Genomic DNA, 258583 nt, shown 5'->3' on the forward strand with positions numbered 1-258583 from the left:
TACCCGCAGAACACCAGTCTCAACGTCAACAGTGAAGAGGCGACTCCGGGATGCTGGCCTTCTAGGCAGCGTTGCAAAGAAAAAGCCATATCTCAGACTGGCCAAAAAAAATAAAAGATCAAGATGGGCAAAAGAACACAGACACTGGACAGAGGAACTCTGACTAGAAGGCCAGCATCCCGGAGTCGGGACATAATGATTGATGCTTGATTGATGCTATTATCCCTAAAACTTTTCCTTAAAACCGCAGAAGCTTAGCAGTTTCTCTTTCTCTGTGGTATAGTAGAAACAAAACACATTTTCACAGATTCTTTCTCAATGCATATTTCAAATGTAGGACAGTTTTAGATTCATTTTCTTACAACATAACTCTATGACTAAAAATGTTCCTTCAAACTGCATCTTTTTGGTTTCACTTTAGGCCTGAGTAGAAATGAAACCAATGTTGAATTAATTTGTCTGAGAAAGTGGTTGGAAGGGAAGTTTTAATGTTGCATAAAAGCTGTTTGTCTTTCATCCAAAATGTATTTTGGGTCAATTCCTTTTCCAGAGTACCCCTAGTCTGTTTCCCGTAGTAACAGAACAGTGAGTTCCCATTCCCATGCTCATTTTATCCCACCTCAGAGAAAATGGAGTGGGCGGTCAAACCAGATTTCCATTGACAAACTAATAAGGAATGTACCAAATGAAGGGGTCTTGGGGGTTGTGGGTGGGAAGATATTTTTAGATTTTTTTGATGTTTACATTTTGTTCATTTAGCAGATGCACTTATCCAGCACTTATAGGAGCAATTAGGGTTAAGTGCTTTGCTCAAGGGCACATCGACAGACTTTTAATCTAGACGGCTTGGGGATTTGAACCAGCAAGCTTTCAGTTACTGGCCCAACACTCTTAAACACTAGGCAACCTGCCGCCACTTAGCGTCATTATACAAACAAACATGACCGTAGCTAGGTTTCCATCCAATTGCCAACAGATTTTCGTGCAAATACTCTGAAATCCGCATGAAGAAAATGCGAATTTTCCCACCAGTGGTGTGTTTCCACCAAAGGGACTTTGTCACGCCCTGGCCTTAGTATTCTTTGTTTTCTTTATTATTTTAGTTAGGTCAGGGTGTGACATGGGGTATGTTTGTGTTTTTGTCTTGTCTTGGGTGGTTGTAGTGTCTAGGGGGATTTGTTAGAGTGTATGGGTTTGTGTTGAGTGAATGTTTCTAGGGAAGTCTATGGTTGAGTGTATGTGTCTAGTTATGTCTATGGTTGCCTGAGTGGTTCTCAATCAGAGACAGATGTTTTTCATTTGTCTCTGATTGGGAGCCATATTTAAGGTGGCCATAGGCATCATGTATTTGTGGGTAATTGTCTATGTTGAACGTAAGTAGCTTGTGTGTGCACTTTCGTTTGTAGCTTCACGGTCGTTTGTTGTTTTGTATAGTTTGTGTAAGTGTTTTGTTTCATGTTCATCTTCGTCGTTCTAATAAAAGAAGATGTATTCATATCCCGCTGCGCCTTGGTCCGTCTCTCCTCCACACGATCGTGACAGACTTGTTGCGAATCAAAATAAGTGTTTGATGACATAGTGCACACAAAATGTAGGCTACTTTTCCGCTTCCGTTTTCATGTATGGAATAATGATCTATGTGTTTCCATCGCATTTTCAACTTTTGTCACAAAAACTGTTGCGTTAAATAGTAAATGCGCCTACTCTGGTCTCGGCATGGGTGATCTAGCCAATAGCTCCCAGATAGCCGACAGTGCAGGTAGGCTAATCTACATGATGAAGTTATGAGGGATAGTCATAGAGTAATGTGGAAAGAGAAAAAAAAGCTGTCATACGTATGATATACTGTATATTGCATAGAAAAATCATTAAGCGTCAGTACAAAATACACATTGTGTAGATGGTTCACATTTCAACATGACAATGACTCAAAGCAACCGTACAGTGGCTGAAGGACAAGAAGGTAAATGTCCTTGAGTGGCCTAGTCAGAGCCCCGACCTAAATCCCATCCAGAATCTGTGAAATGACTTGAAGAGTGCAGTCCGTGAGCGGTTACCATGCAATTTGACTGAGCTTCAACAATTCTGCAAGGAAGAATGGGCAAGTATTGCACAGTCTAGGTGTGCAAAGTTAGTAGAGACGTATTCAAAGAGAGCAAAAGTGGGTCCACCAAGCAAAAGTGGGTCCACCAAGTATTAACTCAGGGGGGTGTTCACTTATTTTACTGTTTTAATTTTCAGAGTTTTTAGATGTATTTTTTCCCTTGGATATTGTGGGTTACTGTGTGTAAATAAAGCTGGAAAAAGTCTGATTTTATGTGTTTTCATTTCAGGCTGTAAGGCAGCAAAAGGTGAACATTTTGAAAGGGGGTGGTGACTTTCTATACCCACTGTAAGTCTACAGGTATATATCGTTTGATCATCATATGATGTGGTACACACTCACTTACACTTAGACTACACACACACACACACATTTCAACACACCTTAGGAAACATCATCTGCTGTGGAATTATTTTGCCCGTAATTTTGCGTGACAGGGGTCTCATATACAACCTGAATCAGCTGGAGAGTAATAACTGCAATCCATCTGTTGTCACTTTAAAATTATGTATGTATGTGTATGTATGCTGTGTATAACAACTCCTAGACATTTAGAAAGAATGACAAACTGTTTAATGCAACATTAAAACTTAGCTCTCTTACTTTCCCAGACAAATTAATTCAGCTGAATTGCCTGAATCAGGTCGAGACCAAATATTTTCTACGTAGAATCAGCTGGCTAGTAAATTGCAGCAATCCATTTGCCGTCACTATCAAATTCCATAAGTACATTGTACTGTATAACAACTCATAGACATCTGCTATGATTGCTTGTTAGGCATATCATTGTGTTTAAGGCAACGGCTACTATTCTTAAGAACTTTACTCAACCTCTTCCAATCAATCCACTTGACTTTACTACCACAATGGAACCGCTTTTTAATGTATTTCAATAAATCAGCTTCTGAACTCTAACAATAGGATCTCTTAAATAAGTAAAGAAGGATAAATTAAGCGATGACAGTGGTATGAGAAAAACACAATGACTCAAGAACGAAGAGAACAGCTTGGGCAAGGCCAAAAAGATTATTGTGCAACGGGCCAACCTATTCTGAATGAAAATTGAAAAAAGTTCTTTATATATTTGTTCTTCTATCATAATTCACTGTTAAATCACTTTTCTGAACTCTTACTTTATGGGTGTGGTACACTCTTAGAAAAAAGGTGCTATCTAGAACCTTAAAGGGTTCTTCGGCTGTCCCCATAGGAGACCCTTTGAATAACCATTTTTGGTTGCAGGTAGAACCCTTTTGGGTTCCATGTAGAACCCTTTCTACAGATGGTTTTACCTGGAACCAAAAAGGGTTCGCCTATGGGGACAGCCGTAGAACCCTTTTAGAACCCTTTTTTCTAAAAGTGTAGTAGAAAATGACAATGACTAGACAATAGCTCATCCAAATAAAGACTAAAATAGACTTATCTATTGGTCTGTGCTTATTTTGGCTAGTTGTCAAGATAACACATATGCACATAAAGTAGCCTTCACTGTTATGTAACCAAGAGGAAATCTGGATATTATTATTGTTGTGGTCGTGATGGCAAATAAATAAACAACTGAGAAAAGAAGCGAGCAAGAGAGAGATCGTGGGCATAGGTCTAAGGACAGATGGTCTGGGAGCGAGGGATGGGGGACGGGGAAATGGAGGGATGTGATGTGTGGGGGAGGAATGACTAGATGAACAATGAAAGGAGGGGAAGTTACAGGAAAGGGTGATTAGAGGGAGACATGACGAATAGGAGGAATGGGTATTCCCTCGAAAAGGCCAATCCTGTCAGAAATGCTGACCCCGTCTCCCTGACTCCTACTCATCCTCTGACTCTCGTTGAGTAACAGATATCCATAAGCAGCGAAGATGTGACAGAAAGTTGCAGTAGTAGTAGTCAGTAATATCATAGTATTCACTAATAATGTTCAAGCAGGCATACTTAGAAATAAAGATGACAATGAATTACCCAATGAAAATGAATTACCCAATGAAAAATTACAAAATTGAAAGTGACTAAGAGTTAGCTACTAAGTATGTTCGAAATTATTGTGGAAAACAGAACTTTTCAATGAAAGTTGTGAAATTGCTGTTTGAACAAAAAAACTCTTGCTACAGTAATTCTGCTTTGTAATAATGACAGTGCCGATGACCCTTACAGGAATATTCACGTTTTTCTGATGTTAGTCTTCATTTTTGTCTGATAACAGTGGTTGCATGCCCAGCGAACCAGACTCAACAACAGGAAGTGAATAAGGAGGTGAAATTGTCATGGGGGAAAATAACATTTCCTGAACCCTCCCCAGAGAGAGAATAGCTATGGTATTAATGGTTAGTAATAAGGACATGCATGCACACACACACAAGGAAGAGCATTAAATGGCAATGCACACACATCCCCACCCATGTCTAGATAGCTAGAAATTAGTGGAATTCTACTGGAGGGTCAACAAAGTATGAGTGGTCAAATTCTCCAATTGGACACCATTGTCTGTTGAAGATTCCAAGAAATGACGTGTCAGCACTACTGGAAGGGAAGGTGCTTGGGTTTTGAATGGAAAAGTGTAAGAGTTTCTGATCAATGCTGCATCCCAAATGGGACCCTGTTCCCTATATAGTGTACTACTTTTGCCCAGGGCCCAGTGCCCTATATAGGGAATAGGGTGCCATTTGGGACACAAACAATGGTGATACAGAGGAGGGAAGACATTGTTTTGACACTGATAAGTGCGGCTGGCCGACAGAGCCTAATGTGTAAAGAATTTGGCTAGACGAGTCCGACATACCCACTCACTCTTAAAGAAAGTGCCAGGCCAATGACTGGTGTAACGGCTTTCTTCCTGGGATGAAGGAGAGGACCAAAATGCAGCGCGGTTATTGTTCAACATGTTTAATAAGACGATAAACGATGAACATTAACAAATAACAAAATAACAAACGTGAAAGCCGAGACAGCCCTATCTGGAGCAGAACACAAACACAGAGACAGGAAACAACCACCCACAATCCCCAACACAAAACAAGCCACCTATATATGATTCTCAATCAGGGACAACGATTGACAGCTGTCTCTGATTGAGAACCATATTAGGCTGGACACAGAAACAGACGAACTAGACACACAACATAGAATTCCCACCCAGCTCACGTCCTGACCAACACTAAACAAGCAAAACACATAAGAACTCTGGTCAGGACGTTACAGTACCCCCCTCCTGAGGTGCGGACTCCGAACGCACCCCTAAAACTCAAGAGGAGGGTCTGGGTGGGCATCTGTCCGCGGTGGCGGCTCCGGTGCAGGACGAGGACACCACTCCACCACTGTCTTTGTCCCCCTCCTTAGCGTCCTTTGAGTGGCGACCCTCGCCCACGACCTTGGCCTAAGAATCCTCCCCAAGGCCCCCACATGATTTAGGAGGTAGCTCAGGACAGAGAGGTAGCTCAAGACAGAGAGGTAGCTCAGGACAGAGAGGCAGCTCAGGACAGAGAGGCAGCTCAGGACAGAGAGGCAGCTCCGGACAGAGTGGCAGCTCATGACTGTAGGGCAGCTCATGACTGTAGGGCAGCTCATGACTGTAGGGCTGCTCATGACTGTAGGGCTGCTCATGACTGTAGGGCAGCTCATGACTGGAAGGCAGCTCATGACTGGAGGGCAGCTCATGACTGGAAGGCAGCTCATGACTGGAGGGCAGCTCATGACTGGAGGGCAGCTCATGACTGTAGGGCAGCTCATGACTGGAAGGCAGCTCATGACTGGAAGGCAGCTCATGACTGGAGGGCAGCTCATGACTGGAGGGCAGCTCATGACTGGAGGGCATCTCATGACTGTAGGGCAGCTCTGACAGCTCCTGACTGGCTGGCGGCTCTGACAGCTCCTGACTGGCTGGCGGCTCTGGCAGCTCCTGACTGGCTGGCGGCTCTGGCAGCTCCTGACTGGCTGGCGGCTCTGGCAGCTCCTGACTGGCTGGCGGCTCTGGCAGCTCCTGACTGGCTGGCGGCTCTGACAGCTCCTGACTGGCTGGCGGCTCTGGCAGCTCCTGACTGGCTGGCGGCTCTGGCAGCTCCTGACTGGCTGGCGGCTCTGGCAGCTCCTGACTGGCTGGCGGCTCTGGCAGCTCCTGACTGGCTGGCGGCTCTGGCAGCTCCTGACTGGCTGGCGGCTCTGGCAGCTCCTGACTGGCTGGCGGCTCTGGCAGCTCCGGGCAGACGGATGGCTCAGATGGCGCTGGGCAGACGGATGGCTCAGATGGCGCTGGGCAGACGGATGGCGCTGGGCAGACGGATGGCTCAGATGGCGCTGGGCAGACGGATGGCTCAGATGGCGCTGGGCAGACGGATGGCTCAGATGGCGCTGGGCAGACAGATGGCTCAGATGGCGCTGGGCAGACAGATGGCTCAGATGGCGCTGGGCAGACGGATGGCTCAGATGGCGCTGGGCAGACAGATGGCTCAGATGGCGCTGGGCAGACAGATGGCTCAGATGGCTCTGGGCAGACGGATGGCTCAGATGGCGCTGGGCAGACGGATGGCTCAGATGGTGCTGGGCAGGCAGGCAGCTCAGACGGCGCTGGGCAGACGAGCAGTGCAGGCAGCTCAGAAGGCGCTGGGCAGACGAGCAGTGCAGGCGGCGTTGGGCAGACGGCCGACTCTGACCTGCTGAGGCGCACAGTAGGCCTGGTGCGTGGTGCCGGAACTGGTGGTACCGGACTGGAGACACGCACCTCAAGGCTAGTGCGGGGAACAGGAACAGGGCACACTGGACTCTCGAGGCGCACTATAGGCCTGGTGCGTGGTACCGGAACTGGAGGTACCGGGCTGAGGGCACGCACCTCAGGGCGAGTGCGGGGAGAAGGAACAGTGCGTACAGGGCTCTGGAGACGCACAGGAGGCTTGGTGCGTGGTGCCGGAACTGGAGGTACTGGGCTGGGGCCACACACCATAAGGCGAGTGCGGGGTGCTGGAACTGGAGGTACTGGGCTTGGGCGGGAAGGTGGCGCCGGATATACCGGACCGTGCAGGCGTACTGGCTCCCTTGAGCACCGAGCCTGACCAACCTTACCTGGTTGCATGCTCCCCGTAGCCCAACCAATGCGGGGAGGTGGAATAACCCGCACTGGGCTGTGTAGGCGAACCGGGGACACCATGCGTAAGGCTGGTGCCATGTACACCGGCCCGAGGAGACGTACTGGAGGCCAGATATGTTGAGCCGGCTTCATGGCACTTGGCTCAATGCTCACTCTAGCCCGGCTAGTGCGGGGAGGTGGAATAACCCGGGCTAAGCACACGTACAGGAGACTCCGTGCGCTCTTCCGCACAACACGGTGTCTGCCCGTACTCTTGCTCTCCACGGTAAGCCCGGGAAGTTGGCGCAGGTCTCCTACCTGACTTCGCCACACTTCCCTTTAGCCCCCCCCCCAAGAAATTTTTGGGTGAGCCTCTCGGGCTTCCAGCCGCTCTGCCTTGCTAGCGCCTCATAATGCCGCCTCTCCGCTTTAGATGCCTCCAGCTCCGCTTTGGGGCGGCGACACTCCTCTGGCTCTGCCCAGGGTCCTTCTCCGTCCAGAATCTCCTCCCATGTCCATTCCTCCTTGTACCACTGCTGCTGTCGCTGCTGCCCGTTGCCACGCTGCTTGGTCCGGGTTAGGTGGGTGGTTCTGTAACGGCTTTCTTCCTGGGATGAAGGAGAGGACCAAAATGCAGCGCGGTTATTGTTCAACATGTTTAATAAGACGATAAACGATGAACATTAACAAATAACAAAATAACAAACGTGAAAGCCGAGACAGTCCTATCTGGTGCAGAACACAAACACAGAGACAGGAAACAACCACCCACAATCCCCAACACAAAACAAGCCACCTATATATGATTCTCAATCAGGGACAACGATTGACAGCTGTCTCTGATTGAGAACCATATTAGGCTGGACACAGAAACAGACGAACTAGACACACAACATAGAATTCCCACCCAGCTCACGTCCTGACCAACACTAAACAAGCAAAACACATAAGAACTCTGGTCAGGACGTTACAACTGGAGTCATTTCAACCTGGTCTATGTGCGATAGTACAATTGTGGAGTAATAGTAGCTTGAGCCCTGAGTTTTTCCACTCCAGGGAAAAAGGTTATAACTATTTTAGTTTATATTACAGGCTGTAAGTAGGGCCCTGAGTTTTTCCTGGTCATATCGCCACTTCAAGTGTAGGTACAGTCAAAATGGATGAACAATTGAAGAGAGTGGAGACACAGCTTTAACTGGTAGAGTCAACATTTATTGTAACTTCCTTTGTCATATTTGGCCTCTAGCCAACAATACTGCTGGGTTACCAGTTCTACAAACACAAACCAGCATCAATGTTAACCTCATGCTTCTGTTTCCACTTCTGGAGACTGTGTGAAAAGAACATCCCCGTCTTTGGTAATCGACCACAACTGGCAACAATTCAGGTTTTTATTTAGTGAAAGAAAATGTTGTATTTGGTGACTGCCTGGCTACTGTGAGCCTGCATGTTGGTGTGGTTCTGGTAAGTTATTGGGAGAGGCTGTGGTGGTTATAACCACAATATGTACAGATGGGGGACTGATACTGTATCTTAAACGCACAGCGCACAGTTCACACACAGCACGCGCTCGTATTAACGCACACACGCTTGTATAAACACACAAACCGAAACACACACAAACTCACACACAGGACGGAACACACCCAGACTTTTACGTAACCTGTCTAAGTCAAATCGGACCTGACACATCAGAGGGGTATACAGTACTACAAAGCAGGATCAATGAGATAGCCAGCTATCTTTGATAAGCAACCAGAAATAACTATTGATTTTATGGTTCATTAACCCAAGCCGGTGTGATTTAGGACTTCTAACCCCTTTTAAACATTGTGTGTTTTAGCGTGATTAGAGGGGGCCCGAGATTTAGCGGTGCCTGTGAGATAAGGGCGGATCTGGAAGGGGACCGGGTCCGGGTATTTTTATTTTAAAAAACGCCTGTTTTGCTCTATGACACTCACAAGCTACACAAGAGCCGTCTACATAGAAGATCATCGGAAATCCCAGGACATAGTGTCTATAATATTGTAATACACTCAAAAAGTTGCTGTCACGAACGCCAATCGCAACAGAGTTGTCACTGACTAGTTGGACATTAATTTCCCACTGAGCAAACATTTTCAGTACTTACAGCGTTCATATAAATATTATTGAAATATTGAAATAGCATGGGCGACAGAGAAAAACGAATTGGTCCAATTTAAGGCCATGTGACAATTATGAGCATGTCTGGGCAGATGAGATGTAGTCGTTGTTTGTGTACGTCTGTAAGTTGATGTTTGTATGTGTATGTTTGTATCTGGTGTAATAAAAAATAAAAAACATTTTTTTTAAAAGGCATTCATATAAATTCATTTTTTATCTGGCTTTTGCTTTGGCAAACCTTCTTTTATTGACATTTGTCAATTAACACTCATGCAAGCAACTGTTTATGTCAATTTGTTTTGTGTTGTACTTGTAGCCCTGGTTGTCCTGAAAAGAACATGCTAAAACACTTCATTGTACGGCTTAATATAAGGGCTGGTCATGCAGATAAATTAAGTGAAAAGTCGATTTTTGCTTGGGCCTCGGGACTGATATGGATAAAAAAGCTTGCATATGTCTTTTCATTTGTTAAATCAATTAGGCCATGCCTATTTCAAGCTTATCTTTCTACAAAATAAAAAGGCAAGTTAGCTATCTAACTCCATGATCCTGCTTTGTACTGTATTATAAACTGGGTGGTTCGAGCCCTGAATGCTGTTTGGCTGACAGCTTTGGTACATCAGACCGTATACCACAGGTATGACAATACATTTATTTTTACTTCTCTATCATGGCCGTAACTACATAATGAGGACTCCGAGGTCTGGATATACAGTATATATACAGTACCAGTCAAAAGTTTGGACACACCTACTCATTCAAGGGTTTTCTTTATTTTTCACTATTTTCTACACTGTAGAATAAAACATCAAAACAAGGAAATAACACATATGTAATCATGTAGTAACCAAAAAAAGTGTTCAAATAATCAAAATATGTTTTGTATTTGAGATTCTTCAAAGTAGCCACCCTTTGCCTTGATGACAGCTTTACACACTCTTGACATTCTCTCAACCAGCTTCATGAAGTAGTCACCTGGAATGCATTTCAATTAACAGGTGTGCTTTGTTAAAAGTTAATTTGTGTAATTTCTTTCCTTCTTTATGTATTTGATCCAATCAGTTGTGTTGTGACAAGGTAGGGGTGGTATACAGAAGATAGCCCTATTTGGTAAAAGACCAAGTCCATATTATGGCAAGAACAGCTCAAATAAGCAAAGAGAAACAGCAGTCCAGCATTACTTTAATACATGAAGGTCAGTCAATCTGGAAAATGTCAAGAACTTTGAACGTTTCTTCAAGTGCAGTCGCAAAAACCATCAAGCGCTATGATGAAACTGGCTCTCATGAGGACCGCCACAGGAAAGGAGACCCAGAGCTACCTCTGCTGCAGAGAATATTCATTGGAGTTATCAGCCTCAGATTGCAGCCCAAATAAATGCTTCGCAGAGTTCAAGTAACAGACATCTCAACATCAACTGTTCAGAGGAGACTGCGTGAATGAGGCCTTCATGGTCGAATTGCTGCAAAGAAACCACTACTAAAGGACACCAATAATAAGAAGAGACTTGCTTGGGCCAAGAAACACAAGCAATGTACATTAGACAGGTGGAAATCTGGCCTTTGGTCTGATGAGTGCAAATTTCAGATTTTTGCTTCAAACTGTCTTTGTGAGACGCAGAGTAGGTAAACGGATGATCTCTGCATGTGTGGTTCCCACCATGAAGCTTGGAAGAGGAGGTGTGATGGTATGGGGTGCTTTGCTGGTGACACGGTCTGTGATTTATTTAAAATTCAAGGCACACTTAACCAGCATGGCTACCACAGCATTTTGCAGCGATACGCCATCCCATCTGGTTTGCGCTTGGGACTATAATTTGATTTTCAACAGGACAATGACCCAACACACCTCCAGGCTGTGTAAGGGCTATTTGACCAAGAAGGAGAGTGATGGAGTGCTGCATCAGATGACCTGGCCTCCACAATCACCCAACCTCACCCCAATTGAGATGGTTTTGGATGAGTTGGACCACAGAGTGAAAGAAAAGCAGCCAACAAGTGCTCAGCATATGTGGGAACTCCTGCAAAAATGTTGGAAAAGCATTCCAGGCGAAGCTGGTTGAGAGAATGCCAAGAGTGTGCACAGCTGTCATCAAGGCAAAGGGTCGCTACTTTGAAGAATCTCAATATCTAAAAAATATATTTTTTGATTTGTTTAACATTTTTTGGGGTTACCACATGATTCCATATGTGTTATTTCATAGTTTTGACGTCTTCACTATTATTCTACAATGTAGAAAATAGTAAACATAAAGAAAAACCCTTGAATGAGTAAATGTGTCCAAACCTTTGACTGGTGCTGTATTTACACCACCTTTCAAAAGTTTGGGTTCACTTAGAAATGTCATCAATTTTATTGTTATTTTAATGGACCAAAAAATTTGCTTATCTTTCAAAAACAAGGAAATTACTATCTGACCCCAAACTTTTGAACGTTAGTGTATAAATGTATACAATAAAGAAAAAAAACGTTGAGGGTCAACATCTAAATATTGCTCCCAGCTTTGATCAAAGCTCAGAATGCTTATATTCTTGATCTGACTGAGTTCTAAATACGCCTGCCTCTTTGCAAAGGAGTGGAATAATGAACTCTGGTTTGTTCGCTATGTTCGCCTGCGTTCCCCGGATTTGCCTCCCCGGATTTTCCTTTTTAGCAGCACATTCACCACTCTCTCAAACGACTAACTCCTCCATCTCGACATGAAACAAACTACCCCAGCTCGCAGTCAGCAACTAGTCTAGACACGCTGCTGACGGTGTGTTTGCGAGATGCTGGACAAAAGGCAATGTTTTAAGATATGTTTCAATATGCAATCAAAATGCAATCAATACTGTTCTAAAAACGTCAGATGTTTTTGTTTCGTCGCTGATGCTACATTCAGTTGGAATCATTTCTCGTATTTTTACCCCCATTTCAGGGGTAGCCTACAACGAGCAGCCATGGTGATAATGGCTGGGGTCATATAGCACACTAACATCAGGATGGTCTCCTGACATTTCTCGTACACAGAACAAATGTTTTTCCCCGACAAAAGCGAGAGACTCTTATGGGTCTTCCAAAATGAAAGTGATAGTCTAGTGAAGAACTAAAATTAAAGGACCGTTGTGTGCCTCAGAGTTGTCCGACTGAGTGAAAACCTCAACCGTTTTTAAAACATGTACTAACTTATAACCTCATTCATATCTTTTTCTCCTTGGATTTCCCTTCAAATCCTCTCTCTCTCTCTGTCTCTCTCACTCCCCTCTCTCTCTGACCCAGTAGTGTGTTTTGTGGGTACTGCAGGTGTGTGTCATTGTCCCTCTGGCATTGCACGACCCATTGAACTGCTGAGTCACAGTGTGTGTGTGTGTGTGTGTGTGTTTGTATGTCACCCCAAACTTGTGTTTATACGATTTTCTGTATGTTTTGTCTGTACCACCCCTCTCATCTGTCAGCACTTAGATAAGGGTTTTATCAGACCTCAGCATAAGGCCCAGATGCAGACAGTTCGAATCACAGATGTTTATTAACAAAACAGGGGGCAGGCAGACGACAGGTCAAGGGCAGGCAGAGGTCGGTAATCCAGGTCAGAGTCAGAAAGGTACAGAACAACAGGCAGGCTCCGGGTCAGGGCAGGCAGAGGTCAGTAATTCAGGGCAGTGTCAGACAAGTACAGATCGGCAAGTAGGCTCAGGGTCAGGGCAGGGAGAGTGGGTAAAACTGGCTAAACTTGAAAAACAAGGGCTAGAGAGAATCAGGAATACGGGGAAAACACGCTGGTAGGCTTGACGAGACAAGACGAACTGGCAACAGACAAACAGAAAACACAGGTATAAATGCACAGGGGATATTCGGGAAATATCTCCACCAACCTGGAGGTGGTTGGAGACAAGCACAAGACAGGTGAAACAGATCAGGGTGTGACAGGTTTGGCGAATCTCATGTCTGTATAGATTTTTTTATTTAACCAGGTAGGCCAGTTGAGAACAAGTTCTCATTTACAACTGGGACCTGGCCAAGATAAAGCAAAGCAGTGCGACAAAAACAACAACACAGAGTTACACATGGGATAAACAAACGTACAGTCAATAACACAATAGAAAAATCTGTATACAGTGTGTGCAAATTAAGTAAGGAGGTAAGGCAATAAATAGAACACAGTGCCGAAGTAATTACAATTTAGCAATTAACACTGGAGTGATAGATGTGCAGATGAGGATGTGCAAGTAGAAATACTGGTGTGCAAAAGAGCAGACAAACCGAAACAAATATGGGGATGAGGTAGGTAGTAGGTTGGATGGGCTATTTACAGATGGGCTGTGTACAGCTGCAGCGATCGGTAAGCTGCTTTGACAGACGATGCTTGAAGTTAGTGAGGGAGATATAAGTCTCCAACTTCAGTGATTTTTGCAATTCGTTCCAGTCATTGGCAGCAGAGAAATGGAAGGAAAGGCAGCCAAAGGAGGAATTGGCTTTGGGGGTGACTAGCGAGATATACCTGCAGGAGCGCGTGTTACGGGTGGGTGTTGCTATGGTGACCAGTGAGCTGAGATAAGTCAGAGCTTTATCTAGCAAAGACTTATAGATGACCTGGAGCCAGTGGGTTTGGTGGCGAATATGTAGCGAGGACCAGCCAACAAGAGCATACAGGTTGCAATTGTGGGTAGTATATGGGGCTTTGGTGACAAAACGGATGGCACTGTGATAGACTGCATCCAATTTGCTGAGTAGAGTGTTGGAAGCTATTTTGTAAATGACCTCGCCGAAGTCAAGGATCGGCAGGATAGTCAGTTTTACGAGGGTATGTTTAGCAGCATGAGTGAAGGAGGCTTTGTTGCGAAATAGGAAGCCAATTCTAGATTTAATTTTGGATTGGAGATGCCTAATAGAAGTCTGGAAGGAGAGTTTACGGTCTAGCCAGACATCTAGGTATTTATAGTTGTCCACATGTTCTAAGTCAGAACCGTCCAGAGTAGTGATGCTAGGCGGGCGGGTGCGGGAAGCAATCGATTGAAGAGCATGTGTCATGGGTGTGTGTACTGGTGGCGAAGTCAGGTGCAGGAGAGCAGAGAGTTGTGAACAGGCGCACACTTTATTCAGGCTGGAGTGAACAAACAGACGGACGCAAACTGCGTCAAAACCTCCAGCAAAAAGGCAAAAGTGCAAACCGCGAAAAAACACTCACCAAAGCTAATGTACCAAATAAACATACAACGTGCACAAACACGGAACATGGAAACATAGCCTGGCGCGTCACAATAACAACATAACAACAAACAATTTCACACAAAGACATGGAGGGGAACAGAGGAATAAATACATGCAGTGTGATTAGGGAATGAAAACCAGGTGTGCAGGGAACAAGACAAAACAAATGGAACAATGAAAAATGGAGCGGCGATGGCTAGAAAGCCGGTGACATCGACCGCCGAACGCCGCCCGAACAAGGAGAGGAGCCGACTTCGGCAGAAGTCGTGACAGCATGCATTTAGTTTTACTAGCGTTTAAGAGCAGTTGGAGGCCACGGAAGGAGTGTTGTATGGCATCGAAGCTTGTTTGGAGGTTTGTTAACACAGTGTCCAAAGAAGGGCCAGATGTACACAGAATGGTGTTGTCTGCGTAGAGTTGGATCAAAGAATCACCCGCAGCAAGAGCGACATGATTGATATATACAGAGAAAAGAGTCGGCCCGAGAATTGAACCCTGTGGCACCCCCATAGAGACTGCAAGAGGTCCGGGCAAAAGGCCCTCCAATTTGACACACTGAACTCTATCTGAGAAGTAGTTAGTGAACCAGGCGAGGCAGTCATTAGAGAAACCAAGGCTGTTGAGAATACTGTGATTGACAGAGTCGAAAGTCGTGGCCAGGTCGATGAAGATGCACAGTACTGTTTTTTATCGATGGTGGTTGTGATATAGTTTAGGACCTTGAGCGGGGCTGAGGTACACCTGTGACCAGCTCGGAAACTGGATTGCATAGCGGAGAAGGTACGGTGGGATTCGAGATGGTCGGTGATCTGTTTGTTCACTTGGCTTTCGAAGACTTTTGAAAGGCCGTGCAAGATGGATATAGGTCTGTAACAGTTTGGGTCTAGAGTGTCTCCCCCTTTGAAGAGGGGGATGACCGCGACTAGTAATAGGGGTTGTGACAATGGCGGCGGATAATTTTAGGAAGAGACGGTCCAGATTGTCAAGCCCAGCTGATTTGTAGGGATCCAGATTCTGTAGCTCTTTCAGGACATCAGCTGTCTGGATTTGGGTGAAGGAGAAGCGAGGGGGGGGGGGGGCTAGGTCCAGTTGCTGCGGGGTTTGGGTAGCCAGGTGGAAAGCGTGGCCAGCCGTAGAGAAATGCTTCATGAAATTCTCGATTATCGTGGATTTATCGGTGGTGACAGTGTTTCCTAGCCTCAGTGCAGTGGGCAGCTGAGAGGAGGTGCTCTTGTTCACCATGGACTTTACAGTGTCCCAAAACGTTTTGGAATTAGTGCTGCAGGATGCAAATTTCTGTTTGAAAAAGCTAGTCTTTGCTTTCCTAACTGACTGTGTATATTGGTTCCTGACTTCCCTGAAAAGCTGCATATCGCGGGGACTATTCGAAGCTAGTGCAGTGTGCCACAGGATGTTTTTGTGCTGGTCAAGGGCAGTCAAGTCTGGAGTGAACTAAGGGCTATATCTGTTCTTAGTTCTGAATTTTTTGAAAGGGGCGTGCTTATTTAAGATGGTGAGGAAGGCACTTTTGAAGAACAACCAGGCATCCTCTACTGACGGGATGAGGTCAATATCCTTCCAGGATACCCGGTCCAGGTCAATTAGAAAGGCCTGCTCGCAGAAGTGCTTTAGGGAGCGTTTGACAGTGATGAGGGGTGGTCGTTTGACCGCGAACCTATAACAGACGCAGGCAATGAGGCAGTGATCGCTGAGATCCTGGTTGAAAACAGCAGAGGTGTATTTAGAGGGCAAGTTGGTCCGGATGATATCTATGAGGGTGCCCATGTTTACGTATTTGGGGTTGTACTTGGTAGGTTCCTTGATAATTTGTGAGAGATTGAGGGCATCTAGGTTAGATGCGTGTTACGCATATCCCAGTTTAGGTCACTTTATGTCTGTAGGAAAACAACAGTCTTCCCTGACCAATACAAAGACTTTTCTGAACACTGGCAGACAAAAACACAAACATCATCCAACCAATGACCCCTCCCAGCATTCCATTATCCTTTGACTTAACCAAAGCATCCAACGGCAAGCAGCCAAATTAAACATCATATTTGAGACTGGAAGGCTACCTGCCAGTAATATGGGCTGTGAAAGCAATTGTCCTCTTAAACGTTGGTCTGTCTCTTTGCCTGCCTATATCTACCTATCTATCTATCTATCTATCAGCCCTGACTGATAAACCCTAACCCCCTTTCCAACCCATAGGCAACCCATTCCTAAAAACACCATCATACATCCCGGTGACTCATTTCTCGCGCCTCTAAGCAAACGGTCGACCTGTTGAAATGTTTCCTCTCACTTGTTTTACGTGCTGCTGCAAAAAGCTTTCATTCAATTACAGTGAAGTACATGGACTAACAAGAAAATATGTTATTCCTTCTTGTATTAAGACCTTTCCATAGCACTTGTTTTACTTGCTGCTACAACTTGATCCCAAAACTCATATTCCATAACAGTTTCAGGAAGCACATGACAGAAACTAACAAGAAGAAATGCGCCAGCTTCAGACAATACCATACGTCTTCTTTTACAGTCTATCCACATTGCAAGCGGGTAATTGTGTCATGACTATAGCACGCTAACCCACCAGACCCACTGCAATAAACTGATGTGACAGAGCATACTTTTTCTATTAGACCAGTCAGAAAAAGCGTGTGGTGATACAGACATTGGTGACTCCACGCCAGCGTAGCCAGGAAATATTTGTGGTATCTCAGATGGTTCTGGCAATTCTCACATAGTAACTTCATTGGAATGAAGGGTTTGACATGCTTTTTACATTGGTATCACAATTTTTCTTTTGAAAATCATGAAAGTGGCCATTTTAGGCCCTTTTTAGACCTATACATGCCTCCTATGAGACTGATCTGATCTGATCTGTGAACCGTACATGATACTGTCACGCCCTGACCGTAGATTGCTTTGTATGTTTCTATTTTTAGTTTGGTCAGGGTGTGATGTGGGTGGGTATTCTATGTCTGGGTATTCTATGTTGTAGGTCTAGGTTTTCTGTTTCTGTGTGTTTGGCCTGGTGTGGTTCCAAATCAGAGGCAGCTGTCTATCGTTGTCTCTGATTGGGAGCCATATTTAGGTAGCCTGTTTTCCCACTTTTGTTTGTGGATGGTTGTTTCCTGTGTTAGTGTTTGTTTCACATTTCAGGACTGTTTCGGTTTTCGCTATCATTCACTTTGTTATTTTTGTATTTTGTCGTGTTCAGTTTATATCATGGACACTTACCACGCTGCGTATTGGTCCGATCCTTCATACTCCTCGTCTGAAGAAGAGGAAAATCGTTACAGATACAGACAACATCTTGGTGTCATTATACTCCTTTGTTCTCACAAATATGGAGTATGTCTAGATTCTGAAATACAAAATCTTCACATTAATTTATTCAACATTAATAATATAAATATAATCTCAAAAGGAACCTTTTTGATTTTGCTTATTTTTATATTGCATATTTGTAACAAGATGTTCTTCAAACATGTAAAATTTCCAGAGTGGGCTCTCTGGTACTTTTAATGATATTACCAATTTTATACATAGAAATTGATGTTATAGGTCATTAACCAATCACAGCACTCCTTTAGGATTGCACATTCAGCAAATCACCAGCAGAAGGACTTCCCTTTGAATCCATTTTCCCATTCACTCTGTTGGTGGTTCTCCTTAAATGTATAATATTTTACAAATTACCAGAGAGCCCACTCTGGAAATGTGACATACTTGTAGAGTATATTGTTCCAAACAATGTTTTAAAATGAACAAAATCAAAAAGGGTACATTTTTTAAAACATATATTAATATGTTAAATTTCGAATAAATGAATGTGAAATTGTATTTCAGAATCGGGACATACATCATATTTTAGAGAGCACTATAAGGAGTATAATGACACCAAGATGTTGTCTGTATCATATAGGTTCACAGATCATAAGGTCTTACAGGAGGCATGTATAGGGCTAAAAAGGGCCTAAAACTGCCACATTCGTCATGATTTTCTCAAAAATGGTTTGTGATACAAATTAAGTTTTTATGTCAGAATTGCCAGAGCAATCTGAGATACGAAAAATATTTTCGGCCTACACTGGCATGGAATTGCCCAGAGGCTGTGGTTTTAGAAGAGAGGAGACCTCAATTGCTCATTCACACTAGAGTGCTGCATCGTTTTTTCCCATCTCTCCCCTCTCTCCTTTGGGTGCTCCCCGAGGATGACGTTAACTGGGGCCCATGATTCAGTGTATGTGTGTGTGTGTGTGTGTGTGTGTGTGTGTGTGTGTGTGTGTGTGTGTGTGTGTGTGTGTGTGTGTGTGTGTGTGTGTGTGTGTGTGTGTGTGTGTGTGTGTGTGTGTGTGTGTGTGTGTGTGTGTGTGTGGGTCCATGATTCAGAGCGGTGTGGGTTGGGGTGTGTCAGAACAGGGACAGGGAGTCACTTAGTATCCCTGTGAGACCTTTAGCCACAGAGTCCTTCAGCCTGACTCAAACTCTCACTGGAGACCTCACTGTTGATCTCTCTTTCGCTCACACACTTTCTCTTTCTCACTGGAGGCTCTCAGACTCTGTGGCTCTCTATCCAAATCAAATCAAATCAAATGTTATTTGTCACATACACATGGTTAGCAGATGTTAATGCGAGTGTAGTGAAATGTTTGTGCTTCTAGTTCCGACAATGCAGTAATAACCAACAAGTAATCTAACCTAACAATTCCACAACTACTACCTTATACACACAAGTGTAAAGGGATAAAGAATATGTACATAAAGATATATGAATGAGTGATGCTACAGAACGGCATAGGCAAGATGCAGTATATACATATGAGATGAGTAATGTAGGGTATGTAAACATAAAGTGGCATAGTTTAAAGTGGCTAGTGATACATGTATTACATAAAGATGGCAAGATGCAGTAGATGATATAGAGTACAGTATATACATATACATATGAGATGAGTAATGTAGGGTATGTAAACATTATATTAAGTGGCATTGTTTAAAGTGGCTAGTGTTACATTTTTACATAATTTCCATCAATTCCCATTATTAAAGTGGCTGGAGTTGAGTCAGTATGTTGGCAGCGGCCACTAAATGTTAGTGGTGGCTGTTTAACAGTCTGATGGCCTTGAGATAGAAGCTGTTTTTCAGTCTCTCGGTCCCTGCTTTGATGCACCTGTACTGACCTCGCCTTCTGGATGATAGCGGGGTGAACAGGCAGTGGCTTGGGTGGTTGTTGTCCTTGATGATCTTTATGGCCTTCCTGTGACATCGGGTGGTGTAGGTGTCCTGGAGGGCAGGTAGTTTGCCCCCGGTGATGCGTTGTGCAGACCTCACTACCCTCTGGAGAGCCTTACGGTTGTGGGCGGAGCAGTTGCCGTACCAGGCGGTGATACAGCCCGACAGGATGCTCTCGATTGTGCATCTGTAGAAGTTTGTGAGTGCTTTTGGTGACAAGCCGAATTTCTTCAGCCTCCTGAGGTTGAAGAGGCGCTGCTGCGCCTTCTTCACAACGCTGTCTGTGTGGGTGGACCAATTCAGTTTGTCCGTGATGTGTACACCGAGGAACTTAAAACTTTCCACCTTCTCCACTACTGTCCCGTCGATGTGGATAGGGGGGTGCTCCCTCTGCTGTTTCCTGAAGTCCACAATCATCTCCTTTGTTTTGTTGACGTTGAGTGTGGGGTTATTTTCCTGACACCACACTCCGAGGGCCCTCACCTCCTCCCTGTAGGCCGTCTCGTCGTTGTTGGTAATCAAGCCTACCACTGTAGTGTCGTTCGCAAACTTGATGATTGAGTTGGAGGCGTGCATGGCCACGCAGTCGTGGGTGAACAGGGAGTACAGGAGAGGGCTCAGAACGCACCCTTGTGGGGCCCCGGTGTTGAGGATCAGCGGGGTGGAGATGTTGTTACCTACCCTCACCACCTGGGGGCGGCCCGTCAGGAAGTCCAGGACCCAGTTGCACAGGGCGGGGTCGAGACCCAGGGTCTCGAGCTTGATGACGAGTTTGGAGGGTACTATGGTGTTAAATGCTGAGCTGTAGTCGATGAACAGCATTCTCACATAGGTATTCCTCTTGTCCAGATGGGTTAGGGCAGTGTGCAGTGTGGTTGCGATTGCGTCGTCTGTGGACCTATTGGGTCGGTAAGCAAATTGGAGTGGGTCTAGGGTGTCAGGTAGGGTGGAGGTGATATGGTCCTTGACTAGTCTCTCAAAGCACTTCATGATGACGGAAGTGAGTGCTACGGGGCGGTAGTCGTTTAGCTCAGTTACCTTAGCTTTCTTGGGAACAGGAACAATGGTGGCCCTCTTGAAGCATGTGGGAACAGCAGACTGGGATTGATTGGGATTGATAAGGATTGATATCCTCTCAATATGGAGCTGGGAAAGTGCAACAGTCTTGATAAGGGTGTAAATTGTAGGCTTTTCTAAATCCTGTTTGTGTGTGTGTGTGTGTTTGTGTGTGTGTTTGTGTTTGGGGGATTGGAGGGCAAGGGTTTAAATTGTGCAGTATTGTGAAATCATAATAAAAGTCTGGGTGCAGCAGTTGTGATGGGTGTGTAGCATGAATGTGTGTGTGTGTGTGTGTGTGTGTGTGTGTGTGTGTGTGTGTGTGTGTGTGTGTGTGTGTGTGTGTGTGTGTGTGTGTGTGTGTGTGTGTGTGTGTGTGTGTGTGTGTGTGTGTGTGTGTGTGTGTGCGACATACTGCCCATTCATATGGTTGCGTCAAGACTTAAATGGAAAGAGCTATTTAAAACGCCTGCAATGACTCACACGAGGTGCAATTATTTGGTGATTTTCTCACTCTCTTTCTATTTCTCTCACTATCCCCCCCTCTCACCCTCTCCCTCTCTCCCACTCTTTATTCTCTCTCTCCCCATCTCTCTCCATCTACCTCAGCCCCCCCCCCCCCCTCTGTCTTTGTAAAGCTTGTAAATGGATTGTCAGAGCCCCTTTCTGATAAAATGCATAATTTCATATCGGGTTGGACAGTATGACATTCTTTTGTGAGTTAAGAAAGTGGACATGGTAAATCTGTTTTGCTACACGGAGCTGGGATAATGTAACAGTCTTGATTAGAGTGTAAGTTGTAGGCTTTTCTAAATCCTGTTAGTGTGTGTGTGTGTGTAATAAAGTAATATGATTGTTTTTTTTGGTCCGAAGTCTCTCTCTCTCACACACTCACACATGTTGATTTTGCTCCCTCCCAAAGCTAGGTATGATTGGGGTCACAAAGTGAAATCCTGCTTGTCATTTTATCTTAATGGATATTAACACAACAGACCGAGATGTCTGTGTCCCAAATGGCAATGGTGCAATATGTCTTGAATAAAAGTAGTGCAATATGTAGTGAATAGGGTGCCAGTTGGGACGCAACCCATGAACGCGTGAATAGTCTCTCTTGTTGTTAATGGTCTGTCATTGTTGCATATGAGAACAAGTGGAGTGTGAGAGTGTTCACACTGAGAAAATGGATGCAGCATTTCAAGCCAACATTTCCGGGAAATGCAATATAGTTTAAAACCTTAAATCTTCTGAATATGGTATTTTGTCAAAGAGAGAGATATGAGGGGAGAGAGAGAGTGAGAGAGAGCGAGAGAGAGTGAGAGAGAGAGATAGAGAGAGAGAGAGAGCGAGAGAGAGTGTGTGTGAGAGAGAGCGAGAGCGAGTGTGAGAAAGAGAGAGAGAGAGGGAGTGAGAGAGAGTGTGTGTGAGAGAGAGAGAGAGAGAGAGAGAGAGAGACATACATGTCAGACTTACTGTAAGATGGGACTTGTAAAGGGCAATTCCACACCAGCGGGAGCAGAAATATTTTTGGTATCTCAGATTGTTCTGGCCATTCTCACATAGAAACTTCAGGATATTTGAAATGCTTTTTACATTTGTATCACAAAAACATTTTTGAAAATCAGGATGAAAGTGGACATTTTACCTTTTTTTTATACCGGTGAACCGTGTATGACACAGACAACATTTTGGTGTCATTACACTCCCTGTGCTCTAAAATACGGAATGTCTTGATTCTGAAATAAAAATGTTGACATAAATGTATTCAACATTCAAAATATTCATATCTCAACTACCCTTTAGGATTTGGTTCATTGTAAGACATTGTTTTGAACAATATACTCTACAAGCACATCACATTTACAGAGTGGGCTCCCTGCTAATTCGGATGTGTGATACATTTTTAGAGCACCACCAACACAGTGAATGGGAAAATGGATTCAAAGGGAACTTCCTCTGCTGGTGACTTGCTGAATGTGCAATCCTAAAGGAGGGCTGTGATTTGTTATTGATGTACCATAGAGCCCATTCTGGACATTTGACGTGTTTGAAGATTATATTGTTACAAATAAAAATGTCAAAAAATAAGCTAAATCAAAAAGGGTTGTATTTATATATTTATATTTTTTATGTTGAATAAATGAACATGAACATTTTGTATTTCAGAATCTAGACATACTCTATATTTGAGAGATCACTACAGTATAAGGAGTATAATGACACTAACATGTTGTCTGTATCATGTACATGTACAATTATAGGGTGTTACAGGAGGTATGTATAGGTCTAAAAAGGGCCTAAAATTGCAAATTTCATCAAGATTTTCGCAACAATTTTTTTCAACAAATGTAAAAAGCATGCTAAACATTCTTCCTCCCAATGAAGTTATTTGGGAGGAAGAGTTGAGAGTTGCCAGAACAATCTGAGATTCCCGAAATATTTGTCCAATTAAGCATAATCATATTTATTTTTCAGGCAGCATTTCTAGTAAATGCAAGATAAATGTCTAAGATACAGTTGAAGTCGGAAGTTTACATACACCTTAGCAAAATACATTTAAACACAGGTTTTAACAATTCCTAACAATTAATCGTTGTAAAAATTCCCTGTCTTAGGTCAGTTAGGATCACCACTTTATTTTAAGAATGTGAAATGTCAGAATAATAATAGATAGAATGATTTATTTCAGCTTGTATTTCTTTCATCACATTCTCAGTGGGTAAGACGTTTATATACACTCAATTAGTATTTGGTAGCATTGCCTTTAAATAGTTTAACTTGGGTCAAATGTTTCGGGTAGCCTTCCACAAGCTTCCCACAATAAGTTGGGTGAATTTTGACCCATTCCTTCTGACAGAGCTGGTGTAACTGAGTCAGGTTTGTAGGCCTCCTTGCTCGCACACGCTTTTTCAGTTCTACCCACAAACTTTCTATGGGATTGAGGTCAGGGCTTTGTGATGGCCACTCCAATACTTTGACTTTGTTGTCCTTAAGCCATTTTGCCGCAACTTTGGAAGTACGCTTGTGGTCATTGTCCATTTGGAAGACCCATTTGCGACCAAGCTTCAACTTCCTGACTGATGTCTTGAGATGTTGCTTCAATATATCCACCTAATTTTCCTCCCTCATGATGCCATCTATTTTGTGAAGCGCACCTGTCCCTCCTGCAGCAAAGCACCCCCACAACATGATGCTGCCACCCCCGTGCTTCACGGTTGGGATGGTGTTCTCCGGCTTGCAAGCCTCCACCTTTTCCCTCCAAACATAACAATGGTCATTATGGCCAAACAGTTCTATTTTTGTTTCATCAGACCAGAGGACATTTCTCCAAAAAGTATGATCTTTGTCCCCATGTGCAGTTGCAAACTGTTGTCTGGCTTTTTTATGGCGGTTTTGGAGCGGTGGCTTCTTCCTTGCTGAGCTGCCTTTCAGGTTATGTCGATATAGGACTCGTTTTACTGTGGATAAAGATACTTTTGTACCTGTTTCCTCCAGCATCTTCACAAGGTCCTTTGCTGTTGTACTGGGATTGATTTGCACATTTCGCACCAAAGTACGTTCATCTCTTGGAAACAGAACGCGTCTCCTTCCTGAGCGGTATGATGGCTGCGTGGTCCCATGGTGTTTATACTTGCGTACTATTGTTTGTACAGATGAATGTGTTACCTTCAGGCGTTTGGAAATTTCTCCCAAAGATGAACCAGACTTGTGGAGGTCTACAATTTTTTTCTGAGGTCTTGGCTTATTTCTTTCGATTTTCCCATGATGTCAAGCAAATAGGCACTGAGTTTGAAGGTAGGCCTTGAAATACATCCACAGGTACACATCCAATTGACTCAAACTATGTCAATTAACCTATCAGAAGCCTCTAAAGCCATGAAATCATTTTCTGGAATTGTCCAAGCTGTTTAAAGGCACAGTCAACTTCGTGTATGTAAACTTCTGACCCACTGGAATTGTGATACATTGAATTATAAGTGAAATAATCTGTCTGTAAACAATTGTTGGAAAAATTACTTGTGTCATGCACAAAGTAGATGTCCTAACCGACTTAGAAGAAATTTGTCGAGTGGTTGAAAAACAAGTTTTAATGACTCCAACCTAAGTGTATGTAAACTTCCGACTTCAACTGTAGGTCACAGTAGCAAGTAAATCATGTCTTCATAGGGTACAGCTGTGGTGGTCACTTTGTAAGTTAGATTTCATTTGAACAGCTGGGGAGCCTGTAGTAGTGAATGGTAAAGACATCTACAGGGACGTATTAGGAGGCTGACACATAAAAGAGTCGTATAACTAGTATAAATCTGTGGCTAGGTATTTTGTAAAAGAGAGAAGTCTGGAGAGAGTGAGAGAAAGGGACAAACAGAAATATATATATATATATATAGAGAGAGAGAGAGAGACTAGAGAGGAGAAATTAGAGAAAAGAAAATGAAATGAAAAATATAATTTGCTGTAGTGGAAACCGGCCAAGGGTCATTCAGGTAGAACGAGTCTGCACGACGATTAATGCCTTACCCATGGCTACACGTTCGATGAATAATGGTTCCCAGGGTCTAATTCGTTAATTTTATGAGTCATATCGTCTATATATAGCCCAAGAGAAAACCGGGCGGTGTGCCAAATAGCATTGTATTATATTTGGCACACACACACACACACACACACACACACACACACACACACACACACACACACACACACACACACACACACACACACACACACACACACACACACACACACACACACACACACACACACACACACACACACACACACACACACACACAAACATACATAGAAGCATAGACATAGACATGTGTGTCATGATATCTTTGGCATTCTGGGGTCAACATGACGACTAACACAGGAAATGGGAAGAGCATCATGCACATGACAAATTAGAGATGCTTGTCCTGACATAAGACGAAAAGTATGTACACAATATAATTATTCTAAAGAATGCCCAAAACGAATAGTATTACTGTTATTTTATATGGAAAGTAGGCAACCCAATTCTTTCATAATTACAAAATCCTTTAGAACATCAACAACAAAATTAATTGGGTACATGACCAATGTGAGTGTATCACAAACAAACAGTTCGCTGCAGTTATAGTTATTTAAGATCATGTTTTTCCCCCCAGAACATACGGGCCTGTGGGACCAACAAATATGACAACATAATGAGGCTTATGAGATTGTGGTAAAATAAAAAATAAATTTCCCAGCAAAATAGAAAGTACACCAATTCTGTCATCGTTATCAGAACTGTTGGAACAGAACAACACCATAATAGATGTCTTATGTGTGTCACATAAATAATATTTTTTCCCCCCAGAACATGGGACCAGTAAATAACGTAATGGTCAAGGTCTGTCCTTAAATCACACAGAGCATTGCAAGATTTTTTATCCAGCTAGGCACCACACCTGACCAACTATGCTAATTGATCAGCTCAGTGATTGCCTAAATTCAACACACCTGGTCTCTCAGATGCAAATACAACAAACACACTAGCCCTATTTCTCTGAGCTTCATACAACACATTCTGCTATTTATCTGATTCTATTCAGGGTGAAATAAGATTAGGAATGGTGTTGATGGTTCATGATGATGAGGATGATAAGTATGAAGATGATGATGATGATCATCATCATCATCTGGTTTAAAGTGTCTGCTAAATGTTATAAGTATGAACATAGTGGAAATTCCTGAATGACTCTTGCTACAGTAGTCTACAGTGAGTGTTAGTGGTTAGAGTTAGGCAAGGGGAAGTTGGGGTTAGGCTTGTGGTCTCTGATCTGGATTAGTAAGAGACCTCCAGGGGAAAGTAAGAGAGAGTTTCTTATTGGGAAATAATTGATTAACGGCCACACAGTGGCATGAGGCATGGTTGGTGGCTTTCATAAAGGATTTCAGGGTATGTGTGTGCGTGTCGGGGTGAGAAAGAGAGAGCGAGAGAGAGATAATAGTTGAATCCAACCACAGCAGTACTACAAGGTTTGAAAGTTTCATTGACTACATTGCCCCCATCTGGAACAACAGTGATATTACATGAAACGGGGCGATACATCTTATCTACATGTTATTCGTTGGCTGATTGTTCCCAACTCATAGGAATCCCCACCCAGTTGACTACTTTAAAATGGTCAAAGCCCTCAATGCCAATGTCCATGCTAAATTGGGTTATACCCATGATGGGTCCTCTATCTATTTGGCAACAACAATATATATTTTTCAAAGTTGCCAATATTCTCTTATATCAGTCCATTCCTAACAACCTAACCGTTATGACACTTCCGTTAGATCAAATAAGCCTCACTTAGTAAATTAGCAATTACATTTTTTGTTGACCAATTTGGACACTCTCATTGACCTCAATACAACAAATTCCTCACTTTGTGGACTTATTTTTGTGGACAGCTGTTGGGCGGAGTAAAACCTCTCGCTTCGCCTCTTCCTCTCTGTAAATCTCGAGGCGGGCATGCAGACAACTGTAAAAAAACATCTTCAGAAAATTATGTAATTTCGGTCCACTGCAGCTGTTTTGATCACAATATCAAATCATTTCTGGGAAACAATTAAGTACCATACTGTGATTGTGTTCAATTGAAATAGTAAAAAAATAGTAAACAGGGAATTTTTACTAGGATTAAATGTCAGGAATTGTGAAAAACTGAGTTTAAATGTATTTGGCTAAGCTGTATGTAAACTTCCGACTTCAACTGTATGAAATGAGTAATGCAAAATATGTAAACATTATTCAGAAGTTTGGACACACCTACTCTTTCAAGGGATTTTCTTTATTTGTACTATTTTCTACATTGTAGAATAATAGTGAAGACATCAAAACTATGAAATAACACATATGGAATCATGTAGTCACCAAAAAACTGTTCAACTAATCTAAATATATTTTATATTTGAGATTCTTCAAAGTAGCCACCCTTTGCCTTGATAACAGCTTTGCACACTCTTGGCGTTCTCTCAACCAGCTTCATGATGTAGTCACCTAGAATGCATTTCAAATAACATGTGTGCCTTGTTAATAGTTAATTTGTGTAATTTCTTTCCTTTTTAATGCATTTGAGCCAATCAGTTGTGTTGTAACAAGGTAGGGATGGTATACAGAAGATAGCCCTATTTGGTAAAAGACCAAGTCCATATTATGGCAAGAACAGCTCAAATAAGCAAAGAGAAACAACAGTCCAGCATTACTTTAATACATGAAGGTCAGTCAATCTGGAAAATGTAAATAACTTTGAAAGTTTCTTCAAGTGCAGTCTGGAAAACGTAATAACTTTAAAAGTTTCTTCAAGTGCAGTCATAAAAACCAGCAAATAAATGACACTGGCTTTTATGAAAAGATTCCGGCATTCGCTGCGAGCAGGGTTCGAACCTGCGCGGGAAGATCCCATTGGATTTCAAGTCCAACGCCTTAACCACTCGGCCATCGCAGCTGCTGTGCATATCTCGTAGAAACTGAGTTCAAATAATGTTTTTCCATACCCGTCGTTAATTTGATACAATGTACTTTGGCTCTGCTTTCTACAGTGATTTGTTTGTATCTGATTGTAGTAAATTGTTACAATTTGGGACGTAGAGCGGCGCACATAAATACACATTGGTATCAACAGCGTGAGATGGCACATAATAGCCTACAAAACCAGGGCTATATGTATTTTTATTCCATTCCTTTACTTAGATCTGTGTGTATCAGATATTTGTTGTGGAATTGTTAGATATTACTTGTTAGATATTGCTGCACTGTCGGAAATAGAAGCACAAGAATTTCGCTACACTAGCAAAAACATCTGCTAACCATGTGCTCGTGACCAATACATTTGATTTGATTTGATCGATGAATAGCCTACATTAGCAATACTTTGTGCATCATTCTTGAAACAAGCTTCAGCTTTCTCTACAGAAATACTAATTGTAGTTGTGTCCATCCTTCATATTTGGATGCACGCACGCAGATGCAACATCTGTGCATTTGTCTAGGTGGCACTAGTGAGCTATGCATTTTCATCAGTGTTCTCTGGTGATTGACATGAACCGAAGATTCTGTGATTGAACCACAAAGTTGAAAATGTAATTGTTTGGTTGAACCTTCAACTAACCCCCTGACAACACAACACAAGGTATTATCAAACAGTTTAATATTTTTTCAGATATTAAGGTTTCCTATCTTTGGTAAAATACTAAAATCTAATTTGATAAGTGTTGTTTTGTGCATTTTTGCTGTGGTCTCCTCTCCAGAGTGTGGGCTGTGATGTTATTCACTATTTAGTGCACTACTTTTGACTAGGACCCATGGGGTAGGATACTTTTGACCAGGGCCCAAGCAGAGCACAATGTAGGCAATAGGGGGCCATGAATGCCTTTTCCCAAGATGTTTACAATGCTGGCTAGCCTAAAGCGAACACATTTTTTTTAGCCCCCCTCTTTATGAAACCAAACCTAATTTGATCTAGATTTGGTTCCCGAGTGGTGCAGCGGTCTAAGGTACTGCATCTCAGTGCTAGAGGTGTCACTACGGACTCTGGTTAGATTCCAGGCTGCATCACAACCGGCCGTGATTGGGAGTCCCATAGGGCGGTGCACAATTGGCCCAGCATTGTTAGGGTTTGGCCGGGGTAGGCCGTCATTGTAAATAAGAATTTGTTCTTAACTGACTTGCCTAGTTAAATAAAGGTTAAATAAAAACAACAATTTAAAAAACTATTAGGAAATCATAAAAGACATTGTGGTGAGTGGTAGTAGGGACTGGGAGGCAGGTGGCTTGCGCCATTCAATCTAACAGTGTTGCATAACTGTGATTTGTCAACTGTCCATATCAAGTGACTCAGATTCAATTAAGTGACTAGTTATCATTTGTTACTAGACTTCACTCACTCATTAAGATAACTTTTCCCCCAGCATTGTTCCTCCTTCCCGTACTGTAAATCAGCAATAGCACTGTAATGTTTCACCGAGTCGTGGCTGAACGACGACACGGATAATATAGAGCTGGCTGGGTTTTTCTACATCAGCAGGACAGAGCAGCTACGTCTGATAAAACGAGGGGTGGGCTTTTGTGTCTATTTGTCAAAAACAGCTGGTGCGCGATGTCTAATATTAAGGAAGTCTCGAGGTATAAGCTATAGACCAAACTGTCCACCAAGTGAGTTCTCATCTATATTATTCGTAGCCATCTATTTAACACCACAAACCGATGCTGTCAAGGCCATAAGCAAACAAGAAAATGCTCATCTGGAAGTGACGCTCCTAATGGCCGGGAACGTTAATGCAGGCAAAATTAAATACGTTTTACCAAATTTCTACCAGCATGTCACATGTGCAACCAGAGGGAAAAAAAACTCTAGACCACCTTACAGTTGAAGTCGGAAGTTTACATACACCTTAGCCAAATACATTTGAACTCAGTTTTTCACAATTCCTGACATTTAATCCTAGTAAAAATTCCCTGTCTTAGGTCAGTTACGATCACCACTTTATTTTAAGAATGTGAAATGTCAGAATAATAGTTGAGAGAATGATTTATTTCAGCTTGTATTTCTTTCATCACATTCCCAGTGGGTCAGAAGTTTACATACACTCAATTAGTATTTGGTAGCATTGCCTTTAAATTGTTTAACGTGGGTCTAATGTTTCGGGTAGCCTTCCACAAGCTTCCCACAATAAGTTGGGTGAATTTTGGCCCATTCCTAAAGACAGAGCTGGTGTAACTGAGTCAGGTTCGTAGGCCTACTTGCTCGCACACACGTTTTCAGTTCTGCCCACACATTTTCTATTGGATTGAGGTCAGCGCTTTGTGATGGCCACTCCAATACCTTGACTTTGTTGTCCTTAAGCCATTTTGCCACAACTTTGGAAGTATGCTTGGTATCATTGTCCATTTGGAAGACCCATTTGCGGCCAAGCTTTAACTTCCTGACTGATGTCTTGAGATGTTGCTTCAATATATCCACATAATTTTCCTACCTGATGATGCCATCTATTTTGTGAAGTGCACTAGTCCCTCCTGCAGTAAAGCACCCCCACAACATGATGCTGCAACCCCCGTGCTTCACGGTTGGGATGGTGTTCTTCGGCTTGCAAGCCTCCACCTTTTCCCTCCAAACATAACGATGGTCATTATGACCAAACAGTTCTATTTTTGTTTCATCAGACCAGAGGACATTTCTCCAAAAAGTACGATCTTTGTCCCCATGTGCAGTTGCAAACCGTAGTCTGGCTTTTTTTATGGCGGTTTTGGAGCAGTGGCTTCTTCCTTGCTGAGTGGCATATCAGGTTATGTCGATATAGGACTCGTTTTACTGTGGATATAGATACTTTTGTACCTGTTTCCTCCAGCATCTTCACAAGGTCCTTTGCTGTTGTACTGGGATTGATTTGCACTTTTCGCACCGAAGTACGTTCATCACTAGGAGACAGAATGCGTCTCCTTCCTGAGCGGTATGACAGCTGCGTGGTCCCATGGTGTTTATACTTGCGTACTATTGTTTGTACAGATGAACGTGTTACCTTCAGGCGTTTGGAAATTTCTTCCAAGGAGGAACCAGACTTGTGGAGGTCTACAATGTTTTTTTCTGAGGTCTTGACTTATTTCTTTCGATTTTCCCATGATGTCAAGCAAAGAGGCACTGAGTTTGAAGGTAGGCCTTGAAATACATCCACAGGTACACCTCCAATTGACTCAAACTATGTCAATTAGCCTATCAGAAGCCTCTAAAGCCATGACATCATATTCTGGAATTTTCCAAGCTGTTTAAAGGCACAGTCAACTTAGTGTTTGTAAACTTCTTACCCACTGGAATTGTGATACATTGAATTATAAGTGAAATAATCTCTCTTTTATTAATTGTTGGAACAATTACTTGTGTCATGCTCAAAGTAGATGTCCTAACCGACTTGCCAAAACTATAGTTTGTTAACAAGAAATTTGTGGAGTGGATGAAAAACAAGTTTTAATGACTCCAACCTAAGTGTTTGTAAACTTCTGACTTCAACTGTAGGTCACAGTAGCAAGTAAATCATGTCCTCATAGGGTACAGCTGTGGTGGTCACTTTGTAAGTTAGATTTCATTTGAACAGCTGGGGAGCCTGTAGTAGTGAATGGTAAAGACATCTACAGGGACATATTAGGAGGCTGACACATAAAATAGTCGTATAGCTAGTATAAATCTGTGGCTAGGTATTTTTGTAAACATCCGACTTCAACTGTCAGTCCACACACAGAGACACATAAAAAGCTCTCCTCACCATCCATTTTTCAAATGACCATAATTATATCCTGCTTATTCCTGCTTACAAGCTAAAACCAAAGCAGGAGGTACCAGTGACTCGCTCAATACGGAAGTGGTCAGATGACACGGATGCTACTCTGCAGGACTGTTTTGCTAGTGTGGCCGATGTGAAATGGCTAGCTAGTTAGCGGTGGTGCGCGCTAATAGTGTTTCAAACTTCCGGCGCCGAAAAGAGATGGCCGCCTCGCTTCGCGTTCCTTGGAAAATATGCAGTATTTTGTTTTTTTATGTGTTATTTCTTACATCGGTACCCCAGGTAATCTTAGGTTTCATTACATACAGTCGGGAGGAACTACTGAATATACGATTAACGTCAACTCATCATCGTTCCTACCAGGAATATGACTTTCCCGAAACGGATCCAGTGTTTTGCCTTCCACCCAATACAATGGATCTGATCCCAGCCGGCGACCCTGTGCGACGCCGAAAAAGGGGCAAACGAGGCGGTCTCGTGGTCAGGCTTCGGAGACGGGCACATCGCGCTCCACTCCCTAGCATACTACTCGCCAATGTCCAGTCTCTTGACAATAAGGTTGATGAAATCCGAGCACGGGTAGCATTCCAGAGAGACATCAGGGATTGCAACGTGCTCTGCTTCACGGAAACATGGCTAACTCAAGGGACGCTAACGGAGTCGGTGCAGCCAGCTGGTTTCTTCATGCATCGCGCCGACAGAAACAAACATCTTTCCGGTAAGAAGAGGGGCGGGGGGGTATGCCTTATGATTAACGAGAAGTGGTGTGATCATCATAACAACACACAGGAACTCAAGTCATTCTGTTCACCTGATCTAGAACTCCTCACAATCAAATGTCGACCGCATTATCTACCAAGGGAATTCTCTTCAATCATAATCACAGCCGTATATATTCCCCCCCAAGCAGACACATCGATGGCCCTGAACGAACTTTATCTGACTCTTTGTAAACTGGAAACCACACACCCTGAGGCTGCATTCATCGTAGCTGGGGATTTTAACAAGGCTAATCTAAAAACAAAACTCCCTAAATTCTATCAGCATATCGATTGTGCTACCAGGGCTGGGAAAACCCTAGATCATTGTTATACTAATTTCCGCGACGCATATAAGGCCCTCCCCCGCCCCCCTTTCGGAAAAGCTGACCACGACTCCATTTTGTTGATTCCAGCCTACAAACAGAAACTCAAACAACAAGCTCCCGCGCTCAGGTCTGTTCAACGCTGGTCCGACCAATCTGAATCCACGCTTCAAGACTGCTTCGATCACGCGGATTGGAATATGTTCCGCATCGCGTCCAACAACAATATTGACGAATATGCTGATTCGGTGAGCGAGTTCATTAGGAAGTGCATTGACGATGTCGTACCCACAGCAACGATTAAAACATTCCCAAACCAGAAACCGTGGATTGACGGCAGCATTCGCGTGAAACTGAAAGCGCGAACCACTGCTTTTAACCAGGGCAAGGTGACCGGAAGCATGACCGAATACAAACAGTGTAGCTATTCTCTCCGCAAGGCAATCAAACAGGCTAAGTCCCAGTACAGAGACAAAATCGAGTCGCAATTCAACAGCTCAGACACAAGAGGTATGTGGCAGGGTCTACAGTCAATCACGGATTACAAAAAGAAAACCAGCCCCGTCGCGGACCAGGATGTCTTGCTCCCAGACAGGCTAAACAACTTTTTTGCCCGCTTTGAGGACAATACAGTGCCACTGACACGGCCCCCTACCAAAACCTGCGGGCTCTCCTTCACTGCAGCCGAGGTGAGTAAAACATTTAAACGTGTTAACCCTCGCAAGGCTGCAGGCCCAGACGGCATTCCCAGCCGCGTTCTCAGAGCATGCGCAGACCAGCTGGCTGGTGTGTTTACGGACATATTCAATCAATCCTTATCCCAGTCTGCTGTTCCCACATGCTTCAAGAGGGCCACCATTGTTCCTGTTCCCAAGAAAGCTAAGGTAACTGAGCTAAACGACTACCGCCCCGTAGCACTCACTTCCGTCATCATGAAGTGCTTTGAGAGACTAGTCAAGGACCATATCACCTCCACCCTACCGGACACCCTAGACCCACTCCAATTTGCTTACCGACCCAATAGGTCCACAGACGACGCAATCGCAACCACACTGCACACTGCCCTAACCCATCTGGACAAGAGGAATACCCATGTGAGAATGCTGTTCATCGATTACAGCTCAGCATTTAACACCATAGTACCCTCCAAACTCGTCATCAAGCTCGAGACCCTGGGTCTCGACCCCGCCCTGTGCAACTGGGTCCTGGACTTCCTGACGGGCCGCCCCCAGGTGGTGAGGGTAGGTAACAACATCTCCACCCCGCTGATCCTCAACACTGGGGCCCCACAAGGGTGCGTTCTGAGCCCTCTCCTGTACTCCCTGTTCACCCACGACTGCGTGGCCATGCACGCCTCCAACTCAATCATCAAGTTTGCGGATGACACTACAGTGGTAGGCTTGATTACCAACAACGACGAGACGGCCTACAGGGAGGAGGTGAGGGCCCTCGGAGTGTGGTGTCAGGAAAATAACCTCACACTCAACGTCAACAAAACAAAGGAGATGATTGTGGACTTCAGGAAACAGCAGAGGGAGCACCCCCCTATCCACATCGACGGGTCAGTAGTGGAGAAGGTGGAAAGTTTTAAGTTCCTCGGTGTACACATCACGGACAAACTGAATTGGTCCACCCACACAGACAGCGTTGTGAAGAAGGCGCAGCAGCGCCTCTTCAACCTCAGGAGGCTGAAGAAATTCGGCTTGTCACATAAAGCACTCACAAACTTCTACAGATGCACAATCGAGAGCATCCTGTCGGGCTGTATCACCGCCTGGTACGGCAACTGCTCCGCCCACAACCGTAAGGCTCTCCAGAGGGTAGTGAGGTCTGCAGAACGCATCACCAGGGGCAAACTACCTGCCCTCCAGGACACCTACACCACCCGATGTCACAGGAAGGCCATAAAGATCATCAAGGACAACAACCACCCAAGCCACTGCCTGTTCACCCCGCTATCATCCAGAAGGCGAGGTCAGTACAGGTGCATCAAAGCAGGGACCGAGAGACTGAAAAACAGCTTCTATCTCAAGGCCATCAGACTGTTAAACAGCCACCACTAACATTTAGCGGCCGCTGCCAACATACTGACTCAACTCCAGCCACTTTAAAAATGGGAATTGATGGAAATTATGTAAAAATGTACCACTAGCCACTTTAAACAATGCCACTTAATATAATGTTTACATACCCTACATTACCCATCTCATATGTATATACTGTACTCTATATCATCTACTGCATCTTGCCATCTTTATGTAATACATGTACCACTAGCCACTTTAAACTATGCCACTTTATGTTTACATACCCTACAGTACTCATCTCATATGTATATACCGTACTCTATACCATCTACTGCATCTGCCATGCCGTTCTGTACCACCACTCATTCATATATCTTTATGTACATATTCTTTATCCCTTTACACTTGTGTGTGTGTGTAAGGTAGTAGTTGTGGAATTGTTAGGTTAGATTACTTGTTGGTTATTACTGCATTGTCGGAACTAGAAGCACAAGCATTTCGCTACACTCGCATTAACATCTGCTAACCATGTGTATGTGACTAATAAAATTTGATTTGATTTGATTTGATTTGATTTGAATCGGTGACGTCACTCGCTCTGAGACCTAGAAGTAGTTGTTCCCCTTGCTCTGCAAGGGCCGCGGCTTTTGTGGCGCGATGGGTAACGATGCTTCGTGAGTGACTGTGTGCAGAGGGTCCCTGGTTTGAGCCCAGGTTGGGGCGAGGAGAGGGACGGAAGCTATACTGTTACACTAGCACAGACTGGAATATGTTCCGGGATTCATCCAATGGCATTGAGGAGTATACCATCTCAGTCACCAGCTTCATCAATAAGTGCATCGGCGACGTCGTCCTCACAGTGACCGTACGTACATTTCCCAACCAGAAGCCATGGATTACAGGCAACATCTACACCGAGCTGCCACTTTCAAGGAGCGGGACACTAATCTGGATGCTTATAAGAAACCTTCTATGCCCTCAGACAAACCATCAAACAGGCAAAGCGTCAATACAGGATTAAGATTGAATCCTACTACACCGGCTCTGACGCTCGTCGGATGTAGCAGGGCTTGCAAACTATGACAGGCTAGAAAGGGAAACCCAGCCGCGAGCTGCAAAGTGACATGAGCCTACCCAGATGAGCTAAATGCCTTTAATGCTCATTTCGAGGAAAACAACACTGAAGCATGCATGAGAGCACCAGCTGTTCCGGACGACTGTGTGATCACGCTCTCTGTAGCCGATGTGAGCAAGACCTTTAAACAGGTCAACATTCACAAATCCGCAAGGCCAGATATATTACCAGGACGTATACTCAAAGCATGCGCGGACCAACTGGCAAGTGTCTTCACTGACATTTTCAACCTTTCCCTGACCGAGTCTTTAATACCTACATGTTTCAAGCAGACCACCATAGTCCCTGTGCCCAAGGAAGCAAAGGTAACCTGCATAAATGATTACCACCCTGTAACACTCATGTCGGTAGCCATAAAGTGCTTTGAAAGGCATGGCTCACATCAACACAATCATCCTGGAAACCCTAGACCCACTCCAATTCGCATACCGCCCCAACAGATCCACAGATGACACAACCTCAATCGCACTCCACACTGCCCTTTCCCACCTAGACAAAGGAACACCTATGTGAGAATGCTGTTCATTGACTACAGCTCAGCGTTCAACACCATAGTGCCCACAAAGCTCATCACTAAGTTAAGGACCCTGGGACTAAACACCTCCCTCTGCAACTGGATCCTGGACTTCCTGACAGGCCACCCCCAGGTGGTAAGGGTCGGCAACAACACATCTGCCACGCTGATCCTCAGCACGGGGGCCCTTCAGGGTTGCGTGCTTAGTCCCCTCCTGTACTCCCTGTTCACCCACGACTGTGTGGCCTAGCACGACTCCAGCACCATCATTAAGTTTGCTGACAACACAACAGTGTTAGGCCTGATCACGACAACGATGAAACCCTATAGGGAGGAGGTCAGAGACACTGCCAGGACAACAACCTGTCCCTCAATGTGAGCAAGACAAAGGAACTGATTGTGGACTACAGGAAAAGGTGGGCCGAACAGGCACCCATTAACATTAATGGGGCTATAGAGGAGCAGGTTGAGAGTTTCAAGTTCCTTGGTGTCCACATTACCAACAAACTATCATGGTCCAAACACACCAAGACAGTCGTGAAGAGGGCACGACAACACCTTTTCCTCCTCAGGAGACTGAAAAGAATTTGACACGGGTCCCCAGATCCTCAAAAAGTTATACAGCTGCACCATCGAGAGCATCCTGACCGGTTGCATCACCGCCTGGTATTTCAACTGATCGGCATCTGACCGTAAGGCGCTACAGAGGAACTACTGTATATACTAGGCGTTGTCAGAGGAAGGCCCAAAAAATGGTTGAAGCCTCCAGTCACCCAAGTTATAGACTATTCTCTCTGCTACCGCACGGCAAGCGGTACCGGAGCTCCAAGTGTAGGACGAAAAGGCTCCTTAACAGCTTCTACCCCCAAGCCATAAGACTTCTGAACAATTAATCGGACAAATTACATTAACCCCCCCCCCTTTGTTTACACTATTGTTACTTGCTGTTTATTATCTATGCATAGGCCCTTTACCCCTACCTACATGTACAAACTACCTCGACTAACCTGTACCCCTGCACATTGACTCGGTACCAGTACCCCCTGTATATAGCCTCGTTATTGTTATTTATTGTTTTACTTTTTATTTTAATTTTGACTTAATTTTATTCAGTAAGTATTTTCTTAACTCTATTTATTGAACTGCGTTGTTGGTTAACTAGTTCCTCCCAAACCCGGATCCGGGAGCACCCCCCACAGTAAAAAAGCTGACTAGCATAGCCTAGCATAGCGTCACAAGTAAATACTAGCATCTAAATATCATTCAATCACAAGTCCAAGACACCAGATGAAAGATACACTTCTTGTGAATCCAGCCATCATTTCTGATTTTTAAAATGTTTTACAGGGAAGACACAATATGTAAATCTATTAGCTAACCACGTTAGCAAAAGACACCACTTTTTTTACTCCACCAGTTTTTTACTCCATCAGTAGCTATCACTAATTCGACTAAATAAAGATATATATAGCCACTAACCAAGAAACAACTTCATAAGATGACAGTCTGATAACATATTTATGGTATAGCATATGTTTTTTTAGAAAAATGTGAATTTTTCAGGTATAAATCATAGTTTACCATTGCAGCCACTATCACAAAACTCACCAAAGCGACTAGAATAACTACAGAGAGCAACGTGTATTACCTAATTACTCATCATAAAACATTTCTTAAAAATACACAGCGTACAGCAATTGAAAGACACAGATCTTGTGAATCCAGACAATATTTCAGATTTTCTAAGTGTTTTACAGCGAAAACACAATATATCGTTATATTAGCATACCACATGAGCTAACATCACCCCAGCATTGATTCAAGGCAAAAAGAGCGATAACGTTATCACCACCAAAATATATTAATTTTTTCACTAACCTTCTCAGAATTCTTCAGATGACAGTCCTGTAACATCATATTACACAATGCATATAGAGTTTGTTCAAAAATGTGCATATTTAGCATCACAAATCGTGGTTATGCAATGTAATCTGTCAAAACATGGCATGCATTCTGGCCGGCGCCATCTTGGAAAGGCACCTAAGTTTACGATTATTTATCGATTAGATTGACTAAAAAAATACAGGTTGGACAGCTAATGAAAGATGCATTAGTTATTAATGCAACCGCTGAGTTAGATTTTTAAAATGAACGTTACTAGACATACAGTGTGCGTTACAGCCAGACTAGTGCCGCAACAATGGCCGACAAATGCGTTTACATTTTTCCACATAAATACGGAATAAAATCATAAATAGCTCTTACTTTTGGACGAGCTTCCATCAGTATCTTGGGCAAGGTGTCCTTTGTCCAAAATAATCTTTGCTTTGTTGTAAAACGTCCTCTTCAACTTCGGAACTAGCAGCTAACAATAGCTACGTGGCACACACATGTCCAAATCCTCAAAGCGCAATACTACGAAAATTCCGAAAATAGCAATATACTCGCATAAACTGATATAAATCGGTTTAAAATAACTTCGTTATGATGTTTCTAACACCTATATCGAATTAAATCACAGACGGATATATCTTAGCCCGATAACGAGAGCTTTTGAGCATGCCATTCTGATGTCCTCTCTTGCGCCTTGACGAGCGTCCAAAAGAACGTACATGTCACTCCATGGCGTTTTATAAACTCTGAGAAATACGTAGAGACTCCATTCCACTTCTCATTGGTTACTACCATCCAGGGGAAGGCGGGTGCAGTTCATTTCGACCCATAGGGCACATACAGAGTTTTAAACTGATCTCAGAACAGAGCCTAGTTTTCAGACCTTCGCATGTCCTGTCATGATTTTCGCTGTAGAAAGAGTTCTGGTTCACCCACAGACATAATTCAAACGGTTTTAGAAACTAGAGATTGTTTTCTATCCAATAGTAATAATAATATGCATATTGTACGAGCAAGAATTGAGTATGAGGCAGTTTAATTTGGAGACGATATTTTCCAAAGTGGAAACAGCACCCCCTGTATTGAGAAAAGGTTTAAGGGCTTGTAATTAAGCATTTCACGGTAAGGTCTACACCTGTTGTGACAAATACAATTTTATTTTAATTTAATGATATAGAATAGGAGGGAATGGAACAGAGATGTGATTTCACGATTGCCCGAAACAAACAGCAATAATTGTTTTCCTTCACTAGACTACTGTGTCTATTTCATAGACCAACTACTTCACTTACACCTCAGCATGTATAGGCCTAGTAGACACAATCCCCATCGTACTGTGGCTGTAAAGCTATAAAGCCCACTGTAAAGCCCACTGTGGCTGTAAAGCTATAGATTTCCCAATCATTCACATCTACCGTAACATGCATTTTGCCAATATCAACACTTTAAGGTAGGAGATTTACATGACTGACTTGACTGCGGCCTTGCCCTGGTCTTCCTAACAATACAACACGATTCTGATTTGTGGTAATGCCCCTGTACATCTTACGAATCATGTCTGTTTTACTTCCTCACTTCCACAAAACCAACTCGAACCACTGCATATGTTCACCCCTTTACCCATTCAGACCCATTCAGACAGGTGAGAGTGAGAAACTGTGTCAATATTGTATTAACACTAGAGGGGCCTTCGTCATAACTTCAGGTATTCTTCCAGAGGGTCCTACTGCTTTTGCAATCGCACCACAGGTTTGTGACTTAAAGATCTTTTTGTTGTCACATGGATATTCAGCATAGGTGTCACAGGGGCGTACGCAGTACTTATCACATTTCAGGTCATCAAGTTATTAATAAATCAACCTTTTGTCCTATCTGCCATCACCTTTACTGTCCCACATGTTTTAAACAACCGAACCACACCCAGTCTGTTTCCAATTATATAGGACTGGAGTTGGAGTATCTACGTGTACAAAGATCACTGCACCACACCAACAATGACCTTGTGCTGCTAAGATAGTTCCGGTACATAACTGTACCATTCAGGGCCAGACCTGGGTTCAAATACTATTTAAAATAAATTCAAATACACAATCTGTGTTTGCCTGTCTTAATGGAACCGATTGAATGGTTCCAAAACAGCAAACCCAGCCCATTTGGCACTCCAGGCAGACTAAAGCAAATTGTAAAAGTATTTGAAAGTATTTGAACCCAGATTTGGTCAGGACAGGGTACCAATGTAAACATGCAGATATAACAGGTGTTTAAAACTGGCCATAAAGAGTGACATTTGACCTTTTCAGTCCTGACTGACACACAAAAGAAAAAAGGATGAAAAAGGTTATCCTTATTCCCACGGCAGAGGCTTCATGCCCATAGGGGGCACAGGAGCATGTGCCCCCTCAATATTTGTCCTGTTTAAAAAATATATATAATAATAAAATTAAAATGGGTTAGGGTTAGTAAAGTAAGTAAATGTTTTGTTTTTTCTCTGTAATACTACTAGCTACCTAGCAATTTGATGAAGTTGATTTTAGCTAGCCCAGATAGGTTCCCCATCTCCCAACCTCATAACTGGCTACCAAGAAACCATTTCAGGCTATCAATCAAGTTAGAGTAGCTAGATTGTCTAACTATCTTAGCTGGCATGCCTGTAGCAAGATTGGTAGATTTTAGAAAAGCAAGCCGTTACTAAATGTACCGAATAAGACTTACATTCTTTCATTTTTTTTTACCCAGATTTTAGCAGAAATGCAGAGAAGCATATTTATTTAATTTAAAATCATAACCACTAGGATACAGGCAGCTCAAGAGTTATGCAGAAAAGGTAGATAAGCAGAAAAATATACAGATATTTTCTACATAGAATTAAACATAATGATTATGGATCTACATGTAGATTGCAGGAAAAAAGCTGTTTCAGGTGTTTGAAAAATTCTAAATTCTCTAACATCCAAATGGGGGCTTAGCGCCCCTCTGGACAACCCCCCCAGCCATCCTGACGTACTTTGTGCGCCTTCAGATTTTGCGGGTGCATGACACCCCTGTCCCACGGCAATGTAACTGAGGCAATGTAACTGAGCAACAACAACAACATAATATAATGCTACTTTAAAAAATATATATATATATATATATTACATACAGTATTTTATAGTTGTAAGTTTGGCCAAAAGTTTTAAAAAAGATTATGAAAACAAAACAAAATATATATCTCTCTCTCTCTCTATATATATATATATATATATATATATATATATAAAGTGCTACTTTTTTTATTACATAATTTAACTACCGTTTGTGTGAGTGCGTGTTATAGCCATTCTTGCTTTACAGAGTTCTGTTTATGCGTGTATAACTGCTCAAATGGGTGTGGATGCTCATTGGATTATAGATTAACAGTATTGGCTGGAGATTCCCCATGCTACCATTTTGAATAGCTTACATATGAGTTTAGATACTCTCTGTTGTTATCATCTATACATAGTCACTTTAATAACTCTACCCAAACTCAGCGGAAAAAGAAACTGAAAACACACTAACGGAGAGTACTGCGAGGTAAGAGTGAGTGTGTCACAGTTGCCAGTGCCATTGTCTGAGTTGGAGGTTTTTCAAACATAAACTCAGCAAAAAAAGAAACGTCCTCTCACTGTCATCTGCGTTTATTTTCAGCAAACTTAACATGTATAAATATTTGTATGAACATAACAAGATTCAACAACTGAGACATAAACTGAACAAGTTCCACAGACATGTGACTAACAGAAATGGAATAACGTGTCCCTGAACAAAGGGGGGTCAAAATCAAAAGTAACAGTCAGTATCTGGTGTGGCCACCAGCTGCATTAAGTACTGAAGTGCATCTCCTCCTCGTGGACTGCACCAGATTTGCCAGTTCTTGCTGTGAGATGTTACCCTACTCTTCCACCAAGGCACCTGCAATTTCCCAGACATTTCAGGGGGGAATGGCCCTAGCCCTCACCCTCCGATCCAACAGGTCCCAGACGTGCTCAATGGGATTGAGATCCGGGCTCTTCGCTGGCCATGGCAGAACACTGACATTCCTGTCTTGCAGGAAATCACACACAGAACGAGCAGTATGGCTAGTGGCATTGTCATGCTGGAGTGTCATGTCAGGATGAGCCTGCAGGAAGGGAGGAGGATGTCTTCCCTGTAACGCACAGCGTTGAGATTGCCTGCAATGACAACCAGCTCAGTCCAATAATGCTGTGACACACCGCCCCAGACCATGACGGACACTCCACCTCCAAATCGATCCCGCTCCAGAGTACAGGCCTCGGTGTAACGCTCATTCTTTCGACGATGAACGCGAATCCGACCATCACCCCTGGTGAGACAAAACCACAACTCGTCAGTGAAGAGCACTTTTTGCCAGTCCTGTCTGGTCCAGCGACGGTGGGTTTGTGCCCATAGGCGACGTTGTTGCCGGTGATGTCTGGTGAGGACCTGCCTTACAACAGGCCTACAAGCCCTCAGTCCAGCCTCTCTCAGCCTATTGTGGACAGTCTGAGCACTGATGAAGGGATTGTGCATTCCTGGTGTAACTCGGGCAGTTGTTGTTGCCATCCTGTACCTGTCCCGCAGGTATGATGTTCGGATGTACCGATCCTGTGCAGGTGTTGTTACACGTGGTCTGCCACTGCAAGGACAATCAGTTGTCCATCCTGTCTCCCTGTAGCGCTGTCTTAGGCGTCTCACAGTATGGACATTGCAATTTATTGCCCTGGCCACATCTGCAGTCCTCATGCCTCCTTGCAGCATGACTAAGGCACGTTCACGCAGATGAGCAGGGACCCTGGGCATCTTTCTTTTGGTGTTTTTCAGACTCAGTAGAAAGACCTCTTTAGTGTCCTAAGTTTTCATAACTGTGACCTTAATTGCCTACCGTCTGTAAGTTGTTAGGGTCTTAACGACCGTTCCACAGGTGCATATTTATTAATTGTTTATGGTTCATTGAGCAAGCATGGGAAACTGTGTTTAAACCCTTAACAATGAAGATCTGTGAAGTTATTTGGATTTTTACAAATTCCCTTGTAAGGACAGGGTCCTGAAAAAGGGACGTTTCATTTTTTGCTGAGTTTACATGAAAATATTACTTCAACTAACCGGTGCCCCCGCACATTGACTCTGTACCGGTACCCCCCTGTATATAGTCTCGCTATTGTTATTTTACTGCTGCTCTTTAATTACTTGTTACTTATATTTCTTATTCTTATCTGTATTTTTTAAACTGCAATTTTGGTTAGGGGCTCGTAAGTAAGCACTTCACTGTAAGGTCTACACCTGTTGTATTCGGCGCATGTGACTAATTTGATTTGATTTGAGTTGTCAGTGTTTTTACGAGTACAGTTATGAATGACTCTGTTTGAGTCTTATGGGATAGTCGGGTCAAGGGCTATTTAAAGGAGCATTCAGCAGTTGCTACGTCCATTTTTTGAATGATATGTACCCACTGATTCTTAAGTAATATAACTTGTGAGCTCAGTTCGACTGTCGTAACCCATCAGAATCCAAACTATAAGCTTGTTTTATTCCAATATTTGTACACAAAGTAATTGTAAACAAACACTTTATAGCCTCAAAACAGGGTTAAAACTATAATGTTGATATCATGGTATCATCAGTCCTTGCATCCATAGCTCTGTATATGAGTTTGAGAGAGGTTTCATATATCCAGCCCCATCCCTCATATTTGTACAGAAACAGGGGCGGGAAGGGTGCTTTGGTCTTATTTCGACTGCTGATTGCCACTTTAAAGGTTTTGATTTCAGTCACAGAGAGTCACAAACGCAAAAAAATGTACTATAACTTCTTTGGCAGAAATTCAGTTAGGGTGACAACAATGTCAATGTTGTTGAATTATTTTAAGATTTATTGGTTCGTATTGTATACTATATAGTATAGGACTGGAGATGTTTGACGTTTGTACGCAATTGTTTTCTAATAACTGTTCATACTCTAGTGTGAGTTTGTTAATCTCACTCCCGTTCCTTACCATTCCTGACTAACCATCATAGTCGAGGGATGAAGAGGGCGACGGTGAAAGGCCAGATGGTGAAATATGGTCAGAGAGAAAAAAGAGAGCAATGGAGGGGGAAATACGAAGGGGGTCAGACAGATGAAAATTAGGGTGTGAGAAAGATAGACTGATACAGGTAGTTTACACGGAGAGCTTGAGCGTTTTGAGGGGATAGCTGTTCAGACAGGATGGACAGCAGATCGATAGCCTGACAGCATTGAGAGAAAGAGGGGAGAAAAGAGAATGAAATATGGAGAAATTAAAGAGAGAATGAATAGGTGACTGACACAGCATGGCGGGGTCCCACAGAGAGAGAGAGAGAGAGAGAGAAAGATGGAGAGAGAGTGAATGTGAGACTCATAGGCGACGGACAATACCATGGGCTTGCACCTCTTTACGACCTCCTATAAAACCTCTTATCCGCGCTCAGGGTGGGACTGCTCTGCAGTGACGGAACAGTGATTCCCAGTCCAAACTCCGAACAGCGTTTCCAAGACTAATGGTTGGGAATGTGTCCAAGTGTGGATGGACTTTTCTAGCTTCTCTGGCAGTCCTCATGAAAACATATTACTGCCAATGGATAAGATGTTCACAAGATTTATTTGTTTGTAATTGAGCTCCTAGAGTGTGCAGCTCTCCTTTTCTTTTTCAAGCCTGGACTTGAACCAGGGTCTGTAGTGACGCCTCTAGCACTGAGATGCAGTGCCTTAGACCACTGCGCCACTCAGGAGCATCCCCACCCATTCTAACTGTATACTGTCTTCAGACAACACACACGCGTCGAACACACCCATGCCATATCACTCATTGTAACTAATTCACTCATTGGGTTGGTGGTTTTGTAACGTGCAAAGCAAGATAATACACAGCATGAGACATAGGCTTGTGATTTCTAAATCACCCCACTCCCTTACCCTCCGACCTCTCTTTACCTCCCTCTCTCTTTACTTTCCTCCCACCTGTATGCAGGTTATAGAGTCATAGAATTTCCAATACACTCCCTTCTTCACCTCCTGCTTCTCTCTCTCTTCACCTCCCTCCTCCCCTCTTTTTTTAACTACTCCATTCCACCTGTAAATGTATAAAAGTCCCCTGATCCATCAGATTGGCCTCACTCCCTGCTAACTGAATGGTTAGCCTGCTAACTCTAATGTTAGCCATGGGTAAATTAAGAAGAATTTGCGTACTGCTGTTGATATGTGGGTACAGAACAGTGGCTAGCACAGAAGAAGGGTGAGTAACAGATAGACTGAGATTTTAATATTGATCCATAAACAAGTGCTATGGTTGTGGATGTCTAATTATATCATTTGAACGAAGTGGTTCAATATTAAATTGATTTTGGCATTATTATACATTATCCATTTTTTTAGGCATCACTGTTACAGTGTTTGGAACATTTTACCAGCAAAGTTTTTGAAGGATTTTAATTTTGTTGGATGATTTGTACAACTCGATGCTTATTCTGAAGACATCATTGAGGGACGTAATAGTGTATACCCAGAGCCAAGTATTTAGAGAGTTTGGCTATTGAGGTTTTATGATGCATGTACATGACACTACAGCATTCTATGACAGCCATGTTAGGGTCCCATTAACATTACATAGGAAATACACTGAGTGTACTAAACAGTAACTCGATATTAGGAAGGTCGTCTTAATGTTTTGTACACTCAGTGTATTTCAATAACGCTATGTAACCGAATGTCTAGATTTAGAACCATATTCAGAAGTTGTCCCAACTCTCTAAATACATGGCTATGACTGTACTCTACGATGTATTGTAGTCTGTTCTGGTGGAGCCGGTTTAAACAGCGGTGACTTTGGATGGTTGAATAATTGATCGCTAGTGTCTCACAAGTTTCTGTGAATGGCTTGTTTCCTCTCAAGTTTATTCTGAATGATTTTTAAACAGTATGGAACCACTTGTTTTTGATGCGTTAATGCATTGATGCTTTTAAATAATTGTACTCTACTTGTACAGTATAGAAGATCATCTCTGCTGGTATATTTAATACTATGATTTCTTATTCTTTACATAAAATAAGGATAAATCATATTCAGTAACTTTTCTATTCATGATTAATCTAACTGCAGATCAGATTGCACTAATGCACTACTAATGCACTAACTGTAAGTCGCTCTGGATAAAAGTGTCTGCTGAATGACTAAAATGTAAATGTAAAAAATGTCATTTGAAACTCACTATTCACCAGTGTTGGGGAGTAGTGAACTACATTTAGTTCAATAGTAATATAATTGCATTTTGTGGTAGCTTGGTGGTAATCGAACTAAATTAACATTTTGGTAGTGTTTTCAGCAGTGAATTACTTTTTTTTGCCATCTAGTGGTGCAGCTAACTACTGGAACTACACACTACTTTTTTATCCCTCTAAGCCTCTAAGAACGTCACGTGATGGTCCCAAGTGAACGTTCACGGGGGGACCTTTGTCTAGTTCCCTGTACGTTCCCATCACGTCACCGAGGACCATGTTATAACCGGTTTAGGACGTTCTCAGGACTTTCATTTTACTAGTCCTCAGGATGTTGCATGATGGTCCCAATGGAATGTTCTTTTGGGGACCTTTTTATGAATCTATTTACCACAATACAAACATCCCTATCAAAATCAGTCAGTTTAAGCTAGAAATATGTTTTTTCCATTGATGCATCCGCCGATGTCGCACTCTCGCATTTGCAGTGAAAGGTGGCAGAGCTAGAGCGAAAATCGGTCTTCTCACTAACTCGTCTGTAGCGTCCGAACAGTTTGGCCCACAGACTATTCTGACCCGTCTATGGAAAGATGAGACTCTCATTTACAAGTTGGCGTTTCCTCTCCAACCTCTACAAGCGTCTGAAGTCGGTACAGCTGATCAGCCAACTTCTGTCTGTAGTGTGCCCAGTCATGTGAAATCCATAGATTAGGACCAAATCAATTTATTTCAATTGACTGATTTCCTTATATGAACTGTAACTCACTTTGCAAAAGAGCGCCATTTGCACTGCTATTTTAGTGACTGTTCTCTCATTGATTTCATTTAGTTATTTCAGCAATTTGAGTTTGTGTTTTCAGGATTGTTGTCTAATGTGGGCACAGCATATTCTTCTGTTTTAACGTTACTCCTGAATCACAATGATAGATGTAATTCCAGTGTGAATTAATTGGTAGCTTGGTAAACTACATTTTCAGAGTACCTTTCCCAACACTGCTATTCACCTATTCATTTTCATTTCCTGTTTTCATTTAGTTTTGTGTTTCTTTTACACAGCTATGAAAGAACAGCGAGAGATGCTGGTAAGTTTGTCATATAAAAAGTACACATTTGTTTTAATCTTGCTCACATTCTGCCTAACTAATGAGGTGACGGTAGTCGCAGGGACCCACCTGATTCAACCTATCAAGAGCTTGATTATTAAATGATTAGTTGAGTCCAGTGATTTAGTGTCGGGCTAGAACAAAGATGTGCACCCCGCCGCTGTGGGTCTATTCTAGGGCAGATGATAGATTCAAGACAAGAGGCTCAGTCAGTACTATCCAGCCACGTGATCCAGTCTGAGTCCCAAATGGCACCCTATTCCCTATAACGTGGACCATGGGCTCTTGTCAAAAGTAGTGCACTATAATAGGGGAAAGGGTGCCATTTGGTGTCGTTGGGAACGTGATGGACTTTCCTCCTTTTACTCTTATCTTCGTATACCTATACATCCCCTTCCCTATACAATGCAACATGCTTATCACTACACAACCTGCTTACACATCACTAAACATGCGTGCACACACAAGCACACACACACAGATACCCTTCCTATAAGACAGCGCAGGAGGGTGCCATATAGTGATTGGTTTAGGGCCCGAGTGTTCCATAATGTTTTCATAATGCAGATTCCAAATGCATTACTGTTGATACGGTAGTCAGTGTTCTGTTGCCAACTTGTTGCGCAATGTCACCTTGACTTTGTAACCGTGAGGACAACACATGACAGCCAATATGGTATAATGCTATTTAGCTATGACGATTTGCTTTGATCAGCCAACTGATCCATGATATTTTCCTTATTGGTAATATAAACTGACACAAATACTTCACAGAAACTGACATTCCAGTTGAGATCAAGTATTTGCTGTTATTTAATGTTCGGTGATGTCAGAGAGATTTGTGTGCTATAGAGAGTAGAACTTTCAGAGCCTCGCTGACTCTCCCTCTCTCTTCATCTCTCCTCCCATCTCTCTCTGTCACAGCCATCCTGACCTCCTGTGACTTTAACCAGGAAAGTACGCCGTTCTGTCAATTCCAGCAGGGCAGCATGGATAACAGTGATTGGACAAGAAATAAAGGCGCCACCCCTACACCTGGAACAGGACCCCCCGGGGACTACCCTGACGGCAGTGAGTAGTGTTTGACCTTAAAACTCCCATCTGAAACATTAGACCATTCAATGATTGGTTCCCTCTTCTATCCACGTAATGGGGAAAAAAGGAGCTCCTTGGAGATTTACCTACCTGTGGTCATATCTCATATTGCCCACCTAAGATACAAGAGAACGCCACGTTCCACGAGTCATGCTATGAGTCATGGTAGCCTGGATGCCAGTCCGTTTCTGTTGTCACTATCGAGACGTGTGTGTGTCCTGAGAAGACACAGAAGGCTTTGTCCAAAATGGCACCCCTTGGCTCTGGTCCAAAATAGTAGACTATATAGGGAATAGGGTGCCTTTTCAGACGCTGCCAAAGTGTAGTTCAACGCTTCTCCTTCGTCTCCAAACCCATATTCTCCATCACCGTTTCTTTCTATGTTTCTCTGTTGTTCTCTATCTCTCTTTCTACGATTCTCTGTTTTTCTCTCTCTCTCTTTCTCTGTCTATCTCTTTCTCTCTTTTCCCTCTCTCTGGATAATATCGCCATTAGTGAGGGAGCTTGTCCCGGTGCGTACCTCTTTACGATGCATCTCCGTTCTTTCTCTTTTAGATGGTTTCTACATCTACCACGAGTGTGACAACGTGGCCAATGGGCAGAAGGCTCGTCTCCTCAGCCCAGCTCTCACCTCGCCCTCAGCCCAGATCTGTGTCCAGTTCCGCTACTACATGTACGGCTCAGACAACCAGAACCACCTGCGCGTGCTGGCCAAGCGGCCCAGTTCAGAGGACAACGTCTGGGAGAAGACAGGGATCCAGAGCCCCTCCTGGCTTGGAGCTTCCATTACTGTGGCCAAACCAGCAGGACAGAGCCTAAATGTGAGAGAGTGTGTGTGTGTGCGTGCGTGTGTGTCGCTGGCTCAGACCTGTGTTCTACTATTTTAAATAATTTTAAATACTTTATCTGGGCTTGATTGATCTTATGGACCAAGAGCATAGTTCAAAAACTGCAACAGCAATTTTTACATTTTTTATAAGGTTTAGGGAAAGTAGTTGCCTAGACACTAATGTTTATATGTGTCCGCTTTTAACAAGTTTCACCCTAAAGTTGTCGCTTAAACACTGGTATGTGTGTTTTCAGATTAGTCTGGTCACAAGTGTCCATGTTCATATTCTCCATATTAACTCTACATTAACATATTAACTCTCGGTTTACAGATCGTGTTTGAGGCACAGCGAGGGCTCAGCGATTCCTGTGACTCAGCTCTGGATAATATCGTCATTAGCGAGGGAGCATGTCCCGGTACGTACCTCTTTACTATGTATCGCCGTGCTTTCTCTCTTTCCCTCGCTCTCTTCACCTTTATACCTCTCTCTCTCTGTTTGGTCTAGACATCTGTTTTGATCAATCCCATGTATTTCCACAGCCTGTCTTACTGGTTGCGACTTCGACACCTTTGATGAGCTGTGTGGGTGGGATGCCAAATTACCTACAAATCCTGAATTCTTCGGCTGGGAACAATTCACTGGAGGGACTGAGACCCCTGGGACTGGTCCTGATGATGATTTCTCCAAACCAGGCTGTGCGTATCAGTATTATATCATTTTCACACTACTTAGCCTACAGAGAACAGAGACGAGCTGTAGGCTACTGGACTGGCCTGGTTACACATCCACCATAGTCGCTGGAATGGTACTGGAAAAGACCATGCGAAGAGAAAAAATGCGAGCCAGCCCAATACAGTTTGGGTCGATATGACAGTGTGAAAATGCTTGTCAAATCATGCCATCACTATTAGATTTCTGTGTCTAATGTCTGTCCTGGTCTTCTTTCTCCATAGTCGGCAGCTATCTGCTGATGGACTCAGTATATGCTGTCCCTGGAGAGAAAGCAGAGCTGTGGAGTCCCTCTACCGGCTCCTCTGGCTGTCTGGACCTCACCTTCCATTACTACATGTGGGGAACTGCCACCACAATGAAGCTCCATGTGTACGCTGTGACCGCAGGTAAGACCCAACAAGCCTACTGAGGGCAAGATAATAGAAGGCTTGCAGTTGTCACAAATCACCTCGCAACCGCACCAGGCGCCATGTTGGAAGACCAACGTCAGGTGACCTAGCAGTTAAGATTGTTGGGCCAGTAACTGAACCAACGTCAGGTGACCTAGCAGTTAAGATTGTTGGGCCAGTAACTGAAAGGTCACTGGTTTGAATCCCCGAGCTGACTAGGTGAAAAATCTATCGATGTGCCCTTGAGCAAGGCACTTAACCCTAATTGGTCCTGTAAGTCGCTCTGGAGAAGAGCGTCTGCAAAATGATTCAAATGTAAATGTCAGTCCTTTGGAGGTCGTCCACATTGCTTGCTGCGTTTTTGCTTCCACCGGAAACTTCGGAAAGATGTCCCATTCTTTAATTTTTCTAAGGACCCAGAAAACGGAGGCAGTGGGGAAACCCAATCAAATAAGTAAAGATATTTTGAAAATGATCAATGTATTATTAGCTAGTTAGCTTTCTACAGAAACTCAGCGTGAAGGCTTACTCAAATGAGCATCTAAGATAATGTTTGCTAGCTAGCTAGCATACCACCCTGCATACCACTGCTGGCTTGCTTCTGAAGCTAAGCAGGGTTGGTCCTGGTCAGTCCCTGGATGGGAGACCAGGTGCTGCTGGAAGTGGTGTTGGAGGGCCAGTAGGAGGCACTCTTTCCTCTGGTCTAAACAAAGATTCCAATGCCCCAGGGCAGTGATTGGGGACACTGCTCTGTGTAGGGTGCAGTCTTTCGGATGGGATGTTAAACGGGTGTCCTGACTCTCTGAGGTCATTAAAGATCCCATGGCACTTATTGTAAGAGTAGGGGTGTTAACCCCGGTGTCCTGGCTAAATTCCCAATCTGGCCCTCAACCATCACGGTCACCTAATAATCCCCAGTTTACAATTGGCTCATTCATCCCCCTCCTCTCCCCTGTAACTATTCCCCAGGTCGTTGCTGCAAATGAGAATGTGTTCTCAGTCAACTTACCTGGTAAAATAACGGTTAAAATAAAAAACATACTGTAACTAGCTAAGTGAATTAAATATCACCAGCTTGCTAACTTCATATTAGATAGTTAGCTAGCCGTCTTGATGCATTTATCATTGTAACTCAAAAGGCATTTGTAGCTAGCTAACAGCCATGGAAGAGGGTGAAAGCATTAGCTAGCAGTTCCAGCTGTCAGAGAAGGGAGAGCAGACTACTCTGGATAGAGCAGGTACCTTTGTGGGAGGGCATTATGAAAACATTCTCCAGTTCCAGTCCCTAGCGTGAAAAACTGAGGACGGAGCAACATCATATTCAGTGCTGTCTAATTTGAGTATAATGCAGCCTGTTTCTTTTGTGATGTTTTCAGTCCTCAGATACAGAGAGCCGTAAAACCATGTCTGCAGATGAAGAAGTCCCAATAAATGTCCCAAGAGACTAAGGGTACATCCTTGTATACCATCGATTATATGTGTACCTATGTTAGCACATTTTGTGAACCAAAGTGCAGTTTAAAAGTCACACACAATGTGTAAACTTATTCCAACTGGAGCAGGCCAACCCTGCTGGGTGTGCAGGTTTCTGTTCCAGCCCAGCACTAACACACCTGATTCAATGTATCAAACTTAATTAGTTACCTGTAGATCAGGGATAAGTGGAGCGAGGTTGGCCACCTCCGGTATTTGCTTTTTTTATTCACCTAAAATTATGCTTTAGTAATAATGGCCTACTTACTAAAATGTCTAACCTTTACAGATGAGTTAGCTTACTTGTACACTTTCATACAAATTGTATTAAATAGTGTTGATTCTTTGATGTTAAGTGTTTAGACTTGTTTTAATTGTTAACTTAACTATTATTCACAATGAACTAGTGTCTATGTTGATTAATCACACATCACAATCCTGCAATAAAGAGGGGAAGGGAATCTCTCTAATTTGTCTATTTGTGTTGTATTCTCAAATGAACAGGACCTTTTTGTTCAGTCATAAGCTCTCCAATTAGCTGTATTTGATTGTTACAATTTTTTCAGGATATCAGCCATGTGAACCCATTTTGCGGCTGATCATGGCATGCAACGTCAATGCAGCCATAGGCCTACAGCAGTGGTTCCCAACTCCAGTACTTGAGTACCCCCAATAGCACACAATTTTGTTGTAGCCTTGGACAAACACACCAGATTCAACTCAGAGGGCCTGGTGATTAGTTGACAAGTTGAATCAGGTGTGTTTGCCTGGGGCTACAATAAACTGTACTGTTGGGGGTACTCGAGGACCGGCGTTGGGAACCACTGGCCTACAGTATGACGGCATTAGCCTTCTGGGCATTTGCAATGCACCCCTTGACATTGTGCATCTGAAGCAGAGAATAGCTTAACTCACACATTGTTTACATATTGTTCAGCTATATGTTCTCAATTTAAAAACGATTCGTTTTAGTTTTAGTCACCGCTATCATGCCGTTTGGGGTAGCCACTCGGCTGTTGTTGTCAGAAGAATTAATGCGGTGGCCTTCCAACATGGCCGCCAGGAGGTGTCGTACATCAACTGCTTGCCCTCTATTGTCTAGACAATGCTAAGATAGAGTATCACCACCACAGGAAGTTGGTGGAACCTTAATTGGGGAGGACGGGTTTGTGGTCATGGCTGGAGCGGATTCAGTGGAACGGTATCAAACACATGGTTTCCACGACGTGCTTGATGCCATTCCATTCACTCCATTCCAACCATTATAATGAGCAGTCCTCCCCTCAGCAGCCTCCACTGATCACCACTACATGTTTCAGTCTCTAGCTCTCTCTACCTATCTCCATAAACTCTGACCACCTCTTCACATAACACCCCCCCCCCCCCCCCAGGAGGAAACCTTGGAGCCCCCATCTTCTCATTGACAGGGAACCAGGGCCAGAGCTGGAAGCCTGCAGACATACGCTACCTTGGCTCAGGTAGCATGCAGGTAAACCTAGTAGGGTTTTATTCTTTATTTGGATCCCCATAAGATGGCATCTTGAAGACCGCTAGTCTTTCTGGGGTCTAAAATAACTTTAGAACTGGGGGTAGAGACCAAAAAGACTTTGCTTTCAAAGGCATGTTGATATCGGTCTTGAATCTGGTTTTCAACCCTTCCTCCTAGACGCACAAATGTGGTTGTATATTGTGAAGAGTAAAGAGCTAATTGAATGAACCAGAACTTTTTTTCCTTTTCTTTGAACGTTCGTTTGTTGAAGAGTGTTTCGGTCACAGCCTATGGTTACGGTTGTGAAAAATGTGTCCCTTGTGTTTGTGTATCAGTTTGTGATTATTGGTGTTTACGGTGAGAACCCTAAGACAGACATCGCTATAGACGCTGTATGCATCACAGCCTGCACAGGTAAGGAATAATCTATGATCTGAGATAATACAGTATATAATCTATTGATGTCTTATGATCATAGAAAACTGCTAGCCTCGAGTTTATTTGGTCTTCTGAAATGATCGTTTTGTGTATCATATGTTTTCCTTGGTTATTTCAGCTCCACCAACTCCCAGCCCAACTACACCAAAACCCTCAACTCCTGGACCAACTACACCTAAACCCTCAACTCCTGGACCAACTACACCCAAACCCTCAACTCCTGGACCAACTACTCCTGGGCCAACTACACCAAAACCTTCAACTCCAGGACCAACTACACCTGGGCCATCAACACCAAAACCCTCAACTCCTGGACCAACTACACCTAAACCCTCAACTCCTGGGCCATCAACACCAAAACCCTCAACTCCTGGACCAACTACACCTAAACCCTCAACTCCTGGACCAACTACACCCAAACCCTCAACTCCTGGACCAACTACTCCTCGGCCAACTACACCAAAACCTTCAACTCCAGAACCAACTACACCTGGGCCATCAACACCAAAACCTTCAACTCCTGGACCATCAACACCAAAACCTTCAACTCCAGGACCAACTACACCTGGGCCATCAACACCAAAACCTTCAACTCCTGGACCATCAACACCAAAACCTTCAACTCCAGGACCAACTACACCTGGGCCATCAACACCAAAACCTTCAACTCCAGGACCAACTACTCATGGGCCATCAACACCAAAACCCTCAACTCCTGGACCAACTACACCTAAACCCTCAACTCCTGGGCCATCAACACCAAAACCTTCAACTCCAGGACCAACTACTCATGGGCCATCAACACCAAAACCCTCAACTCCTGGACCAACTACACCAAAACCCTCAACTCCTGGGCCAACTACACCAAAACCTTCAACTCCAGGACCAACTACTCCTAGGCCATCAACACCAAAACCCTCAACTCCTGGGCCAACTACACCAAAACCTTCAACTCCAGTACCAACTACACCTGGGCCATCAACACCAAAACCTACAACCACCAAACCACCAGGTGAGATTAACAGCCAATCAGATGATTTCATTCTCACAATCAGAATCAAACACCACTTTCTGTATTCACAGTCCTAATGTTAATAACCACTTGTCTCCCTTCCATCCCACAACACTCTCCCTCTTCTTCCTCTCCCCATCCCTCTCTTCCACCCTTCCCCACTCTCTCACGTATTCCTCCTCTCCATTGACCCTCCTTTTCCTCATCCTCTCCCTATCTCCTTTGCCCCATCCCCCTTTCCTCTCCCTCTCTCTTTTGCCCTCCCCCCAATCGTCCCCTCCCTCTTCTCTCCCATAGTGAAGTGCCCTCCCAATGCTGAGTACATAGAGTGTGGCCCAGCCTGCATCCCCAGCTGTAAGGAACCCTCTATTAACTGCACTGGCTCCTGTATCAGCGCGTGTTTCTGTAAACCAGGCTTCGTGTTCAAAGGCAGTCGCTGCGTCCCCATCAAAACGTGTGGTTGTCTGGAGGGAGGTGACTACTATGAGGTATGAGACCATCTGTAATTGTTAGTATGTGGTCCATGACGTTCAATTTGGGAAACACGGTGTTAAACGACACTATTTACGATACAGTATACGATGCGATGTGCAATGCGATATTTGAAACAATACTTTTATTTGCAGAATGTCCACTGACATGGTGATTGATGTTGCTCAAGTCAGCACATCACAAATATACATTAAAGGGCGCCAACCATGCAAGGAACACACGAAACAATTCACAAGTGAACAATGTTTATTGTCAAACATCATGTTAATAATTCCCCTCTTTCCATGTCTCTGTTGTTGTAGCCAGGAGAGATCATCTTTGGTGACGGCTGCTCCAAGCTGTGTCGTTGTGCCGGGAACTACACTCTGGACTGTGTGGACAACGCCTGCTCTCCCGCGGAGGAGTGTCGCAACGGGGCATGCTATCCTAAAGGTACAGTTAGTTGAGTTGTCACAACTTGTATAAACCTTCAAATGTTCTTAGAATCAATAATAGTGATAAGGAGAAAGAATCCTTGGGAAACCCTTGGGTATTGTGCCTAGTTTGATTCCTAGCTATGCAACAAAAGAGCATATATTATGTGTATTTATGGCTCAGTACAAACCCTATCACCATTATGTCAGGCTTCACCGGCTGACAACTCTAACCCAATGCATCAAGGAAGACATTTGAACACTAGCTATGTTTCCATTAACATTAACGCTACAAGACCATGGTGCTTGCCTACGGAGCTGTGAGGGGAACGGCACCTCCGTACCTTCAGGCTCTGATCAGGCCCTACACCCAAACAAGGGCACTGCGTTCTTCCACCTCTGGCCTGCTCGCCTCCCTACCTCTGAGGAAGTACAGTTCCCGCTCAGCCCAGTCAAAACTGTTCGCTGCTCTGGCACCCCAATGGTGGAACAAACTCCCTCACGACGCCAGGTCAGCGGAGTCAATCACCACCTTCCGGAGACACCTGAAACCCCACCTCTTTAAGGAATACCTAGGATAGGATAAAGTAATCCTTCTAACCCCCCCCCCCCTTAAAAGAGTTAGATGCACTATTGTAAAGTGGTTGTTCCACTGGATATCATAAGGTGAATGCACCAATTTGTAAGTCGCTCTGGATAAGAGCGTCTGCTAAATGACTTAAATGTAAATGTAATGTAAATGTAAATGTAAATGTAAATGTAATTAACTTGTCCAGTGATTTTTTTGGGGGGGTCGACATATAGAAACTTTACATAGAAATGTTGGGCTGCCTGTGTAAACACAACCCGAACTGTCCACCCGCCAATTACTAATTCCACTTACTACTTTATATCACTATTCCCCTTACAAGCACCTCTATCAATCAGTAGTATGATATTACCAATCTTATCCACCTGTTTAATATTCGCCACACAGTCTGGACACATTAGACACACATTTATATTGACTGCTATTGATTCCCAGCTCTCTGATTAATCGATTGATTACGTGATTCATTAATTGTTCCCTCCAGGCACGTCTACCTGTATAGCGTCCGGTGACCCTCACTACACCACCTTCGACAAAAAATACTACAACTTCATGGGGAACTGCAGCTACTTGATGTCCGAACCTTGTAACGACACCTCAGTGCCTCACTACGAGGTGCACGCCGACAACGAGAACCGCTATAACCTACCGACCATCTCTTACCTGAAGGCCGTGCACGTGTACGTGCGCGGGGTGAAGATCTCCCTGCTCAAGGGAGGCACCGTGCAGGTGAGAGAGAGATGGATGGAGAGATGAGGGGGGGGGGGGGGGCAGAGAAAGAGAGTAGGAGATGAGGGGTATGATGGGACGGAAGGATGACATTTGAAACTTTTTTTTACACATATTATAGCAGTAGAAAAGATGACTTATAAAATGCAAAGCCCTGCATATGCACAGACTAATTAACACCAATATAAAGTGACAACACAGTATGAAAAGTACATCTTTTTTTTTACCCTTGCCTTTAGCCTTCAATATAAAGTAACAGGCACAGTAAAGAAAAGTTTGTCTTTCAATTCAATAAATCTTAGTCACTGGAGGGCAATTCCTGTGCAGCATTCAATACATAAAAAACATAGACACAGAACAGCACATAAAGAGGAAGCCAAAAATAAGAATAAAAAAAGGAATGTCGATCACTAACCCATGTCTGTGTTTTCCTCCTCTTCTCCATGTAGTTGAATGGTACCAATGTGAACATCCCTCTGACCCCAGCTACAGGAGTGTCTGTGCTGATGTCTGGTAAACACTACACCGTAGCCATGGACTTTGGTGTGACGGTACGATACGACGGAAACCACTACATGGATATCAAAGTCATCAACAAGTGAGTCAAAACTGCTTCACACACCTGCAGAGACCAAACATGGGGTTTATGCATATAGGTTTCCCTCCTACAGATTTGGGGACCCCAATATGATATGCCCTAAAAATAACTATAAAAGTAACATATAATATATATTTTTTAAATAGAAGCCTCTCACATTGTAATATGTTTATGATATAATTCTGCTGTGATTAAAATGCTTGAGAAAATGATTAACTCGTAAACTTGTTTGCTCCTCTGTATTCAGCTATAAGGACAAGCTGTGTGGACTGTGTGGAGACTACAACGGAAACTCCAACGATGACTTCAGGAAACCTGATGGTTCTCTGACCACCAACCCCAATGACTTTGGACACAGCTGGGTCACCGATCCTAAGTGAGTCATGCCACCAGCTACACATGCCGACGCAGGCAGGCACTCACACACAGAAAGACATGCACCTGTGCACATGCACACATGCACACAAGCACACAGGCATACACGCATGCGCACACACACACACACACACACACGACTGAGTCACTCTGTCTCGCCCTCCAGTTGTAACAAGCAGCCCAACACCACCATACCTGGCTGTACTGATGATGAGCAGGACAGGTACGAGAGCCCAGGATACTGCGGCATGCTACTGGACAAGAACGGACCTTTTGCTGTCTGTCACCCCAAGGTCAACCCCAATGTGAGTAATTACCTTACTTGTGTCATTATGAATCTGCCCTCTAGATAAAGATACAGTATGTAATTCAGGGAAACTAAGAAACTGGCGGTGTCGCGAGACTGCAGTACTCTAACTAAAGTCCTCGAACTTTGTCTGCGATGTGTGTGTGTTTTTGTGTGTGTCTCAGAGTTTCTTCAAGGACTGTCTGTTTGACCTGTGTGAGCTGGACGGTGCCAAGCCCATCCTGTGTGAAGCCATTGAGTCGTATGTAAATGAGTGTCAGGACCGAGGAGTCACCATTGGACCTTGGAGGAACAGCACCTTCTGCCGTGAGTAGAGATCAGGGTTGGAGTCAATTCCATTTCAATTCCAGTCAATTTAGAAAGTAAAGCACATTTCAATTCCAGATTGTTCCTCGTTGAAAAGCATTTGAAGGGATTTGGAATTAGATTTTGAGTGTACTTCCGGAATTGACTGAAATTGAAATGGAAGGGACCCCAAACCTACACGATGACAACGAGGAGGAAGAGGAGGATGTTCATGTTTAAGATGATCAATATGATAATAATGATTCGTTCACTCACCGAAGACACTGTTATTAACACGTCAAAGACCAAACAATACTCTCCAACAGCTCTGTCCTTTAAAATCAACAAAGTCGTTACCGAGAGACAGTCATGTTTCAAAGACCGACCTCCTAATGTCCCCTCCCTCCTTCTCTCAGCTCTGAAATGCCCCCCCAACAGTCACTACATACCATGTGCCGCCCCATGCCAGCCCACCTGTGCCGCCAAGCCCCCCACGGGGTGTGACGGACCCTGTTCAGAGGGGTGTGTGTGCGACCCTGGGTACATCCTCAGCGCCGGGAAGTGTGTCAAAGAGAGCTCCTGCGGATGCCAACTCACTAACGGAGAGTACTACGAGGTAAGAGGGTGTGTGTGTCAGTTACCAGTGCCATTGTCTGAGTTGGAGGTTTTTCAAACATATTATACTGAGCGGTGACAGTGCATCGGCCATCGCAGGCCTCGAACCCAGGACTCCCAGAGCATAGTAAACTTGCTCCGATAGGATTAACCCACTTCGGGAAGAACATAACACCCCCCCTTCCTCGTCCCTCCAGCCTGGTGATGAGTGGTACATGGAGAACTGTAAGCTGAAGTGTTTCTGTGACGCTACCTCCGTCACCTGCAAGCCCTCTGACTGCCCTGCCATGCACGAGTGTAAGGTGCAGGGAGGAGAGCTGGACTGCTACCCTACAGGTAAGTCCCTTTACATAAACAGTCTGAACACGCACACAAACACACACTCAAAATGGTGTCTTGATGTCTGACGTCTTGGAAGTCAGGGAAGGTGACCAGGCTATGACCATATGAGTTGGCAAGACAACACAAAGAGGTCTGGAAGCAGGCTTTTATATCTCATGATATCTCCCTCTGCTCCATTTACCCCAGGTTCTCAGGACTGTGTGATCTCTGGGGACCCCCACTACAACACATTTGATGATAAGTTCTACAGCTTCATGGGAACCTGCACCTACACCCTGGCTAGGGCCTGCAAGAACAACACTGGTAAACACATGAGGATGATGTTCTGTAGATCTAGCTCTGTCTTATCAGTTCTAGATTATGTAGTTCTAACACTGGGTTCTAGATTCTGTAGTTCTAGCTCTGTCTTATCAGCACTAGATTCTGTAGTTCTAACACTGGGTTCTAGGTTCTGTAGTTCTAGTTCTGTCTTAACAGTTTTAGATTATGTAGATCTAACACTGGGTTCTATATTCTGTAATTCTAACTCTGGGTTCTAGGTTCTGTAGTTCTAGCTCTGCCATATCAGTTCTAGATTATGTAGTTCTAACCCTGGGTTCTAGATTCTGTAGTTCTAACTCTGGGTTCTAGGTTCCGGGGTTCGAACTCTGGGTTCTACCTATGTTCTGCTGTGTTCTCAGGTCCATGGTTCTCCGTGGAGGGTAAGAATGAGGAGCGTGGTCTGGCTGGAGTGTCGTACCTGAAGAAGCTCTATGTAACTGTCGACGGAATCACCGTCACACTGATGAAGAGCAGGAGGACTCTGGTACTTGTTGATACATCAATCAATCAGTCCAATTTATAAACGCCCGATTTACATCAGAAGTTGTCACAGTGCTTTTGAAGTAACGAGGCCTAGGCCCCAAAGAGCAAGAGCAAAGCAGAAGCACATTGGCTAGGAAAAACTTGTCAGAAGGAAGAAATACATTTGCTATTAAACAGTAATTAACATAGACCTGTGACACTAACACAATTATTAACATGTAATAACACTTTCCCATAAACGTTTTTATCATTCACATTCCACATCACAGATGTGGTGGTATCACTCAATTATCTCTATCTTTCAAACTCCATATCTCCCTTAATCGGAGGATTAGTGAAATTACACAACGGCAATACACCCAAAGCCTGTCTTTCCCTTTTCAATACACATTTTATCTGTCTTTCTCTTTCTCTCTATCTTTGTCTTTTTTTTATATTTGATCTCATTCACCCTCCGTCATCGTCTATTTTACCAGTAATCCTTCAAACCTGTCCACCAATTACGCCTCCTCTTCTCTCTGACTGCTTATTCCTCCTTTTTTGTCTATTTTTCTCCGGATCAGCAGAGACTTTCCTAGAATTAATCTCTCTTTCTGCCTCCACAGGTGAACGGAAAGCGTGTGTCCCTCCCTCACTACCCCTCTCCACTAATCTCTCTATCGCTTGCGGGTCAGTACATCACCCTGCAGACACCTTTCGGCCTCAAGGTGCGCTGGGACGGAAACCACTACGCCCAGATCTCAGTGCCCAGGTGTGTACTACGGACACAGGAAGTAGATCCCTAGCAACTTCCTTTTCCCTCTTAAGGCTCAAATTACACCCTATTCTTAAGTTAGGTGTCTACGTTTGGGCACTGCCTATGTTGTATTTTATCAATATTCATGCAGATAATTGATCAACATTTATACATAATTCAGAACCATTTCTGTTCCAAACATTCCACATCTTTCAACCTTTAGAGGAGTTTGAACTCAGTATCAATCCACTGTAAATAGATCTCTTAAATCAACTAAAGCCTTCAGGATTTTTTCCATGAGTTCTGTAGTAGGATCTCGAGAAATCCATTGCTTGGTATCTTGGTTTCTGTAGTAATCTTTTGGTAATAATCTGGTAATCGTAATAATCTATTGGTTGTTGTCTATATCGGTGTCTAATCTATTGTGTCTTGTAATTTGATATTTTTAGTAGGATCTCTCTATTAATCCACTGGTTGTATATCTTTGTGTCTTGACCTTTGAACTAATCTACTGTGATCAAATCAAATCAAATCACATTTTATTGGTCACCTACACATGGTTAGCAGATTATTGCGAGTGTAGTGAAATGTTGTGTGTCTTGGTGTCCGTCAGCTCCTACTTTGACCAGATGTGTGGTCTGTGCGGCGACTATGATGGTAACCCTAACAACGACTTCACCAAGCCGGATGGATCCCAGGTCACCAGTTCCAAGGACTTTGGAAACAGTTGGAAGACCGAGGACGATGAGGATGCCACGTGAGTGGGAATTTTCTCTTGGGAATAGTGACTAATGAAGTCAGGAATATTTCTGCCCAGTAATGTATGTAGTAGAATGTAGGTACACACTTTAGGAAGTAGCTTAGGAACTGAGTGTGCACTTTATCCTATATGCACTTATTAGGCGTAATAACTGTGTTGTGCACTATATTGGTATTACATTTCCTATTTTAAATTGTTTATTAATAATTGTGTGTTTCCATAGATGCAAACCCGACACCAACCCAGACCCTGTCTGTGATCCGTCACTGGAGGCAGAAGTGTCCAAACCAGAGAACTGTGGGAAATTAACCGATACCAAAGGACCTTTCAGGTGAGCAACGGAGTCACATGGATACTTGACATACAGAACCATCAACATATCCCTACTGTGCGTGATCCATACCATATGTATCATTTAGACATAAACACCCAGTTTAACACACCATACACACACATGAAAACATACACTAATCCATACGTACATGGATACCTCCAAACTCACATGCTATGACCCCTGATGCTTACAAACATGGATCTCTAGTCTATTGTAATATCTGTTTGTAATAATCCATGACTTTAATCCAGATAGCATGGTTAACACATGTTGGGCTGGCAATCTTACTCCTTTACATTCCACACTGCTAAGAATATCTAAGATTGTCTTATACATACAAGCCTACTATAGTTCACAAGCCCTGACATGATTCAGGTCATAACACTTAACTCCCTCCATGTGTTCAAAACAAACAAAGTGATTTGTGTGTTTGTATTTTACTTTTCTCTCTCTCTCTCTCCCTCTTTTTCCCTTTTACCCTCCCATCTCTTTCTTTCTTAATGTATTTCTTTCTTTCCCTAATTCTTAATCCCCCCTTTTCCTCACACATTTCATTCATCCATCCTCTCTCTCTCTCTCTCTCTCTCTCTCTCTCACCCTACTCTCCCCCCCATCAGAGAGTGCATTGCGTTGGTGGACCCCACTCCGTTCCTCCAGAGTTGCGTGTATGACATGTGTCGCTTCGTGGGCCAGCAGCAGATGCTGTGTGACCAGCTCCAGGCCTACACTGATGTCTGCCTGGGTGCAGGGGCCACGGTTCACCCCTGGAGGAAGCCAGACTTCTGCCGTGAGTCTCATATATAAATATATATATATATATATAGACACACTCTGTCAAGCCCTCGAAGATTGGACAAATATTTGGTTTGAAAACATTTGGCAGGTCACAATTATGTGTCAGCTTGAGCAAAAGTTGAAAGGAGATGCAAAGGTCAATATCTCAGGCTGCCACTTCAAAGTCATACATTAACACAGTTACAGAGTGTATTGTTGTCTGTCAATAGTAAAGTAATTCCTTAAATGTTGCAGCAAACTTAAAGGGGCAATCTGCAGTTGCTACATTCATTTGTGGACTTATAAATGAGAGATATGTAGCATTGATTCTTGAAGAATATAATTTATCAATGCCTTATGAGATTAATTCAACTGTCGTACTCCATCAGAACCAGAAATATAAGCTTATTTTACTCCAATGTTTGTAAACAAATACATGTAAACAAACACTTTATAGCCCCAAAATATGGTTTAAACTCTACTTTTAATATCATGGATGGTCAGTCCTTTGATCCATAGCTCTTGAGAGTAGTTACATTTCTCCAGCCCCATCCCTCAGCTTTTTATAGAAGCAAGGGCAGGCAATATGAGACAGCCTATAGGGAGGAGGTCAGAGACCTGGCAGTGTGGTGCCAGGACACCAACCCCTCCCTCAATGTGAGCAAGACAAAGGAGATGATCGTGGACTACAGGAAAAGTTGGGCTGAACAGACCCCCATTAACATCGACGGGGCTGTAGTGGAGCGGATCGAGAGTTTCAAGTTCCTTGGTGTCCACATCACCAACAAACTATCATGGTCCAAACATACCAAGACAGCTGTGAAGTGGGCACGATGACACCTTTTCCCCCTCAGGAGACTGAAAAGATTTGGCATGGGTCCCCAGATTCTCAAAAAGTTGCACCATCGAGAGCATCCTGACCGGTTGCATCACCGCCTGGTATGGCAACTGCTCGGCATCTGACCGATAGGCACTACAGAGGGTAGTGCGTACAGCCCAGTACATCACTGGGGCAAAACTTCCTGACATCCAGGAACTATATACTAGGCGGTGTCAGAGGAAGGGCCAAAGAATTGTCAAAGACTCCAGCCACCCAAGTCATAGACTGTTCTCTCAGGTACCGCACAGCAAGCGGTACCGGAGCGCCAAGTCTAGGACCAAAGGCTCCTCAACAGCTTCTACCCCCAAGCACATAAGACTGCTGATCAATTAATCAAATGGCCAACCGGACTATTTACATTATGGTCCTCCCCCATTTGCTTTTACACTGCTGCTACTCGCTGTTTATTATCTATGCATAGTCACTTTACCCCTACCTACATGTACAAATTAGTTCGACTAACCTGTACCCCCGCACATTGACTCGGTAGTGGTACCCCCTGTATATGGCCTGTTATTGTTATTTTATTGTGTTACTTTTTATTATTTTTTACTTTAGTTGATTTGGTCAATATTTTCATAACTCTTTCTTGAACTGCATTTTTGGTTAAGGGCTTTTAAGTATGTGCATGTGACAAATAAAGTTTGATTTGATTTGAAGCATGCTTTGTTATTGTTTCAACTGCTGACTGCCCCTTTAACCCAAAATTTGTTACAATATGTTTGTGATTTATGAAGATTTTCCTGACCCTGTTACTGCCTTCCCCTTTCTTTTTGCTCTCCCTCCGTAGCCCTGCCCTGTCCCCCTAACAGTTCCTACTCCATGTGTGTGAGCTCTTGTCCCGAGACCTGCCTGGGTGTCAGCGGCGCCCCTGGCTGTTCAGAGCTGTGTGTGGAGGGTTGCGAGTGTAACCCCGGCTTCATCCTCGGTGACGACAAGTGTGTTCCTGTTAGAGACTGTGGCTGTGTCGACTCCTCCGGAGACTACCACCCTGTGAGTATGACTCTCTCTTTCACTTTGACAATTGAAAGAGAGTAAAGCATCGAGGTTTGGTAAAGGATACATTAGGATACAGTATAAATACAATACATTGCTAAATCATCCGAACATAAAATAGAATATGCACATCCTAAATGTCAGTACACGTGCACATTCAGAAATACCCAAAACTTGATACTGAACTGTACACAACGTTTATATTTACTCTTTCTTGTATTTTTCATGTTGGACTTTTTTGTAAAAGATACCTGTTGACTTCCCTGTAAAATATAAAGGTTAAATAAAAAATGTAAAAACATTTCCCTGGGCTATTCATGGCAGTCAGGTACTGTAGTCTGAAAATGGTGTGTTTTTTTCAGGTGGGTGATGACTGGTACCTGGAGGGCTGTAAGGAGAAGTGTGTGTGTCTGGGCGGGGGGGTGATACAGTGTCAAAACACCACCTGTACCCTGACAGAGAGCTGTGGCCTGCAGGACGGAGAGTTAGGATGTTACCCACTGGGTACGATATACACACACACACACACACACACAAACAGGAGGGAGAGATCGGATGCCAATGTCATTTTTTTTTGTGCGTGTCATTTATTTTACTTGGCCTTCATCTATAGCACTATACAATTGTGGGGTCTCAGTTTCGTGCAGTTGTAGCTTTTGAAATGTGTACGTTTTTATAAGAAATATTGTAAATGGGGCTATCAGTGCTCCCTCAAAACATAAGTTTAAACTTCTATGAAAACAAAACATTATAAACTCAAATCTGAACTCTACCCTCCTCTACTCACAGAAACGGGAATCTGCACGGTCCAGGGTGACCCTCACTACACCTCTTTCGATAAGAGGGTGCACAACTTCATGGGTTCCTGCTCCTACACCCTCACCAAGCCCTGCAATGAAACCTCCGGGATGCCATACTTCACCGTTGACACCCAGAACGAGCACCGAGGCAGCAACAAGAAGGTGTCGTACGTCAAAGCCGTCGTGATTAAGGTGTACGGGATCACCGTCGTCCTGGGGAAAGGACGCCAAATACAGGTGAGGAGCATGGGAGGTTAGCCACAGCATGACCTGGTTCATTCAGTTTTGCTGGCAAAGTGTCAAGATAAGGCCTCACAGTGTGGTCAATAAAAATAGACTTTAGACGTTATGGTGGGAACAAGCTGGGAGCAAATGTCTTTAAATGGAATACGAAAACAAGAATGCATACCAATGAAAATACTGTCCATTATCAATAGATAACCACGTACTGTACAATCAGTTAAGTTAACTCCAATTTAAAATGGTCACACCCTCCTCTCATCTCTTCCAGGTCAACGGAACTCTGGTGACCCCTCCTGTGACTCTGAACAATGGGGTGAAGATCTACCTGAGCGGGAAGTTCGTTGTCTTGGAGACGACCTTTGGCCTGAGGGCGAGGTTCGATGGTAACCACCACGCTGACGTCACTCTGCCCTCCTCCTACAACGGTCTGCTCTGTGGACTCTGTGGTAAGAGAATCAATCAATGATGATCACCTCTAAACGTGACAGATAATTGATTGTAAATAATGTGAATAAAAGAAACCAGGCACATAAAAAAAAAAAAAAGCCCTCATAAGTTATTTCACCCACTTTTATCATATCCCCTTTGTAGTGGGTCGTAGATTTATGTAGTCTTGTCTGAACACCTCTTTGAATATCATTTTATGTCTTGAATTGACTTAAAATATAATTTTACCCTAACCCGGCTAACAGTTTGTATGCACGGTCACTGTTGATGTGGGCAGTAGTAACTGGTTCCGTCTATCCTCTATTCTTGTAGGAAACTTCAACGGCCAACCCGGTGATGACAACATCAAGCCAGACGGTAAACCAGCCGGCAACACAAACGAACTGGGAGAGAGCTGGCAGGCGCCCGACGACCGCCCCGAGTGAGTCACACACACCTGAAACACACACGACACACATTCAAGTTTCAGTTTCAATGTTTATATTTATCCAGCACTGTTAGGAAGAACTGTAGTCTGAACTAAGATACCAGACTGTTACATTTAGCCTAGATTCCATTGTTTTTGTATCAATTATGACCTATAGGTCTGACTCCATCGAGGAGATTTCATTTCCATCCTCGACAGCGACGTCTTTGACGTTCATCCCTTCCTTCCTTTCTTCCTTTCATCAATCCCTCCATCCCTCTCGCTTCTTTCAGCTGTACCCACGGTGGAGGAGAGGAGGAGTGCGATCCCAAGGTTGAGGCAGAAGCTGAGAAACCCACCAGCTGTGGCATGATCACTGACCCCAACGGTGAGACTCACATACACACACACACACACACACACACACAGAGAAACACACACAGACGCATGGAAACACAAATTACAGCTGTCGGACATTAACACCAGACAGAAAATCATAGGCATGCTCAATCCGCGTACACTCGTTATTACATACCACTTGTACTGTATCTTTAAGTCTCCATTTACTAAAGCCATTTCTCATTTCTGTAGAACAAGAAATTATGTTTAAACGAAATATCATTGATTCTCGAGATAAGTGAGAGAGTTGTGCCTGAAATGTCAGCTAACTTATTACGACCATTACTCATTGGTCATTTGTCCAATTCTCTCAGTTGTCTTACAGCATTTTTTTTGTCTATTGTGTTACTACATGTAATTTGTACAATGTTAAAACTATTTATTGACAATTCCTCACTGTCTCAGCTATTTAACACCATTCATTTCTCCATCCATTCTCTCTCAGGTATCTTCAAGCCGTGCCATGTGGTGGTTCTCCCCAACATCTACCAGGAGAACTGTGTGTACGACCAGTGTGCTACCGGAGGGGAGACGGTGGCTCTGTGTCAGGCTATAGAGAGCTACGCTGACCTGTGTGCCTTGGCTGGAGTACCCATCGCATGGAGGAATAACACCTTCTGTCGTAAGTCACATACCAACATGCGCGCAGGCACGCACACACATTGAAACACAGGTATGCACGCAAACGCATACACACACACCTTCCCGACTGTGTGCAGTCTAACTAACACGCCTGTGCTCCATGTGCTGTAACAGACCTGTGCTCCATGTGCTGTAACACACCTGTGCTCCATGTGCTGTAACAGACCTGTGCTCCATGTGCTGTAACACACCTGTGCTCCATGTGCTGTAACACACCTGTGCTCCATGTGCTATAACACACCTGTGCTCCATGTGCTGTAACACACCTTAACACACCTGTGCTCCATGTGCTGTAACACACCTGTGCTCCATGTGCTGTAACACACCTGTGAGTCCTTTATGTGTACTGAGTCCTATCTCTATTGGGTAACACCAATATTGTGAAAGTGGTGTGCCACAAGGATTAGTCTTACTACCAATTCAAATCCCATGTTCCCTCTGTTCTCCCCCTTTCTTGGGCAGCAGCAACACAGATTATTCTCATTGCCCATCAGTAACCCATGTTTTCCCCTCTCTCTCTTCCCCTCTCCATCCAGCTCTGAAGTGTCTCCCAGGCAGCCACTACGAGCCATGTGGCAACGCCTGTCCTTCCAGCTGTCAGAACCCTACCTTCAACGCCACCTGTACCCAGCCCTGTGTAGAGGGATGTGTGTGTGACCCCGGCCTGCTACTCAGCGGTGACAAGTGTGTTCCACCCAGCCAGTGTGGCTGCACCGACAAAGATAACAACTACAGGCCTGTAAGAATGGAGGAACCAAGTTACGACTTGACTAGTAAAGTTTACATAGTAGTCAATACAATGACCTGAGACTTATAGGAATGATGTAAACAGATTGAAATAATTTTAGTCTGTTTGCAAAAGTTGAAAAGTAGTGTTTGGGAGAATGTTGTTAAAGGCTAGCTCATTTTGCTCATGTGAATGATTGACTCAATTAATGAAGTGGTTTATTGACTAACTAACATGGTTGATTGTTATATGTCTGTGGGACTGTGTCTTATGTCCATATCTCTCCTTGTTTGTGTGTGTGTGTGTCCTAGGTGGGAGACAGTTGGTTCACTGAGCTGGACTGTTCGGAGCGTTGTAAGTGTAACCCTGGCAACAACATTGTCTGTGAGCCGTGGCAGTGTAGTCCCGCCCAGGAGTGTAAGGTGTTGGAGGGAGAGCTGGCATGTGTTTCAACAGGTAAATGCCACACTCCCTTTCAGGGTTTTTTCTTAGTCTTTGTTGTGTTGTTTATTTTGCTACTGTTACAGGGACAGAAATGTTTTGGTTTCCCAGATACAGATTCCTAATTATAATGAATTATTAGTCCTGAACTAAAAAGCATTTAGAGAATCTCTATTGAACATGCTTCCAAGGCTTAATCTGTGGCTGGAAAACCAGCTCTAAGTATCTTCACTTGTGATTTGAAATGAATGTGACACTGCCTGTATATGACACACCATGAAGAACTCCCAAGAAGGCATCGCTAACCCAGATATGAATGTCTCTCTTCTCTGTGTCTCTCCCCAGGTTTGGGTGTGTGTCATGTAGCCGGAGATCCTCATTACTACACCTTTGATGGTGTCATGCACACCTTCATGGGCACCTGTACCTACACACTGGTGGAGGTATGTAACCGTCGTCTCTCAACCTCTCTTCCTCTTCCCCTCTGCCTCTCCCGATCCCTGTAACACATCTCGCTCCCTCCATCCCTCTCACCTTCCCTCCGACTCCCCCCCCCCCCCCCCCCCCCCGTTATCCCTCTCTCCCTCAGGTGTGTAACTCCACCAAGGTAACTCCGTTCACCATCGTGGCGAAGAACGAGGAGCGTGGCCAACCGGAGGCGTCGTACGTGCGCTCCGTCACGGTCTATCTTCCCAACGCCAACGTCACGCTTCAAAAGAGCAACAGAGTTCTGGTGAGATGTAGTTCAACTTCCAACCTTTGTCGTCCGTATTTGGTGAAAGTAGAAATGTGCGTATGGCTTACAGGCTTATGCCTCAGTCACATCACAGCAAACACAGACAGAAAACACGAAACAGAGAGAGGGAGAGGGATCCCTTGGGGAGCATGTCAGAGTAGCGAAAAGTAGAAGTTTGACGCTTTGGTTCAATCCTGAGCCCAGTTTCCTTTGTTTTCTCACCGTTTTAGTCAGATAATAGAGATACAGTTATGGTACGCTCTGATCGTTATTCATCTTCTTAATGAAGCTGGCAGGGTATCTCGGTCATTGCCTAGGGATCTATGGTGTACTAATAAATTATCTTGGGGGGGGGGGGGGGGGGGGTTAATTGGGGTGTTAGGCCTATTCTTGAGGGGGCTTCAACACCGCCAAGCCACTTTGTGGAACCGCCCATGGAAGCTGTGATAGTGAAGTCTGAGAAACAACAACCCATATGCCTTATTTGTTATTGATTTCCACTAATCACCTCTCCTTTACCCCCCCTCCCCCCTCCCCCTCTCTCCATTTCTCTCCCTCCTCTCCAGTTGGATGGGCGCAGGGTACGTACTCCTCTGTCCATCGGTGGGGCCAGGGTCTTGAGTAGTGGTGTCTACAGTCTACTGGACACTGATTTTGGCCTGAAGGTCAAGTTTGATGGAGTCCACCATCTGGAGATCACCATCCCTGGAGAATACTTCAACAAGGTACGACTGAGGCCCAACTATAGTAATGCTGCTGTATAATAATGCGTATTTAATGATGGTAAAATTAAGCCTTTCACACAATACATGTCTTGGCCATACTAAAATACTCCGATCTACATTTGAAAGGGACTTCTAATGATTTTCTCTGCCCTTTTCATTCATGGAATTATCCATACTGTTCAATTTTTTTGGGGGGGGATTTTAGTTTTTTGAATTTGACCCGTTTTCTCCCCAATTTCAATCTTATCTCATTGCTGCAACTTCCCAACGGGCTCGAGAGGCAATGGTCAAAGTCATGCGTCCTCAGAAACATGACCCGCCAAACCGCGCTTCTTAACACCCGCCCACTTAACCAGGAAGCCAGTCGCACCAATGTGTCGGAGGAAACACCATTTACCTGACGACCGAGGTCAGCTTGCAGGCACGCTACAAGCAGTCGGTAGAGCGCGATAAGCAAAGTAAAGCCCCCCCAGCCAAACACTCCCCTAACCCGGACAACGCTGGGCCAATTATGCACCACCCTATGGGACTCCCGATCAAATCAAATGTTATTTGTCACATGCGCCGAATACAGCAGGTGTAGACTTTACAGTGAAATGCTTACTTACAAGCCCTTAACCAACAATGCAGTTTCAAGAAAAAATAAGTGTTAAGGAAAATCTGTAGTGCCTTGCGGTCGGAGGCCGAGCAGTTGCCATACCAGGCAGTGATGCAACCAGTCAGGATGCTCTTGATGGTGCAGCTGTAGAACTTTTTGAGGATCTGAAGACCCATGCCACATCTTTTCAGTCTCCTGCGGGGGAATAGGCTTTGTCGTGACCTCTTCACGACTGTCTTGGTGTGTTTGGACCATGATAGTTTGTTGGTGATGTGGACACCAAGGAACTTGAAGCTCTCAACCTGCTCCACTACAGCCCCGTCGATGAGAATGGGAGTGTGCTTGGTCCTCCTTTTCCTGTAGTCCACAGTCATTTCCTTTGTCTTGATCATGTTGAGGGAGGGGTTGTTATCCTGGCACCACACGGCCAGGTCTCTGACCTCCTCCCTATAGACTGTCTCATCGTTGTCAGTGATCAGGCCTACCACTGTTGTGTCGTCGGCAACTTAATGATGGTGTTGGAGTCGTTCCTGGCCATGCAGTCATGGGTGAACAGGGAGTACAGGAGGGGACTGAGCACTCACCCCTGAGGGGCCCCCGTGTTGAGGATCAGCGTGGCAGATGTGTTGTTGTTACCTTTACCACCTGGGGGCGGTCCTTTAGGAAGTCCAGGATCCAGTTGCAGAGGGAGGTGTTTAGTCCCAGGGTCCTTATTTTAGTGATTAACTTTGAGGGCACTATGGTGTTGAATGCTGAGCTGTAGTCAATGAACAGCATTCTCACGTAGGTGTTCCTTTTGTCAAGGTGGGAAAGGGCAGTGTGGAGTGCAATAGAGATTGCATCATCTGTGGATCTGTTGGGGCAGTATTCAAATTGGAGTAGGTCTAGGGTTTCTGGGATGATGGTGTTGATGTGAGCCATGACCAGCCTTTCAAAGCACTTCATGGCTACATACATGAGTGCTACAGGTCGGTAGTCATTTCGGCAGGTTTCCTTAGTGTTCTTGGGCACAGGGACTATGGTGGTCTGCTTGAAGCATGTTGGTATTACAGACTCGGTCAGGGACAGGTTGAAAATGTCAGTGAAGACACTTGCCAATTGGGCAGCACATGCTCGGAGTACATGTCCTGGTAATCCGTCTGGCCCTGAGGCCTTGTGAATGTTGTCCTGTTTAAAGGTCTTACTCACATAGGCTACGGAGAGCGTGATCACACAGTCGTCCGGAACAGCTGATGCTCTCATGTATGCTTCAGTGTTGCTAGCCTCGAAGCGAGCACAGAAGTAATTTAGCTTGTCTGGTAGGCTTGTGTCACTGGGCAGCTCGTGACTGTGCTTCCCTTTGTAGTCTGTAATAGTTTGCAAGCCCTACCACATCCGAGCCGGTGTATTACGATTCGATCTTAGTCCTGTATTGACCTTTGCCTGTTTGATGGTTCGTCGGACGGGATAGCAGGATTTCTAATAAGCGTCCGGGTTTGAGTCACGCTCCTTGAAAGCGGCAGCTCTACCCTTTAGCTTAGTGCGGATGTTGCCTATGATCCATGGCTTCTGGTTGGGGTATGTACGTACGGTCCCTGTGGGGACAACGTCATCAATGTACTAATTGATGAAGCCAGTGTGGTGTGGTGCACTCCTCAATGCCATCGGAAGAATCCCAGAACATATTCCACTTCTTTACTGACCGAGTCGCTCATGCTTCCTGCTTTAGTTTTTGCTTGTAAGCAGGAATCAGGAGGATAGAATTATGGTCAGATTTGCCGCCTCTGTATGAGAGTTTTCCTGTTTGCTTATGGCCTTACATAGCTCATTGAGTGCCGTCTTAGTGCTATATAATGTCATAGAGCCCGACCGGTTGTGATAGATCCCGGGATTGAACCCGGGTCTGTAGTGACTCCTCTAGAACTGTGATGCAGTGCCTTAGACCGCTGCGCCACTCGGGAGGCCCTACTGTTCAAATTCTATTCACATTTATTTGATTTAGCTCTTTTTAAAGTAATTGACACTGTTTCTTGTACAAACTTCACTCTTATATCATTCCTCAGTTTCAATTCGCACCACTTTCCTTCCGTTTGTCCAGGTGTGTGGCATGTGTGGTAACTACAACATGAACGCCAAAGACGACAACCTGAAGCCAGATGGAAACCCAGCCAAGGACGTGATAGAACTGGGCAACAGCTGGAAGTCCGAGGGAGACTCCGACCCAGGGTCAGTAACCTCTAACCCCTCACCTTTGACCTTGTACTTTAGGCCAGGAGGCTACCACTAAAGCTTTGTCTTGGTCAGATCATGTGTTACTGTACACCTGAGTGTCCCTGAAACACTGACACCTGTCTATATCATTTATATTTTAGATACCTGGATCTTTAATAATATATAGCCTTAAGGCAAGCCAATGTTCAAATAGACCAGGTACAAATAGGCCAGGAGTAAACCACTCTGTCTGTACAAGGCTTGCAAAAAATATGTATAATGAAACATTCTAGCGACACTTAGTGGTGATTGATCATTAATCCTAATGGTCTGGCAGGAGGTACAATTTTCGGGTACTCTCTCTCCCTCTATCTAATCCATCCCTCCCTCCATCCCTCCAGGTGCTCGCCAGATGAGCGTCCCAACATCCACCCTAACTGCACGGCAGAAGAAGAGAAGCAGTACGAGACCCTGTGTTCTTCTATCATCCTCGGCGACAAGTTCAAGCCCTGTCACTCTTTCCTGCCACCGGAGGCCTTCCTGGGGAACTGTGTGTACGACATGTGTGAATACGACGGCATGCAGGCCACGCTGTGTGATAACGTGGAAGCCTACGCACAGGCCTGTCAGTCAGCTGGGGTTACCGTCGACTGGAGAAACAACACATTCTGTCGTAAGTGATGGGGGTAGAGGGAGGGAGATGGAGAGGGTGGGTGAGATGGAAGGAGAGAGTATTGGAGGGAGGATATAGGATACTATATAAATGAATGAAAATGGAAGGAAATTAATTGGCTTTGGAATTGAATTTGTAAAAGTAATACATGTGTAGGCCTATACTGTCGACCAATGATGCCGCAATTCAGATGAAACGCATCCATAGAGCCAATGTTACTGTAACTGTTACTGTACTGTATAAAAATATAGTATCTTTGATTATCGTCTAACCCCACCATCTCTCTTTCCCCCTCCAGCCCTGCCGTGTCCCCCCAATAGCCACTACTCTGACTGCACGCCCCCCTGCCCTCCCACCTGCTCCGACCTGTTCCCCATGTTCTGCCACCTTCCCCCCACCACCTGTGTCGAGGGGTGCCAGTGTGACGCGGGGTTCGTACTCAGCGACGGGAAGTGTGTCCCTCTGGCCAAGTGTGGATGTGTGGACTCCAATGGAGAGTACCATGATGTGAGTGCTGACTGTTTCGTTGACCAATCATTGCCCGCTTACCCGCACTACTTTACCAGTCATACACCCCAACTAAACACCGAAAAGTTCCTTTCAACTTAAGGGGATTGTCAGATGGCAAACATATTTGTACCATAGCCTGCATGATATTCAACTATGAAACAAGTTTGGTTAGACAAGAATCCAAACTCCACCAGCCAGACACAGATTCAACACATTCTCTATAATACCATTCAAACAAGGTTTCTTCAGACATACTGTATAAACAGTCAGCCGTAATCCTAGCGTGTGTTCTGTGTGTGTGTGTGTTGCAGATGGGAGACTCGTGGGTGACTGACCACTGTGCTGACAAGTGTACCTGTAACCTGGGAGGCTCCATCACCTGTTCTGACTTTCAATGTCGGGATGATTCTGTCTGCACTCTGGACAAAAACGGAGACCTCTACTGCAAACCTGAGAGTAAGTCCCAACTCTTCTCTCAAAATAGTCCCTGCAACTCTGCCCCCACTGCTATTTCTACCTAAAATATTAGGAGAAGGTTACTATTTGACAACTATACTTCCTCAATACAAACTTTTCTGTCTCTCTCTTTCTCCCCACCTTATTTCATCTCCCTTTCTCTGCCACTCCCCTCCCCTCTCCCCCTCTCCAGAATTCGACAGGTGCAATATCCACGGCGACCCCCACTACCGTACGTTTGATGGGTTCACCCACCACTTCCAGGGCCCCTACACCTACACCCTGACCGAGGGCCACTCCCTCCTCAGCTCACTGGCCTCCCTCCAGGTCAGAGGGAAGAACATCCGTCGCGGTGGCAGCAAGAAGATCTCCTACCTGGATGAGGTGTATGTCGATGTCTATGGAGTCAGCATCCGCTTCCTGCAGAAGAAAGTTGTACTGGTGAGTTAAATATAATATAATCCAACAATGCACGTTGCCTTGGCGACAGTAATCTAGCTCTAAAACCATGAGACTCTCCTTCCTCTCTGTTACCTTCCAGGTCAACTATGACAACACTATGAACAGTTATAACCTCTTGTGTCATCTCCCTGTACAGTTATAACTTCTTATGTCCTCTCACTACCCGTGTAGGTGAACGGTGAGCGTGTGGCTCCTCCTCTCAGTCCTAGAGACGGCCTGACCATCACGATGAACTCTAAGAACGTCCAGCTGGTCACCGACTTTGGCATGACGGTCCGCTTCGATGGCAAAATCCACGGAGGTAAGACACACACACACACACACAGAGAGAGAGAGAAAGAGAGAGATGACATCACGTCCATAGGGCAGCAACAAAGAGTTTTCAGACATCAGATGAGCTAAGAGAAGAACAGAATGGTCTAGAAAGTTAATTTAATTTACTAAATTATTTAATTAATAAAATGATGAAATATCTTATTAAGAAGAGCACTGCTTGTACTCATGCAATACTCTTTCTCCCTCCCTAACAGAGGTGATCCTACCCAGTACATACAAGAACAGGGTGAGAGGTCTGTGTGGGAACTACGACGGATCCTCCAAGAACGAGTACATGAAACCAGACGGAACTGTGACGCGGAAACTTGACGAGTTCGGCGAAAGCTGGAGAGTGACTGACAGGCAGGGGGCGGAGCTAGTGACAGCAGACCTCCCCAAGATGGTGCACCTGCACAGGTGGGAAGGAATCACTCGATTTATATATAAAAACATTTAATTCATTAATTTATTTGTTGGTTCATTCATGATCTATTTATAAACACAACCGACTGAAAAATAGGTTTGTTGAGATGATCGAGTGTACATAACTAAATATGACTGACTCTCCTTCCTTTGTTATTTTTCTCCTTCGCTCACCCTCTTCTTCAACCTCTTCTTCGCCCTCTTCTTCGCCCTCTTCTTCAACCTCTTCTTCACCCTCTTCTTCGCCCTCTTCACCCTCTTCTTCGCCCTCTTCTTCAACCTCTTCTCACCCTCTCCCTAGGCGTGATGTGGAGACAGACCCAGAGTCTGGCTTTGAGACAGCAGGTTGTACTGACGCTCAGCTGGCTGAGTTGAATGGTAACAAACAGTGCGGAGCCGTGTCCGACCCTACAGGACCCTTCGCTGGCTGCCACGCCCACCTACTGCCCAACAGCTTCCAGGAGTGAGTAGAGACTGTGTGTGTGTGTGAGAGAGAGAGCGAAAGAGTGTTTCTGTGTGCTACAGGTGGGTACGTTTGATACTTTTCTCTCAACCCATAACTTGAATTTATATTCTACTTTATATGTTCATACAACAGTGTTCGGATCTGTGTGTAGGTCTGCACTATTCCCTCCACTCACTGTCGTGTGTGTGCGTTTTAGGGACTGTGTGTTTGACCTGTGTGCGGATCAGGAAACCGCCTCTCTGCGTTGTGACAGCTTTGAGGTGTACGCCCTGGCATGCCAGGAGGCCGGTGTCAAACTGGGCAAATGGAGACAACAGCTGGGCTGTGGTAAGACGCACACACACGCGCGCGCGCACACACACACACACACGCACACACACACACACGCACACACACACACACACACGCACAGAAACGTGTGCACACACACAAACACTCGCGGACACAAATGAGCACACGCACAAATACACGCACGCACACACACTAGACTACAGAGATCTTATTAAACGCACATAAATGCACACATGCACCTTGTCACACACACATCAATGCACACGCACACTCACAGACACACAAATGCATACGCAAACACACATGCACTAATGCACACACACTCCAGTATTACACACACAAATTATTATATACACACAAGTACACACACAATCTATCCGAAATACAACCAAAATACATTCACTCACTGCTGTGTTCTTAATAAATGACTTTTTTTCCTCACTTGTAATCCCTAGCAAACTGATTCTGCCAAATCATTTTGGCAGTAATACTTATTTTCAACTGCCCTCCTTTCAACACCCCTTATGTGTTTGTTGCTAATCCTGTGTCCTCACTTTCTCCCTCTCTTCCCCCTCCTCTCTCCCTCTCTCCCTCCTCTCCTCCCCCCTAGTCCTGAGCTGTGTAGCCAACAGTACCTACTCTGAGTGTATGTCCCCTTGCCCCGCCTCCTGCGCTGACCTGGCCGCGCCTTCCGATTGTGACTTCACTGCCTGTGTTGAGGGGTGCCAGTGTGCCCCCGGTTTCGCCATGAGCACAGGCAGCTGTGTGCCCTATAGCGAGTGTGGCTGCAACTACCTGGATAGATACTACCCGGTGAGTTAATACAGCTGTTGCAGAACATGGTGTGGTGTGTATAACTCAGTCTCTTTCCTCGTACATGTCTCTCGCTCTACCCCATTTTGATCTCTCTCTCTCCCCATCCCGCCATTCCCTTCCTACCCAGCTCAAGGAGAAGTTTGTGACAGAGGACTGTGCCCTGTCGTGTGAATGTACGGCCTCGGGCGCCGTGTGCCAACCCAAGGGCTGTGCCGACACACAAGTCTGTACCATTTTCGACTACGCACGTGACTGCTACAAAAGTGAGTGTGTGTCTTTGTGTGTGTCTACTGAAACATGCATTTGTGCCCCTAGTAGTTGCAATAAGAACAACTTCAGTGTGCAAAATGGACTGAAATGTCTTTGATAAAAAACGCACCCTCTCGCCCTCTCTTCTCAGTGAGTCCGTGTCTGTCTTACCCCTGTCTAAATGGCGGTACCTGCTCTGAGTCTACCACTACAGTTGACTCAATCACCTGCCAGTGTAAAGAGGGCTTCGAGGGCAGCCTGTGTGAGATCGAGAAGACCGAGACCAGCGGAGGCCTGGGTACGTGATTAACTGGAGCTAATACTATACCGTACTGTATGGGACTGTACTGTACTATACTAGTCTGTATGGGACTCATATGTATTGTACTGTACTGTATGGGACTGTACTGTATTGTACTGTATTATACTATACCGTACTGTATGGGACTGTACTGTACTATACTATTCTGTATGGGACTCATATGTATTGTACTGTACTGTATGGGACTGTACTATACTGTACTGTACCCGGTAATCCTTGTTGGGACATAGCAGTTGTTAGAAATAGCATACAGGCATACCAGTGTTGTAACTGTCTCCTGCTTCGTCCCACAGATAAGAACACGATCATCCTCATCGCAGTCCTCGTGCCTCTGGGAGTCATCATCATAGCGCTGATCTGTGTGTTATGCTACAAATGCTGTCGAACGTAAGTACTGTACAACAACCACTAAAACACAGCCTGTTAATCGCAGAGCAAAATCTACTCTGACAACATGAAATAATCAAAGATCAAGTCGATCATGACAGCTTGCGTTATTATTCAGTGTACAAGACAGAAGAAGCTAACGTCACCTGTCAGTGCAGTATTTGTATTCCTATGTAAACGGATGCTAACTCTCTAAACCATTTTGTGTTCACAGGAACAAAAAAAACAAGTGTGATTCTGACAGCACAGATTCAAGTAAGTGCCTATCTCAATCTCACTTAAAACATATATCAACTTTTACTTTCACTTACATTATTTTTTACCTACTTAGCTAATATTATACTAATATTATACTACTTAGCTAATATTTTCCCAATAAAACCAGGCCAAGGATTTAGATGGGAAGGATATAGTAAACACCAGTAGAACTTGAATTTGAACCAGTAGAACAAAGTTCCCTGTTCAGGTCAATGATGCCATAATGGGTGGACTCTAGACCATTTTAAATGAGTAAATTATTTTGAAGCAGACTATTGGCAGTCAGCTAAAGAGAAAAGCACAAGAAAAACACCTGTCACCTGTCACCCACCTATTCAGCTGATTTATTACAGAGGCAAGTGGACCTTGCCGTGTCATAATTCTATAACCTCAACCCTTACCTTAACCTCACTGATATAACACTAACCTTAACCTAACCCGTGTTCCTAAACATAAACTTAAACATAACCTTCATTCATTTCGACCCTTATGCCTAAACTTAAGTTTTTTTGTAATTCTATGAAGCCATGATCAGGAGGGAAATTGTGAAATCAATGCTCATACTGTGAAAAAGAAGTGCTTCGGTTCTTCCACTGGATTGCATGACAAGTAGTTCTGCCCTCCATCCTTCCCAACTAAACCCTTGGTGACCTGGCCAGGAGAAACTCCTGGACCTACCTAATAGTACCTGTCATAAAACAACAAATTCATGATAATAATAAACATTACACCTCTCTCTCTCTCTCTTTGTCCTTCTTCACTTTCTCTCTCTTTCTCCTTCTTTCCCTCCCTCGCTTATAATTATATGAATTTAATTTCTACTAGGCATCCAATACCGCATGCATCTTAAGGACAGCGACGTCGTGTACGAAAACCTGGACAATCAGCAGAAGAACGCAAGTGACATCATGACTCCCATGTAGATGGAGAGAAAGAAGAGTAGAGAACATAAGAGTTTCATTTACTGGCAGATGAATGTACGGATATCACACTCACTCACTCACTCACTCACTCACTCACTCACAAACAATGCACACCAATTCAGAACAGTCCGTAACGTCAATGTTACATATTTGCCGCATTATTCTTTTTGGAATTTGTTAATATTATTGTCATTATATTATCTACTTTTATTAACTTATTAATGCTTTTGTTGTAATTTGAGAATGTATGAATTATGATCCAGGGAAAAGTGCAATTATAAAATGCCTCAAGTGCCTGAGATGTAATTTATTGAAGTGAATTAAATTGTTGCTGCAAGCTTAACATTACTTGTCATGTCAGTCTTCTCTGCCTTACCTGTCCTACAGTAGCACGCCTGTGTCTGTCTTACCTGTCCTACAGTAACACACCTGTGTCTGTCTTACCTGTCCTACAGTAACACACCCGCGTCTGTCTTACCTGTCCTACAGTAATACACCCGTGTTTGTCTTACCTGTCCTACAGTAACACACCCGTGTTTGTCTTACCTGTCCTACAGTAACACACCCGTGTTTGTCCTACCTGTCCTACAGTAATACACCCGCGTCTGTCTTACCTGTCCTACAGTAACACACCCGTGTTTGTCTTACCTGTCCTACAGTAATGCACCTGTGAAAGTGGTGTGCCACAAGGATGTTGTAGTACCCATTCAAATCCCATATTCTCTCCATTTCTCCCCCCTCTTCCGCTTTCCTTTTTCTTGGTCAGCAGACTTACGACGCGTAAAATACAAACTTCCCAATCGCTCCAACTGTATTTATTTCACATTTCAAGAGTGCAACAAACGAGGAGTGACTCAAAACTATTTTTCCCCCAACACTTTTCCCTGACAGACGTTTGTATTCGAGGCATCTAAAATAAGGCCAGTGAGACTGCTAGCAAACAACGTGCCACAGTACATCTGTGACACAATCAACTGCATTTGTTGTTTGTGTGTCCAAAGAACCAAGGACAATACAATTATAATCAATTCAAGTGCTTAACAACAATGACTGTTAAAAATAAGTCACTAATATACATAAACAATCATATTGTGAGCTACTTTGGTCCAAGTAGTACTATAATACATTGTTTTAAAATCACAGAGGAAAGGAATGGAAATGTTTGTGACCAAACTTTTGTTCATCAAGTGTTCGGGAACAATGAAAATTGAGTTGGAATGGTTTTGTTTTTCAGTTCAATTCCAGGCTGAAGGAAATCAAACATCTAAACAAAATGAAACATCAGAAACTAAATCACACACATCCTCTGCACACACAGTCTTGGGTACATCTATTTCTTGACTTCATGTGAAGATATAGAGATGAAAACATCTAAATTAAACAAAGAATACACAAGCAAGTACTTTGTGTCCAGGGAAAACAAGGCATAATAAGCCCTGTTTATACCTGGTGTTAACATGGGTCCTTTGTCCTGATCTTGTCTACATTCTATATGTGCACACATTTCCAGAAATGTGTCTACACATGGTATTAAAATGTGTCTGTTATCCATCCAATGTGTCTGCATTGTGACCACATTTCCTGATCCTATCCTTTCTGCAAATTATTACACTACTCAAAATAAGATGTATTTATTTATTGTAAGACACATATTGATGTAATCAGTCAATGGTGCCACCTGTCAATGATTTTAACGGGTGGAATAATGTACTAAAATGGTTTCTCTGTCCAGATCTGTCTACACTTGTAAGATATAAAGACACAATGCGTGCCTGACTACCTCCGGAGGTGGGCAGGATGATCTGATTACAATCAGATCACAATGTGTCTTTTGATTGTCAACACCTGTCTAAAAATGTGGGCACAATCAAAATGTGGACAGGATCAGGACAAAGGATGCATGTTAGAGCCAGGTATAAACCGGGCTTTTGACACACAGTAAAAAAAAAAAATCTGATCGTTTGAAATGTCCCCAACCTCACATTGTAATTTACATCAGGGATAAAGACCCATTGGTCATTTCCATTGGCAATTGAACCAGGAAATAAAATAATATTTGAGACAAACATACAAAAAAGTTACAACAAATGCTTCAGGGGCACAAACATACACACACACACACTTATGCATGCACACACACCTGCACACACACACACCATTGTTCAATGTTCTCAACACAAATGTAAACAGTTGAAAACGTAGCTACAGTAACGGACGTTACGACTTCTAAATAATCCACTATTCTGGATTGTTACCCAGGACTAAATCCCTAATAATAAGGTAAGGTGGGAATGAATGGCATAACAACAACAATCAACAGGATCAACCAGTGTAATCAAAGTTTTAACAGTGGTGAACAACAGTGTAAGGCCGTATCCCAAATGGCACCCTATTCCCTATTTAGTCCACTACTTTTGACCAGGGTCCATAAGTAGTGCACTTTATAGGGAGTAGGGCGAACAGCAGTATAACAAGGGAAAGGCAAATGATGTGAAAGGATTGTTCCCTATCATGGAATGTGGACTATGAAATGTGTGTTACGGAGTATGTCCTTCTATGTACAATATGTGTACTCTGGAATGTACTAAGGAGTGTGTATAAGCAATTTTAAGACTATTAAGCAGCAGCAAATGCTGCTAAAAACATCTCTGGTAGAATACTTATTAACTACTAAATACAGTGTAGAGACTGTGTGGCTCCAAGCCACTAAAATACAACCCATTCTAATAAGAGTGAACCCGATGACACTATCCACGGGTGAAACAGATCTAGCCTGGTCCCAGATCTGTCTGTGCTGTCTTGCCAATTCCTATCGTGACATTGACCATAGGAGTTGTGAAGACAGCGCAAACAGATCTGAGACCAGGCTAGAGTTATTCCACAATGCAACAGACCTCAACCCTTTCCCTGTGGTCTCCTGCTGCTTTTTTTATCACAAGTTTGACATCCATCACATGAGATAAGTTTATCTAACAGTGTGTAAACTAAGAAAATCCAGTTTTTCAGTAACAAAATCCTGTTTTTCAATAATAAAATCCAGTTTTTCACTAACATAATCTAGTTTTTCACTAACATAATCCTGTTTCTCAATAATAAAATCCAGTTTTTCACAACATAATCCAGTTTTTCACTAACATAATCCAGTTTTTCACTAACAAAATTAACATCCAAGTATTACATTACATATACTGTGTTAAATGTATACCAGTGTATAACAATATGTATTAACAAGGTATTGGCTATTACCATAACCCTGTACGGTAAACACAGTAATCTTCAGTGAAAAAGTTCCCAAAATGTTTCTACAAATAGTCTGGTTCTGTCTTCACCCTGTTCAAAACCTTAACAATTATTTACACATTAAATTACAGCATTACACAAGGAATAAAACAAGGAATGAAATGGAATGTTGACATTACAGTGACATAAAAACTTCAAATGTTGTCGAGATAAAAATGTGAAATGGTGTTGTGAAAGTAATTTCTCCAGTGTCTTCAAATGACGTGGCTCACGTACAGTCAATCATTCAGTGTCTGACAGATTGTCTATCTGTCTGTCTGGTAGATCATTGTTCATGCCTGCCTTGTAGGATGTAGGAAATGTTCAGCATGAGAGATGTCTCTCTCTCTCTCTCTCCCTTTTTCTATCTATGTCTCCCTTCTTCCTCCCTCCCTTCACTCCCTCCCATCTTCACAGTCTCATTGTTTCTACCTGGCTCAAGCACCAGCACTCCCCTCTCTTCCTCCACTTCTCCCTGTCTCTCGCCTTGTCTCTCAGTCTCTTCCAGGTTCCAGCACCAGTACCTTACACTCTCTCTTGGCGATCTTGTCCAGTGAGAGGACCGGCTGATCGGGGGGGAGGTAGAGGGGTCGACCCACTGGGGATCCCACTGGAGGGGTGATGGCCCTGCGCTCCATCACACTGCCCGTCCTAGGACACACACACATAGAGACGCAAGTACAAAAGAGACATACGCACACACACAAAATGGGGATTAGGAGAGAGGTCAGAGAGTCAGAATGAGGTCAAGGAGTCACTGCCAGAATTTAGGGATTACAGGGAATGACAATTAATCCATTTGAATCCCACTTTATAACACAACAAAATTTGGAAAAGTCAAGGGGTGTGAATACCTTCTGAAGGCACTGTATATACACTACAAAAGTATGTGGACACCTGCTTGTCAAACATCTCATTCTAAAATCATGGGCATTCATATGGAGTTGGTCCCCCCTTTGCTGCTATAACAGCCTCTACTCTTCTGGGAAGGCTTTCCACTAGATGTTGGAACATTGATGTGGGGACTTGCTTCCATTCAGCCACAAGAGCATAAGTGAGGTCGGGTACTGATATTGAGCGACTAGACCTGGCTCGCAGTCTGCGTTCCAATTCATCCCAAAGGTGTTCGATGGGGTTAAGGTCAGGGCTCTGTGCAGGCTAGCCAAGTTCTTCCACACAGATTTCGACAAACCATTTCTGTATGGACCTCAATTGTGCACGTGGGCATTGTCATGCTGAAACAGGAAAGGGCCTTCCCCAAAATGTTGCCACAAAGTTGGAAGCACAGAATCGTCTAGAATGTAATTGTATGCTGTAGTGTTAAGTTTTCCCTCCACTGGAACGAAAGGGCCTAGCCTGAACCATGAAAAACAGCCCCAGACCATTATTCCTCCTCCACCAAACGTCACTGTTGGCACTATGCATTGGGGCAGCTAGTGTTCTCCTAGCATCCACCAAACCCAGATTTGTCCGTCAGACTGCCAGATGGTGAAGCGTGATTCATCACTCCAGAGAACGTGTTTCCACTGCTCCAGAGTCCAATGGCGGCGAGCTTTACACCACTCCAGCTGACGCTTGGCATTGCACATGGTGATCTTAGCTGCTAGGCCATGGAAACCCATTTAATGAAAACTCCCGACGAACAGTTCTTGTGCTGACGTTGTTTCCAGAGGCAGTATGAAACTTGGTAGTCAGTGTTGCAACCGAGGACAGACAACTTTTATGCGCTACACGCTTCAGCACTCCCATTCTGTGAGTTTGTGTGGCCTACCACTTCGCGGCTGAGCCATTGTTGCTCCTAGCACTTACAGTTGACTGGGGCAGCTCTAGCAGGGCAGAAATTTGACGAACTGACTTGTTGGAAAGGTGGCATCCTATGACGGTGCCACGTTGAAAGTCACTGAGCTCTTCAGTACGGACCATTCTACTGCCAATGTTTGTCTATGGAGACTGCATGGCCGTGTGCTCAATTTTATACACCTGTCAGCAACGGGTGTGGCTGAAATAGCCGAATCCACTAATTTGAAGGGGTTTCCACATTCCTTTGGCCATGTTGTGTATGTGTCTGTGCATTACATGCGTGTATCTCCTACCTCATAAGATGCGACCGTGATGGCTGTTGGTGAGAGAAGGACTGTGATCTTCCCAGACTCTGTCTGTCCAGCAGGTCTCTGACAGCAGGGCTGGAGGGAGAGTTCTTCCTGGACAGGGACAGAGACATGGGCCTGGCCTCAGCAGGTGGGTTGGAACAGGACGCTGTGAACTGAAGCTTCAGCTTCATGTGCTGGCTTAACTGGAGAGGAGGAGAGGGGGGCATGTGGAGTGAGTAATGTTTGGTATGCTAAATCGGAGAAACACGCGCACACTCTCTCTGGTACCTCGAAGAGTCCTGCCTTGAGTATCTGGAAGCCGACAGTAAAGGAGAGGGTGGATCCTTTCCGACACTGGCCCAGGTTGTTAAGGGGGGAATGACATACCACAGAACTGACAGAGGGGTCCTCCTGACGACCACGACCTGGGGGAGGGGGGGGTTAGAGGGGAGGAAGGGGGTGACATTGACGGAAAGGGAGAGTGGGAGAGGCTGGTGTTTAGTTTACCCAAGGAGAGAGCATTATAATATAGCCTAAAGTGATTATGTTCCTCTGGTATGTAGTTAGTTAGTTAGTTAGTTAGTTAGTTAGTTAGTTAGTTAGTTAGTTAGTTAGTTAGGGGCTTTGTTATAAATCATCACTGGACATTAGACAGAATTCCCACCTCTCATCTACTGCCACTCTCTCTCTCTCTGTCTCAGGTTTGTGGGTGTACTATTTTTTGATTTAGTGGATTATTAAATACTTTTGACAAAATTATTGCAATATCGGTTTCAGGAGGCAACATTCAATTGGGTACAGTCATATCTACCTGACAGGAAACAGTCCACCTATATCAATGGGTCGTTTTCTTCCCCTCATGCTTTAAACTGTGGAATACCGCAGGGCAGTTGCCTTGGACCACTTCTTTACTTAATATATACCAATGACCTTCCTTATGCCTTATCTGAAACTCAAGCTACTATATTTGCAGATGATACTACAATTTATACAGCAAGATAATTGGTTCAACAGGTACAGCAAGCTCTACAAGTAAATCTGGGAAATATCAGGGAGTGGGTTTGCTGGAACAAACTTATTTTGAACGCCAAGAAAACCAGGGTTATGTTGGTCTGTTCCACCAGGAAAAGGCCTGCACAACATGGGATGCAATTAAGTATGGGGGAAGTACAAATTGACGAAGTGGCAGAAACCAAACTACTAGGGGTGCAGCTAGACAACTGTTTATCATGGTTGTCTCCAATAACTCATCTATGTTTAAAAAAAAAAATGCATGCATGATCAGAAGGATAGCAAAATATTTACCGGGAAAGATTCTTAAGCAAACAAGCCAAGCATTAATTGGGAGTCAGGTGAACTACTGTTATGTGGTCTGGAGACATGCATCAGCAAGCGAAATTAGGAGGATGCAGGTTGCACAGAACAAAGCAGCAAGGATTGTTTTAAGGTAGAGATATGATTATTCTGTTGTAGTCATGCACAATGCTCTTGGGTGGTAATTCATCAACAAGATAATTTTAAGCAAAAACATTGCTTATTTTATTTCACAATGTACACCATTTAAAATGGCCAAACTCCATTTACAACAGTATTCAGCTGGTAAGAGACAGGCTTTCAGTAAACACTAGGACTAGATTGACCACCATCTACGTGTTATCCAGAAAGAAAAGAGAAATAGGCAAAATAACATTTCGATTCAGAGTAATAAAGATATCGAATAATTTATCTCAGCAAACCAGAAACCTTTCAATATACAAATTCAAACAATACTTTAGAACCATTTAAATATAAAACATTGGAAGGTTGTGCAGGACTATGGTAGATGAAGGAATCAATCTATCTTTTCAGACTGTATTTATCTGGTCAATATGTCAGTGTAATATGTCTGTTGTTTGTAACAGTGTGTTATATGTGAAAATGTGATTGCATTATGAATTGTGTTTTAATGTTTAAGGACTCTTTGGAAGATTAGTCCAAATGAGGACTAAAAGAGATTCTGATAAAAATCAAATAAATCTCTCTCTCTGTCCCTCTCGCTCTCTGCTCTCTCTATCTCTCTCTGCTCTTTCTATCTCTCTCTAAGGCATTACTACTACTAACCCAGGAGTGATTTAAAAAAAAAAAATCTGTGTTTCCTGGCCCGTCTTTCTTCCATTTAAAGGGGTATCAACCAGATTCCTTTTCCAATTGCTTCCTCAGGCTGTGACCAGGCTTTAGACATAGTTTCAGGCTTTTATTTTAAAAAATGAGCAAGATTTTTCAAAACTAGTCAGGTGTCCTCTGATTAGTTCCTGCGCGCGAGAGGGGTAGCTCTCCATTTTCTTTCTCTCTTTTATTGAATAGGTTACGGTCCGGTTGAAATATTATCGATTATGTTTGTTAAAAACATCCTGAGGATTGATTATAAAAAACATTTGACATGTTTCTACGAACATTACGGATACTTTTTGGAATTTCCTTCGAACGGAACGAGGCTTTGGTTTTCTGAACATAACGCGCAACCCAAATGGCGTTTTTTTGTTATAAAAGTAATATTTATCGAACAAAAATAACATTTGTTGTGTAACTGGGAGTCTCATGAGTGCAAACATCCGAAGATTATCAAAGGTAAGCGAATAATTTTATTGCTTTTCTGACTTTCGTGACCATGCTAATTTGGGGCTAGCTGTTGTAGCATTGATTGATACTCACAAAAGCTTGGATTGCTTTCGCTGCAAAGCATATTTTCAAAATCTGAGACGATAGGTGGATTAACAACAAGCTAAGCTGTGTTTTGGTATATTTCACTTGTGATTGCATGATTATAAATATTTTTAGTAATATTTTTGAATCTGATACGTTTGGGAATTTTCTTCCGCCTTTCAGGACCGGAACGAGGCTGTAGTTTTCTGAACATAACGCGCAACCCAAATGGCGTTTTTTTTGTTGTAAAAGTAATATTTATCGAACAAAAATAACATTTATTGTGTAACTGGGAGTCTCGTGAGTGCAAACATCCGAAGATTATCAAAGGTAAGCGATTAATTTTATTGCTTTTCTGACTTTCGTGACCATGCTAATTTGGGGCTAGCTGTTGTAGCATTGATTGATACACTCACAAAAGCTTGGATTGCTTTCGCTGCAAAGCATATTTTCAAAATCTGACACAATAGGTGGATTAACAACAAGCTAAGCTGTGTTTTGGTATATTTCACTTGTGATTGCATGATTATAAATATTGTTAGTAATATTTTGCGCCCTGCAATTCAGCGGTTGTTTAGGAAAATGATCCCGCTAAAGGGATCCGTAGCGCAGAGAAGTTAAATAAAATCCACCTGTGTGCAATCTAAGTGTCACATGATCTCAGTATATATACACCTGTTCTGAAAGGCCCCAGAGTCTGCAACACCACTAAGCAAGGGGCACCACCAAGCAAGTGGCACCATGAAGACCAAGGAGCTCTCCAAACAGATCAAGGACAAAGTTGTGGAGAAGTACAGATCAGGGTTGGGTTATAAAAAATATCTGAAACTTTGAACATCCCAAATAGCACCATTAAATCAATTATTAAAACATTTAAAGAATATGGCACCACAACAAACCTGCCAAGAGAGGGCCGCCCTCCAAAACTCATGGACCAGGCAAGGAGTGCATTAATCAGAGGCAACAAAGAGACCAGCTCCACAGTGGAGATTGGAGTATCTGTCCATAGGACCACTTTAAACCATACACTCCACAGAGCTGGGCTTTACGGAAGAGTGGCCAAAAAAAAACACATTGTTTACAGAAAAAAATAAGCAAACACGTTTGGTGTTCGCCAAAAAGCATGTGGGAGACTCCCCAAACATATGGAAGAAGCTACTCTGGTCAGATGAGACTGAAATTAAGCTTTTTGACCATCATGTCTGGCGCAAACCCAACACCTCTCATCACCCCGAGAACACCATCTCCACAGTGAAGCATGGTGGTGGCAGCATCATGCTGTGGGGATGTTTTTCATCGGCAGGGACTGGGAAACTGGTCAGAATTGAAGGAATGATGGATGGTGCTAAATACAGGGAAATTCTTGAGGGAAACCTGTTTCAGTCTTCCAGAGATTTGAGACTGGGACGGAGGTTCACCTTCCAGCAGGACAATGACCCTAAGCATACTGCTGAAGCAACACTCGAGTGGTTTAAGGGGAAACATTTAAATGTCTTGGAATGGCCTAGTCAAAGCCCAAACCTCAATCCAATTGAGAATCTGTAGTATGACTTAAAGATTGCTGTACACAAGCGGAACCCATCTAACTTGAAGGACCTGGAGCAGTTTAGCCTTGAAGAATGGGCAAAAATCCCAGTGGCTAGATGTGCCAAGCTTAAAGAGACATACCACAAGAGACTTTGCTGCAAAAGGTGGCTCTACAAAGTATTGACTTGGGGGGGTGAAGAGTTATGCACGCTAAAGTTTTTATTTTCTTTTGTCTTATGTCTTGTTTGTATCACAATAAAAAATATTTTGCATCTTCAAAGTGGTAAGCATGTTGTGTAAATCAAATTATACAAACCCTCCAAAAATCTATTTTAATTCCAGGTTGTAAAACAAAATAGGAAAAATGCCAAGGTGGTGAAAACTTTTGCAAGCCACTGTATTTATTAGTTCAGTGTGTATGATCCTCTCCCTGGACTATCTCTCACTCTCTCCCGGTCTCTTTCTAACGGACCCTTTGTCATTACCCTCTGTCATTCTTTTTCTATCCCTCTCTTCCACTCTTTCTCTTGCTTGATCACACTCTTTTTTGTGTAAAAATTATTAATCTTCTCCGTTTTCTACATCTCCCTCCCTTTCACCTCATCTCCCTCCATAATCATTCCATCTCTCCCCCCCCCCCCCCCCCCTCCTCTCCCATCCCCTCACCTTCGGGCGTCCAGACCAGTCTTACAGCCAGGAAGTCTTGCAGGTTGTTTAGTAGGGTGTATTTGACCCGGAAGTGCTCCTGAGGCTGCACAGCACTGGGACAGGAAGCTGTCATAACCAGCCGGGGTTGGTCCAGTCTCACGCTGGGCAGCTGGTAGTGGGTGGAGATGTACCTGGAGAAGGGAAGTTAAGTAGCAGAGTAATAATGGGGTAGGTATATTTGGACAGTTAGTCAACGTAGAGTAGTTATTATGGGATAGTTCCAACTAGATCCATGTATTTAAAGAGTTGACCCCATAGAATTAAGAATTAGAATACTATTAACTTTCTTATGATGGGATAAAGGTCAGCCATCTTGGTGAGGGAGTTGGTCAACCATGACAAGCCAGTGCTGTGATAAGATACTGTGTACAATATTGAATTTTAAGAATGTAACTGCATTGTATGTTTGTTAGCTAGCTAGCCAGTCAGTTTTAGAGAAATGATTCTATACATTTTTCAGATTAACTGCCAACATGCCAACATTCCATTCAAACAATGTAGTTAATCCACAGCCATACACTGGCTGAAATCAGTTGATGAAAGTACATAGACAATTTGTAAATGCAACAAGTACTGATATTGTATCATATAATAGCACTCACAGCTTTCCAAGAAAACAAAAATTGATACATTTATGGTCTTACTTATATTTTAGAGGCTATTTATATAGAAGATGTATGCAAATTCCATATAAACTGGATTTATAATTATATGACAATATTTTAGGTTAACAATACTTATATTACACAATTTCTTATATATCATATGCCTTAATTTTCCTGGATAAGTAAAATCAGGACTATGCCTCTACTGTCACGACTTCCGCCGAAGTCGGTCCCTCTCCTTGTTCGGGCGGCGTTCGGCGGTCGACGTCACCGGTCTTCTAGCCATCGCCGCTCCACCTTTCATTTTCCATTTGTTTTGTCTTGTTTTCCCGCACACCTGGTTCACATTCCCTCATCAGACTAAATGTATATTACCCTCTGTTTCCCCTATGTCTGTGTGTGGAATTGTTCTTTGTGTGGGGTGTTACGCTATAGGCTGGCTTGCGCTAGGTTTGTTTGTTTTGTTTAATCCGGTTCATGTTACCGTGGTTGTGCTTTGTGCTGCCTCGCCTGTGCCTTTGGGCCAGGGTGTATATTAAAGTTCTCCTGTTATCACCCATCTCTGCTCTCCTGCGCCTGACTTCCGGGCAACGAGTCACTCACCCCGTTACATCTACTGAAATTCATTTCAATTCGAGTAGTTTTTTGGATTTCTCACTGACCAACATGGCTGCCATTTTCACCCCATTCTGGAACTTTTAGGATTTATGACATGGCCCCTCTATTAATTTAATAGGTCGTTATCAATAAAACGTTACAATACAGCAGTGTTGCCAACTTAGCGACTTTGTTGCTATATTTAGCAAGTATTCAGACCCCTCTAGCAACACATTTTCAAAAAATCGACTAGCGACAAATCTAGCGACTTTTTCTGGTGTTATTGGAGACTTTCGGAGACTCTGACGTGAAAGCACATATCGTTCTTACTCTTCTCAACGAGCAGCGGTTGCTGCCGTGGCCCCCACCCCCGTCCCAAAGCACTCACAGGCGGCCCAGTCCTCGCGCAGCAGTCCCTCCCAGCTGCAGTCAGAGCAGGAGATGTTCACCCCTCCGCGTCCATACTGCAAATGAATCGAGCATGCGGGAAGCCGCCGCTGGCTGATGTAAATGGGGCGGGATGTAAATGTAAAATGTTCTTTGTCTAAAATAAATCACTGCATTCCCATGGCATTAGCTATCACTGAACACTGTTCCATGCTGGCATGTGATCACATTGGAGAAGCATGTAGAGCTGCTTTCTCAGACTCCACTGCTGCTACCCACTTCAAAATGCACCGAAATGATTAATGGTGTTCTAGCACCATACTTTCTGAAAAAGTTGGTCGCAGATGTGGGTGACCAGCATTTCAGCCTCCTCCTCAATGAGTCCACGGATGTAAGTGTTTCTAAGTACCTGGGGGTTGTGATAAGGTACTTTAGTTACACCAAGCAGACAATTGTATCAACATTTCTGGGGCTTGTTGAGTTGGAGGGAGGAGATGCCAAATCTATAGCCCGTGCTGTTGTGGCTTTCCTCGAGAAGTGTTGTCTTAAAAAAGAGAAACTCCTGGGGATAGGGACTGACAATGCCTCTGTTATGACGGGGATTAACAATGGGGTCCATAAAGTGCTGAAGGAGGAGTATGGCCTCAAATATCTGGTTCTTATTCGCTGTGTGTGCCACTATCTGCAGCTTGCTGTAAGTCATGCTTCCAATTACACCATCCCCCATAGTGTGGAGTACTTGGTACGAGAGACTTATAACTGGTTTTCAGTGTCTCCAAAGCGCAGGGAGGCCTAAAAGGCCATATATGAGACCATCAACTGTGGGGAGAAACCTGCCACACGTTGGCTCTCCATTGAACCCGCGGTTTCACGCATTTTGGACCAGTGGGAGGAGCGTAGGCTGCATTTCGCAGTCATCAAGTCCAGTGAACACTGCTACATGGCTGAGGTTTTATATTCCATGTACAGTGATCCTCAAAACATATTGTATCTGACTTTTTTGACGTCAGTGCTGGGTGAGGTACAGTTGGCCATCAAGGCTTTTGAGGGAGAGCAAGTAGATCCTATTAAGCTACTTGACAGCTTGGTTAGCCTGATCAAGTCAATGAGCAGCAGGGTGCTGAATCCACTGGCAAATGTTGATGTACTCAAAGGGCCAATAGATGGATACATCAGTCCCAAACCGTGCCTTGGTTACCTTTTTGAGTCAAAGGCAGCTGAGCTCCACCTTGCGCCTGAGGATGAAAACAATGTCCGAAAGCAGTGTGTAGCCTTCACCATCTCCCTCACTAATGAGTTGAGGGTGAGACTGCCGGACAACATTGAAGCATTGCAGTACATGTCAGCTTTCAATGTGGAGGAAACTCTAAAGCACAATAAGAGCCCTGGAGAAATAGAAAAAATAGCCAATCTCCTTGGCTGCTCCCCTGCAGAGATAGACAAGATTGTCCAGCAATGGCGTGCCATCCATCTTAGTAAATGGAAAGAGACAAAAAACACACTGGGCTTCTGGAGTGAGATTTGGAAGTTCAGGGATGCAGCTGATATCAACCCGTTTCAAGAACTTGCCATGGCTGCTGTGTCTGTGTTGTCCTTGCCACACTCGAATTCTGAAGTCGAGAGAATATTCAGCCAGATGAGTGTGGTAAAAAGCAAACTTAGAAATCGGATGTCCATGCAGACCCTTAACTCCATCCCGTACATTTGATATGGACTTAAGCTGTCTGGTGAAGCTTGCTATGAGCACCAGCTGCCTGATAATGTTTTGCAGCTTTTTGGCACATCAGCTGCTTACTCATTTAAGTCAGCTCCCTCAGTTGCTTAACCTGCCATAGAGAGCCTTGACCAAAATGACAATGACTCACTCTTTCTGTGAGCCAGCACAGCCTGTGTGTGTGTGGAGGGGGGTCTGGGGAACAAAAACAATTAACCTGAATTAGGGCCAGACTAGTTACCATAATTTTCTCACATTGCCATTGACAGTTTTTTCTATTGTCTCTTTTTGGTCCATTTAGATTGTTAATGTTGATTGTATACAAAAAAAAAAAAAAAATGTTATGGTTAAAAATGTTCATGTTTTACTGTGACTTGTAGGCTCCTAAGTGGACCATAAGGTTAAATACCAAACCAAATTAAGAAAACTAAACAGAAATACATTTTTATTTTATTTTTATAATAAAAAACGAAGTAACTCCGCCAGAGTGTCTCTTTTGGGTCACTTTTGCCGGTCCCAAGCCCGGATAAAGGAGGAGGGTTGGAATTGTGACATAAAAAAAAACAAGAATCGACAGAAGAAAGTTAATTTGTAGTTCTAAACATATTTAGGGTGTTTTTTACTCACTTTTTGTCTCTCCCACGATGTTATTCCTCTCTCCTACAGCGTCCGTCACAATTACATGCACATGGCCAATTATGCAAATTAGGCGATGACGTCAATTAGCGACTTTTAGGACAGCCAATAGCTACTTTCCTTATTGAGGAGTTGGCAACACTGCAATACAGTGCAGTGTTCGATTTGGCTGCTGGGGGTTAAGGAAGCCCCCAGCTCCGCTAAAACTATTGACAACTATGTGCCGTTTTACTAAATAAATGACTAAATAAATGGTATAACTATTTGGTTTTAATATAATCAGCACTTGAAATGCATAGTCAGAACTACACATCATCAGAGTTATACAGCAAGTAACTGCACGCTTTTCATGATTAGTAAACATCAATTAACCATTTCTTTTCTGACATTTGAGGGTAGCCTATCCATTTGGCATGTAGCTAGCAACATGTGTCATTTAGCTTGCTTCGTCAGAGATTTGGCTTTTGGGAAAAACTTGACATCGGCAAGTCCTCGTCCTGGTAAAGTTGTCAGTCGGACTACTGTCATCACCACCGTAGATGGCAAGCAAATCAAACAATATTTGAATATAGTCATCTAGTTTATCCCCGTAAAGTTAGCTTGTTAACTAGCCATATTGACGTTATTTGTTATTAGCTAGCTAGCCAATTTGTGGTCCATCAATCAATGTAGCCTCACCTGCGTACCGGCAGTCTCCACAAGATGGAGTGGACCACGAACTCTGAGGGCCCATGCGCCTGTCATCGATGTCTATTTTTTATTTATTTAATAAATACATTTGTCAGTAACCCTCCAAAAAGTAATTCATAAATCTTTTAAATTGACATATGTACTAAGAAGCTACGTGTTTGTTTTTTGGGCTTCAGGAATGTGACTGAAAAAGTGCCTCAGACCATGAAAAATAACAAATTTAACTGATTGAAAGTATGAGGGGATATCTGTAAACAAATGCCGTGGCTATGAGGCTACGACGGCGCCAGTGCAATGAGTGGCGCTTACTCAGGTGTTCAAAAGCGCATATCAGACCGAGAGCCTAATGCATCTTAGGTAGTTCTTTGTGAGTTTTTGTTTCGAAAACACTCCGCAGAAGCAAGTTGCAGGGATGGTAAAAACAGCTTGATTGCCATATTATCATCAGGGAAACTGGGCAGAAGGGAGTGGTGCTTCAAATGCAGCAGTTCTGTAACATCTTTAATTGCGCCTCTCATTCTCCTTAATTGCCAGCATCAACACAAAACGGAAAGAGATTAACTGGATAGGAAGCTCTGGGGACAGGTCGTCTGGATACTGGACAGCCAATAAAGATGCAAACAGATTATCATCTTTAGCGGACAACAGTTCTTGAGGGCTTGCGATTTCGTCTTCATACTGGTGAACTGATGTTTGAGTTGTGTGGTTGCAATATTAACAGTCCCTTATCTCATCTCTGGTGTATCTTGGCATGTATCATTCAAGACTAAGTTTAAATTGTGTGCAGCACAATGGACATATGATACACAATGTCTCTGGAAATACTGTCTGGGTTGGCAATACTCAGTATGGAAAACAGTCGGATTCGGGGGCCAAACACCGACCTTGCGGGGGGGGGTCCAGAGAAACTGTGTTAAGCTAGTGTGTCGCTCGCCTATCACGTCTGTCAGCAGCATTCGTGATTAAACACTCTTAAAAACAATGTTGAAAAGGGATAATGTTAGCTAACTTCGCAAGGTAGGCCTAGTGAAAAAAGTACATTAGGTCTACTTACCACTATGTTTAGCCAGCTGTACAAAGTTTCTACTGGTCCGGTAGCTTGCAAAGTAAACATTATCAGCTAACAGTATATCGGCAAATGCGCCATCGAATGCTCTGCACCTTATTGTGACGTCTTATTGATAACGACCTACAGGATTTCTATGGTTGGGCAATTGAGGTTTCTGCTTTATGATGCATTTACAGTTGAAGTCGGAAGTTTACATACACCTTAGCCAAATACATTTAAACTCAGTTTTTCACAATTCCTGACATTTAATCCTAGTAAAAATTCCCTCTCTTAGGTCAGTTAGGATCACCACTTTATTTTAAGAATGTGAAATGGCAGAATAATAGTAGAGAGAATTATTTATTTCATCTTTTATTTCTTTCATCACATTCCCAGTGGGTCAGAAGTTTACAAACACTCAATTAGTATTTGGTAGCACTGCCTTTAAATTGTTTAACTTGGGTCAAACGTTTCGGGTAGCCTTCCACAAGCTTCCCACTGTAAGTTGGGTGAATTTTGTCCCATTCCTAAAGACAGAGCTGGTGTAACTGAGTCATGTTTGTAGGCCTCCTTGCTCGCACACGCTTTTTCAGTTCTGCCCAAAAATTTTCTATAGGATTAAAGTCAGGGCTTTGTGATGGCCACTCCAATACCTTGACTCTGTTGTCCTTAAGGCATTTTGCCACATCTTTGGCAGTATGCTTGAGATCATTGTCCATTTGGAAGACCCATTTGCGACCAGGCTTTAACTTCCTGACTGGTGTCTTGAGATGTTGCTTCAAATTATCCACATAATTTTCCTACCTCATGATGCCATCTATTTTGTGATGTGCACCAGTCCCTCCTGCAGCAAAGCACCCCCACAACATGATGCTGCCACCCCCGTGCTTCACGGTTGGGATGGTGTTCTTCGGCTTGCAAGCCTCCCCCTTTTTCCTCCAAACATAACAATGGTCATTATGGCCAAACAGTTCTATTTTTGTTTCAGACCAGAGGACATTTCTCCAAAAAGTACAATCTTTGTCCCCATGTGCAGTTGCAAACCGTAGTCTGGCTTTTTTATGCCGGTTTTGGGGCGGTGGCTTCTTCCTTGTTGAGCGGCCTTTCAGGTTATGTCGATATAGGACTCGTTTCACTCTGGATATAGATACTTTTGTACCTGTTTCCGCCAGCATCTTCACAAGGTCCTTTGCTGTAGTTCTGGGATTGCGTCTCCTTCCTGAGCAGTATGACGGCTGCGTGGTCCCATGGTGTTTATACTTGCGTACTATTGTTCATACAGATGAATGTGGTACCTTCAGGCATTTGGAAATTGCTCACAAGAATGAACCAGACTTGTGGAGGTCCACCATTTTTTTTCTGAGGTCTTGGCTGATTTATTTTGATTTTCCCATGTCAAGCAAAGAGGCACTGAGTTTGAAGGTAGGCCTTGAAATACATCCACAGGTACACCTCCAATTGACTCAAATGATGTCAATTATCCTAACAGAAGCTTCTAAAGCCATGACATCATTTTCTGGAATTTTCCAAGCTGTTTAAAGGCACAGTCAACTTAGAGTTTTTAAACTTCTGACCCACTGGAATTGTCATACATTGAATTATAAGTGAAATAATCTGTCTGTAAACAATTGTTGGAAAAATTACTTGTGTCATGCACAAAGTACATGTCCTAACCGACTTGCCAAAACTATAGTTTGTTAACACGAAATTTGTGGAGTGGTTGAAAAATGAGTTTTAATGACTCCATCCTAAGTGTATGTAAACCTCCGACTTCGACTGTACGTGACACTACCACATTCTATGGCAGCCATGTTGGCGACCCATTAACATTACATGGGGAATGGCATGTCACTAGAATGGGCATTATGATGCATTTACATGACACTACAACATCCTATGGCAGCCAGGCTAGCTACATTTACATTACATGGGCGATATTTAAGCAAAGCTATGTGGCTGACTGTCTAGAATTAGAACAATATTCAGAATTCTAAAAGTTGGCCCAACTCTCTTAAATATATGGCTCTGGTTTCAACTAATAGTCGGTGGAGATGTACTGTACCTGGGGAAAACTAGTAGTTATAATGGGGTCGTTATAATGGAGTAGGTATAGTGAGTGTTTGGGAAAGTTATAGTGATTATGAGCCAGTTCTATCTATTAGTAGTTGTAGACCTACCTGGTAAAGGGAAGTTTAGGGGTGGACCACTGCAGCACAGCTACCAAAGGAACCTCCAGACCCTTAAGCAGAGAGCAAAACACATTCACATTCCTCAAATGATTTCATGCTCCACAAGGACATTCATGGCAGATTTCTCATGCATATGTTTAATCTAAAACAGATGAAATGATCCCACACTAAGTATGATATCATATTAATATTAGGAACTAGAAGCACAAGCATTTCGCTACACTCGCATTAACATCTGCTAACCATGTGTATGTGACAAATAAAATTTTATTTTTTTATTTTATTTTATTTGTATTTTTTTTATTACCTGAAATGTATCTCACTGCCTTTTACATCACAAACTAGGACCATTTATTTGATATTACACATTGTCCTTGTTTTTCCCCCTCTCTCTCTCTGTCCCTCTCTCCTCTCTCTATACCCCCCCTCTCTCTCCCCATTCCTCCCTCTCTCCTCTCCTCTCACCTCGTTGCTCTCTTCCTCCGGCTGGTCCCTGAGCTGCAGCTGAAACAGGAAGTTCTGCTCCTCCAGGGCAGAGAGCATGCTGGGAAGGTGAGAGGAGCTACTGTTCATCCTGTGGAACGACGCCATTCCAATCTCTGCTGATTGGTGGCTGCAGACAGGAAGTAAATGATGTCATCGCCATGATTACAAAAGTTATGTACTTTTTACATTCTGATCAAGGTTCATAAAAAATAAACAACCGTATGGGACATTCAGACACTCATTATATCTTTATTCAACATTTTAGAACAAAATATACAACATGTTTCAACACTTATAAACAGCGTCCCTGAAAAGCACCTTGTCCGGCAGACACTGATGCTTTTTTACCCTTAACTGCAAAAGTTGGTATTAGTAGTACTGTAATCTGATCCTAGATCTGTGGTTAAGGGAGTGTACTAGACATTGTCCACCAGGAGGACAAAGCCATCAGGCACTGATCTACAGTCAGTTTCTGTTTCTGTTTCACCCCTAATGGTTAAGTTTAGTAATGGGGGTGGTCCCAAAATCCTAGAACCTAGATCTGTACTTACCAGACATTGTCCACCAGAAGCACAGAGCCATCAGGCATCATGGGGAGGTAGGACGCGTTGAAGTTAGGAATGATTCTCACATCCCTCACACAGACCTCCTCCTGAGAACTGGAGTTTAATACTGGGGGGGAGAGAGTGTGAGAGGGAAGGGAGTTAGAAAAGGGATAGAGGGGGAGGGGGGAAATGGGGGGAAGGAGAGATAGAGAGAAACGGAGACAGGAAAGCATAAGAGAGGAAGAAGTTTAGGTGATGTCATAATACTATTGTCAAAAACAATAGTCACTTCCACTTCAGAGGAAGGCCCAAAAAATGGCCAAAGACTCCAGTCACCCAAGTCATAGACTGTTCTCTTTGCTACCGCACAGGAAGCGGTACTGGAGCGCCAAGTCTAGGTCCAAAAGGCTCCGTAACAGCTTCTACACCCAAGCTATAAGACTGCTGAACAATTAATCAATTGGACACCTGGACTATTTACATTAACCCCCCTTTGTTTTTACATTGCTGCTACTCGCTGTTTATCCTCTTATCATCTATGCATAGTCACTTTACCCCTACCTACATGTACAAATGACCTCGACTAACCTGTACCCCTGCACATTTCCACAGTACCGGGCCCCTGTATATAGCCTTGTTATTGTTACGTAATTCTACTGTTACTTTTTATTTTTACTTTATTTTATTTAGTAAATATTTTCTCAATTCTGTTTCTTGAACTGCACGGTTGGTTAAGGACTTGTAAGTAAGCATTTCACAGTAAGGTCTACAACTGTTGTATTCGGTACATGTGACAAAATTTGATTGGATCTGATTTGATATGGGTACCATTCATATACAGTACATACATGGTATTTAGCTATACACACAATAGTGTTGGGCGGTATCCAGATTTTCATACCGTCATACTGTTTCTGTACCATACTAGGGTATACTGTATTACCGGAAGTGCACACAGGGGGCGCTATAATTATACATTTTTAACGCACAAAACTATTTAGGCAAGAGGGATCTTGATCCAGGAGGGGATTGAATGCAACCAAGAAGTTTGATCTTGACATCTAGCCACTTAGCTAGCAAGTTAGCAAACCAAATGCATAGCTGGATCCCTGAGCTGGATATAATTTATAGTTATACTTAAAGGTGCAATACGCAGAAATCTCTCAGCCATTTCCTGGTTGCTTAAATTCTAATAGTTAAACTTGAGAACGGGAAGCATAGAAATAACGAACATAGAACAGATTTACAGCTTCTTAGACTTGCTTTCAATGAGAATGACATATCCCATTTCGATGTGAATTTGGCCAGGTTGTCCAAAAAGTCACATATTGCAGCTTTAACTTAATAGTTATAAGCAGTGGCGTAGGCCGTCGGTATTTCAAAATAACCCGGTATATGGCATAAACGGTATATTGCCCAAGCTTAATACACAACCCTCACTAATGTAATCCACATCCCATAAAGACAATACACAATACTGTAAACTTCAGGGTAATTTCAAAGGGTGCTCTACTATACATACTGTAAATATAAATCCACATATGTGAGCCAATATCCTGTACAGCATGTACACGTAAGAGCTACTACCTATATAAACTATTGAGCTATTGTGTAACACTGCGATAACACTGTGATAACACTGTTGTCGGTGTAGTTAATTACTTGGGACATGTTTCCTAACTATCTATTAAAGAAGGTCTTGGTTATTTGTAATACTTTTCTCTCCCTTTGCACTTTGAACATTGGGTGGAGCTCTGCTATTGTCCAGGGCCTGTATTTCACAAAGCGTCTCTGAGTATGAGTGTTTATCAAGGATCAGGTCCTCCCATTTATGGATTTAATATCTAAAAGACGCTTTGTTAACATGGGATCATGATCGCTAGCTGGGGACTTTGCTTTTGAATGGGCCCAACCTAACTATGAACCTGCACTATTACTGGGTCAGACTCGGTACCACCAGAGAGTCAGTGATTATCCTGGTGGTTGATTCATTAAATACAATGAATTAACAGGATTTTACACATGAGAGGGTTGTTATTGATCTTAGCCCTGGGCTGAGGACTAGGATACAGTTCAGTGGCTCTCTGTGGCTAAACCCCTTTCTTCAAAAGCGAAAGCGCTTCCTTAAACCAGCTCAGCCTTGTTTCAAACTTAACTTTGTTCACCAGGAGTCAGGAGCTCTTGGCTCTGCTTCAGAGTAGTTATCGGACTCATATATTCTTAGCCCCTACCCTCACAGTCACAGGCTACAGCGAGGGCCTAAAGGTTTTTCTTTTAAGGTGGTCAGAAAAAACTCCTGGTCAAAAGCATTTGTGGTTAAGTATAGAATAGGTTATACTCAAACAATAACGCATGTGAAACCTTGGATTATAGTGAACAACACACAGCTAAGGGGAGTTATTTGGCATGATGCAAAGTGGAGTATAAATAAATAAACCACACTATGGCCCAAGTTTAACAGAGTTAGCCCCCCTCTGCTCCCTACCTTTGAGAACGGTCAGGTGCAACAATGTTAGTATTCTCCCATCACAATATAGCAGTGTGTAAAGGTATTACACTTTAATAAAAAAAGGTTCTATCTAGTACCTAAAAGTGTTCTTCGGCTGTCCCCCTAAAATAACCCTTTGAAGAACTCTTTTTGGTTCCAGGTAGAACCCTTTTGGGTTCCATTTAGAACCGTTTCCAAAAATGGTTCTACCTGGAACCAAAAAGGGATCTCCTATGGGGACAGCCAAGAACCCTTTTGTAGTCTTCCCCCACCTTTGAGGATGGTCAGGTGCTTCCCGGAGACAGTCATCTGTTGACATTTCACAGTTGGTGGAGGAAGAACACTCAACGTGGTGCTGACTGGACGGGGGATGGGGATGGGGACGGGGGGAGAAAATAAACTTTACACTGAATGTATATTGCAGTTGTTCATCCTCGTGAATTGCGTTGTTTTACTTAATATTGAAAATGTACTTTAAATGTGTAGGCCTATACTCATTTGGTAGGCCTTACAGTGAATTGAGATAATGTTTTACAATCTAAGATAATCATTATCCTTCTCAGTCACAACCCAGAGGGAGCCACTGGAGAGTGAAGGACCCTGACCCTGGGCTTTGAAGGTATTAAGGTCTTGTCTGAAGGTGTGTGTGGGGCTCCTCAGCTGTAGGATGGTGAGGTAACCATGTTCCCTGATCTCTGCCTTTTCCTCCTCCTGCTTCCACACGGTCACTATGACCTGACATAGACAGGAAACAAGAGGTTACAACAAGGTTATGAACATGCATAGAGGTTATAACAAGGTTATGAACGTGAATAGAGTCACTACAATCTGACATAGACGGGAATAGATAGGTTATGACAAGGTTATTTACATGCATAGAGAGGCTATGACAAGGTTATGGACATGCATAGGGTATAGTCACTACAATCTGAGACAAAACAGAGTGGGGGAGGAAATGGAGATATGATGGGAACACAGATAGAGAGACGAGTAGAGAAAAAGACAATGACACTGTCTGTCCTGTTTTCTGTCTGTCTGTCTCTCTCTCTCTCTCTCTCTCTCTGTCTCTCTGTCTCACTTACTCACTCACATACAGACACACACACTGCATGACTTCTCACCTTGACCTTGAGTGTGTTGACGGGGAGTTTGTCCAATGAGACGGTCAGAGGGAATATGACCTCCTCGTTCAATACCACTGGCTCGTCCATGGGTGACTAGGAGAGAGGAAGAGACAGAAATACTCTATTACAAACAATGAGAAAGCAAGAGGGAGAGAGAGGAAGGGGGGGGAGAGAAAAAGAGAGTGTGTGTGAGAGAGAGTTAGAGTGAGAGAAAGAGAAAGAAAGAAAGAAAGAAAGAAAGAAAGAGAGAGAGAGAGAGAGAGAGAGAGAGAGAGAGAGAGAGAGAGAGAGAGAGAGAGAGAGAGAGAGAGAGAGAGAGAGAGAGAGAGAGAGAAGATTATGTAAACAATGGAGGAGGGGGATGTAGGGACAAATAAAGTTTGTATTCTATATTTTCACTATAGATTATTGATACAGATGTCACTCCACCTGCTAGTACACTATTATTATGGTCAAATGTAATAGAAGAAGAGGGATCTGTCTTTCACAGAGGATATGACAAATAGGAATGTGTGCAAAAAATACTCATTCATTCTCTCTATTTGTCCCATGCTTACTATTGACTATCATAGTGGGTGGTTGTTACCCTCGATTGCCAACACCTCAAGGTTAAGTTAATTTGTTTGCCTATGAGGTTGAATTGGCATGTATGTCTGAATTCTCTGCCAATGTAGTCTGAAAATAATTAGTAGGTTATTGCTGTCCGTCCTGCGAGGCTTGATAACAGGCAAGTGTGAGCAAATACTCCTTACACAAGCTCTCTCTCCCTCTCTCTTAATGTCAAGGTTGGACGAATCGAAAGAAGTGTTGGTTGGTTAAGACTAAAGAAAGTTTGAGGCGTCTATTTGAATGTCATCACAGTGACTGTAGCTAGAACCAACCTGTGCTCCTTGCCACAATAACAAGCTGTCTGTCAGACAGACCTGGGTTCAAATACTACTTGAAATCTTTCATATACTTTGAGTGTTTAAAGCGTTTTGTTTACTCTGCCTGGAGTGCCAGGTGGTTCCATTGCAACAGACATGCTCAATCAAGCACAAAGTAGGTTATTTGAAATTATTCCAAAAAGTATTTGAACCCAGTTCTACTGTCAAACAGTATTTTGGCTTGTTCCAACTGTCATAGGTCAGTGCTTACAGGAAGTTTAAAAAAAGGTCTGGTTGACTGTTGTGGTTTACATGTGTACTTCTGCTGCACGAGCGTTTTACTTACATGCTCAGGAAATGTCAGCACTTCCTATTTTACACAGCAGGTGTACACGTAGCCTATTATAACACTCAATACGGTATTAGCTAGTTGTTATGTGTATAGTCCAATCATTGTGCCATTGTTCCGTCCAATTATGACTACAGTCATTCATAATTTCATATTACCTGAACCGGTGCGCGCCGATACTGCCGTCCATCACGCCCCGTATTATTGTGTATGAGAAGCGGCTTGCATTCTCTGAAACCTCGGTTCCTTGACTCCCTTCTGGCTGTGTGGACTGTTCCCGCAGCAAAGTCAACGTCGTCGGGATCCTCGTCTACACAGTCGTCGCTGTAGCTTCTCTGGAACTCGTGGGGGTGAAGTTGGGAGCGATGTCGGCTCTCTCCGGGGCAGACACTTGCTACAGCGGAGAGGGACCCTACCAGCTCCTTCCAAGCCCGGGTACCGCTATCACCTGACCCGCTTCCCTTTGTCCCGCTCGAGCCCGACGCTCCATCTCTGGACCGGAGGACCAGCAAGAACTGTACCGTTTCGCCAAGGTAGAGGTGACTGCGCCGGGGGAGAGTTCGGTATTTTGACGGGTCCGACAGGTCCGTGATGGGAACCGCAGGGAAATACATAAAATACTCACATTGCGATTCCATCATTAGAACCATGGCTAGCTAGATTATGTATCCTGTTGATAGCTTGCTATACAATCACACAAGCTAATACTATTCAAAACCCACTCGGGGGTTAATATTCTTAGTGTATGACCAGCATCGATAGTTGGCCTATTTTTACAAATATCTCTATAATAATAAACATTTAAAATCCAATTCACTGTGTCCATCATCAGTCGGTGAACCTGCGACTGACGCTTTCACTGTGCAGCATAGCTGTGCAGTGCACTACAGTACAACCAGTCGACCACAGAGAAAAAGAGCTGAATTTTAAAACTAGGCAGGAGTATTCAACTGCTGATAAGTGGAATTAACAGAGGCCCAGATATCAAGCCTTTCTCTCACCATTTAGGTAGACCCAAATAATCTCCCAATACATTTGAAATTGTTTTTCACCCTACATGTTGTAGCTAAATAGTTAATGTATTATTAAAAACTGTGAGCTTGTTTGACAATGAAGGAAATAACACTTGATCTTGTCAATTGAAAATCCCGTTAATCCCATTGTAAAACCCGATAATGTGATCAATTTGCAACAAAGGCTAGAGAGATTTGCTATTTCTATTTCAATCTTAAATAGATAAGCACCTCAAAGTCACACCAGGATCACAGACAAAAGCTTTGGTCAGGAAATATTTGCTTTTATTTCATACAATTGAAGAAAAAAAACGATGAATGAATGCACGCAGATATGTACCAAGGTCTAAAACCAAGTATAAACAACTTCAAGTAAGAAAAAAGATAGTGATACAATAAATATGTCTTTCTGAAATATTACCTTCGATGTCTGCAAAATGTATGCTCTCAAGTATGGTAGAATAGTCCCAATTTAAATGAGAATAGAATTCCTATCAATCCAGTACATTATGTTAAAAATAAAAAATAAATGTAGGTTTAGAGAAGTACTTCTGTATTCCCTCGGTTTACCCTAGGAAATATTTCCTTGGTTTACCCATACAAATGTATTAAATCATAATGATATCAATTCAATCAATAATACTCAATGGTGGAGGGACAGTGTATTTAAGTTACATTTCAATGTTTCAAGACCATATTCCACTTTCAATAATGATGCCCATTGAATGTTTTTTTGAATGGCAGTGAGAAAAGACTTTGAAAAATGAGAAAAGAAGATTCCATGATTCCAGGTGAGTATGCTTCAACTCGACATGAGACAAGAACTCTTTATTTCAGTAGTGTACAGTACCATTAATTCTCAAACAGACATACAATATGTAACATGGTTCCCCTCAAGTCAATAGTGGAGAGTATTATAATACAGAAAAGTATTATTATCACAGTACCATAGCAATCCGCACAAGCGAGAAATAAGCCTTCAGACTAGCCTGTGAGGCAGCTCAGCCTCCAAGGATGATGTTTAACCTACTCAATCCAGAGTTGGTTAAACATCAGTCTGGCAGGCAGAGCTGCCTCCAAAGCTACTTGAAAGTAGTAATCCCATCACTTCTATTTGTAACATGTTTTGAGCAACAAAATGAAACTTTCTTATAATATTGTCAGTATATAAATTTGTGCACTTGGGCATACCACTGCTTTTTATGTGCATTGTGTGTGTGTGTTTGTGTGTGTGTGCAGTGGTGTAAAGTACTTAAGTAAAAAATACTTTAAAGTACAACTTTTTTTTATACCTTTCTATACTTTTACTTCACTACATTCCTAAAGAAAATAATGTACTTTTGACTCCATACATTTTCCCTGACACCCAAAAGTAATCATTACATTTGGAATGTTTAGCAGGACAGGAAAATGATCCAATTCACACACTTATCAAGAGAACATCCCTGGTCATCTCTACTGGCTCTGATCTGGGGGACACACTAAACACAAATTCTTAGTTTGTAAATTATGTCTGAGTGTTGGAGTGTACCCCTGGATATCCACAAATTAAAAAAACAGGAAATGTGCTTAATTTCAAATTGTGTATACTTTTACTTTTGATACTTAAGTATATTACGTACAGTACCCGCCAAAGGTTTGGACACACCTACTCATTCAAGGGTTTTTCTTAATTTTTTTAAATTTTCTACATTGTAGAATAACAGTGAAGACATCAAAACTATGAAATAACACATATGAAATCATGTAGTAACCAAAAAAGTGTTAAACAAATCAAAATATATTTTATATTCTAGATTCTTCAAAGTAGCCACCCTTTGCCTTGATGACGGCATTGCACATTCTTGGCATTCTCTCAACCAGCTTCACCTGGAATGCTTTCCCAAGAGTCTTGAAGAAGTTCCCACATATGCTGAGCACTATTTGGCTGCATTTCCTTCACTCTGTGGTCCAACTTATCAATTGGGTTGAGGTCGGGTGATTGTGGAGGCCAGGTCATCTGATGCAGCACTCCATCCTTCTTGTTCAAATAGCCCTTACACAGCCTGAAGGTGTGCTTTGGGTCATTGTCCTGTTGAAAAACTAATTATAGTCCCACTAAGCGCAAACCAGATTGGATGGCGTATCGCTGCAGAATGCTGTGGTAGCCATGCTGGTTAAGTGTGCCTTGAATTCTAAATAAATCACAGTGTCATCAGCAAAGCATGCCCACACCATCACACCTCCTCCTCCAGGCTTCACGGTGGGAACCACACATGCAGAGATCATCCGTTCACCTACTCTACGTCTCACAAAGACACGGCGGTTGGAACCAAAAAACTCACCAGACCAAAGGACAGATTTACACGGGTCTAATGTCCATTGCTTGTGTTTCTTGGCCCAAGCAAGTCTCTTCTTATTATTGGTGTCCTTTAGTACTGGTTTCTTTGCAGCAATTCGACCATGAAGGCCTGATTCACGCAGTCTCTTCTGAACAGTTGATGTTGAGATGTGTCTGTTACTTGAACTCTGTGAAGCATTTATTTGGGCTGCAATCTGAGGTGCAGTTAACTCTAATGAACTTACCCTCCGCAGCAGAAGTAACCCTTCATGTCTTAAAGTAATGGTGGACTGTCGTTTCTCTTTGCTTATTTGAGCTGTTCTTGCCATAATATGGACTTGCTCGTTTTATCATGACTCAGGAAAAGGCCCAGATGCAGACAGTTCGAATAATGGATGTTTATTATATAAACAGGGGGCAGGCACAGGACTGGTCAAGGGCAGGCAGGGGTTGGTAGTCCAGGGCAGAGTTCTCAAGGTACAGAGCGGCAGGCTCAGGGTCGGGGGCAGGCAGAGGTCAGTAATCCAGTGGCAAAATGTACATAACTGCAGGCAGGCTCAGGGCAGGCAAAATGATCAAAAACCAGGAAAACTAGAAAACGGGCTCAAGGAAACAGGCGTAAGCCTGCCTGCTGTTCTGAAAAACACGCCGGTAGGCTTGACAAGACAAGACAAACTGGCAACAGACAAACAGAGAACACAAGTATAAATGCACAGGGGATAATGGGGAAGATGTGCGACACCTGGAGGGGGGTGGAGACAAGCCCAAAGACAGGTGAAACAGAGCAGGGTGTGACACTTTTACCAGGTGAAGCTGGTTGAGAGAATGCAGAGAGTGTGCAAAGCTTTCATCAAGGCAAAGGGTGGCTACTTTGAAAAACCTCAAATATAAAATATTTTTTGATTTGTTTAACACTTTTTTGTTTACTACATGATTCCATATGTGTTATTTCATAGTTGATGTCTTCACTATTATTCTACAATGTAGAAAATAGTAAAAACAAAGAAAAACCCTTGAATGAGTAGGTGTGTCCAAACTTTTGACTGGTACTGTATATTTTAGCAATTACATTTACTTTTGATACCTAAGTATATTTAAAACCAAATACTTTTACACTTTTAGTCAAGTAGTATTTTATTGGGTGACTTTCACTTTTACTTGAGTCATTTTCGATTAAGGTATCTTTACTTTTATTCAAGTATGACAACTGGGTACTTTTTCCACCACTGTGTGTGTGTCTGTGTGTGTGGTTGCATTCCTGCCATTCTTTTAATGCATAAATACTTCATAAACTTGTAGTAACTTGGGTCAAGTACTATAAATGTTTTGTGTTTTTGTATTAATGTGTAATATTGTTAATATTATAATAATTGGGATAATCAACATAAGTAAATGGTGTATCAATGTGTGTATGTTTCCGTTAGCTCTTGAATGTTTTGAAAACAAAAAAATGAACAGTGCATTCCAGTCCAAACTTTTTACACTATTTACCTTAAAATAATAAATACAATATATACAACAATATATTTTTTTAAAGTAACGATAAATACAGCAAGCTATCGTTTTTAAAGCCCTTTTCCGAAATGTACTGTTTTCTAAGGCAAGAAATAGCTGTTTTATTAGTGTTTGTTTGTTTGTGAAATGGTTGTAGTTCCTGGATGGTACATTGAATTGAGTTTGTAATGGATTTTGTAACATGTTAAAAATGATTACATGTTCTTGAACAATCAACATCATTCAACATCTTCTTTTTCTGTTAAAACCTCCATCTCTGTGACTCTTGATCAAGACATTCAAAAACTACAAAAAAGAAACAAACATGGAGGCAGCGAAATGGGCCCTAGGTTAATACACCCGCCATAACTGTAGTTCATAAGGATGTAAAACATAGAAAAGGCAGATAGATAGACACAGTGAAAGAGATAGCAGTTGTTTTAACTTCCACATTCTATGCACGTTTTCAATCTAACAGTTCAAATAAATTTTAAAACATATTTCAGTTATTCCCTGGGCATGAAAACAGAAAACGTATTGAAACGGAAATTTGTGTTTTCATTGGACAAGTTCTGGTAGTGCCTCCTCCATTTCAAGACAATTTCTTCAGTTTTCTACTGAACATGTGCCTATTTTGATCATACATGTTGTTAGCCATATTGTTTAAAAGATTACTTAAACATTTCCAGACAGTCACAGATTCTCTACAAAAATCACAGCTTGTTCTGCCAAAGACATTTGTACCTTTGTGTACACGTTTTATACTGATTATTACGTGCTAGTAAGATATTTAATCAATATTGACATCCTGGTACTCAGAGGCTTCAGTGGCATTGTTATTGCCTGGTCCCAGATCAATTTGTGCTGTACAGCCAACTGCTATGTTTGTGAGTGACGATCATAGGACTGGTTAGATAGCAGAGACAGATCTGGGCCCGTATTTATCTAGTCTCAGAGTAGGAGTGCTGATCTAGGATCAGGACCTCCCTGTCCACAATGATCTGATTAAGTATGATCTAAATGATAAAATACTTTGAGACGCTTGATACATATGGCCCGGACTACCATTCATTTCCACACAAGCAGATGACGTAACTTTATATGCGCCCCATGGTCACCTGACACCACTTGCGCTGCCTGGCTGGCTGAGCCACTGAGACCTGTGAGAGGGCCTTTCAATGAGCTTCCATGACTCACACTTAAGCTGTCAAGCATGACGGAGTACAGTGTGTGCGTGCGAGCGCAAGTATCTGTGTGTTAAATGTACTGTATATGTACAGTGCCTTGCAAAAGTATTCATCCCCCTTGGCGTTTTTCCTATTTTGTTGCATTACAACCTGTAATTTAAATCGATTTCTATTTGGGTTTCATGTAATGGACATAAACAAAATAGTCCAAATTGGTGAAGTGAAATGAAAAAAGTGACTTGTTTCAAAAAAATTCCGGAAAAGTGGTGCATGCATATGTATTCACCGCCTGTCACGGCTGTCGTAAGAATGGGACCAAGGCGCAGCGGATGTTGAGTTCCACATATTTAATTCAAAGAGAAACTTAAACAAAACAAAATATATCAAATAAACGAACAACTAAACGTGACTACATGGTGCACATGCACAAACACAAAACAATATCCCACAAACACAGGTGGGAAAAATAGCTACTTAAATATGATCCCTAATTAGAGACAACGATTACCAGCTGCCTCTAATTGGGAATCATACAAAACACCAACATAGAAAATATAAACTAGAACACAACATAGAAATTATAAACTAGAATACCCCCTAGTCACGCCCTGACCTACTACACCATAGAGAAACAAGGGCTCTCTATGGTCAGTGCGTGACAGTATCCCCCCAAAGGTGCGGACTCCGGCCGCAAAACCTGAAACAAAATGGGGGGGTTGGGGGGGTGACTAGTGTCGGTGGCGGCTCCGGTGCGGGTCGAAGCCCCCCCCCCCCCCAGACCGGACCATGGCGCCGGGCTTAACGCCGTGCCTGTACTGGGCAGCGGTGCAGAGGAGGGCTCCGGCCCTGGAGCTGGGCTGGTCGCTGTGCCTGGACACCAGCGCTGAGGAAGGCTCCGGCCAGGGAGCTGGGCTGGCCGCCGTGCCTGGACTGGGCATCGGCGCAGAAGAAGGCTCCGGCCATGGAGCTGGACTGGCTGCCGTGCCTAGACTGGGCACCGGCGCAGAGGAAGGCTCCCGCCTTGGAGCTGGGCTGGTCGCCGTGCCCAGACTGGATACCGGTGCTGAGGAAGGCTCCGGCCATGGAGCTGGACACCGTACCCGGACTGGGCACCGGTGCAGAGGAAGGCTCCTGCCCTGGAGCAGAACTGAACACCATGCCTGGACTGGGCATCGGCACAGAGGAAGGCTCCTGCCATGGAGCGGGACTGGACGCCGTGCCTGGACTAGGCACCGGCGCAGAGAAAGGCTCCTGCCATGGAGCGGGACTGGATGCCGTGCCTGGGCTGGGCACCGGCGCAGAGGAAGGCTCCTGCCCTGGAGCTGGACTGGACGCCTTTCCTGGAAGCTCCGGACCGTGGACCGTCGCGGGAGGTTCCGGACCGTGGACCGTAGCAGGAGGTTCCGGACCGTGGACCGTCGCAGGAGGTTCCGGACCGTGGACCGTCGCAAGAGGTTCCGGACCGTCGCAGGAGGTTCCGGACTGTGAACCGTCGCCGGAAGCTCTGGACTGGGGACCGTCGCCGGAAGCCCTGGACTGGGGACCGTCGCCGGAAGCTCTGGACTGTGAACCGTCGCCGGAAGCTCTGGACTGTGAACCGTCGCCGGAAGCTCTGAACTGTGAACCGTCGCCGGCAGCTCTGGACTAGGAACCGTCGCCGGAAGCTCTGGACTAGGAACCGTCGCCGGAAGCTCTGGACTGGGAACCGTCGCCGGAAGCTCTGGACTGTGAATGCGCACTGGAGGCCTAGTGCGTGGAGCCAGTACAGGTGGCACCGAACTGATGACACGCACTTCCGGGCGAGTGCTGGGAGAAGGCACAGAACGTACCGACTGGGGAGGCGCACTGGAGTCCAGATGTGTGGAGCCGGTACAGGTTTCACCAGACTGCTAACCGGATCCTCTGGTCGAATGTTGAGCAGAACACACATGCACAACATCTCTCTCCTTTCTCTCTCTCCCAACTTCTCCATCGCCTCCCTGACGGTCTCTGGCTCTTCAGGGAGAGTGCGGGGAGCTGGCATAGGACGTACCGGACTGGGGACACGCACTTCAGGACGAGTGTGCTGCAGCATTCTCATCGCTACCACCTCTCTCCGGAATCTTTCATCGAATTCCTCCTCCTCCCTCCCACAAAGTCTCTGGCACTCTCCGCTGCTCGACCGCCAGCTCCATGTGCCAACCCTCAAAAGAATCTTGGGGTTTCTTTGGCAGCGGACTGACGACACGCTCCTCATGGCGAGTGCGAGGAACCGGCACAGGACATACCGGGCTGAGGAGGCGCACTGGAGATCTGGTGAGTGGAGCCGTCACATATGGCACTGGACTGATGACCCGCTCTTCAGCACGCTTGCGCTGCCGCATACTCCTAGCCAACTCCATTCTCCGGTATCCTTCCTCACAATGTTCCATCGACTTCCATGCGGGCTCTGGCACTCTCCTTGGGTCGACTGACCACTTCTCTGTCGCCTACTCCATGTGCTCTGGCTCTTCCCGCTGCTCATCCGGCCACCCCTTGTGCCCTCCCCCCAAAGAAATCTTGGGGTTGTCCTTGGGCTTTCTGTGGACGCGAACCCTGGCGTCGTCGCTGTCCTCCATTATTACCTTCCGTCTGCCGCCAAGGAAGGGTCTCGCATCCACCCATCACTTCTTCCCATGTCCAAAACTCCTTTACCTCGTGGATACGCTGCTTGGCCCTCTTTTGGTGGGATATTCTGTAAGAACGGGACCAAGGCACATCGGATGTTGAGTTCCACATATTTAATTCAAAGAGAAACTTAAACAAAACAAAATATATCAAATAAACGAACAACTAAACGTGACTACGTGGTGCACATGCACAAACACAAAACAATATCCCACAAAGACAGGTGGGAAAAATAGCTACTTAAATATGATCCCCAATTAGAGACAACGATTACCAGCTGCCTCTAATTGGGAATCATACAAAACACCAACATAGAAAATATTAACTAGAACACAACATAGAAATTATAAACTAGAATAACCCCTAGTCACGCCCTGACCTACTCACCAGAGAAACAAGGGCTCTCTATGGTCAGGGCGTGACACCCCCTTTGTTATGAAGCCCCTAAATAAGGTCTGGTGCAACCAATTACTTTCAAAAGTCACATAATTCGTTAAATAAAGTCCACCTGTGTGCAATCTAGGTGTCATATGAGCTCAGTATATATACACCTGTTCTGTCTGCAACACCACTAAGCAAGGGGCACCACCAAGCAAGCGGCACCATGAAGACCAAGGAGCTCTTCAAACAGTTCAGGGACAAAGTTGTGGAGAAGTACAGATCAGGGTTGGGTTATAAAAAAATATCAGAAACTTTGAAGATCCCACGGAGCACCATTAAATCAATTATTAAAAAATTGAAAGAATATGGCACCACAACAAACCTGCCAAGAGAGGGCCGCTCTCCAAAACTCAGACCAGGCAAGGAGGGCATTAATCAGACAGGCAACAGAGACCAAAGATAACTCTGAAGGAGCTGCAAAGCTCCACAGTGGAGATTGGAGTATCTGTCCATAGGACTACTTTAAGGCATACACTCCAGAGAGCTGGGCTTTACGGAAGAGTGGCCAGAAAAAAGCTATTGCTTAAAGAAAGAAATAAGTAAACACGTTTGGTGTTCGCCAAAAGGCATGTGGGAGACTCCCCAAACATATGGAAGAAGGATCTCTGGTCAGATGAGACTAAAATTGAGCTACTGGGTTGACGATCAAGGAAAACGCTATGTCTGGCGCAAACCCAGCACCTCTCATCACCCCGAGAACATCATCCCCACAGTGAAGCATGGTGGTGGTAGCATCATGCTCTGGGGATGTTTTTCATTGGCAGGGACTGGGAAACTGGTCAGAATTAAAGGAATAATGGATGGCGCTAAATACAGGGAAATTCTTGAGGGAAACTTGTTTCAGTCTTCCATAGATTTGAGACTGGGACGGAGGTTCACCTACCAGCAGGACAATGACCCTAAGCATACTGCTGAAGCAACACTCAGGTGGTTTAAGGGGAAACATTTAAATGTCTTGGAATGGCCTAGTCAAAGCCCAGACCTCAATCCAATTGAGAATCTGTGATATGACTTAAAGATTGCTGTACACCAGCGGAACCCATCTAACTTGAAGGAGCTGGAGCAGTTTAGCCTTGAAGAATGGGCAAAAATCCCAGTGGCTAGATGTGCCAAGTTTAAGGAGACATACCCCAAGAGACTTGCATCTGTAATTGCTGCAAAAGGTGGCTCTACAAAGTATTGACTTTGGGGGGGGGGGGGTGAATAGTTATGCACGCTCAACTTAAAAAATATATGTTTGTCTTATTTCTTGTTTGTTTCACACCAAAAAATATTTTGCATCTTCAAAGTGGTAGGCAGGTTGTGTAAATCAAATGATACAAACCCCCCAAAAATCTATTTTAATTACAGGTTCTAAGGCAACAAAATAGGAAAAATGCCAAAGGGGGTGAATATTTTCACAAGCCACTGTATGTACACACGTGATGTACAGTATATGTATATAGCCAGAACAAACATATTTTCACAATTCCACTAATATCATCAAAATCAATAAATCATAGCATGTTTTTGGGCTAATTTAATTGCTTTTACATGAAAATAATGTTAAAAGTACCATTTATATTCCTAAAACATACATTGAAAATTATACTGTTGTTGCTTCCTGTTGTCATGGCTTTTTGATTCATGGCCGAACTGGTTTTAGAAGTCCAAATTTATAATCAATATGTTGAAATACGTTGTGATATTTTGAAGACCAATACATAAACGTTAATCTCTACATATGTGTCACACTTGTGTTCAGATGACTGCTAAATTAAGTACCTTATGAACTGCACACAGACCAACATTTACCAATCTGTCACTCAAGACTGGAATTGATGAGCTTGTTTTACTGTACTCAATATCAAGCGCAAATTAATCGCTCACATCGATATTGTATTGAAATCAATGGAAGTGGGACAACAACCGCGGCGACGTGTACTGTCTGCGCTTTTCTAACAGACAAACCTCAATGAACATGGTTATACTACATATGTCGATAGATGGCAACTTTTGGCAGCCATTTATCAACTTTATTGATAAAGTTTATTTCGGTAGATGGCCATTGGCCAATAAGGAAAAGGAAACAGCATTATTTGGACTGGACAATTTCAGTGAATCATTTGAATAATAGCTTAACCCTCAAATCCACAAATTAATGTGAGGCCACTGGTCCAGTGTATATACGGGTCCACACTTTTCAGTGTTAAATTAGCACACTGCTTAGTGTACAGCCTTATTTCCATATTTCCCAGAGTGCCTTGCCTTTTGAGTGAATTGTAGTTTTAGCACCTATAACTGTATTTTGTGATAAGAGACATGTTTGTTGCATTCATCCATTTAGTGAGATCCTAAGCGAATATGTTAACATTAAAATTGTATTATTTAACACAATACAACAAGTTTTTAATAAGGCCTTATTTTGAGGGCCTTGTTTTACCAATACAGTGGCCTGAAACTCATGGTTTTCAGGCTTGCAAGTCACATTATGATGATGGCTTGCAAAGTGATGAGTAATTTCTACTGGAATCCAGACAGACTGGTATAGGCAACATTTTAAATTCTTATTCACCTGCAACCTGCATTGAGAATGACTGCTGGGTTGGGAAGACTAAGATATCAGAAATATGACAATGATGGACGTCGTTTTAGTTTAACACTGGTTATTAACACCAACACTGGGGTTCATTTACACCAAATAGTGTTAATTTAACACCTGAATCAACACTAGAAATGTTACACTGAAAAATCAACACGAGGTAACACTGGCCCATTTGCTGTGTGGCTCGCATTTAACACCCGCATTGAGTCAGGGAATTACTGTGTATCCAATATTACTATATCTATTGAAAGCCACACTAAAAGGTTCAAAGTCAGACATGCTAGCTATCCATTCAACCACAGTGCTTCAGTTCAGATACAGTACATTAATGCTGTACACTTCGGTCCTTATCAAAGTTTTCGCTCCTAACTCCCATCTTGGAGACATCACAGTTAAGCCTATTCCGAGACTCACTGCTCTCCAGTGCTGGCTTCGTATCAGTGGAGGCCGGTGTCGCTTTAAATTGGAGGACAGGCTCATTGTAATAGCTGGAATGGAATGAATAGAACAGTATCGTGTGTTTGATACTGATGCTTTCGTTGCAATCCAGCCATTATGAGCCGTCCTCCCCTCATCCGCATCCACTGCTTCATGTGGACTACGTTTTCTACACCGGACACACTGCGTTCAAAATTATGAATTCCATTCCTATTCCTATTCTCAGTCAGAACATGCAACTTACATCAGGTGGGAATCATTCCTCTCCCAGTATGTGGCTATGGCTGGCTGCCTGGCTGCTGTCATATCATATATGCCGTCTGTGTTAGCGTTCAAGAAAGGTAATAGCCTAGTTATTTTTCAAAAAACTAAAACTGACTGGCTGAGTTCTTGATCGTGCAGGAGACTATGTTGAACGTAGCAGTTGGACCACCAAATGTGACTTTCTTTCTCGATCAGAGAAGCAGAATCTTTGAACGACATCTGGCCCACTGAATGCAATGCAATTCCATTTCAAGTCCCATTAAAACACATCCACAGCAACCATAAAGTCAGTATGAACACGAAATAGAGTCATAACCAGTCCTAAGTTCAGCCAGAAGAAAGAGAATGTACAGTAAAGTAGAGGTGGGTTGGAGGGAGAATGGGAATGGGTATTTCCAACAAGTCTCTTGAGTACTTTAGTAATAGAAATACTCAACGAGTGCTTGAGTAAGAGTACACAGGCTCAGTCAGCGTTAGTCTTATTCATTCTCTCAAGGCAGTGAATTCAGGATGGAAAACTATTTTATCTTCCCTTTCCCTCCTCCTCCTCGTAGCAATGTCTGGTTATTATTATTATTATTACTACGAGATAGCCGACTCCTGTCCTCCCCCGTCCCCCCTCCTACTCCTCCTCCTCCTCCTTCCCCCACCCCCAGCTCTCGTGTCCTGAGTTGGGAAGAAGGGTCTTTCCTCACGTAGGCTCCCCCAGCAGGGATAGCCGGAGCCTGGGCTTGGGCAGCCTGGGGAGCAGCCCTGGGGAACTGCCTGGCATCCAGCAGGTCCTTATACTGGATCTCTGGCCTGATCATCCTCAGACAGGACTGATGAGTAGCGTTGTCCAGCCCAGGCTGGAGCTCATATCCCAGGATCTTCACCAAGCCGCTCTGGAAGGGCCTGATGGTCTTGTCGCGGATGCGGCTGGCCTCCACAGGTCTCCCGCCATCCCTCAGGCAGGCCCGGGCCAGCACATCCCGGCGGGTACGGAGAAGAGCGACCTCCTGGTCCATCCTGGTTCTCCCGAAGCGATCCACCTCGTTCCAGAAGGAGCGGTTGAAGGCCTGGTAGAGGTGCCAGTCCAGGGCGTTCCACTCGCGGAGCTTTAGACGTTGGTCGTCTGTTAGAGCCAGGGCGGGGGGCTGCGCAACTGCAGCTTTACCCACCCAGGAGCTGCCTCCGCTGGGCTTCTGCTGGCGGGCGTTGAGACTGAAGGAGACGATGGCGTCCAGCGGCCAGCAGAGGGCGTGGCGCAGCAGGACCTGTATTCATAAAGCGTAGGTAAGAGAGTGCTGATCTGGGATCAGGTACACCTTGTCCATTAAATCTTATTCACTGTATCGAAAAGGCAAAACATATCCTAGGTCAGCACATTCATAGAGCTTCCCAGAGTAAGAGTGCTGATCTTGAATCAGGTAATCTTATTCACTAAGGCAAAATGTATCCTAGACCAACAATCCTAGGCTGAAACGCTTGATACATATGGCCCCAGGACCTGTATTCATAAAGCGTAGGAAAAAGAGTGCTGATCTAGGATCAGGTCCACCTTGTCCGTGAATGTAATATTATCTGCTGTATCTAAATGGAAAAACTGAACCCAGGGCCTGTATATATAAAGGGTCTCAGAGCAAGAGCTAGGGTTATAGATGTGTCACTGCAACCATAAAGGTCCTAAATTATGTCACCATTGCCCTTGATTCTAAGCAATGTTGTGCTGCTATTTTTATTGACTTGGCCAAAGCTTTTGATACGGTAGACCATTCCATTCTTGTCGGCGGGCTAAGGAGTATTTGTGTCTTTGAGGGGTCTTTGTACTGGTTTGCTAACTACCTCTCTCAAAGAGTGCAGTGTATAAAGTCAGAACATCTGCAGTCTCAGCCACTGCCTGTCACCAAGGGAATACCCCAAGGCTCGATCCTAGGCCCCACGCTCTTCAACAACATAGCTCAGGCAGTAGGAAGCTCTCTCATCCATTTATATGCAGATGATACACTCTAATACTCAGCTGGCGCCTCCCTGGATTTTGTGTTAAACCCTCTACAACAAAGCTGTCCTAGTGTCCAACAAGCTTTCTCTGCCTTTAACCTTGTTCTGAACACCGCCAAAACAAAGGTCATGTGGTTTGGTAAGAAGAATGCTCCTCTCCCCACAGGTGTGATTACTACCTCTGAGGGTTTAGAGCTTGAGGTAGTCACCTCATACAAGTACTTGGGAGTATGGCTAGATGGTACACTGTCCTTCTCTCAGCACATATCAAAGCTGCAGGCTAAGGTTAAATCTAGACTTGGTTTCCTCTATCGTAATCGCTCCTCTTTCACCCCAGCTGCCAAACTAACCCTGATTCAGATGACCATCCTACCCATGTTAGATTACGGAGATGGAATTTATAGATCAGCAGGTAAGGGTGCTCTCGAGCGGCTAGTTGTTCTTTACCATTAGGCCATCAGATTTGCCACCAATGCTCCTGGAACGAGCTGCAAAAACCACTCAAACTGGACAGTTTTATCTCGTCATTCAAACACTCAATCATGCACACTCTTACAGACAGTTGTGGCTGCTTCGTGTGATGTACTCTTGTCTCTACCTTCTTGCCCTTTGTGCTGTTGTCTGTGCCCAATAATGTTTGTGCCATGTTTTGTGCTGCTACCATGTTGTGCTGCTGCCATGTTGTGTTGCTACCATGCTGTGTTGTCATGTGTTGCTGCCATGCTATGTTGTTGTCTTAGATCTCGCTTTATGTAGTGCTGTGGTGTCTCTCTTGTAGTGATGTGTGATTTGTCCTATATTTTATTTTTTGAATCCCAGCCCCAGTCCCCGCAGGAGGCCTTTTGCGTTTTGGTAGGCCATCATTGTAAATAAGAATTTGTTCTTAACTGACTTGCCTAGTTAAATAAAGGTTAAAAAAAAGGGGGGAAAAGAGTGCTGATCTAGGATAAGGGCCACCTATGGATAAAAGCTAAAAGCGTCTGCAAAATGGCATATATTACTATATATTATAATAGTATATATACCATGGATTGGTCAAAGTGCTCAGAGACCAGGATGAGTTTGAAGGCGCGTCGGACGGCCGCCTCGCCTCGTCGGGCCAGTGTGGTCGAGAAGTTGGCGTTGTGGTCCAGGCCGAAGTCGAACCAGAGCAGGTTGCGGGCGTAGTGGTTGTTACGGAGACGGGGGTCGTAGTACTTCCTGGGGTTGTCGGCGAAGTCTCCCAGGCCTGTCAGATTAGATTAAGGTTCAAATTAGATTAGAGATTACATTAAAATTAGATTAAGAAAACTTTGACCTCAATGAGGCAATTCATTTTGCAGCATACAACCTCAATGTAGATAAAAAACTGATTCCCCAGACACAGATTAAGCCTACTCCTGAATTTAAAATGCATGCTCAATGGAGAATCTCCAATGAAAGTGCTTTTGAGTCCTGGACTAGGCTTAACCTGTGCCCAAAAAGTAACAGAATAGCAGACATAAACCAGCATTAAACAGTAGGATAGATTGGCTACGTTATGTACCTTTGGCCTTCTTGAAGGCGGGGGCGACAGCTTTGTAATAGGCATAGGACGACTCGGCCAGCGCTACGGGGTCACGCATGATAGAGAAGTAGAAGGTGTCCACTGGCATCACCTTCTCTACCTGGAGGACCACAGAAGAAGAGGTCAGAGGGTCAAAGGTCATGGGGAAAGAAAACGAGTGATGGAGGCCATAGTCAAACTGTTTGAATGACTTGAAATGACCCTGTACACCGTATAATTAAAAACATTGAAAACTGTTTGATTGGATGTAAAAATAAAAATAAATGAAATAATGAACTAAAGAATGGATATAATAATATGAAGTTAGGTGCCGCACACTCTTCTCTTCATTGCAGTATAATACCTTTACTTCATCAGGGACAGGGTGGCACTTTAGCTAATGTTTTAGAAGGCCTTTATTACAACCTCTCACCTGCGGTTATTTGAAAATGAAATCATCTCCAAAATATTGCTATTTTTAAAACAAGCCATAAGAAATTGGTTGCAATTTCACCCAGAAAAGACAGAACACATATTACAACAATATGGTTAAACTCAAATATACAAATTTATTAAAAAAAAACATTATTTTGGGAATAAAAAAAACCAAAGGTATAATCTTTGTGAATGATATCAAAAATAGGACTGGTGAAGTTATGTCACACATGCAGCTAACAAAAATATATGGAAATGTCTGCTCTACCCAAAATTACAACCAACTAATTGTGGCATTACCGCAAAAATGGAAAAGGCAAGTGGAAGGCGGAAAATGTAAGGAATTTGTCTGTCAGCCCTGCATTAAAGACCAAAATTGTTTAAAGGAAATTGTGATTAAAAAAAGTATACCCGTTTCATTTAAGGACCCAAAGAAATGACAGCTGTGCAATACAGATTGCAAAATTGTTGTGAAGAGATTCTTGCAACCAATAGAATGTTATATATATGGGGGATACAACCATCCCAGCTCTGCACATTTTGCTGCAAAGAAACAGAATCATTAAATAATTTGTTTTGGTACTGTCCATATATATATATACAGTATGTATCTTAATTTTTGGTCGCTGCCAGTTGAGGACTTGTGAGGCGTCTGTTTCTCAAACTAGACACTCTAATGTACTTGTCTTCTTGCTCAGTTGTGCACCGGGGCCTCCCACTCCTCTTTCTATTCTGGTTAGAGCCAGTTTGTGCTGTTCTGTGAAGGGAGAAGTACACAGCATTGTACGAGATCTTCAGTTTCTTGGCAATTTCTCGCATTGAATAGCCATAATTTCTCAGAACAAGAATAGACTGACGAGTTTCAGAAGAAAGTTCTTTATTTCTGGCCATTTTGAGCCTGTAATCGAGCCCACAAATGCTGATGCTCCAGATACTCAATTAGTCTAAATAAGGCCAGTTTTCTTGCTTCTTTAATCAGAACAACAGTTTTCAGCTGTGCTAACATAATTGCAAAAGGTTTTCTAATGATCAATTTGTCTTTTAAAATGATAAACTTGGATTAGCTAACACAACGTGCCATTGGAACACAGGAGTGATGGTTGCTGATAATGGGCCTCTGTACGCCCATGTAGATATTGTATAATTAATTTACATTTACATTTAAGTCATTTAGCAGACGCTCTTATCCAGAGCGACTTACAAATTGGTGCATTCACCTTATGATATCCAGTGGAACAACCACTTTACAATAGTGCATCTAACTCTTTTAAGGGGGGGGTTAGAAGGATTACTTTATCCTATCCTAGGTATTCCTTAAAGAGGTGGGGTTTCAGGTGTCTCCGGAAGGTGGTGATTGACTCCGCTGACCTGGCGTCGTGAGGGAGTTTGTTCCACCATTGGGGTGCCAGAGCAGCGAACAGTTTTGACTGGGCTGAGCGGGAACTGTACTTCCTCAGAGGTAGGGAGGCGAGCAGGCCAGAGGTGGATGAACGCAGTGCCCTTGTTTGGGTGTAGGGCCTGATCAGAGCCTGAAGGTACGGAGGTGCCGTTCCCCTCACAGCTCCGTAGGCAAGCACCATGGTCTTGTAGTGGATGCGAGCTTCAACTGGAAGCCAGTGGAGAGAGCGGAGGAGCGGGGTGACGTGAGAGAACTTGGGAAAGTTGAACACCAGACGGGCTGCGGCGTTCTGGATGAGTTGTAGGGGTTTAATGGCACAGGCAGGGAGCCCAGCCAACAGCGAGTTGCAGTAATCCAGACGGGAGATGACAAGTGCCTGGATTAGGACCTGCGCCGCTTCCTGCGTGAGGCAGGGTCGTACTCTGCGAATGTTGTAGAGCATGAACCTACAGGAACGGGTCACCGCCTTGATGTTAGTTGAGAACGACAGGGTGTTGTCCAGGATCACGCCAAGGTTCTTAGCACTCTGGGAGGAGGACACAATGGAGTTGTCAACCGTGATGGCGAGATCATGGAACGGGCAGTCCTTCCCCGGGAGGAAGAGCAGCTCCGTCTTGCCGAGGTTCAGCTTGAGGTGGTGATCCGTCATCCACACTGATATGTCTGCCAGACATGCAGAGATGCGATTCACCACCTGGTTATCAGAGGGGGGAAAGGAGAAGATTAATTGTGTGTCGTCTGCATAGCAATGATAGGAGAGACCATGTGAGGATATGACAGAGCCAAGTGACTTGGTGTATAGCGAGAATAGGAGAGGGCCTAGAACAGAGCCCTGGGGGACACCAGTGGTGAGAGCACGTGGTGCGGAGACAGATTCTCGCCACGCCACCTGGTAGGAGCGACCTGTCAGGTAGGACGCAATCCAAGCGTGGGCCGCGCCGGAGATGCCCAGCTCGGAGAGGGTGGAGAGGAGGATCTGATGGTTCACAGTATCAAAGGCAGCCGATAGGTCTAGAAGGATGAGAGCAGAGGAGAGAGAGTTAGCTTTAGCAGTGCGGAGCGCCTCCGTGACACAGAGAAGAGCAGTCTCAGTTGAATGACTAGTCTTGAAACCTGACTGATTTGGATCAAGAAGGTCATTCTGAGAGAGATAGCAGGAGAGCTGGCCAAGGACGGCACGTTCAAGAGTTTTGGAGAGAAAAGAAAGAAGGGATACTGGTCTGTAGTTGTTGACATCGGAGGGATCGAGTGTAGGTTTTTTCAGAAGGGGTGCAACTCTCGCTCTCTTGAAGACGGAAGGGACGTAGCCAGCGGTCAAGGATGAGTTGATGAGCGAGGTGAGGTAAGGGAGAAGGTCTCCGGAAATGGTCTGGAGAAGAGAGGAGGGGATAGGGTCAAGCGGGCAGGTTGTTGGGCGGCCGGCCGTCACAAGACGCGAGATTTCATCTGGAGAGAGAGGGGAGAAAGAGGTCAAAGCACAGGGTAGGGCAGTGTGAGCAGAACCAGCGGTGTCGTTTGACTTAGCAAACGAGGATCGGATGTCGTCGACCTTCTTTTCAAAATGGTTGACGAAGTCATCAGCAGAGAGGGAGGAGGGGGGAGGAGGGGGAGGAGGATTCAGGAGGGAGGAGAAGGTGGCAAAGAGCTTCCTAGGGTTAGAGGCAGATGCTTGGAATTTAGAGTGGTAGAAATTGGCTTTAGCAGCAGAGACAGAAGAGGAGAATGTAGAGAGGAGGGAGTGAAAGGATGCCAGGTCCGCAGGGAGGCGAGTTTTCCTCCATTTCCGCTCGGCTGCCCGTTTAATTAATCTGCCGTTTCCAGCTATAATAGTAATTTACAACATTAACAACGTCTACACTCTATTTCTGATCAATTTTATGTTGTTTTAATGGACAAAAAAATAGCTTTTCTTTCAAAAACAAGGACATTTACAAGTGACCCCAAACTTTTGAACGGTAATGTATATGGGGGATTGGAAATGATGCAGCCAATTACATTGATAGAAGCCACAATGTATCTGCAATATTAAAGCCCCTAAAGAAAATGTAAAAAATATTTTAGAGGGTGTCACGCCCTGGCCTTAGTTATCTTTGTTTTCTTTATTATTTTAGTTAGGTCAGAGTGTGACATGGGGGATGTTTGTGTGTTTTTTGTCTAGTCTAGGGTGTTTGTATTGTATAGGGGGTTTTGTAGAGTTCATGGGGTTGTGTTCAGTGTAGGTGTTTATGTAAGTCTATGGTTGCCTGGATTGGTTCTCAATCAGAGACAGCTGTCTATCGTTGTCTCTGATTGGGAGCCATATTTAAGGCAGCCATAGGCATTAGGTAGGTTGTGGGTAATTGTCTATGGTTGACGTTAGTAGCTTGTGTCTGCACTTTTGTTTGTTAGCGTCACGTTTTGTCTAGTTTGTATTAGTGTTGATGTTTGTTTCATCTTCAATAAATAGAAGATGTATTTATATCACGCTGCGCCTTGGTCCTCTCTTTCACCTAAAGACGATCGTGACAGAGGGATTAGTGTGTGTGTGTGTGTGTGTGTGCGTCATGCAATGAGTCTAATGTTTGTGAAGTTGAATCCCAGTCTTTGATGTTTTCTAACAAGTACCACTAACAAACCTGTTTTAATAAGCTCTGGTCGCTCCTGTTCCCAAAAGTAATCCATTCTCACACACACAGACAAACACACACACAGTACCCGACCTCACAAATGCACTAATGCTCTTGTGGCTGAATGGAACTCCTTTCCAACATCTAGTGGAAAGCCTTCCCAGAAGAGTGGAGGCTGTGATAGCAACAAAGGGGGGACCAACTATATATTAATGCCCATGATTTTGGAATGAGAGGTACGACGAGCAGGTGTCCACATACTTTTGGTAGCTAAATTGCTCCATCCTGTTGAAACGTTCACATACAACTGTCACTGTCCTTTTCTTTGCCAACAACAGAAGCAGTTAACAAATCACAAGGGAACCTGCCAAACCTACAAAAGATATCATCAGTTCCATGCAAATAATAATCTGTGTTTAACTAACGCACAAAAAAATTTAAAATAATATTCTGTTTTGTATTAGTTTTTTTCTCCCTTCTGTCCTATGATTTTGTTTGTTTCCTCAATAAATAATAGGCCAACGTGTAAATATAGAATAAAACATGTCCTCACATGCACATGAATATAGGAAAAATTACAATACAATTGACCTTGTGTCTTGCCCTGTTAATGGGTTTGTTTGTTGTTGTTTTTTGCTGTTCAAAAACCTCAATAAATACACATTGGAAGAAAATAAATAAATACACAATTAATAATCTAAAGCACGTACCTCTGGTTTGTTGAAGCGCATGTGGTTTCCCATAATGCTGAACTCGGCCACGTGGGGCCCTCTATAACCTTTGACCCTGTGTGCGTTGAAGGGGAGAGGGTAGCCAAACTGGTACCCCAGAGGCAGGGCGAAGCACAGATCCCTCTCCTAGAAGAACAAGAACAAGACTATGGATTTCAAGCTGCTTTCAAAGAGCCAAAAGAAATTGTACAATATAACATAAAAATAAGTTTGCTGAAGGAAAGACAAACTGAAGATGAAGTAGTCTACCTCTCCGTATCGGTAAAGCATGTTGAGAACAGTGCTGCTGGCTGTCTTGTGGGTCTTCAGGAACATGACGTGGCTGTGGGGCCGACAGGAGCCCAGAGACGGGCCCTGGCCGTCGGATGAGAACAGGGACCGCGACCTGTCCTGCTGGAGGCTACATGAGGGGAGGGGGAAAAGATGATCATTTCAAAATGGTTTGAAACAAAAATAAAAAAATATTTTTACGCAGTTCCACATGTGCACTGAGAGGAATAAATGTAAATGTATGCAAATTGGCCCATAACTCCACCTATCCAACAACAGAGGCATATGACTATACATTCTTTAAGCAGGGTTCATACAGACATTGATAAGTCAAATTCAAGGACTGTTTCAATAACTTAATTGTAATTTTCAAGAACCTCAATGTTATACAATTGTATAATTTACAGTTGAAGTCGGAAGTTTACATACACCTTAGCCAAATACATTTAAACTCTGTTTTTCACAATTCCTGACATTTCATCCAAGTAAAAATTCCCTGTCTTAGGTCAGTTAGAATCACCACTTTATTTTAAGAATGTGAAATGTCAGAATAATATTAGAGAAAATGATTTATTTCAGCTTTTATTTCTTTCATCACATTCCCAGTTGGTCAGAAGTTTACATACACTCAATTAGTATTTGGTAGCATTGCCTTTGAATTGTTTAACTTGGGTCAAACGTTTCGGGTAGCCTTCCACAAGCTTCCCACAATAAGTTGGGTGAATTTTGACTCATTCCTCCTGACAGAGCTGGTGTAACTGAGTCAGGTTTGTAGGCCTCCTAGCTCGCACACGCCTTTTCAGTTCTGCCCACACATTGTCAATAGGATTGAGGTCAGGGCTTTGTGATGGCCACTCCAATACCTTGACTTTGTTGTCCTTATGCCATTTTGCCACAACTTTGTTAGTATGCTTCGGGTCATTGTCCATTTGGAAGACCCATTTGCGACCAAGCTTTAACTTCCTGACTGATGTCTTGAGATGTTGCTTCAATATATCCACATAATTTTCCTACCTCATGATGCCATCTATTTTGTGAAGTGCACCAGTCCCTCCTGCAGCAAAGCATCCCCACAACATGATGCCCCAACCCCGTGCTTCACGGTTGGGATGGTGTTCTTCGGCTTGCAAGCCTCCCCCTTTTTCCTCCAAACATAACGATGGTCATTATGTCTAAACAGTTCTATTTTTGTTTCATCACACCAGAGGACATTTCTCAGAAAAGTACAATCTTTGTCCCTATGTGCAGTTGCAAACCGTAGTCTGGCTTTCTTATGCCGGTTTTGGAGCAGTGGCTTCTTCCTTGCTGAGCGGCCTTTCAGTTTATGTCGATATAGGACTCGTTTTACTGTGGATAGAGAGGCTTTTGTACCTGTTTCCTCCAGCATCTTCACAAGGTCCTTTTCTGTTGTTCTGGGATTGATTTGCACTTTTCGCACCAAAGTACGTTCATCTCTAGGAGACAGAATGCGTGTCCTTCCTGAGCGGTATGACGGCTGCGTGGTGCCATGGTGTTTATATTTGTGTACTATTGTTTGTACAGATGAATGTGGTACCTTCAGGCGTTTGGAAATTGCTCCCAACCAGACTTGTGGAGGTCTACAATTGTTTTTCTGAGGTCTTGGCTGATTTCTTTTGATTTTCCATGATGTCAAGCAAAGAGGCACTGAGTTTGAAGGTAGGCCTTGAAATACATCCACAGGTACACCTCCAATTGACTCAAATGATGTCAATTAGCCTATCAGAAGCTTCTAAAGCCATGACATAATTTTCTCGAATTTTCCACGCTGTTTAAAGGCACAGTCAACTTAGTGTATGTAAACTTCAAACCCACTGGAATTGTGATACAGTGAATTATAAGTGAAATAATCTGTCTGTAAACAATTGTTGGATGACTTGTGTCATTGACTTGTGTCATTGTCACGCCCTGACCTTAAGAGAGCCTTTTTTATTCTCTATTTGGTTAGGTCAGGGTGTGACTTGGGTGGGCAAATCTATGTGTTCTATTTCTTTGTTGGCCGGGTATGGTTCCCAATCAGAGGCAGCTGTCTATCGTTGTCTCTGATTGGGGATCATACTTAGGCAGCCTGTTTTCCACCTGAGTTTGTGGGATCTTGTTTTTGTACTGTTACTGTGTAGCCTGCAGAACGTTACGTTCATTTATCCATTTTTTTTTTTTTTTTTTTTCTCAAATAAAGAAAGATGTACGCTTACCACGCTGCGCCTTGGTCTCATTCCAACAACGAATGTAACAGTCATGCACAAAGTAGATGTCCTAACCGACTTGCCAAAACTATAGTTTGTTAACAAGAAATTTGTGGAGTGGTTGAAAAACGAGTTTTAATGACTTCAACCTAAGTGTATCTAAACTTCCGACTTCAACTGTATATAATTGTACATTTAGGGCCTAATATAGAACCCCTACCCCCAAAAAGCATGCAAAAGTGTAAAAGAAAAAGTAGGCCATTACCACTTTAAGAATAAAGAATTTGTTATTCAAATTATTAGATTCTAAAATACAGTTGAAGTCGGAAGTTTACATACACTTAGGTTGGAGTCATTAAAACTCGTTTTTCAACCACTCCACAAATTTCTTGTTAACAAACTATAGTTTTGGCAAGTCGGTTAGGACATCTACTTTGTGCATGACACAAGTCATTTTTCCAACAAAACATTTCTGAGCTACAAATTCAAGCCCCTTGCATTGTTTAACATTGCAGGTGTAACATGTTAAACAAACTTTATTTGTCATGTTATTTCATTACCAGATCATATTGTCAATAAGTCCACTAGGCTATGTAATTTGTTGTCATTATATCCAGAATAATTAACAGGAAGAGAGTTGGGTGTTGCGCACAAGTCTATCCTACACAGTGTCCAATCCGAGGCACAAAAACATACGAAAACATGAACTCATTACCTTGATGCTTTCTCTGTTAAATCGAACGAGACACTGCTGTAAATCAAACATACAACAACAGATGATCAACCTCAATTCGCTAGGGATATTAGATCCAACGTGAATCCAGGCACAACTCTCTTCACTGGCGTAACAAATGAGACACCAAAATATTCTGGACATTCCCCGCGAACACCTTTTTCCCCAGCACTTGGGCTGTTGTAGCATCGCATGCACTATCACAACAGCTACCGGTCACTTGGTTGTCATTCTGAAAATTCCTTGCTGGATCAGATGATGATGTGTGAAAATATCAGGGCGTAATTAAACAGCTTGACACCTAATGTGAATCCAACAAGTAACCTATTATGCATAATTATTGAAGAGCCACTTTAATGATAGTATTGATTTAGGTTTGAAGTAAAAAGTGACTCTTTCAGTTAGAATTATTCTATTTTTCAATTACATTTATTATTTTGGATTTGTGTGCCCATTAAACTGTTTTCACCACATAACATAAGACACAAAATGTTAGTTACACTGCATTTCTGAGATCGCTATACAAAAGAACTGTCCAACAGCTAGATCCAGGATTCTTACAGGGTTCAAGTTCAATGTCTAATTTAACTGATTAATGCTTAATATATGATATAACGACAACTTAAACTGCCATAAATGCAAGGACAGAAAGTCCTTGCATTTTGGACATTTTGGACTTTCTGTTAAAACATCGACCATGATAAAGGGTTAAACATAGGTTTAAATCAACTCGTAAATTTTATTGAATATAGCTATGATCCCTCTTATATCTTAACTTCACTTGGGTAGGGGGCAGCATTCTGAATTTTGGATGAAAAGTGTGCCCAAATTAAACTGCCTGCTACTCAGGCCCAGAAGATAGGAGATGTATATAATTAGTAGATTTGGATAGAAAACACTCTAAAGTTTCCGAAACTGTTAAAATAATGTCTGTGAGTAAAACAGAACTGATATGGCAGGCGAAAACCCGAGGAAAATCCAACCAGGAAGTACTATTATTTTGAAAGGCTGTTTTTCCATTGAAAGCCTATCCACCATACAAAGACTTAGGACCCAGTTCACGGTCTCTATGGCTTCCTCTACATGTGGCCAGTCTTTAGGCATTGTTGCAGGCTTTTACTCTGAAAAATGAGGGAGATACAGCACTTTCAATCAGTGGCCAGTGGAAATTTCCATTCATCAGCCATGCGCCTGATCGGGAATGCGCCTTTCTTGTTTCTCCTTTTCTATTGACGAAGCTTTTGTCCGGTTGAAATATTATTGATTATTTATGACAGAAACAACCAGAGGATTGATTTTAAACATCGTTTGGCATGTTTCTACTAACTTTTATTGTACTTTTTAAAAACTTTCGCCTGGACCTAAGCATTCGGATTACTGGACAAAACGCGCAAACAAAAAGGAGGTATTTGGTCATAAAGAGGGACATTATCGAACAAAATGAACATTTATTGTCTAACATGGAGACCTGGGAGTGCCACCAGATGAAGATCATCAAAGGTAAGTGATTAATTTTAATGCTATTTCTGACTTTTGTGGCACTCTCCTTGGCTGGAAAATGGCTGTATGGGTTTCTATGGCTAGGTGCAGACCTAACATAATCGCAAAGTGTGCTTTCTCCGTAAAGCCTTTTTGAAATCTGACACAGCGTTAAGGAGAAGTTTATCTTTATTCGTATGTTTAACACTTGTATCGTTTATCAATGTTTATGATGAGTATTTCTGTAAGTATTTCTGCAACTCTCTGCACTTTCACCGGATGTTTGTTTGAGACAATGCATTTCTGACCGTAACGCGCCAATGTAAACTGAGATTTTTGGATATAAATATGAACTTTATCGAACAAAACACACATGAAGATCATCAAAGGTTAGTGATTAATTTTATCTCTATTTCTGCTTTTTGTGACTCGTCTCTTTGGCTGGAAAAATGGCTGTATGGTTTTCTGTGACTAGGTGCTGACCTAACATAATCGCATGGTGTGCTTTCGCAGTAAAGCCTTTTTGAAATCGGACACTGTGGTTGGATTTACAAGAAGTTTATCTTTAAAATGGTGGATAATACTTGTATGTTTGAGGAATTTTAATTATGGGATTTCTGTTGTTTTGAATTTGGCGCCCTGCAATTTCACTGGCTGTTGTCGAGGTGGGACGCTCCACTTGTACCAGAGAGGTTAATGTAATGACATGAAATACATTGGCAGATTATTATCAATGACTTATCAACAGCTGTAACAAGTTGTCCAGTGTAGGAAATCCTCACTGGTACCCTAGTTTATAGAAAGACCCATATAGATACTGTAGTTATTTACTGGACACACTTCTATCCACACAGTTGGGTCACTCTAGAAGACAACACGGACCAGGTCACTTAGCATGCTTTTTTCTAAATACAGTTACATTAAAAAAAATGTGCATGGGCTGCGTCATAATCCACCGCATCTACCTATTTCAGCCTTCGCATCTATGATGGAAGGTGGCCGAGCTACAGCAGTTTTTGTCAGACCATGAGACATCCAAAAAAATCTGTCTTCTCACGAAAACGCCTGTAGCGTCCAAACGGTTTGACCTACAAACTTTATGTAAAGATGAGACTCTCACGAACATGATGGTGTTCTCCGTTTTGCTCTTACAACCCCCATAATGCTAAGTTAAGGCTACCAAGCTTGCTAGGACAGAACAGATACAACTTCAATTAGCACTGAGGTGTGAAGTGAGAGGTGTCAAAGCCTTTGAGTCCAACAATGGCAGGAGAGTCTCACAGCCTACCCACCCAAATCCAGAGGCCTTTGAAGCCCCCTCCCGCTGTTCAGAGACCATTCCCTGGCATTTTCTACACGGAATCTGTCTCCAGAAAAAAGCTTATCCCATGTGAGTGTGACACTGCTGCTTGGATTCCACCTGGCGATCTGTTCACTGTCTGCCCTGGCCTGTCTCCCCCTGTCTGGTACAGGTACCCATGCCACACTCCCCCCTCTCTCCCGAGTTTTCGCTCACCTCCAGCACACACACACTGTTGGGGCGAGTGACTCTGAACTTACAATGGCTAGCCCCAAGTCGTTATATTTTTTTCTTGTGCTTTATGCTATTTGCCTCATGACTCATGCATGCTTTGATGACTATGAACTTGCTTATTTACCCAACCGTGGGACAGACTATGTTTGTTCCCACACTCGGGACTCTGGCTCTCTATTGGTTACACGGACTCTTGGCCTCCCATCCTATTCTTACCACCTCTCACCGGCTTTATATTAATTTTACCTGATGAGATTGCTGTACAATATGATCTTGTTGCCATCTAATGCACATTCAAATGTCATAAATCAACACTGCAAAGCTATCCCTGTCCTCTGCCGTGCCTTGATCGTATTACTGCTGATGATATCTGGAAATGTGCATGTACACCCTGGCCCATCTACAGTTGCTAGCCCCAATTCTGACTTGTGCTCTGATATCTGCTTCACTGATTTCTGCTCTCGTAAAGCCTGGGTTTTCTGCACGTTAACACTAGAAGCATATTACCTAAAATGGATCAATTGAAAGTGTGGGTTCACAGCTCCAATCCAGATGTGTTGGTCATTACTGAGACGTGGTTAAGGAAAAGTGTTTTGAATACTTATGTTAACCTTTCTGGTTATAACCTTTTTCGCCAAGACAGATCTTCCAAAGGTGGGGGAGTGGCAATCTTTACCAACGATCCCCTTCAGTGCTCGGTTGTCTACACCAAGTCTGTCCCCAAACAATTTGATTTGCTAGTTTCAAGCATTAAACTTTCAAATAGCTCTTTGTTGACTGTTGCTGGTTGTTATCGTCCTCCATCAGCACCGGCCTGTACCCTACCTGCCCTAAGCTCTCTCCTGGCCCCTTACACTACGTCTGAATTTTTCCTGCTAGGTGACCTAAACTGGGACATACTTAAACCACCTGACCAAGTCCTAAAGCAATGGGACTCTTTAAATCTTTCTCAGATTACTACCAATCCCACAAGGTAAGACTCCAAATACACAGAAAAGGCTACTCTCCTTGACGTTTTCCTCACAAATAATCCTGATAGGTATCAGTCTGGTGTTTTCTGTAATGACGTTAGTGATGACTGTTTTACAGCCTGTCTTCGTAATGGCTGCTTAGTGAAACGACCAGTCCGGATTTGTCATAGATGCTTGCTAAAACACTTTAATGAGCAAGCCTTCCTTCATGACCTGGTCTCTGTAAATTGGAATAGAATCAGCTTGATCCCCACTGTCGAAGACGCTTGGACCTTATTTTTTCATATTTTCAGTGGTATTGTTAACAAACAAACATGCCACCATAGAAGATGAGAAATAAGTGCACTCAGGCTATCCGGAAGGCCAAAGTTAGTTACTTTAAGGGGCAGGTCTCTCTCTGTGGGTCTAACCCCAAGAAGTTCTGTAAAACGGTTAAAGACCTGGAGAATAAACCCTCCTCCTCACATCTGCCCATGTCCCTTAATGTTGATGATGTGGTTGTTACTGACAAGGAGCACATGGCTGAGCTCTTTAATCACCACTTCATTAAGTCAGGATTCCTATTTGACTCAGCCATGCCTCCTTGCCCGTCCAACATTTCCTAATCTCCCACCCCTTCGAATGCAACTACCCCGATGCGCCTCCCTCTTTTCCCCTGCCCCGCTACAAAGTTTCTCCCTGCACTGAGTCCGAGGTGCTAAAGGAGCTCCTTAAACTTGAAGCTCCTTAAACTTGACCCCAAGTTGTTAGTGTTGCTGCCCCTACCATCGACAAGCCTATCTCTGACCTTTTTAACCTCTCTACTCTCTGGGGAGGTTCCGATTGCTTGGAAGGCAGCCACGGTGCGTTTTTTATTTAAAGGGGGAGATAAAGCTGATCGTAACTGTTATAGGCCAATTTCTATTTTGCCCTGTTTATCAAAAGTGTTGGAAAAACTTGTCGATAATCAACTGACTGGCTTTCTTGATGTCTATAGAATTCTTCTAGTATGCAATCTGGTTTGCGCTCAGGTTATGGATGTGTCACTGCAACCTTAAAGGTTCTCAATGATGTCACCATTGCCCTTGATTCTAAGCAATGTTGTGCTGCTATTTTTATTGACTTGACCAAAGCTTTTGATACGGTAGACCATTCCATTCTTGTGGGCCAGCTAAGAAGTATTGGTGTCTCTGAGGGGTCTTTGGCCTGGTTTGCAAACTACCTCTCGCAAAGAGTGCAGTGTATAAAGTCAAAAAATCTGCTGTCTCAGCCACTGCCTGTCACCAAGGGAGTACCCCAAGGCTCGATCCTAGGCCCCACGCTCTTCTCAATTTACATCAACAACATAGCTCAGCCACTAGGAAGCTCTCTCATCCATTTATATGCAGATGATACAGTTTTATACTCAGCTGGTCCCTGCCCGGATTTTGTGTTAAACGCTCTACAACAAAGCTTTCTTAGTGTCCAACTGTCACGTTCCTGACCTGTTTTCCTTTGTCTTGTATTTATTTTAGTTGGTCAGGGCGTGAGTTGGGTGGGTTGGTCTATGGTTGATTTTCTATGTTGGGATTTGGTGTTCGGCCTGGTATGATTCTCAATCAGAGACAGCTGTCAATCGTTGTCCCTGATTGAGAATCATACTTAGGCAGCCTGGGTTTCACTTGTGTTTTGTGGGTGTTTGTTCCTGTGACTGTGTTTGGGCCACACAGGACTGTTTCGGGTTTGTCACGTTTGTTGGTTTTGTATTTTGAAGTGTTTTGTTGATTTTTCATTAAAATATGAACACTAACTACTCTGCATCTTGGTCCGATCCATGCTCCTCCTCGTCTGAGGAGGAGAACGACTACGACAGCCGTTACACCAACAAGCTTTCTCTGCCTTTAACCTTGTTCTGAACACCGCCAAAACAAAGGTCATGTGGTTTGGTAAGAAGAATGCCCCTCTCCCCACATGTGTGATTACTACCTCTGAGGGTTTAGAGCTTGAGGTAGTCACTGCATACAAGTACTTGGGAGTATGGCACTGTCCTTCTCTCAGCACATATCAAAGCTGCATGCTAAGGTTAAATCTAGACTTGGTTTCCTCTATTGTAATCGCTCCTCTTTCACCCCAGCTGCCAAACTAACCCTGATTCAGATGACGATCCTACCCATTCTAGATTACGGAGACACACATCCCTGGGTTGCTCCTCTTTTCAGTTCGCTGCAGCTGGCGACTGGAACGAGCTGCAACAAACACTCAAACCGGACAGTTTTATCTCCATCTCTTCATTCAGAGACTCGATCATGGACACTCTTACTGACAGTTGTGACTGCTTCGCGTGATGTATTGTTGTCTCTACCTCTTGCCCTTTGTGCTGTTGTCTGTGCCCAATAATGTTTGTACCATGTTTTGTGCTGCTACCATGTTGTGTTTCTACCATGCTGTGTTGTCATGCGTTGCTGCCATGCTATATTGTTGTCTTAGGTCTCTCTTTATGTAGTGTTGTGGTGTCTCTCTCGTTGTTTTATTTTACATTTTTAATCCCAGGCCCCCGTCCAACGCAGGAGGCCTTTTGTGTTTTGGTAGGTCGTCATTGTAAATAAGAATTTGTTCTTAACTGACTTGGCTAGTTAAATAAAGGCTAAATATAATTTAAAAAATATTAAAAAGTGTCAAGGGACTTGTCCGAAAGGAAACCATACAAATGAATCGAAGTTTGGAGGTAGTTTTATGCCAACCAAAATAAGGGGTTAAATATGTGTAAAAAAAACGTACTTAAATATTTCTTGAGCTTTCTTATATGTCCTAGATATCGGCCAGACACTTCAAAACCTTATACCTTATTATTGATTTTTTTACTGTCTTTTTTGCCATTTATGAATGTGTTATTCAATGCGTTTCCATGGGATATAGTAGTTAAGGCCAAATTCAATATTTTATTAAATATTTTATAAATATATAGGGGTCCTAAAATTAAAAATCATATAGCTAAATGACCCATGGTATGATCATCTTAAAACAAGTCCATATGTTAGCTAAGTAGAACCCCCCCAACAGCTTAGACTTTTAGAGGTTATTAATGAACCAAGACGTAACATACAGTACAAGGTAAGTCTCTATAATGTAGGTGCTACTACAATGTATTTTTCTTCTTCATTGTTTTGCTGATGAAAGCAATATGGAAAAAAAGAGGAAGGTGCAAATAGCAAATTGCTAAAGGTGCAGGTGAAAGTTGACTGAACACAACATATTGCTGTATTGGTTGTTCCTATACTGGTTATATACTGGTTATGGACTGGGATAGGGAAGTTGATTCTATTCTCTATTGAAGAACGATAGAATAGAAAAAGAAGAAGACGTTGTTTTTACAAAGAGCTGCAGAGTAGCTATAGCCTGATCCCACAACTGTTTGCGCTTTCTTGCCAACTCCAACGCTCATTGTCAAACAGGAGTTTGCAAAGACAGCAGGAACTGATCTGGGACCATGCTGGGGTGGAGGACCTCTGACCTTTTGTTGAAGATGACCCCCAGTAACTGTCCTGCGAAGGCGATGGCCACGAACACCAGCAGGGCCTTCCAGAGCCACATGGGCCCCACTCGATAGCGCCCCAGCCCTAGCCGCATCCTCCTGTGGAGAGGGAGAGAATTATAAATATTATTGTTATTTATTTAAGGGTCCAGAGCCACATGTGCCCCAGCCGCAAACCCTTTGTGTGTGTGTGTGTGCGTGCGTGCGAGAGAAAGACAGAGAGAGAGACAGAGAGAGAGAGAATTGCATGGGTCACCAAACAAATATGATATAACACACCAAACTAATATAAGGGTTAGGCTCAGAGCCACGTAGGCCCCAGCCGCATCCTCCTGGAGTGGGGCGGGAGAGGAAGGAGAAGGGGAGAGGGTATAAAGAGCAAGGGAGGAGCGATAGAGGGGAGTGGAAGTGGGACAGAGAAATAAGGAGAGAGGGAGGAAGGGAAATAGAGGGAGGGAGAAAGATAAAGAAAGGTAGTGTGAGAGCGGCGGCGTTGCATGGGTCGCCAAACAATTATGACTTGAGGGTTGTGATGACCAGTGAGAAGCACCAGTATCAGCAAGCACATTCTCTGAGTATGATGTCAGCGAACACAGTATGTAAACAGAACAAGGAATAATTGACCTAAACAACAAGTCTATAGAGGGTGTCTATAGAGGGTAGAGGAATTTCATGAATTCATATGTGTGTGCACACTATTTACTCACTCTTCATTGATGCGTTTGTTTACTTTCCTCTATTTGGCAAGGGTAGTGCTTGAAAAATAGTGGAAGTAGGCCTATAGAGTACTTCTAAATAGGGGTATCTGGTTCAATGCAGTATCACATGTCATCATAAGAGGAATTGGTTTAGCGGTACTGTAATGATATCCCTGTGCTGTGCAAACCTGTCACTGACTCTTTCAGCCACAACAGTAACAGGCATTGTACTGCTAGATAGCTTGCTACAGCTCTAGCCTACTGTCCCGCTGTAATGTTTATGTCACAGTAATAACCTCTTCTGCTGTGTGCTATAATGCATTGATTTATTGTTATAATAAAATGATGATAAACACGAAGATAGTGGGTGGAAATATACTTCAATGTTCCCAGGTGTTCAATCAAGCACAAAGGTTTTTCGGACTGAGAGGAGGCGAGGCATTAAGCATTAACCACAGACAAGAACACTGCTGATTGAACATTAATCTTTCTAGCTAACACCACAGAATCGTAACAGACAGAGCGAAATCACGGATTTCAGTTTGTCACACAAGCGAGCATGGTGATGATGAGTCGACCTGCTAGTAAGCAAGCAAGGCAAGCAAACGCTTAACATAAGTTACATTGTGAGACGCCCTAATACAAATTATATAAACGGAATGCTCAATGAAGGGTATCGCTTAAGGAAGAGACATTATCGCACGAACGTGGGGGCCTTAGTTTGGTGGGATTCTCCTTTCAGTAGACCGACCGTAATAAAACAACCACCGCTGTCTGTATCAATCTCAGCTTCGGTTTCAATGAGAAATTCAGACCCTTGCATCTATCAACCTCCCTTGTCCGATTCCGCTGCTGGCTCGGATTGCAATGCAAGCCCCGTCCCGGTCTCGACTGAACACAAACTCGGTGTTCTTACCTCGCTCTCCGTTTGAAAGCCATGATAGAACCGGGCCGGTGGCGGTTTCCGTGGCGTGTTGCAGCGGTTGGCGGCAGCAGGAGCCACGGTGCATCTCGAAGGCACGAGCCCTGGCCGTGCCTTTACCGAAAACTCACCGATCAAATCAAGCCATCGCTATAGATTAACGAGTATTATTGTCTTCTGTATAAAATCCCGGAGGTTTTGCGTTACGATTTTAGGCTACCGTAGGATGCTACGTGACGCCCTCGCAGTGCTGTTTGTCAAGCTGCATTCCCTTTTATTATTGCGCCTTTCTCCTTGCTGGCTAGCTGCTCCTTCAGGGCTCTGGGATAAAACAGGTTTGGACGGAGAGAAAGGGGTTGGCTTTGAAAGCGTAAATGTTTATGTGCAGGGGTGGGGGTCATGAGAGGCGGGGGAGTTACACACAAACATACACAGGGACACAGACACAGCACACACAAACAAGCGCGCGCACACAGTGTTCGATGCTGCGACCAAAAAAGTCACATTTGCGACCGTTTGACTTGGCAGTGCAACACACATTTTTAATTGGTTGCCAGGGTTCCAGTGAAATAAATGTACATGGTCACGTTTTTTTATCATCATGATTTATTCAAACAGTAATGTGCAATTGACCCAAACTTTCTGAAGAAGCAACAACAGCACGGGAATGCCCCTGTCTGTCAGGGCTCGACATACAGGTGATGTTTTGGAAACCCGGATGATCATCCCGTCAATGGGCAGCTTGGGCCAGTGAAATGCTTTTTGTTGCTGTTGTAATAATGCTTTTTTTTTTTTTTTTTTTTTTAATCTAGGCTTTATAATTGATTTTTTTTAAAGGATGGATACCGGAAGCTGTTCGTTCATTATGTGTATTTATTACATGCGGCCTGCACACATACAGAGCACGGGCTGAGCTCTCAAACAGCATGGGGTAGGGAAGTAGGAAATGTTTCAAGTTATGATAAATGTTAAGGCAAGAATGGGTATGCAAACCAGGAATTTATGAACATGAAATACAGAAATATCTCATTTACATATGTAACCTTTGGCTGCAAGTATGGCTGTGAGTCTTTCTGGGTAAGGCTCTAAGAGCATTCCACACCTCGATTGTGCAACATTTGCCCATTATTCTTTTCAAAATTCTTCAAGCTCTGTCAAATTGGTTGGTCATCATTGCTAGACAACCATTTTCAGGTCTTGACATAGATATCCAAGTAGATTTAAGTCAAAACTGGAACTCAGCCACTCAGGAACATTCACTGTTTTCTTGGTAAGCAACTCAGGTGTAGATTTGGCCTTGTGTTATAGGTTTTTGTCCTGTTAAAAGGTAAATTAATCTCTCAACATAACACTTTGCATTCAGGACAAAAGGTGAATTGCTTTGCCACATTTTTGGCAGTATTACTTTATTACCTTGTTGCTAAACAGGGTGCATGTTTTGGAAAATGTTTATTCTGTACATGCTTCCATCTTTTCACTCTGTCAATTATGTTAGTATTGTGGAGTAACTACAATGTTGTTGATTCATCCTCAGTTTTCTCCTATCACAGCCATTCAACTCTGTAACTGTTTTGGCCTCATGGTGAAATCCCTGAGCGGTTTCCTTCTTCTCCGGCAACTGAGTTAGGAAGGACGCCTGTATTGTTTTAGTGACTTGGTGTATTGATACACCACCCAAAGTGTAATTAATATCTTAACCATGCTCAAAGGGATATTCAATGTCTGCTTTTTTACATTTTTACCCATCTACCAATAGGTTCCCTTCTTTGCGAGGCATTGGAAAACCTCTCTGGTCTTTGTGGTTGAATCTGTGTTTGGAATTCAGTGCTCAACTGAGGGATCTTACAAATAATTGTATATGTTGGGTACAGAGATGAGGTAGTCATTAAAAATGATGTTAAACACTATAATTGCACAGAGTGAATCCATGCAACTTATTATGTGACTTGTTAAGCACATCTTTACTCCTGAAATGATTTTGGCTTGCCACAACAAAGGGGTTGAAAACTTATTGATTCAAGACATTTCAGCTTTTCATTTTTAATTAATTTGTAAAAATGTCTGAAAAACATAATATTCTACTTTCATATTATGGGGTGGCTAACAATCTAAATGTCATCCATTTTAAATTCAGGCTGTAACACAACAAAATTTGGAAAAAGTCAAGGGGTGTGAATACTTTCTGAAGGCACTGTATGCCTACCTGGCAGAATCATGATTATTTGCATCAATCCAGTGTTTTTAAAAACTCTATTCCAAGTGCACTACAGAAACCACAGGGCGGAGCTGAATTAATGGGAAGGGAAAGGGGATACCAAGTCAGTTGCACAACTGAATGCATTCAAACGAAATGTGTCTTCCACATTTAACCCAACCCCTCTGAATCAGAGAGGTGCGGGGAGCTACCTTAATCGGCGCGCGGGAAGCAGTTGTTGGGGGTTAACTGCCTTGCTCAAGCATAGAATGGCAGATTTTTCCACCTTGCCGGCTCGGGGATTCAAACCAGCTTTGTACAGCGCCTTCGTAAAGAATTCAGCCCCCTTGACTTTATCCACATTTTGTTACTTGACAGCCTTATTCTAAAATGTATTAAATAAAATAAAAATCCTCAGCAATCTACACACAATACCCCATAATGAAAAAGCAAAAACAGGTTTTTAGAAATTTTCGCAAATTTATTACAAATAAAAAACAGAAATACCTTATTTACTTATGTATTCAGACCCTATGCTATGAGACTCGAAATTGAGCTCAGGTGCATCCTGTTTCCATTGATCACCCTTGAGATGTTTCTACAACTTGATTGGAGTCCACCTGTGGTAAATTCAATTGATTGGACATGATTTTGAAAGGCACACACCTGTCTATATAAGGTCCCATAGTTGACAGTGCATGGTCAGAGCAAAAACCAAGCCATGAGGTCGAAGGAATTATCCATTGAGCAACGAAACAGGATTGTGTCGAGGCACAGATCTGGGGAAGGGTACCAAACAATTTCTGTAGCATTGAAGGTCCCCAAGAACACAGTGGCCTCCATCATTCTAAAATGGAAGATGTTTGGAACCACCAAGACTCTTCCTAGAGCTGGCTGCCTGGCCAAACTGAGAAATCGGGGGAGAAGGGCCTTGGTCAGGGAGGTGACCAAGAACCTGATGGTCACTCTGACAGAGCTCTAGAGTTCCTCTGTGGAGAGGGGAGAACCTTCCAGAAGGACAACCATCTCTGCAGCACTCCACCAATCAGGCCTTTATGTTAGAGTGGCCAGACGGAAGCCACTCCTCAGTATAAGGCACATGACAACCCGCTTTGAGTTTGTCAAAAGGCACCTAAAGACTCTCAAACCATGAGAAACAAGATTCTCTGGTCTGAGGAAACCAATATTGAACTCTTTGGCCTGAATGCCAAGCGTCACGTCCCACATTATTAGAAATGCCTTTATTAATGTCTACATTCATAATGTAGACATTTTGCCACATTTATTCTATTACAGATCCCTTAATGCATACTTTTAAATTATATTATGAATCTAAACATAAAAACATTCATATAGACACTACTGTTCAAAAGTTTGGGGTCACTTAGAAATGTCCTTGTTTTTGAAAGAAAAGCACATTTTTTGTCCATTAAAATAACATCAAATAGATCAGAAATACAGTGTAGACATTGTTAATGTTGTAAATGACTATTGTAGCTGGAAACGGCAGATTTGTAATGGAATATCTACATAGGCGTAGAGTTTGTGGAGGTTGAGTTTCTCCATCAGAGCAGTCCATCCAGACACACCACCCTGAAAGACATAAATTAGACACAGTCAACATGAGTAGTTGATATCAAATGTAACATATATCTTTCAGTTTAGTACATCTGCTTCAAACTGCTGAACATACAATATTTTGGGTTATGGAAAGTATATTTAACAGAGGTTTAGATGGTACAATCATTCTTTACACAATGAATGCTTGTTTTGACACAAACTGAAATTAGGCAAACTATTAGAATTTTTTCAATCAGGAAATGGCGGAACAATTTCTGCATATTTCACCTTTAATATAACCTAGATTGGGTTATCTCGCTCTCGCTCTCTCTCTCTCTCTGTGTGAAAGTCTTAAGGGAGGAGGATGGAAGGAGTGGTGAGAGAGTGTATTATGGGTTTAAATGAGGATGAACATTTTGCAATATTGAATCTAGCTAGCTAAAGTTAGCTAACATTACAGTAACTTTAACTAGCAAGCTAACGTTAGCTAAAATGTACCAACAATTATACAACAAATAGCAGCTAACATTACAGGCTAGCTGATGAAAAACGAAGACTACATTACATGATGAACTTTGCTATCGAATAGCTAACATTTACTCACCTTTCTCATCGATCCTTTGCAGTTGTCTTTCACCTGTAGGGGTCTACAACCATCCACACGCTTCCCGCTTCCAGTGCATCTTTTGACCGACCGTCTCAATTCGAATAGTACGCACGAGCGCCCTTTACTCACGAGCACAATGCTGGTTCCAAAACGCACCGCTCTTTTGAAAAGGGTTCCTCAAAGCACCCCTTAAGTATACAAAGGTTAAAAAACGAACTGATGGAAAAGTAACCGTAAGTTTCATTGTTTTATCTTAAATTATCATGAAGGATCCTCCAGAGCAGAGACCGGGCAGAGCGTGTGACTGAACCCAGCTGAACTTACCTAGAGGCAATAGGATCAACACTACCACCACCTAATACTGAATCATAATACCGGTGATAATAATACTGGTGTAATAATACCTAAATACTGTAATGTCTGATTGCTGGGGAAATGTTTTGGGGTGATATCCCTTGTTATAGATTTTAAAATCTCAATGGGACCACCATAAAATAAAGGATAAATTATAATAGCCCAAACTGTAGTGTTTGATTGCTGGGCATGGGGTCATTTTGTTTGGACAGGTGTCCCTTTGAAAAAATAGATTTTCCTTTTATAATCTCAATGGGATGAGATCACCTATATTAAAATAAAATATAAATAAAAAATATAAATAAATCAAAGGATAACCTAAAAATGTATCATCGCTGCAGTGTAGAGATTAATCTGTGGCAACCAATAAAAAAAAGAAGACTAGATTATTTTTGACAAATTTAAAGGGATCGTTCACCAAAATTAAATATTGGTTTCCTTACTCTATAAGCAGTCATAGGACAAGGGGAGACAGTATCAGCAATCAATGCTTTGGGTTTGATAACCTGGCTGCTATGTGCAATTTTGTAATTTGGGTGAACTATCCCTTTAATATCGACATATAATAAATACTACATCACATAATAATGTTAAGGAACTAATGTACAGTACAGTATCTATTACACTACTGAACAAAAATATAAATGTAACATGCAACAATTTCAAAGATTTTATTGAGTTACAGTTCACATGAGGAAATCAGTCAATTGAAATAAATAAATTAGGCCCTAATCTATGGATTTCACATGACTGGGCAGGGACACAGCCATGGGTGGACCTGGGACGTCATAGGACCACCCACTTGGGAGCCAGGCCCACCCACTGGGGAGCTAGACCCAGCCAATCAGAATGACTTTTTCCCAACAAAAGGGGTTTATTACAGACAGAAATACTCCTCTATTTCATCAGCTGTCCGGGTGGCTGCGGTTGTGAGGACGGTTGGACTACTGCCAAATTCTCTAAAACGACGTTGGAGGCGGCTTATGGAGAAATGTACATTCAATTCTCTGACAACAGCTCTGGTGGACATTCCTGCAGTCAGCAGGCCAATTGCATGCTCCCTCAAAACTTGAGACATCTGTGGCATTGTGTTGTGTGACAAAATTGCACATTTTAGAATGGCCTTTTATTGTCCCCAGCACAAGGTGCACCTGTGTAATGATCATGCGGTTTAATCAGCTTCTTGATTTGCCACACCTGTCAGGTGAATGGATTTTCTTGGCAAAGGAGAAATGCTCACTGACAGGGATGTAAACAAATGTGTGCACAAAATCTGAGAGAAATAAGCTGTTGTGTGTATGGAACATTTCTGGGATCTTTTACTTCAATTCATGAATCATGAGACCAACACTTTACATGTTGCATTTATATTTTTGTTCAGTATAAATGTATGATGACCATCAGGCCACATCCAGATCCCTTTAGTCTTACTCAAAGGGTTCCTATGCACATAATATGCATTTGTATTGTAGCTATCTATTACTGAATGCATGAAGAGCATTAGGCTCCATTCAGTCCTTCAGTCCATTCAGTCTAAGACCAAGAAATATCACGTGTAAAGGTAAAGAATAAATTGGACCTAATGTACAGTATTATAATTACAGTACTCAAATGCAGAATGACCATTACATTCGGTCCATTCAGCATTATATAAGACAAACTGGTCTTTTAATATGCACAGGGCCCTCGGAGTGTGGTGTCAGGAAAATAACCTCTCACTCAATGTCAGCAAAACAACAGAGATGATTGTGGACTTCAGGAAACAGCAAAGGGAGCACCCCCCTATCCACATCGACGGGACAGCAGTGGAGAAGGTGGAAAGTTCCTCGGTGTACATATCACCGACAAACTGAAATTGGTCCACGCACACAGACAGTGTGGTGAAGAAGGCGCAACGGCACCTCTTCAACCCCAGGAGGCTGAAAAAATGTGGCTTGTCACCGAAAACCCTCACTAACTTTTACAGGCTGTATCACCGCCTGGTACTGCAACTGCACCGCCCACAACCGCAGGGCTCTCCAGAGGGTGGTGCAGGACACCTACAACACCCGATGTCACAGGAAGGCAAAAAAGATCATCAAGGACAATAACCACCCGAGCCACTACCTGTTCACCCCGCTTCCATCCAGAAGGCGAGGTCAGTACAAGGTGTATCAGACCTGGGAAAGAGAGATTGAAAAACACCTTCTATCTCAAGAACATCAGATTGTTAAACAGCACAGAGAGGCGGCTGCCTACCTACAGACTTGATATCATTGGCCAATTTAATAAATGGAACACTAGTCACTTTAATAATGCCACTTTAAGAATGTTTACATATCTCGCATTAGTCATTACTCATCTCATATGTATATACTGTATATTGTATCCTTCACTATCTATTCTTTACTATCTATTGCATCTTAGCCACTCTGTCACTGATCATCCATATATTTTATACTTATATATTCTCATCCCATTCCTTTACAGGATTGTGTGTATTAGGTTTTGTTGTGAAATGTTAGATATTACCTGTTAGATACTGCTGCACCGTCGGATCTACAAGCATAAGCATTTCGCTACACTCGTAATGACATCTGCTTACCATGTATGTACAGTCGTGGCCAAAAGTTTTGAGAATGACACAAATATTAATTTCCACAAAGTTTGCTACTTCAGTGTCTTTAGATATTTTTGTCAGATGTTACTATGGAATACTGAAGTATAATTACAAGCATTTCATAAGTGTCAAAGGCTTTTATTGACAATTACATTAAGTTGATGCAAAGAGTCAATATTTGCAGTGTTGACCCTTCTTTTTCAAGACCTCTGCAATCCGCTGTCATGCTGGCAATTAACTTCTGGGCCACATCTTGACTGATGGCTGCCCATTCTTGCATAATCAATTCTTGGAGTTCAGAATTTGTGGGGTTTTGTTTGTCTACCTGCCTCTTGAGGATTGACCACAAGTTCTCAATGGGATTAAGGTCTGGGGAGTTTCCTGGCCATGGACCCAAAATATCGATGTTTTCTTCCCCGAGCCACTTAGTTATCACTTTTGCCTGGATGGTTGGGAGAAGTTGCTCTCGGAGGATGTGTTGGAACCATTCTTTATTCATGGCTGTGTTCTTAGGCAAAATTGTGAGTGAGCCCACTCCCTTGGCTGAGAAGCAACCCCACACATGAATGGTGTCAGGATGCTTTACTGTTGGCATGAGACAGGACTGATGGTAGCACTCACCTTGTCTTCTCCGGACAAGCTTTTTTCCGGATGCCCCAAACAATTGGAAAGGGGATTCATCAGAGAAAATGACTTTACCCCAGTCCTCAGCAGTCCAATCCCTGTACCTTTTGCAGAATATCAGTCTGTCCCTGATGTTTTTCCTGGAGAGAAGTGGCTTCTTTGCTGCCCTTCTTGACACCAGGCCATCCTCCAAAAGTCTTCGCCTCACTGTGCGTGCAGATGCATTCACACCTGCCTGCTGCCATTCCTGAGCAAGCTCTGTACTGCTGGTGCCCCGGTCCCGCAGCTGAATCAACTTTAGGAGACGGTTCTGGCGCTTGCTGGACTTTCTTCGGCGCCCTGAAGCCTTCTTCACAACAATTGAACCGCTCTCCTTGAAGTTCTTGATGATCCGATATATGGTTGATTTAGGTGCAATCTTACTGGCAGAAATATCCTTGCCTGTGAAGCCCTTTTTGTGCAAAGCAATGATGACTGCACGTGTTTCCTTGCAGGTAACCATGACTGACAGAGGAAGAACAATGATTCCAAGCACCACCCTCCTTTTGAAGCTTCCAGACTGTTATTCGAACTCAATCAGCATGGCAGAGTGATCTCCAGCCTTGTCCTCGTCAACACTCACACCTGTGTTAACGAGAGAATCACTGACATGATGTCAGCTGGTCCTTTTGTGGCAGGGCTGAAATGCAGTGGAAATGTTTTTGGGGGATTCAGTTCATTTGCATGGCAAAGAGGGACTTGGAAATTAATTGCAATTCATCTGATCACTCTTCGTAACATTCTGGAGTATATGCAAATTGCCATCATACAACCTGAGGCAGCAGACTTTGTGAAAATTAATAATTGTGTCATTCTCAAAACTTTTGGCCACGACTGTACAGTTGAAGTCAGAAGTTTACATACACTTAGGTTGGAGTCATTAAAACTCGTTTGTCAACCACTCCACAAATTTCTTGTTAACAAACTATAGTTTTGGCAAGTCGGTTAGGACATCTACTTTGTGCATGACACAAGTAATTTTCCAACAATTGTTTACAGACAGATTATTTCACTTATAATTCACTGTATCACAATTCCAGTGGGTCAGAAGTTTACATACACTAACATGACTGTGCCTTTAAACAGCTTGGAAATTTCCAGAAAATTATATCATGGCTTTAGAAGCTTCTGATAGGCTAACTGACATCATTTGAGTCAATTGGAGGTGTACCTGTAGATGTATTTCAAGGCCTACCTTCAAACTCAGTGCCTCTTTGCTTGACATCATGGGAAAATCTAAAGAAATCAGCCAAGACCTCAGAAAAACAATTGTAGACCTCCACAAGTCTGTTTCATCCTTGGGAGAAATTTCCAAACGCCTGAAGGTACCACGTTCATCTGTACAAACAACAGTACGCAAGTATAAACACCATGGCACCACGCAGCCGTCATACCGCTCAGGAAAGAGACGCGTTCTGTCTCCTAGAGATGAACGTACTTTGGTGCGAAAAGTGCAAATCAATCCCAGAACAACAGAAAAGGACCTTGTGAAAATGCTGGAGGAAACAGGTACAAAAGTATCTATATCCACAGTAAAACGAGTCCTATATCAACATAACCTGAAAGGCCGCTCAGCAAGGAAGAAGCCACTGCTCCAAAACCGGCATAAAAAAGCCAGACTACGGTTTGCAACTGCACATGGGGACAAAGATCGTACTTTTTGGAGAAATGTCCTCTGGTCTGATGAAACAAAAATAGAACTGTTTGGCCATAATGACCATTGTTATGTTTGGAGGAAAAAGGGGGAGGCTTGCAACCCGAAGAACACCATCCCAACCGTGAAGCACGGTGGTGGCAGCATCATGTTGTGGGGTTGTTTTGCTGCAGGAGGGGCTGGTGCACATCACAAAATAGATGGCATCATGAGGGAGGAAAATTATGTGTATATATTGAAGCAACATCTCAAGACATCAGTCAGGAAGTTAAAGCTTGGTCGCAAATGGGTCTTCCAAATGGACAATGACCCCAAGCATACTTCCAAAGTTGTGGCATAATGGCTTAAGGACAACAAAGTCAAGGTATTAGAGTGGCAATCACAAAGCCCTTACCTCAGTCCAATAGAACATTTGTGATCAGAACTGAAAAAGCGTGTGCGAGCAAGGAGGCCTACAAACCTTACAAACCTGACTCAGTTACACCAGCTCTGTCAGGAGGAATGGGCCATAATTCACCCAACTTACTGTGGGAAGCTTGTGGAAGGCTACCCGAAACATTTGACCCAAGTTAAACAATTTAAAGGCAATGCTACCAAATACTAATTGAGTGTATGTAAACTTCTGACCCACTGGGAATGTGATGAAAGAGATAAAATCTGAAATAAATCATTCTCTCTACTATTATTCTGACATTTAACATTCTTAAAATAAAGTGGTGATCCTAACTGACCTAAGACAGGGAATTTTTACTCGGATTAAATGTCAGGAATTGGGAAAAACTGAGTTTAAATGTATCTGGCTAAGGTGTATGTAAACTTCCGACTTCAACTGTATGTGACCAATAAAATCAGATTTGATTTGAAGTCAAACGGTCTCTGTCACTCACTTCGAATGCTGAACATCCAAGAGAACTTTGTCTAACTACTTTTTACAAGTTCACTACTTCTACATGTGCCCTATGGCCCTGGTCAAAAGTAGTGCACAACCTCCAGTTCAAGCAGTAGCAGTAAAGAGTGGACTTGGCGCTAATTCGCCGCTGCAGAGTTCAACGGGAAGCAATGGAATGTGATAATGGAGGGGAAGCAGGCCGTTATCACTTCTATTGAAGTGTGTCTCCGTGCCATGGCAAGCTGTGCAGGCTGTGCAGGGCCTGGGGTGAAACGTTCAGAGCACTGCACAGAGAAATATAATGAATAGAGCAGACAGTTAGGACTTCTAACACTTGAATACTGTCTCCGACAGAGGTCTCAGCAGAGCCTGGGGTGTACTTGGGGAACTGAAATGTTCAGAACGTTGCAGAAGAATACAGATAGAAATATAATGAATAGAACAGACAGTTATCACTTCAAGTGAAGGGTGTCTTCTCTCTGTGGCTGGCCATATAGGGCCTGGAGTGAAACGTCTTACTGCACATAGAAAAATATAGAGATTGCATATAGAAATGTAACACATAGAGCAGCAGACTCAAACACATTTATATCTGAACAGCCTGTAATGTTGCACCCTTGAACCTTCCAAGCCAGGGCCTGGGGTGAAACATTCAGAATGTTGCAGATAGAAATATAATGACCAGACCAGAAGATATCATTCCCTATAATTGTAGGCATACATGACAGACAAGACGGTGAGACTCATATACAGTGAGTATTCAGACCCCTTGACTTTTTCCACATTTTGTTACATTACAGCCTTATTTTTAAATTAATTATATAAAAACATTTCCTCAGCAATCTACACACAATACCCCATAATGATGAAGCGAAAACAGGTTTTTAGAAATGTTTACGAATATATAAAAATATTTCTAAAACAGATATACCTTATTTACATACAGTACCAGTCAAAAGTTTGGACACACCTACTCATTCCAGGGTTTTTCTTTATTTTTACTAATTTCCACATTGTAGAATACTATTGAAGGCATCAAAAATATGAAATAACACATATGGAACCATGTATTAACCCCCCCAAAAAATTACAAATCAAAATATATTTTATATTTGAGATTCTTTAAAGTAGCCACCCTTTTACTTGATAACAGCTCCGCACACGCATGGCATTCTCACAACCAGTTTCATGAGGTAGTAACCTGGAATGCATTTCGATTAACAGCTGTGCCTTGTTAAATGTTCATTTGTGGAATTTCTTTCCTTCTTAATGCATTTGAGCCAATCAGATGTATTGTGACATGGTAGGGGTGGTATACAGAAGATAGCCCTATTTGGTAAAATACCAAGTCCGTATTATGTTTTTATTTTTTTAACTGCTCAAAGAAGCAAAGAGAAATGACAGTCAATCATTACTTTAAGACATGAAGGTCAATCAATCAGGACAATGTCAAAAACTTTGAGTTTCTTCAAGTGCAGTCAGAAAAACCATTAAGCGCTATGATGAAACTGTCTCTCATGCGAGATGAAAGGAAGACCCAGCGTTACCTCTGCTGCAGATGATAAGTTCATTAGAGTTACCAACCTCAGAAATTGCAGCCCAAATAAATGCTTCACAGTTCAAGTAACAGACACATCTCAACATCAACTGTTCAGAGGAGACTGCGTGAATCAGGCCTTCATGGTCGAAGGACACCAATAAGAAGAAGAGAGTTGCTTCTGCCAAGAAACACGAGCAATGGACATTTGACCGGTGGAAATCTGTCCTTAAGTCTGAGTCCAAATTTGAGAATTTTTATTCCAACTGCCGTGTCTTTGTGAGACGCAGAGTAGGTGAACGGATGATCTCTGCATGTGTTGTTCCCTCTGTGAAGCATGGAGGAGGAGGTGTGATGGTGTGGGGGTGCTTTGCTGGTGACACTGTCTGTGATTTATTTAGAATTCAAGGCACACTTAACCAGCATGGCTACCACAGCATTCTGCAGCGATACGCCATCCCATCTGGTTTGTGCTTAGTGGAACTATCATTTGTTTTTCAACAGGACAATGACCCAACACACCTCCAGGTTGTGTAAGGGCTATTTGACCAAGAAGGAGAGTGATGCATCAGATGACCTGGCCTCCACAATCACCCAACCAACCCAATTGAGATGGTTTGGGATGATTTGGACCGCAGAGTGAAAGAAAAGCAGCCAACAGGTGCTCAGCATATGTGGGAACTCCTTCAAGACTGTTGGAAAAGCATTCCAAGTGAAGCTGGTTGAGAGAATGCCATGAATGTGCAAAGCTGTCATCAAAGCAAAGGGTGGCTACTTTGAAGAATCTCAAAATTAAAATATATTTTGATTTGTTTAACACTTTTTTGGTTACTACATGATTCCATATGTGTTATTTCATAGTTTTGATGCCTTACAATGTAGAACATAGTAAAAATAAAGAAAAACCCTTGAATGAGTACATGTGTCCAAACTTTTGACTGGTACTGCAAGTATTTGTAACCCTTTTCTATGCGACTCGAAATTGAGCTCAGGTGCATCCTGTTTCCATTGATCATCCTTGAGCTGTTTCCACAACTTGATTGGAGTCCACCTGTGGTAAATCCAATTGATTGGACATGATTTGGAAAGGCTCACACACCTGTCTATATAAGGTCCCACAGTTGACAATGCATGTCAAAGCAAAAACCAAGCTATTAGGTCGAAGGAATAGTCCTTTGAGCGACAGGATTGTGTCGAGGCACAGATCCGGGGAAGGGTACCATAACAATTCTGCAGCATTGAAGGTCCCCAAGACCACAGTGGCCTCCACCATTCTTAAATGGAAATAGTTTGGAACCACCAAGACTCTTCCTAGAGCTGGCCGCCCGGCCAAACTGAACAATCAGGGGAGAAGGGCCTTGGTCAAGGAGGTAACCAAGAACTTGACGGTCACTCTGATCGAGCTCTAGAGTTCCTCTGTGGAGATGGGAGAACCTTCCAGAAGGACAACCATCTCTGCAGCACTCCACCAATCAGACCTTTATGGTAGAGGCTAGATGGAAGCCACTCCTCAGTAAAAGGAAAATGATAACCCGCTTGGAGCTTGCCCAAAGGCACCAAAAGACTCTCAGACCATGGGAAACAAGATTCTCTGGTCTGATGAAACCCAGATTGAACTCATTGGCCTGAATGACAAGCGTCACGTCTGGAGGAAACCTGGCACCATCCCTAAGGTTAAGCATGGTGGTGGCAGCATTATGCTGTGGGGACATTTTTCAGCGCCATGGACTGGGATACTCGTCAGGATCAAGGGAAAGATGAACGAAGCAAAATACAGAGAGATCCTTGATAAAAACCTGCTCCAGAACTCTCAGGACCTCAGAATGGGGTGAAGGTTCACCTTCCAACAGAACTATTTGAGAATATTCCCAATGTCAAACCACCTAGAGAACGTTCCTAGAACATTACCAAAATGTTAATGAAATGTAACCATTTTTGAACTTTTGGTAACATTCTGTTGAACTAATGAAATACCAAGAAAATATAGTTTCTGTCAAATTCCTTAAATGTGCTGAGAATGTTCCAAAGCCAAGCAACTATCCTGCACCATTCCCAGAAAGTTGTGGGAAGGTTGCATGAAGAATAACCATAGGACAACCACAATCTCACCAAGCACTAAGAAACATATGGTTCTTAGAACATTATGTGCTAACTGGGCAATTTTCTACACTGAGGCTCCTGTTCTATTCAATATATTTCTATCTGGATATTCAGCAACGTTTGCACCATGATGAACAGGCCCTTGTTGTACTGAGAGTATTGCAGAGTTGAGGATGCATTTTAGTGCGAATGAGATGGACAGCAAGGCTATCCCTGTTCTATACAATACATTTCTATCTGGATATTCTGCAACGTTTGCACCATGATGAACAGGCCCTTGTTGTACTGAGAGTATTGCAGAGTTGAGGATGCATTTCAGTGCGAATGAGATGGACAGCAAGGCTATCCAAAAGGTTATCTTCAATAGGATGCATTTCAATCATTGGGGGAACTGACCACGGCTCTTATTTCCTACTGCTGCTGTTCAGTAATTGTATACTGCTGCTGTCAGCAATGTGTACCCAGCCACATGCAAGTATGCACTCACTGCTGCACACATGAACAAGAAGGATTCACTCTACTAAAACAAACAACTGGAACACGAGACTGTCTTACGTTGCACCAACTAAACTGTGAAAAACTAAGAAACCCGCACACTGCTCTTGATAGTATCACTGCTCTTTATTAAGCTTCATGTATCGGCCTCAAGACCATCCACCGAGCTTTTGTGAGTGTTTTATAATATGCACCCTTACACGTAGACATTGCACCACCCACATCCGTTCAATGCGACGAAAGGGATTGGAGTCGAGGGAAAATAAGCAAGTGTTACCAAATATAACAATGTGCATTTCATAAGTATTCTAATAAAGTGTGTACATAAAATGCATTAAAAACGTCTATAAAACCACAATGAGGACGTCCGACCTATCAAGTAAGTTTTCATAATCATTGGGTATAGTGCAAGAAAAAACGTCTGAAAAAACGTCTGATTAATCTGAAGTGGTGGTTTTAACTCATGTTCACATTTACAACACAACCTGCAACAAAGTTAGCTCAGTGCCTTTGGAATTTTGAACCAACTAAACTGTCCCTTAGTGGTAGAGCGTGCTCACCCCCTGGACGTTGTGTGTTGAAGTTTGTATGGTTCTCATACGTTTCTTAAACACAAACAATTAGTTATTCTTCAGATTGCTTGGCCTGGCTATAGCAATAAGTAAGATTGTCTAACTCGACCGAAATGACAAAGGCTAACAAGTCTGGTTGGGGTTCGCGACCATGTCCCAATGAATTAAAAGATGCTAACGTTTTTTGTCCAGTATGTCTCGGCTCTGTGCATGATCAGGCTGCTCTCGCTCATATCAGTTAATGTGCGAGGCTCGGGGACCGTGGGCACTGTTCCCCTGCTAGTCCGTGGCGCAGGTTCTATTGACTATCGGGTAGCATTATCTAGGGAGCTTGGTGTTTCCGATAGTAACTTCCTCTCCCAGTTGCCCGTACCTCGGCGAGTTTGAGTAGGACGCGGAGATGCATTTGGACTTTGGTTGGGTTGAATGTCTCCCGGCTCCTGTGCTCTCTGTCGCTGGTTACGGGAGGCTACTCAAAGCGAGAGAACGACCAGGTTATGTGGGTATCCCCCCACCGCCTGTGCTTGCCTCTTCCCAGAAGGGTCCGGGTCCCACCTCAGTGATCTGGTCCTACATAGACTTTTGAGACCAAGCGCTGCATAGCATGCTAGCCAGTTTGGCTAACTCTCAGAGTTGAGCTAGCAACTGCTAGCTATTCCGGCTTCCTAACGGTGGAATTGCTGGGGTAGCTCTCTTGTTTAGTATACGTATCTAGCGTTACGTTGCTTGGGGGCCCCCCAGATAGCATATGAACACAATGGCAAAATTGCAGGAAATTGTATTTTATTTTATTTATTTCACCTTTATTTAACCAGGTAGGCTAGTTGAGAACAATTTCTCATTTACAACTGCGACCTGGCCAAGAATAAAGCAAAGCAGATCGACACATACAACAACACACAGTTACACATGGAATAAACAAACATACAGTCAATAATACAGTAAAAAAAATCTATATACAGTGTGTGCAAATGAGGGAAGATAAGGGAGGTAAGGCAATAAATAGGCCATGGTGGCAAAGTAATTACAATATACCAATTAAACACTGGAGTGATTGATGTGCAGAAGATGAATGTGCAAGTAGAGATACTGGGGTGCAAAGGAGCAAGATAAATAAATAAATACAGTATGGGGTAGTTGGATGGGCTATATTATAGATGGGCTATGTACAGGTGCAGTGATCTGTGAGCTGCTCTGACAGCTGGTGCTTAAAGCTAGTGAGGGAGATATGACCCTCCAGCTTCAGTGTTTTTTGCAGTTTTTTCCAGTCATTGGCAGCAGAGAACTGGAAGGAAAAGCGGCCAAAAGAGTAATTGGCTTTGGGGGTGACTAGTGAGATATACCTGCTGGAGCGTGTGCTACAGGTGGGTGCTGCTATGGTGACCAGTGAGCTGAGATAAGGCGGGGCTTTACCTAGCAGAGAATTGCAGATGACCCGGAGCCAGTGGGTTAGGCGACGAGTATGAAGCGAGGGCCAGCCAACGAGAGCATACAGGTCGCAATGGTGGGTAGTATATGGGGCTTTGGTGACAAAACGGATGGCACTGTGATAGACTGTATCCAATTTGTTGAGTAGAGTGTTGGAGGCTATTTTGTAAATGACATCGCCGAAGTCGAGGATCGGTAGGATGGTTAGTTTTACGAGGGTATGTTTGGCAGCATGAGTGAAGGATGCTTTGTTGCGAAATAGGAAGACGATTCCAGATTTAATTTTGGATTGGAGATGCTTAATGTGAGACTGGAAGGAGAGTTTACAGTCTAACCAGACACCTAGGTATTTGTAGTTGTTCACATATTCTAAGTCCAGTGATGCTGGACGGGCGGGCAGGTGCGGGCAGCAATCGGTTGAAGAGCATGCATTTAGTTTTACTTGCATTTAAGAGCAGTTGGAGGCAACGGAAAAAGAGTTGTATGGCATCGAAGCACGTCTGGAGGTTAGTTAATACAGTGTCCAAAGAAGGGCCAGAAGTATACAGAATGGTGTCGTCTGCATAGAGGTGGATCAGAGAGTCACCAGCAGCAAGAGCGACATCATTGATGTATACAGAGAAGCGAGTCAGCCCGAGAATTGAAACCCGTGGCACCCCCATAGAGACTGGCAGAGGTCCGGACAACATGCCCTCCAATTTGACACACTGAACTCTATCAGAGAAGTAGTTGGTGAACCAGGCGAGGCAGTTATTTGAGAAACCAAGGCTGTTTAGTCTGCCGATAAGAATGTGGTGATTGACAGAGTCGAAAGCCTTAGCCAGGTCGATGAATACGGCTGCACAGTAATGTCTCTTATTGATGGCGATTATGATATCGTTTAGGACCTTGAGCGTGGCTGAGGTGCACCCATGACCAGAAATTAGCTTTAACTGTCAACTTTTGGAACAAAAAACGGTCCAACTCCTCCTCTTTCTCCATTTTCAAACAGAAATGCGGTGTGCCTTTGGTGGTTCATTGATGTGTCATTCTAGTCATGCGCCCGGACCGCCTTGGCTAGGTTGTTAGCTAAGCTAGCCACCTGTAGCTAGCCAGTAACTCCTCCAGTATGTTTTTGAATGGAAGCTGTAGAGATCAGTAACGAATATCTTGTTCATCCATTTTTGGGGTTAAGCATTAAATGACCTATGATGGTGTATTGATCAGTTATACCGTTTAAAGCCATTCATTTAGCATTTTTTCCCAAAGTCGACCTTTGAAGAAACTGTGCAGTGTTTCCAGATTTCTATGAAATAGATTTCTATGAATATTTCCTTTCAAATGTTTTTAATTAATTATGTTAAAAAGCAGCTTTTCCGTGTTGGAATGGTGTGGATGTTCCCCAACAACAGAATGGTGTGGGCGTATACCGGGTCATTAAAAATATTCATGCGAGTAGACTGATTGGCCATCCTCTATGAGGAAAAAGGAAGCATTTTTTAAATGGTCTGTTTGAGATAGTTCGAGGGTTTTTTACATGTTTTTTCTCCAATTTATTCTTTAGTCACAAATACAAGCATAGGATGAGTCAGAGTTAATAGAATATGAGATTTTCACTGGACAGTTACAACGGCAACATTTTCTCTCAGCCTCGTGGCAAAATGTGTAGAGTAGCAGAAAATTTGCTTCAAAACTGAGGGGGAAAAATCCTCCTCATGAAAAATGTGAAGAATAGCATGAGATGAGCTATAAAACAACAACAAAAATTATCTCAGCCCCATGGTACAATGTGTAGAATTGCAGGAAATTGGTCTTAAAACTGCAAAAAAAATCTCAAACTCATGAGAAAATGTGTAGCATAGCATCATAAAACTGCAAATGTTTCTCTCTGCCCCATGGCAAAATGTGTTGAAATGTTTTCCCTAAAAAAAAAAAGAAATTACATATATTGTGGGGGGACTTCCACATATCCTTCCACTTACCTTACACTGTGTTTTCAAAATACCCCCCAGAGAGTCATAAATCATTTTAAACTGTGTATAAATGCAGGAAGTGCGTTTTAAAATGTAGGGAAAAAAGGGGGGGACTCATCTACTGTTCGTCCGACCCCAATATCTACACCATAATTTTTCTCTTGATCTAAACGGACCGTACTACTTTCAAGAGGCTAGCTAGCCTAGATTAGACTAGAAGCCTCAACATGGCTAACGTCGGCTAGCATACACAACTTCCGTCAAATTAAGCTTACTAGCTTTCCCCTGGCATTATGGCAATCCCATTCCTATTTCCAATTCCTAGAGTTGAAGGGAGAAAGCATCCTGCGGGCACCTCCGATGAGGAAGCAGCCTCCGAGCACTTGGCTCGGGTAACCCCCAGAGCGAGGGGCCTTAGTGCGGGTCTGAGCGACCGGTGCGCCACCCGCCACAAAAGCATTACTGTGACGTCAGTGCCCCCACGTTTGGTCAGCCATTGCCAGACCCCCCTGTGTCCATAAGGGCCCGGGGTTCATCCAGGCTATACAGTCTCATGGAAGCTAGGGCTGTGACGGTAATTGAATAACCGTGTAACTGACGGTTATGGATGAAGACCCTCATGAAATTAAAATAACCGTCAAAACCGTTTAAATAGGGCTACATTAATTGTAGGATTTAAAAAATATTTTATTACCTTTATTTTCATATAGATAAACTTGACCTAATAGCAGGATTGTTTACTAATGATTATAAGCAATTGTTTTGCTAACTTTGTCTGTATATTAAAGTACTTTCTACTTTCCAACTGTCCTTTGTTGCTATAGCAGCTAATCCGCTCATAGCCGCAGGAAGTAGTTTGAGGGTGGAGTTGCTGCGATTTTTTTTTTTTTCACGATTTTTCAGGGGGTGCTACAGCACCCTCAGCACCCCTACTTCCCACAACTATGAATCCGCTAGATGTCCGGGAGTGTAGAGAGCTATAGGCCATGGCACTTCAGTAAAACAAATCTTTGATGTGTGGACTTTCTTTTATACAATGCGGGTTTTCATTGCTTGCTAGTAAATCAATAAATTGGTCTTCTTTTAAAAAAGGTTGGATATGTCATTAATTATTCAACAGCAGTCGACAAGTTGTTTTGGCTCTGAGGCCTATAATGTACTAATGTTGTATCAATGGACAATGTGCCAATCTTCTCCAACCTGGCATGTATCATTTTATATGAAATCTTTTCTTAATTCATAGACTAATCAAAGCTGATCAGACCCGGTCCTGCCCTAGGCAAGACAAAAAAAATAGCCGCCCTCCTATACCCACAAAATAGAATAGTAGCCTAGGCTATACAGTGTCGGCTTTGCACTTTTATGAATACCCATGTGGTAGCCTACCGTTTGTAAAACAGGACATTTACCATTGATCCCTGTCATTTGGTTACTTTAAATGAATAATGAATAAACTTTCTGTTTATTCATTTATTAATTACAGTAATTGACCATTCTCATTCGGAGTGGAAACATTGTTTGCAGAGTTCACAACCTGCTACGCTTGTGAGAAACAAGTTTTGGTTTATCTCATGCCATGTGTCTGATTTCTCTGTCCTGTTAATGTTTACGGAGCACTCGTGCCTGAGAACGCATAGAAGTACCTGGCCTGTTTCTCGCAAATGTCAAATGTAAGAAAGTGCCCAGCTCTCAGTCATTTTTTCTTCACCTCACACAGTAAGTCAATTCAATTCAAAAGATAATACACTGGGAAAAAATATAAATGCAACATGCAACAATTTCTACGATTGTACTGAGTTACAATTCATATAAGGATATCAGTCAACTGAAATGAATTCATTAGGCTCTAATCTATAGATTTCACATGGGAAGTTAATTTTGGGAACTTTGCTTAAATTCATCAAAAAAGTTAGCTTATAAGAGTGGACCTTTTTTGTGGGATACACATCAGGCAATTCTAGGTCTTGTGGTATATTTCAGTTAAACTATCCCAAATTCAATGGAATTGCAACCCTCTGCATGCACAGTACATTCTTCCATCACATGTGCAGTGCACTCTTCCATCACATGTACAGCTGATTCTCAAGATCTTGCACACTAATGAGATGCTATTGAGCCAACACTACTACAGTGTGGTAAGTTTTAATTACAATACTGGGTTGGGTGAAGATATTTTATATGACATACATTATTTTTTGTTCACTAGTAAATACACTGCTCAAAAAAATAAAGGGAACACTTAAACAACACAATGTAACTCCAAGTCAATCACACTTCTGTGAAATCAAACTGTCCACTTAGGAAGCAACACTGATTGACAATAAATTTCACATGCTGTTGTGCAAATGGAATAGACAACAGGTGGAAATTATAGGCAATTAGCAAGACACCCCCAATAAAGGAGTGGTTCTGCAGGTGGTGACCACAGACCACTTCTCAGTTCCTATGCTTCCTGGCTGATGTTTTGGTCACTTTTGAATGCTGGCGGTGCTTTCACTCTAGTGGTAGCATGAGACGGAGTCTACAACCCACACAAGTGGCTCAGGTAATGCAGCTCATCCAGGATGGCACATCAATGCGAGCTGTGGCAAGAAGGTTTGCTGTGTCTGTCAGCGTAGTGTCCAGAGCATGGAGGCGCTACCAGGAGACAGGCCAGTACATCAGGAGACGTGGAGGAGGCCGTAGGAGGTCAACAACCCAGCAGCAGGACCGCTACCTCCGCCTTTGTGCAAGGAGGAGCACTGCCAGAGCCCTGCAAAATGACCTCCAGCAGGCCACAAATGTGCATGTGTCAGCATATGGTCTCACAAGGGGTCTGAGGATCTCATCTCGGTACCTAATGGCAGTCAGGCTACCTCTGGCGAGCACATGGAGGTATAAAATACATAAAAAAGCGTGAAGACTTCTGCCTGAAGCCCAGCGTACATGTTGGACCCCAAGAATGCTGGCATCACTACCGTGTCTCGCCACCTAGGCCTGGATGAGGGCAAGGTTCTTGGCAGTCTGGCAAAGTACACTTCCAAGCAAGGGCTTTGGGATGGAGATGCAATATGGCAATCGTGCCAACATATCTCATCAGCCACCTGGTGGATCTGAGGCTCTTTCCCCTGTTGCCTCCATCATCCTCCAAATCGCACCAACATCAGCTCTCTCAGAGTGTAACTGGACCTTGTTTGGGAATACACACACACCAAAGCACGCAACAGGCTGACCTGGGTTGAAAAATTGGTCGCCATCGGGGCAAATTTTAGGCTTTTTGAGCCTGACAACGAGCCATCCTCGACGAACCGGCGGTGGCGTGGGAGCCCGACGAGCCGCATGAGGCGTGGGAGCCCGACGAGCCGGCTAAAGTGTGGGAGCGTCGACGAGTCGGATGAGGCATGACGTGGGATGAGAGCCTGATGAGCCGGCTGAGGTGTGGGAGCCCGACAAGCCGGCTGAGGCATGAAGTGGGATGGGAGCCGGCCGAGCCAACCGAGGCAAGAAAACCTCTCGAGCAAGCTAAGGCATGGAAGCCCTGACGAGCCAGCTGAGGCACCCCTGAGGGTGGGTGTAACGTACGATGACAGCTCAATTCGGGAGGGAATGGACAGTGGCTGCATATCAATTACCTGGAGCTCCTAACCGTGTAGCTGGCGCTGAGGCGCTTCCTCCCGCCTTTGTCAGGCCGGCTTGTGCTGGTCAGAACTAGCAATACTTATGGCGGTGGTGGCAAATATCAACAGACGGTGAGGGACTCAGTCTCTCTCCCTCCTAAGGATATTCTATCCAGGTGGGGCCCTAGAGCATTGGGCCAGTAACCGGAATTTTGCTGGTTTGAATATCCGAGCCGACTATGTGAACATCTGTCGATGTGCCCTTGAGCAAGGCACTTAACTCTAATTTGATCCAGGGGCACCGTACTACTATGGCTGAACCCTGGGTGGTCTCACAGATATGGGAAATGTTAGGTAGGGCCGAAGTAGATCATTACGCATCGCAAGGAAGCGTGCTTTGTCATCTGTTTCTCTCGATGAGGGACTTGAGTACTTCAATGGGAAATGACACATTGAGCACCCACGTGAAGAGGGTACGCCTGGAGGGATTGTTGTTAATTCTTGTGGCTCCCCATTGGCCAAAGCAACCTCGTTTCACAGAGATCATTCACCTTTTAAGAGGACACCAGTGGCAACTCCAGTTGCGCAGGGATTTGTTGTCCCAGGCGCAAGGGCAGGTTTGGCACGCAATGGGATTTGGTTCCTATGGGCCTGGCCCCTGAGAGGGCCAATCTGATGGCTAGAGGGTTACCTCCGTATAGAATAACTATCTTCAAAGTAAAGACTCGGGACGTTGGGTTGTGAAATGAAAGCTTATTTTAGTAATAATACTTGTTCATGTTACATTTAACAACTTTAGATTCTACAAAACAATAAAACAAAGTTGCTAGCGAAAGTCAGGATAATCACTTGTCACCTTTTTTTTCTACTACCGGTTGCAAGGCATTCTGGTACCTGCAGTCAATAGTGTAATCCAATACCAACCAATACAACAAAAATATGTATGTAGTTCTCTCAATCTCCATCACACAAATTCTAATACAATTACATATGTAATTAACTGTAAAGAAAATATCTTTAGACACAGCTCAATTAATTAACTGTAAACATTAACTCTGTAACCCATTAAAAGTTACAACACTCCGAACGTTATTGCTACTATTCAGTCTGCAAGGGCGGGGGGCTGTAGGCGTATAAAGTGGCAAGCGTTTGAGCTCTGGTGCCAAGATAAAGGGCTGGTTCCTTGTCAGTGCTTATGTTCCTACAGGAACATGGGGCATTTCATTTGCGAGAGTGCGACAGCCCATAGTATGTTGTACCTCGTTTCCCTCCTTCAGAGAACTGTAGTTATAGTCATAACGTTACGGTCTCAGTTACTAGAAGGAAAGCATCTTAGTATACAGGTTTTCGCTAAGAGCGAGACTATTTAAAACTTCTTATGGCTGAGATCCCGTTAACGGGATCGACTTGACAACAGCCAGTGAAAGTGCAGGGCGCCAAATTCAAAACAACAGAAATCTCATAATTAAAATTCCTCAAACATACAAGTATTTTACACCATTTTAAAGATAAACTTGTTGTTAATCCCACCACAATGTCCGATTTCAAAAAGGCTTTACGACGAAAGCACACCAAACGATTATGTAAGGTCAGTACCTAGTCACAGAAAAACACAGCCATTTCTCCAGCCAAAGAGAGGAGTCACAAAAAGCAGAAATAGAGATAAAATGAATCACTAACCTTTTAAGGTCTTCATCAGATGACACTCATAGGACTTCATGTTAGACAATACATGTATGTTTTATTCGATAAAGTTCATATTTATATCCAAAAATCTTAGTTTACATTGGCGCGTTATGTTCAGTAATGTTTTGCCTCCAAAACATCCGGTGATTTTTCAGAGAGCCACATCAATTTACAGAAATACTCATAATAAACATTGATAAAAGATACAAGTATTAAACATGGAACTTTTGAAGGACTTCTCCTTAGTGCAACCACTGTGTCAGATTTCAAAGAAACTTTACGGAAAAAGCACACCATGCTATAATCTGAGTACAACGCTCAGAGACCAAAACAAGCCATACAGATATCCGCCATGTTGTGGAGTCAACAGAAGTCAGAAATAGCATTATAAATATTCACTTACCTTTGATGATCTTCATCAGAATGCACTCCCAGGAATCCCAGTTCCACAATAAATGTTTGTTTTGTTCGATAACGTCCATAATTTATGTCCATATACCTCCTTTTTGTTCGCGCGTTTAGTTCCAAAATCCAAATTGATGACGCGCAGGCCAGACAAAAAGTCAAAAAATTCCATTACAGTTCGTAGAAACATGTCAAACGATGTATAGAATCAATCTTTAGGATGTTTTTAACATAAATCTTCAATAATGTTTCAACCGGAGAATTCCTTTGTCTGTAGAAATGCGATGGAACGCAGCTAACTCTCACCGGGGCGCGCCTGAGTGAGCTCGTGGCACTCTGCCAGAGCCCTGACTCAAACAGCTCCCATTCCCCCCTCCCTCACAGTAGAAGCATCAAACAAGGTTCTAAAGACTGTTGGCATCTAGTGGAAGCCTGATGAAGTGCAATATGACCCCATAGACACTGTATATTGGATAGGCAAACCTACAAACCTCAGATTTCCCACTTCCTGGTTGGATTTTTTCTCAGGTTTTTGCCTGCCATATGAGTTCTGTTATACTCACAGACATCATTCAAACAGTTTTAGAAACTTCAGTTTTCTATCCAAATCTACTGATAATATGCATATCTTAGCTTCTGGGACTGAGTAGCAGGCAGTTTACTCTGGGCACCTTATTCATCCAAGCTACTCAATACTGCCCCCAGCCATAGGAAGTTTTAAGTAAAGTAATCGAGCTATCAGAATCAAATTCATAGTTTTTTCTTGGGTAAGGCCTATTCCCAGATTTTACAGAAATCCTGGTTGGACAATTCCTGGAATCAGGAGGTTCCCGGAATCAGGAGGGAATAAGAAGACATTCCAGAAATCCTCCAATCCTCCAATTTCCAGAAAAGGTGGGAATTTTGTGAAAACTAGCATAATTTTTTCAACCCTAGAATGGATGGTAAACATGAATACATTACCTCCATTCAAAAGCATACATAGCATTAACCTATTTCCTCAAGTGACCCATTGGCATGCCAATCAGACAGGGTAGTGTAGGTAGGATTCATTTGGAGACAGTATAGTACTATAGGGTTCATTTGGAGGCATTATAGTACTATTGGGTTAATTTGGAGACGTTTGTCCTTATGATTCCTTAGGCCTATAGTGTGGATCAGAAAAGCCCTTGTTCATAACGGAGATAACAATAGAATAGAATAGACGTAGCTAAATGGAGCTAAATTAAATTGTACGATAACAACGCATCAAGAGCCCAAAGCACATGACCAACCAATCTGATTGCGGTCCCTTAACATTGACCCTGAACTTCTCGTAGAGACAGAGCGAGTGATAGATTTAAACATGACTCGGCAGAGTTGACATTCTTGCGTGTGTGTCTATGCGTGTGTCGTCAACTCAAAATTATGAACTAGTTCACACAATCGTGTCAGCCGGAGGTGTCACTCACAGTGACTTCCTAGTTATCGTCGCTACAGTTACTGTCTTAGCCATCCTCCATTGTGTGCACTAGTGGAAGCTTAGGGGTTCAAACGGTATTTGAAATCTTTCCTGGAATGGCAACTCTGCCAGGGTTGGAGTTTGCACTTCGGGATTTTTGTGGACTATTCCATTGGTTCCATTTGTGCCATCAAGCTCAATCGAGCACAGATAAAGTTATTTTATCTTTCTAATACTATTCGAACCCAGATCTGGCTTAGGGAAGGAAGACCTTAGGTCCTGAGGCTGAAGATATATTTAGCTTTAAAGCCACTAATCGTTTAACTGTAGCTGGTCCTTGGCAGAGAATGGCCCCTAGGCTCTAAGCCCCAACACACCAGCTGCCCAGGCCTCTATCCCAAATGGCACCCTATTCCCTATATAGTGCACTACTTTTGACCAGGCCCCATTGAGCTCTGGTCAAAAGTAGTGCAATATATAGGGAATAGGGTGCCATTTGGGATGCATCCCAGACCTTCCACCCTTCTCCTTTCCTCCTTCCCTCCCTCACAATAAGCATCTGTGGAGGAGGAAAAGGTGCCATGTGGGTGGAGATAATGATCACTCAGATCTGTAAGGCTAATCTGAATGCCTCAAGTGTTTCTTTCTTTACCCTGGTCCCCACCAGTGAACTAGTAAACTATCTGTGATTGATTGTATTTATGAGAGTCATGAGAGCTGTTGTTTGACAGGTTGTAAGACTTCAGATAGGCCCATAGACAACCGATATGTTGGTATCTACTGAACCTTCTTACACAATTATGAATATAGAGTGCATAAGCTCGCTATAGGTTGCAAGTGTTTTCCCAGCAAATTGCCCTCCATCTGTTAGGGATGGCCAAAACGTAACTAGAAACACTGAGATAGTGTGCAAACAAGTAGGGGTTTCATTCTCCAAATTTGCAAAAATACAAATTACTACTAGAGAAAATAAACCAAAAAGTGCTTTAAAATAGACTAAATGGATAATTGAATTTCAATAAAAAATGTCCATAATGACTGTCATATAAAGTTTCAACTTTAAAAAAAGATTTATGCCTGCCTGTTTCTGCCTGACTGCCTGTCTGTCCTTCTGTCTGTCTATCTGTCTGTTTCTCTCTGTGTGTGTGTGTGTGTGTGTGTGTGTGTGTGTGTGTGTGTGTGTGTGTGTGTGTGTGTGTGTGTGTGTGTGTGTGTGTGTGTGTGTGTGTGTGTGTGTGTGTGTGTGTGTGTGTGTGTGTGTGTACTGTAGTGTAGTGTGGCTCACAGGCTGAGGAGAGTACAAGAGACAGTACAGGACAGGGTGGAAGGTTAACAGATTGTGACATTTTCAGTAGGGCAGAGAGATCGACCGAGAGAAAGAGAAAAACTGTGAGAGAGAGCTAGGGAGAGAGAGAGAGAGAGAGAGAGAGAGAGAGAGAGGGATCTAATTCATCTAATTATATTCCAAACCAGTGTTCTAGAGTTCCATCTCGAGCTGAAAACACACTTAATCACCTAATCATAAAGCCTTTGATGAGTTCAATGAGGTGTGTTAGTCTTGTCCTGGGGCAGCAGGGGTGATTTACACTAATCTAAACCATGTCTCAGCACTGAAGGGTCAGTCAGTATCCTTACTACTACAGACCAGATGTAGGCTACACTCTATTGGAAGCAGGGGAGTGGTTGTAGAGACTCTTTGACAGAGAAATGAATGTGTATCGATCTATTCAATGTCTATAAGGTGGCCAGAGAGAGTATCATGTGATAGATTAACAGCCTAGCTAGCGACTGAAGTGGTATCCCAAAGGGGACCACTACTTTTGACTATATGTTCATGTATCATCACTCAACGTTCACCCCTCCATATACCATGTCAGACAGTCTCTAGGAGTTATATTTCTATAGCTAGAGATATTTATCACTATTAGCTATAAAAAATATTTCTATGTCTATGACCATAACTAGTATCTCTATAATCCAGGCTGTATCACAACCGGCCGTGATTGGGAGTCCCATAGGGCGGCGCACAATTGGCCCAGCGTCATCCGGGTTTGGCCGGTGTAGGGAATTTGTTCTGAACTGACTTGACTAGTTAAGTAAGGTTACTTTTTTTATTTTTTTTATTATGAAAAAGCACTGTTGAGAGCCACTGGTGGAGGCGGAGCCAGGGCCAGTCTATTGATTTGACTGTTTAGGGCGCCTCGGTTCCAAGCCCCCACCCAGTATGAACATTATATAATGTAAACCACATGATACAATGCCTCATTGAACACATCAAATGGCTGTCAGATACTTCACAAAAATATTGATGTTTTTTCTGCTGGCAAATGTCAACCAATGTCATTGCCTAAATGCATTAAATATATATATATATATATATATTGCTGAAAGAGCCTACTTCAGTGTGTTTATAACTGTTTAATAAACTAGTAATAACATTAGTACTAAAATGGAGACTATTTGACGTGGTTGATAGAGTGAAATTGAATTAGGTTTATGTTCAACATAAAGAAAGTTTATCAATTGCAATAAAAATGGTTGACATTCCAATTTAGTTACACATAGGCCTACTTTACAGTGTAAAACAGCTGCTTTGTTTAAAATGGCCTAAATCAAATCAGTACTCAAGGAGGAAGGAACAAAACAATATTGTGTGCATTCTTGTCCAACGAAAATGACACGGGTGAAGACCTGAGTTGTATCGTAACCATCCTATGCTATCACGAGAAGGCTAAATGTAAACATGTCAAAATGCTTACTTAAGCAGTTTACTGAGAACCTTCACCAGGGACCACAACAACACGTATACCTAGATATACTGAGCCATAGGATCAGCCTAAACTAGATTAGCCCAACTGATTGGTCAAAACCCTGGCCATAAGCTGTCTACTGCCCAGAACGAGTTCGAAAACGGGGGATAACCCCATATAGTCCCCCGTTGTCTTGTAGCCTAGTCAGTGACCGATCGATTCACCAATGTTTATCGACTACCTGATGTGATGCGTCTGAGCCTCAAATACTATAGTTATCATTGTTAAAAACCCAATTATACAAGACTTAGTGATGTTTATATAGTTAACTAATACAACTGTATGACTTAGTTGGTATGGCAAGGGGCTTGCAACGCCAGGGTTTTGGGTTCGATTCCCACGGGGGACCAGTACGAAAATGAATCCAACAAAATACGACTGTTTAGTGCAAAGTAGCTAGCTAGCCCGCTTATGGAGAGTTAGCTGAATAGTTTCTCGTGTGAACGTGATGTGTTTTCTAAAAAAAAATCTCCCAAAAGTTATTATTAGCGACGTGAATTACCAGTCTGTCCATTGTGGATCCACATGGCTAGCAAGATCTGTGCAAAAGTTCATATCAATATTTTTCCAACCATAATTCATAAAGTATGCACCATTGTTATGCAGACACTTTACTCACCCGATAGGTCGTTAAGTGGAATTTTCTTGACAATGTCTGGACGAGGATTTTCCTCGATATTGCCAACCCTTTCTATGAAATAATCTTTACTTCTTAAACTAGCTAACGGCCAGTATACCGCTAACTCATCTCAAGTCTAGCGAGTTCGTACCTAGTACTCACACTTCCAAGAACTACAAGGAACAACCGCGAATGTGTTCATAAAGTTCGCTAAACGTGTATCCTAACGTTAACATCTGAAAATCCAATAGATTTCAACCAGACAGCATATTTTCTTGTAGAGTGCACTGCTTCTGAAGTCCTCTCTCCTCAGCAGCCTACTTGCTCTAACAATCAACCCTTCCCCCACTCTCCTCCTCTTATCCCTCCCTCTCTCCCTCTATACCAGACCAGTCTGTCACTGCTGCCTGCTTCCCTTCTCTCTACTTCACAAGTAGGCTGTGACCATAGAGTGTGTTTGAGTGAGAGTGCGTGTGTGTGTGCGTGTGAAGTCATCAGTCATGCAAGCTCGCGTGCTGTATCTTTATTTGTGAGATATTTAACATTATGAAAGAGCTGGCCGAGGTCAAAAAGCTACCTTTCTCTCCTATAAAATCAAACTTTTAAAATATTTATTTAGTAGGGGCCTAAGTCAATGGAGTGATATAGTCCTTAAAGTAAAGGCTATCTGTTTAATTCAAACAATAATGGCAACTCTGGTGCTTGGCCAAAAATATTTAGGCTTAACAATTCAAAGCCTTGTAAAAACGTTTTTAAATGGATGTAGGCTAGACTAGAGAGACTCCATGCAGTCAGTCAAGAGAAGTTGGGCACAAGTCAGCATCCAAGCTCTTGTGTCATGGTCTATCTGTCCCTGTTCCTCTTCCTCCAACCCCCATCTGTTCGCCAAGCATTATATTCCGCAGAAAACAAACGCTCCATTCATACATGCTCCTCTCGCGCTGGCGCAGGAGAATGAAACCATGAGCCCCACATGAGAACAAACTTTCTGGGCCCGAATGAATGAGCAACCTGGACTCATGGGTAGACGTAACATAGTAAATGTAAATCCAAAAACACTCTAATTATGAATGTTACGTTACGTTTCGTATGTTATGTATTCATTTGTGGATGTCCATCATCGATTTCAAATAATATATTACGAATTTGCAAAATGTATGATACGTTACAAGATACAATTTGTTGTGGGTAACATTAACTGGGTGGCTAAGGGTAACGTTAGCTAGGTGGCTAATGTTAGCTAGGCTAGGGGGTAGGGGTTAAAGCAACCTGGTTTCAGAACATCTCATATTATTCTGTATGTAAATCCGAGACACTCCATTTAGTATGATATGTTACGGCCGTATCGGCACTTCTAATTTTTTGTTAATGTAATTCATGAAAGCACCCTTTTAAATATGATCAATCAATTAAAAAACAACATGTCAGCCATTATCGGAATGATCCTTCAGTGCATGTCTGTGGTGCTGCTTGTGTGCCAGTGAGAGTGGGCCATTGCCCAAGGAGAGAGAGAGCAACATTTCAGCAGCAAGTATAAAATAATGACAGACTAACTAACTAGATCACCAATTCAAAACATAACTTGTAGCAGTTATCGCGCTAGTTAACTATAGTTAACCAATAATTAATTTTGTTGTTGCCTTTCCACTGTAGAGTCTAAATAAATCTGCACTGTTGGGAAGCTGGGATTCCCCTCTATTAAACAGTGGCCATGTAATTGCGACAACGTAAAAAAATATTCTAAGAATAGCCTAATTGACATAAGTATCAGACCCTTTGCAATGAGACTCAAAATTGAACTCAGGTGCATCCTGTTTCCATTGATCATCCTTGGGATGTTTCTACAACTTGATTGGAGGCCACCGCTGGTAGATTCAATTGATTGGACATGATTTGGTGTCACGCCCTGATCTGTTTCACCTGTCCTTGTGATTGTCTCCACCCTCTCCAGGTGTCGCTTATTTTCCCTGGTGTATTTATCCCTGTGTTTCCTGTCTCTCTGTGCCAGTTCGTCTTGTATGTTCAAGTCAAACAGCGTGTTTTTCCTGTGCGCCTGCTTTCCTATTCTCTTTTACTAGTCCTCCCGGTTTTGACCGTTGCTTGTTTTTCTGGACTCCATTCCTGCCTGCCACGACCATTTTCTTGACTACCGCTTTTGGATTGTTAATAAACATCTTGGACTCTAACCATCTGCCTCCTGTGTCTGCATCTGGGTCTCGCCTTGTGCCCTTATAATTTGGGAAGGCACACACCTGTCTATATGAGGTCCCACAGTTGACAGTAGAGGTTTACCGATTAATCGGCATGGCCGATTTTTAAATTAGGGCCGATTTCAAGTTTTCATAACAATCGGTAATCGGCCTTTTTGTATTCCGATTATGGCTGATTACATTGCAATCCATGAGGAAACTGCGTGGCAGGCTGACCACCTGTTACGCGAGTGCAGCGTCAAAAGGATCTTGTGGCTGCAATGAGCCAAGGTAAGTTGCTAGTTAGCATTAAACTTAAAACAATCAATCTTCACAATCACTAGTTAACTACACATGGTTGATATTACTAGGTTAACTAGCTTGTCCTGTGTTGCATATAATCAATGCGGTGCCTGTTAATTTATCATCGAATCACAGCCTGCTTCAACCTTGCCAAACGGGTGATTTAACAAAAGCGCAATCGTGAAAAGCACATTCGTTGCACTAATGTACCTAACCATAATCATCAATGCCTTTCTTAAAATCAATACACAGAAGTATATTTTTTAAAACCTGCATATTTAGTTAAAATAAATGCATGTTAGCAGGCAATATTAGCTAGAGAAATTTTGTCACTTCTCTAGTGTTCAGTGCAAGCAGAGTCAGGGTATATGCAACAGTTTGGGCCACCTGACTCGGTGCAAACTGTTTCTTCCTAACAAAGACCATGATTAATTTACCAGAATTGTACATAATTATGACATAACATTGACGGTTGTGCAATGTAAGAGCAATATTTAGACTTAGACTTAGGGTTGCCACCCATTCGACAAAATACGGAATGGTTCTGTATTTCACTGACAGAATAAACGTTTTGTTTTTAAATGATAGTTTCTGGATTTGACCATATTACTGACAAAATATGTGTGTTTATTATAATAAAGTCTATGATTTGATAGAGCAGTCTGACTGAGCGGTGGTAGGCAGCAGCAGGCTCGTAAGCATTCATTCAAACAGCACTTTACTGCGTTTGCAAGCAGCTTTTAGCAATGCAACTCCTGAGATTAGGCTGGCAATACTAAAGTGCCTATAACAACATCCAATAGTCAAAGGTATATAAAATACAAATGGTATAGAGAGAAATAGTCAACGCGTCATAATTCCTATAACTACAACCTAAAACTTCTTAACTGGGAATATTGAAGAATTGGGAATGTTGAAGAACAAGCTTTCATATGTTCTCATGTTCTGAGCAAGGAACTTAAACGTTAGCTTTTTTACATGGCACATATTGCACTTTTACTTTTTTCTCCAACACTGTGTTTTTGCATTATTTAAACCAAATTGAACATGTTTCATTATTTATTTGAGACTAAATAGAATGTATTTATATATTATATTAAGTTAAAATAAAAGGGTTCATTGTTCATTCAGTATTGTTGTAATTGTCATTATTACAAATATATATAAAAATCGGTATCGGCTTTTTTTGGTCCTCCAAAAATCGGTATAGGCGTTGAAAAATCATAATCGGTCAACCTCTCGCTAACAGTGCATGTTAGAGCAAAAACCAAGCCATGAGGATGAAGGAATTATCCGTAGAGCTCCAAGACATGATTGTGTCGAGGCATAGATCTGGGGAAGGGAAGCAAGACATTTCTGCAGCATTGAAGGTTCCCAAGAACACTGTGGCCTCCAGTGGCGTAAAGTCAAGTAGAAATAAGTAGAAATACTTTATTAAGTAGTTTTTTGGGAATCTGTACTTTACAATTTATATTTGACAACTTTTACTTAACTACGTTCCTAAAGAAAATAATGTACTTTTTACTCCCTACATTTTCCTTGACACCATAAAGTACTTGTTACATTTTGAATGCTTAAGTCACACACTTATTTTTTATTAATTTTTTATTTCACCTTTATTTAACCAGGTAGGCTAGTTGAGAACAAGTTCTCATTTGCAACTGCGACCTGGCCAAGATAAAGCATAGCAGTGTGAACAGACAACACAGAGTTACACATGGAGTAAACAATAAACAAGTCAATAACATGGTAGAAAAAAAGAGAATCTATATACAATGTGTGCAAAAGGCATGAGGAGGTAGGCAATAAATCGAATAATTACAATTTAGCAGATTAACACGAGTGATAAATCATCAGATGATCATGTGCAAGTAGAGATACTGGTGTGCAAAAGAGCAGAAAAGTAAATAAATAAAAGCAGTATGGGGGGTGAGGTAGGTAAATTGGGTGGGCTATATACCGATGGACTATGTACAGCTGCAGCGATCGGTTAGCTGCTCGGATAGCAGATGTTTAAAGTTGTTGAGGGAGATAAAAGTCTCCAACTTCAGAGATTTTTGCAATTCGTTCCAGTCGCAGGCAGTCGCACGCTTTTTGAGTTATCAAGAGAATATGTGGTCATTCCTGCCTCTGATCTGGTGGACTCACAAAACACAAATGCATAATTTGAAAATTATGTCTGAGTGTTGGAGTGTGCCCCTGAATATCCTTACATTTTAAAAACAAGAAAATGGTGCTGTCTGCTTTGCTTAATATAAGGAATTTGAAATTATTTTAACTTTAACTTTTGATACCGAAGTATATTTTATCAATGACATTTACTTTTCATACTTAGGTATATTTAGAACCAAATACTTTTAGACTTCTACTCAAGTAGTATTTTAATGGGAAACTTTCACTTTTACATGATTAACTTTCTATTAAGGTATCTACAGTTCAAGTCAGAAGTTTACCTACACAGCCAAATACATTAAACTCCGTTTTAAACAATTCCTGACATTTAATCCTACTCTCTTAGGTCAGTTAGGATCACCACTTTATTTTAAGAATGTGAAATGGCAGAATAATAGTAGAGAAAATGATTTATTTCAGCTTTTCTTTCATCACATTCCCAGTGGGTCAGAAGTTTACATATACTCAATTAGTATTTGGTAGTATTGCCTTTAAATTGTTGGGTCAAACGTTTCAGGTAGCCTTCCACAAGCTTCCCACAATAAGTTGGGTGGATTATGGCCCATTACTCCTGACAGAGCTGGTGTAACTGAATCAGGTTTGTAGCCCTCCATGCTCGCACACGCTTTCTGAGTTCGGCCCAAAAATGTTCTATAGGATGGGGGTCAGGGCTTTGTGATGGCCACTCCCATACCTTGACTTTGGTATCCTTAAGCCATTTTACCACAACTTTGAAAGTATGCTTGTGGTCATTGTCCATTTGGAAGACCCATTTGCGACCAAGCTTTAACTTCCTGACTGATGTCTTGAGATGTTGCTTCAATATATCCACATAATTTTCTTACCTCATGATGCCATCTATTTTGTGAAGTGCACCAGTCCCTCCTGCAGCAAAGCACCCCCACAACATGATGCTGCCACCCCCGTGCTTCACAGTTGGGATGGTGTTCTTCGGCTTGCAAGCCTCCCCCTTTTTCCTCCAAACATAACAATGGTCATTCTGGCCAAACAGTTCTATTTTTGTTTCATCAGACCAGAGGACATTTCTCCAAAAAGTACGATCTTTGTCCCCATGTGCAGTTGCAAACCGTAGTCTGGCTTTTTTATGCCGGTTTTGGAGCAGTGGCTTCTTCCTTGCTGAGCGGCCTTTCAGGTTATGTCGATATAGGACTCGTTTTACTGTGGATATAGATACTTTTGTACCTGTTTCCTCCAGCATCTTCACAAGGTCCTTTGATGTTGTTAAGGGATTGATTTGCACTTTTCGCACCAAAGTACGTTAATCTCTTGGAGACAGAATGCGTCTCCTTCCTGAGCGGTATGACGGCTGCGTGATGCCATGGTGTTTATACTTGCGTACCATTGTTTGTACAGATGGACATGGTACCTTCAGGAGTTTGGAAATTGCTCCCAAGGATGAACCAGACTTGTGGAGGTCTACAATTGTTTTTCTGAGGTCTTGGCTGATTTCTTTTGATTTTCCCATGATGTCAAGCAAAGAGGCACTGAGTTTGAAGGTAGGCCTTGAAATACATCCACAGATACACCTCCAATTTATTCAATGTCAATTAGCCTATCAGAAGCTTCTAAAGCCATGACATAATTTTCATGAATTTTCCAAGCTGTTTAAAGGCACAGTCAACTTAGTATATGTAAACTTCTGACACACTGGAATTGTGATACAGTGAATTATAAGTAAAATAATCTGTCTGTAAACAATTGTTGGAAAAATGACTTGTGTCATGCACAAAGTAGATGACCCAACCAACTTGCCAAAACTTTAGTTTGTTATCAAGAAATTTGTGGAGTGGTTGAGAAACGGGTTTAATGACTCCAACCTAAGTGTATGTAAACTTCCGACTTCAACTGTATACTTTTACTCAAGTATGACATTTGGGTACTTTTTCCACCACTGGTGGACATCATTATTAAATGGAAGAAGTTTGGAACCGCCAAGACTAGAGCTGTCCGCCCGGCCAAACTGAGTAATCGGGGGAGAAGGGTCTTGGTCAGGGAGGTGACCAAGAACCTGATGGTCACTCTAACAGAGCTCCAGAGTTTCTCTGTGGCGATGGGAGAACCTTCCAGAAAGACAGCCATCGCTACAGCACTCCACCGATCAGGCCTTTATGGTAGAGTGGCCAGATGGAAGCCACTCCTCTGTAAAAGGCACATGACAGCCCGCTTGGAGTTTGCCAAAAGTCACCTAAAGTACTCTGAGACCATGAGAAACAAGATTCTCTGGTCTGAAGAAACCGAGATTGAACTCTTTGCCCTGAATGCCAAGCGTCACGTCCAGAGAAAACATGGCACCATCCCACATCATCATGCAGGGACTGGGAGACTAGTCAGGATCAAGGGAAAGACGAATGGAACAAGTACAGAGAGATCCTTCATGAAAACCTGCTCCAGAGCGCTCAGGACCTCAGACTGGGGCAAAGGTTCACCTTCCAATAGGACAATGACCCTAAGCACACAGTCAAGACAATGCAGGAGTGGCTTCGGGACAAGGTTTTGATTGTCCTTGAGTGGCTCAGCCAATCGAACATCTCAGGACCCTGAAAATACATAATGGCGCCGGAGGAGATGGCTGCCGCTTTATGGTCTCCTAACCAATTGTGCTATTGTGTGGGGTTTTTTCGCGTTATTTGTAACTTATTTTGTACATAATGTTTCTGCCACTCTCTCTTATGACCGAAAAGAGCGTCTAGATATCAGGACAGCAATTACTCACCTCGCAAGGGAAGAAGATTTTTTTCTGTAACGAGTCGGACGAGAAGGATTTACTTCAGACAGCCGACAAGGCCCAAATCCCTGTGATTCGCATGAGAAAGAAATTGAGATATCGGGGATGTAAGTCAGGGTGACTTGTACGGATCCAATGGTGAGTAGGTAATCTGCCTCTACCATCTGTCATATTAGCCAATGTACAATCATTGGATAACAAAATAGAAGAGCTACGATCACGAATATCCTACCAACGGGACATTAAACTGTAATATCTTATGTTTCACCGAGTCGTGGCTGAACGACGACATGAATAGCATACAGCTGGCGGGTTTTACGCTGCATCGGCAAATTGAACAGCCACCTCCGGTAAGACAAGGGGTGGCGGTCTGTGTATATTTGTTAACAATAGCTGGTGCACAAAATCTAATAGTAAGGAAGTCCAAGGTTTTGCTCGCCTGAGGTAGAGTATCTCATGATAAGCTGTAGAACACACTATTCACCAGGAGAATGTATCTATATTTTTCATAGCTGTCTATTTACCACCACAAACCGATGCTAGCACTAAGTGAGCTGTATACGCACTCAATGAGCTGTACACAGCCATAAGCAAACAGGAAAACGCTCATCCAGAGGCGGCGCTCCTAGTGGCTGGGGACTTTAATGCAGGGAACCTTAAATCCATTTTACCTCATTTCTACCAGCATATTAAATGTGCAACCAGAGGGAAAAAACTCTAGACTACCTTTACTCCACACACAGAGACGTGTACAAAGCTCTCCCTCTGTCACGATCGTCTTGAGGATAATGAGTGGACCAAGGCGCAGCGTGTGAAAAATACATTCTCTTTATTAGAGATGAGTGAAACACGAAACGAACACTTAACACAAAACTAAACAAAACAACAAACGACCGTGAAGCTACAAACGTAAGTGCAATACAAAAGCTACAAACGTTCTACATAGACAATTACCCACAAACGCATAATGCCTATGGCTGCCTTAAATATGGCTCCCAATCAGAGACAAATGAAAGACAGCTGTCTCTGATTGAGAACCACTCAGGCAACCATAGACATACCTAGACACATTCACTAAACACAACCCCATACACTAAACCCAACACCCCCTTTACCATATAACCACCCAAGACGAGACAAAACACAAACATTCCCCATGTCACACCCTGACCTAACTAAAATAATAAAGAAAACAAAGAATACTAAGGCCAGGGCGTGACACCCTCGCCCTCCATTTGGCAAATCTGACCATAATTCTATCCTCCTGATTCCTGCTTCCAAGCTAAAACTAAAGCAGGAAGCACCAGTGACTCGGTCAATAAAGAAGTGGTCAGATGATGCAGATGATAAGCTATAGAACTGTTTTGCTAGCACAGACTGGAATATGTTCCGGGATTCTTCCGAGGAGTACACCACATCAGTCACTGGCTTCATCAATAAGTGCATAGATGATGTTGTCCCCACAGTGACTGTACGTACATACCCCAACCAGAAGCCATGGATTACAGGCAACATCCGCACTGAGCTAAAGGGTGGAGCTACTGATTTCAAGGAGAGGGACTCTAACCCGGAAGCTAATAATAAATCCCACCATGCCCTCCACCAACCATCAAACAGGCAAAGCATCAATACAGGACCGAGATTGAATCGTACTACACCAGCTCCGATGCTCGTCGGATGTGGCAGGGCTCGCAAACTATTACAAACAACAAAGGGAAGCCAAGCCGCGAGCTTCCCAGTGACACGAGACTACCAGACGAGCTAATTTACTTCTATGCTCACTTCGAGGCAAGTAGCACTGAAGCATGCATGAGGTCATCAGCTGTTCTGGACTGTGTGATCACGCTCTCCGTAGCCAATGTGAGTAAGACCTTTAAACAGGTCAACATTCACAAGTCCGCAGGGCCAGACGGATTACAAGGACATGTACTCCGAGCATGCGCTGACCAACTGGCAAGTGTCTTCACTGACATTTTAATCTGTCTCTGACTGAGTCTGTAATACCAACATGTTTCAATCGGACCACCATAGTCCCTGTCGCCAAGAACACTAAGGTAACCTGCCTAAATGACTACCGACCCGTAGCACTCACATCTGTAGCCATGAAGTGCTTTGTAAGGCTGGTCATGGCTCACATCAACACCATTATCCCAGAAACCCTAGACCCACTCCAATTTGCTTACCGCCCCAACAGATCCACAGATGACGCAATCTCTATTACACTCCACACTGCCCTTTCCCACCTGGACAAAAGGAACAACTATGTGAGAATGCTATTCATTGACTACAGCTCAGCGTTCAACACCATAGTGCCCTCAAAGCTTATCACAAAGCTAAGGACCCTGGGACTAAACATCTCCCTCTGCAACTGGATCCTGGACTTCCTGACGGGCCGCCCCCAGGTGGTAAGGGTAAGTAACAACACATCCGCCACGCTGATCCTCAACACGGGGGCCCCTCAGGGGTGAGTGCTCATTCCCCTCCTGTACTCCCTGTTCACTCATGACTGCATAGCCAGGCACGACTCCAACACCATCATTAAGTTTGCCGACGAAACAACAGTGGTAGGCCTGATCACCGACAACGATGAGACAGCCTATAGGGAGGAGGTCAGAGACCTGTCCATGTGGTGCCAGGATAACAACCTCTCCCTCAATGTGATCAAGACAAAGGAGATGATTGTGGACTACAGGAAAAGGAGGATCGAGCACACCCCCATTCTCATCGATGGGGCTGTAGTGGAGCAGGTTGAGAGCTTCAAGTTCCTTGGTGTCCACATCACCAACAAACTATCATGGTCCGAACACACCAAGACAGTTAGTGAATAGGACAAGGCTTGAGAGGATCTGCAGAGAAGAATGGCAGAAACTCCCCAAATACGGTGTGCCAAGCTTGTAGCGTCATACCCAAGAAGACTCGAGGCTATAATTTCTGCCAAAGGTGCTTCAACAAGTAAAGGTGTCTGAATACTTATGTAAATGTGATATTTCAGTATTTTATGTCTAATAAATTTGCTTAAATTTCTAAACCTGTTTTTGCTTTTTCATTATGGGGTATTATGTGTAGATTGATGAGGATAAAACAGTGGTAGAAAAATAACCAAATTGTCATACTTGAGTTAAAGTATAGATACCTTAATGGAAAGTTACTCAAGTAAAAGTGAAAGTCACCCAGTAAAATATTACTTGAGTAAAAGTCTAATAGTATTTGGTTTAAAATATACTTCAGTATCAAAAGTAAATATAATTGTTAAAATATACTTAAGTATAAAAAGTAAATGTATAAACAATTTTAAATTCCTTATATTAAGCAAAGCAGATGGCACCATTTTCTTGTTTTTCAAATTTATGGACAGCCCAGAGCATCCAACACTCAGACATTATTTACAAAAGATGCATTTGTGTTTAGTGAGTCCGCCAGACCATATGCAGTAGGGGTGACCATGTGTTATCCTGATAAGTGCGTTAATTTTTTTATTTTCCTGTTCTGCTAAGTATTCCAAATGTAATGAGTACTTTAAGTGCCTTAATCAAGGGCACAACTGCAGGAGGGGGAAGGTCTACATGGGATCAGACACAGTAGCTTCCCAGTATCAATAATGCTTACTTTTTCATGTAGGCTATAATAATAGCAATGAAACATGTGTTAAAAGTCATGGAGAAGTCATGGAACTTGGACAAAGACGGCTCCTGCACTTCTTCCATCCCAAGTCTAGCACTGACGGTATGTATTCATTTCTGGATGTCCATCACAGGGTATCAGGGTTTCCGGACATTTGACCGGCAACATCTTAATTTCCTGGACATTTGAGAAATTTAACGGACCCATAAGCATTGTGTGCCTGATTAGTGCGTCCACCCACCCTGCTCGGAATGAAAGAAATCACATTTAGAATATGGTAATTCATATTAACAGAACATGCAAGTCGTCTTGTTGGCTGAGCAAAAGTAAATGTGGACATTTAATCTTACATGTTCAAAGTGCACATCAGAAATCACTTTGAACATGTAAGATTAACTGTCCACATTTACTTTTGCTCAGCCAACAAGACGACTAATGAACAGCTAAAATCACTATCCTATGTCAATCTACTTGAAAGTAAGGTAAGACATGCCACATAATATGTATCCTGAACAAAAATATAAATGCAACATGTAAAGTGTTGGTCCCATGATGATTCATGAGCTGAAATAAAAGATCCCAGAAATGTTCCATACGCACAAAAAGCATATTTCTCTCAAATTTTGTGCACAAATTTGTTTACATCCCTGTTAGTGCGAATTTCTCCATTGGCAAGATAATCCATCCACCTGACAGGTGTGGCATATCAATAAGATGATTAAACAGCATGATCAATAAACACGTGCACCTTGTGCTGGGGATAATAAAAGGCAACTCTAAAATGTGCAGTTTTGTCACACAACAAAATTCCACAGATATCTCAAGTTTTGAGGGAGCAAGAAATTGGCATGCTGACTGCAGGAATGTCCACCAGAGCTGTTTCCAGATAATTTAATCTCCATTGCTCTACCATAACCCGCCTCCAACATAATTTTAGAGAATTTGTCAGTAAGTCCAACCGGCCTCACAACCGCAGACCACGTGTAACCATGCCAGCCCAGGACCTCCACATCTGGATTCTTCAGCTGCAGGATCGTCTGAGACCAGCCACCTGGACAGCTGATGAAACTGAGAAGTATTTCTGTCTGTAATAAAGCCATTTTGTGGGGAAAAACAAATTTTGATTGGCTGGGCCCGGCATCCAGTCATGTGAAATCCATAGATTAGGGCCTAATGAATTTATTTAAATTGACTGATTTCCTTATATGAACTGTAACTCAGTAAAATTGTAGAAATTGTTGCATATTGCATTAATATTTTTGTTCAGTATATTAAAACTTTCAGGTTTCAAACAATTAAGTATATGTTTTCAAAATGCATACTGCTCATTGCAAAGTGGTGTGTGACCCGTTGATGAAGCCTGCCTTCTGTTGCCGTTTGATGCCACGGATATCTCATACTTCCGACCTCAGTGCATTCAAGACAACTGGGAAAATAACGAGCTCCGACTGGGAAAAATCTTTTGAGCGGTCATCTAACTCGGAATTCCAACTCGGGAAGCTCCGACTTTCCGACTTTCCGACCTGAAGATCCCTGACATCATGATTTGACCTTGTATTTTTCAGAGTTCTCAGTTGTCTTGGTAGCATCACAAAATGCTGCAGGAGCAACTCTTGCACTGTCTGACAGATATTTCACTCAAAGGCTCTGTATTTGTATGCTGTACACGTGTGATAAATAAGAATATACATAACGAACATACTGTACACATGCAGAATTTTGCAAATTACCCTATAGACCAATAAGCATGACTAGTCAAATGTATTTATATTGACTGGTATTTCCATCAATGAATAGGCTAAAAAGCATTTTTTCAAAATGGGATTTTTACTTCTTCTTCCGGAGAACTGGCCGATGCCAATATTATTTATCGGCTTTTCTATCATTTTTTGGGGGACAAAAGACGGCTATTACCGGCTAATGGGAACCCTGGTCCATCATCCATTTCTTTTGTTATGAATTGCAATGTGTACATTATGTTAGGAATTGCAATTTGTACAATATGTTAGGAAGCTTGAAAACATACAATGTGTTACAAATTTTCTAAACGTATCATACGTTACAAATTCCAATTTGTTGGTGCTAATGTTAGCTAGGTGGCTAGTTGGCTAATGCTAACATTAGCTAGGCTAGGGGTTAAGATTAGAGTTAGGGGAAGGCTTAGCTAAATTGGGTTAGGAGAAGGGTTAGTTAACATGCTAAGTAGATGCAAAGTACTTCCAAACATGTAAATATTTGAAAAGTTGATAATTAGCTAAAATTGCCAGTGATGAGATTCGAACACACAACCATCCACCCATCCATCCTGACCAACCACCCTCCATTTGTTTTTTCCTTAAGTAACCTTCTGTCTTATGTACAGTTGAAGTCAGAAGATTAAATACACTTAGGTTGGGGTCATTAAACCTTGTTTTTCAACCACTCCACAAATGTCTTGATAACAAACTATAGTTTTGGCAAGTTGGTTAGGACATCTACTTTGTGCATGACACAAGTCATTTTTCCAACAATTGTTTACAGACAGATTATTTCACTTATAATTCACTGTATCACAGTTCCAGTGTGTCAGAAGTTTACATACACTAAGTTGACTGGGCCTTTAAACAGCTTGGAAAATTCCAGAAAATTATGTAATGGCTTTAGAAGCTTCTGATAGGCTAATTGACATTGTTTGAGTCAATTGGAGGTGTACCTGTGGATGTATTTCAAGGCCTACCTTCAAACTCAGTGGCTCTTTGCTTGACATCATGGGAAAATCAAAAGGAATCAGCCAAGACCTCAGAAAAACAATTGTAGACCTCCACAAGTCTGGTTCATCCTTGGGAGCAATTTCCAAACGCCTGAAGGTACCACGTTCATCTGTACAAACAATAGTACGCAAGTATAAACACCATGGCACCACGCAGCCGTCATACCGCTCAGCAAGGAGCGGGTTCTGTCTCCTAGAGAAGAACGTACTTTGGTGCGAAAAGTGCAAATCAATCCCAGTACTACAGCAAAGGACCTTGTGAAGATGCTGGAGGAAACAGGTACAAAGTATCTATATCCACAGTAAAACGAGTCCTATATCGACATAACCTGAAAGGCCACTCAGCAAGGAAGAAGCCACTGCTCCAAAACCGCCATTAAAAAGCCAGACTACGGTTTGCAACTGCACATGGGGACAAAGATCATACTTTTTGGAGAAATGTCCTCTGGTCTGATGAAACAAAAATAGAACTGTTTGGCCATAATGACCATCGTTATGTTTGGAGGGAAAAGGGGGAGGCTTGCAAGCCGAAGAACACCATCCCAACCGTGAAGCACGGGGGTGGCAGCATCATGTTGTGGGGGTGTTTTGCTGCAGGAGGGACTGGTGCACTTCACAAAATAGATGGCATCATGAGGGAGGAGAATTATGTGGACATATATTGAAGCAACATCTCAAGACATCAGTCAGGAAGTTAAAGCTTGGTCGCAAATGGGTCTTCCAAATTGACAATGACCCCAAGCATACTTCCAAAGTTGTGGCAAAATGGTTTAAGGCCATCACAAAGCCCTGACATCAATCCTATAGAAAGTTTGTGGGCAGAACTGAAAAGGTGTGTGTGAGCAAGGAGTCCTACAAAACTGATTCCGTTACACCAGCTCTGTCAGGAGGAATGGGCCATAATTCACCCAACTTATTGTGGGAAGCTTGTGGAAGGCTACCCGAAACATTTGACCCAAGTTAAACAATTTAAAGGTAATGCTACCAAATACTAATTGAGTGTATGTAAACTTCTGACCCACTGGGAGTGTGATGAAAGAAGTGAAAGCTGAAATAAATCATTCTCTCTAATATTATTCTGCCATTTCACATTCTTAAAATAAAGTGGTGATCCTAACTGACCTAAGACAGGGAATTTTTACTAGGATTAAATGTCAGGAACTGTGAAAAACTGAGTTTAAATGTAGTTGGCTAAGGTGTATGTAAACTTCCGACTTCAACTGTACCTCTCAGTCAAATCAAATCAAGTTTAATTTGTTACATGTGCCGAATGCAACAGGTCTAGACTTTACCATGAAATTCTTACTTGCTTACAAGCCCTTTCCCAAAAATGCTGAGTTAAACAGTAAAAATTATTTCAAATGAATAGAGGTTAAAGTGACCAGGCAATCAGGATAGATAAGAGTAGCAGCAGCATATCTGAAGAGTGTTAAAGTGTGTCTATGTGTGAGTGTGTGTGTGTGTCATCAATATGTGTTTGTGTGTGTGAGCGTATGCCATGTGTGTGTGTGTGTGTGTGTGTGTGTGTGTGTGTGTGTGTGTGTGTGTGTGTGTGTGTGTGTGTGTGTGTGTGTGTGTGTGTGTGTGTGTGTGTGTGTGTGTGTGTGTGTGTGTGTGTGTGTGGACGTGTTTAACTATTCTTGTGGGGACCAGAAGTCCCTACAAGAATAGTAAACAAAGTAAAAATTGACCAACTGGGGACATTTTGTTAGTCCCCACAAGGTCAAATGCTATTTATAGGGGGTTTAGGGTTAAGGTTAGAATTAGTGTTAGGGTTAGAATTAAGTTAAATATTAAGGTTAGGAGCTAGGGTTAGTTGTAGGGTTAGGGTTAGGAGCTAGGGTTAGGTTAAGGGTTAGGATAAAGTTTAGGTTTTTGGGTTAGTGTTAGGGTTAAGGTTAGGGTTAGGGTTAGGGTAAGAGTACGGGTTAGGATTAGGGTTAGGTTTAGGGTTAGGGGTTAGGGAAAATAGGATTTTGAATGGGACTGAATTGTATGTCCCCACAAGGTTAGCTGTACAAGACTCTGTCAACACACTGTGTGTGTGTGTGTGTGTGTGTGTGTGTGTGTGTGTGTGTGTGTGTGTGTGTGTGTGTGTGTGTGTGTGTGTGTGTGTGTGTGTGTGTGTGTGTGTGTGTGTGTGTGTGTGTGTGTGTGTGTGTGTGTGTGTGTGTGTGTGTGTGTGTGAGAATGTGAGAATGTGTGTGTTGGATAGTGGAGGCTGGTGGGAGGAGCTATAGCCTCCACTGGTGTTAGAGTGTCAGTGTAGTATGTGTAGAATTTTGGGGTAGAGTCCAGTGAATGTGCATAGAGCCAGTGCAAGAATTGTGCATTTGGAAAGTATTCAGACCCCTTGAGTTTTTCCACATTTTGTTACGCTACAGCCTTCTCCTAAAATAATCAATTTACACACAATACTCCATAATGTCAAAGCTAAAACAGATTTTTAGAAGTGTTTTCAAATGTATATTTAAAAAAAACTTTATCACATTTACATAAGTATTCAGACCATTTACTCAGTACTTTGTTGAAGCACTTTTGGCACCGTTTACAGCCTTGAGTCTTCTTGGGTATGACGCTACAAGCTTGGCACACCTGTATTTGGTGAGTTTCTCCCATTCTACTCTGCAGATCCTCTCAAGCTCTGTCAGGTTGAATGGGGAGTGGCGCTGCACAGCTATTTTCAGGTCTCTCCAGAGATGTTCGATCGGGTTCCAGTCCATACTCTAGCTGGTCCACTCAAGGACATTCAGAGACTTGTCCCGAAGCCACTCCTGCATTGTCTTGGCTGTGTGCTTAGAGTCGTTGTACTGTTGGAAGGTGAACCTTCGCCCCAGTCTGAGGTCCTGAGCACTCTGGAGCACATTTTCATCATGGATATCTCTGTACTTTACTCCGTTCATCTTTGCCTCGATCCTGACTAGTCTCCCAGTTCCTGTCGCTGAAAAACATCCTCACAGCATGATTCTGCACCGTAGGGATGGTGCCAGGTTTCCTCCAGATGTGACGCTTGGCATTCAGGCCAAGGAGTTCAATCTTGGTTTCATCAGACCAGAGAATTCTCCCCTTCCTCCCCCATTAACGTGCTACCCACCTTCTGTGACCTACACAGGACCAGTCAGTTGGACAAAGTTGGTTGAGGTTTACTTTTTTTCGTGGTTTAGGTTACTTTATGGAAATTCCATGTTTCATGGATGGATTTTCTTGGTTTTAAGATTAAACACATTTTGGCGCTAATTATGTTTGAATTGTTACAAAAATGTCTTACACTGTTAGAGCCTACTGTTTAAAAATGATGTGACCCCCAGTTGCATGGTCATGTGGTGATTTATTATTATCATCATAATAATGCCTTCACGAGTGTGTGTGTGTGCCTGCAAGCATGCCTGTAGCCTACATGTGTACATGTTTGTGTGTAGGCTACATGTCTGAAAGTTGAAAATGGACCACAAAATATGTATCACATTACTGAGTGAGGCATGGGCCTCCCTAGCCTAGCTAGACAGCAACATTTCCCATGTGTTACTCATTCAAATGTCACATACCTATCTTCACCCCACGCACCTCCCACTGGGCACAGACGTCAACTCGACGTCTATTCCACGTTGGTTCAACGTCATTTCATTGAAATGATGTCAAAACAACGTTGATTCAACCAGTGTGTGCCCAGTGGTCTCCCTCCTCCCTCTACACCTGTATCTGATTCCACTGCTCTTTCTCTCGTACAGACACCACTCAGACAGTTTTTCAGACTCAGGCTCTCACTCTGTCTCTATCGCTCTCGCTCTCAATTCAATTCAAGGGGCTTTATTGGCATGGGAAAGACATTTTTACATTGTCAAAGCAAGTGAAATGGATAAACAAAAGTGAAATAAACAATAAAAAGTGAACAGTAAATATTACTCTCTCTCTCTGTGGGGTGAAAACAGTAATATATAGGCCTAATGGTTCACATAAGCCTGCTCTTAATTGGGGGGAATGTAAACCAATAGTTTAGGAGAACATTTTGTGAATTTGGAAGTGTGGAAATGTCATTGAAGTGAACGCAGAAAAGCCAGAAGTATTCGAAAAAGGCAATTAGTAACGCAACAGTGCGACCTAGTGGTATTACTTTTTGTCTTCCTCGGACATCATGTTTAATTTGACAGTCACTCCATGCAACTTTTTCTACTAAGGATAGATCTATGCATTACAGCATATCTACTTGCAAATGTATCTCCTTGTTTGGAGTGTTTAACGCGGCAATAATTACTGTTTATTTACAGATAACCTTTTGACGTAACTAAAGTTCCGTCAAAAATGTACCTGACAGCGGTGGAATTCGAACCCACGCCCCCGAAGAGACTGGAGCCTTAATCCAGCGCCTTAGACCGCTCGGCCACGCTATCTTACGTCGGCAAATGCAAGGGAACGTATCGTATCCTACATAGCAATATTATTATATTTATCTTACCATGCACTATAAATATAATTGTATTTTTATGATTTGATATTCATACAAAATAAATTGTACTGTCAATTCAGTTGCATTAATTTATTACATTCTGAAACCATAAACTCCAACTGTCAACCAACTTCACACTTTATTTTGCCTGCTTGAATATGAGACAGGTATAAAAAGATTCACATTTAGGCTACAGTTGTTTTACATTTTTAATTTAATTTCGATACCATACAACACTTCAACTGTCAGCCAATTTAACACTTTATTTAGCTGCTTCAATATGAAACAGCCTTGCAACTTCTTGTAATATACAAGGATGAGTCGTTGAGTTTTAATTTCCAAATGTAGCTAGACCTGAATCAACGAATCAATACCAAATCAGGTGTATCAGTTAATTAATCAATTAATTAAAGATGAGTGACAAAATATTAAACAAAAACATTTTGATACACTTCTAAAACACAAAATATGAACTATTTGAAAAGAGAAGTTTACAACATAGGAAGAAAAAAAACAAGAAAACTGTACAAACTTGAAGTAGCTATAATGCTTACTCTTCCCCAATCTCATACAAATATTTTTATGTCTAAAAGGTATAAATGACCAAACATTTAAAAGTGAAAATTAGACGCTATCATTTTGCCATGTGGCTATAGAACTGCTGGCATTGTGTACTATAGCAGAGCACCAGAGCCATGTTCCTAGGGGGCTGGCCCACAACACATTGGTTTTAACTTTACATAAGTGAAACTGCAGATACATCTGGTTCTGCATTTTCTGAATCCTCCACTAGATCCAGGAAAAACAGAATTGAGCGATCCCATGAGATGGGATACATAAAACATAAAAGGGCCCTGAGTTTTTCCTTGCCACAGCGTTATGACCTGACTGGGACAACTCCAGGCCCTAGTCGGCCTACTGCCTGGGCATTTTCCTTGTCAGGTCACGGGGTCAGGAAAAAATCAGGGTCCCTAACTTGATGGAAGGTGTGTGTGTGTTTGTCTGTTCCCTGAGGTCTTCACCAAGGCCTCCACATGGAGGGGTCTCCCTCAGGGGGGGAGAAAGGGGACAGGGGGGCGGGGTGAAACACCCCAGGCTGGGGTAGATTGGGGGAGCAAGGAGGGGAGGAGGAGACGGACTTCTGCTGATCCCTCCCATCTCTACCAGAATGTACCTGGCTGCAAAGGGCGTGGAGCGGTGAGCTTCCTATGGGTGGGGGTGATGGCTGCAAGGGGGGCTTGGCATGATGCATCTGTAAACAGCCAGGCTGGAATGACTGCGCTCCACCTCCAGATGACAGAGAAAGCGGAGACTGGGGAGGGGAGACAGGCCCAGATCCAGACATGGGACTACCACCATTACTACTACCACCACCAATAGAACCACTGTTACTATTACTCATACCAATAGCCCTAGTCGGAGTCCCATTGATACCATTGGTCCCATTGCCACCAGTGTTCCCAGCCCCAGTCTCAGAGCTGATATGGGGCAAAGACTTGAGCAGATGGTTGAGGAGCCGGGCCCCCAGTGGCTTGTCCATGCCTGGGCAGCTCTTGAGCAGGTTGTGGACCTCATGCATACATTGAATGTATCCACTGCTGTAGCGCTGCCGGGACTCAAACCCTATACTGGGACCAGAAGGGGAACCTAGAGAGAGATACGAACACAAGGGGGGAGTGGTGAGTCAGGGTTGAACACCAGCTCACAGGTTTAGTAGGCCTACAATGCGTAGTTACCTTATAGTAGGGTATGCAGTATATTGATGGTATCATGCACTAATGAATATGCAGTGAGCTTAGTGAACAAGTTTATATCGGTCAATAGAATATATTACTTTGTATAACTTTAAATTAAACAAATCAGCTGATATCAACTCGTGAAATGTGTGATCAGGGTAGTGAAGGAGTTTCTATCCCATTCCCTGGCTTGCTTTGAATCCCAGTGTGTCTCTTGTTGTCAATCATTTGACTGATTTGACCCAATAGGCGCTCATTGATATGTAGAGTGAAGGACCCCTATTGGGCGACATTATTCAATGATTGACAACGCATGATAATCCTGCACATCATGGAAGGTTCCAAGGCTTCCATCACTGTAAGAATTTTAAACAGGTTATGTATGTTCTGTTAGAATTTAGAACAATGTTTTAAGAACGAAAACAGCCAAGTGGACTACTGTCTTCGGAGGTGACGGTGTGTGTGTGTGTGTGTTAGGCGCTTACCTGAACCGTGACCCTTCTGCAGACCCTCCATATGTTGCACAGTAACCTCCAGTACATCAGCCTTCTCCAGTTTAGATTGCTATGTAAGAGGAGTGAATCAGAAGGAGATCGGAGGAAGAATGTAATTTGCAATTGCGTTCTCAAAATATTCTCATTGTGTGTGTGTGTGTGTGTGTGTGTGTGTGTACTCACATCCAGGTTGTATGCATCCACCATGATCCCTTTCAGTTGTTCCAGACTGCAGTTGATGCGCTCCCGCCTCTTTTTCTCAATTAGAGGCTTCCGCAACTATCAATCAAATCAACAGGCCAATTAATGTATCTGTCTACATATTAACCCAATTGACACCTAGAAAACCACCAATGTTTATCAATGTTGATCTAAACTAATCAATCAGTTTTGCTATGGTTTGAAAGGATTTGAATGGATGGCATCAGAAATTGTTGTTACATTTCAGTGGTTTCAATTTAATATTAGGGGAAATGTGATTCAGTTTGATACTGATATCAAGTCTGCAATAGACACTTTGGAATTAGAACACCCTAGCCAACCCTTCTTTGGCCACCCACCCCCCACCTGTGAATGCAAAGTCCTCAAACTCAACCAACTCTCTGCACATTGCATCAATGCATGCATCTTATTTTCTGTGGTAGTACAATATGCATGCATTTATTTACATGATGCATGAATGCAATGAAGGGTTTTAATTGCAAAATGGTTTTACTAAGCACAATTCCTGCACAACCCATTTACTTGATGTATTACCCAGTTCCTTAAATGACGCCCAAATGCATCATATCGAAACTATTTCATATAGGCCAATTTAATTGCAGCAAGCTTACCTTTCGTTCTTCTTTAGCGCTAAAATTCCTCTCGGGCCCATTTCCCCGGTGTACCATGTTGAAGGCCGTCATCCTCGAGCTGCAAGGCGCACGCACCAAACCACCTGACTAACTGAGAGCTCCACAGTCCACACTATCTGTGTCCTTGTGGCCCCTCTCTTCTGCAGCTATAGTACCCCACAAAACTCAGTTTGCACTGTTTTAGTATTTTATGAACGAATAGATCAACCGAGAGGGAGAAAGGAGCACTGGAGAGTAGGGTTAACGGCGCTCTACCCTGAGATATATATATATAAAAAATTACGCACCACAGCCTCGCGCCCCCAACACCTCCACCCACCAACATTACCATGACAATGTGTGGGTGCTCTCTCCCCCGAACTTTCCCACAGCCCTGCCGTGGGCACGTTTCATGGCACAGGGTCTGATTCTCCCCGCTGTTGTCAAGCGGGAGAATGGGGGTGGGGTGGGGGAGGGGCGCGCTTGCGGGAGAACTGGGGGGGGGGGCGTACGGGGTCGACACGTAGAGCGCGGATGGAAAAGGGAGTTCTGAAAGGTGATGCGCAAATAATTTCATTGCTGGGTAGAATGTTATGATCGATGATATCGTCTCGGAATCAGGAAGCGATTTTGCGGGTAAGTAACCTGGTCCAGTGCTAAAATTGCCGAACTAAAGGTAATTGACATGATGATAATTCCGTTACAGTGTCAATGATAACACATCATTACCCTCCCTAAAGTGTCACTATAATTTGCTACTTAGTTAATCTATGCCTGTAATACATGTATCAATAAGAAAACGGAAATCCTCTGTTAAGAAAATCGATTTAAGACATAAACAACATGTAAATCGAAGAAACTGCACAAATAAAACTCTATATAGCCTTCAGACTTTTTCAGCACCCAGACACAAAAGAAAGTCGGACGGGATGAAAAAAGTCGCACAACAATAGCAGCTAAAGAGATCTCCCCACAACACTTCCTTTCAGTATCGCTATAGGAGAATCCTCAACCTATTATCCCTGTCCCTTCTCCCTGCCACCCTTCTTATCCATCCCCCTTTCCTGAGCTTCTTTACCAACCCCTCCTCTTATTATTGTCCCCCCCTCTTATTAGCCGATCTCCTACCCTCCCTAGCTGCGCTTCTTTACCAACGACCAATACCCCCGCCCCTCCCCTCCTCCTCTGGACACACTCCAGTGGTTAAGGTCTCTCTCTTTCTTTTCTACCCTATAGTCCGGCCGTAATGACCCCCAGTTAACAGAAGAATGGTCTGTGTGCTAAAGCCTTAATGGCTATCTTAAGTCCTTCAATCCGTTTTTTCCCCCTCCAGCTCACTCCTGCACCAGATCAATGTTTTAGGCTGTGCGGGAGGGAATGGTGTTAAGTTATTTAGGCCTATAGACTATAGCCTAGTCTGCGACAGTCACAGACTTGGTTCTGAAATTGGTAATCTATACAAATTGAATAAAGCATGAACAATTATAAGTATATTTACAAGGCTTACCTATAGGCCTACTTCTAAGTATAAGTAGGCCTAAGGTAGTTTGTTTGATGGCCTAGAGGTTGCTGTAATAGATATGGCCTAAATAAACAGTTGTGGGAGTCAATCCCGCTGTGTTCGGGGTATCCCCCTTGGGGTTGTTGTTTGCACGTTGCAGAATGTGGTAGTGACTTCGTGACCTTTTCTCATCTATAGAGAGATGGGACTGGAGCAACACAGTTAAATAGAGGTCAGAAACTTCACACAGATACGTATCTATTGAGATGCTAATACGAACACACATGCAAGTGCACACACAAGCGTGATTGCACACACACGCGCACACACACACACACACACACACACACACACACACACACACACACACACACACACACACACACACACACACACACACACACACACACACACACACACACACACACACACACACACACACACACACACACACACACACACACACACACACACACACACACAAACCAGACACATGCACTCTTTACACAGCACATACAGTGAACACACACGGCAGAATTGTCCTGTCCTCTTCACACAAGATAGTTTGACATGTTTTCACACACACACTAGCCCAATGTGTTGACCTCAATGTCACTGGCTACTCTGTCAGACTGCCCTGGAAATGGAAATGGAATTGTGTGTGTGTGTGTGTGTGTGTGTGTGTGTGTACGTATTTAACTATTATAAGAATAGTAAACAACAACAAAAATTGGACAAACTGGGGTCATTTTGTTGGACGCCACAAGGTCAAATTCTCTCTAGAGGGTTTAGAGTGAAGGTTAGAATTAGTGTAAGGGTTAAAATTAGGTATAGGGTTAGGGTCTAGGGTTAGTTTTAGGGTTAGGGTTAGGAGCTAGGGTTAGGCTTAAGGTTAGGTTTTTTGGTTAGGATTAGGGTTGGGGTAAGAGTACAGTTTATTTGTGCTAACTCTAGTTAGAAACTTCTTTCAAACTGCACGCAGAGACAAATGGTATCGACAAATTCTTCTGACTCTGAGGGGTTTATCCTTTTAACCACTCCCCTGTATTCTCACACCCACACACTCTCACACAGAGCTAGGACCAGTTTGTCATCAACATACTGGAGAGGCCTGCAGGCAGACCAGAACACATACCGATAACTTTAGTTACAAAAGGAAAATAGCCTATAATGTAATGTAAGTAAACACGCACGCACGCACACACAGACACACACACACAACCCACTCAACACACTAAAACATAGCCAAAATAATAAAACAAGGTGTATCTCAGGAGTGTTGGGTATGGCAGGACCAAAAATGTTAAGTATACAAAAACAAGTTGACTAAAGTGATTCCAATCTCGATTACATTTAACATTTACATTTAAGTCATTTAGCAGACGCTCTTATCCAGAGCGACTTACAAATTGGTGCATTCACCTTATGATATCCAGTGGAACAACCACTTTACAATAGTGCATCTAACTCTTTTAAGGGGGGGGGGGGGGGGGGTTAGAAGGATTACTTTATCCTATCCTAGGTATTCCTTAAAGAGGTGGGGTTTCAGATGTCTCCGGAAGGTGGTGATTGACTCCGCTGACCTGGCGTCGTGAGGGAGTTTGTTCCACCATTGGGGTGCCAGAGCAGCGAACAGTTTTGACTGGGCTGAGCGGGAACTGTACTTCCTCAGAGGTAGGGAGGCGAGCAGGCCAGAGGTGGATGAACGCAGTGCCCTTGTTTGGGTGTAGGGCCTGATCAGAGCCTGAAGGTACGGAGGTGCCGTTCCCCTCACAGCTCCGTAGGCAAGCACCATGGTCTTGTAGCGGATGCGAGCTTCAACTGGAAGCCAGTGGAGAGAGCGGAGGAGCGGGGTGACGTGAGAGAACTTGGGAAAGTTGAACACCAGACGGGCTGCGGCGTTCTGGATGAGTTGTAGGGGTTTAATGGCACAGGCAGGGAGCCCAGCCAACAGCGAGTTGCAGTAATCCAGACGGGAGATGACAAGTGCCTGGATTAGGACCTGCGCCGCTTCCTGCGTGAGGCAGGGTCGTACTCTGCGAATGTTGTAGAGCATGAACCTACAGGAACGGGTCACCGCCTTGATGTTAGTTGAGAACGACAGGGTGTTGTCCAGGATCACGCCAAGGTTCTTAGCACTCTGGGAGGAGGACACAATGGAGTTGTCAACCGTGATGGCGAGATCATGGAACGGGCAGTCCTTCCCCGGGAGGAAGAGCAGCTCCGTCTTGCCGAGGTTCAGCTTGAGGTGGTGATCCGTCATCCACACTGATATGTCTGCCAGACATGCAGAGATGCGATTCACCACCTGGTTATCAGAGGGGGGAAAGGAGAAGATTAATTGTGTGTCGTCTGCATAGCAATGATAGGAGAGACCATGTGAGGATATGACAGAGCCAAGTGACTTGGTGTATAGCGAGAATAGGAGAGGGCCTAGAACAGAGCCCTGGGGGACACCAGTGGTGAGAGCACGTGGTGCGGAGACAGATTCTCGCCACGCCACCTGGTAGGAGCGACCTGTCAGGTAGGACGCAATCCAAGCGTGGACCTTGCCGGAGATGCCCAGCTCGGAGAGGGTGGAGAGGAGGATCTGATGGTTCACAGTATCAAAGGCAGCCGATAGGTCTAGAAGGATGAGAGCAGAGGAGAGAGAGTTAGCTTTAGCAGTGCGGAGCGCCTCCGTGACACAGAGAAGAGCAGTCTCAGTTGAATGACTAGTCTTGAAACCTGACTGATTTGGATCAAGAAGGTCATTCTGAGAGAGATAGCAGGAGAGCTGGCCAAGGACGGCACGTTCAAGAGTTTTGGAGAGAAAAGAAAGAAGGGATACTGGTCTGTAGTTATTGACATCGGAGGGATCGAGTGTAGGTTTTTTCAGAAGGGGTGCAACTCTCGCTCTCTTGAAGACGGAAGGGACGTAGCCAGCGGTCAAGGATGAGTTGATGAGCGAGGTGAGGTAAGGGAGAAGGTCTCCGGAAATGGTCTGGAGAAGAGAGGAGGGGATAGGGTCAAGCGGGCAGGTTGTTGGGCGGCCGGCCGTCACAAGACGCGAGATTTCATCTGGAGAGAGAGGGGAGAAAGAGGTCAAAGCACAGGGTAGGGCAGTGTGAGCAGAACCAGCGGTGTCGTTTGACTTAGCAAACGAGGATCGGATGTCGTCGACCTTCTTTTCAAAATGGTTGACGAAGTCATCCGCAGAGAGGGAGGAGGGGGGAGGAGGGGGAGGAGGATTCAGGAGGGAGGAGAAGGTGGCAAAGAGCTTCCTAGGGTTAGAGGCAGATGCTTGGAATTTAGAGTGGTAGAAATTGGCTTTAGCAGCAGAGACAGAAGAGGAGAATGTAGAGAGGAGGGAGTGAAAGGATGCCAGGTCCGCAGGGAGGCGAGTTTTCCTCCATTTCCGCTCGGCTGCCCGGAGCCCTGTTCTGTGAGCTCGCAATGAGTCGTCGAGCCACGGAGCAGGAGGGGAGGACCGAGCCGGCCTGGAGGATAGGGGACATAGAGAGTCAAAGGATGCAGAAAGGGAGGAGAGGAGGGTTGAGGAGGCAGAATCAGGAGATAGGTTGGAGAAGGTTTGAGCAGAGGGAAGAGATGATAGGATGGAAGAGGAGAGAGTAGCGGGGGAGAGAGAGCGAAGGTTGGGACGGCGCGATACCATCCGAGTAGGGGCAGTGTGGGAAGTGTTGGATGAGAGCGAGAGGGAAAAGGATACAAGGTAGTGGTCGGAGACTTGGAGGGGAGTTGCAATGAGATTAGTGGAAGAACAGCATCTAGTAAAGATGAGGTCAAGCGTATTGCCTGCCTTGTGAGTAGGGGGGGAAGGTGAGAGGGTGAGGTCAAAAGAGGAGAGGAGTGGAAAGAAGGAGGCAGAGAGGAATGAGTCAAAGGTAGACGTGGGGAGGTTAAAGTCACCCAGAACTGTGAGAGGTGAGCCATCCTCAGGAAAGGAACTTATCAGGGCGTCAAGCTCATTGATGAACTCTCCAAGGGAACCTGGAGGGCGATAAATGATAAGGATGTTAAGCTTGAAAGGGCTGGTAACTGTGACAGCATGGAATTCAAAGGAGGCGATAGACAGATGGGTCAGGGGAGAAAGAGAAAATGTCCACTTGGGAGAGATGAGGATCCCAGTGCCACCACCCCGCTGACCAGAAGCTCTCGGGGTGTGCGAGAACACGTGGGCAGACGAGGAGAGAGCAGTAGGAGTAGCAGTGTTATCATTGGTAATCCATGTTTCCGTCAGTGCCAAGAAGTCGAGGGACTGGAGGGAAGCATAGGCTGAGATGAACTCTGCCTTGTTGGCCGCAGATCGGCAGTTCCAGAGGCTGCCTGAGACCTGGAACTCCACGTGGGTCGTGCGTGCTGGTACCACCAGGTTAGAGTAGCAGCGGCCACGCGGTGTGAAGCATTTGTATGGTCTGTGCAGAGAGGAGAGAACAGGGATAGACAGACACATAGTTGACAGGCTACAGAAGAGGCTACGCTAATGCAAAGGAGATTGGAATGACAAGTGGACTACACGTCTCGAATGTTCAGAAAGTTAAGCTTACGTTGCAAAAAATCTTATTGACTAAAATGATATAGTACTGCTGGCTGGTGAAATAGGCTAGCTAGCAGTGGCTGCGTTGTTGACTTTGTTTGAAAGTGTAGCTGGCTAGGTAACCTCGACAATTACTCTAGACTACACAATTATCTTGGATACAAAGACGGCTATGTAGCCAGCTAAGATCAAACAAATCAAACTGTTGTACTGTAATGAAATGAAATGTAATACTACCTGTGGAGCGAAGCGGAATGCAACTACTCGCTCCAACCCGGAAGTGCGTATCGTAGAGGGAGAGGCAATAGAAGTGTTGTTTCTTGTAATATTGTCTTTTGTGTCTTTAGAGGACTGCTTCACCTTAATGTCCCCTTTCCCTTTTCTTCTGTCCTTATTTTGTCCCACTTTGTCCCTTCTTTGTCCCTTCTTCTCTTCTGCCAACTAGACACTCCTTGTTAGCTAGCTAGCTTCTTCCAGGAATGTCCCTAGCAACTGCCTAGCAACAGGTAAACAACTTAGCTAGCTAAGAAAACGGTATAATTTTATGAAAAATTGTTACTTTTTCAAAAGCCTTTCTTCTTTGTTAGCTGCTTGTTTGGTCTCCTATTCAGTTTGCAGTTTTCTTTTGATTTTTTTCGATGTACTTTACTCTAAAAAAAACATTTAAATTTCAATATTTGTAGGAGCTCATCTTTTCAGCTGCTGCTGCTTAATTTGGACACCACTCATCAAGTGTTTTTTTTGTTTTTTTTTAATCAAGTGATTAAAATGCAATGTGGAGCACTGTTTGGAGAGCAGCTGCCAGCCTGCAGCCTTTTCGCTCACTTTTAGAAAGCACTTGGGCATTGTCATGCTGAAACAGGAAATGGCCTTCCCCAAACTGTTGCCACAAAGTTAGAAGCACAGAGTCATCTAAAATGTAATTTTATGATGTAGCTTAAAATATTTCCCTTCACTGGAACTAAGGGGCCATGAAAAACAGCATTTATGCCAGATTCTGTGTGCCTTACCACTCTTTCAGATGTTGTATATTATATTTATTTTCAGATTTATGGTGGAACCATGAAAAACAGCCCCAGACCCTTATTCCTCCTACAACTTTACAGTTGGCACTATGAGCAAGTAGCGTTCTCTTGGCATCCACCAAACCTAGATTAGTCTGTGGACTGCCAGATGATGAAGCATGATTCATCACTCCAGAGAACGCGTTTCAACTGCTCCAGAGTCTAATGGCGGCGAGTTTTACACAACTCCAACCGACGCTTGGCATTGCGCATGGTGATCTTCGGCTTGTGTGTGGCTGTTTGGCCATGGAAACCAGTTCTTGCGCTGACGTTGCTTCCATAGGCAGTTTGGAACTTGGTAGTGAGTGTTGCAACCCGAGGACAGACTATTTCTACGAGCTAAACGCTTCAGCACTTGGCGGCCCCATTCTGTGAGCTTGTGTGGCCTACCACTTTGCGGCTGAACCGTTGTTGCCCCTAGACGTTTCCACTTCACAATAACAACACTTACAGTTGACTGGGGCAGCTCTAGCAGGGCAGAATTGTTCAAACTGACTTGTTGGAAAGGGGACATCCTATGACAGTGCCACGTTGAAAGTCACTGAGCTCTTCAGTATGGGCCATTCTACTGCCAATGTTTGTCTATGGATACTGCATGGCGGTGTGCGGAATTAGCAAAATCCACAAATTTGAAGGAGTGTCCACATACTTTTGGCCATGGAGGGTATTTTGTTTCTTTAAAAAAATAACCATTGAAACAGCCTGATTTTTGGGGTGCATGACGCCCCTGGATACAATGCTTCAATATTCTCAGAATGTTTCCCTTCCCTGGCGAGTAATGTAGACAGACAAATGAAATAATTAGCCAGGCGCACACATTATGAGAAACATCTCTGAATGCAGCGCAATCAGATAAAATTTGACTACCCGAAATACATAGGTTTGACAAGGTGAAGTGTAGATTAAAAAGGTGCATGTAGATTTTCCTTTTGTTGGCAAATACTGGATGAATCAATGTTGTTTCCACGTCATTATTATTCTTTTTTATCTATGTGATGACGTTGAATCAACGTGGAAAATTGATCGGATTTGAAATAAGTCATCAATGTAAGGGAATTGAGTATTTTTTTATTTTTTTACCTAAATCCAATGACAGGGTGACATTTTTCATTGAATTCACATTGAATTCACATTAGTTGACCACTTAATCATATGTAAATCAATACTAGATGTTGATTAATAAATTATTGTCTATTTCACCAATATTTTCTTCTGTTTTTGCAAAATAAAAGTTGTGTGTAGTTCCAGTAGTTAGCTACACCGCTACGTGGCAAAAACATCATTAACTACTGAAAACACTACCAAGATTTAAGTTGAGCTCAATTACCACCAAGCTACAGCAAAATGTAGTTAAATTACTAGTTGAACTACATGTAATTCACTACTCTACAACACTGGTACTGATGTTTTGTTCTCATAAATGCAATGGTGCTGGGAGGCAACAATGGCACCTGAGAGGAAGATGTGAGTTGGGGACCCGCAACGCTTCCTTATGTAGCAGTAAAATAATTCAGGCTACTCAAACTCATTCAAACTTCAGCTACTGTAGATACATTGCTGCATTGCTTTTGCATATGGTCAGTGTTAAGATTTCTTCAGGCAGGGAATGTGAAAAATAAATACTTCAAAACTTGATCCAGATTTACAAAACAAACATTCTAAATACATTTCATGACGTTACGATATTTTGCCAATTCAAAAATAACCGTTTATAAAAGAGCTTACTCATTGTATCATCGTTCAAGATCATCAACATATATTATACAACGGGTGGGTCTAATCCTGATTGCTGATTGGTTAAAACCGCATTCCAGCCAGTGTCTATTCCACATGTTACCACTGGCTAAGTCTATGGCGTTAAAATGCCTATTTACTCTGTTCCATCTGACTGTGTAATCCAATGTCTAATCAACCCAGCCAGGCACTTTATAAACTTGATCTCCACTATAAAAAGCATCTAGACATTATCTCATATTTCTTTTAGACTAACATTTCATTTTCAACAGTGGAGATTTGTATAAACCTTGCTGTCTTTCTCTCAGACATTTGCAACATTGTTTTAATATTTATATATATATACAAAGAAATGTCAATTGAAAAAAGGTAAAACGCAATGAAGTGCAGCTAGTTTCCAGTTTTTCCAGCCTCAGTTTGAGGTGATTGTGTTAGCTGTGTTGTTGGCTGGCTCCTCTGAACAACAGTGTCCTGACGAGTGAGCACATTTTCTATGCCGGGCGAAATCGCGCCTCATTAGCTCATTGTTATGGATGTATCCAAATAAATGTCACTAGAAAACAGCTTGAACAAATGAAAATGCAGCTACTTTGCTGTTATTCTGGCTGCACTTTTTGACGTGACTGTAAGTTAGCCGTAGTTGGCTAGTTAGCAAGCAAGGTATACGACTGTTGCCAGCCAGTATGGCAATGGAACATTTAGAACGAACAACTGGGTCGTGTCCATAGATACAGAACAAAAAGACTAAACGACTGGGTCGCGTCTCTGGCAACCGAACCAATAGAACGAACGATCACCCGGCTTGGGTAACAACCCTAGATTTGTGTCGGGACTATATCTTGTGGAAGGATGAAATAGTATGAATAAATGAATCCAAATAACTTTTTTAATGAAAATATGTAAATCATTCTTTGAATATATTGGTAACCCGTTGTATAAAAGTGATAATGCCCTCGAAGCCGGTGTTTGGAGGATATATTGGCACTGTTTGTTCAGTGGCTACATCTCACGCCATCTCTACCAGTTAATTTGTCACTGTTCGTGTTGCACATTCGCAACATACGAAGAAAAAAAAATTCAGGGTAGATCAACTCCAGCTATCCAGTCCATGGATGCCATAAACTGGTTCTCCATATTACCTTGGGTCTACTTTGCATCTAACTGACTAAACTCCACTTCATGGTGAAGGAAGTTTCCAACCACCGACCGTTTCCTTGTTGAGATTCAATTGGCACGTGCATTTGGGCTGAGTTGCCATCTTAGAGCAACAGCAATGAGCAAACAGTCGGTGGTTGTATTTGATTAATGTTTCTTGAAAAAGCATGGATTTCAGGAAACAAAGAAAGGCACGCAACTACAGAGTACAAACATAGACACAAGGTAAGCGTTTCATAATTTAAAAATGTTTAAGCATTGACCTTGGGCGAATCGGTGTAGTTGGAGCTGAATTACACAAAGCCTGGCCTCAGTCTACCCCACTCCATTGGTTTATTTCATCAGAAACTTCCTTTACCAAGGAGTGGAGTTTAGTTAGCTACTCTTCATCAACCAATCAATGTCAGTAAAAGGCTGAAAAGTCAACAAAACATGGTTTCCCAAGCAAAGACCCAGCAGGAATCAGTAGATCCCTACACCATTTGAGCCACGGACACCTGGGACTGCATCATTTAGCCTCATGTGTAACATCTGCAAACGTCGATAACCGATGCAGTTCTGTAGACGAGGCTTCATTGGATAAAAGTACAATGAGAATATGCCTGTGGATCCTTTTATAAATTCATAATTGTTATAAAGACTCCACATTTGAACTATATTTAAAGTCTTTTAGGTATTGACAGGTCCTCTGGATAACCTCGTGTTGATCCCCTCAGAGCTGTGACTGTTTACAGGGAACATCCATAATGCCCAAATGTTAGACTCCGTCCCCCTAATGTTCAAGAAACTGTTACGCCCTTGATGAAACGTCTTTAAAGTATCGACTGGTCCTCTGGATCCCCTGTTGTTCCCCTAAGAGCTGTTCTGACAGAATCCTTATCCATCTTCCTCCTGAACGTCTCTGTTGTGAAGTAGTAGGCTAGTGGGTCCAACATGGCATTCAGACAGGCCACCATTAGGCTGTAATAATAATAATAATATTTTTAATAACAAAATAATAAGTAATATTAATTCAAATATAACAGACAAGAAATTTACAAAATAAATAGATACAGTAAACCTAAAGCTACCTACCTATAGTGGTATGCTGCCAGAAGGGGGCATGTTATCGCCTCCCTATGGACATAGAGGAGGGCCAGAGTCCCATGGTAGGGCAGGAAACAGGTGAGGAATATCACCAGGCTGATGGTGATCATCCTCTGAATCTTCCCAGAGTCGATGTAGTCTGTTTGGGCTATGGAGCTCCTTGTGATGGCCTGGATCAATGCCCAGGAACAGACTAACATCACCAATAAGGGGATGCCGAAGCCGACGGTTAAAGTCGAGGCGACCGCCATGGGCTGCATGGCGTAGACTGGGAGGTTCCCGAAACAATTGACCTGGATGTCCTTGGACACCTCTCTAAAGAGAGAGGGAGAGAGAAGGTACAGAGAGAGAGAACGAGAGGGAAAGAGAGGGAGAGAAAGAGAAATAAAAAGAGAGAAAGAAAGAGAGAGAGAAAGAAAGAAAGAGAGAGAAAGAGAAGAGAGAATATCAAAGGCTATAGAAATTAAAACACGTTTAGGACTGACATGATGTTATAGGGCCATGAGGTCTCTCTGACCAGGGCCTGTATTCATAAAGTGTTTCAGAGCAGGAGTGCTGAACTAGGATCAGGTCCCCCCATGTCCATGTAGTCGTGTTAATTGTGATCTAAAAAGCTAAACAGATCTTACATCAGCACTCATGTTAAGCTGACCAGGAATAACTCTTGGCCCTAGTTGTATCCTATACCTGCGTTTGGAGATGTAGATGGGGAGGCTGGCGCCTGCGGTGAGCAACCACACCCCAAGGCAGACCAGCGGGGCTTTCTTACGCCCCTCCTGGACCCAGGACAACATGGGTAGGCACACGGCCATGCAGCGGTCGAAACACATGCAGGTGAGGAGGAATATGCTGCCATACATGTTGACCAGAAGAACCAGGCCCATCCCTGAAATGAATGAAGAAGAAGAAAAATAAGAATTGACTTGACTAAATTTACATGTTATAGACCCCAACCCTGGTAAAAACACCGAGCCAGCCATTACCTTCACACAAGACCTGAGGTAACCCGGACAAGCCCAGATGGTAGTAGATCCTCAGGGGCAGAGTTAGGACCAGGAGGAGGTCTGCGATGGCCAGGTTTGTCATGTAAACCATGGTGTGGGACCACAACTTGGTATAACAGAAGAAGACTACCAGTGCTGTAAGGTGGAACATTGAAAATAAAAAAAAAGCTTAAATTGCAACTCAAGTGAGTGCTGCGGTTGTATTTTTACAGGCTTTGGTTTTTCCATTCAGCATATGGGGTGCACCGATTGGTGTCACCTTGCTAGTCACTATGTGTTACACCTGTGCTGGCTTGTCCATTTTGTTAGTCAGAAAGTGTTTCACCTGTGCTGGCCCAGGTGCTATTTAAGAGTGGCTGGTCCAGTGCTCCATTTGGTCTGGATAGATGCGAAAAGTTAACGCCTTTAGTTGGCTCTCCCTATTATTATTCTATACAAACAATCCTTTTAAGAAAACTGTTGATAGGGGACAGAATAGGGTCGGACCATCAAATAATTGGCATATACATTACTTTTACAGAATTTCCACGTGGGAGAGGATATTGGAAATTTTATCAAAGCCTATTGGATGCTAACTTGTTTTTAACCAGGACAGAAGAATTTATAACTGACGTTTTCCGACATAACATAGGTACCTCAGATCCCCTTATTATATGGGACACTTTTAAATGTGCCTTTCGAGGCCATGCAATTCATTATCAGTTGTACAGGAAGACTCATGTGAAGGCCAAATTACAGAGGAGAAAGTTCTTGATGCAATTAAAGCCTTTAAGTCCGGGAAAACTCCAGGGCTGGATGACATACCAGTTGACGTATGCCAAACCTTTTACGATGTACGCAGAGGACCGTTATTAGCACGTTTTAACCACTCCTATAAAAATGGTAGATTATCAGATACTCAACCAGGTCTGATTTCATTACTAGTGAAAAAGGACCAAGTGGTAAATATAAAGATCCAGTCCATTTAAAAAAAATGGAGGGCCCTTACAACACTGTGATACAATTGTGGCAAAATGCATGGCGGATAGAATTAAAAAGGTATTGTCGGATATTGTTCATCCTAATCAGACATATTTTTTACATAGCTAATATAAGACAAGTACTGGAAACAATAGAGCACTATGAAAAATCTGGGAAACCAGACCTGGTATTCACATAGCTGACTTTGAAAAGGCTTTTGATAATGTTGACTCAAATGTATTTATAAATGCCTGGAATATTTCCATTTTGGAGAATCTCTTAAACAATGGGTTACATTTTTATTTTAGATTTTTTTAATTGAACCTTTATTTAAGTAGGCAAGTCAGTTAAGAACAAATTCTTATTTACAATGACGGCCTACACCGGCCAAACCCAGATGATTCTGGGCCAATTGTGCGCCGCCCTATGGGACTCCCAATCACGGCCGGTTGTGATACAACCTGTATAGTAACCCTTGGTGTGAAATATTAAATAATGGCTACTTCTCAGAAAGTATTAAACTGTCAAGAGGAGAAAAACAAGGTTGTCCACTATCAGCATATTTATTTATTATGGCCAACAAAATGTTAGCTATTAAAATCAGATCTAACAATAATATCAAGGGGCTAGAAATCCATAGTTTAAAAACAAAGGTGTCATTGTACGTTTTCTTTTAAATCCACAATTTGGATCCCTCCACAGCCTCATAGAGGATCTAAATACTTTTTCTAACCTCTCTGGATTACAGATTACAGAAGTGTAATAATATATTGCATATTGGATCACAAAAAAAATCAAACTGTGTAGTTTACCAATAAAATGGTCTGACGGTGATGTGGACATACTCGTTATTCAAATCCCGAACGAAATAAATGATCTCACTACAATACCTTTTAATAGAAAGTTAGCAAAAATAGATAAGATCTTGTTACCATGGAACGGAAAATAACTGTATTTGTGGAAAAATCACCCTGATTAACACTTTAGTCATATCCCAGTGTACCTATTTACTTATGGCCTTGCCTACGCCTAGCAACTTGTTTTTTAAATGATATGTGCAAAAAATATTTCATTTGATGTAGAATGGCAACCCAGACAAAATGAAACAGGCTAATTATATAATGAATATGAATTCGGGAGGGCAGAAATGATTAAATATTAAAGCATTAGACCTCTCACTAAAGGCTGCAGTCATACAAAGTAATACATAAATCCGAACTAGTTCTCTAGTAGATTAGTAATTGCCTTTTTCCATTTATAATATTTCACTATTTGAAAATGAAATCATCTCCAAAATATTTGTATTTTTAAAACAAGCCATAGAAAGTTGATTGTAATTTCAGTTTAATCGACCAGAAAAGACAGAACAAATAATACAACAAATATTATGGTTAAATATACTAATTGATAAAAAAAAACATACTTTTTTGTAAATAAATATTAAAAAGGGTTTAAACTTTGTCAGTTATATCATAAAGAGGACTGGTGAAGTCATGTCACACATGCAGCTAACAAAAATATATGGAAATGTCTCCTCTACCCAAAATTACAACCAACTAATTGCAGCATAACCGCAAAAATGAAAGAGGCAAGTGGTAGGGGAAAAAGTAAGGAACTTGTCTGTTGGCCCTGCATTAAAAACCAAAATTGGTTAAATAAAAGTGTCTTAAATAAAAAAAGTATACCAGTGTCATTTTAGGACAAAAAATTGACAGCTGTGCCATACAGATTGCAAACAGATGGTAAGAGATTTTCGATGTACTGATTCCATGGCACATGGTTTATGTGCTGATACACAAAAAGATTCCGGATTCAAAACTTAGAATTTTCCAATTTAAATGATCATATAAAATTCTTGCAACCAATAGAATGTTATATATATGGGGGATACAATCATGCCAGCTCTGTAGATTTTGCTGCGAAGAGACAATCATCAGATCATTTGTTTTGGTACTGTCCATATGTAGCTTGTTTTTGGTCGAAGGTTCAGGAAGGGCTGAAGAATTGCAACATTTACCTGGAGCTAACTCTGCAAATAGCACTGCTGGGTGATTTTAAAAGTCATAGTCAATCGATCAATTATAATATAATACGTTGAGCAAAATGTTTATCTTTAATTTACAATCTGTAGAAACTATGAAACTATGAGAATAAAAAGGTTCTGAACTTTTGTGAAACAGCGCAGTTAAAAAGATATGGCAAATAGAAATCAAAACGAGATGGTCTTCAGATATAGATGGGAGGGGTTGAGGGTAGCTGAAGCTGAAAAAAAAGATACTGTAACTATTGTAAAATACATTAGTTACAGTATTCAGACCCTTTGACTTTTTCCACATTTTGTTACATTAGAGCCGTATTCTAAAATAGATCAAATAAAATACAAATCCTCAGAAATCTACACACAATACCCCATAATGACAAAGCGAAAACATGTTTTTGGAAATTTTTGCAAATGTATTAAAAATAAAAACAGAAACTGAGTTCAGGTGCTTCCTGTTTCCATTGGTCATCCTTGAGATGTTACTGCAACTTGATTGGAGTCCATCAGTGATAAAGTAATTTGCTTTTTACATGATTTGGAAAGGCACACACTTGTCTATGTAAGGTCCCACAGTTGACAGTGCATGTCAGAGCAAAAACCAAGCCATGAGGTTGAAGGAATTGTCCGTAGAGCTCTGAGACATGATTGTGTCGAGGCACAGATCTGGGGAAGGTTACCAAAACATTTCTGCAGCATTGAAGGTCCCCAAGAACACAGTGGCCACCATCATTCTAAAATGGAAGAAGTTTGGAAACAACAAGACTCTTCCTAGAGCTAGCCGTCCTGCCAAACTGGGTTTGGGCAGGGAGGTGACCAAGAACCCGATGGTCACTCTGACAGAGCTCTAGAGTTCCTCTGTGGAGATGGGAGAACCTTCCAGAAGGACAACCATCTCTGCAGCACTCCACCAATCATGCCTTTATGGTAGAGTGACCAGACAGAAGCCACTCCTCAGTAAAAGGCACATGACAACCCGCTTGGAGTTTGCCAAAAGGCACCTAAAAACTCCCAGACCATGAGAAACAAGATTCTATGGTCTGATTATCTCTTTGGCCTGAATGCCAATCGTCACGTCTGGAGGAAACCTGGCACCATTTCTACGGTGAAGCATGGTGGTGGCAGCATCGTGCTGTGGGGATGTTTTTCAGCAGCAAATAGGTGCCTTTTGGCAAAGCAGGGACTGGGAGACTAGTCAGGATCGAGGCAGATTGACTGAGCAAAGTACAGAAAGATCCTTAATGAAAACCTGCTCCAGAGTGCTCAGGACCTCAGACTGGGGCAAAGATTCACCTTCCAACAGGACCATGACCCTAAGCACACAGCCAAGACAAAACAGGAGTAGCTTCGAGACAAGTCTCTGAATGTCCTTGAGTGGCCCAGCCAGAGCCTGGACTTGAACCCAATCAAACATCTCTGGAGAGACCTGAAAATAGCTGTGCAGCAACACTTCCCATTCAACCTGACAGAGCTTGAGAGGATCTGCAGAGAAGAATGGGAGAAACTCCCCAAATACAGGTGTGCCAAGCTTGTAGCGTCATACCCAAGAAGACTTGAGGCTGTAATCGCTGCCAAAGGTGCTTCACCAAAGTACTGAGTAAAGGGTCTAAATACTTATGTAAATGTCATATTTCATTTATTGATTTTTAATACATTTGCAAACATTATTTAAAAAAACTGTTTTTGCTTTGTCATTATGGAGTATTGTGTGTAGATTGATGAGTTTTTTTTAAATAAGGCTGTAAAGTAACAAAATATCAAAAGTCAAGGGGTCTAAATATTTTTACAATGCACTGTATCAAGTGTCTCAGAGGAGGAGGGCTGATTTAGGATCAGGTTTGCATTTCAGATCACAATGAATAAGAATACATGGATGGGGAGGGCCTGATCCTACAGTAGATCCATTCTGAGACGCCTGATACACATGACCCGAGGAGAGGAGGCTTCATTTTTTATGTGATAGATTGTTGGCTCCAAGCACCCTTTTATTTCTTGATGCAAGAGGGTAAGAGTTGAGTATGTTCTCTCCTTGTACCTGTGAGATTGAGGAAGAGGCCGACGGTGAAGACAACGGCGTAGACCCCCACGAAAATAAGGTTAATCTGCGGCTCGGTGCAGTTATGGGTGGTGTTGATGGTCATGGTTACCTCGTCTTTGGTGGTGCTTTTCTGCAGAGAGGGAGAGTGCGAGAGAGAGAGAGAGAGAGAGAGCGCGGGAGATAGCGAGAGAGAGCGAGAATGTCAGTTACATGTGGACATGACTCGTTTCCTGCTACTTATATGTGAAATATGTTGTGTCAGGAGGACAGGAAAGAGATGCGAGACAGATAGAAAGAGAGAGAGATAGAAAGAGAGCAAGATCAAACTGCTTCCTTTGAAATACCTCTACCACAACCACCACCATTTCCTCTGAAGAATCTGTAGTCCCCTATTAACCAGTTGTGTTTGTGGATGTTTGTGTGTGTGCAAGAGATGTCGGGGGTGTCAAAACCAATACACTTAGTTGTTTCGTAAGCATCACGCCACAGCAGGTGTGAAAGTCTTTGTCTCTCAATTCAATTCAAGGGCTTTATTGGCATGGGAAACGTATGTTAACATTGCCAAAGCAGGTGAAGTAGATAATAAATAAAAGGGAAATAAACTATATAAATTAACAGTAAACATTACACTCACAGAAGTTCCAAAATAATAAAGAGATTTCAAATGTCATATATGTATATACAGTTGATGTCGGAAGTTTACATACACTTAGGTTAGAGTCATTAAAACTCTTTTTTCAACCACTCCACAAATTTCTTCTTAACAAACTATAGTTTTGGCAAGTCGGTTAGGACATTTACTTTGTGCATGACACAAGTCATTTTTCCAACAATTGTTTACAGACAGACTATTTCACTTATAATTCACTGTATCACAATTCCAGTGGGTCAGAAGTTTACATACACTAAGTTGACTGTGCCTTTAAACAGCTTGGAAAATTCCAGAAAACGATATAATGGCTTTAGAAGCTTCTGATAGGCTAACTGACATAATTTGAGTCAATTGGAGGTGTACCTGTAGATGTATTTCACGGCCTACCTTCAAACTCAGTGCCTCTTTGCTTGACATCATGGGAAAATCAGCCAAGACCTCAGAAAAACAATTGTAGACCTCCACAAGTCTGGTTCATCCTTGGGAGCAATTTCCAAACGCCTGAAGGTACCACGTTCATCTGTACAAACAATAGTACGCAAGTATAAACACCATGGCACCACGCAGCCGTCATACCGCTCCTAGGAAACTATGCAGTATTTTGTTGTTTTATGTGTTATTCCTTACATTGGTACCCCAGGTAATCTTAGGTTTCATTACATACAGTCGGGAGGAACTACTGAATATAAGAGCAACGTCAACTCACCATCGTTACAACCAGGAATATGACTCTCCTGAAGCGGATCCTGTGTTTTGCCTTCCACCCAATACAATGGATCTGATCCCAGCCGGTGACCCTAAACAACGACGCCGTAAAAGGGGAAAACGAGGCGGTCTCCTGGTCAGGCTTCGGAGATGGGCACATCGCGCTCCACTCCCTAGCATACTACTCGCCAATGTCCAGTCTCTTGACAATAAGGTTGATGAAATCCGAGCACGGGTAACATTCCAGAGAGACATCAGGGATTGTAACGTTCTTTGCTTCACGGAAACATGGCTCATTCGAGAGACGCTAACGGAGTCGGTGCAGCCAGCTGGTTTCTTCACGCATCGCGCCGACAGAAACAAACATCTTTCTGGTAAGAAGAGGGGCGGGGGTGTATGCCTTATGATCATCGAGACGTGGTGTGATCATAACAACATACAGGAACTCAAGTCATTCTGTTCACCAGATTTAGAATTCCTCACAATCAAATGTCGACCGCATTATCTACCAAGGGAATTCTCTTCGATTATAATCACAGCCGTATATATCCCCCCCAAGCAGACACATCGATGGCCCTGAACGAACTTTATCTGACTCTTTGTAAACTGGAAACCACACACCCTGAGGCTGCATTCATCGTAGCTGGGGATTTTAACAAGGCTAATCTGAAAACAAAACTCCCTAAATTCTATCAGCATATCGATTGTGCTACCAGGGCTGGTAAAACCTTGGATCATTGTTATACTAACTTCCGGGACGCATATAAGGCCCTCCCCCGCCCTCCTTTCGGAAAAGCTGACCACGATTCCATTTTGTTGCTTCCAGCCTACAAACAGAAACTAAAACAGCAAGCTCCCGCGCTCAGGTCTGTTCAACGCTGGTCCGACCAATCTGATTCCACGCTTCAAGACTGCTTCGATCACGTGGATTGGGATATGTTCCACATTGCGTCCAACAACAACATTGACGAATATGCTGATTCGGTGAGCGAGTTCATTAGAAAGTGCATTGACGATGTCGTACCCACAGCAACGATTTAAACATTCCCAAACCAGAAACCGTGGATTGATGGCAGCATTCGCGTGAAACTGAAAGCGCGAACCACTGCTTTTAACCAGGGCAAGGTGACCGGAAACATGACCGAATACAAACAGTGTAGCTATTCCCTCCGCAAGGCAATCAAACAAGCTAAGTCCCAGTATAGAGACAAAGTAGAGTCGCAATTCAACAGCTCAGACACAAGAGGTATGTGGCAGGGTCTACAGTCAATCACGGATTACAAAAAGAAAACCAGCCCCGTCGCGGACCAGGATGTCTTGCTCCCAGACAGACTAAATAACTTTTTTGCTCGCTTTGAGGACAATACAGTGCCACTGACACGGCCCGCTACCAAAACCTGCGGGCTCTCCTTCACTGCAGCCGAGGTGAGTAAAACAATTAAACGTGTTAACTCTCGCAAGGCTGCAGGCCCAGACGGCATTCCCAGCCGCGTCCTCAGAGCATGCGCAGACCAGCTGGCTGGTGTGTTTAAGGACATATTCAATCAATCCTTATCCCAGTCTGCTGTTCCCACATGCTTCAAGAGGGCCACCATTGTTCCTGTTCCCAAGAAAGCTAAGGTAACTGAGCTAAACGACTACCGCCCCGTAGCACTCACTTCCGTCATCATGAAGTGCTTTGAGAGACTAGTCAAGGACCATATCACCTCCACCCTACCTGACACCCTAGACCCACTCCAATTTGCTTACCGACCCAATAGGTCCACAGACGACGCAATCGCAACCACACTGCACACTGCCCTAACCCATCTGGACAAGAGGAATACCTATGTGAGAATGCTGTTCATCGACTACAGCTCAGCATTTAACACCATAGTACCCTCCAAACTCGTCATCAAGCTCGAGACCCTGGGTCTCGACCCCGCCCTGTGCAACTGGGTCCTGGACTTCCTGACGGGCCGCCCCCAGGTGGTGAGGGTAGGTAACAACATCTCCACCCCGCTGATCCTCAACACTGGGGCCCCACAAGGGTGCATTCTGAGCCCTCTCGTGTACTCCCTGTTCACCCACGACTGCGTGGCCATGCACGCCTTCAACTCAATCATCAAGTTTGCGGACGACACTACAGTGGTAGGCTTGATTACCAACAACGACGAGACGGCCTACATGGAGGAGGTGAGGGCCCTCGGAGTGTGGTGTCAGGAAAATAACCTCACACTCAACGTCAACAAAACAAAGGAGATGATTGTGGACTTCAGGAAACAGCAGAGGGAGCACCCCCTTATCCACATCGACGGGACAGTAGTGGAGAAGGTGGAAAGTTTTAAGTTCCTCGGTGTACACATCACGGACAAACTGAATTGGTCCACCCACACAGACAGCGTTGTGAAGAAGGCGCAGCAGCGCCTCTTCAACCTCAGGAGGCTGAAGAAATTTGGCTTGTCACCAAAAGCACTCACAAACTTCTACAGATGCACAATCGAGAGCATCCTGTCGGGCTGTATCACCGCCTGGTACGGCAACTGCTCCGCCCACAACCGTAAGGCTCTCCAGAGGGTAGTGAGGTCTGCACAACGCATCACCGGGGGCAAACTACCTGCCCTCCAGGACACCTACACCACCCGATGTCACAGGAAGGCCATAAAGATCATCAAGGACAACAACCATCCGAGCCACTGCCTGTTCACCCCGCAATCGTCCAGAAGGCGAGGTCAGTACAGGTGCATCAAAGCAGGGACCGAGAGACTGAAAAACAGCTTCTATCTCAAGGCCATCATACTGTTAAACAGCCACCACTAACATTTAGTGGCTGCTGCCAACATACTGACTCAACTCCAGCCACTTTAATAATGGGAATTGATGGAAATTATGTAAAATGTATCACTAGCCACTTTAAACAATGCCACTTAATATAATGTTTACATACCCTACATTACTCATCTCATATGTATATGTATATACTGTACTGTATATCATCCACTGCATCTTGCCATCTTTATGTAATACATGTATCACTAGCCACTTTAAACTATGCCACTTTATGTTTACATACCCTACATTACTCATCTCATATGTATAGACTGTACACTATACCATCTACTGCATCTTGCCTATGCCTTGCCTTCTGTACCATCACTCATTCATATATCTTTATGTACATATTCTTTATCCCTTTACACTTGTGTGTATAAGGTAGTAGTTGTGGAATTGTTAGGTTAGATTACTTGTTGGTTATTACTGCATTGTCGGAACTAGAAGCACAAGCATTTCACTACACTCGCATTAACATCTGCTAACCATGTGTATGTGACAAATAAAATTTGGTTTGATTTGATTTGATTTGAAGGAGCGTGTTCTGTCTCCTAGAGATGAATGTACTTTGGTGCGAAAAGTGCAAATCAATCCCAGTACAACAGCAAAGGACCTTGTGAAGATGCTGGAGGAAACAGGTACAAAGGTATCTATATCCACAGTAAAACGAGTCCTATATCGACATAACCTGAAAGGCTGCTCAGCAAGGAAGAAGCCACTGCTCCAAAACCGCCATTAAAAAGCCAGACTACGGTTTGCAACTGCACATGGGGACAAAGATCGTACTTTTTGGAGAAATGTCCTCTGGTCTGATGAAACAAAAATAGAACTGTTTGGCCATAATGACCATCGTTATGTTTGGAGGAAAAAGGGGGAGGCTTGCAAGCCGAAGAACACCATCCCAACCGTGAAGCACGGAGGTGGCAGCATCATGTTGTGGGGGTGCTTTGCTGCAGGAGGGACTGGTGCACTTCATAAATAGATGGCAAAATAGATGGCAACATGAGGTAGGAAAATTATGTGGATATATTGAAGCAACATCTCAAGACATCAGTCAGGAAGTTAAAGCTTGGTCGCAAATGGGTCTTCCAAATGGACAATGACCCCAAGCATACTTCCAAAGTTGTGGCAAAATGGCTTAAGGACACCAAAGTCAAGGTATTGGAGTGGCCATCACAAAGCCCTGACCTCAATCCTGTAGAAAATTTGTGGGCAGAACTGAAAAAGCGTGTGCGAGCAAGGAGGCCTACAAACCTGACTCAGTTACACCAGCTCTGTCAGGAGGAATAGGCCAAAATTCACCCAACTTATTGTGGGAAGCTTGTGGAAGGCTACCCAAAACATTTAAACCAATTTAAACAATTTAAAGGCAATGCTACCAAATACTAATTGAGTGTATGTAAACTTCTGACCCACTGGGAATGTGATGAAAGAAATAAAAGCTGAAATAAATCATTCTCTCTACTATTATTCGGACATTTCACATTCTTAAAATAGAGTGGTGATCCAACCTGCCTAAGACAGGGAATTTTTACTAGGATTGTCAGGAATTGGGAAAAACTGAGTTTAAATTTATTTGGCTAAGGTGTATGTAAACTTCCAACTTCAACTGTATATCTCTCTCCCTCTTCTACGTCTTTCTCTTTCGATTTCTGTCTATCTATTTTCCTATTTATCCCACCATCTCCCTCGCTTACACTTCTTCAAAGCACCTTTTTTACAAGTAGAATGTACTGGTCTTTTACAGAGTTATTGTTAAAGAGGCTCCATTTCCCCAACAGTCTGTCTGTGTATTTTTTGTGTATTCATTTGTATCCCCAGAGGGGTATCCCACGAAGCAAACTAGATCTACTCAGGGTTTAATAAACCTAACCAGCTTCAGTTACCTTGACATTCCAGCTCAGGCTTCATCCATACTTTGACGGTTGTTATTGCTCGTCCACCTGCCACTAACTCTAGAAGGCTTGGAACTGCTCGTGCATGTCGCACATGGCTAGTCGAATGCTGAACTCTACAGTAAGAAAATGCATCAATCCCAAAAAAGTCAAATAGGGGGTACTTGTATTTGTCCAGTTTCACTGCATGTACAAGTGGGTAACCTATATGAGCGTGAGGTGTGGAATGGAAATTTATTTTTGGTATCCCAACTCCTCCTGAGACACCCTCGGAGAGTGGGGTCACGGCTAGGGATCAAAATGAAAGAAAAGTCATCTTGCAAATTCAGCAAGCTATTGTGTGAAATAGGTTTTTGGTGTGCTTATCAATGAACAAGAACTGTTTTCCCACTCCTATTTATATTTATTTTGTATTAAGTCATACAAGTGTTACATTGCATGAAGTTTGAAATGCATTCTGTCAATATTACATGTTTAATGGGATTATTTTAACATTACCCTTTTTAAACACAAAAAAACGTTTGATTAATAACATATTCATTCAGTCGTCTCCTTCAAAGGAAGGGGATGGGGACGCAATTCTTGCTAAAGGGATGGAATCTGATTTCATTGATCCTCAACTCGCGGCTCAGTCATTTCATTCAGGGTAAGTGGAGTTAACCTTGAGTAAGCCTGCCTCAGAGCAGGTTAGTTCTGAAGGATTCGTTGCCATAGAAATTGACCTGGCTAAAAGGTGAGCCACTTTTGTATGACTTGTTATCCCGGGTTGAACTCAAAGGTGACCAAAGTTACCTCGCTAACTCCTCAAACCGGTCTGAACGACACTAGACAAAGTCTGCTACCCAAATGGCATCCTATGCCATTTATAGTGCGCTACCAGGGATCTGGTCTAAATTAGTGCACTATGTTGGGAATATCATGCCATTTGGGACGCACATCTATTTTCACTGTTGTTAATTTTGTATACAAGGAGTCTAACTGCCAAGATGATGAAATCAGGATGCTGAACAGCCAGTAAGTCAGGGAGGAAGTCATTTTAATTAGATATATTTTTCTTCAAATCAAAGTTTATTTGTCACGTGCGCGGAATAGTGAAATGCTTACTTACAAGCCCTAACCAACAGTGCAATAGGTATTTGGTAAACAATAGATAGGTAAAGAAAAAAAATGAAAAAGTAAAATGACAGGGGAATAACAGTAGCAAGGCTATATACAGGTGGTACCGGTACAGAGTCAATGTGCGGGGGCACCGGTTAGTCTGGCTTTTTCTCCCCAATTTTCGTATATCCAATTGGTAGTTACAGTCTTGTCCCATTGCTGCAACTCCCGTACGGACTCGGGAGAGGCGAAGGTCGAGAGCCATGCGTCCTCCAAAACAAGACCCTGCCAAACTGCACTGCTTCTTGACACACTGCTTGTTGAACCCGGAAGCCAGTCGCACCAATGTGTCGGAGGAATAACCTACGTCGCCTCATGGGTCTCCTGGTCGCAGCTCACTGCGACACAGTCCGGGATCGGACCCGGATCTATAGTGACGCCCCAAGCACTGCAGTGCCTTAGACCGCTGCTCCACTCGGGATGCCCGAAGTCATTATTTAACGCTGTAAAGATTTCCCCCTGACAGATACAGTGCCATATACAGTGAGTGTACAAAACATTATGAACACCTGCTCTTTCCATGCCACAGACTGACCAGGTGAATCCAGATGAAAGCTATGATCCCTTATTGATGTCACATGTTAAATCCACTTAAACCAGTGTAGATGAAAGGGAGGATTAAAGAAGGATTTTTAAGCCTTGAGATAATTGAATCATGGATTGTGTATGTGTGCCATTCAGAGGGTGAATGGGCAAGAGTTTATTTGTATTTTTACAGGTACAGTGCATGTTAATTAACGTTTCAGTAAAAGTGCCGGTTTTAGCCAGCCGGCAAATTTTCAACCACAGTCCCTGGGCAGGTTATTAACAACAATTACAATAACAATACAGACAAACAATGAGCAGTGATCACATGCAGAGCAACATAAAACAAGCAACACGTAGCACGCAATAGCACAAAAAGCAACAAAACAAAATACATAAACGCAACAAAAGATTTAAGTGCTTTGCGTCAAGAACTGCAGCCAACTCGACACAACTGTGGGAAGCATTGGAGTCAACATGGGCCAGCATCCCTGTGGAACGCTTTCGACACCTTGTAGAGTCCATGCCCTGACAAATTGAGGCTGTTCTGAGGGCAACTCAATATTAGAAAGGTGTTCTTAATGTTTTGTACACTCAGTGTAATATTTAAATAGGTTATTGCATTTACCAAAGAGGAACAAAAAGGCGTACTTACTACGGTGAAAGCTAATGCCTTTATTAATGTCTCATAACGTCACGGAGACTGTAAAGCATGAGTAGACACTACATGACTGCTATAGCTTTGCAAAACAGTTGAGAATATAACTTGTTGATATGCTATGTCTCCTAGTATGTATATTGTTTGAAAATCTATTCAATTCCATTGTAGCCCAGATGTAATTGTTTTCTATGGTCTAGATCAGGGTTTGGCCCCCGAATTCGTATGGTTTTATTAAAATAACATTTATGGTGTTTTCATATTTGGACATAAAAGACAAAAAAAACACCAGGAAATCAGCTCCAAGTGATTTAATTGAAGAAATCTGTTCCAAAGTATTCCCACGCATAATAGAGAGACATGACATGATTGTATACAAACGTAAGCGAGGTTTGAAATGAGTATGCTTTAGTCAAACATTATATCTGTTTGGGCATCTTGTGGTCAATTTGCAGTCACAAATCATTTGTAATTATGTTCCAGCCCCCTGATCTTCCGCTCAAGAAAAAATCAGTCCGCGGCTGAATCTAGTTGCTGATCCCTGGTCTAGATTGTATATTTTACTGTCTGTTTGGCACATTTTACTCGAGTCTACTTTTGCATATTCAGTCACTTCCCACTCCATTGCAATGGTATCTGTAACTGTAGAGAATAAAGAAAAGATGATACTCTGTGTGAAGCAACAGTTGAGATGTTTATCTGTCAAGTAATTTCATCTTTTCACTCCGACTTTTTCTCTTCCACACACACACACACACACACACACACACACACACACACACACACACACACACACACACACACACACACACACACACACACACACACACACACACACACACACACACACACACACACACACACACACACACACATTCAGTAGTATCAACACAAAAACACACACAGATGAAGTTATCATTTCTACCTCATCTGCAGTTATTGATGCAGTTACAAAGTATCATTGATGTTTGGAAGCATACAGTACCAGTGTTGAGTGAATATGATGTTGGTACATACAAATACTATAGTCATACACAGCTAATAATGATTGCATGGAATGGAACTCACCTGTTTGATGATTCTGTGAGTGGGAGATTCTCTTTCTGAAGTTCTTGAGATCTACAGTAAATAGCGGTACCTTGGTTCCTCTCTCTTACCTCTCTGAACTGCAGACAAGGTCTGAATCATCAGTCTGCAAAGAAGGAGTAGTCCCTCTCTCAATCGCTCTTCTCGTTTTCTCTCTCCATCGCCTAACTCTTCTTTTTTTCTCACACCTCTCTTTTTTTCTCTGTCTCTCTCTCTGCTCTCTTTTTCCATATCTTCTCTCATTCTTCTCTCACTCTATATCTGTGTTGTACATGTATGTCTCTCTGTCTGTGATATTATTGACTGTTTCTTTTCTGCGTTTATAAGGGGAAGCTCTCAATGCATTCACACACACACAGCCTCTCTTTTACGGTTCCTATCAAGGGCCTGACACGTCAAATAATGTCCCCCGGGCCAAATAGTGTCCCTCTCTACGTCACAATGGGATTCGATGAGTTCTAACTTCTGTTGCGCAAAATACGGTGATTTTGACGGTGACAACCGGCTACCTGCTGCTCCAGAGGACCGAAAAGACTGGAAAGAGAGCACTATTTATTTACTATATATTTGTCTTCATATTGTAGCGGCAGATTTCCTCCTCTTCGTCTGAAGAGGAGGTGTAGCAGGGATCGGACCAAAACGCAACGTGGTTAGTGTTCATCATGTTTAATAATGAAAATCAACGTGAACACTACAAACTACAAAAACAACAAATGTGAAAAACCGAAACAGTCCTATCTGGTGCATAGACACAAAGACAGAAGACAACCACCCACAAAACCCAACACAAAACAGGCTACCTAAATATGATTCCCAATCAGAGACAATGACTAACACCTGCCTCTGATTGAGAACCATATCAGGCCAAACATAGAAATAGGAAAACTAGACACACAACATAGAATGCCCACTCAGCTCACGTCCTGACCAACACTAAAACAAAGAAACACAAAAGAACTATGGTCAGAACGTGACACATATAAGAAAATATTGTTAAATTGGAATAAATAATTTAATCTGTTTTTATATTAATTTTATATTGACATTGCTAGCTACTTACTGTATTTTCCTCAGCCAGTTTTATTTAGCTAACTTTAACTAAGTTTGCTAGCTCTGCTTTCTGTTTATCTAGCTAGCTGATAAAGGAATTTATATGTTTAAAGTAATGACTAAAGGATTCCACCCTGAAATCATATAGATGTATGAAATGTGTTAAGAGTCATAATTCCATAATATGTGTGACTAGACCATTCTATTACTATGTGGGAAAAGTTACAGTTTTTTACGATTGCTTACACACTAAAATGTAACTTTTCCCACAATTAGCAAAACCTTACACTCAAGGAGCAAAACACAAGGCTAGATTTGCACAACTGTAAGCACATTGTCAGCTTCACACTATTTGCAAAACATTACACACAGTGATTTGCAAAACACTAAACACACTTGTATACATCAGACACAGAAGTATATCATGATGTCACTTCCTTGCAATTCCAAAGCACTGACTGTCAAATTACCACACCTATGAGCCAATCTGTTAAACACAGCCATCAGGTGCACAAACACATGATTGCTAAATTGTAGACACACCAATCAGGTTTAAGCACTATAAAATGCAGCAGGTAGGTTCACCTGTCTTCACCTGTCTTCAACCAAAATGGAAGGAGTCAGAAGAAGAGTGAAGGTGAGAGGAGGAGTACACAGAGGAGGAGAAGGAGGTAGAGGAAGAGGCAGAGTGTAACGGGTGACGCTCTCCTCATCCTCGGAAGAGGTGAGGAGAGAAGGATCTTCAGACCAAAACGCAGGCTCAGGGAAATAAGCCATCTTTATTAAAAATTAAGATGGCACACGAAACGAAACAAAACACTTTCCAAACTACAAAATAAGAAAACGACGTTGACGCAACCTGAACATAAACTACATAACTAAACATAAACTTACGTACAGGAAAACAGACGACATCGAAACGAAACGAAACAAACAAACGCTACAGTCCCATGTGGTACGAACAGACATACGGACACAGGAGACAATCACCCACAAACAAACAGTGAGAATGCCCTACCTAAATATGACTCTTAATTAGAGGCAAACGCAAACCACCTGCCTCTAATCAAGAGCCATACCAGGCAAACCGAAACCAACATAGAAACAGATAACATAGAATGCCCACCCAACCTCACGTCCTGACCAACTAACACACAAAAACTAACATAAATAGGTCAGGAACGTGACAGTACCCCCCCCACAAGGTGCGAACTCCGGACGCACCAGCACAAAGTCTAGGGGAGGGTCTGGGTGGGCATCTAACCACGGTGGTGGCTCAGGCTCCGGGCGCGGTTCCCACCCCACCATAATCCATCCTAGCCCCCTCCCTTCAAGAATGTCCACCCTCTTACTTCCCCCACAAAATCCTCCTAATAACATATCTAATAATGACAATACCGGGACAGAGAGATAAACCAAGACAGAGGGATAGATAAGACTATAGAGGTAGATAAAGATAGAGAGGGAGATCAGGATAGAGGGGCAACTCCGGACTGAAAGGCAGCTCCGGACAGAGAGACAGCTCTGGACTGATGGGCAGTTCTGGGTATCTAGCCTTTTCAGGCTGAAGGGCAGCTCATGGCTGACTGACGACTCTCGATGCTCATGGCTGGCTGACGGCTCTCGACGCTCATGGCAGGCTGACGGCTCTCGACGCTCATGGCAGGCTGACGGCTCTCGACGCTCATGGCAGGCTGACGGCTCTCGACGCTCATGGCAGGCTGACGGCTCTCGACGCTCATGGCAGGCTGACGGCTCTCGACGCTCATGGCAGGCTGACGGCTCTCGACGCTCATGGCAGGCTGACGGCTCTCGACGCTCATGGCAGGCTGACGGCTCTCGACGCTCATGGCAGGCTGACGGCTCTCGACGCTCATGGCAGGCTGACGGCTCTCGACGCTCATGGCTCTCTGACGGCTCTGGCTGCTCATGGCTCTCTGACGGCTCTGGCTGCTCATGGCTCTCTGACGGCTCTGGCTGCTCATGGCTCTCTGACGGCTCTGGCTGCTCATGGCTCTCTGACGGCTCTGGCTGCTCATGGCTCTCTGACGGCTCTGGCAGATCCTGTCTGATTGGCGGCTCTGGCAGATCCTGTCTGGTTGGCGGCTCTGGCAGATCCTGTCTGGTTGGCGGCTCTGGCAGATCCTGTCTGGTTGGCGGCTCTGGCAGATCCTGTCTGGTTGGCGGCTCTGGCAGATCCTGTCTGGTTGGCGGCTCTGGCAGATCCTGTCTGGTTGGCGGCTCTGGCAGATCCTGTCTGGTTGGCGGCTCTGGCAGATCCTGTCTAGTTGGCGGCTCTGGCAGATCCTGTCTGGCGGGCGGCTCTAGCGGCTCCTGTCTGGCTGACGGCTCTAGCGGCTCCTGTCTGGCGGATGGCTCTGTAGGCTCATGGCAGACGGGCGGCTTTGCAGGCTCATGGCAGACGGGCGGCTTTGCAGGCTCCTGGCAGACGGATGGCTCAGATGGCGCTGGGGAGACGGATGGCTCAGATGGCGCTGGGGAGACGGATGGCTCAGATGGCGCTGGGGAGACGGATGGCTCAGATGGCGCTGGGGAGACGGATGGCTCAGATGGCGCTGGGGAGACGGATGGCTCAGATGGCGCTGGGGAGACGGATGGCTCAGATGGCGCTGGTGAGACGGATGGCTCTGGCCGGATACGGCGCACTGTAGACCTGGTGCGTGGTGCCGGAACTGGAGGCACCGTGCTAATGATAAGCACCTTCCTACTAGTGCGGGGAGCAGGAACAGGGCACACTGTATTCTCAAAGCCCACTCTATACCTGGTGCGAGGTACCGGCACTGGTGACACCGGGCTGAGGGCAAGCACATCAGGATTAGTAGGGGGAGAAGAAACAGTGTGTACAGGGCTCTGGAGACGCACTGGTAGCTTAGTGCGTGGGGCCGGAACTGGAGGCACCGGGCTAGATACACGCACTACAGGGAGAGTGCGTGGAGGAGGAACAGGGCTCAGGATACGCACTGGTAGCCTAGTGCGTAGTGTAGACACTGTAGGTACTAGGCTGGGGCGGGGAGGTGGTGCCGGAAATACCGGACCGTGGAGGCGTACTGGCACTCTTGAGCATTGAGCTTGCCCAACCTTACCTGATTGAATACTCCCGGTTGCCCGACCAGTGCGGGGAGGTGGAATAACCCGCACCGGGCTATGTAGGCGAACCGGGGAAACCATGCGTAAGGCAGGTGCCATGTATGCCGGCCCGAGGAGACGCACTGGAGACCAGACGCGTTGAGCCGGCCTCATGACACCTGGCTCAATACTCAATCTAGCCCTACCAGTGCGGGGAGGTGGAATAACCCGCACTGGGCTATGCACTCGTACAGGAGACACCGTGCGCTCTACTGCGTAACACGGCGCCTGCCCGTACTCCCGCTCTCCACGGTAAGCCTGGGAAGTGGGCGCAGGTCTCCTACCTGCCCTTGGCCCACTATCTCCTAGCCCCCCCCCAAGAAATTTTTGGGAATTACTCACGGGCTTTTTTGGCTTCCGTGCCAGACGCGTTCCCTCATAGCTCCGGTTCCTCTCCCCGGTAGCCTCTGCTCTCCTCCGTGCCTCCAGCTCAGCTTTGGGACGGCGATTTTCTCCTGCCTTAGCCCAGGGACCTTCTCCATTCATTATTTGCTCCCATGTCCAGAAATCCTTTCTCTCCTGTCCCTTACTCTGTTTAGTTTCCCTTTGCCGCTTGGTCTTAGCTTGGTGGGTGATTCTGTAACGGCTGTCGCTCTCCTCATCCTCGGACGAGGTGAGGAGAGAAGGATCTTCAGACCAAAATGCAGCTTGAGGGAAATAAGCCATCTTTATTATAAATACGACGATGGCAACACGAAAACACAAACACTTTCAAATTTACAAAAACAAGTAAACGACGTTGACGCAACCTGAACATAAACTACATAACTAAACATAAACTTACGTACAGGAAAACAGACGACATCGAAACGAAACGAAACAAACAAACGCTACAGTCCCATGTGGTACGAACAGACATACGGACACAGGAGACAATCACCCACAAACAAACAGTGAGAATGCCCTACCTAAATATGACTCTTAATTAGAGGCAAACGCAAACCACCTGCCTCTAATCAAGAGCCATACCAGGCAAACCGAAACCAACATAGAAACAGATAACATAGAATGCCCACCCAACCTCACGTCCTGACCAACTAACACACAAAAACTAACATAAATAGGTCAGGAACGTGACACAGAGGCCGAGGAAGACCTGAAGCAGGAGGAGAACATGCACAAAGAAGAAGAGGACCAAACTGATCAAATGACATTCGTGCAACACTAGTGGGCAACACTAGTGAACCACGGATTGACGCTGAGGGAGGCTGGTGTCACGTTCCTGACCTTATTTCCTTTGTTTTGTCTTTGTTTAGTATGGTCAGGGCGTGAGTTGGGGTGGGCATTCTATGTTATGTGTTTCTATGTTGGGTTCATTTTCAATTAGCCTGATATGGTTCTCAATCAGGGGCAGGTGTTTTACGTTTCCTCTGATTGGGAACCATATTAAGGTAGGCTGTTCTCACTGTTTGTTTGTGGGTGATTGTTCCTGTGTCAGTGTTTGTGCCACACAGGACTGTTTTCGTTCGTTCGTTTCGTTTATTTCATTCGTGTGTTCCTTCCTGTTCGTGCGTTCATGTTATATGTTCACAAGTTCAGGTCTGTTCACGTCGTTTATTGTTTTGTAGTTTGTTTAAGAGTTTTTCCGTCTTCGTCTTTCTTAAATAAACAAATATGTATTCAACCCACGCTGCATATTGGTCCGATCCTTGCTCGTCCTCAGACGAGGAGGAGGACGAGCGTTACAGCTGGACTGAGAGTTCAGCCAAATCTTAGCAGATATACAGTGGCATCTGTCATAAGGATTTTTCGACAGGAAAACAGGTAAAAGAAGATAAAATCAAATCAAATCAAGTTTATTTTATATAGCCCTTCGTACATCAGCTAATATCTCGAAGTGCTGTACAGACACCCAGCCTAAAACCCCAAACAGCAAGCAATGCAGGTGTAGAAGCACGGTGGCTAGGAAAAACTCCCTAGAAAGGCCAAAACCTAGGAAGAAACCTAGAGAGGAACCAGGCTATGAGGGGTGGCCAGTCCTCTTCTGGCTGTGCTGGGTGGAGATTATAACAGAACTATGCCAAGATGTTCAAAATGTTCATAAGTGACAAGCATGGTCAAATAATAATCATGAATAATTTTCAGTTGGCTTTTCATAGCCGATCATTAAGAGTTGAAAATAGCAGGTCTGGGACAGGTGGCGGTTCCATAACCGCAGGCAGAACAGTTGAAACTGGAATAGCAGCAAGGCCAGGTGGACTGGGGACAGCAAGGAGTCATCATGCCCGGTAGTCCTGACGTATGGTCCTAGGGCTCAGGTCCTCCGAGAGAGAGAAAGAGAGAGAGAAGGAGAGAATTAGAGAGAGCCAAGATTTTCAAAATGTTCATAAATGACAAGCATGGTCAAATAATAATCAGGAATAAAAGTCAGTTGGCTTTTCATAGCCGATCATTAAGAGTTGAACAGGTAGGGGTTCCATAACAGCAGGCAGAACAGTTGAAACTGGAATAGCAGCAAGGCCAGGTGGACTGGGGACAGCAAGGAGTCATCATGCCCGGTTTGCCGTGACGTATGGTCCTAGGGCTCAGGTTCTCCGAGAGAGAGAAAGAAAGAGAGAACGAGAGAATTAGAGAGAGCATACTTAAATTCACACAGGACACTGGATAAGATAGGAGAAGTACTCCAGGTATAACCAACTGACCCTAGCCCCCCGACACATAAACTACTGCAGCATAAATACTGGAGGCTGAGACAGGAGGGGTCAGGAGACACTGTGGCCCCATCCGATGATACCCCCGGACAGGGCCAAACAGGAAGGATATAACCCCACCCACTCTGCCAAAGCACAGCCCCCACACCACTAGAGGGATATCTTCAACCACCAACTTACAATCCTGAGACAAGGCCGAGTATAGCCCACAAAGATCTCCACCACAGCACAAACCAAGGGGGGGCGCCAACCCAGACAGGAAGATCACGTCAGTAACTCAACCCACTCAAGTGACGCACCCCTCCTAGGGACGGCATGAAAGAGCACCAGTAAGCCAGTGACTCAGCCCCTGTAATAGGGTTAGGGGCAGAGAATCCCAGTGGAGAGAGGGGAACCGGCCAGGCAGAGACAGCAAGGGCGGTTCGTTGCTCCAGAGCCTTTCCATTCACCTTCACACTCCTGGGCCAGACTACACTGTCTACAGTTACAGTAATCAGCCGCTTATTGTATGCACCATATCAGCACTTGTGATACCCCTTCCTGTGACATTGTACAGTAAGTTACATGTATTAATCTCTACATAGGATTGAGGGTCGGGAACGACAAGGAGGAAGTGCAAGAACAACATATTCACGCAAGAACAAGAGAGAGATAATAAACATGGTTTTGGCCAATAATGCTATCAGGCTCAGAGAACTACAAGCCAACATTATCGGTGACCATGCCATTTTCAATAATGTCCATCAGGTCTCTCAGTCAACACTGGCACGCATCCTGAAAAGACATCAGGTTCAAATGAAACAACTTTATCGAGTGCCTTTTGAGCGGATTTCAGAGAGGGTCAAACGGCTGCGGCATGAGTATGTGGAGGTTTGTATCGTTCACTTTAGCACTGTGATGTTGCATACTGCACACATGACTTTTTTACATTGACTGTATACTAGACCTATCCTGAACTACAGAATATTGTCTTTCACTGTATTTCAGGGAGTTTTGCAGATGGATGCTGAGGAAATCCTGCATGAATTCATATATATTGATGAGGCAGGGTTCAACCTCACAAAAGCAAGAAGGAGAGGCAGAAATATCATTGGCCACAGGGCTATAATCAATGTCCCAGGGCAACGTGGGGGTAACATCACCCTTTGCGCTGCCATTTCACAGCATGGGGTTGTCCTCCGTCACGCCAAAATGGGCCCTTACAACACACCTCACATTCTCGCATTTTTGGACCGATTGCACCACATCGTCACAGCAGGTAATGAAATGCACCAGATGCAATACACGGTCATCTGGGACAATGTGTCATTCCACCGCTCTGCTTTGGTCCAGAACTGGTTTCAACACCATCCACAGTTGACAGTAGTATACCTTCCACCATACTCTCCGTTTCTAAACCCTATCGAAGAGTTTTTCTCTGCATGGCGGTGGAAGGTTTACGATCTCCAGCCCCAGGCTCAGGTACCCCTCATTCAGGCCATGGAGGACACCTGTGACCAAGTCGACGCCGCAGCTGTGCAAGGATGGATTCGACATTCAAGACGGTTCTTCCCGCGTTGTCTTGCTAATGACGATATTGCTTGTGATGTTGATGAAATTCTCTGGCCAGATCCAGCTAGGCGAAGAGATAATGTATAGAATGTTTACTGTAGTATTTTCTGTACAATATTGTCAGTTATTTTCAAATTATTTTTTGTTTGTTGTTGTTGTTATTTACTGTAAATGTAACCTGTACTGGATACAGTATTTTACGTTTGTCTGTTGTTTGCTAAGCTAACAGTGTTATGCACACTACTGTAGTAGCATGAAAACTGGGACATGTTTTGTGATTCTCCATGTTGACATGTTGACTGATTTGGGTATATGGAGAGAAATAAATGATATTTTCCTCAGTCTGCAGCATTGGTCTTGTGTAGTGTTTGTATAGTTGCACTTTCTCTGTGTACTTCATTTACAGTACTCTAATCACTGACAATTAGACTTGCTAAAAGTGTTTTAGGTTAGCAACAGCAGTGTGTAACTGGTTCAAAAAGATTGAAGTCATATGAAAAGTGTGTGTTTCGTATGGTAACAAAATATTATTTTTATGAAGTCGTGTATAGTTTTGACAAAAGTGTTCCATTTTGCAAATGATCTGAAGTGTTGTGCTACTTTCGTGTAGGGTTGTGCTAATTGTGTGTAGTGTTTTGACAAACCGGGCCCTGTTTTCTAAATTGTGCTTAAACATTTGAAAAAAACTGTAAGAGGGAGACATGTATTGTTGAGAAAACAGAGGCTGGTAGACTACACATGACCTGACAACAGAAGGGCCCTTCCAAGGCCTCTCTTATCTGGGGAGGAAAGGAACGGCGAGAAACGGCTGGTAGAAAAGTGATAAGTCTGTCTGTCTGTCTGTGTGTGTGTGTGTGTGTGTGTGTGTGTGTGTGTGTGTGTGTGTGTGTGTGTGTGTGTGTGTGTGTGTGTGTGTGTGTGTGTGTGTGTGTGTGTGTGTGTGTGTGTGTGTGTGTGTGTGTGTGTGTGTGTGTGTGTGTGTGTGTGTGTGTGTGTGTGTGTGTGTTTTTTCACCTTTATTTAACCAGGTAGGCAAGTTGAGAACAAGTTCTCATTTATAATTGCGACCTGGCCAAGATAAAGCAAAGCAGTTCGACACATACAACAACACAGAGTTACACATGGAGTAAAACAAACATACAGTTAATAATACAGTAGAAAAATAAGTCTATATACAATGTGAGCAAATTAGGTGAGATAAGGGAGGTAAAGGCAAAAAAAAGGCCATGGTGGTTAAGTAAATACAATATAGCAAGTAAAAAACTGGAATGGTAGATTTGCAGTGGAAGAATGTGCAAAGAAGAAATATAAATAATGGGGTGCAAAGGAGCAAAATAAATAAATACAGTGGAGGAAGAGGTAGTTGTTTGGGCTAAATTATAGATGGGCTATGTACAGGTGCAGTAATCTGTGAGCTGCTCTGACAGCTGGTGCTTAAAGCTAGTGAGGGAGATAAGTGTTTCCAGTTTCAGAGATTTTTGTAGTTCGTTCCAGTCATTGGCAGCAGAGAACTGGAAGGAGAGGCGGCCAAAGGAGGAATTGGTTTTGGGGGTGACCAGTGACCAGAGAGATATACCTGCTGGAGCGCGTGCTACAGGTGGGTGCTGCTATGGTGACCAGCGAGCTGAGATAAGGGGGAACTTTACCTAGCAGGGTCTTGTAGATGACCTGGAGCCAGTGGGTTTGGCGATGAGTATGAAGCGAGGGCAGTTGTTGTAGTTGTCCACATATTCTAAGTCAGAACCGTCCAGAGTAGTGATGCTGGACGGGCGGGCAGGTACAGGCAGCGATCGGTTGAATAGCATGCATTTAGTTTTACTTGTATTTAAGAGCAGTTGGAGGCCACGGAAGGAGAGTTGTACGGCATTGAAGCTCGTCTGGAGGATTGTTAACACAGTGTCCAAAGAAGGGCCAGAAGTATACAGAATGGTGTCGTCTGCGTAGAGGTGGATCAGAGACTCACCAGCAGCAAGAGCGACATCATTGATGCATACAGAGAAGAGAGTCGGCCCAATAATTGTGTGTGTGTGTGTGTGTGTGTGTGTGTGTATGTGTGTGTGTGTGTGTGTGTGTGTGTGTGTGTGTGTGTGTGTGTGTGTGTGTGTGTGTGTGTGTGTGTGTGTGTGTGTGTGTGTGTGTGTGTGTGTGTGTGTGTGTGTGTGTGTGTGTGTGTGTGTGTGTGTGTGTGCGTAGAGGGGGTTATAAAGACTGTTCAAATTTTGGTTGACTTTAGAACGTTCTCTGAATAAACTACAAACCTTTTGCAGAATCTGAGTCTTTGCCTAATTATTATTAAACCCAGGTAGTCAAAGCTTAAATGATTGTTAGTTATCATCATTGGGATTGAAAATTCTCGTGACACTAGCTAACTGTTATTATAGCTGCTTTCTGTTTGTATGTAGCTTGTGTAGCAATATTGATGTTACTCATATTGATTAATGTGCTGGTTGACAACATGCCTAGTAAAGTTTGCTTAACTATATATCTTTGTCTGTCGTGACTACAACACAAATCATATTTAAACATGGTGGCAGCGGTACTCAAAAGAACCTGGATCTCATCGATGTAAATGAAGAATACATCCCAGGCGGCTGTTTGAAAAAGTGCCGCGTTTACAGGTGCTCATGGGAAGACGTACAAAGACACTACTTATAATGAGTGAAAATCTTCTGAGACCGGGGATGGCAAACTGTCAGCTGGAGAAGTTAAAAGAAAGACAACAGAAACAGGCAAAGTACTACGACACCTCTGCTAAGGATCTCACAGAGCTGCAACGAGATGACAGGGTGAGAGTTCAGCCACTCACAGGACAGAAACAGTGGTGGCAGAAGGCCACGGTAGTCAGACCTGTGGAGCAAAGGTCCTACGAGGTGAAGACAGAACAGGGACAAGTCTTCAGGAGGAACAGGCGACACCTGAGGAAGAGCAGAGAAATAGAGGAGGATTTTCCCACTGTTGAGGAGCCTGGCACAGAGCCAGTAAACAGAGCACCAGCTGACGCCCAGCAGTGTGCTGAACACAACCTAGAGGTGAACGCTGCACCTCAACAAGAAGATCCAAACATCTCAGGTCAAGCACCTCCTGATGTAATCAACACACTCCACACAAGGTCTGGTAGGGCCATCCGAAGACCTATACACCTGAAATAATTTGTGTGAAGGTAAAAAAAAAAAAAATGTATGGACAGTCAGAGACAGTAAACAAACATTCAGTTCACATTCCAGTTTATTGCAGACATGGACTACAAGCCAAAGTTAGGTGGATTCTGCCTTTGTTGTAAAAAATAAATAAAAAAGAGAACATGTAGCAATATTGATGTTACTCATATTGATGTTACACAGGAAACGGAAACCAGTTGTTACTTACTTGATTAATGTGCTGGTTGACAACATGCCTAGTAAAGTTTGCTTAACTATATATCTTTGTCTGTCGTGACTACAACACAAAGCATATTGAAACAGCTTGCACTTAATAATGGCATTCCTCGACGACATTTTCTTTTATCTTTCCAAGTGAGATTGAGAATTATTAGCCTGCCACTGACTTTTACGTGACTGGAAGAGAAGGAACGGACATTTAAATTCACTTGGCAATGCATGCTGTTAATCACGACATAGCTAGATATAACTGTTAATTTGGATTCGGGGAAAAAAACGTTTTGAATCCAGAATTATTTATTTTTTTATGTAATGAAGAATGTACATCCCATCTGAACATTATCGGTATCAAAACGTATTTAAACGTTATATTGTATATTTGTATTTGATTTAGGCTACATTTCGCAAATCGGAATAACCATTTTGTACAGTTGTAGTTACCAATGTAACAAATAACTGTCACAACGTAACTATTTTACTATAACTAACGGTCACCAGAAGTTGTATAAGCCATACAAAGCTATAATGCTGTATGGACCTCGTGGCGCAACGGTAGCGCGTCTGACTCCAGATCAGAAGGTTGCGTGTTCAAATCACGTCGGGGTCATATAGTTTTGCTTAAAGGTGCAAAATGTAGAAATCGATCCGACATTTCCTCTTTGCAAAAATTCTAATAGTTCGACTAATTACAGTTTGTTTATGTGACAAAACAAGCAAGTGCAGATAATCATTTTACCAAACAGTTGTGAAATATATTTTCCATAAACAAAAATATTGTATTTTCAGCTGTTTAAAGCTGGTCAGCTGTTTAAAGCCAAAAGTAAAAGATGCACAAATAAACGCTAGAACGGGAAGTATAGAAATAAAGGACATAGAACAGATCTACCACTTCTTAGACTTGCATTCAATGCGAATGACAGATCTATAACTTAAAATTCTATGTGAATTTCATTGGTTCGCCCAAAAAGTGACATATTGCAGTTTTAAATGTCTTACTTATTTCTTCCTCCATACTGTTTCATCTAGGCTACATTTGTAACGGAATACCATCGAATCATTCAATAAATGTAATGCTAATGTAATGAATGATAATGATAAGATAAGATATGTTCTGTTGAATAATACCCTTCAACTGTGAGCATATTTACTTACAATTAAATAAAATGTTTTCATGAGAAGCATTTTGACCAGGAAATGTAATTTTTTTTTTAAAAACGTCAAAAACGAGATAAAGAATAAATATAATTAGTTTTTTTCACCCAGCATGTATTGCAAAATATAACATAAAATATGCATAGAATTATATTGAAACATGAGAAACATAACATTTACAGAAAGTCATATCAATGAACATAACTACTGATTATTACAGTCACTGATGTGTTTTGAACAGCCTAATACACTAAGCCATTATATGTCTATTATAAATACTCTTTGTAGGCCATAGAGAGAAGAGACTGTGAATACGTCAACCTTTCTTCAATAACCATTCATTCCTCTTGACAAATGGGTACAGATGGGTTGTGGTCAGTTCTTCTTTGTGTTCCTCAAGTGGTCAAGTGGTCATGGTTGAAAAATGCTCACAGTCGATGGTCATCATGGATCATCACGCTTCCTACTGGCAGCAAATAGAGGTCAACGGTTAGGTGAACACCAATCCTCTTTCTTTCCTCCTTCCTTTATTTGTTTATTTCTTTCATCCCCTCTCTTACCACTCCCCCCACCCCCACAATATCTCACCTCCCTGCCGCCGCAGGTGCCACAGATGCATCCAAACAGTCCGTTGACCATCTGTATTCCACACAGCACCAGCTCCAGACTTGCCACCACCAACAGCGTGGCGAACAACCCAAGGTTAAACTCCACAACACCTTTGGGCTCTATACACTTTGTCCACAGGTCACTGTCGCCCAGGTAACTCCCGTTGCTGCAATGAGGAACAATCAATTATATTTATCTTTTGTCAGAAAGTTCTTTACAGTAGCCAGGACTAGTACCCAAAGACATAGCAAAAATAAATATACATACAGTACCAGTCAAAAGTTTGGACACACCTACTCATTCAGTGCTTTTTCATTATTTTTACTATTTTCTACATTGTAGAATAATAGTGAGGACATCAAAACTATGAAATAACACATATGGAATCATGTAGTAACCAAAAAAGTGTTAAACAAATCAAAATATATTTTATATTGGAGATCTAAATCTAAAATCTAAAATATATTTTGATTTGTTTAACACTTTTTTTGTTATTACATGATTCCATATGTGTTATTTCATAGTTTTGATGTCCTCACTATTATTCTACAATGTAGAAAATAGTAAAAATAATGAAAAAGCACTGAATGAGTAGGTGTGTCCAAACTTTTGACTGGTACTGTATATTATCTTTGGAAAATCAGTCTTTGACCTCAATGGGACTACCCGGTAAAAACAATTATATTTTATTTTATTTAACCTTTATTTAACTAGGCAAGTCAGTTAAGAACAAATTCTTATTTACTATTACGGCCTACATAAAATAAACCATACATTTTTTTTTTTTAAGTAATAAAATACATAAATAAACTTACTTGTTGAAGAAAGGTCTCCCCCACCCTGGAACAGATGTTGGTGTTTCCATAAAGAGACAGACAGGTCCATTGGACAGGCCCAGGGCAGATGTAGCCAGACTGTACAGTGCTCCAACAACCCCAGCAGCAGCAAACCCAATGGACAGGAACATCTAAAGTGTAGCAAGGATAATCCAGAAGTCAGGGGTCAGGGTAAGAGAAGGTTGAGTATGTTGTACGTTTCATCTTTGTTGTGTATTTACTACTTAGAAAATAAGATTTATTTGGGCTTCTACAAACTTGGCTTAACTAAAGGTTGAATAAATACAGTGCGTTTCTCAGCCAGTAGTTATATGTTTGATTTATCGTGTTATGTTATGCTTTTGCCAAAAGAGGTATGTTGCTTGTCACAAATTGCTTTATTGTGGAATTACACTAACCAATTTGAGTGAGTGTTACTTTGTGGGCAGTCATTGGCCATAGACGCCCAGTGAATTATTTCCTGGTATTACACCTGTTTCACCAGCAGGGGGTGGTAAAGTCAAGCTATTTTTTCTTTAACCGTTATGGCTGTAACTGTCATTGCCCACCCATAGTCCCAGGCCCCTCACCCTCTTATTGTGTAAGGTGTTATGGGCTTAAAGTAGGTAGAAGTTGTCGTTAACAAATTATATAGGATCAGATATGAATGGTTAAGGTTGGGATTGGGGGGCAGTAGTTAGAGTGTAGTTAGACTTACCCCACAGCGGTTGGCACAGCAACCATTGCTGCTAGTCAGGTGGATATGGATTGCTGGAATAAGGCACTGAAGAGAGAGAGTGTGAGAGAGAGAGAGAGAGAGAGAGAGAGAGAGAGAGAGAGAGAGAGAGAGAGAGAGAGAGAGAGAGAGAGAGAGAGAGAGAGAGAGAGAGAGAGAATAGGAAAATAAAGCATTTGAGAATACTTTCATCACAACTGTGTTGGTATGGAGAGGCATATTTAGAGACAGCATATTTAAAATGTACATATAGTCAGCAACATCAGGGGAATTAACATTTGGGAATTGTTGGTCACAGTAATGTTACATTATTCCACTTCAATTGTTTTTATCTTGGAAATGACCACACAAACCTGTGATGGTGTGACCAATACTCTGTAGAATCAGCATGTCTAAACCAGGGTTGGGTCAATTCCATTTCAGTTCAGTCAATAAACTGACATTTCTATTCAAATTTGATAAATTTCAATTGAACATTTTCAAACTGACTCGATTGAAATGGAACTGAACTAAAGCCGAGTCTTTTAAACCAATTAAGTCACATAATAGTCTTAACTAAACTTTAAACTCACCATGATTCCTCCGCCGATGACACCTCCCATGAATTTGACCTCGTCGGTGATCCGGGCTCCATTTTCTTCTCTGTCCAACTTGGCGTACTTCGTCGACCAGTCGGGGAAGAACGCAATGATGTTACAGATGATTGAGACCCCCGCCAGGATGTAGAGCGAGATCGCAATGACCTTAGAGCACTTTCCTGTACACATGTTGCTAGTTGTACAGTTTCTTCAACGTTGAGTGAGGGAAAAAAAGGCCTTGTTGGTTTCCACGAAAAATGAAATATGGTAGACTTCAGTTGTCTCTCTGCAGTACTCCCCCACTGAGAAGAATTCAGAAGATTTCAACAAAATGTCAGAGACAACTCCTCCTGTGCTCTCTTCTCAGCTAGCTACAGAATGGCTCTAGAGGTAGATGCGAAGCTGCATAAATCCTGGTGGTGGTATCTAGGGTGGAGGTTAGCTTAGTAGAGGAGGGGCTAGTTAGGTGATAAAACTAAACTATAGACCACCCCCTCATTGATTCCAGTGACCAGGGCCGTGCAACGACCTTTGGAGTGGCAAGTGCTAACATCTGCGTTGTAGGCCTACTTAAAAACAGTTGAGTTGAACCCGTCCCTGTCACTGACTATGAGAGACGACATACAACTTAAAAAGTAGCCTGTGTGCCACTATTCATAATACCGCTAGGTGCCGGTAACTTCTGCAGCAGCTGGAGGACAAGTGCAGTGCACTCTAGCGTGGGAAAGAAAAAAGGAGAGGAGGGGAATTTTCCAAGATTAGAAAATGAGAGATTACCTAGTTTGATGGGCAATTATTTACAGAAAAGGAAATAAAATATACTACTAGTATAATAATATTAATATTATTTTAAAAATACTACCAATCTGAAAGGGCACTTTCTTTAGGGCACTTTTCTCATAGGAGGGCGAAAGGTTAGGTGCTCAGGAACGGCTAGAGCCCTATCTGTGAACGTGCCTGCCAGTGACTGCATCACTACATCACCTTTAGTTGGCCTTATTATTGAGTCATAAAACTGGGTTGGGTTTGTCCATCCACATGGAGTCAGGCAGTAGTGGAAAAAGTACTCAATTGTCATGCTTGAGTAAAAGTAAAGATACCTTAATAGAAAATGACTTAAGTTAAAGTGAAAGTCACAGTAAAATACTAACGTAAACTCACATAAACTCGTACATCGCCTTGGTCCGTACAATTGCCCTTATTTTAGCGCCCCAAAAACGTAATGCTTCCAGATCAACTGTAATGTCAAAACGATTGTAAAGCACAATTTCTCCCCTTTCCAACAGAATCAATTACATGACCTAAACGCTGCCCGTTTCTGCATAATTCAAGCAGGCAATGAGCCCCGTCGGGTCTTTTTAAAAATGGCGGGTGGGGAAGCGAAACTAATGCGTGATAGTGAGAAGGAGAGATGTTGTGTGGGAAAATTGCTTTTTTTCACTCGATCTGTCCAACTTATCACCTTATCGCCTCTAAAATGTAAATAAAACATTTTGTTTTATAGTGATGTTGGACAGGCGGGCAGGTGCAGGCAGCGATCGGTTGAAGAGCATGCATTTAGTTTTACTTGTATTTAAGAGCAATTGGAGGCCACGGAAGGAGAGTTGTATGGCATTGAAGCTCGCCTGGAGGGTTGTTAACACAGTGTCAAAAGAAGGACCAGAAGTATACAGAATAGTGTCGTCTGCGTAGAGGTGGATCAGAGAATCACCAGCAGCAAGAGCGACATCATTGATGTATACAGAGAAGAGAGTCGGTCCAAGAATTGAACCCTGTGGCACCCCCATAGAGACTACCAGAGGCCCCGACAACAGACCCTCCGATTTGACACACTGAACTCGATCAGAGAAGTAGTTGGTGAACCAGGCGAGGCAATCATTAGAGAAACCAAGGCTGTCGAGTCTGCCGATGAGGATGTGGTGATTGACAGAGTCAAAAGCCTTGGCCAGGTCAATGAATACGGCTGCACAGTATTGTTTCCTATCGATGGCGGTTAAGATATCGTTTATGACCTTGAGCGTGGCTGAGGTGCACCCATGACCAGCTCTGAAACCAGATTGCATAGCGGAGAAGGTATGGTGGGATTCGAAATGGTCGGTAATCTGTTTGTTGACTTGGCTTTCGAAGACCTTAGAAAGGCAGGGTAGGATAGATATAGGTCTGTAGCTGTTAGGGTCAAGAGTGTCCCCCCCTTTGAAGAGGGGGATAACCGCAGCTGCTTTCCAATCTTTGGGAATCTCAGACGACACGAAAGAGAGGTTGAAAAGGCTAGTAATAGGGGTGGCAACAATTTCAGCAGATAGTTTTAGAAAGAAAGGGTCCAGATTATCTAGCCCGGCTGATTTGTAAGGGTCCAGATTTTGCATCTCTTTCAGAACATCAGCTGACTGTATTTGGGAGAAAGAGAAATGGGGAAGGCTTGGGCGAGTAGCAGAGGGGAGGGCAGTGCTGTTGACCGGGGTAGGGGTAGCCAGGTGGAAAGCATGGCCAGCCGTAGAAAAATGCTTATTGAAATTCTCAATTATAGTGGATTTGTCGGTGGTGACAGTGTTTCCTATCTTCAGTGCAGTTGGAAGCTGGGAGGAGGTGTTCTTATTCTCCATGGACTTTACAGTGTCCCAGAACTTTTTTGAATTTGTGTTGCAGGAAGCAAATTTCTGCTTGAAAAAGCTAGCCTTGGCTTTTCTAACTGCCTGTGTATATTGGTTTCTAGCTTCCCTGAAAAGTTGCATATCACGGGGGCTGTTCGATGCAGAACGCCATAGGATGTTTTTCTGTTGGTTAAGGGCAGTCAGGTCAGGAGAGAACCAAGGGCTATATCTGTTCCTGGTTCTAAATTTCTTGAATGGGGCATGCTTATTCAAGATGGTGAGGAAGGCATTTTTTTTAAATATCCAGGCATCCTCTACTGACGGGATGAGATCAATATTCTTCCAGGATACCTCGGCCAGGTCGATTAGAAAGGCCTGCTCGCTGAAGTGTTTCAGGGAGCGTTTGACAGTGATGAGTGGAGGTCGTTTGACCGCTGACCCATTACGGATGCAGGCAATGAGGCAGTGATCGCTGAGATCTTGGTTGAAAACAGCAGAGGTGTATTTGGAGGGCAAGTTGGTTAGGATGATATCTATGAGGGTACCCGTGTTTACGGAATTGGGGTGGTACCTGGTAGGTTCATTGATAATTTGTGTGAGATTGAGGGCATCAAGCTTAGATTGTAGGATGGCTGGGGTGTTAAGCATGTTCCAATTTAGGTCGCCTAGCAGCACGAGCTCTGAAGATAGATGGGGGGCAATCAGTTCACATATGGTGTCCAGAGCACAGCTGGGGGCAGAGGGTGGTCTATAGCAGGCGGCAACGGTGAGAGACTTGTTTTTAGAGTGGTGGATTTTTAAAAGTAGAAGTTCAAATTGTTTGGGAACAGACCTGGATAGTAAAACAGAACTCTGCAGGCAATCTTTGCAGTAGATTGCAACACCGCCCCCTTTGGCCGTTCTATCTTGTCTGAAAATCTTGTAGTTGGGGATGAAAATGTCAGAATTTTTGGTGGTCTTTCTAAGCCAGGATTCAGACACGGCTAAAACATCCGGGTTGGCAGAGTGTGCTAAAGCAGTGAACAAAACAAACTTAGGGAGGAGGCTTCTAATGTTAACATGCATGAAACCAAGGCTATTACGGTTACAGAAGTCATCAAAAGAGAGCGCCTGGGGAATAGGAGTGGAGCTAGGTACTGCAGGGCCTGGATTCACCTCTACATCACCAGAGGAACAGAGGAGGAGTAGGATAAGGGTACGGCTAAAAGCTATGAGAATTGGTCGTCTAGAACGTCTAGAACAGAGAGTAAAAGGACGTTTCTGGGGGCGATAAAATAGCTTCAAGGAATAATGTACAGACAAAGGTATGGTAGGATGTGAATACAGTGGAGGTAAACCTAGGTATTGAGTGATGATGAGAGAGATATTGTCTCTAGAAACATCATTGAAACCAGGTGATGTCATCGCATATGTGGGTGGTGGAACTGAAAGGTTGGATATGGTATAGTGAGCAGGGCTAGAGGCTCTACAGTGAAATAAGCCAATAAACACTAACCAGAACAGCAATGGACAAGGCATATTTACATTAAGGAGAGGCATGCTTAATCGAGTGATCAATAAGGGTCCAGTGAGTAGAGGTTGGTTGGGGTCACGGCGATCCAGACAGCTGGCCGGGTAGATGGCTATCCTATGCAAGATAGCATAGGATGGAGGTCTATTTTAGACACCTCGTGCGTTTCCGTCGGTAGATTAGTGGGGTTCCGTGTGGTAGAGGGGATCAATCCAATTGGCAAAATAGATATAGTGACCCAAGAAAAAAATTGTCCGATATACTTATTCAGATAGCAGCCGATAAGACAGCTAACGATTAGCGGGCCCAGATGAGCGTTCAGGTAACGTCGCGACGGAGGTGCCAGTTGGATAACTCCCTCGGGCAGATAACGTTGGCAGTCAGTCGTGAAGGCCCGGTGGGGCTCCGTATCTGCAGCAAAAAAAAAATAGAAAAAAAAATAAATAAAAATAAATGGGTCCGGATAGGTGACTGTAGCCCAGGAATGGCTGATGGAACTCCTCAGCTGGCTAGCTCCGGAATAATTTAAGTTTGCTCCGGGATCGACGTAAGCCAATAGTCACACGGTTTGCAGCTAGCTAGCTGCGAAATCAAGGTGCAAATGTCCAGAGCCTGCGGCTGAAATCCGGGGAAACTGAGAGAAAAAAAAGGCCTGGTATGCTCCGGTCCGAGTCGCGTTGCACAAAAGTGCCGGTAGATTATCGAGCTAAAGGAATAGCTGATGACAACAAAACGTGGGCAGCTGAAACACCAACGCTAGCCAGCAAACCGGCTAACTTCTGGGCAGCTTCAGATTAGCTTCTGGCTAGCTTTCGGCTAGCTTCTGGTTAGCTTTCTGGCTAGCTTCTGGTTAGCTTTCTGGCTAGCTTCTGATTAGCCCCTGGCTAGCTTCCACTGTGGATTTTCAGATTTGAGGTAAATAATACTTTTTTTTGTAATTGGTGAGGCGGGTTGCAGGAAAGCTTTTGCAGGAAAGCTTTTGTAGTTAAGTTCTTGGATAATAAAATATATAAAAGATATGCGAAGAAAGGTGTAAATATATATATATACAGGACACGACAATACGAGGACAAAAATGACGTCTGAACTGGAACGAAATACACAATGACATATGAGCAGATGGGAGCCAACAGAATGATGATCGCATGCAATGATGACGCAAAAAATGACTAGGTATCCCCCCCTTACCCCCGTCACTGTCCATTTCTTGTTTTTAAATGATGAGAGAAGTGCTACACCTGGTGGAAAGAGATTGTAAGACAGAAATAGTTGCTTTATGCATGCTGTACGTTACGACATGACAAGTCACGATGTAACGGAGGGTCCGTTTTTTAAAACTTTTCTCCAATACTATAGAGCCATTACCATGTCGATCAACGCTTGAATAGAAACCAAGTTCACACCCCCGATTTTGAAGTCAACACAGTCGCTACAGTCCCATTAGTTTTCTTTGTAGCCTCGTTTGAATGTTGTGGTTGCGCACATTTGTACGGAATGGGGTGAGTTTACGTTACTTGAGTAAAAGTTGTGGTGGAATATTGACTCAGAAATATAACACATTTAACTAGAACTTGTGAATTCAAATTAGACTTTAATACAAGGTAGCAAAGCCGAGCCCTTCCATGTAAAGACTATTTTACAAACGTAACAGAGCCGAGCCCCTCCATGGAAAATACTAAATTCTCATATTACAGAGTCCTGCCTTTATAGTATTCTAACGTATAGAGTCCCCTCCCTCTATATGAAAATAGCTTCCCTTGACCTTTCTTTATCATCATTTTTCCATCTCAGTTCTTGCTTGTTAACGCCCACATCTGACAGCTGTATAGGTTATAATGGTAGCAGGGCCTTATAGGTCCTATACTGGTCCTATATGTTCCATTCCTTATATGGCCATTCTGACTTAGCTCTCCAACGTGGACAGCTTAGATGCTGCTAATAATGGAAATGTAATCATAGTCATGAGTTTTGCTCCAACAAAGTCTAAAAGGATCTGGTTTTAAATGTACTTAAGTACAGTGGTGGAAAAGTATGCAAATGTCATAGTTGAGTAAAAGTAAAAAGTAAACGTAATTGCTGTACATCAAATTGCTTATATTAATCAAACCAGATGGCACGATTTCCTTTTTGAAAAGAAATTACAGACAGCCAGGGGCACACTCCAACACTCAGACATCCTTTACAAACACAGTATTTGTGTTTAGTGAGACCATATTGCTGTCCTACCTGAGCATTCGAGTGTAACAAGTACTTTTGGGTGGCAGGGAAAATGTACGGAGTAAAAAGTACATATTTTCTTTAGGAATATAGTGGAGTAAAAGTAGAAGTACAGACTGTGTTGGAGTAGTGAACTACTGTCACACCCTGGCCTTAGTTATCTTTGTTTTCTTTATTATTTTAGTTAGGCCAGGGTGTGACATGGGGGATGTATGTGTTTTGTATTGTCTAGGGTTTTTTGTATGTTTATGGGGCAGTGTCTAGTCTAGGTGTATGTATGTCTATGGTTGCCTAGATTGGTTCTCAATTAGAGACAGCTGTCTATCGTTGTCTCTGATTGGGAACCATATTTAGGCAGCCATAGTCATTAGGTAGTTTGTGGGTGATTGTCTATGTGTAAGTTGCCAGTGTCTGCACTTATTGTTTGTATAGCTTCACGTTTGTTGTTTTGATTAGTTTGTATAGTGTTCGTTTCGTTTTCGTCTTCATTAAAGAGAAGAATGTATTGTTATCACGCTGCGCCTTGGTCCTCCTCACTTAAATGTTACGACGAACGTGACAACTACATGTAGTTCAACTAGTAATTTAAATACATTTTTCAGTAGTTTGGTGGTACTTCAACAAAATTCTAATCTTGGAAGTGTTTTTAGTTGTTAATTACTTTTCTGCCATGTAGGTAACTACTGGAACTACACACTACTTTTTTGGCTAAAACTAAATATGGGTGAAGTAGGCAAGAATTTCCTTTTTTTTCAGCATCAGAGCTGCCTAATTCTCATTTGAAACATTTGTGTTTGATAGACAAAAATTACACATTCTGTCAACATCTGACTCCAGGGTGTTCTGTTCTTGCAATTTTTGTCTATGACATTTCAGATTTAGATATGATAATTTTTCAGGAAGTAGTTTGGATGTAGTGTAGCTTATGTTTACGCTGTCTACACCCACAGTCATAAATGGAGATAGAGCTCTTGAGTGATTAACAGGGTTGGGGTTGCTCCAGACAGGTTGTATACTCCACGTAGGAATATACTTGCTAGAATACTCAAGGTCCCCTTTCTCTATAGATCTTGGATGAGAGATACAGTGAGGTCCCAAAGAATTTAGACAGTGACACGTTTTGTTTTTTTGGATCCGTACTCCAGCACTTTGGATTTGAAATGATACAATGACCGACTATGCTAAAGTGCAGACTGTCAGCTTTAATTTGAGGGTATTTTCATCCATATCGGGTGAACAGAGAGAACAGTCTATGACTTGGGTGACTGAAGTCTTTGACAATTTTTTGGGCCTTCCTCTGACACTGCCTAGTAAATAGGTCCTGGATGTCAGGAAGGTTGTGATACAGCCTGTGATCGAACCCGGTCTGTAGTGATGCCTCTAGCACTGCGATGCAGTGCCTTAAACCGCTGCGCCACTCAGGGTCCCGATGGTGTTGGAGTCGTGCTTGGCCACACAGTCGTGGGTGAACAGGGAGTACAGGAGGGGACTAAGCATGCACCCCTGAGGGGTGGCAGGTGTGGCAGGTGTGATGTTGCCTACCCTTACAACCTGGGGGCGGCCCGTCAGGAAGTCCAGGATCCAGGATCCTGCAGAGGGAGGTGTTTAGTCCGACTCCTTAGCTTAGTGATGAGCTATGGTGTTGAACGCTGAGTTGTAAACAATGAACAGCATTCTCACTGCTCAAATTTTTATTGTAAATAAGAATAGAATATGTTTCTAAACACTATGATATTTATGCCTCTGTAACTTTCTCACTCATCATTATTCACAATTCATCCATGATTACAGATAATCATGGATGAATTGTGAATAATGATGAGTGAGAATGTAGCATCCACATTAATGTAGAAGTATTTATGTTAATTTAAAATCCAAAGTGCTGGAGTACAAAGCCAAAACAACAAAAAATGTGTCACTGTCAAAATTATTTTTGACCTCATGATATATTTTTTATTTTTGTTTAATTTAAACTAATTAATTTAAACTTAATTTAAACTAATACAAACTCTTAAATCCCATTAACGGGATCGATATGACAACAGCCAGTGAAAGTGCAGGGCGCCAAATTCAAACAACAGAAATCTCATAATTAAAATTCCTCAAACATACAAGTATTTTACACCATTTTAAAGATAAACTTGTTGTTAATCCCACCACAGTGTCCGATTTCAAAAGGCTTTACGACGAAAGCACACCAAACGATTATGTTAAGTCAGTAAATGACCTAGTCCCAGAAAAACACAGCCATTTTTCCAGCCGAAGAGAGGAGTCACAAAAAGCAGAAATAGAGATAAAATGTATCACTAACCTTTGATGATCTTCATCAGATGACACTCATAGGACTTCATGTTACACAATACATGTATGTTTTGTTTGATAAAGTTCATATTTATATCCAAAAATCAAAGTTTACATTGGCGCGTTACGTTCAGTAATGTTTTGCTTCCAAAACATCCGGTGATTTTGCAGAGAGCCACATCAATTTACAGAAATACTCATCATACATGTTGATGAAAATACAAGTGTTATGCATGGAACTTTAGATAAACTTCTCCTTAATGCAACCGCTGTGTCAGATTTCAAAAAAGCTTTACCGAAAAAGCACACCATGCAATAATCTGAGTACGGCGCTCAGACACAAAAACAAGCATACAGTTATTCGCCATGTTGTGGAGTCAGAATGCACTCCCAGGAATCCCAGTTCCACAATAAATGTTTGTTTTGTTCGATAAAGTCCATAATTTATGTCCAAATACCTCCTTTTTGTTCACGCCTTTAGTTCACAAATCCAAATTCACGACGCACAGGCCAGACGAAAAGTCAAAAAATTCCATTACAGTTTGTAGAAACATGTCAAACGATGTATAGAATAAATCTTTAGGATGTTTTTAACATAAATCTTCAATAATGTTTCAACCGGAGATTTCCTTTATCTTTAGAAATGCAATGGAACGCAGCTACCTCTCACGGGAGTGCGCCTGAATGAGCTCATGGCACTCTGGCAGACCTCTTACTCAATCAGCTCTCCTTCTCCCCCACTTCACAGTAGAAGCCTCAAACAAGGTTCTAAAGACTGTTGACATCTAGTGGAAGCCTTAGGAAGTGCAATCTACACACAATACCCCATAATGACAAAGAGAAAACAGGTTTTTAGAAATGTTTGCGAATGTGTTCAGACCCTTCGTGTTCAGACCCTTCGCTATGAGACTCAAAATTGAGCTCAGGTGCATCCTGTTTCCATTGATCATCCTTGAGATGTTTCTACAACTTGATTGGAGTCCACCTGTGGTAAATTAAATTGATTGGACATGATTTGGAAAGGCACACACCTGTCTATATAAGGTCCCGCAGTTGACAGTGCATGTCAGAGCAAAAACCAAGCCATGAGGTCGAAGGAATTGTCCGTAGAGCTCCAAGACAGGATTGTGTCGAGGCACAGATCTGGGGAAGGGTACCAAAACATTTCTGCAATACTGAAGGTCCCCAAGAACACAGTCCAGGTGTGAAAGGGCAGTGTGGAGTGCAATAGAGATTGCATTATCTGTGGATCTGTTGGTGCGGTATGCAAATTGGAGTGGGTCTAGGGTTTCTGGGATAATGGTGTTGATGTGAGTCTTGACCAGCCTTTCAAAGCATTTCATGGCTACAGGTGTAAGTGCTACGTGTCGGTAGTCATTTAGGCAGGTTACCTTAGTGTTCTTGGGCACAGACACTATGGTGATCTGCTTGAAACATGTTGGTATTACAGACTAAAACAGGGAGAGGTTGAAAATGTCAGTGAAAACAATTTGCCAGTTGGTCAGTGCATGCTCGGAGTACATGTCCTGGTAATCCGTCTGGTCCTGCGGCCTTGTGAATGTTGACCTGTTTAAAGGTCTTACTCACATCGGCTGCGGAGAGCGTGATCACACAGTCTTCCGGAACAGCTGGTGCTCTCGTGCATGCTCTCGTGCATGCTTCAGTGTTGCTTGCCTCGAAGCGAGCATAAAAGCATTTAGCCCCAGTCCATCTGGTCGTGCTGCTGTTCCAGTGTCAACTGTTTTACCTGCGGCTAGGGAACCCTGACCTGTTCACCGGATATGCTACCTTGTCCCAGACCTGCTGTTTTTGAATCTCTCTTTCTACCGCACCTGCTGTCTCGACCTCTGAATGCTCGGCTATGACAAGCTAACTGACATTTACTCCTGAGGTACTGACCTGTTGTACCCTCTACAACCACTGTGATTATTATTTGACCCTGCTGGTCCTCTATGAACATCTTGAACAATCTGGCCTTAAATTGCCATGTACTCTTATAATATCCACCCGGCACATCGAGAAGAGGACTGGCCACCGCTCAGAGCCTGGTTCCTCTTTAGGTTTCTTCCTAGGTTCCCTGCCTTTCTAGGGAGTTTTTCCTAGCCACCGTGCTTCTACACCTGCATTGCTTGCTGTTTGGGGTTTTAGGATGGGTTTCGGTACAGCACTTTGAGATATCAGCTGATGTAAGAAAGGCTATATAAATACATTTGATTTGATTTGTTTGATTTGATTTGACTGCATAGCAAAGGAAAAGCAGCCAACAAGTACTCAGCATATGTGGGAACTCCTTCAAGACTGTTGGAAAAAATATTCCAGGTGAAGCTGGTTGAGAGAATGCCAAGAATGTGCAAATCTGTCATCAAGGTAAAGAATGTCTACTTTGAAGAATATAAAATATATTTTGATTTGTTTAACAATTGTTTGGTTACAACATGATTCCATATGTGTTATTTCAAAGTTGGGATGTCTTCACTATTATTTTACAATGTAGAAAATAGTCACAATAAAGAAAAACCCTTGAATGAGTAGGTGTGTCCAAACTTTTGACTGGTACTGTATATTTTTACAAAAAATATATATGGGGGATTAGAAATGATGCAGACAATTACATTCATGGAAGCTACAATCTATCTGCAATATTAGAGCTGATCTGCCCCCCACCAAAAAAAACATATTAAAAAAAATAACAAACTCAGCAAAAAAATAAACGCCCACTCACTGTCAACTGCGTTTATTTTCAGCAAACTTAACATGTGTACATATTTGTATGAACATAACAAGATTCAACAACTGAGACATAAACTGAACATGTTCCACAGACATGTGACTAACAGAAATTGAATAAATTGTCCCTGAACTTAGGGAGGGTCAAAATCAAAAGTAACAGTCAGTATCTGGTGTGGCCACCACCTGCATTAAGTACTGCAGTGCATCTCCTCCTCATGGACTGCACCAGATTTGCCAGTTCTTGCTGTGAGATGTTACCTCACTCTTCCACCAAGGCACCTGCAAGTTCCCGGACATAGCCCTCACCCTCCGATCCAACAGGTCCCAGACGTGCTCAATGGAATTAAGATCCAGGCTCTTCGCTGGCCATGGCAGAACACTGACATTCCTGTCTTGCAGGAAGTCACGCACAGAACGAGCAGTATGGCTGGTGGCATTATGCTGGAGGGTCATTTCAGGATGAGCCTGCAGGAAGGGTACCACATGAGGGAGGAGGATGTCTTCCCTGTAACGCACAGCGTTGAGATTGCCTGCAATGACAACAAGCTCAGTCCGATGATGCTGTGACACACCGCCCCAGACCATGACGGACCCTCCACCTCCAAATCAATCCCGCTCCAGAGTACAGGCCTCTGTAACGCTCATTCCTTCGACGATAAACGCGAATCCGGCCATCATCCCTGGTGAGACAAAACCGCGACTCGTCAGTGAAGAGCACTTTTTGCCAGTCCTGTCTGGTCCAGCGACGGTGGGTTTGTGCCCATAGGCGACGATGTCTGGTGAGGACCTGCCTTACAACAGGCCTACAAGCCCTCAGTCCAGCCTCTCTCCACCTATTGCGGACAGTCTGAGCACAGATGGAGGGATTGTGCGTTCCTGGTGTAACCCGGGCAGTTGTTGCCATCCTGTACCTGTCAGACAGGTGTGATGTTCGGATGTACCGATCCTGTGCAGGTGTTGTTACACGTGGTCAGCCACTGTGAGGACGATCAGCTGTCCGTCCTGTCTCCCTGTAGCGCTGTCTTAGGCATCTCACAGTACGGACATTGCAATTTATTGCCCTGGCCATATCTGCAGTCCTCACGCCTCCTTGCAGCATGCCTAAGGCACGTTCACGCAGATGAGCAGGGACCCTGGGCATGTTTCTTTTGGTGTTTTTCAGAGTCAGTAGAAAGGCCTCTTTAGTGTCCTACGTTTTCATAACTGTGACCTTAATTGCCTACCATCTGTAAGCTGATAGAGTCTTAACGACCGTTCCACAGGTGCATGTTCATTAATTGTTTATGGTTCACATGGGAAACAGTGTTTAAACCCTTTACAATGAAGATCTGTGAAGTTATTTGTATTTTTACGAATTGTCTTTGAAAGACAGGGTCCTGAAAAAGGGACGTTTCTTTTTTTGCTGAGTTTATATCCTGCCTATTTCCCTCTCTCCTGATTTTTGGCGAATGAGTTAAAACTATTCAGCTTCAGCTAACCATCCTAAAATCTCTAGAAATGAGGAGGTGTTTTTGGTGTAGCGGTAATGTTATAGCCCTACTATGCTATGGTATTATATTCAGTTCTGTTACGTAACATGCAAATGAATCCTTGTGTGATCTTGCTAGACATTGATTCTTTGATCTAACTTTACTAAACAAGCACCATTGTGAGAAGTGATAATCTTCTATTTGTAATAATTGTAACAATAATAATAATAAGTGATGAGTATGACTATTATAGGTGTAGGCAACAGATCTTGATGAGATGTCATTTCAAGCGAAAGGACTGAAAGGACGTTTTAAGCAGAAACGTGCAACGGACAGCGCCAGGATCGCACAATGGTGTTAATTAAAGAAGTTGAACCAACTTGTGGTGCTGAAGGATAGTTGAAGGATAGTTTACATCCTCAAGGCCCCCCAAAAATAAAATAAAATGCCAATTTACAACGTTCTGGTTGGCCAAAGCGGTCAAGACTCCGACAGGTTTTGGCAGTGCACACAGGTACCCTAATAGTTCATAATTCTCGCCACTGCCAGAAAGAAGACAGGAAGAAACCTCCATTTACCTACCTCTGGTATACATATTTATTTGGTTTGCCATTCCATAGTTTTTGTGGTAATTAAATAGAATTTATTTAGAATTGATAAGAATACATTTTCCAGAATGCCAGAGCCCTGCAAAATGACCTCCAGCAGGCCACAAATGTGCATGTGTCAGCATATGGTCTCACAAGGGGTATGAGGATCTCCTCTCGGTACCTAATGGCAGTCAGGCTACCTCTGGCGAGCACATGGAGGGCTGTGCGGCCCCACAAAGAAATGCCACCCCACACCATGACTGACCCACCGCCAAACCGGTCATGCTGGAGGATGTTGCAGGCAGCAGAACGTTCTCCACGGCGTCTCCAGACTCTGTCACGTCTGTCACATGTGCTCATGTGCTCAGTGTGAACCTGCTTTCATCTGTGAAGAGCACAGGGCGCCAGTGGCGAATTTGCCAATCTTGGTGTTCTCTGGCAAATGCCAAACGTCCTGCACGGTGTTGGGCTGTAAGCACAACCCCCACCTGTGGATGTCGGGCCCTCATACCACCCTCATGGAGTCTGTTTCTGACCGTTTGAGCAGACACATGCACATTTGTGGCCTGCTGGAGGTCATTTTGCAGGGCTCTGGCAGTGCTCCTCCTTGCACAAAGGCGGGGGTAGCGGTCCTGCTGCTGGGTTGTTGCCCTCCTACGGCCTCCTCCACGTCTCCTGATGTACTGGCCTGTCTCCTGGTAGCGCCTCCATGCTCTGGACACTACGCTGACAGACACAGCAAACCTTCTTGCCACAGCTCGCATTGATGTGCCATCCTGGATGAGCTGCACTACCTGAGCCACTTGTGTGGGTTGTAGACTCCGTCTCATGCTACCACTAAAGTGAAAGCACCGCCAGCATTCAAAAGTGACCAAAACATCAGCCAGGAAGCATAGGAACTGAGAAGTGGTCTGTGGTCACCACCTGCAGAACCACTCCTTTATTGGGGGTGTCTTGCTAATTGCCTATAATTTCCACCTTTTGTCTATCCCATTTGCACAACAGCATGTGAAATTTATTGTCAATCAGTGTTGCTTCCTAAGTGGACAGTTTGATTTCACAGAAGTGTGATTGACTTGGAGTTACATTGTGTTGTTTAAGTGTTCCCTTTATTTTTTTGAGCAGTGTATATAAATTAATTGGCGAGGGCACTAGAACAGTCTGCAGTACCCGGCCTCACCCTACTAGAATCTGAAGTCAAATGTCTACTATTTGCTGATGATCTAGTGCTTCTGTCCCCAACCAAGGAGGGCCTACCAGGGCCCTGACAACAATCTTCCCTCTAAGACTGCCATGCAGCTCCCGGGATTGAACTTCACTCAAATTTCTAGAGTTTTCCCATATATTTAACACTATCAACAATTCCTTTAGTGTAGCAATTGTGATCAAATCAACGCAATATTAGCCGCTTTCAACGCAACATACCGAAACAAAACAAACTGTGCAAGAAACTGTGCAAGACAAAATGGAACAAACACCATATTGAGACTGCATTCAGAATTCTGACAAAACATCCTCTGTGTACAACGGAAAAAAACAAATAATGCACTCAGAGCAGATGATCAAAATCCAGAAAAGAGCCATTGAACCACCTAAAAGGAAGCAATACCCAAACCTTCCATAACAAAGCCATCACCGACAGAGAGATTAACCTAGAGAAGAGTCCCCTAAGCAAGCTGGTCCTGGGGCTCTGCTCAGAAACACAAACACACCCCACAGAGCCCCAGGACAGCAAAAGCAACACAATTAGACCCAAACAAATCATGAGAAAACAAAAAGATAATTACTTGACACAATGGAAAGAATTTACAAAAAACTGAGCAAACTAGAATGCTGTTTGGCCCTAAACAGAGAGTACACTGTGGCAGAATGCCTGACCACTGTGACTAACCCAAAATTAAGGAAAGCTTTGACTATGTATAGACTCAGTGAACATAGCCTTGCTATTGAGCCGAAGGCGGACCTGGCTCTCAAGGATATGTGCACAATGCCCACAAAATGAGGTGGAAACTGAGCTGCACTTCCTTACCTCCTGTCAAATGTATGACCATATTAGAGACACATATTTCCCTCAGATTACACAGATCCACAAAGAATATATATATATTTTTTAAACATAATTATTTTTTTTTTAAACATAAACTCCCATATCTACTGGGTGAAATACCACAATGTGCCATCACAGCAGCAAGATTTGTGACCTGTTGCCACAAGAAAAGGGCAACCAGTGAAGAAACAAATACAACCCATATTTATGTTGATTTATTTTCCCTTTTGTACTTTAACTATTTGCATGTCGTTACAACACTGTATATAGACATAATATGACATTTGAAATGTCTTTATTATTTTGGAACTTCTGTGAGTGTAATGTTTACTGTAAATGTGTATTGTTTATTTCACTTTTGTTTATTATCTACTTCACTTGCTTTGGCAATGTTAACATATGTTTCCCATGCCAATAAAACCCTTGAATTTAATGACGAGGGAGGGACCGAGACCGAGCGAGAGACCGAGAGAGAGAGAGACGTAGTGACAAATGCATGGTTTGTGCAAGGGCCTTGTGGCGCAACGGTAGCGCGTCTGACTCCAGATCAGAAGGTTGCGTGTTCAAATCACGTCGGGGTCAAACTATTTTGACCAACAATTACTTCCACTACTAATTCTATGACATGATATATTTATGATTGAATACCGTTGAGACACTGTAGAAATGCAATTCTACTGAAACCTGAGCTCTTCAGGCTGTATGCTGTGGATAAATAACTAAAGAGTATACATAGGGTCTGCCAAACTATGTTAGTACAGTAACACAGGGATGGACTGGTACCAGAAGTCAGCACTGGCACTTCTAACACACCGGCCCATTTTTCTTCTTGAAGCCCCCATTACTAGTCAAACACTGGTCATTCTGCACTAGTCTTTTTTTTGACAGGACTACTTGGCTGAAGATGTACTAATCAAATCACATTGTATTTATCACATGCGCCCAAATACAACAAGTATTTCACCTTACAGTAAAATGCTTACTCACAAGCCAACAATGCAGTTTTAAGAAACATACCCCCCAAAAAGAAAGAAACAAAAGTAACAAATAATTAAAGAGCAGCTGTAAAATAACAATAGCGAGGCTATATACAGGGGTTATCGGAGAGTCAATGTGCGGGGGCACCGGTTATTCGAGGTAATTGAGGTAATATGTACATGTACGTGTAGGTAGAGTTATTAAAGTGACTATGCATAGATAATAACAGAGAGTAGCAGCAGCGTAAAAGAGAAGGGGGGGGGGGGCAATGCAAATAGTCTGGGTAGCCATTTGATTAGATGTTCAGGAGTCTTATGGCTTGGGGGTAGAAGCTTTTTAGAAGCCTCTTGGACCTAGACTTGGCGCTCCGGTACAGCTTGCCATGGAGTATTTGACAATTTTTAGGGCCTTCTTCTGTTACCGCCTGGTATAGAGGTCCTGCATGGCAGAAAGCTTGGCCCCCGTGATGAACTGGGCCGTACGCACTACCCTCTGTAGTGCCTCGCGGTCGGAGGCCGAGAAGTTGCCATACCAGGCAGTGATGCAACCCGTCGGGATGCTCTCGATGGTGCAGCTGTAGAACCTTTAAAGGATCTGAGGACCCATGCCAAATCTTTTCAGTCTCCTGGGGGGATTAGGTTTTGTTGTGCCCTCTTCACGACTGTCTTGGTGTGCTTGGACCATGTTAGTTTGTTGGTGATGTGGACGTCAAAGAACTTGAAGCTCTCAACCTGCTCCACTACAGCCCCGTCGATGAGAATGGTGGTGTGCTAGGTCCCCCTTTTCCTGTAGCCCACAATCATCTCCTTTGTCTTGATCACGTTGAGGGAGAGGTTGTTGTCATTGAACCACATGGTCAGGTCTCTGACCTCCTCCCTATAGGCTGTCTCGTCGTTGTTGGTGATCAGGCCTACCACTGTTGTGTCATCTGCAAACTTAATGATGGTGTTGGAGTCGTGCCTGGCCGTGCAGTCATGAGTGAACAGGGAGTACAGGAGGGGACTGAGCACGCACCCCTGAGGGGCCCCCGTGTTTTGAGGTTCAGCGTGGCGGATGTGTTGTTGCATACCCTTACCACCTGGGGGTGGCCCGTCAGGAAGTCCAGGATCCAGTTGCAGAGGGATGTGTTTAGTCCCAGGGTCCTTAGCTACTAACCCATCTGACATTTGTCAGAAATGCCCTATGGTGAAAAGAAATGGGAAATGATCACAAGTGGACACGACTCAAGACTCTTTCCTTGCTCAAAGTTGCTCAAAGAGTCGGGACACAAAGCCGCAGCTACTCTTCCTGGGGTCCAGCAAACTTAAGACAGTTATACAATTTTTAAAACATTACAAGACATTCACAACAGATTTAACAACACATTAAGTGTGTGCCCTCAGGCCCGTACTCTACTACCACATATCTACAACACAAAAACCATGTGTGTGTATAGTGTGTTTGTGCATGTGTCTGTGCCTATGTTTGTGTTGCTTCACGCTGTTCCGTAAGGTGTTTTTTCATCTGGTTTTTAAGTCCAATTTTACTGCTTGCATGAGTTACTTGATGTGGAATAGAGTTCCATGTAGTCATGGCTATATGTAGTACTGTGCGACTCCCATAGTCTGTTCTGGACAATGGGACTGTGAAGAGACCTCTGGTGGCATGTCTTGTGGGGTATGCATGGGTGTCTTTGAGCTGTGTGTGCCCTATTCTATGACTATGGTGGGTGTAAAACGTGCAGGCCGGACGGTGGGCTGTACTCAGGCTGTTATCGGTCGTAAAAGACTAATCTTAATCTTAGGAACTCCCCACCCATCATGCTACCTCACTCCATTCCATTCCACACCCTCCTTATCTCCTTCAGAGACTCCCGTAGAAGAACATTGACCTCTCAGGAGAGAGAACAGAAATCAACTATGAATGAATGGGGACTCATTAAAGTGTTTCCCCACTAAAATGTTGACCGTTAACGTATTTCAAGATTATCAAATAAAATGTAAATGCATTAATTAGTTATTGATTTATAGGGTCTTGTTGAATGTGATTATTGACTATTGAGATATACCTTAAGGCAATGGGACTAGAGAGACAGGATAAGGTTTTGAATTGTCTCAAAATTTGTGTACAAATTAGCAGCAAGCTGTTTCAAAAGGTCAGTAGACTAGATTAGACTAGGACATAGTTTCCACAAGAGTTAGAACCGTGAGAAAAAAACATAATTCACACTATGTCATAGTGACTATGACAAGCTACACGTTTGGTGAGACAACAGACTGCAACCCTTGTGTCATGTTGGTTTCCCATCTACTTCACTACACTAAATTAATTTACAGAAGTGATATTTCCTCAATATTAAAGGGCTAAAGCATCGCTAAAGCAGATTTTAAATAACAATATACAGTTTGTTGGTAACTGTAGGAGACATAACATAACAGTGTCGTGTCTTGTGTATCATTAAATGTGAAGATTCTATCAAATCAGTTCTCTAGGTTTAATTATTATGTGATTAAACTAATAATGTAAACATGAATTAACTAGGAAGTCGGGGCACCACGGAAAAATGTTTAGAGTTACAGAGTTATAATTTCCCAAATATAACTTTTCAGATATTTTATATCTTATCAATTACGGCCTTCCATTAATGATTATTAATTGTTGCCTTGTTAGTCTCGTTCCAAACTTCGGAAAATTCTTGGTTATCTGCACGAACCCTAGTTTCCATAATGAATCAGCAATATACAAATTGGCAAAATGATTTATTTACTAACTAACTAAATAATCACAGAAATACATCACAAACAAACAGTAGATATTGGTTACTATCAATGATAGAAAAGTCCCTTGTGGACTAAACTGATATGACGGCTTAGTATACAAAGGAAAGAGGTGGGGCAGATAAAGAGCGGGAAAGATAAGATTACACACACAGTTGATAATTGAACTCATGGAATCAAATAAAATTTTATTGGTCACATACACATGTTAGATGTTAATGCGAGTGTATCGAAATGCTTGTGCTTTTAGTCCGACAGTGCAGTAATATCTAAAAAGTAATCTCACAAATTCACAACGTCTACCTTATACACACAATGTAAGGAGATGGAATAAGAATATGTACATATAAATATATGGATGTGTGATGGCCGTGCGGCATAGGCAAGATGCAATAGATGGTATATATTATTGAGATGAGTAATGTAGGATATGTAACATTATTAAAGTGGCATTATTTAAAGTGACTAGTGATACCATTATTAAATCTATTTATTAAAGTGGCCAGTGATTTGAGTCTGTATGTTGGCAGCAGCCTCTCTATGTTAGTGATGGCAGTTTAATAGTCAAATGGCCTTGAGATAGAAGCTGTTTTTCAGTCTCTCGGTCCCAGCTTTGATGCACCTGTACTGACCTCGGCTTCTGGATAATAGCGGGGTGAACAGGCAGTGGCTCAGGTGGTTGTTGTCCTTGATGATCTTTTTGGGCTTCCTGTGACATCGGGTGCTGTAGGTGTCCTGGAGGGCAGGTAGTTTGCCCCTGGTGATGCGTTGTGCAGACCGCACTACCCGCTGGAGAGCCTTGCAGTTGAGGGCGGTGATACAGCCAGACAAGATGCTCTCGATTGTGCATCTGTAGAAGTTTGTGAGGGTTTTAGGTGACAAGCCAAATTTATTTTGCGCCTTCTTCACCACGCTGTCTGTGTGGGTGGACCATTTCAGTTTGTCCGTGATGTGTACGCCAAGAAACTTAAAACTTTCCACTTTCTCCACTACTGTCCCGTCGATGTGGATAGGGGGGTGCTCCCTCTGCTGTTTCCTGAAGTCCACGATCATCTCCTTTGTTTTGTTGATGTTGAGTGAGAGCTTATTTTCCTGACACCACACTCCAAGGGCCCTCACCTCCTCCCTGTAGGCTGTCTCGTTGTTATTGGTAATCAAGCCTATCACCGTAGTGTCATCTGCAAACTTGATGATTGAGTTGGAGGTGTGCATGGCCAGGCGGTCATTGGTGAACAGGGAGTACAGGAGAGGGTTGAGAATGCACCCTTGTGGGGGCCAGTGTTGAGGATCAGCGGGTTGGAGATGTTGTTTCCTACCCTCACCCCCTGGGGGTGGCACGTCAGAAAGTCCAGGACCCAGTTGCACAGGGCGGGGTCGAGACCCAGGGTCTCAAGCTTAATGACGAGTTTGGAGGGTACTATGGTGTTAAATGCTGAGCTGTAGTCAATGAACAGTATTCTTACATAGGTATTCCTCTTGTCCAGATGGGATAGGGCAGTGTGCCGTGTGATGGCGATTGCGTCGTCTGTGGACCTATTGGGGCAGTAAGCAAATTGGAGTGGGTCTAGGCTATCAGGTAGGGTGGAGGTGAAATTATCCTTGACTAGTCTCTCAAAGCACTTCATGATGACAGAAGTGAGTGCTACTGGGTGATAGTCATTTAGTTCAGTTACCTTAGATTTCTTGGGAACAGGAACAAGGGGGGCCATCTTGAAGCATGTGGGGACAGCAGACTGGCATAGGGATTGATTGAATATGTCTGTAAACACACCAGCCAGCTGGTCTGCGCATGCTCTGAGGATGCGGCTAGGGATGTCGTCTGGGCCGGCAGCCTTGCGAGGGTTAACACGTTTAAATGTTTTACTCACGTCGGCCTCTCCTGCTGCGACTACTTTGTTTTGGGTCAACCTCTGGGATTAGAACCACGCTAATACTTTGCACATGAACAGCTGCTCATTCTGAAAGAAATTGCAATGTACATATTTACGCTTGTATGTCGTTGTTGTCTCTCCGTTGAAAACACTCAATCATCCTTTAGAGATCATCAGAGTCTCTGGTTAACTTTCCCAACAGTCACAATGTTTTTTGTGGTTGTAGGTGGTTAGAATGGATACTTCAGAGTACCATTCGGAAATGTTCTCATAGAATAGAAGCTTCGGCGGTTGTTGGTTTTCTCGTTCTAGGTTTAAGTAATTTCTAGCTGCAGACTAGTAATTCGTGTCGTCTAGAATTTGCTCTTATTCTGTAGTGATCGATAGTCTCAGAGTTTAACCATTTTCAGCCGTGTAGCCAAAACTACAGCTGTATCTCCGTGGCCTATAGAATTGTAGCCATTCCAACGTGGGGACTCTGTCCCGGCGTTCTCTGACTTGTAGCCATTCCAACATGGGGACTCTGTCCCGGCATTCTCTGACTTGTAGCCATTCCAACATGGGGACTCTGCCCCGGTGTTCTCTGACTTAATGTATATTTTGTAGGAAGTGGGTTTTATACTCTGTGGAAGAAGGGGCGGTTCTATGACGCTTATGTGATGTCTGGGCTCACGGACTAGTTAATCTTTATATGAAAATCCACACTCTCATTTAGACGGTTAACATCACATTACATCTTTTCACAAATAGTTTCATGTTTAATCACATACGTTTCACAATATTTAGATGTAAACCTGACAGCTGGGAAATGTACACTTTAAGAGATACCGTTATGTGTGTTTCCTGTCCTTCATGAGATCACCAAATGAAACACACTCGTCATAACTGTCCGTTAAGTGTCCACGGACCCTTCCCACATTATCAAAGTAGAAACATTGTTTAATTATTCAAACTTTTGATGTCCAAGGGTCTCTCTGTGTTACTCAGTTTACATTCCAATCTCAAACACTACAGAGCATAGGGACAGCGTATTTTATGACCGGCCATAAAACAGTCGACTTCCCGCTCTCCCACTCTATGAGAGAGAGCATGCTGTAGAGCGGACCCCTCCTTGTATCCTGATCCTTCAGATCGTCACAGGAGAGTTATGACAACAGGTAACAGTCCAACCCGGATACCAATGAGCTTTATGGCCCACGTGCCATAAACATCTCACCCTATCTACCAGCCTGTAACTGGTACGTCCTACCAAACACACACCATTCTGCTACTTCTCTCACACACACACACACACACACACACACACAAAGTAATACGTTTGTCATAGGTGTGATACTCAGGTAATAATAATAACCTGGTAATATAGTAATATAACCATGACGTGGATGGAAAAAGGTGTTCCTCTGATCTTCTTGATACTACCTCTGCCATATCATTCTCATACTCACACACACACACACACAATAATCTGAGCCATTGACGTGGATGGAAACAGAGGTGTTCCTCTGATGGGATGATTAGGTTAGAGGTGGTCCAATATTTCATCAGTCTTTACTAATGACATGCAGCTGCCCTTGAGTAAAGCCAGTGTGTCCTATGTGTGCGGATGACGCAACACTATACAAGTCAGCTACTACAGCGAGTGAAATCCCTGCAACACTTAACAAAGAGCTGCAGTTAGTTTCAGAATGGGTGGAAAGGAATAAGTTAGTTCTAAATATTTCAAAAACTAAAAGCATTTTATTTGGGACAAATCATTCACGAAACCCTACACCTCAACTAAATTTTGTAATAAATCCTGTGGAAATTGAGCAAGTTAACGGTGACTAAACTGCTTGGAGTAACCCTGGATTGTTAACTGTCATGGTCAAAACAAGTTGATACAAGAGTAGCTAAGATGGGGAAAAGTCTGTCCATAATAAAGCGTTACTCTGCCTTTTCAACATCTCTATCAACAAGGCAGGTACTACAGGCCCTAGTTTTGTCGCACCTAGGCTACTGTTCAGTCGTGTGGTCAGGTGCCACAAAAAGGGACCTTGGAAAGTGACAATTGGCTCAGAAGAAGGCAGCACGGCTGGCCCTTAAATGTACACGAGAGCTAACATTAATAATATGTATATAAATCTCTCATGGCAGCTAATGGGGATCCTTAATAAATACAAGTACAGTGGCAAGAAAAAGTATGTAAACCCTTTGGAAATACCTGGATTTCTGCATAAATTGGTCATAAAATTTGATCTGATCTTCATCTAGGTCACAACAATAGACAAACACAGTCTGCTTAAACTAATAACACACAAACAATTATACGTTTTCATGTCTTTATTGAACACACAGTGTAAACATTCACAGTGCAGGGTGGGAAAAGTATGTGAACCCCTGGATTTAATAACTGGTTCCCCCTCCTTTGGCAGCATTAACCTCAACCAAACGTTTCTGTAGTTGTGGATCAGACCTGCACAATGGTCAGGAGGAATTTTGGACCATTCCTCTTTACAAAACTGTTTCAGTTCAGCAATATTCTTGGGATGTCTGGTGTGAACTGCTCTCTTGAGGTCATGCCACAGCATCTCAATCGGGTTGAGGTCAGGACTCTTGACTGGGCCACTCCAGACGGCATATTTTCTTCTGTTGAAACCATTCTGTTATTGATTTATTTCTGTGTTTTGGGTCGTTGTCCTGTTGCATCACCCAACTTCTGTAGAGCTTCAATTGGCAGACAGATAGCCTTACATTCTCACGCAAAATGTCTTGATAAACTTGGGAATTCATTTTTCCGTCGATGATTGCAAGCTGTCCAGGCACTGAGGCAGCAAAGCAGCCCCAAACCATGGCACTCCCTTCACCATACTTTACAGTTTTGATGTTGGTGTGCTGTGCCTTTTTTTCTCCACACATAGTATTGTGTGTTCCTTCCAAACAACGCAACTGTAGTTTCATCTGTCCACAGAATATTTTGCCAGTAGCTGTGGAACATCCAGGTGCACCTTTGCAAACTTCAGAAGTGCAGCAATGTTTTTTTGGACAGCAGTGGCATCTTCCGTGGTGTCCTCCCGTGAACACCATTCTTGTTTAGTGTTTTACGTATCGTAGACTCGTCAACAGAGATGTTGGCATTTTCCAGAGATTTATGTAAATCTTCAGCTGACACTCTAGGATTCTTCTTAACCTCATTGAGCATTCTGTGCTGTGCTCTTGCAGTCATCTTCGCAGGACGACCACTCCAAGGGAGAGTAGAAACAGCGCTGAACTTTCTCAATTTAAAAACTATTTGTCTTACCGTGGGCTGATGAACATCAAGGCGTTTAGAGATACTTTTGTAACCCTTTCCAGTTTTATACAAGTCAACAATTCTTAATCTTATGTCTTCTGAGATCTCTTTTGTTCGAGGCATGGTTCACACCATACAATGCTTCTTGTGAATAGAAAACTCACGTTTTGTGAGTGTTTTTTATAGGGTAAGGCAGCTCTAACCAACATCTCCAATCTCATCTCATTGATTGGACTCCAGGTCAGCTGACTCCTGGCTCCAATTAGCTTTTGGAGAAGTCATTAGCCTAGGGGTTCACATACTTTGTCCAACCTATACTATGAATGTTTAAATGATGTATTCAATATAGACAAGAAAAATACAATAATTTGTGTGTTATTAGTTTAAGCACACTGTGTTTGTCTGTTGTTGTGACTTAGAGGAAGATCAGATCAAATTTGATGACCAGTTTATGCAGAAATCCAGGTAATTCCAAAGGGTTCACATGCTGACCTGTGTGTTGTTATTATAGACGTTATTACGTTAAATTAACAATCAGCCAAGGTAGTCAAGCTTTTACCATGAACGTGTTTCATTTCAAGGGACTTTGATAAAGAACTACAGGCAATCAACATCATAGACGATTGCCCCCGTACCACCTCAGATATGCAGACAGTGTCCCCAAAATGACTGTTCCACGGTGTGAATGGATTGTCTGACACAGACTCATCTCTGCGCAAGTAGGATAAGGTTTACCTAAAGTACTTCTTCCCCCTCATTGCAACGGTTAGAAAGGTAGGCTGAAGGTTGGCTGTGCAGGTGTATGTGGATAGTCTGACACAGATTCAGTCCCCTGATCTAAGGTCAGTTTTGCATTTCTTCCCCCACAAGGTTAAAGGAAGGTAAGCTGGTGCTGACTGCTGATCCTTGATCTGTGCCTGAAGGAACACGGCTCGTTCCAAATGGCACCCTATTGTTCTGATCAAAAGTAGTGCACTATGTCGGAAATAGGGTACCATTTGGGACATAAAGACCTTTATACCAGAAGCGTCCATGTGGCTCCTCCTGGTGGACCCTGAATGGTAACCAATGTCCCGCAATGATGACATCAGAGGTGCGTAGCGCCCCCTGTCAGCTGGCTTCCTGAACAACTGGGTCCTCACTCAGCTCCCTCCAGATGTCGTCATTGGCGCAACGCTCAAATAGGTTCCTGGCAACAAGCCCCGTGCCCATTGTGGTTCCCTTCACCAGAAGGCTCACATCTCGCCCTGTGTGGCTCGGCGTCGGTACTATCGACATCTAGTGGAGAGATTAAGGTATTTCAATGAGGTGTAGAGTACTGTACAGTAGGTATGTATACAATCAAAGTGTATTTGTCACATTCACAGGATACAACAGATGTAAACAGATCAGCGAAATGCAAATGATGCACTGTAAACTAGGTTATTGATCAAAGTGCCGGTGAATATGCATGGAAAACCATTGAACATAGTTTTTACACACACACACACACACACACTTGCACAAACTCAAACCACTATTCAATATGATTACTGAAGCACGCTCACTACTGTATATGGATACCAGTGGTGGCTGGTAGCACCTTAGAGATGTACTATGCAGAAATCTCACCACCATTTCCAGGTTGCAAAAATAGTTCGCCTAATTTAAGTTTATGTGACAAAACAAGCAAGTATAGGGTAGATAATCATTGTACCATCTAAACCGCGGTGAAATATATTTTACATAGCCAAAAATATTTTATTTTCAGCTGTTTGAAGCTGGTGTATAATACCGAAAGTAAAAGGTGCAACAACTAGACTTAAAAACGGGTAGCATAGAAATAGCGCACATGGAACAGATCTACTGCCGTTTGGACTTGCGTTCAATGAGAATGACACATCTATAACTCACATTTCTCCAATAGAAATCCCACATCACACTTGTAGGTGATGTCAAGGCAATGTTGGCTAGCTAATGCCGCGTTCAAGTGCTAGTCAGAACTAGGAAACTCTGAAATATCCAACTTGCTAACTAGTTGTAGTTATAGAGCCCCACAGTGGAGGTGTCATAATACCCATAAAACCTAGCGTTCAAACAGGGAAGCGGTTCCAATCGTTTTTCCACCATTCATTTTCCCCCATAGGGTATTTTAGAAAAGCTTAAAATAAGGGTTGTGTTTCATGTAGGCTTACCCTGGTGTGAAGTTTCGATAACCATGTAAATCTCTCTTGGACAAGGTGACTTTTATCAATATATTCTGCTCTATTTACGGTCATATTCAAAAATGCTAATTAGAATAAAATTAGACATCATGCAAAACTACAAATCCCTGCATGTACAGGTATTGTATCAATTTAAAACTTGCACAAGACAGTTTACAGAATTGTCCATTTAAAGAAATAAAGCCTATTTATTCATTACTACATTTACCTAACATTAGATAGTTGATCCAGAGATTCTTACCTTTGCCTCGATTCGGCAGTCTCGTCCAGATCATCGTGGTATTTGTAGTACTTTATGATCGCCACATTGGCCGCTATTTAGCATTTAATTTTGGGGGGTGTAAATACATTGATAAAAGTCACCTTGTCCTAGAGAGATTTACACGGTTATCAAAATGTCAATTCAGGGAAAGCCTATACAAAACACAGCCATTTTTTAGTGTTTCTAAAATCCCCTATGGGAAAAATGTATGGTGGAAAAATGATTGGAACCAGTTCCCTGTTTGACTGCTAGGTTTTATAGATATTATGACTCATACTGCGGTAGTACAGTATTTTGTGTTTCAAGAGCTGAATTCTGGATATTTTCAGATACAGGTGTTATGTGTTAAAGATACTATAGTCTCAAAAGTCGACAAACATGTACAACTTGGTCAAAACTTGTAAAGTGGTGGTCCCATGTTTCACGAGCTAAAATAAAAGATCCAATAAAGTTTCCATAGGGACAAAAAGGATATTTCTTTCAAATGTTGTGCACAAATTTGTGTACATCTCTGTTAGTGAACATTTCTCCTTTGCCAAGATAATCCATCCACCTGACAGGTCTAGCATATCAAGAAGCTGATTAAACAGCATTATCATTACACAGGTGCATCTTGTGCTGGGGACAATAAAAGGCCACTTTCAAATGTGCAGTTGTCACACAACACAATGCCACAGATGTCAACAAGTTGAGGGAGTGTGCAATTGGCATGCTGACTGCAGGAATATCCACCAGAGCTGTTGCCAGAGAATTTAATGTTCTGAAATAAAGCTGAAAATGTCCCAGTTCTTCCATGGCCTGCATACTCAGACATGTCACCAATTGAGCATGTTTGGGATGCTCTGGATCACGTACGTGTACGACAGAGTGTTCCAGTTCCCAACAATATCCAGCAACTTCACACAGCCATTGAAGAGTGGGACAACATTGCACAGGTCACAATCAACAGCCTGATCAACTATGCGAAGGAGATGTGTCGTGCTGCATGAGGCAAATAGTGGTCACACCAAATGGGGGTCACACCAGATACGAACTGGTTTTCTTTTCTACACCCCTACTTATTTTTTAAGGTATCTGTGACCAACAGATGCATATTGGTATTCCCAGTGATGTGAAATCCATAGATTAGGGCCTAATTAATGTATTTCAATTGACTGATTTCCATATAAGAACTGTAACTCCCTAAAATCTTTGAAATTGTTGCATGTTGTGTTTATATTTTTG

General features: G+C 43.1%; 6 protein-coding genes and 4 non-coding genes across 13 annotated transcripts; 3 read left to right on the forward strand and 7 right to left on the reverse strand.

The window, feature by feature from the left end:
• Nucleotides 1–1716: 1716 nt before the first annotated feature.
• Nucleotides 1717–80792, forward strand: zanl (zonadhesin, like). The gene is made up of 52 exons (XM_071331375.1): nt 1717–1759; nt 49000–49146; nt 49726–49991; nt 50331–50415; nt 50540–50695; nt 50954–51118; nt 53986–54083; nt 54419–54497; nt 54832–55533; nt 55831–56021; nt 56328–56457; nt 57512–57756; nt 58206–58354; nt 58602–58730; nt 58896–59034; nt 59201–59342; nt 59738–59937; nt 60134–60272; nt 60465–60581; nt 60959–61083; nt 61688–61833; nt 62432–62575; nt 62802–62909; nt 63530–63699; nt 64246–64455; nt 65357–65559; nt 65925–66066; nt 66352–66599; nt 66874–67051; nt 67365–67473; nt 67752–67846; nt 68303–68479; nt 69036–69238; nt 69538–69682; nt 70013–70110; nt 70257–70400; nt 70970–71128; nt 73804–73931; nt 74318–74589; nt 74888–75096; nt 75411–75555; nt 75749–75996; nt 76189–76318; nt 76548–76749; nt 77057–77218; nt 77418–77548; nt 78123–78325; nt 78456–78591; nt 78729–78875; nt 79193–79286; nt 79501–79541; nt 80370–80792. Exons 1-52 carry the CDS (start codon nt 1717–1719, stop codon nt 80465–80467), a joined length of 8472 nt encoding a protein of 2823 aa, XP_071187476.1. The 3' UTR covers nt 80468–80792.
• On the reverse strand, nt 28162–28243 carry trnas-uga (transfer RNA serine (anticodon UGA)). Its single transcript has one exon. It is a non-coding gene; the product is annotated as a tRNA-Ser (tRNA).
• Nucleotides 80793–81260: 468 nt separating the features above from the next.
• On the reverse strand, nt 81261–105353 carry LOC139534313 (trafficking protein particle complex subunit 14-like). 2 transcript variants are annotated; one of them, XM_071333363.1, is made up of 11 exons: nt 104636–105353; nt 103260–103355; nt 102744–102873; nt 102411–102497; nt 99657–99777; nt 99085–99232; nt 98608–98669; nt 90712–90884; nt 86125–86261; nt 85840–85947; nt 81261–84397 (listed from the first exon to the last, which is right to left on the reverse strand). In XM_071333363.1, the coding sequence occupies exons 1-11, from the start codon at nt 105125–105127 to the stop codon at nt 84272–84274; spliced, it is 1680 nt and encodes a 559-aa protein (XP_071189464.1). In that variant the 5' UTR covers nt 105128–105353; the 3' UTR covers nt 81261–84271. The 2 variants fall into 2 exon arrangements, with proteins under 2 accessions (XP_071189464.1, XP_071189463.1); XM_071333362.1 differs by having other exon boundaries at nt 85840–86039; nt 104636–105352.
• Nucleotides 105354–113235: 7882 nt separating this feature from the next.
• Nucleotides 113236–167342, reverse strand: LOC139534314 (galactose-3-O-sulfotransferase 2-like). Of its 2 annotated transcripts, none has more exons than XM_071333366.1 (7): nt 167003–167342; nt 136201–136320; nt 125790–125940; nt 125520–125666; nt 120370–120490; nt 119870–120072; nt 113236–118120 (listed from the first exon to the last, which is right to left on the reverse strand). In XM_071333366.1, the coding sequence occupies exons 2-7, from the start codon at nt 136314–136316 to the stop codon at nt 117383–117385; spliced, it is 1476 nt and encodes a 491-aa protein (XP_071189467.1). In that variant the 5' UTR covers nt 136317–136320; nt 167003–167342; the 3' UTR covers nt 113236–117382. The 2 variants fall into 2 exon arrangements, with proteins under 2 accessions (XP_071189467.1, XP_071189466.1); XM_071333365.1 differs by lacking the exon at nt 167003–167342 and adding an exon at nt 137836–138192.
• Nucleotides 167343–185088: 17746 nt separating this feature from the next.
• Nucleotides 185089–185170, reverse strand: trnal-aag (transfer RNA leucine (anticodon AAG)). The gene has a single exon. It is a non-coding gene; the product is annotated as a tRNA-Leu (tRNA).
• Nucleotides 185171–185346: 176 nt separating this feature from the next.
• Nucleotides 185347–188710, reverse strand: LOC139534315 (transcription cofactor HES-6-like). Its single transcript, XM_071333367.1, has 4 exons — nt 188290–188710; nt 187640–187735; nt 187448–187526; nt 185347–186873 (listed from the first exon to the last, which is right to left on the reverse strand). The coding sequence occupies exons 1-4, from the start codon at nt 188359–188361 to the stop codon at nt 186245–186247; spliced, it is 876 nt and encodes a 291-aa protein (XP_071189468.1). The 5' UTR covers nt 188362–188710; the 3' UTR covers nt 185347–186244.
• A 10093-nt stretch (nt 188711–198803) lies between these two features.
• On the reverse strand, nt 198804–214999 carry LOC139534316 (lysophosphatidic acid receptor 6-like). Its single transcript, XM_071333368.1, has 7 exons — nt 214879–214999; nt 205404–205536; nt 200350–200505; nt 200054–200252; nt 199355–199681; nt 199143–199240; nt 198804–199023 (listed from the first exon to the last, which is right to left on the reverse strand). The coding sequence occupies exons 2-7, from the start codon at nt 205507–205509 to the stop codon at nt 198950–198952; spliced, it is 960 nt and encodes a 319-aa protein (XP_071189469.1). The 5' UTR covers nt 205510–205536; nt 214879–214999; the 3' UTR covers nt 198804–198949.
• Nucleotides 215000–227207: 12208 nt separating this feature from the next.
• On the forward strand, nt 227208–227279 carry trnaw-cca (transfer RNA tryptophan (anticodon CCA)). Its single transcript has one exon. It is a non-coding gene; the product is annotated as a tRNA-Trp (tRNA).
• A 615-nt stretch (nt 227280–227894) lies between these two features.
• LOC139534317 (transmembrane 4 L6 family member 4-like) lies at nt 227895–230994 on the reverse strand. 2 transcript variants are annotated; one of them, XM_071333369.1, is made up of 5 exons: nt 230557–230994; nt 229967–230032; nt 229249–229400; nt 228413–228599; nt 227895–228287 (listed from the first exon to the last, which is right to left on the reverse strand). In XM_071333369.1, exons 1-5 carry the CDS (start codon nt 230749–230751, stop codon nt 228279–228281), a joined length of 609 nt encoding a protein of 202 aa, XP_071189470.1. In that variant the 5' UTR covers nt 230752–230994; the 3' UTR covers nt 227895–228278. The 2 variants fall into 2 exon arrangements, with proteins under 2 accessions (XP_071189470.1, XP_071189471.1); XM_071333370.1 differs by having other exon boundaries at nt 228156–228290; nt 230557–230970.
• Nucleotides 230995–246527: 15533 nt separating this feature from the next.
• On the forward strand, nt 246528–246599 carry trnaw-cca (transfer RNA tryptophan (anticodon CCA)). Its single transcript has one exon. It is a non-coding gene; the product is annotated as a tRNA-Trp (tRNA).
• Nucleotides 246600–258583: the final 11984 nt, after the last annotated feature.

This window comes from Salvelinus alpinus, chromosome 11 (assembly GCF_045679555.1).
Source record: "Salvelinus alpinus chromosome 11, SLU_Salpinus.1, whole genome shotgun sequence".
NCBI classification, from domain to species: domain Eukaryota; kingdom Metazoa; phylum Chordata; class Actinopteri; order Salmoniformes; family Salmonidae; genus Salvelinus; species Salvelinus alpinus.

Bases quoted from the DNA above. Each gene is read 5' to 3' on its own strand.
- zanl (XM_071331375.1), top strand. From the start codon at position 1,717: ATGGGTGATCTAGCCAATAGCTCCCAGATAGCCGACAGTGCAG. The intron at 62,576-62,801 runs GTGAGTGGGAAT...GTGTTTCCATAG, and splicing joins GAGGACGATGAGGATGCCAC to ATGCAAACCCGACACCAACC. The intron at 74,590-74,887 runs GTAAGTGATGGG...TTCCCCCTCCAG, and splicing joins GAGAAACAACACATTCTGTC to CCCTGCCGTGTCCCCCCAAT.
- LOC139534315 (XM_071333367.1), bottom strand. From the start codon at position 188,361: ATGACGGCCTTCAACATGGTACACCGGGGAAATGGGCCCGAGAGGAAT. The intron at 187,736-188,289 runs GTAAGCTTGCTG...TTTGATTGATAG, and splicing joins GCGCTAAAGAAGAACGAAAG to TTGCGGAAGCCTCTAATTGA. The intron at 187,527-187,639 runs GTGAGTACACAC...CCTCTTACATAG, and splicing joins TGGATGCATACAACCTGGAT to CAATCTAAACTGGAGAAGGC.
- LOC139534317 (XM_071333369.1), bottom strand. From the start codon at position 230,751: ATGTGTACAGGAAAGTGCTCTAAGGTCATTGCGATCTCGCTCTACATC. The intron at 229,401-229,966 runs GTAAGTCTAACT...GCTACACTTTAG, and splicing joins GCTGTGCCAACCGCTGTGGG to ATGTTCCTGTCCATTGGGTT. The intron at 228,600-229,248 runs GTAAGTTTATTT...TCCTCATTGCAG, and splicing joins GGGAGACCTTTCTTCAACAA to CAACGGGAGTTACCTGGGCG.
- LOC139534314 (XM_071333365.1), bottom strand. From the start codon at position 137,858: ATGGCTTTCAAACGGAGAGCGAG. The intron at 136,321-137,835 runs GTAAGAACACCG...CCCTCTCCACAG, and splicing joins GCTTTCAAACGGAGAGCGAG to GAGGATGCGGCTAGGGCTGG. The intron at 125,941-136,200 runs GTCAGAGGTCCT...CCCCTCATGTAG, and splicing joins GGGGTCATCTTCAACAAAAG to CCTCCAGCAGGACAGGTCGC.
- LOC139534316 (XM_071333368.1), bottom strand. From the start codon at position 205,509: ATGACCATCAACACCACCCATAACTGCACCGAGCCGCAGATTAACCTT. The intron at 200,506-205,403 runs GTACAAGGAGAG...TCCACCTTACAG, and splicing joins CCTCTTCCTCAATCTCACAG to CACTGGTAGTCTTCTTCTGT. The intron at 199,241-199,354 runs GTAGGTAGCTTT...TTATTATTACAG, and splicing joins CTGGCAGCATACCACTATAG to CCTAATGGTGGCCTGTCTGA.
- LOC139534313 (XM_071333362.1), bottom strand. From the start codon at position 105,127: ATGGTTCTAATGATGGAATCGCAATGTGAGTATTTTATGTATTTCCCT. The intron at 102,498-102,743 runs GTCAGGGTCCTT...TCCCCCGTCCAG, and splicing joins TAATACCTTCAAAGCCCAGG to TCAGCACCACGTTGAGTGTT. The intron at 99,778-102,410 runs GTGGGGGAAGAC...TCTCCCCCCCAG, and splicing joins GCACCTGACCATCCTCAAAG to TATTAAACTCCAGTTCTCAG.